Here is a 288,358-nt window from a genome sequence, read left to right on the forward strand (position 1 = left end):
AGATGTGATATCCAACTGCTTCCCATTCCAATCCTGAGACCCTTCCTATAGCATGAGATGTGATATCTCAATGCTTCTAATACCAAACCTGAGATCCTTCCTCTAACATGAAATGTGATATCCAACTCCTTCCCTTTCCAAACCTAAGAGCCTATCTATAGCATGAGATGTGATATCCAAGTCCTTCACATTCCAACCCTTAGACCCTTCCTACAGCATGCAATATGATATCTCAATGATTCTAATAACAAACCTGAGACCCGTCCTATAACATGAGATGGGATATCCAACTCCTTCCCATTCCAATCCTGAGACACGTCCGATAGCAGAGATGTGATATCTCAATGCTTATACCAAACCTGAGACCCTTCCTATAACATGAGATGTGATATCCAAATCCTTCCCGTTCCAAACCTGAGACCCTTCCTTTAGCATGAGATGTGATATCCAGCTCCTTCCCATTCCAATCCTGAGACACTTCCGATAGCATGAGATGTGATATCTCAATGCTTCTAATATCAAAACTGAGACCCTCCCTATAGCATGATATGTGATATCTAAGTCCTTCCCATTCCAATCCTGAGACCCTCCCTATAGCATGAGATGTGATATCCAACTCCTTCCCATTCAAATCCTGAGACCCTTCCTATAGCATGAGATGTGATATCTCAATGCTTCTACCAAACCTGAGACCCTTCCTTTAGCATGAGATGTGTTATCCAACTCCTTCCCATTCCAATCCTGAGACCCTTCCTATAGCATGAGATGTGATATCTCAATACTTCTAATACCAAACCTGAGATCCTTCCGATAACATGAGATGTGAAATCTCAATACTTCTAATACCAAACCTGAGATCCATCCTATAACATGAGATTTGATATCCAACTCCTTCCCTTTCCAAACCTGAGAGCCGTTCTATAGCATGAGATGTGATAACCAGGTCCTTCTCATTCCAATCCTTAGACCCTTCCTACAGCATGCAATATGATATCTCAATGATTCTAATAACAAACCTGAGACCCGTCCTATAGCATGAGATATGATATCCAAGTCCTTCCCATTCCAATCCTGAGACCCTTCCTATAACACGAAATGTGATATCCAACTCCTTCCCATTCCAACCTGAGACCCTTCCTATAGCATGAGATGGGATATCCAACTTCTTCCAAATCCAATACTGATACCCTTCCGATAGCATAAGATGTGATATCCCAATGCTTCTACCAAACCTGAGACCCATACTATGGCATGAGATGTGATATCAAACTCCTTCCCATTCCAATCCTGAGACCCTTCCTATAGCTTGAGGTGTGATATCCAACTCTTTCCCATTCCAATTCTGAGACCCTTCTTATACCATGAGACTTGATATCTCAATGCTTCTAATATTAAACCTGAGACCCGTCCTATAACATGAGATGTGATATCCAAATCCTTCCCCTTCCAAACCTTAGACCCTTCCTTTATCATGAGATGTGATATCCAACTCCTTCCCATTCCAATCCTGAGACCCTTCCGATATCATGAGATTTGTTATCTCAATGCTTCTAATATCAAACTTGAGACCCTACCTATAGCATGAGATGTGACATCCAAGTCCTTCCCATTCCAATCCTGAGACCCTTCCTATAGCATGAGATGTGATATCTCTATGCTTCTAATACCAAACCTGAGACCCTTCCTATAACATGAGATGGGATATCCAACTCCTTCCCATTCCAATCCTGAGACCTTTCCGATAGCAGAGATGTGATATCTCAATGCTTATACCAAACCTGAGAACCTTCCTATGGCCTGAGATGTCATATACAACTCCTTCCCATTCCAACCTGAGACCCTTCCTATAGCATGAGATGGGATATCCAACTTCTTCCAAATCCAATACTGAAACCCTTCCGATAGCATGAGATGTGATATCCCAATGCTTCTACCAAACCTGAGACCCATACTATGGCATGAGATGTGATATCAAACTCCTTCCCATTCCAATCCTGAGACCCTTCCTATAGCTTGAGGTGTGATATCCAACTCCTTCCCATTCCAATTCTGAGACCCTTCTTATACCATGAGACTTGATATCTCAATGCTTCTAATATTAAACCTGAGACCCGTCCTATAGCATGAGATGTGATATCCAAATCCTTCCCCTTCCAAACCTTAGACCCTTCCTTTATCATGAGATGTGATATCCAACTCCTTCCCATTCCAATCCTGAGACCCTTCCGATATCATGAGATTTGTTATCTCAATGCTTCTAATATCAAACTTGAGACCCTACCTATAGCATGAGATGTGACATCCAAGTCCTTCCCATTCCAATCCTGAGACCCTTCCTATAGCATGAGATGTGATATCTCTATGCTTCTAATACCAAACCTGAGACCCTTCCTATAACATGAGATGGGATATCCAACTCCTTCCCATTCCAATCCTGAGACCTTTCCGATAGCAGAGATGTGATATCTCAATGCTTATACCAAACCTGAGAACCTTCCTATGGCCTGAGATGTCATATACAACTCCTTCCCATTCCAATCCTGAGACCCTTCCTTTAGCATGAGATGTGATATCTCAATGCTTATACCAAATCTGAGACCCTTCCTATAGCATGAGATGTGATATCCATTTCCTTCCCATTCCAATCCTGTGACCCTTCCTATAGCATGAGATGTGATATCTCAATGCTTATAGCAAACCTGAGAGCCTACCTATAACATGAGATGTGATATCCAAGTCCATCCCATTCCAATCCTTAGACCCTTCCTACAGCATGCGATGTGATATCTCAATGATTCTAATACCAAACCAGAGACTCTTCCTATAACATGAGATGGGATATCCAACTCCTTCCCATTCCAATCCTGAGCCGCTTCCGATAGCAGAGATGTGATATCTCAATGCTTATACCAAACCTGAGACCCTTCCTATAACATGAGATGTGATATCCAACTCCTTCCCGTTCCAAACCTGAGACACTAACTATAGCATATGTGATATCCAACTCCTTCCCATTCCAAACATGAGACCCTTCCTATAGCAAGAAAGTAATATCCAACTCCTACCCATTCCAATCCTGAGACCCTTCCTATAGCAAGAGATGTGATATCCAAATCCTTCCCATTCCAATCCTGAGACCCTTCCTATAACATGAGATGTGATATCCAACTCCTTCCCATTCCAACCTGAGACACTTCCTATAGCATGAGAAGGGATATCCAACTCATTCCCAATCCAATCCTGAGAACCTTCCGATAGCAGAGATGTGATATCTCAATGCTTATGCCAAACCTGAGACCCTTCCTATGGCATGAGATGTGATATCCAACTCCTTGCCATTCAAATACTGAGACCCTTCCTATAGCATGAGATGTGATATCTCAATGCTTCTAATACCAAACCTGAGATCCTTCCTATAACATGAGATGTGATATCCAATTCCTTCCCATTCCAAACCTGAGACCCTTCCTATTGGATGAGATGTGATATCCAACTCCTTCCCATTCCAACCCTGAGACCCTTCCTATAGCATGAGATGTGATGTCTCAATGCTTCTAATACCAAACCTGAGATCCTTCCTATAACATGAGATGTGATATCCAACTCCTTCCATTCCAATCCTGAGACCCGTCCTATAGCATGAGATGTGATATCTCAATGCTTATACCAAACCTGAGCCCCTTCCTATAGCATGAGATGTGATATCCAACTGCTTCCCATTCCAATCCTGAGACCCTTCCTATAGCATGAGATGTGATATCTCAATGCTTCTAATACCAAACCTGAGATCCTTCCTCTAACATGAAATGTGATATCCAACTCCTTCCCTTTCCAAACCTAAGAGCCTATCTATAGCATGAGATGTGATATCCAAGTCCTTCACATTCCAACCCTTAGACCCTTCCTACAGCATGCAATATGATATCTCAATGATTCTAATAACAAACCTGAGACCCGTCCTATAACATGAGATGGGATATCCAACTCCTTCCCATTCCAATCCTGAGACACTTCCGATAGCAGAGATGTGATATCTCAATGCTTATACCAAACCTGAGACCCTTCCTATAACATGAGATGTGATATCCAAATCCTTCCCGTTCCAAACCTGAGACCCTTCCTTTAGCATGAGATGTGATATCCAGCTCCTTCCCATTCCAATCCTGAGACACTTCCGATAGCATGAGATGTGATATCTCAATGCTTCTAATATCAAAACTGAGACCCTCCCTATAGCATGATATGTGATATCTAAGTCCTTCCCATTCCAATCCTGAGACCCTCCCTATAGCATGAGATGTGATATCCAACTCCTTCCCATTCCAATCCTGAGACCCTTCCTATAGCATGAGATGTGATATCTCAATGCTTCTACCAAACCTGAGACCCTTCCTTTAGCATGAGATGTGATATCCAACTCCTTCCCATTCCAATCCTGAGACCCTTCCTATAGCATGAGATGTGATATCTCAATACTTCTAATACCAAACCTGAGATCCTTCCGATAACATGAGATGTGATATCTCAATACTTCTAATACCAAACCTGAGATCCATCCTATAACATGAGATTTGATATCCAACTCCTTCCCTTTCCAAACCTGAGAGCCGTTCTATAGCATGAGATGTGATAACCAGGTCCTTCCCATTCCAATCCTTAGACCCTTCCTACAGCATGCAATATGATATCTCAATGATTCTAATAACAAACCTGAGACCCGTCCTATAGCATGAGATATGATATCCAAGTCTTTCCCATTCCAATCCTGAGACCCTTCCTATAACACGAAATGTGATATCCAACTCCTTCCCATTCCAACCTGAGACCCTTCCTATAGCATGAGATGCGATATCCAACTTCTTCCAAATCCAATACTGATACCCTTCCGATAGCATGAGATGTGATATCCCAATGCTTCTACCAAACCTGAGACCCATACTATGGCATGAGATGTGATATCAAACTCCTTCCCATTCCAATCCTGAGACCCTTCCTATAGCTTGAGGTGTGATATCCAACTCCTTCCCATTCCAATTCTGAGACCCTTCTTATACCATGAGACTTGATATCTCAATGCTTCTAATATTAAACCTGAGACCCGTCCTATAACATGAGATGTGATATCCAAATCCTTCCCCTTCCAAACCTTAGACCCTTCCTTTATCATGAGATGTGATATCCAACTCCTTCCCATTCCAATCCTGAGACCCTTCCGATATCATGAGATTTGTTATCTCAATGCTTCTAATATCAAACTTGAGACCCTACCTATAGCATGAGATGTGACATCCAAGTCCTTCCCATTCCAATCCTGAGACCCTTCCTATAGCATGAGATGTGATATCTCTATGCTTCTAATACCAAACCTGAGACCCTTCCTATAACATGAGATGGGATATCCAACTCCTTCCCATTCCAATCCTGAGACCTTTCCGATAGCAGAGATGTGATATCTCAATGCTTATACCAAACCTGAGAACCTTCCTATGGCCTGAGATGTCATATACAACTCCTTCCCATTCCAATCCTGAGACCCTTCCTTTAGCATGAGATGTGATATCTCAATGCTTATACCAAATCTGAGACCCTTCCTATAGCATGAGATGTGATATCCAATTCCTTCCCATTCCAATCCTGTGACCCTTCCTATAGCATGAGATGTGATATCTCAATGCTTATAGCAAACCTGAGAGCCTACCTATAACATGAGATGTGATATCCAAGTCCATCCCATTCCAATCCTTAGACCCTTCCTACAGCATGCTATGTGATATCTCAATGATTCTAATACCAAACCAGAGACTCTTCCTATAACATGAGATGGGATATCCAACTCCTTCCCATTCCAATCCTGAGCCGCTTCCGATAGCAGAGATGTGATATCTCAATGCTTATACCAAACCTGAGACCCTTCCTATAACATGAGATGTGATATCCAACTCCTTCCCGTTCCAAACCTGAGACACTAACTATAGCATATGTGATATCCAACTCCTTCCCATTCCAAACATGAGACCCTTCCTATAGCAAGAAAGTAATATCCAACTCCTACCCATTCCAATCCTGAGACCCTTCCTATAGCAAGAGATGTGATATCCAAATCCTTCCCATTCCAATCCTGAGACCCTTCCTATAACATGAGATGTGATATCCAACTCCTTCCCATTCCAACCTGAGACACTTCCTATAGCATGAGAAGGGATATCCAACTCCTTCCCAATCCAATCCTGAGACCCTTCCGATAGCAGAGATGTGATATCTCAATGCTTATACCAAACCTGAGACCCTTCCTATGGCATGAGATGTGATATCCAACTCCTTGCCATTCAAATCCTGAGACCCTTCCTATAGCATGAGAAGGGATATCCAACTCCTTCCCAATCCAATCCTGAGACCCTTCCGATAGCAGCGACGTGATATCTCAATGCTTCTACCAAACCTGAGACCCTTCCTTTAGCATGAGATGTGATATCCAAATCCTTCACATTCCAATCCTGAGACCCTTCCTATAGCATGAGATGTGATATCTCAGTGCTTCTAATACCAAACCTGAGATCCTTCCTATAACATGAGATGTGATATCCAATTCCTTCCCATTCCAAACCTGAGACCCTTCCTATTGGATGAGATGTGATATCCAACTCCTTCCCATTCCAACCCTGAGACCCTTCCTATAGCATGAGATGTGATGTCTCAATGCTTCTAATACCAAACCTGAGATCCTTCCTATAACATGAGATGTGATATCCAACTCCTTCCATTCCAATCCTGAGACCCGTCCTATAGCATGAGATGTGATATCTCAATGCTTATACCAAACCTGAGACCCTTCCTATAGCATGAGATGTGATATCCAACTGCTTCCCATTCCAATCCTGAGACCCTTCCTATAGCATGAGATGTGATATCTCAATGCTTATAATACCAAACCTGAGATCCTTCCTCTAACATGAAATGTGATATCCAACTCCTTCCCTTTCCAAACCTAAGAGCCTATCTATAGCATGAGATGTGATATCCAAGTCCTTCACATTCCAACCCTTAGACCCTTCCTACAGCATGCAATATGATATCTCAATGATTCTAATAACAAACCTGAGACCCGTCCTATAACATGAGATGGGATATCCAACTCCTTCCCATTCCAATCCTGAGACACTTCCGATAGCAGAGATGTGATATCTCAATGCTTATACCAAACCTGAGACCCTTCCTATAACATGAGATGTGAGATACAAATCCTTCCCGTTCCAAACCTGAGACCCTTCCTTTAGCTTGAAATGTGATATCCAGCTCCTTCCCATTCCAATCCTGAGACACTTCCGATAGCATGAGATGTGATATCTCAATGCTTCTAATATCAAAACTGAGACCCTCCCTATAGCATGATATGTGATATCTAAGTCCTTCCCATTCCAATCCTGAGACCCTCCCTATAGCATGAGATGTGATATCCAACTCCTTCCCATTCCAATCCTGAGACCCTTCCTATAGCATGAGATATGATATCTCAATACTTCTAATACCAAACGTGAGATCCTTCCGATAACATGAGATGTGATATCCAAATCCTTCCCCTTCCAAAACTGAGACCCTCCCTTTAGCATGAAATGTGATATCCAACTCCTTCCTATTCCAATCCTGAGACTCTTCTGATAACATGAGATGTGATATCTCAATGCTTCTAATACCAAACCTGAGATCCTTCCGATAGCATGAGATGTGATATCTCAATGCTTCTAATACCAAACCTGAGATCCTTCCTATAACATGAGATGTGATATCCAAATCCTTCCCCTTCCAAACCTGAGACCCTCCCTTTAGCATGAGATGTGATATCTAACTCCTTCCCATTCCATTCCTGAGCCCCTTCTGATAGCATGAGATGTGATATCTCAATGCCTCTAATACCAAACCTGAGATCCTACCTCTAACATGAAATGAGATATCCAACTCTTTCCCCTTCCAAACCTGAGAGCCTTCCTATAGCATGAGATGTGATATCCAAGTCCTTCCCATTCCAATACTGAGACCCTTCCTATAGCTTGAGATGTGATATCCAACTCCTTCCCATTCCAATTCTGAGACCCTTCCTATAGCATGAGATGTGATATCTCAATGCTTATACCAAACCTGAGAGCCTACCTATAGCATGAGATGTGATATCCAAGTCCATCCCATTCCAATCCTTAGACCCTTCCTACAGCATGCGATGTGATATCTCAATGATTCTAATACCAAACCAGAGACTCTTCCTATAACATGAGATGGGATATCCAACTCCTTCCCATTCCAATTCTGAGACCCTTCCTATACTATGAGACTTGATATCTCAATGCTTCTAATACCAAACCTGAGACCCGTAATATAACATGAGATGTGATATCCAAATCCTTCCCCTTCCAAACCTTAGACCCTTCCTTTATCATGAGATGTGATATCCAACTCCTACCCATTCCAATCCTGAGACCCTTCCTATAGCAAGAGATGTGATATCCAAATCCTTCCCATTCCAATCCTGAGGCCCTTCCTATAACATGAGATGTGATATCCAACTCCTTCCCATTCCAACCTGAGACACTTCCTATAGCATGAGAAGGGATATCCAACTCATTCCCAATCCAATCCTGAGAACCTTCCGATAGCAGAGATGTGATATCTCAATGCTTATACCAAACCTGAGACCCTTCCTATGGCATGAGATGTGATATCCAACTCCTTGCCATTCAAATACTGAGACCCTTCCTATAGCATGAGATGTGATATCTCAATGCTTCTAATACCAAACCTGAGATCCTTCCTATAACATGAGATGTGATATCCAATTCCTTCCCATTCCAAACCTGAGACCCTTCCTATTGGATGAGATGTGATATCCAACTCCTTCCCATTCCAACCCTGAGACCCTTCCTATAGCATGAGATGTGATGTCTCAATGCTTCTAATACCAAACCTGAGATCCTTCCTATAACATGAGATGTGATATCCAACTCCTTCCATTCCAATCCTGAGACCCGTCCTATAGCATGAGATGTGATATCTCAATGCTTATACCAAACCTGAGCCCCTTCCTATAGCATGAGATGTGATATCCAACTGCTTCCCATTCCAATCCTGAGACCCTTCCTATAGCATGAGATGTGATATCTCAATGCTTCTAATACCAAACCTGAGATCCTTCCTCTAACATGAAATGTGATATCCAACTCCTTCCCTTTCCAAACCTAAGAGCCTATCTATAGCATGAGATGTGATATCCAAGTCCTTCACATTCCAACCCTTAGACCCTTCCTACAGCATGCAATATGATATCTCAATGATTCTAATAACAAACCTGAGACCCGTCCTATAACATGAGATGGGATATCCAACTCCTTCCCATTCCAATCCTGAGACACTTCCGATAGCAGAGATGTGATATCTCAATGCTTATACCAAACCTGAGACCCTTCCTATAACATGAGATGTGATATCCAAATCCTTCCCGTTCCAAACCTGAGACCCTTCCTTTAGCATGAGATGTGATATCCAGCTCCTTCCCATTCCAATCCTGAGACACTTCCGATAGCATGAGATGTGATATCTCAATGCTTCTAATATCAAAACTGAGACCCTCCCTATAGCATGATATGTGATATCTAAGTCCTTCCCATTCCAATCCTGAGACCCTCCCTATAGCATGAGATGTGATATCCAACTCCTTCCCATTCCAATCCTGAGACCCTTCCTATAGCATGAGATGTGATATCTCAATGCTTCTACCAAACCTGAGACCCTTCCTTTAGCATGAGATGTGATATCCAACTCCTTCCCATTCCAATCCTGAGACCCTTCCTATAGCATGAGATGTGATATCTCAATACTTCTAATACCAAACCTGAGATCCTTCCGATAACATGAGATGTGATATCTCAATACTTCTAATACCAAACCTGAGATCCATCCTATAACATGAGATTTGATATCCAACTCCTTCCCTTTCCAAACCTGAGAGCCGTTCTATAGCATGAGATGTGATAACCAGGTCCTTCCCATTCCAATCCTTAGACCCTTCCTACAGCATGCAATATGATATCTCAATGATTCTAATAACAAACCTGAGACCCGTCCTATAGCATGAGATATGATATCCAAGTCTTTCCCATTCCAATCCTGAGACCCTTCCTATAACACGAAATGTGATATCCAACTCCTTCCCATTCCAACCTGAGACCCTTCCTATAGCATGAGATGCGATATCCAACTTCTTCCAAATCCAATACTGATACCCTTCCGATAGCATGAGATGTGATATCCCAATGCTTCTACCAAACCTGAGACCCATACTATGGCATGAGATGTGATATCAAACTCCTTCCCATTCCAATCCTGAGACCCTTCCTATAGCTTGAGGTGTGATATCCAACTCCTTCCCATTCCAATTCTGAGACCCTTCTTATACCATGAGACTTGATATCTCAATGCTTCTAATATTAAACCTGAGACCCGTCCTATAACATGAGATGTGATATCCAAATCCTTCCCCTTCCAAACCTTAGACCCTTCCTTTATCATGAGATGTGATATCCAACTCCTTCCCATTCCAATCCTGAGACCCTTCCGATATCATGAGATTTGTTATCTCAATGCTTCTAATATCAAACTTGAGACCCTACCTATAGCATGAGATGTGACATCCAAGTCCTTCCCATTCCAATCCTGAGACCCTTCCTATAGCATGAGATGTGATATCTCTATGCTTCTAATACCAAACCTGAGACCCTTCCTATAACATGAGATGGGATATCCAACTCCTTCCCATTCCAATCCTGAGACCTTTCCGATAGCAGAGATGTGATATCTCAATGCTTATACCAAACCTGAGAACCTTCCTATGGCCTGAGATGTCATATACAACTCCTTCCCATTCCAATCCTGAGACCCTTCCTTTAGCATGAGATGTGATATCTCAATGCTTATACCAAATCTGAGACCCTTCCTATAGCATGAGATGTGATATCCAATTCCTTCCCATTCCAATCCTGTGACCCTTCCTATAGCATGAGATGTGATATCTCAATGCTTATAGCAAACCTGAGAGCCTACCTATAACATGAGATGTGATATCCAAGTCCATCCCATTCCAATCCTTAGACCCTTCCTACAGCATGCTATGTGATATCTCAATGATTCTAATACCAAACCAGAGACTCTTCCTATAACATGAGATGGGATATCCAACTCCTTCCCATTCCAATCCTGAGCCGCTTCCGATAGCAGAGATGTGATATCTCAATGCTTATACCAAACCTGAGACCCTTCCTATAACATGAGATGTGATATCCAACTCCTTCCCGTTCCAAACCTGAGACACTAACTATAGCATATGTGATATCCAACTCCTTCCCATTCCAAACATGAGACCCTTCCTATAGCAAGAAAGTAATATCCAACTCCTACCCATTCCAATCCTGAGACCCTTCCTATACCAGGAGATGTGATATCCAAATCCTTCCCATTCCAATCCTGAGACCCTTCCTATAACATGAGATGTGATATCCAACTCCTTCCCATTCCAACCTGAGACACTTCCTATAGCATGAGAAGGGATATCCAACTCCTTCCCAATCCAATCCTGAGACCCTTCCGATAGCAGAGATGTGATATCTCAATGCTTATACCAAACCTGAGACCCTTCCTATGGCATGAGATGTGATATCCAACTCCTTGCCATTCAAATCCTGAGACCCTTCCTATAGCATGAGAAGGGATATCCAACTCCTTCCCAATCCAATCCTGAGACCCTTCCGATAGCAGCGACGTGATATCTCAATGCTTCTACCAAACCTGAGACCCTTCCTTTAGCATGAGATGTGATATCCAAATCCTTCACATTCCAATCCTGAGACCCTTCCTATTGGATGAGATGTGATATCTCAGTGCTTCTAATACCAAACCTGAGATCCTTCCTATAACATGAGATGTGATATCCAATTCCTTCCCATTCCAAACCTGAGACCCTTCCTATTGGATGAGATGTGATATCCAACTCCTTCCCATTCCAACCCTGAGACCCTTCCTATAGCATGAGATGTGATGTCTCAATGCTTCTAATACCAAACCTGAGATCCTTCCTATAACATGAGATGTGATATCCAACTCCTTCCATTCCAATCCTGAGACCCGTCCTATAGCATGAGATGTGATATCTCAATGCTTATACCAAACCTGAGACCCTTCCTATAGCATGAGATGTGATATCCAACTGCTTCCCATTCCAATCCTGAGACCCTTCCTATAGCATGAGATGTGATATCTCAATGCTTCTAATACCAAACCTGAGATCCTTCCTCTAACATGAAATGTGATATCCAACTCCTTCCCTTTCCAAACCTAAGAGCCTATCTATAGCATGAGATGTGATATCCAAGTCCTTCACATTCCAACCCTTAGACCCTTCCTACAGCATGCAATATGATATCTCAATGATTCTAATAACAAACCTGAGACCCGTCCTATAACATGAGATGGGATATCCAACTCCTTCCCATTCCAATCCTGAGACACTTCCGATAGCAGAGATGTGATATCTCAATGCTTATACCAAACCTGAGACCCTCCCTATAACATGAGATGTGAGATACAAATCCTTCCCGTTCCAAACCTGAGACCCTTCCTTTAGCTTGAAATGTGATATCCAGCTCCTTCCCATTCCAATCCTGAGACACTTCCGATAGCATGAGATGTGATATCTCAATGCTTCTAATATCAAAACTGAGACCCTCCCTATAGCATGATATGTGATATCTAAGTCCTTCCCATTCCAATCCTGAGACCCTCCCTATAGCATGAGATGTGATATCCAACTCCTTCCCATTCCAATCCTGAGACCCTTCCTATAGCATGAGATATGATATCTCAATACTTCTAATACCAAACGTGAGATCCTTCCGATAACATGAGATGTGATATCCAAATCCTTCCCCTTCCAAAACTGAGACCCTCCCTTTAGCATGAAATGTGATATACAACTCCTTCCTATTCCAATCCTGAGACTCTTCTGATAACATGAGATGTGATATCTCAATGCTTCTAATACAAAACCTGAGATCCTTCCGATAGCATGAGATGTGATATCTCAATGCTTCTAATACCAAACCTGAGATCCTTCCTATAACATGAGATGTGATATCCAAATCCTTCCCCTTCCAAACCTGAGACCCTCCCTTTAGCATGAGATGTGATATCTAACTCCTTCCCATTCCATTCCTGAGCCCCTTCTGATAGCATGAGATGTGATATCTCAATGCCTCTAATACCAAACCTGAGATCCTACCTCTAACATGAAATGAGATATCCAACTCTTTCCCCTTCCAAACCTGAGAGCCTTCCTATAGCATGAGATGTGATATCCAAGTCCTTCCCATTCCAATACTGAGACCCTTCCTATAGCTTGAGATGTGATATCCAACTCCTTCCCATTCCAATTCTGAGACCCTTCCTATAGCATGAGATGTGATATCTCAATGCTTATACCAAACCTGAGAGCCTACCTATAGCATGAGATGTGATATCCAAGTCCATCCCATTCCAATCCTTAGACCCTTCCTACAGCATGCGATGTGATATCTCAATGATTCTAATACCAAACCAGAGACTCTTCCTATAACATGAGATGGGATATCCAACTCCTTCCCATTCCAATTCTGAGACCCTTCCTATACTATGAGACTTGATATCTCAATGCTTCTAATACCAAACCTGAGACCCGTAATATAACATGAGATGTGATATCCAAATCCTTCCCCTTCCAAACCTTAGACCCTTCCTTTATCATGAGATGTGATATCCAACTCCTTCCCATTCCAATCCTGAGACCCTTCCGATATCATGAGATGTGATATCTCAAAGCTTCTAATATCAAACTTGAGACCCTCCCTATAGCATGAGATGTGATATCCAAGTCCTTCCCATTCCAATCCTGAGACCCTTCCTATAGCATGAGATGTGATATCTCAATGCTTCTAATACCAAACCTGAGACCCTTCCTATAACATGAGATGGGAATATCCAACTCCTTCCCATTCCAATCTTCAGACCCTTCCGATAGCAGAGATGTGATATCTCAATGCTTATACCACACCTGAGATCCTTCCTATAACATGAGATGTGATATCCAACTCCTCCCCATTCCAATCCTGAGACACTTCCTATAGCATGAGATGTGATATCTCACTGCTTATACCAAACCTGAGACCCTTCCCATAGCAGATGTGATATCCAACTCCTTCCCATTCCAATCCTCAGACCCTTCCTATAGCATGAGATGTGATATCTCAATGCTTCTAATGTCAAACTTGAGACCCTACCTATAGCAGGAGATGTGATATCCAAGTCCTTCCCATTCCAATCCTGAGACACTTCCTATAGCATGAGATGAGATATCTCAATGCTTCTAATACCAAACCTGAGACTCTTCCTATAACATGAGATGGGATATCCAACTCCTTCCAATTCCAATCCTGAGACCCTTTTGATAGCAGAGATGTGATATCTCAATGTTTATACCAAACCTGAGACCCTTCCTACGGCATGAGATGTCATATTCAACTCCTTCCCATTCCAATCCTGAGACCCTTCCTATAGCATGAGATTTGATATCCAACTCCTTCCCATTCCAATCCTGAGACCCTTCCTATAGCATGAGATCTGATGTCTCAATGCTTCTAATACCAAACCTGAGATCCTTCCTATAACATGAGATGTGATATCCAACTCCTTCCATTCCAATCCTGAGACCCTTCCTATAGCATGAGATGTGATATATCAATGCTTATACCAAACCTGAGACCCTTCCTATAGCATGAGATGTGATATCCAACTCCTTCCCATTCCAATCCTGAGACCCTTCCTATAGCCTGAGATGTGATATCCAATTCCTTCCCATTCCAATCCTGAGACCCTTCCTATAGCATGAGATGTGATATCTCAATGCTTATACCAAACCTGAGAGCCTACCTATAACATGAGATGTGATATCCAAGTCCATCCCATTCCATACCTTAGACCCTTCCTACAGCATGCGATGTGATATCTCAATGATTCTAATACCAAACCAGAGACTCTTCCTATAACATGAGATGGGATATCCAACTCCTTCCCATTCCAATCCTGAGCCGCTTCCGATAGCAGAGATGTGATATCTCAATGCTTATACCAAACCTGAGACCCTTCCTATAACATGAGATGTGATATCCAACTCCTTCCCGTTCCAAACCTGAGACACTAACTATAGCATATGTGATATCCAACTCCTTCCCATTCCAAACATGAGACCCTTCCTATAGCAAGAAAGTAATATCCAACTCCTACCCATTCCAATCCTGAGACCCTTCCTATAGCAAGAGATGTGATATCCAAATCCTTCCCATTCCAATCCTGAGACCCTTCCTATAACATGAGATGTGATATCCAACTCCTTCCCATTCCAACCTGAGACACTTCCTATAGCATGAGAAGGGATATCCAACTCCTTCCCAATCCAATCCTGAGACCCTTCCGATAGCAGAGATGTGATATCTCAATGCTTATACCAAACCTGAGACCCTTCCTATGGCATGAGATGTGATATCCAACTCCTTGCCATTCAAATCCTGAGACCCTTCCTATAGCATGAGAAGGGATATCCAACTCCTTCCCAATCCAATCCTGAGACCCTTCCGATAGCAGCGACGTGATATCTCAATGCTTCTACCAAACCTGAGACCTTTCCTTTAGCATGAGATGTGATATCCAAATCCTTCACATTCCAATCCTGAGACCCTTCCTATAGCATGAGATGTGATATCTCAATGCTTCTAATACCAAACCTGAGATCCTTCCTATAACATGAGATGTGATATCCAATTCCTTCCCATTCCAAACCTGAGACCCTTCCTATTGGATGAGATGTGATATCCAACTCCTTCCCATTCCAACCCTGAGACCCTTCCTATAGCATGAGATGTGATGTCTCAATGCTTCTAATACCAAACCTGAGATCCTTCCTATAACATGAGATGTGATATCCAACTCCTTCCATTCCAATCCTGAGACCCGTCCTATAGCATGAGATGTGATATCTCAATGCTTATACCAAACCTGAGACCCTTCCTATAGCATGAGATGTGATATCCAACTGCTTCCCATTCCAATCCTGAGACCCTTCCTATAGCATGAGATGTGATATCTCAATGCTTCTAATACCAAACCTGAGATCCTTCCTCTAACATGAAATATGATATCCAACTCCTTCCCTTTCCAAACCTAAGAGCCTATCTATAGCATGAGATGTGATATCCAAGTCCTTCACATTCCAACCGTTAGACCCTTCCTACAGCATGCAATATGATATCTCAATGATTCTAATAACAAACCTGAGACCCGTCCTATAACATGAGATGGGATATCCAACTCCTTCCCATTCCAATCCTGAGACACTTCCGATAGCAGAGATGTGATATCTCAATGCTTATACCAAACCTGAGACCCTTCCTATAACATGAGATGTGATATCCAAATCCTTCTCGTTCCAAACCTGAGACCCTTCCTTTAGCATGAGATGTGATATCCAGCTCCTTCCCATTCCAATCCTGAGACACTTCCGATAGCATGAGATGTGATATCTCAATGCTTCTAATATCAAAACTGAGACCCTCCCTATAGCATGATATGTGATATCTAAGTCCTTCCCATTCCAATCCTGAGACCCTCCCTATATAATGAGATGTGATATCCAACTCCTTCCCATTCCAATCCTGAGACCCTTCCTATAGCATGAGATATGATATCTCAATACTTCTAATACCAAACGTGAGATCCTTCCGATAACATGAGATGTGATATCCAAATCCTTCCCCTGCCAAACCTGAGACCCTCCCTTTAGCATGAAATGTGATATCCAACTCCTTCCTATTCCAATCCTGAGACTCTTCTGATAGCATGAGATGTGATATCTCAATGCTTCTAATACCAAACCTGAGATCCTTCCGATAGCATGAGATGTGATATCTCAATGCTTCTAATACCAAACCTGAGATCCTTCCTATAACATGAGATGTGATATCCAAATCCTTCCCCTTCCAAACCTGAGACCCTCCCTTTAGCATGAGATGTGATATCTAACTCTTTCCCATTCCATTCCTGAGACCCTTCTGATAGCATGAGATGTGATATCTCAATGCCTCTAATACCAAACCTGAGATCCTACCTCTAACATGAAATGAGATATCCAACTCTTTCCCCTTCCAAACCTGAGAGCCTTCCTATAGCATGAGATGTGATATCCAAGTCCTTCCCATTCCAATACTGAGACCCTTCCTATAGCTTGAGATGTGATATCCAACTCCTTCCCATTCCAATTCTGAGACCCTTCCTACAGCATGCGATGTGAATATCTCAATGATTCTAATACCAAACCAGAGACTCTTCCTATAACATGAGATGGGATATCCAACTCCTTCCCATTCCAATTCTGAGACCCTTCCTATACTATGAGACTTGATATCTCAATGCTTCTAATACCAAACCTGAGACCCGTAATATAACATGAGATGTGATATCCAAATCCTTCCCCTTCCAAACCTTAGACCCGTCCTTTATCATGAGATGTGATATCCAACTCCTTCCCATTCCAATCCTGAGACCCTTCCGATATCATGAGATGTGATATCTCAAAGCTTCTAATATCAAACTTGAGACCCTCCCTATAGCATGAGATGTGATAACCAAGTCCTTCCCATTCCAATCCTGAGACCCTTCCTATAGCATGAGATGTGATATCTCAATGCTTCTAATACCAAACCTGAGACCCTTCCTATAACATGAGATGGGAATATCCAACTCCTTCCCATTCCAATCTTGAGACCCTTCCGATAGCAGAGATGTGATATCTCAATGCTTATACCACACCTGAGATCCTTCCTATAACATGAGATGTGATATCCAACTCCTTCCCATTCCAATCCTGAGACACTTCCTATAGCATGAGATGTGATATCTCACTGCTTATACCAAACCTGAGACCCTTCCCATAGCAGGAGATGTGATATCCAACTCCTTCCCATTCCAATCCTCAGACCCTTCCTATAGCATGAGATATGATATCTCAATGCTTCTAATGTCAAACTTGAGACCCTACCTATAGGATGAGATGTGATATCCAAGTCCTTCCCATTCCAATCCTGAGACACTTCCTATAGCATGAGATGTGATATCTCAATGCTTCTAATACCAAACCTGAGACTCTTCCTATAACATGAGATGGGATATCCAACTCCTTCCAATTCCAATCCTGAGACCCTTTTGATAGCAGAGATGTGATATCTCAATGTTTATACCAAACCTGAGACCCTTCCTACGGCATGAGATGTCATATTCAACTCCTTCCCATTCCAATCCTGAGACCCTTCCTATAGCATGAGATTTGATATCCAACTCCTTCCCATTCCAATCCTGAGACCCTTCCTATAGCATGAGATGTGATGTCTCAATGCTTCTAATACCAAACCTGAGATCCTTCCTATAACATGAGATGTGATATCCAACTCCTTCCATTCCAATCCTGAGACCCTTCCTATAGCATGAGATGTGATATCTCAATGCTTATACCAAACCTGAGACCCTTCCTCTAGCATGAGATGTGATATCCAACTCCTTCCCATTCCAATCCTGAGACCCTTCCTATAGCCTGAGATGTGATATCCAATTCCTTCCCATTCCAATCCTGAGACCCTTCCTATAGCATGAGATGTGATATCTCAATGCTTATACCAAACCTGAGAGCCTACCTATAACATGAGATGTGATATCCAAGTCCATCCCATTCCAATCCTTAGACCCTTCCTACAGCATGCGATGTGATATCTTAATGATTCTAATACCAAACCAGAGACTCTTCCTATAACATGAGATGGGATATCCAACTCCTTCCCATTCCAATCCTGAGCCGCTTCTGATAGCAGAGATGTGATATCTCAATGCTTATACCAAACCTGAGACCCTTCCTATAACATGAGATGTGATATCCAACTCCTTCCCGTTCCAAACCTGAGACACTAACTATAGCATATGTGATATCCAACTCCTTCCCATTCCAAACATGAGACCCTTCCTATAGCAAGAAAATAATATCCAACTCCTACCCATTCCAATCCTGAGACCCTTCCTATAGCAAGAGATGTGATATCCAAATCCTTCCCATTCCAATCCTGAGACCCTTCCTATAACATGAGATGTGATATCCAACTCCTTCCCATTCCAACCTGAGACACTTCCTATAGCATGAGAAGGGATATCCAACTCCTTCCCAATCCAATCCTGAGACCCTTCCGATAGCAGAGATGTGATATCTCAATGCTTATACCAAACCTGAGACCCTTCCTATGGCATGAGATGTGATATCCAACTCCTTGCCATTCAAATCCTGAGACCCTTCCTATAGCATGAGAAGGGATATCCAACTCCTTCCCAATCCAATCCTGAGACCCTTCCGATAGCAGCGACGTGATATCTCAATGCTTCTACCAAACCTGAGACCCTTCCTTTAGCATGAGATGTGATATCCAAATCCTTCACATTCCAATCCTGAGACCCTTCCTATAGCATGAGATGTGATATCTCAATGCTTCTAATACCAAACCTGTGATCCTTCCTATAACATGAGATGTGATATCCAACTCCTTCCATTCCAATCCTGAGACCCGTCCTATAGCATGAGATGTGATATCTCAATGCTTATACCAAACCTGAGACCCTTCCTATAGCATGAGATGTCATATCCAACTGCTTCCCATTCCAATCCTGAGACCCTTCCTATAGCATGAGATGTGATATCTCAATGCTTCTAATACCAAACCTGAGATCCTTCCTCTAACATGAAATGTGATATCCAACTCCTTCCCTTTCCAAACCTAAGAGCCTATCTATAGCATGAGATGTGATATCCAAGTCCTTCACATTCCAACCCTTAGACCCTTCCTACAGCATGCAATATGATATCTCAATGATTCTAATAACAAACCTGAGACCCGTCCTATAACATGAGATGGGATATCCAACTCCTTCCCATTCCAATCCTGAGACACTTCCGATAGCAGAGATGTGATATCTCAATGCTTATACCAAACCTGAGACCCTTCCTATAACATGAGATGTGATATCCAAATCCTTCTCGTTCCAAACCTGAGACCCTTCCTTTAGCATGAGATGTGATATCCAGCTCCTTCCCATTCCAATCCTGAGACACTTCCGATAGCATGAGATGTGATATCTCAATGCTTCTAATATCAAAACTGAGACCCTCCCTATAGCATGATATGTGATATCTAAGTCCTTCCCATTCCAATCCTGAGACCCTCCCTATAGCATGAGATGTGATATCTAACTCCTTCCCATTCCAATCCTGAGACCCTTCCTATAGCATGAGATATGATATCTCAATACTTCTAATACCAAACGTGAGATCCTTCCGATAACATGAGATGTGATATCCAAATCCTTCCCCTTCCAAACCTGAGACCCTCCCTTTAGCATGAAATGTGATATCCAACTCCTTCCTATTCCAATCCTGAGACTCTTCTGATAGCATGAGATGTGATATCTCAATGCTTCTAATACCAAACCTGAGATCCTTCCGATAGCATGAGATGTGATATCTCAATGCTTCTAATACCAAACCTGAGATCCTTCCTATAACATGAGATGTGATATCCAAATCCTTCCCCTTCCAAACCTGAGACCCTCCCTTTAGCATGAGATGTGATATCTAACTCCTTCCCATTCCATTCCTGAGACCCTTCTGATAGCATGAGATGTGATATCTCAATGCCTCTAATACCAAACCTGAGATCCTACCTCTAACATGAAATGAGATATCCAACTCTTTCCCCTTCCAAACCTGAGAGCCTTCCTATAGCATGAGATGTGATATCCAAGTCCTTCCCATTCCAATACTGAGACCCTTCCTATAGCTTGAGATGTGATATCCAACTCCTTCCCATTCCAATTCTGAGACCCTTCCTATAGCATGAAATGTGATATCTCAATGCTTATACCAAACCTGAGAGCCTACCTATAGCATGAGATGTGATATCCAAGTCCATCCCATTCCAATCCTTAGACCCTTCCTACAGCATGCGATGTGAATATCTCAATGATTCTAATACCAAACCAGAGACTCTTCCTATAACATGAGATGGGATATCCAACTCCTTCCCATTCCAATTCTGAGACCCTTCCTATACTATGAGACTTGATATCTCAATGCTTCTAATACCAAACCTGAGACCCGTAATATAACATGAGATGTGATATCCAAATCCTTCCCCTTCCAAACCTTAGACCCTTCCTTTATCATGAGATGTGATATCCAACTCCTTCCCATTCCAATCCTGAGACCCTTCCGATATCATGAGATGTGATATCTCAAAGCTTCTAATATCAAACTTGAGACCCTCCCTATAGCATGAGATGTGATATCCAAGTCCTTCCCATTCCAATCCTGAGACCCTTCCTATAGCATGAGATGTGATATCTCAATGCTTCTAATACCAAACCTGAGACCCTTCCTATAACATGAGATGGGAATATCCAACTCCTTCCCATTCCAATCTTGAGACCCTTCCGATAGCAGAGATGTGATATCTCAATGCTTATACCACACCTGAGATCCTTCCTATAACATGAGATGTGATATCCAACTCCTTCCCATTCCAATCCTGAGACACTTCCTATAGCATGAGATGTGATATCTCACTGCTTATACCAAACCTGAGACCCTTCCCATAGCAGGAGATGTGATATCCAACTACTTCCCATTCCAATCCTCAGACCCTTCCTATAGCATGAGATGTGATATCTCAATGCTTCTAATGTCAAACTTGAGACCCTACATATATCATGAGATGTGATATCCAAGTCCTTCCCATTCCAATCCTGAGACACTTCCTATAGCATGAGATGTGATATCTCAATGCTTCTAATACCAAACCTGAGACTCTTCCTATAACATGAGATGGGATATCCAACTCCTTCCAATTCCAATCCTGAGACCCTTTTGATAGCAGAGATGTGATATCTCAATGTTTATACCAAACCTGAGACCCTTCCTACGGCATGAGATGTCATATTCAACTCCTTCCCATTCCAATCCTGAGACCCTTCCTATAGCATGAGATTTGATATCCAACTCCTTCCCATTCCAATCCTGAGACCCTTCCTATAGCATGAGATGTGATGTCTCAATGCTTATACCAAACCTGAGACCCTTCCTATAGCATGAGATGTGATATCCAACTCCTTCCCATTCCAATCCTGAGACCCTTCCTATAGCCTGAGATGTGATATCCAATTCCTTCCCATTCCAATCCTGAGACCCTTCCTATAGCATGAGATGTGATATCTCAATGCTTATACCAAACCTGAGAGCCTACCTATAACATGAGATGTGATATCCAAGTCCATCCCATTCCAATCCTTAGACCCTTCCTACAGCATGCGATGTGATATCTCAATGATTCTAATACCAAACCAGAGACTCTTCCTATAACATGAGATGGGATATCCAACTCCTTCCCATTCCAATCCTGAGCCGCTTCCGATAGCAGAGATGTGATATCTCAATGCTTATACCAAACCTGAGACCCTTCCTATAACATGAGATGTGATATCCAACTCCTTCCCGTTCCAAACCTGAGACACTAACTATAGCATATGTGATATCCAACTCCTTCCCATTCCAAACATGAGACCCTTCCTATAGCAAGAAAGTAATATCCAACTCCTACCCATTCCAATCCTGAGACCCTTCCTATAGCAAGAGATGTGATATCCAAATCCTTCCCATTCCAATCCTGAGATCCTTCCTATAACATGAGATGTGATATTCAACTTCTTCCCATTCCAACCTGAGACACTTCCTATAGCATGAGAAGGGATGTCCAACTCCTTCCCAATCCAAACCTGAGACCCTTCCTATGGCATGAGATGTGATATCCAACTCCTTGCCATTCAAATCCTGAGACCCTTCCTATAGCATGAGAAGGGATATCCAACTCCTTCCCAATCCAATCCTGAGACCCTTCCGATAGCAGCGACGTGATATCTCAATGCTTCTACCAAACCTGAGACCCTTCCTTTAGCATGAGATGTGATATCCAAATCCTTCACATTCCAATCCTGAGACCCTTCCTATAGCATGAGATGTGATATCTCAATGCTTCTAATACCAAACCTGAGATCCTTCCTATAACATGAGATGTGATATCCAATTCCTTCCCATTCCAAACCTGAGACCCTTCCTATTGGATGAGATGTGATATCCAACTCCTTCCCATTCCAACCCTGAGACCCTTCCTATAGCATGAGATGTGATGTCTCAATGCTTCTAATACCAAACCTGAGATCCTTCCTATAACATGAGATGTGATATCCAACTCCTTCCATTCCAATCCTGAGACCCGTCCTATAGCATGAGATGTGATATCTCAATGCTTATACCAAACCTGAGACCCTTCCTATAGCATGAGATGTGATATCCAACTGCTTCCCATTCCAATCCTGAGACCCTTCCTATAGCATGAGATGTGATATCTCAATGCTTCTAATACCAAACCTGAGATCCTTCCTCTAACATGAAATGTGATATCCAACTCCTTCCCTTTCCAAACCTAAGAGCCTATCTATAGCATGAGATGTGATATCCAAGTCCTTCACATTCCAACCCTTAGACCCTTCCTACAGCATGCAATATGATATCTCAATGATTCTAATAACAAACCTGAGACCCGTCCTATAACATGAGATGGGATATCCAACTCCTTCCCATTCCAATCTTGAGACCCTTCCGATAGCAGAGATGTGATATCTCAATGCTTATACCACACCTGAGATCCTTCCTATAACATGAGATGTGATATCCAACTCCTTCCCATTCCAATCCTGAAACACTTCCTATAGCATGAGATGTGATATCTCACTGCTTATACCAAACCTGAGACCCTTCCCATAGCAGGAGATGTGATATCCAACTCCTTCCCATTCCAATCCTCAGACCCTTCCTATAGCATGAGATGTGATATCTCAATGCTTCTAATGTCAAACTTGAGACCCTACCTATAGCATATGATGTGATATCCAAGTCCTTCCCATTCCAATCCTGAGACACTTCCTATAGCATGAGATGTGATATCTCAATGCTTCTAATACCAAACCTGAGACTCTTCCTATAACATGAGATGGGATATCCAACTCCTTCCAATTCCAATCCTGAGACCCTTTTGATAGCAGAGATGTGATATCTCAATGTTTATACCAAACCTGAGACCCTTCCTACGGCATGAGATGTCATATTCAACTCCTTCCCATTCCAATCCTGAGACCCTTCCTATAGCATGAGATTTGATATCCAACTCCTTCCCATTCCAATCCTGAGACCCTTCCTATAGCATGAGATGTGATATCTCAATGCTTATACCAAACCTGAGACCCTTCCTATAGCATGAGATGTGATATCCAACTCCTTCCCATTCCAATCCTGAGACCCTTCCTATAGCCTGAGATGTGATATCCAATTCCTTCCCATTCCAATATTGAGACCCTTCCTATAGCATGAGATGTGATGTCTCAATGCTTCTAATACCAAACCTGAGATCCTTCCTATAACATGAGATGTGATATCCAACTCCTTCCATTCCAATCCTGAGACCCTTCCTATAGCATGAGATGTGATATCTCAATGCTTATACCAAACCTGAGACCCTTCCTATAGCATGAGATGTGATATCCAACTCCTTCCCATTCCAATCCTGAGACCCTTCCTATAGCCTGAGATGTGATATCCAATTCCTTCCCATTCCAATATTGAGACCCTTCCTATAGCATGAGATGTGATATCTCAATGCTTATACCAAACCTGAGAGCCTACCTATAATATGAGATGTGATATCCAAGTCCATCCCATTCCAATCCTTAGACCCTTCCTACAGCATGCGATGTGATATCTCAATGATTCTAATACCAAACCAGAGACTCTTCCTATAACATGAGATGGGATATCCAACTCCTTCCCATTCCAATTATGAGACCCTTCCTATACTATGAGACTTGATATCTCAATGCTTCTAATACCAAACCTGAGACCCGTCATATAACATGAGATGTGATATCCAAATCCTTCCCCTTCCAAACCTTAGACCCTTCCTTTATCATGAGATGTGATATCCAACTCCTTCCCATTACAATCCTGAGACCCTTCCGATATCATGAGATGTGATATCTCAAAGCTTCTAATATCAAACTTGAGACCCTCCCTATAGCATGAGATGTGATATCCAAGTCCTTCCCATTCCAATCCTGAGACCCTTCCTATAGCATGAGATGTGATATCTCAATGCTTCTAATACCAAACCTGAGACCCTTCCTATAACATGAGATGGGAATATCCAACTCCTTCCCATTCCAATCTTGAGACCCTTCCGATAGCAGAGATGTGATATCTCAATGCTTATACCACACCTGAGATCCTTCCTATAACATGAGATGTGATATCCAACTCCTTCCCATTCCAATCCTGAGACACTTCCTATAGCATGAGATGTGATATCTCACTGCTTATACCAAACCTGAGACCCTTCCCATAGCAGGAGATGTGATATCCAACTCCTTCCCATTCCAATCCTCAGACCCTTCCTATAGCATGAGATGTGATATCTCAATGCTTCTAATGTCAAACTTGAGACCCTACCTATAGCATGAGATGTGATATCCAAGTCCTTCCCATTCCAATCCTGAGACACTTCCTATAGCATGAGATGTGATATCTCAATGCTTCTAATACCAAACCTGAGACTCTTCCTATAACATGAGATGGGATATCCAACTCCTTCCAATTCCAATCCTGAGACCCTTTTGATAGCAGAGATGTGATATCTCAATGTTTATACCAAACCTGAGACCCTTCCTACGGCATGAGATGTCATATTCAACTCCTTCCCATTCCAATCCTGAGACCCTTCCTATAGCATGAGATGTGATGTCTCAATGCTTCTAATACCAAACCTGAGATCCTTCCTATAACATGAGATGTGATATCCAACTCCTTCCATTCCAATCCTGAGACCCTTCCTATAGCATGAGATGTGATATCTCAATGCTTATACCAAACCTGAGACCCTTCCTATAGCATGAGATGTGATATCCAACTCCTTCCCATTCCAATCCTGAGACCCTTCCTATAGCATGAGATGTGATATCTCAATGCCTCTAATACCAAACCTGAGATCCTTCCTCTAACATGAAATGTGATATCCAACTCCTTCACTTTCCAAACCTGAGAGCCTATCTATAGCATGAGATGTGATATCCAAGTCCTTCCCATTCCAATCCTTAGACCCTTCCTACAGCATGCAATATGATATCTCAATGATTCTAATAAAAAACCTGAGACCCGTCCTATAACATGAGATGGGATATCCAACTCCTTCCCATTCCAATCCTGAGACACGTCCGATAGCAGAGATGTGATATCTCAATGTTTATACCAAACCTGAGACCCTTCCTATAACATGAGATGTGATATCCAACTCCTTCCCGTTCCAAACCTGAGACCCTTCCTTTAGCATGAGATGTGATATCCAGCTCCTTCCCATTCCAATCCTGAGACACTTCTGATAGCATAAGATGTGATATCTCAATGCTTCTAATATCAAAACTGAGACCCTCCCTATAGCATATGTGATATCTAAGTCCTTCCCATTCCAATCCTGAGACCCTTCCTATAGCATGAGATGTGATATCTCAATGCTTCTACCAAACCTGAGACCCTTCCTTTAGCATGAGATGTGATATCCAACTCCTTCCCATTCCAATCCTGAGACCCTTCCTATAGCATGAGATGTGATATCTCAATACTTCTAATACCAAAGCTGAGATCCTTCCGATAACATGAGATGTGATATCTCAATACTTCTAATACCAAACCTGAGATCCATCCTATAACATGAGATGTGATATCCAAATCCTTCCCCTTCCAAACCTGAGACCCTCCCTTTAGCATGAGATGTGATATCCAACTCCTTCCCATTCCAATCCTGAGACCCTTCTGATAGCATAAGATATATCTCAATGCTTCTATACCAAACCTGAGATCCTTCTGATAGCATGAGATGTGATATCTCAATGCTTCTAATACCAAACCTGAGATCCTACCTCTAACATGAAATGTGATATCCAACTCTTTCCCCTTGCAAACCTGAGAGCCTTCCTATAGCATGAGATGTGATATCCAAGTCCTTCCCATTCCAATCCTGAGACCCTTCCTATAACATGAGATGTGATATCCAACTCCTTCCCATTCCAACCTGAGACCCTTCCTATAGCATGAGATGGGATATCCAACTCCTTCCAAATCCAATCCCGATACCCTTCCGATAGCATGAGATGTGATATCCCAATGCTTCTACCAAACCTGAGACCCATATTATGGCATGAGATGTGATATCAAACTCCTTCCCATTCTAATCCTGAGACCCTTCCTATGCCATGAGACTTGATATCTCAATGCTTCTAATACCAAACCTGAGACCCGTCCTATAACATGAGATGTGATATCCAAATCCTTCCCCTTCCAAACCTTAGACCCTTCCTTTATCATGAGATGTGATATCCAACTCCTTCCCATTCCAATCTTGAGACCCTTCCGATATCATGAAATGTAATATCTCAATGCTTCTATCAAACTTGAGACCCTCCCTATAGCATGAGATGTGATATCCAAGTCCTTCCCATTCCAATCCTGAGACCCTTCCTATAGCATGAGATGTGATATCTCAATGCTTCTAATACCAAACCTGAGACCCTTCCTATAACATGAGATGGGAATATCCAACTCCTTCCCATTCCAATCCTTAGACCCTTCCTACAGCATGCAATATGATATCTCAATGATTTTAATAAAAAACCTGAGACCCGTCCTATAACATGAGATGGGATATCCAACTCCTTCCCATTCCAATCCTGAGACACTTCCGATGGTAGAGATGTGATATCTCAATGTTTATACCAAACCTGAGACCCTTCCTATAACATGAGATGTGATATCCAACTCCTTCCCATTCCAATCCTGAGACCCTTCCTATAGCATGAGATGTGATATCCAACTCCATCCCATTCCAATCCTGAGACCCTTCTGATAGCATAAGATATGATATCTCAATGCTTCTATACCAAACCTGAGATCCTTCTGATAGCATGAGATGTGATATCTCAATGCTTCTAATACCAAACCTGAGATCCTACCTCTAACATGAAATGTGATATCCAACTCTTTCCCCTTGCAAACCTGAGAGCCTTCCTATAGCATGAGATGTGATATCCAACTCCTTCCCATTCCAATCCTGAGACACTTCCGATGGTAGAGATGTGATATCTCAATGTTTATACCAAACCTGAGACCCTTCCTATGACATGAGATGTGATATCCAAATCCTTCCCCTTCCAAACCTGAGACCCTCCCTTTAGCATGAGATGTGATATCTAACTCCTTCCCATTCCATTCCTGAGACCCTTCTGATAGCATGAGATGTGATATCTCAATGCTTCTAATACCAAACCTGAGATCCTACCTCTAACATGAAATGTGATATCCAACTCTTTCCCCTTGCAAACCTGAGAGCCTTCCTATAGCATGAGATGTGATATCCAACTCCTTCCCATTCCAATACTGAGACCCTTCCTATAGCTTGAGATGTGATATCCAACTCCTTCCCATTCCAATTCTGAGACCCTTCCTACAGCATGCGATGTGAATATCTCAATGATTCTAATACCAAACCAGAGACTCTTCCTATAACATGAGATGGGATATCCAACTCCTTCCCATTCCAATTCTGAGACCCTTCCTATACTATGAGACTTGATATCTCAATGCTTCTAATACCAAACCTGAGACCCGTAATATAACATGAGATGTGATATCCAAATCCTTCCCCTTCCAAACCTTAGACCCGTCCTTTATCATGAGATGTGATATCCAACTCCTTCCCATTCCAATCCTGAGACCCTTCCGATATCATGAGATGTGATATCTCAAAGCTTCTAATATCAAACATGAGACCCTCCCTATAGCATGAGATGTGATAACCAAGTCCTTCCCATTCCAATCCTGAGACCCTTCCTATAGCATGAGATGTGATATCTCAATGCTTCTAATATCAAACCTGAGACCCTTCCTATAACATGAGATGGGAATATCCAACTCCTTCCCATTCCAATCTTGAGACCCTTCCGATAGCAGAGATGTGATATCTCAATGCTTATACCACACCTGAGATCCTTCCTATAACATGAGATGTGATATCCAACTCCTTCCCATTCCAATCCTGAGACACTTCCTATAGCATGAGATGTGATATCTCACTGCTTATACCAAACCTGAGACCCTTCCCATAGCAGGAGATGTGATATCCAACTCCTTCCCATTCCAATCCTCAGACCCTTCCTATAGCATGAGATGTGATATCTCAATGCTTCTAATGTCAAACTTGAGACCCTACCTATAGGATGAGATGTGATATCCAAGTCCTTCCCATTCCAATCCTGAGACACTTCCTATAGCATGAGATGTGATATCTCAATGCTTCTAATACCAAACCTGAGACTCTTCCTATAACATGAGATGGGATATCCAACTCCTTCCAATTCCAATCCTGAGACCCTTTTGATAGCAGAGATGTGATATCTCAATGTTTATACCAAACCTGAGACCCTTCCTACGGCATGAGATGTCATATTCAACTCCTTCCCATTCCAATCCTGAGACCCTTCCTATAGCATGAGATTTGATATCCAACTCCTTCCCATTCCAATCCTGAGACCCTTCCTATAGCATGAGATGTGATGTCTCAATGCTTCTAATACCAAACCTGAGATCCTTCCTATAACATGAGATGTGATATCCAACTCCTTCCATTCCAATCCTGAGACCCTTCCTATAGCATGAGATGTGATATCTCAATGCTTATACCAAACCTGAGACCCTTCCTCTAGCATGAGATGTGATATCCAACTCCTTCCCATTCCAATCCTGAGACCCTTCCTATAGCCTGAGATGTGATATCCAATTCCTTCCCATTCCAATCCTGAGACCCTTCCTATAGCATGAGATGTGATATCTCAATGCTTATACCAAACCTGAGAGCCTACCTATAACATGAGATGTGATATCCAAGTCCATCCCATTCCAATCCTTAGACCCTTCCTACAGCATGCGATGTGATATCTCAATGATTCTAATACCAAACCAGAGACTCTTCCTATAACATGAGATGGGATATCTAACTCCTTCCCATTCCAATCCTGAGCCGCTTCTGATAGCAGAGATGTGATATCTCAATGCTTATACCAAACCTGAGACCCTTCCTATAACATGAGATGTGATATCCAACTCCTTCCCGTTCCAAACCTGAGACACTAACTATAGCATATGTGATATCCAACTCCTTCCCATTCCAAACATGAGACCCTTCCTATAGCAAGAAAATAATATCCAACTCCTACCCATTCCAATCCTGAGACCCTTCCTATAGCAAGAGATGTGATATCCAAATCCTTCCCATTCCAATCCTGAGACCCTTCCTATAACATGAGATGTGATATCCAACTCCTTCCCATTCCAACCTGAGACACTTCCTATAGCATGAGAAGGGATATCCAACTCCTTCCCAATCCAATCCTGAGACCCTTCCGATAGCAGAGATGTGATATCTCAATGCTTATACCAAACCTGAGACCCTTCCTATGGCATGAGATGTGATATCCAACTCCTTGCCATTCAAATCCTGAGACCCTTCCTATAGCATGAGAAGGGATATCCAACTCCTTCCCAATCCAATCCTGAGACCCTTCCGATAGCAGCGACGTGATATCTCAATGCTTCTACCAAACCTGAGACCCTTCCTTTAGCATGAGATGTGATATCCAAATCCTTCACATTCCAATCCTGAGACCCTTCCTATAGCATGAGATGTGATATCTCAATGCTTCTAATACCAAACCTGAGATCCTTCCTATAACATGAGATGTGATATCCAATTCCTTCCCATTCCAAACCTGAGACCCTTCCTATTGGATGAGATGTGATAACCAACTCCTTCCCATTCCAACCCTGAGACCCTTCCTATAGCATGAGATGTGATGTCTCAATGCTTCTAATACCAAACCTGTGATCCTTCCTATAACATGAGATGTGATATCCAACTCCTTCCATTCCAATCCTGAGACCCGTCCTATAGCATGAGATGTGATATCTCAATGCTTATACCAAACCTGAGACCCTTCCTATAGCATGAGATGTCATATCCAACTGCTTCCCATTCCAATCCTGAGACCCTTCCTATAGCATGAGATGTGATATCTCAATGCTTCTAATACCAAACCTGAGATCCTTCCTCTAACATGAAATGTGATATCCAACTCCTTCCCTTTCCAAACCTAAGAGCCTATCTATAGCATGAGATGTGATATCCAAGTCCTTCACATTCCAACCCTTAGACCCTTCCTACAGCATGCAATATGATATCTCAATGATTCTAATAACAAACCTGAGACCCGTCCTATAACATGAGATGGGATATCCAAATCCTTCTCGTTCCAAACCTGAGACCCTTCCTTTAGCATGAGATGTGATATCCAGCTCCTTCCCATTCCAATCCTGAGACACTTCCGATAGCATGAGATGTGATATCTCAATGCTTCTAATATCAAAACTGAGACCCTCCCTATAGCATGATATGTGATATCTAAGTCCTTCCCATTCCAATCCTGAGACCCTCCCTATAGCATGAGATGTGATATCTAACTCCTTCCCATTCCAATCCTGAGACCCTTCCTATAGCATGAGATATGATATCTCAATACTTCTAATACCAAACGTGAGATCCTTCCGATAACATGAGATGTGATATCCAAATCCTTCCCCTTCCAAACCTGAGACCCTCCCTTTAGCATGAAATGTGATATCCAACTCCTTCCTATTCCAATCCTGAGACTCTTCTGATAGCATGAGATGTGATATCTCAATGCTTCTAATACCAAACCTGAGATCCTTCCGATAGCATGAGATGTGATATCTCAATGCTTCTAATACCAAACCTGAGATCCTTCCTATAACATGAGATGTGATATCCAAATCCTTCCCCTTCCAAACCTGAGACCCTCCCTTTAGCATGAGATGTGATATCTAACTCCTTCCCATTCCATTCCTGAGACCCTTCTGATAGCATGAGATGTGATATCTCAATGCCTCTAATACCAAACCTGAGATCCTACCTCTAACATGAAATGAGATATCCAACTCTTTCCCCTTCCAAACCTGAGAGCCTTCCTATAGCATGAGATGTGATATCCAAGTCCTTCCCATTCCAATACTGAGACCCTTCCTATAGCTTGAGATGTGATATCCAACTCCTTCCCATTCCAATTCTGAGACCCTTCCTATAGCATGAAATGTGATATCTCAATGCTTATACCAAACCTGAGAGCCTACCTATAGCATGAGATGTGATATCCAAGTCCATCCCATTCCAATCCTTAGACCCTTCCTACAGCATGCGATGTGAATATCTCAATGATTCTAATACCAAACCAGAGACTCTTCCTATAACATGAGATGGGATATCCAACTCCTTCCCATTCCAATTCTGAGACCCTTCCTATACTATGAGACTTGATATCTCAATGCTTCTAATACCAAACCTGAGATCCTACCTCTAACATGAAATGTGATATCCAACTCTTTCCCCTTGCAAACCTGAGAGCCTTCCTATAGCATGAGATGTGATATCCAAGTCCTTCCCATTCCAATCCTGAGACCCTTCCTATAACATGAGATGTGATATCCAACTCCTTCCCATTCCAACCTGAGACCCTTCCTATAGCATGAGATGGGATATCCAACTCCTTCCAAATCCAATCCCGATACCCTTCCGATAGCATGAGATGTGATATCCCAATGCTTCTACCAAACCTGAGACCCATATTATGGCATGAGATGTGATATCAAACTCCTTCCCATTCTAATCCTGAGACCCTTCCTATACCATGAGACTTGATATCTCAATGCTTCTAATACCAAACCTGAGACCCGTCCTATAACATGAGATGTGATATCCAAATCCTTCCCCTTCCAAACCTTAGACCCTTCCTTTATCATGAGATGTGATATCCAACTCCTTCCCATTCCAATCTTGAGACCCTTCCGATATCATGAAATGTAATATCTCAATGCTTCTATCAAACTTGAGACCCTCCCTATAGCATGAGATGTGATATCCAAGTCCTTCCCATTCCAATCCTGAGACCCTTCCTATAGCATGAGATGTGATATCTCAATGCTTCTAATACCAAACCTGAGACCCTTCCTATAACATGAGATGGGAATATCCAACTCCTTCCCATTCCAATCCGTAGACCCTTCCTACAGCATGCAATATGATATCTCAATGATTTTAATAAAAAACCTGAGACCCGTCCTATAACATGAGATGGGATATCCAACTCCTTCCCATTCCAATCCTGAGACACTTCCGATGGTAGAGATGTGATATCTCAATGTTTATACCAAACCTGAGACCCTTCCTATAACATGAGATGTGATATCCAACTCCTTCCCATTCCAATCCTGAGACCCTTCCTATAGCATGAGATGTGATATCCAACTCCATCCCATTCCAATCCTGAGACCCTTCTGATAGCATAAGATATGATATCTCAATGCTTCTATACCAAACCTGAGATCCTTCTGATAGCATGAGATGTGATATCTCAATGCTTCTAATACCAAACCTGAGATCCTACCTCTAACATGAAATGTGATATCCAACTCTTTCCCCTTGCAAACCTGAGAGCCTTCCTATAGCATGAGATGTGATATCCAACTCCTTCCCATTCCAATCCTGAGACACTTCCGATGGTAGAGATGTGATATCTCAATGTTTATACCAAACCTGAGACCCTTCCTATAACATGAGATGTGATATCCAAATCCTTCCCCTTCCAAACCTGAGACCCTCCCTTTAGCATGAGATGTGATATCTAACTCCTTCCCATTCCATTCCTGAGACCCTTCTGATAGCATGAGATGTGATATCTCAATGCCTCTAATACCAAACCTGAGATCCTACCTCTAACATGAAATGAGATATCCAACTCTTTCCCCTTCCAAACCTGAGAGCCTTCCTATTGCATGAGATGTGATATCCAAGTCCTTCCCATTCCAATACTGAGACCCTTCCTATAGCTTGAGATGTGATATCCAACTCCTTCCCATTCCAATTCTGAGACCCTTCCTACAGCATGCGATGTGAATATCTCAATGATTCTAATACCAAACCAGAGACTCTTCCTATAACATGAGATGGGATATCCAACTCCTTCCCATTCCAATTCTGAGACCCTTCCTATACTATGAGACTTGATATCTCAATGCTTCTAATACCAAACCTGAGACCCGTAATATAACATGAGATGTGATATCCAAATCCTTCCCCTTCCAAACCTTAGACCCGTCCTTTATCATGAGATGTGATATCCAACTCCTTCCCATTCCAATCCTGAGACCCTTCCGATATCATGAGATGTGATATCTCAAAGCTTCTAATATCAAACATGAGACCCTCCCTATAGCATGAGATGTGATAACCAAGTCCTTCCCATTCCAATCCTGAGACCCTTCCGATAGCATGAGATGTGATATCTCAATGCTTCTAATATCAAACCTGAGACCCTTCCTATAACATGAGATGGGAATATCCAACTCCTTCCCATTCCAATCTTGAGACCCTTCCGATAGCAGAGATGTGATATCTCAATGCTTATACCACACCTGAGATCCTTCCTATAACATGAGATGTGATATCCAACTCCTTCCCATTCCAATCCTGAGACACTTCCTATAGCATGAGATGTGATATCTCACTGCTTATACCAAACCTGAGACCCTTCCCATAGCAGGAGATGTGATATCCAACTCCTTCCCATTCCAATCCTCAGACCCTTCCTATAGCATGAGATGTGATATCTCAATGCTTCTAATGTCAAACTTGAGACCCTACCTATAGGATGAGATGTGATATCCAAGTCCTTCCCATTCCAATCCTGAGACACTTCCTATAGCATGAGATGTGATATCTCAATGCTTCTAATACCAAACCTGAGACTCTTCCTATAACATGAGATGGGATATCCAACTCCTTCCAATTCCAATCCTGAGACCCTTTTGATAGCAGAGATGTGATATCTCAATGTTTATACCAAACCTGAGACCCTTCCTACGGCATGAGATGTCATATTCAACTCCTTCCCATTCCAATCCTGAGACCCTTCCTATAGCATGAGATTTGATATCCAACTCCTTCCCATTCCAATCCTGAGACCCTTCCTATAGCATGAGATGTGATGTCTCAATGCTTCTAATACCAAACCTGAGATCCTTCCTATAACATGAGATGTGATATCCAACTCCTTCCATTCCAATCCTGAGACCCTTCCTATAGCATGAGATGTGATATCTCAATGCTTATACCAAACCTGAGACCCTTCCTCTAGCATGAGATGTGATATCCAACTCCTTCCCATTCCAATCCTGAGACCCTTCCTATAGCCTGAGATGTGATATCCAATTCCTTCCCATTCCAATCCTGAGACCCTTCCTATAGCATGAGATGTGATATCTCAATGCTTATACCAAACCTGAGAGCCTACCTATAACATGAGATGTGATATCCAAGTCCATCCCATTCCAATCCTTAGACCCTTCCTACAGCATGCGATGTGATATCTCAATGATTCTAATACCAAACCAGAGACTCTTCCTATAACATGAGATGGGATATCTAACTCCTTCCCATTCCAATCCTGAGCCGCTTCTGATAGCAGAGATGTGATATCTCAATGCTTATACCAAACCTGAGACCCTTCCTATAACATGAGATGTGATATCCAACTCCTTCCCGTTCCAAACCTGAGACACTAACTATAGCATATGTGATATCCAACTCCTTCCCATTCCAAACATGAGACCCTTCCTATAGCAAGAAAATAATATCCAACTCCTACCCATTCCAATCCTGAGACCCTTCCTATAGCAAGAGATGTGATATCCAAATCCTTCCCATTCCAATCCTGAGACCCTTCCTATAACATGAGATGTGATATCCAACTCCTTCCCATTCCAACCTGAGACACTTCCTATAGCATGAGAAGGGATATCCAACTCCTTCCCAATCCAATCCTGAGACCCTTCCGATAGCAGAGATGTGATATCTCAATGCTTATACCAAACCTGAGACCCTTCCTATGGCATGAGATGTGATATCCAACTCCTTGCCATTCAAATCCTGAGACCCTTCCTATAGCATGAGAAGGGATATCCAACTCCTTCCCAATCCAATCCTGAGACCCTTCCGATAGCAGCGACGTGATATCTCAATGCTTCTACCAAACCTGAGACCCTTCCTTTAGCATGAGATGTGATATCCAAATCCTTCACATTCCAATCCTGAGACCCTTCCTATAGCATGAGATGTGATATCTCAATGCTTCTAATACCAAACCTGAGATCCTTCCTATAACATGAGATGTGATATCCAATTCCTTCCCATTCCAAACCTGAGACCCTTCCTATTGGATGAGATGTGATAACCAACTCCTTCCCATTCCAACCCTGAGACCCTTCCTATAGCATGAGATGTGATGTCTCAATGCTTCTAATACCAAACCTGTGATCCTTCCTATAACATGAGATGTGATATCCAACTCCTTCCATTCCAATCCTGAGACCCGTCCTATAGCATGAGATGTGATATCTCAATGCTTATACCAAACCTGAGACCCTTCCTATAGCATGAGATGTCATATCCAACTGCTTCCCATTCCAATCCTGAGACCCTTCCTATAGCATGAGATGTGATATCTCAATGCTTCTAATACCAAACCTGAGATCCTTCCTCTAACATGAAATGTGATATCCAACTCCTTCCCTTTCCAAACCTAAGAGCCTATCTATAGCATGAGATGTGATATCCAAGTCCTTCACATTCCAACCCTTAGACCCTTCCTACAGCATGCAATATGATATCTCAATGATTCTAATAACAAACCTGAGACCCGTCCTATAACATGAGATGGGATATCCAAATCCTTCTCGTTCCAAACCTGAGACCCTTCCTTTAGCATGAGATGTGATATCCAGCTCCTTCCCATTCCAATCCTGAGACACTTCCGATAGCATGAGATGTGATATCTCAATGCTTCTAATATCAAAACTGAGACCCTCCCTATAGCATGATATGTGATATCTAAGTCCTTCCCATTCCAATCCTGAGACCCTCCCTATAGCATGAGATGTGATATCTAACTCCTTCCCATTCCAATCCTGAGACCCTTCCTATAGCATGAGATATGATATCTCAATACTTCTAATACCAAACGTGAGATCCTTTCGATAACATGAGATGTGATATCCAAATCCTTCCCCTTCCAAACCTGAGACCCTCCCTTTAGCATGAAATGTGATATCCAACTCCTTCCTATTCCAATCCTGAGACTCTTCTGATAGCATGAGATGTGATATCTCAATGCTTCTAATACCAAACCTGAGATCCTTCCGATAGCATGAGATGTGATATCTCAATGCTTCTAATACCAAACCTGAGATCCTTCCTATAACATGAGATGTGATATCCAAATCCTTCCCCTTCCAAACCTGAGACCCTCCCTTTAGCATGAGATGTGATATCTAACTCCTTCCCATTCCATTCCTGAGACCCTTCTGATAGCATGAGATGTGATATCTCAATGCCTCTAATACCAAACCTGAGATCCTACCTCTAACATGAAATGAGATATCCAACTCTTTCCCCTTCCAAACCTGAGAGCCTTCCTATAGCATGAGATGTGATATCCAAGTCCTTCCCATTCCAATACTGAGACCCTTCCTATAGCTTGAGATGTGATATCCAACTCCTTCCCATTCCAATTCTGAGACCCTTCCTATAGCATGAAATGTGATATCTCAATGCTTATACCAAACCTGAGAGCCTACCTATAGCATGAGATGTGATATCCAAGTCCATCCCATTCCAATCCTTAGACCCTTCCTACAGCATGCGATGTGAATATCTCAATGATTCTAATACCAAACCAGAGACTCTTCCTATAACATGAGATGGGATATCCAACTCCTTCCCATTCCAATTCTGAGACCCTTCCTATACTATGAGACTTGATATCTCAATGCTTCTAATACCAAACCTGAGACCCGTAATATAACATGAGATGTGATATCCAAATCCTTCCCCTTCCAAACCTTAGACCCTTCCTTTATCATGAGATGTGATATCCAACTCCTTCCCATTCCAATCCTGAGACCCTTCCGATATCATGAGATGTGATATCTCAAAGCTTCTAATATCAAACTTGAGACCCTCCCTATAGCATGAGATGTGATATCCAAGTCCTTCCCATTCCAATCCTGAGACCCTTCCTATAGCATGAGATGTGATATCTCAATGCTTCTAATACCAAACCTGAGACCCTTCCTATAACATGAGATGGGAATATCCAACTCCTTCCCATTCCAATCTTGAGACCCTTCCGATAGCAGAGATGTGATATCTCAATGCTTATACCACACCTGAGATCCTTCCTATAACATGAGATGTGATATCCAACTCCTTCCCATTCCAATCCTGAGACACTTCCTATAGCATGAGATGTGATATCTCACTGCTTATACCAAACCTGAGACCCTTCCCATAGCAGGAGATGTGATATCCAACTACTTCCCATTCCAATCCTCAGACCCTTCCTATAGCATGAGATGTGATATCTCAATGCTTCTAATGTCAAACTTGAGACCCTACATATAGCATGAGATGTGATATCCAAGTCCTTCCCATTCCAATCCTGAGACACTTCCTATAGCATGAGATGTGATATCTCAATGCTTCTAATACCAAACCTGAGACTCTTCCTATAACATGAGATGGGATATCCAACTCCTTCCAATTCCAATCCTGAGACCCTTTTGATAGCAGAGATGTGATATCTCAATGTTTATACCAAACCTGAGACCCTTCCTACGGCATGAGATGTCATATTCAACTCCTTCCCATTCCAATCCTGAGACCCTTCCTATAGCATGAGATTTGATATCCAACTCCTTCCCATTCCAATCCTGAGACCCTTCCTATAGCATGAGATGTGATGTCTCAATGCTTCTAATACCAAACCTGAGATCCTTCCTATAACATGAGATGTGATATCCAACTCCTTCCATTCCAATCCTGAGATCCTTCCTATAGCATGAGATGTGATATATCAATGCTTATACCAAACCTGAGACCCTTCCTATAGCATGAGTTGTGATATCCAACTCCTTCCCATTCCAATCCTGAGACCCTTCCTATAGCCTGAGATGTGATATCCAATTCCTTCCCATTCCAATCCTGAGACCCTTCCTATAGCATGAGATGTGATATCTCAATGCTTATACCAAACCTGAGAGCCTACCTATAACATGAGATGTGATATCCAAGTCCATCCCATTCCAATCCTTAGACCCTTCCTACAGCATGCGATGTGATATCTCAATGATTCTAATACCAAACCAGAGACTCTTCCTATAACATGAGATGGGATATCCAACTCCTTCCCATTCCAATCCTGAGCCGCTTCCGATAGCAGAGATGTGATATCTCAATGCTTATACCAAACCTGAGACCCTTCCTATAACATGAGATGTGATATCCAACTCCTTCCCGTTTCAAACCTGAGACACTAACTATAGCATATGTGATATCCAACTCCTTCCCATTCCAAACATGAGACCCTTCCTATAGCAAGAAAGTAATATCCAACTCCTACCCATTCCAATCCTGAGACCCTTCCTATAGCAAGAGATGTGATATCCAAATCCTTCCCATTCCAATCCTGAGATCCTTCCTATAACATGAGATGTGATATCCAACTTCTTCCCATTCCAACCTGAGACACTTCCTATAGCATGAGAAGGGATATCCAACTCCTTCCCAATCCAAACCTGAGACCCTTCCTATGGCATGAGATGTGATATCCAACTCCTTGCCATTCAAATCCTGAGACCCTTCCTATAGCATGAGAAGGGATATCCAACTCCTTCCCAATCCAATCCTGAGACCCTTCCGATAGCAGCGACGTGATATCTCAATGCTTCTACCAAACCTGAGACCCTTCCTTTAGCATGAGATGTGATATCCAAATCCTTCACATTCCAATCCTGAGACCCTTCCTATAGCATGAGATGTGATATCTCAATGCTTCTAATACCAAACCTGAGATCCTTCCTATAACATGAGATGTGATATCCAATTCCTTCCCATTCCAAACCTGAGACCCTTCCTATTGGATGAGATGTGATATCCAACTCCTTCCCATTCCAACCCTGAGACCCTTCCTATAGCATGAGATGTGATGTCTCAATGCTTCTAATACCAAACCTGAGATCCTTCCTATAACATGAGATGTGATATCCAACTCCTTCCATTCCAATCCTGAGACCCGTCCTATAGCATGAGATGTGATATCTCAATGCTTATACCAAACCTGAGACCCTTCCTATAGCATGAGATGTGATATCCAACTGCTTCCCATTCCAATCCTGAGACCCTTCCTATAGCATGAGATGTGATATCTCAATGCTTCTAATACCAAACCTGAGATCCTTCCTCTAACATGAAATGTGATATCCAACTCCTTCCCTTTCCAAACCTAAGAGCCTATCTATAGCATGAGATGTGATATCCAAGTCCTTCACATTCCAACCCTTAGACCCTTCCTACAGCATGCAATATGATATCTCAATGATTCTAATAACAAACCTGAGACCCGTCCTATAACATGAGATGGGATATCCAACTCCTTCCCATTCCAATCCTGAGACACTTCAGATAGCAGAGATGTGATATCTCAATGCTTATACCAAACCTGAGACCCTTCCTATAACATGAGATGTGATATCCAAATCCTTCTCGTTCCAAACCTGAGACCCTTCCTTTAGCATGAGATGTGATATCCAGCTCCTTCCCATTCCAATCCTGAGACACTTCCGATAGCATGAGATGTGATATCTCAATGCTTCTAATATCAAAACTGAGACCCTCCCTATAGCACGATATGTGATATCTAAGTCCTTCCCATTCCAATCCCGAGACCCTCCCTATATCATGAGATGTGATATCCAACTCCTTCCCATTCCAATCCTGAGACCCTTCCTATAGCATGAGATATGATATCTCAATACTTCTAATACCAAACATGAGATCCTTCCGATAACATGAGATGTGATATCCAAATCCTTCCCCTTCCAAACCTGAGACCCTCCCTTTAGCATGAAATGTGATATCCAACTCCTTCCTATTCCAATCCTGAGACTCTTCTGATAGCATGAGATGTGATATCTCAATGCTTCTAATACCAAACCTGAGATCCTTCCGATAGCATGAGATGTGATATCTCAATGCTTCTAATACCAAACCTGAGATCCTTCCTATAACATGAGATGTGATATCCAAATCCTTCCCCTTCCAAACCTGAGACCCTCCCTTTAGCATGAGATGTGATATGTAACTCCTTCCCATTCCATTCCTGAGTCCCTTCTGATAGCATGAGATGTGATATCTCAATGCCTCTAATACCAAATCTGAGATCCTACCTCTAACATGAAATGAGATATCCAACTCTTTCCCCTTCCAAACCTGAGAGCCTTCCTATAGCATGAGATGTGATATCCAAGTCCTTCCCATTCCAATACTGAGACCCTTCCTATAGCTTGAGATGTGATATCCAACTCCTTCCCATTCCAATTCTGAGACCCTTCCTATAGCATGAGATGTGATATCTCAATGCTTATACCAAACCTGAGAGCCTACCTATAGCATGAGATGTGATATCCAAGTCCATCCCATTCCAATCCTTAGACCCTTCCTACAGCATGCGATGTGAATATCTCAATGATTCTAATACCAAACCAGAGACTCTTCCTATAACATGAGATGGGATATCCAACTCCTTCCCATTCCAATTCTGAGACCCTTCCTATACTATGAGACTTGATATCTCAATGCTTCTAATACCAAACCTGAGACCCGTAATATAACATGAGATGTGATATCCAAATCCTTCCCCTTCCAAACCTTAGACCCGTCCTTTATCATGAGATGTGATATCCAACTCCTTCCCATTCCAATCCTGAGACCCTTCCGATATCATGAGATGTGATATCTCAAAGCTTCTAATATCAAACTTGAGACCCTCCCTATAGCATGAGATGTGATATCCAAGTCCTTCCCATTCCAATCCTGAGACCCTTCCTATAGCATGAGATGTGATATCTCAATGCTTCTAATACCAAACCTGAGACCCTTCCTATAACATGAGATGGGAATATCCAACTCCTTCCCATTCCAATCTTGAGACCCTTCCGATAGCAGAGATGTGATATCTCAATGCTTATACCACACCTGAGATCCTTCCTATAACATGAGATGTGATATCCAACTCCTTCCCATTCCAATCCTGAAACACTTCCTATAGCATGAGATGTGATATCTCACTGCTTATACCAAACCTGAGACCCTTCCCATAGCAGGAGATGTGATATCCAACTCCTTCCCATTCCAATCCTCAGACCCTTCCTATAGCATGAGATGTGATATCTCAATGCTTCTAATGTCAAACTTGAGACCCTACCTATAGCATATGATGTGATATCCAAGTCCTTCCCATTCCAATCCTGAGACACTTCCTATAGCATGAGATGTGATATCTCAATGCTTCTAATACCAAACCTGAGACTCTTCCTATAACATGAGATGGGATATCCAACTCCTTCCAATTCCAATCCTGAGACCCTTTTGATAGCAGAGATGTGATATCTCAATGTTTATACCAAACCTGAGACCCTTCCTACGGCATGAGATGTCATATTCAACTCCTTCCCATTCCAATCCTGAGACCCTTCCTATAGCATGAGATTTGATATCCAACTCCTTCCCATTCCAATCCTGAGACCCTTCCTATAGCATGAGATGTGATATCTCAATGCTTATACAAAACCTGAGACCCTTCCTATAGCATGAGATGTGATATCCAACTCCTTCCCATTCCAATCCTGAGACCCTTCCTATAGCCTGAGATGTGATATCCAATTCCTTCCCATTCCAATATTGAGACCCTTCCTATAGCATGAGATGTGATGTCTCAATGCTTCTAATACCAAACCTGAGATCCTTCCTATAACATGAGATGTGATATCCAACTCCTTCCATTCCAATCCTGAGACCCTTCCTATAGCATGAGATGTGATATCTCAATGCTTATACCAAACCTGAGACCCTTCCTATAGCATGAGATGTGATATCCAACTCCTTCCCATTCCAATCCTGAGACCCTTCCTATAGCCTGAGATGTGATATCCAATTCCTTCCCATTCCAATATTGAGACCCTTCCTATAGCATGAGATGTGATATCTCAATGCTTATACCAAACCTGAGAGCCTACCTATAATATGAGATGTGATATCCAAGTCCTTCCCATTCCAATCCTGAGACCCTTCCTATAGCATGAGATGTGATATCTCAATGCTTCTAATACCAAACCTGAGACCCTTCCTATAACATGAGATGGGAATATCCAACTCATTCCCATTCCAATCTTGAGACCCTTCCGATAGCAGAGATGTGATATCTCAATGCTTATACCACACCTGAGATCCTTCCTATAACATGAGATGTGATATCCAACTCCTTCCCATTCCAATCCTGAGACACTTCCTATAGCATGAGATGTGATATCTCACTGCTTATACCAAACCTGAGACCCTTCCCATAGCAGGAGATGTGATATCCAACTCCTTCCCATTCCAATCCTCAGACCCTTCCTATAGCATGAGATGTGATATCTCAATGCTTCTAATGTCAAACTTGAGACCCTACCTATAGCATGAGATGTGATATCCAAGTCCTTCCCATTCCAATCCTGAGACACTTCCTATAGCATGAGATGTGATATCCCAATGCTTCTAATACCAAACCTGAGACTCTTCCTATAACATGAGATGGGATATCCAACTCCTTCCAATTCCAATCCTGAGACCCTTTTGATAGCAGAGATGTGATATCTCAATGTTTATACCAAACCTGAGACCCTTCCTACGGCATGAGATGTCATATTCAACTCCTTCCCATTCCAATCCTGGGACCCTTCCTATAGCATGAGATGTGATGTCTCAATGCTTCTAATACCAAACCTGAGATCCTTCCTATAACATGAGATCTGATATCCAACTCCTTCCATTAAAATCCTGAGACCCTTCCTATAGCATGAGATGTGATATCTCAATGCTTATACCAAACCTGAGACCCTTCCTATAGCATGAGATGTGATATCCAACTCCTTCCCATTCCAATCCTGAGACCCTTCCTATAGCATGAGATGTGATATCTCAATGCCTCTAATACCAAACCTGAGATCCTTCCTCTAACATGAAATGTGATATCCAACTCCTTCACTTTCCAAACCTGAGAGCCTATCTATAGCATGAGATGTGATATCCAAGTCCTTCCCATTCCAATCCTTAGACCCTTCCTACAGCATGCAATATGATATCTCAATGATTCTAATAAAAAACCTGAGACCCGGCCTATAACATGAGATGGGATATCCAACTCCTTCCCATTCCAATCCTGAGACACGTCCGATAGCAGAGATGTGATATCTCAATGTTTATACCAAACCTGAGACCCTTCCTATAACATGAGATGTGATATCCAACTCCTTCCCGTTCCAAACCTGAGACCCTTCCTTTAGCATGAGATGTGATATCCAGCTCCTTCCCATTCCAATCCTGAGACACTTCTGATAGCATAAGATGTGATATCTCAATGCTTCTAATATCAAAACTGAGACCCTCCCTATAGCATATGTGATATCTAAGTCCTTCCCATTCCAATCCTGAGACCCTTCCTATAGCATGAGATGTGATATCTCAATGCTTCTACCAAACCTGAGACCCTTCCTTTAGCATGAGATGTGATATCCAACTCCTTCCCATTCCAATCCTGAGACCCTTCCTATAGCATGAGATGTGATATCTCAATACTTCTAATACCAAAGCTGAGATCCTTCCGATAACATGAGATGTGATATCTCAATACTTCTAATACCAAACCTGAGATCCATCCTATAACATGAGATGTGATATCCAAATCCTTCCCCTTCCAAACCTGAGACCCTCCCTTTAGCATGAGATGTGATATCCAACTCCTTCCCATTCCAATCCTGAGACCCTTCTGATAGCATAAGATATATCTCAATGCTTCTATACCAAACCTGAGATCCTTCTGATAGCATGAGATGTGATATCTCAATGCTTCTAATACCAAACCTGAGATCCTACCTCTAACATGAAATGTGATATCCAACTCTTTCCCCTTGCAAACCTGAGAGCCTTCCTATAGCATGAGATGTGATATCCAAGTCCTTCGCATTCCAATCCTGAGACCCTTCCTATAACATGAGATGTGATATCCAACTCCTTCCCATTCCAACCTGAGACCCTTCCTATAGCATGAGATGGGATATCCAACTCCTTCCAAATCCAATCCCGATACCCTTCCGATAGCATGAGATGTGATATCCCAATGCTTCTACCAAACCTGAGACCCATATTATGGCATGAGATGTGATATCAAACTCCTTCCCATTCTAATCCTGAGACCCTTCCTATACCATGAGACTTGATATCTCAATGCTTCTAATACCAAACCTGAGACCCGTCCTATAACATGAGATGTGATATCCAAATCCTTCCCCTTCCAAACCTTAGACCCTTCCTTTATCATGAGATGTGATATCCAACTCCTTCCCATTCCAATCTTGAGACCCTTCCGATATCATGAAATGTAATATCTCAATGCTTCTATCAAACTTGAGACCCTCCCTATAGCATGAGATGTGATATCCAAGTCCTTCCCATTCCAATCCTGAGACCCTTCCTATAGCATGAGATGTGATATCTCAATGCTTCTAATACCAAACCTGAGACCCTTCCTATAAAATGAGATGGGAATATCCAACTCCTTCCCATTCCAATCCTTAGACCCTTCCTACAGCATGCAATATGATATCTCAATGATTTTAATAAAAAACCTGAGACCCGTCCTATAACATGAGATGGGATATCCAACTCCTTCCCATTCCAATCCTGAGACACTTCCGATGGTAGAGATGTGATATCTCAATGTTTATACCAAACCTGAGACCCTTCCTATAACATGAGATGTGATATCCAACTCCTTCCCATTCCAATCCTGAGACCCGTCCTATAGCATGAGATGTGATATCTCAATGCTTATACCAAACCTGAGACCCTTCCTATAGCATGAGATGTCATATCCAACTGCTTCCCATTCCAATCCTGAGACCCTTCCTATAGCATGAGATGTGATATCTCAATGCTTCTAATACCAAACCTGAGATCCTTCCTCTAACATGAAATGTGATATCCAACTCCTTCCCTTTCCAAACCTAAGAGCCTATCTATAGCATGAGATGTGATATCCAAGTCCTTCACATTCCAACCCTTAGACCCTTCCTACAGCATGCAATATGATATCTCAATGATTCTAATAACAAACCTGAGACCCGTCCTATAACATGAGATGGGATATCCAAATCCTTCTCGTTCCAAACCTGAGACCCTTCCTTTAGCATGAGATGTGATATCCAGCTCCTTCCCATTCCAATCCTGAGACACTTCCGATAGCATGAGATGTGATATCTCAATGCTTCTAATATCAAAACTGAGACCCTCCCTATAGCATGATATGTGATATCTAAGTCCTTCCCATTCCAATCCTGAGACCCTCCCTATAGCATGAGATGTGATATCTAACTCCTTCCCATTCCAATCCTGAGACCCTTCCTATAGCATGAGATATGATATCTCAATACTTCTAATACCAAACGTGAGATCCTTCCGATAACATGAGATGTGATATCCAAATCCTTCCCCTTCCAAACCTGAGACCCTCCCTTTAGCATGAAATGTGATATCCAACTCCTTCCTATTCCAATCCTGAGACTCTTCTGATAGCATGAGATGTGATATCTCAATGCTTCTAATACCAAACCTGAGATCCTTCCGATAGCATGAGATGTGATATCTCAATGCTTCTAATACCAAACCTGAGATCCTTCCTATAACATGAGATGTGATATCCAAATCCTTCCCCTTCCAAACCTGAGACCCTCCCTTTAGCATGAGATGTGATATCTAACTCCTTCCCATTCCATTCCTGAGACCCTTCTGATAGCATGAGATGTGATATCTCAATGCCTCTAATACCAAACCTGAGATCCTACCTCTAACATGAAATGAGATATCCAACTCTTTCCCCTTCCAAACCTGAGAGCCTTCCTATAGCATGAGATGTGATATCCAAGTCCTTCCCATTCCAATACTGAGACCCTTCCTATAGCTTGAGATGTGATATCCAACTCCTTCCCATTCCAATTCTGAGACCCTTCCTATAGCATGAAATGTGATATCTCAATGCTTATACCAAACCTGAGAGCCTACCTATAGCATGAGATGTGATATCCAAGTCCATCCCATTCCAATCCTTAGACCCTTCCTACAGCATGCGATGTGAATATCTCAATGATTCTAATACCAAACCAGAGACTCTTCCTATAACATGAGATGGGATATCCAACTCCTTCCCATTCCAATTCTGAGACCCTTCCTATACTATGAGACTTGATATCTCAATGCTTCTAATACCAAACCTGAGACCCGTAATATAACATGAGATGTGATATCCAAATCCTTCCCCTTCCAAACCTTAGACCCTTCCTTTATCATGAGATGTGATATCCAACTCCTTCCCATTCCAATCCTGAGACCCTTCCGATATCATGAGATGTGATATCTCAAAGCTTCTAATATCAAACTTGAGACCCTCCCTATAGCATGAGATGTGATATCCAAGTCCTTCCCATTCCAATCCTGAGACCCTTCCTATAGCATGAGATGTGATATCTCAATGCTTCTAATACCAAACCTGAGACCCTTCCTATAACATGAGATGGGAATATCCAACTCCTTCCCATTCCAATCTTGAGACCCTTCCGATAGCAGAGATGTGATATCTCAATGCTTATACCACACCTGAGATCCTTCCTATAACATGAGATGTGATATCCAACTCCTTCCCATTCCAATCCTGAGACACTTCCTATAGCATGAGATGTGATATCTCACTGCTTATACCAAACCTGAGACCCTTCCCATAGCAGGAGATGTGATATCCAACTACTTCCCATTCCAATCCTCAGACCCTTCCTATAGCATGAGATGTGATATCTCAATGCTTCTAATGTCAAACTTGAGACCCTACATATAGCATGAGATGTGATATCCAAGTCCTTCCCATTCCAATCCTGAGACACTTCCTATAGCATGAGATGTGATATCTCAATGCTTCTAATACCAAACCTGAGACTCTTCCTATAACATGAGATGGGATATCCAACTCCTTCCAATTCCAATCCTGAGACCCTTTTGATAGCAGAGATGTGATATCTCAATGTTTATACCAAACCTGAGACCCTTCCTACGGCATGAGATGTCATATTCAACTCCTTCCCATTCCAATCCTGAGACCCTTCCTATAGCATGAGATTTGATATCCAACTCCTTCCCATTCCAATCATGAGACCCTTCCTATAGCATGAGATGTGATGTCTCAATGCTTCTAATACCAAACCTGAGATCCTTCCTATAACATGAGATGTGATATCCAACTCCTTCCATTCCAATCCTGAGATCCTTCCTATAGCATGAGATGTGATATATCAATGCTTATACCAAACCTGAGACCCTTCCTATAGCATGAGTTGTGATATCCAACTCCTTCCCATTCCAATCCTGAGACCCTTCCTATAGCCTGAGATGTGATATCCAATTCCTTCCCATTCCAATCCTGAGACCCTTCCTATAGCATGAGATGTGATATCTCAATGCTTATACCAAACCTGAGAGCCTACCTATAACATGAGATGTGATATCCAAGTCCATCCCATTCCAATCCTTAGACCCTTCCTACAGCATGCGATGTGATATCTCAATGATTCTAATACCAAACCAGAGACTCTTCCTATAACATGAGATGGGATATCCAACTCCTTCCCATTCCAATCCTGAGCCGCTTCCGATAGCAGAGATGTGATATCTCAATGCTTATACCAAACCTGAGACCCTTCCTATAACATGAGATGTGATATCCAACTCCTTCCCGTTCCAAACCTGAGACACTAACTATAGCATATGTGATATCCAACTCCTTCCCATTCCAAACATGAGACCCTTCCTATAGCAAGAAAGTAATATCCAACTCCTACCCATTCCAATCCTGAGACCCTTCCTATAGCAAGAGATGTGATATCCAAATCCTTCCCATTCCAATCCTGAGATCCTTCCTATAACATGAGATGTGATATCCAACTTCTTCCCATTCCAACCTGAGACACTTCCTATAGCATGAGAAGGGATATCCAACTCCTTCCCAATCCAAACCTGAGACCCTTCCTATGGCATGAGATGTGATATCCAACTCCTTGCCATTCAAATCCTGAGACCCTTCCTATAGCATGAGAAGGGATATCCAACTCCTTCCCAATCCAATCCTGAGACCCTTCCGATAGCAGCGACGTGATATCTCAATGCTTCTACCAAACCTGAGACCCTTCCTTTAGCATGAGATGTGATATCCAAATCCTTCACATTCCAATCCTGAGACCCTTCCTATAGCATGAGATGTGATATCTCAATGCTTCTAATACCAAACCTGAGATCCTTCCTATAACATGAGATGTGATATCCAATTCCTTCCCATTCCAAACCTGAGACCCTTCCTATTGGATGAGATGTGATATCCAACTCCTTCCCATTCCAACCCTGAGACCCTTCCTATAGCATGAGATGTGATGTCTCAATGCTTCTAATACCAAACCTGAGATCCTTCCTATAACATGAGATGTGATATCCAACTCCTTCCATTCCAATCCTGAGACCCGTCCTATAGCATGAGATGTGATATCTCAATGCTTATACCAAACCTGAGACCCTTCCTATAGCATGAGATGTGATATCCAACTGCTTCCCATTCCAATCCTGAGACCCTTCCTATAGCATGAGATGTGATATCTCAATGCTTCTAATACCAAACCTGAGATCCTTCCTCTAACATGAAATGTGATATCCAACTCCTTCCCTTTCCAAACCTAAGAGCCTATCTATAGCATGAGATGTGATATCCAAGTCCTTCACATTCCAACCCTTAGACCCTTCCTACAGCATGCAATATGATATCTCAATGATTCTAATAACAAACCTGAGACCCGTCCTATAACATGAGATGGGATATCCAACTCCTTCCCATTCCAATCCTGAGACACTTCCGATAGCAGAGATGTGATATCTCAATGCTTATACCAAACCTGAGACCCTTCCTATAACATGAGATGTGATATCCAAATCCTTCTCGTTCCAAACCTGAGACCCTTCCTTTAGCATGAGATGTGATATCCAGCTCCTTCCCATTCCAATCCTGAGACACTTCCGATAGCATGAGATGTGATATCTCAATGCTTCTAATATCAAAACTGAGACCCTCCCTATAGCATGATATGTGATATCTAAGTCCTTCCCATTCCAATCCCGAGACCCTCCCTATATCATGAGATGTGATATCCAACTCCTTCCCATTCCAATCCTGAGACCCTTCCTATAGCATGAGATATGATATCTCAATACTTCTAATACCAAACATGAGATCCTTCCGATAACATGAGATGTGATATCCAAATCCTTCCCCTTCCAAACCTGAGACCCTCCCTTTAGCATGAAATGTGATATCCAACTCCTTCCTATTCCAATCCTGAGACTCTTCTGATAGCATGAGATGTGATATCTCAATGCTTCTAATACCAAACCTGAGATCCTTCCGATAGCATGAGATGTGATATCTCAATGCTTCTAATACCAAACCTGAGATCCTTCCTATAACATGAGATGTGATATCCAAATCCTTCCCCTTCCAAACCTGAGACCCTCCCTTTAGCATGAGATGTGATATGTAACTCCTTCCCATTCCATTCCTGAGTCCCTTCTGATAGCATGAGATGTGATATCTCAATGCCTCTAATACCAAACCTGAGATCCTACCTCTAACATGAAATGAGATATCCAACTCTTTCCCCTTCCAAACCTGAGAGCCTTCCTATAGCATGAGATGTGATATCCAAGTCCTTCCCATTCCAATACTGAGACCCTTCCTATAGCTTGAGATGTGATATCCAACTCCTTCCCATTCCAATTCTGAGACCCTTCCTATAGCATGAGATGTGATATCTCAATGCTTATACCAAACCTGAGAGCCTACCTATAGCATGAGATGTGATATCCAAGTCCATCCCATTCCAATCCTTAGACCCTTCCTACAGCATGCGATGTGAATATCTCAATGATTCTAATACCAAACCAGAGACTCTTCCTATAACATGAGATGGGATATCCAACTCCTTCCCATTCCAATTCTGAGACCCTTCCTATACTATGAGACTTGATATCTCAATGCTTCTAATACCAAACCTGAGACCCGTAATATAACATGAGATGTGATATCCAAATCCTTCCCCTTCCAAACCTTAGACCCGTCCTTTATCATGAGATGTGATATCCAACTCCTTCCCATTCCAATCCTGAGACCCTTCCGATATCATGAGATGTGATATCTCAAAGCTTCTAATATCAAACTTGAGACCCTCCCTATAGCATGAGATGTGATATCCAAGTCCTTCCCATTCCAATCCTGAGACCCTTCCTATAGCATGAGATGTGATATCTCAATGCTTCTAATACCAAACCTGAGACCCTTCCTATAACATGAGATGGGAATATCCAACTCCTTCCCATTCCAATCTTGAGACCCTTCCGATAGCAGAGATGTGATATCTCAATGCTTATACCACACCTGAGATCCTTCCTATAACATGAGATGTGATATCCAACTCCTTCCCATTCCAATCCTGAAACACTTCCTATAGCATGAGATGTGATATCTCACTGCTTATACCAAACCTGAGACCCTTCCCATAGCAGGAGATGTGATATCCAACTCCTTCCCATTCCAATCCTCAGACCCTTCCTATAGCATGAGATGTGATATCTCAATGCTTCTAATGTCAAACTTGAGACCCTACCTATAGCATATGATGTGATATCCAAGTCCTTCCCATTCCAATCCTGAGACACTTCCTATAGCATGAGATGTGATATCTCAATGCTTCTAATACCAAACCTGAGACTCTTCCTATAACATGAGATGGGATATCCAACTCCTTCCAATTCCAATCCTGAGACCCTTTTGATAGCAGAGATGTGATATCTCAATGTTTATACCAAACCTGAGACCCTTCCTACGGCATGAGATGTCATATTCAACTCCTTCCCATTCCAATCCTGAGACCCTTCCTATAGCATGAGATTTGATATCCAACTCCTTCCCATTCCAATCCTGAGACCCTTCCTATAGCATGAGATGTGATATCTCAATGCTTATACAAAACCTGAGACCCTTCCTATAGCATGAGATGTGATATCCAACTCCTTCCCATTCCAATCCTGAGACCCTTCCTATAGCCTGAGATGTGATATCCAATTCCTTCCCATTCCAATATTGAGACCCTTCCTATAGCATGAGATGTGATGTCTCAATGCTTCTAATACCAAACCTGAGATCCTTCCTATAACATGAGATGTGATATCCAACTCCTTCCATTCCAATCCTGAGACCCTTCCTATAGCATGAGATGTGATATCTCAATGCTTATACCAAACCTGAGACCCTTCCTATAGCATGAGATGTGATATCCAACTCCTTCCCATTCCAATCCTGAGACCCTTCCTATAGCCTGAGATGTGATATCCAATTCCTTCCCATTCCAATATTGAGACCCTTCCTATAGCATGAGATGTGATATCTCAATGCTTATACCAAACCTGAGAGCCTACCTATAATATGAGATGTGATATCCAAGTCCTTCCCATTCCAATCCTGAGACCCTTCCTATAGCATGAGATGTGATATCTCAATGCTTCTAATACCAAACCTGAGACCCTTCCTATAACATGAGATGGGAATATCCAACTCCTTCCCATTCCAATCTTGAGACCCTTCCGATAGCAGAGATGTGATATCTCAATGCTTATACCACACCTGAGATCCTTCCTATAACATGAGATGTGATATCCAACTCCTTCCCATTCCAATCCTGAGACACTTCCTATAGCATGAGATGTGATATCTCACTGCTTATACCAAACCTGAGACCCTTCCCATAGCAGGAGATGTGATATCCAACTCCTTCCCATTCCAATCCTCAGACCCTTCCTTTAGCATGAGATGTGATATCTCAATGCTTCTAATGTCAAACTTGAGACCCTACCTATAGCATGAGATGTGATATCCAAGTCCTTCCCATTCCAATCCTGAGACACTTCCTATAGCATGAGATGTGATATCTCAATGCTTCTAATACCAAACCTGAGACTCTTCCTATAACATGAGATGGGATATCCAACTCCTTCCAATTCCAATCCTGAGACCCTTTTGATAGCAGAGATGTGATATCTCAATGTTTATACCAAACCTGAGACCCTTCCTACGGCATGAGATGTCATATTCAACTCCTTCCCATTCCAATCCTGAGACCCTTCCTATAGCATGAGATGTGATGTCTCAATGCTTCTAATACCAAACCTGAGATCCTTCCTATAACATGAGATCTGATATCCAACTCCTTCCATTAAAATCCTGAGACCCTTCCTATAGCATGAGATGTGATATCTCAATGCTTATACCAAACCTGAGACCCTTCCTATAGCATGAGATGTGATATCCAACTCCTTCCCATTCCAATCCTGAGACCCTTCCTATAGCATGAGATGTGATATCTCAATGCCTCTAATACCAAACCTGAGATCCTTCCTCTAACATGAAATGTGATATCCAACTCCTTCACTTTCCAAACCTGAGAGCCTATCTATAGCATGAGATGTGATATCCAAGTCCTTCCCATTCCAATCCTTAGACCCTTCCTACAGCATGCAATATGATATCTCAATGATTCTAATAAAAAACCTGAGACCCGTCCTATAACATGAGATGGGATATCCAACTCCTTCCCATTCCAATCCTGAGACACGTCCGATAGCAGAGATGTGATATCTCAATGTTTATACCAAACCTGAGACCCTTCCTATAACATGAGATGTGATATCCAACTCCTTCCCGTTCCAAACCTGAGACCCTTCCTTTAGCATGAGATGTGATATCCAGCTCCTTCCCATTCCAATCCTGAGACACTTCTGATAGCATAAGATGTGATATCTCAATGCTTCTAATATCAAAACTGAGACCCTCCCTATAGCATATGTGATATCTAAGTCCTTCCCATTCCAATCCTGAGACCCTTCCTATAGCATGAGATGTGATATCTCAATGCTTCTACCAAACCTGAGACCCTTCCTTTAGCATGAGATGTGATATCCAACTCCTTCCCATTCCAATCCTGAGACCCTTCCTATAGCATGAGATGTGATATCTCAATACTTCTAATACCAAAGCTGAGATCCTTCCGATAACATGAGATGTGATATCTCAATACTTCTAATACCAAACCTGAGATCCATCCTATAACATGAGATGTGATATCCAAATCCTTCCCCTTCCAAACCTGAGACCCTCCCTTTAGCATGAGATGTGATATCCAACTCCTTCCCATTCCAATCCTGAGACCCTTCTGATAGCATAAGATATATCTCAATGCTTCTATACCAAACCTGAGATCCTTCTGATAGCATGAGATGTGATATCTCAATGCTTCTAATACCAAACCTGAGATCCTACCTCTAACATGAAATGTGATATCCAACTCTTTCCCCTTGCAAACCTGAGAGCCTTCCTATAGCATGAGATGTGATATCCAAGTCCTTCCCATTCCAATCCTGAGACCCTTCCTATAACATGAGATGTGATATCCAACTCCTTCCCATTCCAACCTGAGACCCTTCCTATAGCATGAGATGGGATATCCAACTCCTTCCAAATCCAATCCCGATACCCTTCCGATAGCATGAGATGTGATATCCCAATGCTTCTACCAAACCTGAGACCCATATTATGGCATGAGATGTGATATCAAACTCCTTCCCATTCTAATCCTGAGACCCTTCCTATACCATGAGACTTGATATCTCAATGCTTCTAATACCAAACCTGAGACCCGTCCTATAACATGAGATGTGATATCCAAATCCTTCCCCTTCCAAACCTTAGACCCTTCCTTTATCATGAGATGTGATATCCAACTCCTTCCCATTCCAATCTTGAGACCCTTCCGATATCATGAAATGTAATATCTCAATGCTTCTATCAAACTTGAGACCCTCCCTATAGCATGAGATGTGATATCCAAGTCCTTCCCATTCCAATCCTGAGACCCTTCCTATAGCATGAGATGTGATATCTCAATGCTTCTAATACCAAACCTGAGACCCTTCCTATAAAATGAGATGGGAATATCCAACTCCTTCCCATTCCAATCCTTAGACCCTTCCTACAGCATGCAATATGATATCTCAATGATTTTAATAAAAAACCTGAGACCCGTCCTATAACATGAGATGGGATATCCAACTCCTTCCCATTCCAATCCTGAGACACTTCCGATGGTAGAGATGTGATATCTCAATGTTTATACCAAACCTGAGACCCTTCCTATAACATGAGATGTGATATCCAACTCCTTCCCATTCCAATCCTGAGACCCTTCCTATAGCATGAGATGTGATATCCAACTCCATCCCATTCCAATCCTGAGACCCTTCTGATAGCATAAGATATGATATCTCAATGCTTCTATACCAAACCTGAGATCCTTCTGATAGCATGAGATGTGATATCTCAATGCTTCTAATACCAAACCTGAGATCCTACCTCTAACATGAAATGTGATATCCAACTCTTTCCCCTTGCAAACCTGAGAGCCTTCCTATAGCATGAGATGTGATATCCAACTCCTTCCCATTCCAATCCTGAGACACTTCCGATGGTAGAGATGTGATATCTCAATGTTTATACCAAACCTGAGACCCTTCCTATAACATGAGATGTGATATCCAACTCCTTCCCATTCCAATCCTGAGACCCTTCCTATAGCATGAGATGTGATATCCAACTCCATCCCATTCCAATCCTGAGACCCTTCCTATAGCATGAGATGTGATGTCTCAATGCTTCTAATACCAAACCTGAGATCCTTCCTTTAACATGAGATGTGATATCCAACTCCTTCCATTCCAATCCTTAGACCCTTCCTACAGCATGCAATATGATATCTCAATGATTTTAATAAAAAACCTGAGACCCGTCCTATAACATGAGATGTGATATCCAACTCCATCCCATTCCAATCCTGAGACCCTTCCTATAGCATGAGATATGATATCTCAATGCTTCTATACCAAACCTGAGATCCTTCTGATAGCATGAGATGTGATATCTCAATGCTTCTAATACCAAACCTGAGATCCTACCTCTAACATGAAATGTGATATCCAACTCTTTCCCTTTCCAACCTGAGACCCTTCCTATAGCATGAGATGGGATATCCAACTCCTTCCAAATCCAATCCCGATACCCTTCCGATAGCATGAGATGTGATATCTCAATGCTTCTAATACCAAACCTGAGATCCTTCCTCTAACATGAAATGTGAGATCCAACTCCTTCCCTTTCCAAACCTAAGAGCCTATCTATAGCATGAGATGTGATATCCAAGTCCTTCACATTCCAACCCTTAGACCCTTCCTACAGCATGCAATATGATATCTCAATGATTCTAATAACAAACCTGAGACCCGTCCTATAACATGAGATGGGATATCCAACTCCTTCCCATTCCAATCTTGAGACCCTTCCGATAGCAGAGATGTGATATCTCAATGCTTATACCACACCTGAGATCCTTCCTATAACATGAGATGTGATATCCAACTCCTTCCCATTCCAATCCTGAAACACTTCCTATAGCATGAGATGTGATATCTCACTGCTTATACCAAACCTGAGACCCTTCCCATAGCAGGAGATGTGATATCCAACTCCTTCCCATTCCAATCCTCAGACCCTTCCTATAGCATGAGATGTGATATCTCAATGCTTCTAATGTCAAACTTGAGACCCTACCTATAGCATATGATGTGATATCCAAGTCCTTCCCATTCCAATCCTGAGACACTTCCTATAGCATGAGATGTGATATCTCAATGCTTCTAATACCAAACCTGAGACTCTTCCTATAACATGAGATGGGATATCCAACTCCTTCCAATTCCAATCCTGAGACCCTTTTGATAGCAGAGATGTGATATCTCAATGTTTATACCAAACCTGAGACCCTTCCTACGGCATGAGATGTCATATTCAACTCCTTCCCATTCCAATCCTGAGACCCTTCCTATAGCATGAGATTTGATATCCAACTCCTTCCCATTCCAATCCTGAGACCCTTCCTATAGCATGAGATGTGATATCTCAATGCTTATACCAAACCTGAGACCCTTCCTATAGCATGAGATGTGATATCCAACTCCTTCCCATTCCAATCCTGAGACCCTTCCTATAGCCTGAGATGTGATATCCAATTCCTTCCCATTCCAATATTGAGACCCTTCCTATAGCATGAGATGTGATGTCTCAATGCTTCTAATACCAAACCTGAGATCCTTCCTATAACATGAGATGTGATATCCAACTCCTTCCATTCCAATCCTGAGACCCTTCCTATAGCATGAGATGTGATATCTCAATGCTTATACCAAACCTGAGACCCTTCCTATAGCATGAGATGTGATATCCAACTCCTTCCCATTCCAATCCTGAGACCCTTCCTATAGCCTGAGATGTGATATCCAATTCCTTCCCATTCCAATATTGAGACCCTTCCTATAGCATGAGATGTGATATCTCAATGCTTATACCAAACCTGAGAGCCTACCTATAATATGAGATGTGATATCCAAGTCCATCCCATTCCAATCCTTAGACCCTTCCTACAGCATGCGATGTGATATCTCAATGATTCTAATACCAAACCAGAGACTCTTCCTATAACATGAGATGGGATATCCAACTCCTTCCCATTCCAATTATGAGACCCTTCCTATACTATGAGACTTGATATCTCAATGCTTCTAATACCAAACCTGAGACCCGTCATATAACATGAGATGTGATATCCAAATCCTTCCCCTTCCAAACCTTAGACCCTTCCTTTATCATGAGATGTGATATCCAACTCCTTCCCATTCCAATCCAGAGACCCTTCCGATATCATGAGATGTGATATCTCAAAGCTTCTAATATCAAACTTGAGACCCTCCCTATAGCATGAGATGTGATATCCAAGTCCTTCCCATTCCAATCCTGAGACCCTTCCTATAGCATGAGATGTGATATCTCAATGCTTCTAATACCAAACCTGAGACCCTTCCTATAACATGAGATGGGAATATCCAACTCCTTCCCATTCCAATCTTGAGACCCTTCCGATAGCAGAGATGTGATATCTCAATGCTTATACCACACCTGAGATCCTTCCTATAACATGAGATGTGATATCCAACTCCTTCCCATTCCAATCCTGAGACACTTCCTATAGCATGAGATGTGATATCTCACTGCTTATACCAAACCTGAGACCCTTCCCATAGCAGGAGATGTGATATCCAACTCCTTCCCATTCCAATCCTCAGACCCTTCCTATAGCATGAGATGTGATATCTCAATGCTTCTAATGTCAAACTTGAGACCCTACCTATAGCATGAGATGTGATATCCAAGTCCTTCCCATTCCAATCCTGAGACACTTCCTATAGCATGAGATGTGATATCTCAATGCTTCTAATACCAAACCTGAGACTCTTCCTATAACATGAGATGGGATATCCAACTCCTTCCAATTCCAATCCTGAGACCCTTTTGATAGCAGAGATGTGATATCTCAATGTTTATACCAAACCTGAGACCCTTCCTACGGCATGAGATGTCATATTCAAGTCCTTCCCATTCCAATCCTGAGACCCTTCCTATAGCATGAGATGTGATGTCTCAATGCTTCTAATACCAAACCTGAGATCCTTCCTATAACATGAGATGTGATATCCAACTCCTTCCATTCCAATCCTGAGACCCTTCCTATAGCATGAGATGTGATATCTCAATGCTTATACCAAACCTGAGACCCTTCCTATAGCATGAGATGTGATATCCAACTCCTTCCCATTCCAATCCTGAGACCCTTCCTATAGCATGAGATGTGATATCTCAATGCCTCTAATACCAAACCTGAGATCCTTCCTCTAACATGAAATGTGATATCCAACTCCTTCACTTTCCAAACCTGAGAGCCTATCTATAGCATGAGATGTGATATCCAAGTCCTTCCCATTCCAATCCTTAGACCCTTCCTACAGCATGCAATATGATATCTCAATGATTCTAATAAAAAACCTGAGACCCGTCCTATAACATGAGATGGGATATCCAACTCCTTCCCATTCCAATCCTGAGACACGTCCGATAGCAGAGATGTGATATCTCAATGTTTATACCAAACCTGAGACCCTTCCTATAACATGAGATGTGATATCCAACTCCTTCCCGTTCCAAACCTGAGACCCTTCCTTTAGCATGAGATGTGATATCCAGCTCCTTCCCATTCCAATCCTGAGACACTTCTGATAGCATAAGATGTGATATCTCAATGCTTCTAATATCAAAACTGAGACCCTCCCTATAGCATATGTGATATCTAAGTCCTTCCCATTCCAATCCTGAGACCCTTCCTATAGCATGAGATGTGATATCTCAATGCTTCTACCAAACCTGAGACCCTTCCTTTAGCATGAGATGTGATATCCAACTCCTTCCCATTCCAATCCTGAGACCCTTCCTATAGCATGAGATGTGATATCTCAATACTTCTAATACCAAAGCTGAGATCCTTCCGATAACATGAGATGTGATATCTCAATACTTCTAATACCAAACCTGAGATCCATCCTATAACATGAGATGTGATATCCAAATCCTTCCCCTTCCAAACCTGAGACCCTCCCTTTAGCATGAGATGTGATATCCAACTCCTTCCCATTCCAATCCTGAGACCCTTCTGATAGCATAAGATATATCTCAATGCTTCTATACCAAACCTGAGATCCTTCTGATAGCATGAGATGTGATATCTCAATGCTTCTAATACCAAACCTGAGATCCTACCTCTAACATGAAATGTGATATCCAACTCTTTCCCCTTGCAAACCTGAGAGCCTTCCTATAGCATGAGATGTGATATCCAAGTCCTTCCCATTCCAATCCTGAGACCCTTCCTATAACATGAGATGTGATATCCAACTCCTTCCCATTCCAACCTGAGACCCTTCCTATAGCATGAGATGGGATATCCAACTCCTTCCAAATCCAATCCCGATACCCTTCCGATAGCATGAGATGTGATATCCCAATGCTTCTACCAAACCTGAGACCCATATTATGGCATGAGATGTGATATCAAACTCCTTCCCATTCTAATCCTGAGACCCTTCCTATACCATGAGACTTGATATCTCAATGCTTCTAATACCAAACCTGAGACCCGTCCTATAACATGAGATGTGATATCCAAATCCTTCCCCTTCCAAACCTTAGACCCTTCCTTTATCATGAGATGTGATATCCAACTCCTTCCCATTCCAATCTTGAGACCCTTCCGATATCATGAAATGTAATATCTCAATGCTTCTATCAAACTTGAGACCCTCCCTATAGCATGAGATGTGATATCCAAGTCCTTCCCATTCCAATCCTGAGACCCTTCCTATAGCATGAGATGTGATATCTCAATGCTTCTAATACCAAACCTGAGACCCTTCCTATAACATGAGATGGGAATATCCAACTCCTTCCCATTCCAATCCTTAGACCCTTCCTACAGCATGCAATATGATATCTCAATGATTTTAATAAAAAACCTGAGACCCGTCCTATAACATGAGATGGGATATCCAACTCCTTCCCATTCCAATCCTGAGACACTTCCGATGGTAGAGATGTGATATCTCAATGTTTATACCAATCCTGAGACCCTTCCTATAACATGAGATGTGATATCCAACTCCTTCCCATTCCAATCCTGAGACCCTTCCTATAGCATGAGATGTGATATCCAACTCCATCCCATTCCAATCCTGAGACCCTTCTGATAGCATAAGATATGATATCTCAATGCTTCTATACCAAACCTGAGATCCTTCTGATAGCATGAGATGTGATATCTCAATGCTTTGAATACCAAACCTGAGATCCTACCTCTAACATGAAATGTGATATCCAACTCTTTCCCCTTGCAAACCTGAGAGCCTTCCTATAGCATGAGATGTGATATCCAACTCCTTCCCATTCCAATCCTGAGACACTTCCGATGGTAGAGATGTGATATCTCAATGTTTATACCAAACCTGAGACCCTTCCTATAACATGAGATGTGATATCCAAATCCTTCCCCTTCCAAACCTGAGACCCTCCCTTTAGCATGAGATGTGATATCTAACTCCTTCCCATTCCATTCCTGAGACCCTTCTGATAGCATGAGATGTGATATCTCAATGCCTCTAATACCAAACCTGAGATCCTACCTCTAACATGAAATGAGATATCCAACTCTTTCCCCTTCCAAACCTGAGAGCCTTCCTATTGCATGAGATGTGATATCCAAGTCCTTCCCATTCCAATACTGAGACCCTTCCTATAGCTTGAGATGTGATATCCAACTCCTTCCCATTCCAATTCTGAGACCCTTCCTACAGCATGCGATGTGAATATCTCAATGATTCTAATACCAAACCAGAGACTCTTCCTATAACATGAGATGGGATATCCAACTCCTTCCCATTCCAATTCTGAGACCCTTCCTATACTATGAGACTTGATATCTCAATGCTTCTAATACCAAACCTGAGACCCGTAATATAACATGAGATGTGATATCCAAATCCTTCCCCTTCCAAACCTTAGACCCGTCCTTTATCATGAGATGTGATATCCAACTCCTTCCCATTCCAATCCTGAGACCCTTCCGATATCATGAGATGTGATATCTCAAAGCTTCTAATATCAAACTTGAGACCCTCCCTATAGCATGAGATGTGATAACCAAGTCCTTCCCATTCCAATCCTGAGACCCTTCCTATAGCATGAGATGTGATATCTCAATGCTTCTAATACCAAACCTGAGACCCTTCCTATAACATGAGATGGGAATATCCAACTCCTTCCCATTCCAATCTTGAGACCCTTCCGATAGCAGAGATGTGATATCTCAATGCTTATACCACACCTGAGATCCTTCCTATAACATGAGATGTGATATCCAACTCCTTCCCATTCCAATCCTGAGACACTTCCTATAGCATGAGATGTGATATCTCACTGCTTATACCAAACCTGAGACCCTTCCCATAGCAGGAGATGTGATATCCAACTCCTTCCCATTCCAATCCTCAGACCCTTCCTATAGCATGAGATGTGATATCTCAATGCTTCTAATGTCAAACTTGAGACCCTACCTATAGGATGAGATGTGATATCCAAGTCCTTCCCATTCCAATCCTGAGACACTTCCTATAGCATGAGATGTGATATCTCAATGCTTCTAATACCAAACCTGAGACTCTTCCTATAACATGAGATGGGATATCCAACTCCTTCCAATTCCAATCCTGAGACCCTTTTGATAGCAGAGATGTGATATCTCAATGTTTATACCAAACCTGAGACCCTTCCTACGGCATGAGATGTCATATTCAACTCCTTCCCATTCCAATCCTGAGACCCTTCCTATAGCATAAGATTTGATATCCAACTCCTTCCCATTCCAATCCTGAGACCCTTCCTATAGCATGAGATGTGATGTCTCAATGCTTCTAATACCAAACCTGAGATCCTTCCTATAACATGAGATGAGATATCCAACTCCTTCCATTCCAATCCTGAGACCCTTCCTATAGCATGAGATGTGATATCTCAATGCTTATACCAAACCTGAGACCCTTCCTCTAGCATGAGATGTGATATCCAACTCCTTCCCATTCCAATCCTGAGACCCTTCCTATAGCCTGAGATGTGATATCCAATTCCTTCCCATTCCAATCCTGAGACCCTTCCTATAGCATGAGATGTGATATCTCAATGCTTATACCAAACCTGAGAGCCTACCTATAACATGAGATGTGATATCCAAGTCCATCCCATTCCAATCCTTAGACCCTTCCTACAGCATGCGATGTGATATCTCAATGATTCTAATACCAAACCAGAGACTCTTCCTATAACATGAGATGGGATATCTAACTCCTTCCCATTCCAATCCTGAGCCGCTTCTGATAGCAGAGATGTGATATCTCAATGCTTATACCAAACCTGAGACCCTTCCTATAACATGAGATGTGATATCCAACTCCTTCCCGTTCCAAACCTGAGACACTAACTATAGCATATGTGATATCCAACTCCTTCCCATTCCAAACATGAGACCCTTCCTATAGCAAGAAAATAATATCCAACTCCTACCCATTCCAATCCTGAGACCCTTCCTATAGCAAGAGATGTGATATCCAAATCCTTCCCATTCCAATCCTGAGACCCTTCCTATAACATGAGATGTGATATCCAACTCCTTCCCATTCCAACCTGAGACACTTCCTATAGCATGAGAAGGGATATCCAACTCCTTCCCAATCCAATCCTGAGACCCTTCCGATAGCAGAGATGTGATATCTCAATGCTTATACCAAACCTGAGACCCTTCCTATGGCATGAGATGTGATATCCAACTCCTTGCCATTCAAATCCTGAGACCCTTCCTATAGCATGAGAAGGGATATCCAACTCCTTCCCAATCCAATCCTGAGACCCTTCCGATAGCAGCGACGTGATATCTCAATGCTTCTACCAAACCTGAGACCCTTCCTTTAGCATGAGATGTGATATCCAAATCCTTCACATTCCAATCCTGAGACCCTTCCTATAGCATGAGATGTGATATCTCAATGCTTCTAATACCAAACCTGAGATCCTTCCTATAACATGAGATGTGATATCCAATTCCTTCCCATTCCAAACCTGAGACCCTTCCTATTGGATGAGATGTGATAACCAACTCCTTCCCATTCCAACCCTGAGACCCTTCCTATAGCATGAGATGTGATGTCTCAATGCTTCTAATACCAAACCTGTGATCCTTCCTATAACATGAGATGTGATATCCAACTCCTTCCATTCCAATCCTGAGACCCGTCCTATAGCATGAGATGTGATATCTCAATGCTTATACCAAACCTGAGACCCTTCCTATAGCATGAGATGTCATATCCAACTGCTTCCCATTCCAATCCTGAGACCCTTCCTATAGCATGAGATGTGATATCTCAATGCTTCTAATACCAAACCTGAGATCCTTCCTCTAACATGAAATGTGATATCCAACTCCTTCCCTTTCCAAACCTAAGAGCCTATCTATAGCATGAGATGTGATATCCAAGTCCTTCACATTCCAACCCTTAGACCCTTCCTACAGCATGCAATATGATATCTCAATGATTCTAATAACAAACCTGAGACCCGTCCTATAACATGAGATGGGATATCCAAATCCTTCTCGTTCCAAACCTGAGACCCTTCCTTTAGCATGAGATGTGATATCCAGCTCCTTCCCATTCCAATCCTGAGACACTTCCGATAGCATGAGATGTGATATCTCAATGCTTCTAATATCAAAACTGAGACCCTCCCTATAGCATGATATGTGATATCTAAGTCCTTCCCATTCCAATCCTGAGACCCTCCCTATAGCATGAGATGTGATATCTAACTCCTTCCCATTCCAATCCTGAGACCCTTCCTATAGCATGAGATATGATATCTCAATACTTCTAATACCAAACGTGAGATCCTTCCGATAACATGAGATGTGATATCCAAATCCTTCCCCTTCCAAACCTGAGACCCTCCCTTTAGCATGAAATGTGATATCCAACTCCTTCCTATTCCAATCCTGAGACTCTTCTGATAGCATGAGATGTGATATCTCAATGCTTCTAATACCAAACCTGAGATCCTTCCTATAACATGAGATGTGATATCCAAATCCTTCCCCTTCCAAACCTGAGACCCTCCCTTTAGCATGAGATGTGATATCTAACTCCTTCCCATTCCATTCCTGAGACCCTTCTGATAGCATGAGATGTGATATCTCAATGCCTCTAATACCAAACCTGAGATCCTACCTCTAACATGAAATGAGATATCCAACTCTTTCCCCTTCCAAACCTGAGAGCCTTCCTATAGCATGAGATGTGATATCCAAGTCCTTCCCATTCCAATACTGAGACCCTTCCTATAGCTTGAGATGTGATATCCAACTCCTTCCCATTCCAATTCTGAGACCCTTCCTATAGCATGAAATGTGATATCTCAATGCTTATACCAAACCTGAGAGCCTACCTATAGCATGAGATGTGATATCCAAGTCCATCCCATTCCAATCCTTAGACCCTTCCTACAGCATGCGATGTGAATATCTCAATGATTCTAATACCAAACCAGAGACTCTTCCTATAACATGAGATGGGATATCCAACTCCTTCCCATTCCAATTCTGAGACCCTTCCTATACTATGAGACTTGATATCTCAATGCTTCTAATACCAAACCTGAGACCCGTAATATAACATGAGATGTGATATCCAAATCCTTCCCCTTCCAAACCTTAGACCCTTCCTTTATCATGAGATGTGATATCCAACTCCTTCCCATTCCAATCCTGAGACCCTTCCGATATCATGAGATGTGATATCTCAAAGCTTCTAATATCAAACTTGAGACCCTCCCTATAGCATGAGATGTGATATCCAAGTCCTTCCCATTCCAATCCTGAGACCCTTCCTATAGCATGAGATGTGATATCTCAATGCTTCTAATACCAAACCTGAGACCCTTCCTATAACATGAGATGGGAATATCCAACTCCTTCCCATTCCAATCTTGAGACCCTTCCGATAGCAGAGATGTGATATCTCAATGCTTATACCACACCTGAGATCCTTCCTATAACATGAGATGTGATATCCAACTCCTTCCCATTCCAATCCTGAGACACTTCCTATAGCATGAGATGTGATATCTCACTGCTTATACCAAACCTGAGACCCTTCCCATAGCAGGAGATGTGATATCCAACTACTTCCCATTCCAATCCTCAGACCCTTCCTATAGCATGAGATGTGATATCTCAATGCTTCTAATGTCAAACTTGAGACCCTACATATAGCATGAGATGTGATATCCAAGTCCTTCCCATTCCAATCCTGAGACACTTCCTATAGCATGAGATGTGATATCTCAATGCTTCTAATACCAAACCTGAGACTCTTCCTATAACATGAGATGGGATATCCAACTCCTTCCAATTCCAATCCTGAGACCCTTTTGATAGCAGAGATGTGATATCTCAATGTTTATACCAAACCTGAGACCCTTCCTACGGCATGAGATGTCATATTCAACTCCTTCCCATTCCAATCCTGAGACCCTTCCTATAGCATGAGATTTGATATCCAACTCCTTCCCATTCCAATCCTGAGACCCTTCCTATAGCATGAGATGTGATGTCTCAATGCTTCTAATACCAAACCTGAGATCCTTCCTATAACATGAGATGTGATATCCAACTCCTTCCATTCCAATCCTGAGATCCTTCCTATAGCATGAGATGTGATATATCAATGCTTATACCAAACCTGAGACCCTTCCTATAGCATGAGATGTGATATCCAACTCCTTCCCATTCCAATCCTGAGACCCTTCCTATAGCCTGAGATGTGATATCCAATTCCTTCCCATTCCAATCCTGAGACCCTTCCTATAGCATGAGATGTGATATCTCAATGCTTATACCAAACCTGAGAGCCTACCTATAACATGAGATGTGATATCCAAGTCCATCCCATTCCAATCCTTAGACCCTTCCTACAGCATGCGATGTGATATCTCAATGATTCTAATACCAAACCAGAGACTCTTCCTATAACATGAGATGGGATATCCAACTCCTTCCCATTCCAATCCTGAGCCGCTTCCGATAGCAGAGATGTGATATCTCAATGCTTATACCAAACCTGAGACCCTTCCTATAACATGAGATGTGATATCCAACTCCTTCCCGTTCCAAACCTGAGACACTAACTATAGCATATGTGATATCCAACTCCTTCCCATTCCAAACATGAGACCCTTCCTATAGCAAGAAAGTAATATCCAACTCCTACCCATTCCAATCCTGAGACCCTTCCTATAGCAAGAGATGTGATATCCAAATCCTTCCCATTCCAATCGTGAGATCCTTCCTATAACATGAGATGTGATATCCAACTTCTTCCCATTCCAACCTGAGACACTTCCTATAGCATGAGAAGGGATATCCAACTCCTTCCCAATCCAAACCTGAGACCCTTCCTATGGCATGAGATGTGATATCCAACTCCTTGCCATTCAAATCCTGAGACCCTTCCTATAGCATGAGAAGGGATATCCAACTCCTTCCCAATCCAATCCTGAGACCCTTCCGATAGCAGCGACGTGATATCTCAATGCTTCTACCAAACCTGAGACCCTTCCTTTAGCATGAGATGTGATATCCAAATCCTTCACATTCCAATCCTGAGACCCTTCCTATAGCATGAGATGTGATATCTCAATGCTTCTAATACCAAACCTGAGATCCTTCCTATAACATGAGATGTGATATCCAATTCCTTCCCATTCCAAACCTGAGACCCTTCCTATTGGATGAGATGTGATATCCAACTCCTTCCCATTCCAACCCTGAGACCCTTCCTATAGCATGAGATGTGATGTCTCAATGCTTCTAATACCAAACCTGAGATCCTTCCTATAACATGAGATGTGATATCCAACTCCTTCCATTCCAATCCTGAGACCCGTCCTATAGCATGAGATGTGATATCTCAATGCTTATACCAAACCTGAGACCCTTCCTATAGCATGAGATGTGATATCCAACTGCTTCCCATTCCAATCCTGAGACCCTTCCTATAGCATGAGATGTGATATCTCAATGCTTCTAATACCAAACCTGAGATCCTTCCTCTAACATGAAATGTGATATCCAACTCCTTCCCTTTCCAAACCTAAGAGCCTATCTATAGCATGAGATGTGATATCCAAGTCCTTCACATTCCAACCCTTAGACCCTTCCTACAGCATGCAATATGATATCTCAATGATTCTAATAACAAACCTGAGACCCGTCCTATAACATGAGATGGGATATCCAACTCCTTCCCATTCCAATCCTGAGACACTTCCGATAGCAGAGATGTGATATCTCAATGCTTATACCAAACCTGAGACCCTTCCTATAACATGAGATGTGATATCCAAATCCTTCTCGTTCCAAACCTGAGACCCTTCCTTTAGCATGAGATGTGATATCCAGCTCCTTCCCATTCCAATCCTGAGACACTTCCGATAGCATGAGATGTGATATCTCAATGCTTCTAATATCAAAACTGAGACCCTCCCTATAGCATGATATGTGATATCTAAGTCCTTCCCATTCCAATCCTGAGACCCTCCCTATATCATGAGATGTGATATCCAACTCCTTCCCATTCCAATCCTGAGACCCTTCCTATAGCATGAGATATGATATCTCAATACTTCTAATACCAAACATGAGATCCTTCCGATAACATGAGATGTGATATCCAAATCCTTCCCCTTCCAAACCTGAGACCCTCCCTTTAGCATGAAATGTGATATCCAACTCCTTCCTATTCCAATCCTGAGACTCTTCTGATAGCATGAGATGTGATATCTCAATGCTTCTAATACCAAACCTGAGATCCTTCCGATAGCATGAGATGTGATATCTCAATGCTTCTAATACCAAACCTGAGATCCTTCCTATAACATGAGATGTGATATCCAAATCCTTCCCCTTCCAAACCTGAGACCCTCCCTTTAGCATGAGATGTGATATGTAACTCCTTCCCATTCCATTCCTGAGTCCCTTCTGATAGCATGAGATGTGATATCTCAATGCCTCTAATACCAAACCTGAGATCCTACCTCTAACATGAAATGAGATATCCAACTCTTTCCCCTTCCAAACCTGAGAGCCTTCCTATAGCATGAGATGTGATATCCAAGTCCTTCCCATTCCAATACTGAGACCCTTCCTATAGCTTGAGATGTGATATCCAACTCCTTCCCATTCCAATTCTGAGACCCTTCCTATAGCATGAGATGTGATATCTCAATGCTTATACCAAACCTGAGAGCCTACCTATAGCATGAGATGTGATATCCAAGTCCATCCCATTCCAATCCTTAGACCCTTCCTACAGCATGCGATGTGAATATCTCAATGATTCTAATACCAAACCAGAGACTCTTCCTATAACATGAGATGGGATATCCAACTCCTTCCCATTCCAATTCTGAGACCCTTCCTATACTATGAGACTTGATATCTCAATGCTTCTAATACCAAACCTGAGACCCGTAATATAACATGAGATGTGATATCCAAATCCTTCCCCTTCCAAACCTTAGACCCGTCCTTTATCATGAGATGTGATATCCAACTCCTTCCCATTCCAATCCTGAGACCCTTCCGATATCATGAGATGTGATATCTCAAAGCTTCTAATATCAAACTTGAGACCCTCCCTATAGCATGAGATGTGATATCCAAGTCCTTCCCATTCCAATCCTGAGACCCTTCCTATAGCATGAGATGTGATATCTCAATGCTTCTAATACCAAACCTGAGACCCTTCCTATAACATGAGATGGGAATATCCAACTTCTTCCCATTCCAATCTTGAGACCCTTCCGATAGCAGAGATGTGATATCTCAATGCTTATACCACACCTGAAATCCTTCCTATAACATGAGATGTGATATCCAACTCCTTCCCATTCCAATCCTGAAACACTTCCTATAGCATGAGATGTGATATCTCACTGCTTATACCAAACCTGAGACCCTTCCCATAGCAGGAGATGTGATATCCAACTCCTTCCCATTCCAATCCTCAGACCCTTCCTATAGCATGAGATGTGATATCTCAATGCTTCTAATGTCAAACTTGAGACCCTACCTATAGCATATGATGTGATATCCAAGTCCTTCCCATTCCAATCCTGAGACACTTCCTATAGCATGAGATGTGATATCTCAATGCTTCTAATACCAAACCTGAGACTCTTCCTATAACATGAGATGGGATATCCAACTCCTTCCAATTCCAATCCTGAGACCCTTTTGATAGCAGAGATGTGATATCTCAATGTTTATACCAAACCTGAGACCCTTCCTACGGCATGAGATGTCATATTCAACTCCTTCCCATTCCAATCCTGAGACCCTTCCTATAGCATGAGATTTGATATCCAACTCCTTCCCATTCCAATCCTGAGACCCTTCCTATAGCATGAGATGTGATATCTCAATGCTTATACAAAACCTGAGACCCTTCCTATAGCATGAGATGTGATATCCAACTCCTTCCCATTCCAATCCTGAGACCCTTCCTATAGCCTGAGATGTGATATCCAATTCCTTCCCATTCCAATATTGAGACCCTTCCTATAGCATGAGATGTGATGTCTCAATGCTTCTAATACCAAACCTGAGATCCTTCCTATAACATGAGATGTGATATCCAACTCCTTCCATTCCAATCCTGAGACCCTTCCTATAGCATGAGATGTGATATCTCAATGCTTATACCAAACCTGAGACCCTTCCTATAGCATGAGATGTGATATCCAACTCCTTCCCATTCCAATCCTGAGACCCTTCCTATAGCCTGAGATGTGATATCCAATTCCTTCCCATTCCAATATTGAGACCCTTCCTATAGCATGAGATGTGATATCTCAATGCTTATACCAAACCTGAGAGCCTACCTATAATATGAGATGTGATATCCAAGTCCTTCCCATTCCAATCCTGAGACCCTTCCTATAGCATGAGATGTGATATCTCAATGCTTCTAATACCAAACCTGAGACCCTTCCTATAACATGAGATGGGAATATCCAACTCCTTCCCATTCCAATCTTGAGACCCTTCCGATAGCAGAGATGTGATATCTCAATGCTTATACCACACCTGAGATCCTTCCTATAACATGAGATGTGATATCCAACTCCTTCCCATTCCAATCCTGAGACACTTCCTATAGCATGAGATGTGATATCTCACTGCTTATACCAAACCTGAGACCCTTCCCATAGCAGGAGATGTGATATCCAACTCCTTCCCATTCCAATCCTCAGACCCTTCCTATAGCATGAGATGTGATATCTCAATGCTTCTAATGTCAAACTTGAGACCCTACCTATAGCATGAGATGTGATATCCAAGTCCTTCCCATTCCAATCCTGAGACACTTCCTATAGCATGAGATGTGATATCTCAATGCTTCTAATACCAAACCTGAGACTCTTCCTATAACATGAGATGGGATATCCAACTCCTTCCAATTCCAATCCTGAGACCCTTTTGATAGCAGAGATGTGATATCTCAATGTTTATACCAAACCTGAGACCCTTCCTACGGCATGAGATGTCATATTCAACTCCTTCCCATTCCAATCCTGAGACCCTTCCTATAGCATGAGATGTGATGTCTCAATGCTTCTAATACCAAACCTGAGATCCTTCCTATAACATGAGATCTGATATCCAACTCCTTCCATTCCAATCCTGAGACCCTTCCTATAGCATGAGATGTGATATCTCAATGCTTATACCAAACCTGAGACCCTTCCTATAGCATGAGATGTGATATCCAACTCCTTCCCATTCCAATCCTGAGACCCTTCCTATAGCATGAGATGTGATATCTCAATGCCTCTAATACCAAACCTGAGATCCTTCCTCTAACATGAAATGTGATATCCAACTCCTTCACTTTCCAAACCTGAGAGCCTATCTATAGCATGAGATGTGATATCCAAGTCCTTCCCATTCCAATCCTTAGACCCTTCCTACAGCATGCAATATGATATCTCAATGATTCTAATAAAAAACCTGAGACCCGTCCTATAACATGAGATGGGATATCCAACTCCTTCCCATTCCAATCCTGAGACACGTCCGATAGCAGAGATGTGATATCTCAATGTTTATACCAAACCTGAGACCCTTCCTATAACATGAGATGTGATATCCAACTCCTTCCCGTTCCAAACCTGAGACCCTTCCTTTAGCATGAGATGTGATATCCAGCTCCTTCCCATTCCAATCCTGAGACACTTCTGATAGCATAAGATGTGATATCTCAATGCTTCTAATATCAAAACTGAGACCCTCCCTATAGCATATGTGATATCTAAGTCCTTCCCATTCCAATCCTGAGACCCTTCCTATAGCATGAGATGTGATATCTCAATGCTTCTACCAAACCTGAGACCCTTCCTTTAGCATGAGATGTGATATCCAACTCCTTCCCATTCCAATCCTGAGACCCTTCCTATAGCATGAGATGTGATATCTCAATACTTCTAATACCAAAGCTGAGATCCTTCCGATAACATGAGATGTGATATCTCAATACTTCTAATACCAAACCTGAGATCCATCCTATAACATGAGATGTGATATCCAAATCCTTCCCCTTCCAAACCTGAGACCCTCCCTTTAGCATGAGATGTGATATCCAACTCCTTCCCATTCCAATCCTGAGACCCTTCTGATAGCATAAGATATATCTCAATGCTTCTATACCAAACCTGAGATCCTTCTGATAGCATGAGATGTGATATCTCAATGCTTCTAATACCAAACCTGAGATCCTACCTCTAACATGAAATGTGATATCCAACTCTTTCCCCTTGCAAACCTGAGAGCTTTCCTATAGCATGAGATGTGATATCCAAGTCCTTCCCATTCCAATCCTGAGACCCTTCCTATAACATGAGATGTGATATCCAACTCCTTCCCATTCCAACCTGAGACCCTTCCTATAGCATGAGATGGGATATCCAACTCCTTTCAAATCCAATCCCGATACCCTTCCGATAGCATGAGATGTGATATCCCAATGCTTCTACCAAACCTGAGACCCATATTATGGCATGAGATGTGATATCAAACTCCTTCCCATTCTAATCCTGAGACCCTTCCTATACCATGAGACTTGATATCTCAATGCTTCTAATACCAAACCTGAGACCCGTCCTATAACATGAGATGTGATATCCAAATCCTTCCCCTTCCAAACCTTAGACCCTTCCTTTATCATGAGATGTGATATCCAACTCCTTCCCATTCCAATCTTGAGACCCTTCCGATATCATGAAATGTAATATCTCAATGCTTCTATCAAACTTGAGACCCTCCCTATAGCATGAGATGTGATATCCAAGTCCTTCCCATTCCAATCCTGAGACCCTTCCTATAGCATGAGATGTGATATGTCAATGCTTCTAATACCAAACCTGAGACCCTTCCTATAAAATGAGATGGGAATATCCAACTCCTTCCCATTCCAATCCTTAGACCCTTCCTACAGCATGCAATATGATATCTCAATGATTTTAATAAAAAACCTGAGACCCGTCCTATAACATGAGATGGGATATCCAACTCCTTCCCATTCCAATCCTGAGACACTTCCGATGGTAGAGATGTGATATCTCAATGTTTATACCAAACCTGAGACCCTTCCTATAACATGAGATGTGATATCCAACTCCTTCCCATTCCAATCCTGAGACCCTTCCTATAGCATGAGATGTGATATCCAACTCCATCCCATTCCAATCCTGAGACCCTTCTGATAGCATAAGATATGATATCTCAATGCTTCTATACCAAACCTGAGATCCTTCTGATAGCATGAGATGTGATATCTCAATGCTTCTAATACCAAACCTGAGATCCTACCTCTCACATGAAATGTGATATCCAACTCTTTCCCCTTGCAAACCTGAGAGCCTTCCTATAGCATGAGATGTGATATCCAACTCCTTCCCATTCCAATCTTGAGACACTTCCGATGGTAGAGATGTGATATCTCAATGTTTATACCAAACCTGAGACCCTTCCTATAACATGAGATGTGATATCCAACTCCTTCCCATTCCAATCCTGAGACCCTTCCTATAGCATGAGATGTGATATCCAACTCCATCCCATTCCAATCCTGAGACCCTTCCTATAGCATGAGATGTGATGTCTCAATGCTTCTAATACCAAACCTGAGATCCTTCCTTTAACATGAGATGTGATATCCAACTCCTTCCATCCCAATCCTTAGACCCTTCCTACAGCATGCAATATGATATCTCAATGATTTTAATAAAAAACCTGAGACCCGTCCTATAACATGAGATGTGATATCCAACTCCATCCCATTCCAATCCTGAGACCCTTCCTATAGCATGAGATATGATATCTCAATGCTTCTATACCAAACCTGAGATCCTTCTGATAGCATGAGATGTGATATCTCAATGCTTCTAATACCAAACCTGAGATCCTACCTCTAACATGAAATGTGATATCCAACTCTTTCCCTTTCCAACCTGAGACCCTTCCTATAGCATGAGATGGGATATCCAACTCCTTCCAAATCCAATCCCGATACCCTTCCGATAGCATGAGATGTGATATCTCAATGCTTCTAATACCAAACCTGAGATCCTTCCTCTAACATGAAATGTGAGATCCAACTCCTTCCCTTTCCAAACCTAAGAGCCTATCTATAGCATGAGATGTGATATCCAAGTCCTTCACATTCCAACCCTTAGACCCTTCCTACAGCATGCAATATGATATCTCAATGATTCTAATAACAAACCTGAGACCTGTCCTAAAACATGAGAAGGGATATCCAACTCCTTCCCATTCCAATCCTGAGACACTTCCGATAGCAGAGATGTGATATCTCAATGTTTATACCAAACCTGAGACCCTTCCTATAACATGAGATGTGATATCCAACTCCTTCCCGTTCCAAACCTGAGACCCTTCCTTTAGCATGAGATGTGATATCCAGCTCCTTCCCATTCCAATCCTGAGACACTTCCGATAGCATGAGATGTGATATCTCAATGCTTCTAATATCAAAACTGAGACCCTCCCTATAGCATGATATGTGATATCTAAGTCCTTCCCATTCCAATCCTGAGACCCTTCCTATAGCATGAGATGTGATATCTCAATGCTTCTACCAAACCTGAGACCCTTCCTTTAGCATGAGATGTAATATCCAACTCCTTCCCATTCCAATCCTGAGACCCTTCCTATAGCATGAGATGTGATATCTCAATACTTCTAATACCAAACCTGAGATCCATCCTATAACATGAGATGTGATATCCAACTCCTTCCCTTTCCAAACCTGAGAGCCGTTCTATAGCATGAGATGTGATATCCAGGTCCTTCCCATTCCAATCCTTAGACCCTTCCTACAGCATGCAATATGATATCTCAATGATTCTAATAACAAACCTGAGACCCGTCCTATAGCATGAGATATGATATCCAAGTCCTTCCCATTCCAATCCTGAGACCCTTCCTATAACATGAAATGTGATATCCAACTCCTTCCCATTCCAACCTGAGACCCTTCCTATAGCATGAGATGGGATATCCAACTTCTTCCAAATCCAATACTGATACCCTTCCGATAGCATGAGATGTGATATCCCAATGCTTCTACCAAACCTGAGACCCATACTATGGCATGAGATGTGATATCAAACTCCTTCCCATTCCAATCCTGAGACCCTTCCTATAGCTTGAGGTGTGATATCCAACTCCTTCCCATTCCAATTCTGAGACCCTTCTTATACCATGAGACTTGATATCTCAATGCTTCTAATATTAAACCTGAGACCCGTCCTATAACATGAGATGTGATATCCAAATCCTTCCCCTTCCAAACCTTAGACCCTTCCTTTATCATGAGATGTGATATCCAACTCCTTCCCATTCCAATCCTGAGACCCTTCCGATATCATGAGATTTGTTATCTCAATGCTTCTAATATCAAACTTGAGACCCTCCCTATAGCATGAGATGTGACATCCAAGTCCTTCCCATTCCAATCCTGAGACCCTTCCTATAGCATGAGATGTGATATTTCTATGCTTCTAATACCAAACCTGAGACCCTTCCTATAACATGAGATGGGATATCCAACTCCTTCCCATTCCAATCCTGAGACCTTTCCGATAGCAGAGATGTGATATCTCAATGCTTATACCAAACCTGAGAACCTTCCTATGGCCTGAGATGTCATATACAACTCCTTCCCATTCCAATCCTGAGACCCTTCCTTTAGCATGAGATGTGATATCTCAATGCTTATACCAAATCTGAGACCCTTCCTATAGCATGAGATGTGATATCCAATTCCTTCCCATTCCAATCCTGAGACCCTTCCTATAGCATGAGATGTGATATCTCAATGCTTATACCAAACCTGAGAGCCTACCTATAACATGAGATGTGATATCCAAGTCCATCCCATTCCAATCCTTAGACCCTTCCTACAGCATGCGATGTGATATCTCAATGATTCTAATACCAAACCAGAGACTCTTCCTATAACATGAGATGGGATATCCAACTCCTTCCCATTCCAATCCTGAGCCGCTTCCGATAGCAGAGATGTGATATCTCAATGCTTATACCAAACCTGAGACCCTTCCTATAACATGAGATGTGATATCCAACTCCTTCCCGTTCCAAACCTGAGACACTAACTATAGCATATGTGATATCCAACTCCTTCCCATTCCAAACATGAGACCCTTCCTATAGCAAGAAAGTAATATCCAACTCCTACCCATTCCAATCCTGAGACCCTTCCTATAGCAAGAGATGTGATATCCAAATCCTTCCCATTCCAATCCTGAGACCCTTCCTATAACATGAGATGTGATATCCAACTCCTTCCCATTCCAATCCTGAGACACTTCCTATAGCATGAGATGTGATATCTCAATGCTTCTAATACCAAACCTGAGACTCTTCCTATAACATGAGATGGGATATCCAACTCCTTCCCATTCCAATCCTGAGACCCTTTTGATAGCAGAGATGTGATATCTCAATGTGATATACCAAACCTGAGACCCTTCCTATAGCATGAGATGTGATGTCTCAATGCTTCTAATACCAAACCTGTGATCCTTCCTATAACATGAGATGTGATATCCAACTCCTTCCATTCCAATCCTGAGACCCGTCCTATAGCATGAGATGTGATATCTCAATGCTTATACCAAACCTGAGACCCTTCCTATAGCATGAGATGTCATATCCAACTGCTTCCCATTCCAATCCTGAGACCCTTCCTATAGCATGAGATGTGATATCTCAATGCTTCTAATACCAAACCTGAGATCCTTCCTCTAACATGAAATGTGATATCCAACTCCTTCCCTTTCCAAACCTAAGAGCCTATCTATAGCATGAGATGTGATATCCAAGTCCTTCACATTCCAACCCTTAGACCCTTCCTACAGCATGCAATATGATATCTCAATGATTCTAATAACAAACCTGAGACCCGTCCTATAACATGAGATGGGATATCCAAATCCTTCTCGTTCCAAACCTGAGACCCTTCCTTTAGCATGAGATGTGATATCCAGCTCCTTCCCATTCCAATCCTGAGACACTTCCGATAGCATGAGATGTGATATCTCAATGCTTCTAATATCAAAACTGAGACCCTCCCTATAGCATGATATGTGATATCTAAGTCCTTCCCATTCCAATCCTGAGACCCTCCCTATAGCATGAGATGTGATATCTAACTCCTTCCCATTCCAATCCTGAGACCCTTCCTATAGCATGAGATATGATATCTCAATACTTCTAATACCAAACGTGAGATCCTTCCGATAACATGAGATGTGATATCCAAATCCTTCCCCTTCCAAACCTGAGACCCTCCCTTTAGCATGAAATGTGATATCCAACTCCTTCCTATTCCAATCCTGAGACTCTTCTGATAGCATGAGATGTGATATCTCAATGCTTCTAATACCAAACCTGAGATCCTTCCTATAACATGAGATGTGATATCCAAATCCTTCCCCTTCCAAACCTGAGACCCTCCCTTTAGCATGAGATGTGATATCTAACTCCTTCCCATTCCATTCCTGAGACCCTTCTGATAGCATGAGATGTGATATCTCAATGCCTCTAATACCAAACCTGAGATCCTACCTCTAACATGAAATGAGATATCCAACTCTTTCCCCTTCCAAACCTGAGAGCCTTCCTATAGCATGAGATGTGATATCCAAGTCCTTCCCATTCCAATACTGAGACCCTTCCTATAGCTTGAGATGTGATATCCAACTCCTTCCCATTCCAATTCTGAGACCCTTCCTATAGCATGAAATGTGATATCTCAATGCTTATACCAAACCTGAGAGCCTACCTATAGCATGAGATGTGATATCCAAGTCCATCCCATTCCAATCCTTAGACCCTTCCTACAGCATGCGATGTGAATATCTCAATGATTCTAATACCAAACCAGAGACTCTTCCTATAACATGAGATGGGATATCCAACTCCTTCCCATTCCAATTCTGAGACCCTTCCTATACTATGAGACTTGATATCTCAATGCTTCTAATACCAAACCTGAGACCCGTAATATAACATGAGATGTGATATCCAAATCCTTCCCCTTCCAAACCTTAGACCCTTCCTTTATCATGAGATGTGATATCCAACTCCTTCCCATTCCAATCCTGAGACCCTTCCGATATCATGAGATGTGATATCTCAAAGCTTCTAATATCAAACTTGAGACCCTCCCTATAGCATGAGATGTGATATCCAAGTCCTTCCCATTCCAATCCTGAGACCCTTCCTATAGCATGAGATGTGATATCTCAATGCTTCTAATACCAAACCTGAGACCCTTCCTATAACATGAGATGGGAATATCCAACTCCTTCCCATTCCAATCTTGAGACCCTTCCGATAGCAGAGATGTGATATCTCAATGCTTATACCACACCTGAGATCCTTCCTATAACATGAGATGTGATATCCAACTCCTTCCCATTCCAATCCTGAGACACTTCCTATAGCATGAGATGTGATATCTCACTGCTTATACCAAACCTGAGACCCTTCCCATAGCAGGAGATGTGATATCCAACTACTTCCCATTCCAATCCTCAGACCCTTCCTATAGCATGAGATGTGATATCTCAATGCTTCTAATGTCAAACTTGAGACCCTACATATAGCATGAGATGTGATATCCAAGTCCTTCCCATTCCAATCCTGAGACACTTCCTATAGCATGAGATGTGATATCTCAATGCTTCTAATACCAAACCTGAGACTCTTCCTATAACATGAGATGGGATATCCAACTCCTTCCAATTCCAATCCTGAGACCCTTTTGATAGCAGAGATGTGATATCTCAATGTTTATACCAAACCTGAGACCCTTCCTACGGCATGAGATGTCATATTCAACTCCTTCCCATTCCAATCCTGAGACCCTTCCTATAGCATGAGATTTGATATCCAACTCCTTCCCATTCCAATCCTGAGACCCTTCCTATAGCATGAGATGTGATGTCTCAATGCTTCTAATACCAAACCTGAGATCCTTCCTATAACATGAGATGTGATATCCAACTCCTTCCATTCCAATCCTGAGATCCTTCCTATAGCATGAGATGTGATATATCAATGCTTATACCAAACCTGAGACCCTTCCTATAGCATGAGATGTGATATCCAACTCCTTCCCATTCCAATCCTGAGACCCTTCCTATAGCCTGAGATGTGATATCCAATTCCTTCCCATTCCAATCCTGAGACCCTTCCTATAGCATGAGATGTGATATCTCAATGCTTATACCAAACCTGAGAGCCTACCTATAACATGAGATGTGATATCCAAGTCCATCCCATTCCAATCCTTAGACCCTTCCTACAGCATGCGATGTGATATCTCAATGATTCTAATACCAAACCAGAGACTCTTCCTATAACATGAGATGGGATATCCAACTCCTTCCCATTCCAATCCTGAGCCGCTTCCGATAGCAGAGATGTGATATCTCAATGCTTATACCAAACCTGAGACCCTTCCTATAACATGAGATGTGATATCCAACTCCTTCCCGTTCCAAACCTGAGACACTAACTATAGCATATGTGATATCCAACTCCTTCCCATTCCAAACATGAGACCCTTCCTATAGCAAGAAAGTAATATCCAACTCCTACCCATTCCAATCCTGAGACCCTTCCTATAGCAAGAGATGTGATATCCAAATCCTTCCCATTCCAATCTGAGATCCTTCCTATAACATGAGATGTGATATCCAACTTCTTCCCATTCCAACCTGAGACACTTCCTATAGCATGAGAAGGGATATCCAACTCCTTCCCAATCCAAACCTGAGACCCTTCCTATGGCATGAGATGTGATATCCAACTCCTTGCCATTCAAATCCTGAGACCCTTCCTATAGCATGAGAAGGGATATCCAACTCCTTCCCAATCCAATCCTGAGACCCTTCCGATAGCAGCGACGTGATATCTCAATGCTTCTACCAAACCTGAGACCCTTCCTTTAGCATGAGATGTGATATCCAAATCCTTCACATTCCAATCCTGAGACCCTTCCTATAGCATGAGATGTGATATCTCAATGCTTCTAATACCAAACCTGAGATCCTTCCTATAACATGAGATGTGATATCCAATTCCTTCCCATTCCAAACCTGAGACCCTTCCTATTGGATGAGATGTGATATCCAACTCCTTCCCATTCCAACCCTGAGACCCTTCCTATAGCATGAGATGTGATGTCTCAATGCTTCTAATACCAAACCTGAGATCCTTCCTATAACATGAGATGTGATATCCAACTCCTTCCATTCCAATCCTGAGACCCGTCCTATAGCATGAGATGTGATATCTCAATGCTTATACCAAACCTGAGACCCTTCCTATAGCATGAGATGTGATATCCAACTGCTTCCCATTCCAATCCTGAGACCCTTCCTATAGCATGAGATGTGATATCTCAATGCTTCTAATACCAAACCTGAGATCCTTCCTCTAACATGAAATGTGATATCCAACTCCTTCCCTTTCCAAACCTAAGAGCCTATCTATAGCATGAGATGTGATATCCAAGTCCTTCACATTCCAACCCTTAGACCCTTCCTACAGCATGCAATATGATATCTCAATGATTCTAATAACAAACCTGAGACCCGTCCTATAACATGAGATGGGATATCCAACTCCTTCCCATTCCAATCCTGAGACACTTCCGATAGCAGAGATGTGATATCTCAATGCTTATACCAAACCTGAGACCCTTCCTATAACATGAGATGTGATATCCAAATCCTTCTCGTTCCAAACCTGAGACCCTTCCTTTAGCATGAGATGTGATATCCAGCTCCTTCCCATTCCAATCCTGAGACACTTCCGATAGCATGAGATGTGATATCTCAATGCTTCTAATATCAAAACTGAGACCCTCCCTATAGCATGATATGTGATATCTAAGTCCTTCCCATTCCAATCCTGAGACCCTCCCTATATCATGAGATGTGATATCCAACTCCTTCCCATTCCAATCCTGAGACCCTTCCTATAGCATGAGATATGATATCTCAATACTTCTAATACCAAACATGAGATCCTTCCGATAACATGAGATGTGATATCCAAATCCTTCCCCTTCCAAACCTGAGACCCTCCCTTTAGCATGAAATGTGATATCCAACTCCTTCCTATTCCAATCCTGAGACTCTTCTGATAGCATGAGATGTGATATCTCAATGCTTCTAATACCAAACCTGAGATCCTTCCGATAGCATGAGATGTGATATCTCAATGCTTCTAATACCAAACCTGAGATCCTTCCTATAACATGAGATGTGATATCCAAATCCTTCCCCTTCCAAACCTGAGACCCTCCCTTTAGCATGAGATGTGATATGTAACTCCTTCCCATTCCATTCCTGAGTCCCTTCTGATAGCATGAGATGTGATATCTCAATGCCTCTAATACCAAACCTGAGATCCTACCTCTAACATGAAATGAGATATCCAACTCTTTCCCCTTCCAAACCTGAGAGCCTTCCTATAGCATGAGATGTGATATCCAAGTCCTTCCCATTCCAATACTGAGACCCTTCCTATAGCTTGAGATGTGATATCCAACTCCTTCCCATTCCAATTCTGAGACCCTTCCTATAGCATGAGATGTGATATCTCAATGCTTATACCAAACCTGAGAGCCTACCTATAGCATGAGATGTGATATCCAAGTCCATCCCATTCCAATCCTTAGACCCTTCCTACAGCATGCGATGTGAATATCTCAATGATTCTAATACCAAACCAGAGACTCTTCCTATAACATGAGATGGGATATCCAACTCCTTCCCATTCCAATTCTGAGACCCTTCCTATACTATGAGACTTGATATCTCAATGCTTCTAATACCAAACCTGAGACCCGTAATATAACATGAGATGTGATATCCAAATCCTTCCCCTTCCAAACCTTAGACCCGTCCTTTATCATGAGATGTGATATCCAACTCCTTCCCATTCCAATCCTGAGACCCTTCCGATATCATGAGATGTGATATCTCAAAGCTTCTAATATCAAACTTGAGACCCTCCCTATAGCATGAGATGTGATATCCAAGTCCTTCCCATTCCAATCCTGAGACCCTTCCTATAGCATGAGATGTGATATCTCAATGCTTCTAATACCAAACCTGAGACCCTTCCTATAACATGAGATGGGAATATCCAACTTCTTCCCATTCCAATCTTGAGACCCTTCCGATAGCAGAGATGTGATATCTCAATGCTTATACCACACCTGAAATCCTTCCTATAACATGAGATGTGATATCCAACTCCTTCCCATTCCAATCCTGAAACACTTCCTATAGCATGAGATGTGATATCTCACTGCTTATACCAAACCTGAGACCCTTCCCATAGCAGGAGATGTGATATCCAACTCCTTCCCATTCCAATCCTCAGACCCTTCCTATAGCATGAGATGTGATATCTCAATGCTTCTAATGTCAAACTTGAGACCCTACCTATAGCATATGATGTGATATCCAAGTCCTTCCCATTCCAATCCTGAGACACTTCCTATAGCATGAGATGTGATATCTCAATGCTTCTAATACCAAACCTGAGACTCTTCCTATAACATGAGATGGGATATCCAACTCCTTCCAATTCCAATCCTGAGACCCTTTTGATAGCAGAGATGTGATATCTCAATGTTTATACCAAACCTGAGACCCTTCCTACGGCATGAGATGTCATATTCAACTCCTTCCCATTCCAATCCTGAGACCCTTCCTATAGCATGAGATTTGATATCCAACTCCTTCCCATTCCAATCCTGAGACCCTTCCTATAGCATGAGATGTGATATCTCAATGCTTATACAAAACCTGAGACCCTTCCTATAGCATGAGATGTGATATCCAACTCCTTCCCATTCCAATCCTGAGACCCTTCCTATAGCCTGAGATGTGATATCCAATTCCTTCCCATTCCAATATTGAGACCCTTCCTATAGCATGAGATGTGATGTCTCAATGCTTCTAATACCAAACCTGAGATCCTTCCTATAACATGAGATGTGATATCCAACTCCTTCCATTCCAATCCTGAGACCCTTCCTATAGCATGAGATGTGATATCTCAATGCTTATACCAAACCTGAGACCCTTCCTATAGCATGAGATGTGATATCCAACTCCTTCCCATTCCAATCCTGAGACCCTTCCTATAGCCTGAGATGTGATATCCAATTCCTTCCCATTCCAATATTGAGACCCTTCCTATAGCATGAGATGTGATATCTCAATGCTTATACCAAACCTGAGAGCCTACCTATAATATGAGATGTGATATCCAAGTCCTTCCCATTCCAATCCTGAGACCCTTCCTATAGCATGAGATGTGATATCTCAATGCTTCTAATACCAAACCTGAGACCCTTCCTATAACATGAGATGGGAATATCCAACTCCTTCCCATTCCAATCTTGAGACCCTTCCGATAGCAGAGATGTGATATCTCAATGCTTATACCACACCTGAGATCCTTCCTATAACATGAGATGTGATATCCAACTCCTTCCCATTCCAATCCTGAGACACTTCCTATAGCATGAGATGTGATATCTCACTGCTTATACCAAACCTGAGACCCTTCCCATAGCAGGAGATGTGATATCCAACTCCTTCCCATTCCAATCCTCAGACCCTTCCTATAGCATGAGATGTGATATCTCAATGCTTCTAATGTCAAACTTGAGACCCTACCTATAGCATGAGATGTGATATCCAAGTCCTTCCCATTCCAATCCTGAGACACTTCCTATAGCATGAGATGTGATATCTCAATGCTTCTAATACCAAACCTGAGACTCTTCCTATAACATGAGATGGGATATCCAACTCCTTCCAATTCCAATCCTGAGACCCTTTTGATAGCAGAGATGTGATATCTCAATGTTTATACCAAACCTGAGACCCTTCCTACGGCATGAGATGTCATATTCAACTCCTTCCCATTCCAATCCTGAGACCCTTCCTATAGCATGAGATGTGATGTCTCAATGCTTCTAATACCAAACCTGAGATCCTTCCTATAACATGAGATCTGATATCCAACTCCTTCCATTCCAATCCTGAGACCCTTCCTATAGCATGAGATGTGATATCTCAATGCTTATACCAAACCTGAGACCCTTCCTATAGCATGAGATGTGATATCCAACTCCTTCCCATTCCAATCCTGAGACCCTTCCTATAGCATGAGATGTGATATCTCAATGCCTCTAATACCAAACCTGAGATCCTTCCTCTAACATGAAATGTGATATCCAACTCCTTCACTTTCCAAACCTGAGAGCCTATCTATAGCATGAGATGTGATATCCAAGTCCTTCCCATTCCAATCCTTAGACCCTTCCTACAGCATGCAATATGATATCTCAATGATTCTAATAAAAAACCTGAGACCCGTCCTATAACATGAGATGGGATATCCAACTCCTTCCCATTCCAATCCTGAGACACGTCCGATAGCAGAGATGTGATATCTCAATGTTTATACCAAACCTGAGACCCTTCCTATAACATGAGATGTGATATCCAACTCCTTCCCGTTCCAAACCTGAGACCCTTCCTTTAGCATGAGATGTGATATCCAGCTCCTTCCCATTCCAATCCTGAGACACTTCTGATAGCATAAGATGTGATATCTCAATGCTTCTAATATCAAAACTGAGACCCTCCCTATAGCATATGTGATATCTAAGTCCTTCCCATTCCAATCCTGAGACCCTTCCTATAGCATGAGATGTGATATCTCAATGCTTCTACCAAACCTGAGACCCTTCCTTTAGCATGAGATGTGATATCCAACTCCTTCCCATTCCAATCCTGAGACCCTTCCTATAGCATGAGATGTGATATCTCAATACTTCTAATACCAAAGCTGAGATCCTTCCGATAACATGAGATGTGATATCTCAATACTTCTAATACCAAACCTGAGATCCATCCTATAACATGAGATGTGATATCCAAATCCTTCCCCTTCCAAACCTGAGACCCTCCCTTTAGCATGAGATGTGATATCCAACTCCTTCCCATTCCAATCCTGAGACCCTTCTGATAGCATAAGATATATCTCAATGCTTCTATACCAAACCTGAGATCCTTCTGATAGCATGAGATGTGATATCTCAATGCTTCTAATACCAAACCTGAGATCCTACCTCTAACATGAAATGTGATATCCAACTCTTTCCCCTTGCAAACCTGAGAGCTTTCCTATAGCATGAGATGTGATATCCAAGTCCTTCCCATTCCAATCCTGAGACCCTTCCTATAACATGAGATGTGATATCCAACTCCTTCCCATTCCAACCTGAGACCCTTCCTATAGCATGAGATGGGATATCCAACTCCTTTCAAATCCAATCCCGATACCCTTCCGATAGCATGAGATGTGATATCCCAATGCTTCTACCAAACCTGAGACCCATATTATGGCATGAGATGTGATATCAAACTCCTTCCCATTCTAATCCTGAGACCCTTCCTATACCATGAGACTTGATATCTCAATGCTTCTAATACCAAACCTGAGACCCGTCCTATAACATGAGATGTGATATCCAAATCCTTCCCCTTCCAAACCTTAGACCCTTCCTTTATCATGAGATGTGATATCCAACTCCTTCCCATTCCAATCTTGAGACCCTTCCGATATCATGAAATGTAATATCTCAATGCTTCTATCAAACTTGAGACCCTCCCTATAGCATGAGATGTGATATCCAAGTCCTTCCCATTCCAATCCTGAGACCCTTCCTATAGCATGAGATGTGATATGTCAATGCTTCTAATACCAAACCTGAGACCCTTCCTATAAAATGAGATGGGAATATCCAACTCCTTCCCATTCCAATCCTTAGACCCTTCCTACAGCATGCAATATGATATCTCAATGATTTTAATAAAAAACCTGAGACCCGTCCTATAACATGAGATGGGATATCCAACTCCTTCCCATTCCAATCCTGAGACACTTCCGATGGTAGAGATGTGATATCTCAATGTTTATACCAAACCTGAGACCCTTCCTATAACATGAGATGTGATATCCAACTCCTTCCCATTCCAATCCTGAGACCCTTCCTATAGCATGAGATGTGATATCCAACTCCATCCCATTCCAATCCTGAGACCCTTCTGATAGCATAAGATATGATATCTCAATGCTTCTATACCAAACCTGAGATCCTTCTGATAGCATGAGATGTGATATCTCAATGCTTCTAATACCAAACCTGAGATCCTACCTCTAACATGAAATGTGATATCCAACTCTTTCCCCTTGCAAACCTGAGAGCCTTCCTATAGCATGAGATGTGATATCCAACTCCTTCCCATTCCAATCTTGAGACACTTCCGATGGTAGAGATGTGATATCTCAATGTTTATACCAAACCTGAGACCCTTCCTATAACATGAGATGTGATATCCAACTCCTTCCCATTCCAATCCTGAGACCCTTCCTATAGCATGAGATGTGATATCCAACTCCATCCCATTCCAATCCTGAGACCCTTCCTATAGCATGAGATGTGATGTCTCAATGCTTCTAATACCAAACCTGAGATCCTTCCTTTAACATGAGATGTGATATCCAACTCCTTCCATCCCAATCCTTAGACCCTTCCTACAGCATGCAATATGATATCTCAATGATTTTAATAAAAAACCTGAGACCCGTCCTATAACATGAGATGTGATATCCAACTCCATCCCATTCCAATCCTGAGACCCTTCCTATAGCATGAGATATGATATCTCAATGCTTCTATACCAAACCTGAGATCCTTCTGATAGCATGAGATGTGATATCTCAATGCTTCTAATACCAAACCTGAGATCCTACCTCTAACATGAAATGTGATATCCAACTCTTTCCCTTTCCAACCTGAGACCCTTCCTATAGCATGAGATGGGATATCCAACTCCTTCCAAATCCAATCCCGATACCCTTCCGATAGCATGAGATGTGATATCTCAATGCTTCTAATACCAAACCTGAGATCCTTCCTCTAACATGAAATGTGAGATCCAACTCCTTCCCTTTCCAAACCTAAGAGCCTATCTATAGCATGAGATGTGATATCCAAGTCCTTCACATTCCAACCCTTAGACCCTTCCTACAGCATGCAATATGATATCTCAATGATTCTAATAACAAACCTGAGACCTGTCCTAAAACATGAGAAGGGATATCCAACTCCTTCCCATTCCAATCCTGAGACACTTCCGATAGCAGAGATGTGATATCTCAATGTTTATACCAAACCTGAGACCCTTCCTATAACATGAGATGTGATATCCAACTCCTTCCCGTTCCAAACCTGAGACCCTTCCTTTAGCATGAGATGTGATATCCAGCTCCTTCCCATTCCAATCCTGAGACACTTCCGATAGCATGAGATGTGATATCTCAATGCTTCTAATATCAAAACTGAGACCCTCCCTATAGCATGATATGTGATATCTAAGTCCTTCCCATTCCAATCCTGAGACCCTTCCTATAGCATGAGATGTGATATCTCAATGCTTCTACCAAACCTGAGACCCTTCCTTTAGCATGAGATGTAATATCCAACTCCTTCCCATTCCAATCCTGAGACCCTTCCTATAGCATGAGATGTGATATCTCAATACTTCTAATACCAAACCTGAGATCCATCCAATAACATGAGATGTGATATCCAACTCCTTCCCTTTCCAAACCTGAGAGCCGTTCTATAGCATGAGATGTGATATCCAGGTCCTTCCCATTCCAATCCTTAGACCCTTCCTACAGCATGCAATATGATATCTCAATGATTCTAATAACAAACCTGAGACCCGTCCTATAGCATGAGATATGATATCCAAGTCCTTCCCATTCCAATCCTGAGACCCTTCCTATAACATGAAATGTGATATCCAACTCCTTCCCATTCCAACCTGAGACCCTTCCTATAGCATGAGATGGGATATCCAACTTCTTCCAAATCCAATACTGATACCCTTCCGATAGCATGAGATGTGATATCCCAATGCTTCTACCAAACCTGAGACCCATACTATGGCATGAGATGTGATATCAAACTCCTTCCCATTCCAATCCTGAGACCCTTCCTATAGCTTGAGGTGTGATATCCAACTCCTTCCCATTCCAATTCTGAGACCCTTCTTATACCATGAGACTTGATATCTCAATGCTTCTAATATTAAACCTGAGACCCGTCCTATAACATGAGATGTGATATCCAAATCCTTCCCCTTCCAAACCTTAGACCCTTCCTTTATCATGAGATGTGATATCCAACTCCTTCCCATTCCAATCCTGAGACCCTTCCGATATCATGAGATTTGTTATCTCAATGCTTCTAATATCAAACTTGAGACCCTCCCTATAGCATGAGATGTGACATCCAAGTCCTTCCCATTCCAATCCTGAGACCCTTCCTATAGCATGAGATGTGATATTTCTATGCTTCTAATACCAAACCTGAGACCCTTCCTATAACATGAGATGGGATATCCAACTCCTTCCCATTCCAATCCTGAGACCTTTCCGATAGCAGAGATGTGATATCTCAATGCTTATACCAAACCTGAGAACCTTCCTATGGCCTGAGATGTCATATACAACTCCTTCCCATTCCAATCCTGAGACCCTTCCTTTAGCATGAGATGTGATATCTCAATGCTTATACCAAATCTGAGACCCTTCCTATAGCATGAGATGTGATATCCAATTCCTTCCCATTCCAATCCTGAGACCCTTCCTATAGCATGAGATGTGATATCTCAATGCTTATACCAAACCTGAGAGCCTACCTATAACATGAGATGTGATATCCAAGTCCATCCCATTCCAATCCTTAGACCCTTCCTACAGCATGCGATGTGATATCTCAATGATTCTAATACCAAACCAGAGACTCTTCCTATAACATGAGATGGGATATCCAACTCCTTCCCATTCCAATCCTGAGCCGCTTCCGATAGCAGAGATGTGATATCTCAATGCTTATACCAAACCTGAGACCCTTCCTATAACATGAGATGTGATATCCAACTCCTTCCCGTTCCAAACCTGAGACACTAACTATAGCATATGTGATATCCAACTCCTTCCCATTCCAAACATGAGACCCTTCCTATAGCAAGAAAGTAATATCCAACTCCTACCCATTCCAATCCTGAGACCCTTCCTATAGCAAGAGATGTGATATCCAAATCCTTCCCATTCCAATCCTGAGACCCTTCCTATAACATGAGATGTGATATCCAACTCCTTCCCATTCCAATCCTGAGACACTTCCTATAGCATGAGATGTGATATCTCAATGCTTCTAATACCAAACCTGAGACTCTTCCTATAACATGAGATGGGATATCCAACTCCTTCCCATTCCAATCCTGAGACCCTTTTGATAGCAGAGATGTGATATCTCAATGTGATATACCAAACCTGAGACCCTTCCTACGGCATGAGATGTCATATTCAACTCCTTCCCATTCCAATCCTGAGACGCTTCCTATAGCATGAGATTTGATATCCAACTCCTTCCCATTCCAATCCTGAGACCCTTCCTATAGCATGAGATGTGATGTCTCAATGCTTCTAATACCAAACCTGAGATCCTTCCTATAACATGAGATGTGATATCCAACTCCTTCCATTCCAATCCTGAGACCCTTCCTATAGCATGAGATGTGATATCCAACTCCTTCCCATTCCAATCCTGAGACCCTTCCTATAGCATGAGATGTGATATCTCAATGCTTCTAATACCAAACCTGAGATCCTTCCTCTAACATGAAATGTGAGATCCAACTCCTTCCCTTTCCAAACCTAAGAGCCTATCTATAGCATGAGATGTGATATCCAAGTCCTTCACATTCCAACCCTTAGACCCTTCCTACAGCATGCAATATGATATCTCAATGATTCTAATAACAAACCTGAGACCCGTCCTATAACATGAGATGTGATATCCAACTCCTTCCCGTTCCAAACCTGACACCCTTCCTTTAGCATGAGATGTGATATCCAGCTCCTTCCCATTCCAATCCTGAGACACTTCCGATAGCAGAGATGTGATATCTCAATGTTTATACCAAACCTGAGACCCTTCCTATAACATGAGATGTGATATCCAACTCCTTCCCGTTCCAAACCTGACACCCTTCCTTTAGCATGAGATGTGATATCCAGCTCCTTCCCATTCCAATCCTGAGACACTTCCGATAGCATGAGATGTGATATCTCAATGCTTCTAATATCAAAACTGAGACCCTCCCTATAGCATGATATGTGATATCTAAGTCCTTCCCATTCCAATCCTGAGACCCTTCCTATAGCATGAGATGTGATATCTCAATGCTTCTACCAAACCTGAGACCCTTCCTTTAGCATGAGATGTGATATCCAACTCCTTCCCATTCCAATCCTGAAACCCTTCCTATAGCATGAGATGTGATATCTCAATACTTCTAATACCAAACCTGAGATCCTTCCGATAACATGAGATGTGATATCTCAATACTTCTAATACCAAACCTGAGATCCATCCTATAACATGAGATGTGATATCCAACTCCTTCCCTTTCCAAACCTGAGAGCCGTTCTATAGCATGAGATGTGATATCCAGGTCCTTCCCATTCCAATCCTTAACCCTTCCTACAGCATGCAATATGATATCTCAATGATTCTAATAACAAACCTGAGACCCGTCCTATAGCATGAGATATGATATCCAAGTCCTTCCCATTCCAATCCTGAGACCCTTCCTATAACATGAAATGTGATATCCAACTCCTTCCCATTCCAACCTGAGACCCTTCCTATAGCATGAGATGGGATATCCAACTTCTTCCAAATCCAATACTGATACCCTTCCGATAGCATGAGATGTGATATCCCAATGCTTCTACCAAACCTGAGACCCATACTATGGCATGAGATGTGATATCAAACTCCTTCCCATTCCAATCCTGAGACCCTTCCTATAGCTTGAGGTGTGATATCCAACTCCTTCCCATTCCAATTCTGAGACCCTTCTTATACCATGAGACTTGATATCTCAATGCTTCTAATATTAAACCTGAGACCCGTCCTATAACATGAGATGTGATATCCAAATCCTTCCCCTTCCAAACCTTAGACCCTTCCTTTATCATGAGATGTGATATCCAACTCCTTCCCATTCCAATCCTGAGACCCTTCCGATATCATGAGATTTGTTATCTCAATGCTTCTAATATCAAACTTGAGACCCTCCCTATAGCATGAGATGTGACATCCAAGTCCTTCCCATTCCAATCCTGAGACCCTTCCTATAGCATGAGATGTGATATCTCTATGCTTCTAATACCAAACCTGAGACCCTTCCTATAACATGAGATGGGATATCCAACTCCTTCCCATTCCAATCCTGAGACCTTTCCGATAGCAGAGATGTGATATCTCAATGCTTATACCAAACCTGAGAACCTTCCTATGGCCTGAGATGTCATATACAACTCCTTCCCATTCCAATCCTGAGACCCTTCCTTTAGCATGAGATGTGATATCTCAATGCTTATACCAAATCTGAGACCCTTCCCATAGCATGAGATGTGATATCCAATTCCTTCCCATTCCAATCCTGAGACCCTTCCTATAGCATGAGATGTGATATCTCAATGCTTATACCAAACCTGAGAGCCTACCTATAACATGAGATGTGATATCCAAGTCTATCCCATTCCAATCCTTAGACCCTTCCTACAGCATGCGATGTGATATCTCAATAATTCTAATACCAAACCAGAGACTCTTCCTATAACATGAGATGGGATATCCAACTCCTTCCCATTCCAATCCTGAGCCGCTTCCGATAGCAGAGATGTGATATCTCAATGCTTATACCAAACCTGAGACCCTTCCTATAACATGAGATGTGATATCCAACTCCTTCCCGTTCCAAACCTGAGACACTAACTATAGCATATGTGATATCCAACTCCTTCCCATTCCAAACATGAGACCCTTCCTATAGCAAGAAAGTAATATCCAACTCCTACCCATTCCAATCCTGAGACCCTTCCTATAGCAAGAGATGTGATATCCAAATCCTTCCCATTCCAATCCTGAGACCCTTCCTATAACATGAGATGTGATATCCAACTCCTTCCCATTCCAACCTGAGACACTTCCTATAGCATGAGAAGGGATATCCAACTCCTTCCCATTCCAATCCTGAGACCCTTCCGATAGCAGAGATGTGATATCTCAATGCTTATACCAAACCTGAGACCCTTCCTATGGCATGAGATGTGATATCCAACTCCTTGCCATTCAAATCCTGAGACCCTTCCTATAGCATGAGAAGGGATATCCAACTCCTTCCCAATCCAATCCTGAGACCCTTCCGATAGCAGCGACGTGATATCTCAATGCTTCTACCAAACCTGAGACCCTTCCTTTAGCATGAGATGTGATATCCAAATCCTTCACATTCCAATCCTGAGACCCTTCCTATAGCATGAGATGTGATATCTCAATGCTTCTAATACCAAACCTGAGATCCTTCCTATAACATGAGATGTGATATCCAATTCCTTCCCATTCCAAACCTGAGACCCTTCCTATTGGATGAGATGTGATATCCAACTCCTTCCCATTCCAACCTTGAGACCCTTCCTATAGCATGAGATGTGATGTCTCAATGCTTCTAATACCAAACCTGAGATCCTTCCTATAACATGAGATGTGATATCCAACTCCTTCTATTCCAATCCTGAGACCCGTCCTATAGCATGAGATGTGATATCTCAAGGCTTATACCAAACCTGAGACCCTTCCTATAGCATGAGATGTGATATCCAACTGCTTCCCATTCCAATCCTGAGACCCTTCCTATAGCATGCAATATGATATCTCAATGATTCTAATAACAAACCTGAGACCCGTCCTATAGCATGAGATATGATATCCAAGTCCTTCCCATTCCAATCCTGAGACCCTTCCTATAACATGAAATGTGATATCCAACTCCTTCCCATTCCAACCTGAGACCCTTCCTATAGCATGAGATGGGATATCCAACTTCTTCCAAATCCAATACTGATACCCTTCCGATAGCATGAGATGTGATATCCCAATGCTTCTACCAAACCTGAGACCCATACTATGGCATGAGATGTGATATCAAACTCCTTCCCATTCCAATCCTGAGACCCTTCCTATAGCTTGAGGTGTGATATCCAACTCCTTCCCATTCCAATTCTGAGACCCTTCTTATACCATGAGACTTGATATCTCAATGCTTCTAATATTAAACCTGAGACCCGTCCTATAGCATGAGATGTGATATCCAAATCCTTCCCCTTCCAAACCTTAGACCCTTCCTTTATCATGAGATGTGATATCCAACTCCTTCCCATTCCAATCCTGAGACCCTTCCGATATCATGAGATTTGTTATCTCAATGCTTCTAATATCAAACTTGAGACCCTCCCTATAGCATGAGATGTGACATCCAAGTCCTTCCCATTCCAATCCTGAGACCCTTCCTATAGCATGAGATGTGATATCTCTATGCTTCTAATACCAAACCTGAGACCCTTCCAATAACATGAGATGGGATATCCAACTCCTTCCCATTCCAATCCTGAGACCTTTCCGATAGCAGAGATGTGATATCTCAATGCTTATACCAAACCTGAGAACCTTCCTATGGCCTGAGATGTCATATACAACTCCTTCCCATTCCAATCCTGAGACCCTTCCTTTAGCATGAGATGTGATATCTCAATGCTTATACCAAATCTGTGACCCTTCCTATAGCATGAGATGTGATATCCAATTCCTTCCCATTCCAATCCTGAGACCCTTCCTATAGCATGAGATGTGATATCTCAATGCTTATACCAAACCTGAGAGCCTACCTATAACATGAGATGTGATATCCAAGTCTATCCCATTCCAATCCTTAGACCCTTCCTACAGCATGCGATGTGATATCTCAATAATTCTAATACCAAACCAGAGACTCTTCCTATAACATGAGATGGGATATCCAACTCCTTCCCATTCCAATCCTGAGCCGCTTCCGATAGCAGAGATGTGATATCTCAATGCTTATACCAAACCTGAGACCCTTCCTATAACATGAGATGTGATATCCAACTCCTTCCCGTTCCAAACCTGAGACACTAACTATAGCATATGTGATATCCAACTCCTTCCCATTCCAAACATGAGACCCTTCCTATAGCAAGAAAGTAATATCCAACTCCTACCCATTCCAATCCTGAGACCCTTCCTATAGCAAGAGATGTGATATCCAAATCCTTCCCATTCCAATCCTGAGACCCTTCCTATAACATGAGATGTGATATCCAACTCCTTCCCATTCCAACCTGAGACACTTCCTATAGCATGAGAAGGGATATCCAACTCCTTCCCAATCCAATCCTGAGACCCTTCCGATAGCAGAGATGTGATATCTCAATGCTTATACCAAACCTGAGACCCTTCCTCTGGCATGAGATGTGATATCCAACTCCTTGCCATTCAAATCCTGAGACCCTTCCTATAGCATGAGAAGGGATATCCAACTCCTTCCCAATCCAATCCTGAGACCCTTCCGATAGCAGCGACGTGATATCTCAATGCTTCTACCAAACCTGAGACCCTTCCTTTAGCATGAGATGTGATATCCAAATCCTTCACATTCCAATCCTGAGACCCTTCCTATAGCATGAGATGTGATATCTCAATGCTTCTAATACCAAACCTGAGATCCTTCCTATAACATGAGATGTGATATCCAATTCCTTCCCATTCCAAACCTGAGACCCTTCCTATTGGATGACATGTGATATCCAACTCCTTCCCATTCCAACCTTGAGACCCTTCCTATAGCATGAGATGTGATGTCTCAATGCTTCTAATACCAAACCTGAGATCCTTCCTATAACATGAGATGTGATATCCAACTCCTTCTATTCCAATCCTGAGACCCGTCCTATAGCATGAGATGTGATATCTCAAGGCTTATACCAAACCTGAGACCCTTCCTATAGCATGAGATGTGATATCCAACTGCTTCCCATTCCAATCCTGAGACCCTTCCTATAGCATGCAATATGATATCTCAATGATTCTAATAACAAACCTGAGACCCGTCCTATAGCATGAGATATGATATCCAAGTCCTTCGCATTCCAATCCTGAGACCCTTCCTATAACATGAAATGTGATATCCAACTCCTTCCCATTCCAACCTGAGACCATTCCTATAACATGAGATGGGATATCCAACTTCTTCCAAATCCAATACTGATACCCTTCCGATAGCATGAGATGTGATATCCCAATGCTTCTACCAAACCTGAGACCCATACTATGGCATGAGATGTGATATCAAACTCCTTCCCATTCCAATCCTGAGACCCTTCCTGTAGCTTGAGGTGTGATATCCAACTCCTTCCCATTCCAATTCTGAGACCCTTCTTATACCATGAGACTTGATATCTCAATGCTTCTAATATTAAACCTGAGACCCGTCCTATAACATGAGATGTGATATCCAAATCCTTCCCCTTCCAAACCTTAGACCCTTCCTTTATCATGAGATGTGATATCCAACTCCTTCCCATTCCAATCCTGAGACCCTTCCGATATCATGAGATTTGTTATCTCAATGCTTCTAATATCAAACTTGAGACCCTCCCTATAGCATGAGATGTGACATCCAAGTCCTTCCCATTCCAATCCTGAGACCCTTCCTATAGCATGAGATGTGATATCTCTATGCTTCTAATACCAAACCTGAGACCCTTCCTATAGCATGAGATGTGATATCTCAATGCTTATACCAAACCTGAGAGCCTACCTATAACATGAGATGTGATATCCAAGTCTATCCCATTCCAATCCTTAGACCCTTCCTACAGCATGCGATGTGATATCTCAATAATTCTAATACCAAACCAGAGACTCTTCCTATAACATGAGATGGGATATCCAACTCCTTCCCATTCCAATCCTGAGCCGCTTCCGATAGCAGAGATGTGATATCTCAATGCTTATACCAAACCTGAGACCCTTCCTATAACATGAGATGTGATATCCAACTCCTTCCCGTTCCAAACCTGAGACACTAACTATAGCATATGTGATATCCAACTCCTTCCCATTCCAAACATGAGACCCTTCCTATAGCAAGAAAGTAATATCCAACTCCTACCCATTCCAATCCTGAGACCCTTCCTATAGCAAGAGATGTGATATCCAAATCCTTCCCATTCCAATCCTGAGACCCTTCCTATAACATGAGATGTGATATCCAACTCCTTCCCATTCCAACCTGAGACACTTCCTATAGCATGAGAAGGGATATCCAACTCCTTCCCAATCCAATCCTGAGACCCTTCCGATAGCAGAGATGTGATATCTCAATGCTTATACCAAACCTGAGACCCTTCCTCTGGCATGAGATGTGATATCCAACTCCTTGCCATTCAAATCCTGAGACCCTTCCTATAGCATGAGAAGGGATATCCAACTCCTTCCCAATCCAATCCTGAGACCCTTCCGATAGCAGCGACGTGATATCTCAATGCTTCTACCAAACCTGAGACCCTTCCTTTAGCATGAGATGTGATATCCAAATCCTTCACATTCCAATCCTGAGACCCTTCCTATAGCATGAGATGTGATATCTCAATGCTTCTAATACCAAACCTGAGATCCTTCCTATAACATGAGATGTGATATCCAATTCCTTCCCATTCCAAACCTGAGACCCTTCCTATTGGATGACATGTGATATCCAACTCCTTCCCATTCCAACCTTGAGACCCTTCCTATAGCATGAGATGTGATGTCTCAATGCTTCTAATACCAAACCTGAGATCCTTCCTATAACATGAGATGTGATATCCAACTCCTTCTATTCCAATCCTGAGACCCGTCCTATAGCATGAGATGTGATATCTCAAGGCTTATACCAAACCTGAGACCCTTCCTATAGCATGAGATGTGATATCCAACTGCTTCCCATTCCAATCCTGAGACCCTTCCTATAGCATGCAATATGATATCTCAATGATTCTAATAACAAACCTGAGACCCGTCCTATAGCATGAGATATGATATCCAAGTCCTTCGCATTCCAATCCTGAGACCCTTCCTATAACATGAAATGTGATATCCAACTCCTTCCCATTCCAACCTGAGACCATTCCTATAACATGAGATGGGATATCCAACTTCTTCCAAATCCAATACTGATACCCTTCCGATAGCATGAGATGTGATATCCCAATGCTTCTACCAAACCTGAGACCCATACTATGGCATGAGATGTGATATCAAACTCCTTCCCATTCCAATCCTGAGACCCTTCCTGTAGCTTGAGGTGTGATATCCAACTCCTTCCCATTCCAATTCTGAGACCCTTCTTATACCATGAGACTTGATATCTCAATGCTTCTAATATTAAACCTGAGACCCGTCCTATAACATGAGATGTGATATCCAAATCCTTCCCCTTCCAAACCTTAGACCCTTCCTTTATCATGAGATGTGATATCCAACTCCTTCCCATTCCAATCCTGAGACCCTTCCGATATCATGAGATTTGTTATCTCAATGCTTCTAATATCAAACTTGAGACCCTCCCTATAGCATGAGATGTGACATCCAAGTCCTTCCCATTCCAATCCTGAGACCCTTCCTATAGCATGAGATGTGATATCTCTATGCTTCTAATACCAAACCTGAGACCCTTCCTATAACATGAGATGGGATATCCAACTCCTTCCCATTCCAATCCTGAGACCTTTCCGATAGCAGAGATGTGATATCTCAATGCTTATACCAAACCTGAGAACCTTCCTATGGCCTGAGATGTCATATACAACTCCTTCCCATTCCAATCCTGAGACCCTTCCTTTAGCATGAGATGTGATATCTCAATGCTTATACCAAATCTGAGACCCTTCCTATAGCATGAGATGTGATATCCAATTCCTTCCCATTCCAATCCTGAGACCCTTCCTATAGCATGAGATGTGATATCTCAATGCTTATACCAAACCTGAGAGCCTACCTATAACATGAGATGTGATATCCAAGTCTATCCCATTCCAATCCTTAGACCCTTCCTACAGCATGCAATGTGATATCTCAATAATTCTAATACCAAACCAGAGACTCTTCCTATAACATGAGATGGGATATCCAACTCCTTCCCATTCCAATCCTGAGCCGCTTCCGATAGCAGAGATGTGATATCTCAATGCTTATACCAAACCTGAGACCCTTCCTATAACATGAGATGTGATATCCAACTCCTTCCCGTTCCAAACCTGAGACACTAACTATAGCATATGTGATATCCAACTCCTTCCCATTCCAAACATGAGACCCTTCCTATAGCAAGAAAGTAATATCCAACTCCTACCCATTCCAATCCTGAGACCCTTCCTATAGCAAGAGATGTGATATCCAAATCCTTCCCATTCCAATCCTGAGACCCTTCCTATAACATGAGATGTGATATCCAACTCCTTCCCATTCCAACCTGAGACACTTCCTATAGCATGAGAAGGGATATCCAACTCCTTCCCAATCCAATCCTGAGACCCTTCCGATAGCAGAGATGTGATATCTCAATGCTTATACCAAACCTGAGTCCCTTCCTATGGCATGAGATGTGATATCCAACTCCTTGCCATTCAAATCCTGAGACCCTTCCTATAGCATGAGAAGGGATATCCAACTCCTTCCCAATCCAATCCTGAGACCCTTCCGATAGCAGCGACGTGATATCTCAATGCTTCTACCAAACCTGAGACCCTTCCTTTAGCATGAGATGTGATATCCAAATCCTTCACATTCCAATCCTGAGACCCTTCCTATAGCATGAGATGTGATATCTCAATGCTTCTAATACCAAACCTGAGATCCTTCCTATAACATGAGATGTGATATCGAATTCCTTCCCATTCCAAACCTGAGACCCTTCCTATTGGATGAGATGTGATATCCAACTCCTTCCCATTCCAACCTTGAGACCCTTCCTATAGCATGAGATGTGATGTCTCAATGCTTCTAATACCAAACCTGAGATCCTTCCTATAACATGAGATGTGATATCCAACTCCTTCCATTCCAATCCTGAGACCCGTCCTATAGCATGAGATGTGATATCTCAAGGCTTATACCAAACCTGAGACCCTTCCTATAGCATGAGATGTGATATCCAACTGCTTCCCATTCCAATCCTGAGACCCTTCCTATAGCATGAGATGTGATATCTCAATGCTTCTAATACCAAACCTGAGATCCTTCCTCTAACATGAAATGTGATATCCAACTCCTTCCCTTTCCAAACCTAAGAGCCTATCTATAGCATGAGATGTGATATCCAAGTCCTTCACATTCCAACCCTTAGACCCTTCCTACAGCATGCAATATGATATCTCAATGATTCTAATAACAAACCTGAGACCCGTCCTATAACATGAGATGGGATATCCAACTCCTTCCCATTCCAATCCTGAGACACTTCCGATAGCAGAGATGTGATATCTCAATGCTTATACCAAACCTGAGACCCTTCCTATAACATGAGATGTGATATCCAAATCCTTCCCGTTCCAAACCTGAGACCCTTCCTTTAGCATGAGATGTGATATCCAGCTCCTTCCCATTCCAATCCTGAGACACTTCCGATAGCATGAGATGTGATATCTCAATGCTTCTAATATCAAAACTGAGACCCTCTCTATAGCATGATATGTGATATCTAAGTCCTTCCCATTCCAATCCTGAGACCCTCCCTATAGCATGAGATGTGATATCCAACTCCTTCCCATTCCAATCCTGAGACCCTTCCTATAGCATGAGATATGATATCTCAATACTTCTAATACCAAACGTGAGATCCTTCCGATAACATGAGATGTGATATCCAAATCCTTCCCCTTCCAAACCTGAGACCCTCCCTTTAGCATGAAATGTGATATCCAACTCCTTCCTATTCCAATCCTGAGACTCTTCTGATAGCATGAGATGTGATATCTCAATGCTTCTAATACCAAACCTGAGATCCTTCCGATAGCATGAGATGTGATATCTCAATGCTTCTAATACCAAACCTGAGATCCTTCCTATAACATGAGATGTGATATCCAAATCCTTCCCCTTCCAAACCTGAGACCCTCCCTTTAGCATGAGATGTGATATCTAACTCCTTCCCATTCCATTCCTGAGACCCTTCTGATAGCATGAGATGTGATATCTCAATGCCTCTAATACCAAACCTGAGATCCTACCTCTAACATGAAATGAGATATCCAACTCTTTCCCCTTCCAAACCTGAGAGCCTTCCTATAGCATGAGATGTGATATCCAAGTCCTTCCCATTCCAATACTGAGACCCTTCCTATAGCTTGAGATGTGATATCCAACTCCTTCCCATTCCAATTCTGAGACCCTTCCTATAGCATGAGATGTGATATCTCAATGCTTATACCAAACCTGAGAGCCTACCTATAACATGAGATGTGATATCCAAGTCCATCCCATTCCAATCCTTAGACCCTTCCTACAGCATGCGATGTGATATCTCAATGATTCTAATACCAAACCAGAGACTCTTCCTATAACATGAGATGGGATATCCAACTCCTTCCCATTCCAATTCTGAGACCCTTCCTATACTATGAGACTTGATATCTCAATGCTTCTAATACCAAACCTGAGACCCGTAATATAACATGAGATGTGATATCCAAATCCTTCCCCTTCCAAACCTTAGACCCTTCCTTTATCATGAGATGTGATATCCAACTCCTTCCCATTCCAATCCTGAAACCCTTCCGATATCATGAGATGTGATATCTCAAAGCTTCTAATATCAAACTTGAGACCCTCCCTATAGCATGAGATGTGATATCCAAGTCCTTCCCATTCCAATCCTGAGACCCTTCCTATAGCATGAGATGTGATATCTCAATGCTTCTAATACCAAACCTGAGACCCTTCCTATAACATGAGATGGGAATATCCAACTCCTTCCCATTCCAATCTTGAGACCCTTCCGATAGCAGAGATGTGATATCTCAATGCTTATACCAAACCTGAGATCCTTCCTATAACATGAGATGTGATATCCAACTCCTTCCCATTCCAATCCTGAGACACTTCCTATAGCATGAGATGTGATATCTCACTGCTTATACCAAACCTGAGACACTTCCCATAGCAGGAGATGTGATATCCAACTCCTTCCCATTCCAATCCTCAGACCCTTCCTATAGCATGAGATGTGATATCTCAATGCTTCTAATGTCAAACTTGAGACCCTACCTATAGAATGAGATGTGATATCCAAGTCCTTCCCATTCCAATCCTGAGACACTTCCTATAGCATGAGATGTGATATCTCAATGCTTCTAATACCAAACTTGAGACTCTTCCTATAACATGAGATGGGATATCCAACTCCTTCCCATTCCAATCCTGAGACCCTTTTGATAGCAGAGATGTGATATCTCAATGTTTATACCAAACCTGAGACCCTTCCTACGGCATGAGATGTCATATTCAACTCCTTCCCATTCCAATCCTGAGACCCTTCCTATAGCATGAGATTTGATATCCAACTCCTTCCCATTCCAATCCTGAGACCCTTCCTATAGCATGAGATGTGATGTCTCAATGCTTCTAATACCAAACCTGAGATCCTTCCTATAACATGAGATCTGATATCCAACTCCTTCCATTCCAATCCTGAGACCCTTCCTATAGCATGAGATGTGATATCTCAATGCTTATACCAAACCTGAGACCCTTCCTATAGCATGAGATGTGATATCCAACTCCTTCCCATTCCAATCCTGAGACCCTTCCTATAGCATGAGATGTGATATCTCAATGCTTCTAATACCAAACCTGAGATCCTTCCTCTAACATGAAATGTGAGATCCAACTCCTTCCCTTTCCAAACCTAAGAGCCTATCTATAGCATGAGATGTGATATCCAGGTCCTTCACATTCCAACCCTTAGACCCTTCCTACAGCATGCAATATGATATCTCAATGATTCCAATAACAAACCTGAGACCCGTCCTATAACATGAGTAGGGATATCCAACTCCTTCCCATTCCAATCCTGAGACACTTCCGATAGCAGAGATGTGATATCTCAATGTTTATACCAAACCTGAGACCCTTCCTATAACATGAGATGTGATATCCAACTCCTTCCCGTTCCAAACCTGAGACCCTTCCTTTAGCATGAGATGTGATATCCAGCTCCTTCCCATTCCAATCCTGAGACACTTCCGATAGCATGAGATGTGATATCTCAATGCTTCTACCAAACCTGAGACCCTTCCTTTAGCATGATATGTGATATCCAACTCCTTCCCATTCCAATCCTGAGACCCTTCCTATAGCATGAGATGTGATATCTCAATACTTCTAATACCAAACCTGAGATCCTTCCGATAACATGAGATGTGATATCTCAATACTTCTAATACCAAACCTGAGATCCATCCTATAACATGAGATGTGATATCCAACTCCTTCCCTTTCCAAACCTGAGAGCCGTTCTATAGCATGAGATGTGATAACCAGGTCCTTCCCATTCCAATCCTTAGACCCTTCCTACAGCATGCAATATGATATCTCAATGATTCTAATAACAAACCTGAGACCCGTCCTATAGCATGAGATATGATATCCAAGTCCTTCCCATTCCAATCCTGAGACCCTTCCTATAACACGAAATGTGATATCCAACTCCTTCCCATTCCAACCTGAGACCCTTGCTATAGCATGAGATGGGATATCCAACTTCTTCCAAATCCAATACTGATACCCTTCCGATAGCATGAGATGTGATATCCCAATGCTTCTACCAAACCTGAGACCCATACTATGGCATGAGATGTGATATCAAACTCCTTCCCATTCCAATCCTGAGACCCTTCCTATAGCTTGAGGTGTGATATCCAACTCCTTCCCATTCCAATTCTGAGACCCTTCTTATACCATGAGACTTGATATCTCAATGCTTCTAATATTAAACCTGAGACCCGTCCTATAACATGAGATGTGATATCCAAATCCTTCCCCTTCCAAACCTTAGACCCTTCCTTTATCATGAGATGTGATATCCAACTCCTTCCCATTCCAATCCTGAGACCCTTCCGATATCATGAGATGTGATATCTCAAAGCTTCTAATATCAAACTTGAGACCCTCCCTATAGCATGAGATGTGATATCCAAGTCCTTCCCATTCCAATCCTGAGACCCTTCCTATAGCATGAGATGTGATATCTCAATGCTTCTAATACCAAACCTGAGACCCTTCCTATAACATGAGATGGGAATATCCAACTCCTTCCCATTCCAATCTTGAGACCCTTCCGATAGCAGAGATGTGATATCTCAATGCTTATACCAAACCTGAGATCCTTCCTATAACATGAGATGTGATATCCAAGTCCTTCCCATTCCAATCCTGAGACACTTCCTATAGCATGAGATGTGATATCTCACTGCTTATACCAAACCTGAGACACTTCCCATAGCAGGAGATGTGATATCCAACTCCTTCCCATTCCAATCCTCAGACCCTTCCTATAGCATGAGATGTGATATCTCAATGCTTCTAATGTCAAACTTGAGACCCTACCTATAGAATGAGATGTGATATCCAAGTCCTTCCCATTCCAATCCTGAGACACTTCCTATAGCATGAGATGTGATATCTCAATGCTTCTAATACCAAACTTGAGACTCTTCCTATAACATGAGATGGGATATCCAACTCCTTCCCATTCCAATCCTGAGACCCTTTTGATAGCAGAGATGTGATATCTCAATGTTTATACCAAACCTGAGACCCTTCCTACGGCATGAGATGTCATATTCAACTCCTTCCCATTCCAATCCTGAGACCCTTCCTATAGCATGAGATTTGATATCCAACTCCTTCCCATTCCAATCCTGAGACCCTTCCTATAGCATGAGATGTGATGTCTCAATGCTTCTAATACCAAACCTGAGATCCTTCCTATAACATGAGATCTGATATCCAACTCCTTCCATTCCAATCCTGAGACCCTTCCTATAGCATGAGATGTGATATCTCAATGCTTATACCAAACCTGAGACCCTTCCTATAGCATGAGATGTGATATCCAACTCCTTCCCATTCCAATCCTGAGACCCTTCCTATAGCATGAGATGTGATATCTCAATGCTTCTAATACCAAACCTGAGATCCTTCCTCTAACATGAAATGTGAGATCCAACTCCTTCCCTTTCCAAACCTAAGAGCCTATCTATAGCATGAGATGTGATATCCAAGTCCTTCACATTCCAACCCTTAGACCCTTCCTACAGCATGCAATATGATATCTCAATGATTCCAATAACAAACCTGAGACCCGTCCTATAACATGAGTAGGGATATCCAACTCCTTCCCATTCCAATCCTGAGACACTTCCGATAGCAGAGATGTGATATCTCAATGTTTATACCAAACCTGAGACCCTTCCTATAACATGAGATGTGATATCCAACTCCTTCCCGTTCCAAACCTGAGACCCTTCCTTTAGCATGAGATGTGATATCCAGCTCCTTCCCATTCCAATCCTGAGACACTTCCGATAGCATGAGATGTGATATCTCAATGCTTCTACCAAACCTGAGACCCTTCCTTTAGCATGAGATGTGATATCCAACTCCTTCCCATTCCAATCCTGAGACCCTTCCTATAGCATGAGATGTGATATCTCAATACTTCTAATACCAAACCTGAGATCCTTCCGATAACATGAGATGTGATATCTCAATACTTCTAATACCAAACCTGAGATCCATCCTATAACATGAGATGTGATATCCAACTCCTTCCCTTTCCAAACCTGAGAGCCGTTCTATAGCATGAGATGTGATAACCAGGTCCTTCCCATTCCAATCCTTAGACCCTTCCTACAGCATGCAATATGATATCTCAATGATTCTAATAACAAACCTGAGACCCGTCCTATAGCATGAGATATGATATCCAAGTCCTTCCCATTCCAATCCTGAGACCCTTCCTATAACACGAAATGTGATATCCAACTCCTTCCCATTCCAACCTGAGACCCTTCCTATAGCATGAGATGGGATATCCAACTTCTTCCAAATCCAATACTGATACCCTTCCGATAGCATGAGATGTGATATCCCAATGCTTCTACCAAACCTGAGACCCATACTATGGCATGAGATGTGATATCAAACTCCTTCCCATTCCAATCCTGAGACCCTTCCTATAGCTTGAGGTGTGATATCCAACTCCTTCCCATTCCAATTCTGAGACCCTTCTTATACCATGAGACTTGATATCTCAATGCTTCTAATATTAAACCTGAGACCCGTCCTATAACATGAGATGTGATATCCAAATCCTTCCCCTTCCAAACCTTAGACCCTTCCTTTATCATGAGATGTGATATCCAACTCCTTCCCATTCCAATCCTGAGACCCTTCCGATATCATGAGATTTGTTATCTCAATGCTTCTAATATCAAACTTGAGACCCTACCTATAGCATGAGATGTGACATCCAAGTCCTTCCCATTCCAATCCTGAGACCCTTCCTATAGCATGAGATGTGATATCTCTATGCTTCTAATACCAAACCTGAGACCCTTCCTATAACATGAGATGGGATATCCAACTCCTTCCCATTCCAATCCTGAGACCTTTCCGATAGCAGAGATGTGATATCTCAATGCTTATACCAAACCTGAGAACCTTCCTATGGCCTGAGATGTCATATACAACTCCTTCCCATTCCAATCCTGAGACCCTTCCTTTAGCATGAGATGTGATATCTCAATGCTTATACCAAATCTGAGACCCTTCCTATAGCATGAGATGTGATATCCAATTCCTTCCCATTCCAATCCTGTGACCCTTCCTATAGCATGAGATGTGATATCTCAATGCTTATAGCAAACCTGAGAGCCTACCTATAACATGAGATGTGATATCCAAGTCCATCCCATTCCAATCCTTAGACCCTTCCTACAGCATGCGATGTGATATCTCAATGATTCTAATACCAAACCAGAGACTCTTCCTATAACATGAGATGGGATATCCAACTCCTTCCCATTCCAATCCTGAGCCGCTTCCGATAGCAGAGATGTGATATCTCAATGCTTATACCAAACCTGAGACCCTTCCTATAACATGAGATGTGATATCCAACTCCTTCCCGTTCCAAACCTGAGACACTAACTATAGCATATGTGATATCCAACTCCTTCCCATTCCAAACATGAGACCCTTCCTATAGCAAGAAAGTAATATCCAACTCCTACCCATTCCAATCCTGAGACCCTTCCTATAGCAAGAGATGTGATATCCAAATCCTTCCCATTCCAATCCTGAGACCCTTCCTATAACATGAGATGTGATATCCAACTCCTTCCCATTCCAACCTGAGACACTTCCTATAGCATGAGAAGGGATATCCAACTCATTCCCAATCCAATCCTGAGACCCTTCCGATAGCAGAGATGTGATATCTCAATGCTTATACCAAACCTGAGACCCTTCCTATGGCATGAGATGTGATATCCAACTCCTTGCCATTCAAATCCTGAGACCCTTCCTATAGCATGAGAAGGGATATCCAACTCCTTCCCAATCCAATCCTGAGACCCTTCCGATACAGCGACGTGATATCTCAATGCTTCTACCAAACCTGAGACCCTTCCTTTAGCATGAGATGTGATATCCAAATCCTTCACATTCCAATCCTGAGACCCTTCCTATAGCATGAGATGTGATATCTCAATGCTTCTAATACCAAACCTGAGATCCTTCCTATAACATGAGATGTGATATCCAATTCCTTCCCATTCCAAACCTGAGACCCTTCCTATTGGATGAGATGTGATATCCAACTCCTTCCCATTCCAACCCTGAGACCCTTCCTATAGCATGAGATGTGATGTCTCAATGCTTCTAATACCAAACCTGAGATCCTTCCTATAACATGAGATGTGATATCCAACTCCTTCCATTCCAATCCTGAGACCCGTCCTATAGCATGAGATGTGATATCTCAATGCTTATACCAAACCTGAGACCCTTCCTATAGCATGAGATGTGATATCCAACTGCTTCCCATTCCAATCCTGAGACCCTTCCTATAGCATGAGATGTGATATCTCAATGCTTCTAATACCAAACCTGAGATCCTTCCTCTAACATGAAATGTGATATCCAACTCCTTCCCTTTCCAAACCTAAGAGCCTATCTATAGCATGAGATGTGATATCCAAGTCCTTCACATTCCAACCCTTAGACCCTTCCTACAGCATGCAATATGATATCTCAGTGATTCTAATAACAAACCTGAGACCCGTCCTATAACATGAGATGGGATATCCAACTCCTTCCCATTCCAATCCTGAGACACTTCCGATAGCAGAGATGTGATATCTCAATGCTTATACCAAACCTGAGACCCTTCCTATAACATGAGATGTGATATCCAAATCCTTCCCGTTCCAAACCTGAGACCCTTCCTTTAGCATGAGATGTGATATCCAGCTCCTTCCCATTCCAATCCTGAGACACTTCCGATAGCATGAGATGTGATATCTCAATGCTTCTAATATCAAAACTGAGACCCTCCCTATAGCATGATATGTGATATCTAAGTCCTTCCCATTCCAATCCCGAGACCCTCCCTATAGCATGAGATGTGATATCCAACTCCTTCCCATTCCAAACCTGAGACCCTTCCTTTAGCATGAGATGTGATATACAACTCCTTCCCATTCCAATCCTGAGACCCTTCCTATAGCATGAGATGTGATATCTCAATACTTCTAATACCAAACCTGAGATCCTTCCGATAACATGAGATGTGATATCTCAATACTTCTAATACCAAACCTGAGATCCATCCTATAACATGAGATGTGATATCCAACTCCTTCCCTTTCCAAACCTGAGAGCCGTTCTATAGCATGAGATGTGATAACCAGGTCCTTCCCATTCCAATCCTTAGACCCTTCCTACAGCATGCAATATGATATCTCAATGATTCTAATAACAAACCTGAGACCCGTCCTATAGCATGAGATATGATATCCAAGTCCTTCCCATTCCAATCCTGAGACCCTTCCTATAACACGAAATGTGATATCCAACTCCTTCCCATTCCAACCTGAGACCCTTCCTATAGCATGAGATGGGATATCCAACTTCTTCCAAATCCAATACTGATACCCTTCCGATAGCATGAGATGTGATATCCCAATGCTTCTACCAAACCTGAGACCCATACTATGGCATGAGATGTGATATCAAACTCCTTCCCATTCCAATCCTGAGACCCTTCCTATAGCTTGAGGTGTGATATCCAACTCCTTCCCATTCCAATTCTGAGACCCTTCTTATACCATGAGACTTGATATCTCAATGCTTCTAATATTAAACCTGAGACCCGTCCTATAACATGAGATGTGATATCCAAATCCTTCCCCTTCCAAACCTTAGACCCTTCCTTTATCATGAGATGTGATATCCAACTCCTTCCCATTCCAATCCTGAGACCCTTCCGATATCATGAGATTTGTTATCTCAATGCTTCTAATATCAAACTTGAGACCCTACCTATAGCATGAGATGTGACATCCAAGTCCTTCCCATTCCAATCCTGAGACCCTTCCTATAGCATGAGATGTGATATCTCTATGCTTCTAATACCAAACCTGAGACCCTTCCTATAACATGAGATGGGATATCCAACTCCTTCCCATTCCAATCCTGAGACCTTTCCGATAGCAGAGATGTGATATCTCAATGCTTATACCAAACCTGAGAACCTTCCTATGGCCTGAGATGTCATATACAACTCCTTCCCATTCCAATCCTGAGACCCTTCCTTTAGCATGAGATGTGATATCTCAATGCTTATACCAAATCTGAGACCCTTCCTATAGCATGAGATGTGATATCCAATTCCTTCCCATTCCAATCCTGTGACCCTTCCTATAGCATGAGATGTGATATCTCAATGCTTATAGCAAACCTGAGAAGCTACCTATAACATGAGATGTGATATCCAAGTCCATCCCATTCCAATCCTTAGACCCTTCCTACAGCATGCTATGTGATATCTCAATGAGTCTAATACCAAACCAGAGACTCTTCCTATAACATGAGATGGGATATCCAACTCCTTCCCATTCCAATCCTGAGCCGCTTCCGATAGCAGAGATGTGATATCTCAATGCTTATACCAAACCTGAGACCCTTCCTATAACATGAGATGTGATATCCAACTCCTTCCCGTTCCAAACCTGAGACACTAACTATAGCATATGTGATATCCAACTCCTTCCCATTCCAAACATGAGACCCTTCCTATAGCAAGAAAGTAATATCCAACTCCTACCCATTCTAATCCTGAGACCCTTCCTATAGCAAGAGATGTGATATCCAAATCCTTCCCATTCCAATCCTGAGACCCTTCCTATAACATGAGATGTGATATCCAACTCCTTCCCATTCCAACCTGAGACACTTCCTATAGCATGAGAAGGGATATCCAACTCCTTCCCAATCCAATCCTGAGACCCTTCCGATAGCAGAGATGTGATATCTCAATGCTTATACCAAACCTGAGACCCTTCCTATGGCATGAGATGTGATATCCAACTCCTTGCCATTCAAATCCTGAGACCCTTCCTATAGCATGAGAAGGGATATCCAACTCCTTCCCAATCCAATCCTGAGACCCTTCCGATAGCAGCGACGTGATATCTCAATGCTTCTACCAAACCTGAGACCCTTCCTTTAGCATGAGATGTGATATCCAAATCCTTCACATTCCAATCCTGAGACCCTTCCTATAGCATGAGATGTGATATCTCAATGCTTCTAATACCAAACCTGAGATCCTTCCTATAACATGAGATGTGATATCCAATTCCTTCCCATTCCAAACCTGAGACCCTTCCTATTGGATGAGATGTGATATCCAACTCCTTCCCATTCCAACCCTGAGACCCTTCCTTTAGCATGAGATGTGATATCTCAATGCTTATACCAAATCTGTGACCCTTCCTATAGCATGAGATGTGATATCCAATTCCTTCCCATTCCAATCCTGAGACCCTTCCTATAGCATGAGATGTGATATCTCAATGCTTATACCAAACCTGAGAGCCTACCTATAACATGAGATGTGATATCCAAGTCTATCCCATTCCAATCCTTAGACCCTTCCTACAGCATGCGATGTGATATCTCAATAATTCTAATACCAAACCAGAGACTCTTCCTATAACATGAGATGGGATATCCAACTCCTTCCCATTCCAATCCTGAGCCGCTTCCGATAGCAGAGATGTGATATCTCAATGCTTATACCAAACCTGAGACCCTTCCTATAACATGAGATGTGATATCCAACTCCTTCCCGTTCCAAACCTGAGACACTAACTATAGCATATGTGATATCCAACTCCTTCCCATTCCAAACATGAGACCCTTCCTATAGCAAGAAAGTAATATCCAACTCCTACCCATTCCAATCCTGAGACCCTTCCTATAGCAAGAGATGTGATATCCAAATCCTTCCCATTCCAATCCTGAGACCCTTCCTATAACATGAGATGTGATATCCAACTCCTTCCCATTCCAACCTGAGACACTTCCTATAGCATGAGAAGGGATATCCAACTCCTTCCCAATCCAATCCTGAGACACTTCCGATAGCAGAGATGTGATATCTCAATGCTTATACCAAACCTGAGACCCTTCCTATGGCATGAGATGTGATATCCAACTCCTTGCCATTCAAATCCTGAGACCCTTCCTATAGCATGAGAAGGGATATCCAACTCCTTCCCAATCCAATCCTGAGACCCTTCCGATAGCAGCGACGTGATATCTCAATGCTTCTACCAAACCTGAGACCCTTCCTTTAGCATGAGATGTGATATCCAACTCCTTCCATTCCAATCCTGAGACCCGTCCTATAGCATGAGATGTGATATCTCAATGCTTATACCAAACCTGAGACCCTTCCTATAGCATGAGATGTGATATCCAACTGCTTCCCATTCCAATCCTGAGACCCTTCCTATAGCATGAGATGTGATATCTCAATGCTTCTAATACCAAACCTGAGATCCTTCCTCTAACATGAAATGTGATATCCAACTCCTTCCCTTTCCAAACCTAAGAGCCTATCTATAGCATGAGATGTGATATCCAAGTCCTTCACATTCCAACCCTTAGACCCTTCCTACAGCATGCAATATGATATCTCAGTGATTCTAATAACAAACCTGAGACCCGTCCTATAACATGAGATGGGATATCCAACTCCTTCCCATTCCAATCCTGAGACACTTCCGATAGCAGAGATGTGATATCTCAATGCTTATACCAAACCTGAGACCCTTCCTATAACATGAGATGTGATATCCAAATCCTTCCCGTTCCAAACCTGAGACCCTTCCTTTAGCATGAGATGTGATATCCAGCTCCTTCCCATTCCAATCCTGAGACACTTCCGATAGCATGAGATGTGATATCTCAATGCTTCTAATATCAAAACTGAGACCCTCCCTATAGCATGATATGTGATATCTAAGTCCTTCCCATTCCAATCCCGAGACCCTCCCTATAGCATGAGATGTGATATCCAACTCCTTCCCATTCCAAACCTGAGACCCTTCCTTTAGCATGAGATGTGATATACAACTCCTTCCCATTCCAATCCTGAGACCCTTCCTATAGCATGAGATGTGATATCTCAATACTTCTAATACCAAACCTGAGATCCTTCCGATAACATGAGATGTGATATCTCAATACTTCTAATACCAAACCTGAGATCCATCCTATAACATGAGATGTGATATCCAACTCCTTCCCTTTCCAAACCTGAGAGCCGTTCTATAGCATGAGATGTGATAACCAGGTCCTTCCCATTCCAATCCTTAGACCCTTCCTACAGCATGCAATATGATATCTCAATGATTCTAATAACAAACCTGAGACCCGTCCTATAGCATGAGATATGATATCCAAGTCCTTCCCATTCCAATCCTGAGACCCTTCCTATAACACGAAATGTGATATCCAACTCCTTCCCATTCCAACCTGAGACCCTTCCTATAGCATGAGATGGGATATCCAACTTCTTCCAAATCCAATACTGATACCCTTCCGATAGCATGAGATGTGATATCCCAATGCTTCTACCAAACCTGAGACCCATACTATGGCATGAGATGTGATATCAAACTCCTTCCCATTCCAATCCTGAGACCCTTCCTATAGCTTGAGGTGTGATATCCAACTCCTTCCCATTCCAATTCTGAGACCCTTCTTATACCATGAGACTTGATATCTCAATGCTTCTAATATTAAACCTGAGACCCGTCCTATAACATGAGATGTGATATCCAAATCCTTCCCCTTCCAAACCTTAGACCCTTCCTTTATCATGAGATGTGATATCCAACTCCTTCCCATTCCAATCCTGAGACCCTTCCGATATCATGAGATTTGTTATCTCAATGCTTCTAATATCAAACTTGAGACCCTACCTATAGCATGAGATGTGACATCCAAGTCCTTCCCATTCCAATCCTGAGACCCTTCCTATAGCATGAGATGTGATATCTCTATGCTTCTAATACCAAACCTGAGACCCTTCCTATAACATGAGATGGGATATCCAACTCCTTCCCATTCCAATCCTGAGACCTTTCCGATAGCAGAGATGTGATATCTCAATGCTTATACCAAACCTGAGAACCTTCCTATGGCCTGAGATGTCATATACAACTCCTTCCCATTCCAATCCTGAGACCCTTCCTTTAGCATGAGATGTGATATCTCAATGCTTATACCAAATCTGAGACCCTTCCTATAGCATGAGATGTGATATCCAATTCCTTCCCATTCCAATCCTGTGACCCTTCCTATAGCATGAGATGTGATATCTCAATGCTTATAGCAAACCTGAGAAGCTACCTATAACATGAGATGTGATATCCAAGTCCATCCCATTCCAATCCTTAGACCCTTCCTACAGCATGCTATGTGATATCTCAATGAGTCTAATACCAAACCAGAGACTCTTCCTATAACATGAGATGGGATATCCAACTCCTTCCCATTCCAATCCTGAGCCGCTTCCGATAGCAGAGATGTGATATCTCAATGCTTATACCAAACCTGAGACCCTTCCTATAACATGAGATGTGATATCCAACTCCTTCCCGTTCCAAACCTGAGACACTAACTATAGCATATGTGATATCCAACTCCTTCCCATTCCAAACATGAGACCCTTCCTATAGCAAGAAAGTAATATCCAACTCCTACCCATTCTAATCCTGAGACCCTTCCTATAGCAAGAGATGTGATATCCAAATCCTTCCCATTCCAATCCTGAGACCCTTCCTATAACATGAGATGTGATATCCAACTCCTTCCCATTCCAACCTGAGACACTTCCTATAGCATGAGAAGGGATATCCAACTCCTTCCCAATCCAATCCTGAGACCCTTCCGATAGCAGAGATGTGATATCTCAATGCTTATACCAAACCTGAGACCCTTCCTATGGCATGAGATGTGATATCCAACTCCTTGCCATTCAAATCCTGAGACCCTTCCTATAGCATGAGAAGGGATATCCAACTCCTTCCCAATCCAATCCTGAGACCCTTCCGATAGCAGCGACGTGATATCTCAATGCTTCTACCAAACCTGAGACCCTTCCTTTAGCATGAGATGTGATATCCAAATCCTTCACATTCCAATCCTGAGACCCTTCCTATAGCATGAGATGTGATATCTCAATGCTTCTAATACCAAACCTGAGATCCTTCCTATAACATGAGATGTGATATCCAATTCCTTCCCATTCCAAACCTGAGACCCTTCCTATTGGATGAGATGTGATATCCAACTCCTTCCCATTCCAACCCTGAGACCCTTCCTTTAGCATGAGATGTGATATCTCAATGCTTATACCAAATCTGTGACCCTTCCTATAGCATGAGATGTGATATCCAATTCCTTCCCATTCCAATCCTGAGACCCTTCCTATAGCATGAGATGTGATATCTCAATGCTTATACCAAACCTGAGAGCCTACCTATAACATGAGATGTGATATCCAAGTCTATCCCATTCCAATCCTTAGACCCTTCCTACAGCATGCGATGTGATATCTCAATAATTCTAATACCAAACCAGAGACTCTTCCTATAACATGAGATGGGATATCCAACTCCTTCCCATTCCAATCCTGAGCCGCTTCCGATAGCAGAGATGTGATATCTCAATGCTTATACCAAACCTGAGACCCTTCCTATAACATGAGATGTGATATCCAACTCCTTCCCGTTCCAAACCTGAGACACTAACTATAGCATATGTGATATCCAACTCCTTCCCATTCCAAACATGAGACCCTTCCTATAGCAAGAAAGTAATATCCAACTCCTACCCATTCCAATCCTGAGACCCTTCCTATAGCAAGAGATGTGATATCCAAATCCTTCCCATTCCAATCCTGAGACCCTTCCTATAACATGAGATGTGATATCCAACTCCTTCCCATTCCAACCTGAGACACTTCCTATAGCATGAGAAGGGATATCCAACTCCTTCCCAATCCAATCCTGAGACACTTCCGATAGCAGAGATGTGATATCTCAATGCTTATACCAAACCTGAGACCCTTCCTATGGCATGAGATGTGATATCCAACTCCTTGCCATTCAAATCCTGAGACCCTTCCTATAGCATGAGAAGGGATATCCAACTCCTTCCCAATCCAATCCTGAGACCCTTCCGATAGCAGCGACGTGATATCTCAATGCTTCTACCAAACCTGAGACCCTTCCTTTAGCATGAGATGTGATATCCAAATCCTTCACATTCCAATCCTGAGACCCTTCCTATAGCATGAGATGTGATATCTCAATGCTTCTAATACCAAACCTGAGATCCTTCCTATAACATGAGATGTGATATCCAATTCCTTCCCATTCCAAACCTGAGACCCTTCCTATTGGATGACATGTGATATCCAACTCCTTCCCATTCCAACCTTGAGACCCTTCCTATAGCATGAGATGTGATGTCTCAATGCTTCTAATACCAAACCTGAGATCCTTCCTATAACATGAGATGTGATATCCAACTCCTTCTATTCCAATCCTGAGACCCGTCCTATAGCATGAGATGTGATATCTCAAGGCTTATACCAAACCTGAGACCCTTCCTATAGCATGAGATGTGATATCCAACTGCTTCCCATTCCAATCCTGAGACCCTTCCTATAGCATGCAATATGATATCTCAATGATTCTAATAACAAACCTGAGACCCGTCCTATAGCATGAGATATGATATCCAAGTCCTTCGCATTCCAATCCTGAGACCCTTCCTATAACATGAAATGTGATATCCAACTCCTTCCCATTCCAACCTGAGACCATTCCTATAACATGAGATGGGATATCCAACTTCTTCCAAATCCAATACTGATACCCTTCCGATAGCATGAGATGTGATATCCCAATGCTTCTACTAAACCTGAGACCCATACTATGGCATGAGATGTGATATCAAACTCCTTCCCATTCCAATCCTGAGACCCTTCCTGTAGCTTGAGGTGTGATATCCAACTCCTTCCCATTCCAATTCTGAGACCCTTCTTATACCATGAGACTTGATATCTCAATGCTTCTAATATTAAACCTGAGACCCGTCCTATAACATGAGATGTGATATCCAAATCCTTCCCCTTCCAAACCTTAGACCCTTCCTTTATCATGAGATGTGATATCCAACTCCTTCCCATTCCAATCCTGAGACCCTTCCGATATCATGAGATTTGTTATCTCAATGCTTCTAATATCAAACTTGAGACCCTCCCTATAGCATGAGATGTGACATCCAAGTCCTCCCCATTCCAATCCTGAGACCCTTCCTATAGCATGAGATGTGATATCTCTATGCTTCTAATACCAAACCTGAGACCCTTCCTATAACATGAGATGGGATATCCAACTCCTTCCCATTCCAATCCTGAGACCTTTCCGATAGCAGAGATGTGATATCTCAATGCTTATACCAAACCTGAGAACCTTCCTATGGCCTGAGATGTCATATACAACTCCTTCCCATTCCAATCCTGAGACCCTTCCTTTAGCATGAGATGTGATATCTCAATGCTTATACCAAATCTGAGACCCTTCCTATAGCATGAGATGTGATATCCAATTCCTTCCCATTCCAATCCTGAGACCCTTCCTATAGCATGAGATGTGATATCTCAATGCTTATACCAAACCTGAGAGCCTACCTATAACATGAGATGTGATATCCAAGTCTATCCCATTCCAATCCTTAGACCCTTCCTACAGCATGCGATGTGATATCTCAATAATTCTAATACCAAACCAGAGACTCTTCCTATAACATGAGATGGGATATCCAACTCCTTCCCATTCCAATCCTGAGCCGCTTCCGATAGCAGAGATGTGATATCTCAATGCTTATACCAAACCTGAGACCCTTCCTATAACATGAGATGTGATATCCAACTCCTTCCCGTTCCAAACCTGAGACACTAACTATAGCATATGTGATATCCAACTCCTTCCCATTCCAAACATGAGACCCTTCCTATAGCAAGAAAGTAATATCCAACTCCTACCCATTCCAATCCTGAGACCCTTCCTATAGCAAGAGATGTGATATCCAAATCCTTCCCATTCCAATCCTGAGACCCTTCCTATAACATGAGATGTGATATCCAACTCCTTCCCATTCCAACCTGAGACACTTCCTATAGCATGAGAAGGGATATCCAACTCCTTCCCAATCCAATCCTGAGACCCTTCCGATAGCAGAGATGTGATATCTCAATGCTTATACCAAACCTGAGTCCCTTCCTATGGCATGAGATGTGATATCCAACTCCTTGCCATTCAAATCCTGAGACCCTTCCTATAGCATGAGAAGGGATATCCAACTCCTTCCCAATCCAATCCTGAGACCCTTCCGATAGCAGCGACGTGATATCTCAATGCTTCTACCAAACCTGAGACCCTTCCTTTAGCATGAGATGTGATATCCAAATCCTTCACATTCCAATCCTGAGACCCTTCCTATAGCATGAGATGTGATATCTCAATGCTTCTAATACCAAACCTGAGATCCTTCCTATAACATGAGATGTGATATCGAATTCCTTCCCATTCCAAACCTGAGACCCTTCCTATTGGATGAGATGTGATATCCAACTCCTTCCCATTCCAACCTTGAGACCCTTCCTATAGCATGAGATGTGATGTCTCAATGCTTCTAATACCAAACCTGAGATCCTTCCTATAACATGAGATGTGATATCCAACTCCTTCCATTCCAATCCTGAGACCCGTCCTATAGCATGAGATGTGATATCTCAAGGCTTATACCAAACCTGAGACCCTTCCTATAGCATGAGATGTGATATCCAACTGCTTCCCATTCCAATCCTGAGACCCTTCCTATAGCATGAGATGTGATATCTCAATGCTTCTAATACCAAACCTGAGATCCTTCCTCTAACATGAAATGTGATATCCAACTCCTTCCCTTTCCAAACCTAAGAGCCTATCTATAGCATGAGATGTGATATCCAAGTCCTTCACATTCCAACCCTTAGACCCTTCCTACAGCATGCAATATGATATCTCAATGATTCTAATAACAAACCTGAGACCCGTCCTATAACATGAGATGGGATATCCAACTCCTTCCCATTCCAATCCTGAGACACTTCCGATAGCAGAGATGTGATATCTCAATGCTTATACCAAACCTGAGACCCTTCCTATAACATGAGATGTGATATCCAAATCCTTCCCGTTCCAAACCTGAGACCCTTCCTTTAGCATGAGATGTGATATCCAGCTCCTTCCCATTCCAATCCTGAGACACTTCCGATAGCATGAGATGTGATATCTCAATGCTTCTAATATCAAAACTGAGACCCTCCCTATAGCATGATATGTGATATCTAAGTCCTTCCCATTCCAATCCTGAGACCCTCCCTATAGCATGAGATGTGATATCCAACTCCTTCCCATTCCAATCCTGAGACCCTTCCTATAGCATGAGATATGATATCTCAATACTTCTAATACCAAACGTGAGATCCTTCCGATAACATGAGATGTGATATCCAAATCCTTCCCCTTCCAAACCTGAGACCCTCCCTTTAGCATGAAATGTGATATCCAACTCCTTCCTATTCCAATCCTGAGACTCTTCTGATAGCATGAGATGTGATATCTCAATGCTTCTAATACCAAACCTGAGATCCTTCCGATAGCATGAGATGTGATATCTCAATGCTTCTAATACCAAACCTGAGATCCTTCCTATAACATGAGATGTGATATCCAAATCCTTCCCCTTCCAAACCTGAGACCCTCCCTTTAGCATGAGATGTGATATCTAACTCCTTCCCATTCCATTCCTGAGACCCTTCTGATAGCATGAGATGTGATATCTCAATGCCTCTAATACCAAACCTGAGATCCTACCTCTAACATGAAATGAGATATCCAACTCTTTCCCCTTCCAAACCTGAGAGCCTTCCTATAGCATGAGATGTGATATCCAAGTCCTTCCCATTCCAATACTGAGACCCTTCCTATAGCTTGAGATGTGATATCCAACTCCTTCCCATTCCAATTCTGAGACCCTTCCTATAGCATGAGATGTGATATCTCAATGCTTATACCAAACCTGAGAGCCTACCTATAACATGAGATGTGATATCCAAGTCCATCCCATTCCAATCCTTAGACCCTTCCTACAGCATGCGATGTGATATCTCAATGATTCTAATACCAAACCAGAGACTCTTCCTATAACATGAGATGGGATATCCAACTCCTTCCCATTCCAATTCTGAGACCCTTCCTATACTATGAGACTTGATATCTCAATGCTTCTAATACCAAACCTGAGACCCGTAATATAACATGAGATGTGATATCCAAATCCTTCCCCTTCCAAACCTTAGACCCTTCCTTTATCATGAGATGTGATATCCAACTCCTTCCCATTCCAATCCTGAGACCCTTCCGATATCATGAGATGTGATATCTCAAAGCTTCTAATATCAAACTTGAGACCCTCCCTATAGCATGAGATGTGATATCCAAGTCCTTCCCATTCCAATCCTGAGACCCTTCCTATAGCATGAGATGTGATATCTCAATGCTTCTAATACCAAACCTGAGACCCTTCCTATAACATGAGATGGGAATATCCAACTCCTTCCCATTCCAATCTTGAGACCCTTCCGATAGCAGAGATGTGATATCTCAATGCTTATACCAAACCTGAGATCCTTCCTATAACATGAGATGTGATATCCAACTCCTTCCCATTCCAATCCTGAGACACTTCCTATAGCATGAGATGTGATATCTCACTGCTTATACCAAACCTGAGACACTTCCCATAGCAGGAGATGTGATATCCAACTCCTTCCCATTCCAATCCTCAGACCCTTCCTATAGCATGAGATGTGATATCTCAATGCTTCTAATGTCAAACTTGAGACCCTACCTATAGAATGAGATGTGATATCCAAGTCCTTCCCATTCCAATCCTGAGACACTTCCTATAGCATGAGATGTGATATCTCAATGCTTCTAATACCAAACTTGAGACTCTTCCTATAACATGAGATGGGATATCCAACTCCTTCCCATTCCAATCCTGAGACCCTTTTGATAGCAGAGATGTGATATCTCAATGTTTATACCAAACCTGAGACCCTTCCTACGGCATGAGATGTCATATTCAACTCCTTCCCATTCCAATCCTGAGACCCTTCCTATAGCATGAGATTTGATATCCAACTCCTTCCCATTCCAATCCTGAGACCCTTCCTATAGCATGAGATGTGATGTCTCAATGCTTCTAATACCAAACCTGAGATCCTTCCTATAACATGAGATCTGATATCCAACTCCTTCCATTCCAATCCTGAGACCCTTCCTATAGCATGAGATGTGACCTGAGACCCTTCCTATAGCATGAGATGTGATATCCAACTCCTTCCCATTCCAATCCTGAGACCCTTCCTATAGCATGAGATGTGATATCTCAATGCTTCTAATACCAAACCTGAGATCCTTCCTCTAACATGAAATGTGAGATCCAACTCCTTCCCTTTCCAAACCTAAGAGCCTATCTATAGCATGAGATGTGATATCCAAGTCCTTCACATTCCAACCCTTAGACCCTTCCTACAGCATGCAATATGATATCTCAATGATTCCAATAACAAACCTGAGACCCGTCCTATGACATGAGTAGGGATATCCAACTCCTTCCCATTCCAATCCTGAGACACTTCCGATAGCAGAGATGTGATATCTCAATGTTTATACCAAACCTGAGACCCTTCCTATAACATGAGATGTGATATCCAACTCCTTCCCGTTCCAAACCTGAGACCCTTCCTTTAGCATGAGATGTGATATCCAGCTCCTTCCCATTCCAATCCTGAGACACTTCCGATAGCATGAGATGTGATATCTCAATGCTTCTACCAAACCTGAGACCCTTCCTTTAGCATGAGATGTGATATCCAACTCCTTCCCATTCCAACCTTGAGACCCTTCCTATAGCATGAGATGTGATGTCTCAATGCTTCTAATACCAAACCTGAGATCCTTCCTATAACATGAGATGTGATATCTCAATGCTTCTAATACCAAACCTCAGATCCTTCCTATAACATGAGATGTGATATCCAATTCCTTCCCATTCCAAACCTGAGACCCTTCCTATTGGATGACATGTGATATCCAACTCCTTCCCATTCCAACCTTGAGACCCTTCCTATAGCATGAGATGTGATGTCTCAATGCTTCTAATACCAAACCTGAGATCCTTCCTATAACATGAGATGTGATATCCAGCTCCTTCCCATTCCAATCCTGAGACACTTCCGATAGCATGAGATGTGATATCTCAATGCTTCTACCAAACCTGAGACCCTTCCTTTAGCATGAGATGTGATATCCAACTCCTTCCCATTCCAACCTTGAGACCCTTCCTATAGCATGAGATGTGATGTCTCAATGCTTCTAATACCAAACCTGAGATCCTTCCTATAACATGAGATGTGATATCTCAATGCTTCTAATACCAAACCTGAGATCCTTCCTATAACATGAGATGTGATATCCAATTCCTTCCCATTCCAAACCTGAGACCCTTCCTATTGGATGACATGTGATATCCAACTCCTTCCCATTCCAACCTTGAGACCCTTCCTATAGCATGAGATGTGATGTCTCAATGCTTCTAATACCAAACCTGAGATCCTTCCTATAACATGAGATGTGATATCCAACTCCTTCTATTCCAATCCTGAGACCCGTCCTATAGCATGAGATGTGATATCTCAAGGCTTATACCAAACCTGAGACCCTTCCTATAGCATGAGATGTGATATCCAACTGCTTCCCATTCCAATCCTGAGACCCTTCCTATAGCATGCAATATGATATCTCAATGATTCTAATAACAAACCTGAGACCCGTCCTATAGCATGAGATATGATATCCAAGTCCTTCGCATTCCAATCCTGAGACCCTTCCTATAACATGAAATGTGATATCCAACTCCTTCCCATTCCAACCTGAGACCATTCCTATAACATGAGATGGGATATCCAACTTCTTTCAAATCCAATACTGATACCCTTCCGATAGCATGAGATGTGATATCCCAATGCTTCTACTAAACCTGAGACCCATACTATGGCATGAGATGTGATATCAAACTCCTTCCCATTCCAATCCTGAGACCCTTCCTGTAGCTTGAGGTGTGATATCCAACTCCTTCCCATTCCAATTCTGAGACCCTTCTTATACCATGAGACTTGATATCTCAATGCTTCTAATATTAAACCTGAGACCCGTCCTATAACATGAGATGTGATATCCAAATCCTTCCCCTTCCAAACCTTAGACCCTTCCTTTATCATGAGATGTGATATCCAACTCCTTCCCATTCCAATCCTGAGACCCTTCCGATATCATGAGATTTGTTATCTCAATGCTTCTAATATCAAACTTGAGACCCTCCCTATAGCATGAGATGTGACATCCAAGTCCTTCCCATTCCAATCCTGAGACCCTTCCTATAGCATGAGATGTGATATCTCTATGCTTCTAATACCAAACCTGAGACCCTTCCTATAACATGAGATGGGATATCCAACTCCTTCCCATTCCAATCCTGAGACCTTTCCGATAGCAGAGATGTGATATCTCAATGCTTATACCAAACCTGAGAACCTTCCTATGGCCTGAGATGTCATATACAACTCCTTCCCATTCCAATCCTGAGACCCTTCCTTTAGCATGAGATGTGATATCTCAATGCTTATACCAAATCTGAGACCCTTCCTATAGCATGAGATGTGATATCCAATTCCTTCCCATTCCAATCCTGAGACCCTTCCTATAGCATGAGATGTGATATCTCAATGCTTATACCAAACCTGAGAGCCTACCTATAACATGAGATGTGATATCCAAGTCTATCCCATTCCAATCCTTAGACCCTTCCTACAGCATGCGATGTGATATCTCAATAATTCTAATACCAAACCAGAGACTCTTCCTATAACATGAGATGGGATATCCAACTCCTTCCCATTCCAATCCTGAGCCGCTTCCGATAGCAGAGATGTGATATCTCAATGCTTATACCAAACCTGAGACCCTTCCTATAACATGAGATGTGATATCCAACTCCTTCCCGTTCCAAACCTGATCCACTAACTATAGCATATGTGATATCCAACTCCTTCCCATTCCAAACATGAGACCCTTCCTATAGCAAGAAAGTAATATCCAACTCCTACCCATTCCAATCCTGAGACCCTTCCTATAGCAAGAGATGTGATATCCAAATCCTTCCCATTCCAATCCTGAGACCCTTCCTATAACATGAGATGTGATATCCAACTCCTTCCCATTCCAACCTGAGACACTTCCTATAGCATGAGAAGGGATATCCAACTCCTTCCCAATCCAATCCTGAGACCCTTCCGATAGCAGAGATGTGATATCTCAATGCTTATACCAAACCTGAGTCCCTTCCTATGGCATGAGATGTGATATCCAACTCCTTGCCATTCAAATCCTGAGACCCTTCCTATAGCATGAGAAGGGATATCCAACTCCTTCCCAATCCAATCCTGAGACCCTTCCGATAGCAGCGACGTGATATCTCAATGCTTCTACCAAACCTGAGACCCTTCCTTTAGCATGAGATGTGATATCCAAATCCTTCACATTCCAATCCTGAGACCCTTCCTATAGCATGAGATGTGATATCTCAATGCTTCTAATACCAAACCTGAGATCCTTCCTATAACATGAGATGTGATATCGAATTCCTTCCCATTCCAAACCTGAGACCCTTCCTATTGGATGAGATGTGATATCCAACTCCTTCCCATTCCAACCTTGAGACCCTTCCTATAGCATGAGATGTGATGTCTCAATGCTTCTAATACCAAACCTGAGATCCTTCCTATAACATGAGATGTGATATCCAACTCCTTCCATTCCAATCCTGAGACCCGTCCTATAGCATGAGATGTGATATCTCAAGGCTTATACCAAACCTGAGACCCTTCCTATAGCATGAGATGTGATATCCAACTGCTTCCCATTCCAATCCTGAGACCCTTCCTATAGCATGAGATGTGATATCTCAATGCTTCTAATACCAAACCTGAGATCCTTCCTCTAACATGAAATGTGATATCCAACTCCTTCCCTTTCCAAACCTAAGAGCCTATCTATAGCATGAGATGTGATATCCAAGTCCTTCACATTCCAACCCTTAGACCCTTCCTACAGCATGCAATATGATATCTCAATGATTCTAATAACAAACCTGAGACCCGTCCTATAACATGAGATGGGATATCCAACTCCTTCCCATTCCAATCCTGAGACACTTCCGATAGCAGAGATGTGATATCTCAATGCTTATACCAAACCTGAGACCCTTCCTATAACATGAGATGTGATATCCAAATCCTTCCCGTTCCAAACCTGAGACCCTTCCTTTAGCATGAGATGTGATATCCAGCTCCTTCCCATTCCAATCCTGAGACACTTCCGATAGCATGAGATGTGATATCTCAATGCTTCTAATATCAAAACTGAGACCCTCCCTATAGCATGATATGTGATATCTAAGTCCTTCCCATTCCAATCCTGAGACCCTCCCTATAGCATGAGATGTGATATCCAACTCCTTCCCATTCCAATCCTGAGACCCTTCCTATAGCATGAGATATGATATCTCAATACTTCTAATACCAAACGTGAGATCCTTCCGATAACATGAGATGTGATATCCAAATCCTTCCCCTTCCAAACCTGAGACCCTCCCTTTAGCATGAAATGTGATATCCAACTCCTTCCTATTCCAATCCTGAGACTCTTCTGATAGCATGAGATGTGATATCTCAATGCTTCTAATACCAAACCTGAGATCCTTCCGATAGCATGAGATGTGATATCTCAATGCTTCTAATACCAAACCTGAGATCCTTCCTATAACATGAGATGTGATATCCAAATCCTTCCCCTTCCAAACCTGAGACCCTCCCTTTAGCATGAGATGTGATATCTAACTCCTTCCCATTCCATTCCTGAGACCCTTCTGATAGCATGAGATGTGATATCTCAATGCCTCTAATACCAAACCTGAGATCCTACCTCTAACATGAAATGAGATATCCAACTCTTTCCCCTTCCAAACCTGAGAGCCTTCCTATAGCATGAGATGTGATATCCAAGTCCTTCCCATTCCAATACTGAGACCCTTCCTATAGCTTGAGATGTGATATCCAACTCCTTCCCATTCCAATTCTGAGACCCTTCCTATAGCATGAGATGTGATATCTCAATGCTTATACCAAACCTGAGAGCCTACCTATAACATGAGATGTGATATCCAAGTCCATCCCATTCCAATCCTTAGACCCTTCCTACAGCATGCGATGTGATATCTCAATGATTCTAATACCAAACCAGAGACTCTTCCTATAACATGAGATGGGATATCCAACTCCTTCCCATTCCAATTCTGAGACCCTTCCTATACTATGAGACTTGATATCTCAATGCTTCTAATACCAAACCTGAGACCCGTAATATAACATGAGATGTGATATCCAAATCCTTCCCCTTCCAAACCTTAGACCCTTCCTTTATCATGAGATGTGATATCCAACTCCTTCCCATTCCAATCCTGAGACCCTTCCGATATCATGAGATGTGATATCTCAAAGCTTCTAATATCAAACTTGAGACCCTCCCTATAGCATGAGATGTGATATCCAAGTCCTTCCCATTCCAATCCTGAGACCCTTCCTATAGCATGAGATGTGATATCTCAATGCTTCTAATACCAAACCTGAGACCCTTCCTATAACATGAGATGGGAATATCCAACTCCTTCCCATTCCAATCTTGAGACCCTTCCGATAGCAGAGATGTGATATCTCAATGCTTATACCAAACCTGAGATCCTTCCTATAACATGAGATGTGATATCCAACTCCTTCCCATTCCAATCCTGAGACACTTCCTATAGCATGAGATGTGATATCTCACTGCTTATACCAAACCTGAGACACTTCCCATAGCAGGAGATGTGATATCCAACTCCTTCCCATTCCAATCCTCAGACCCTTCCTATAGCATGAGATGTGATATCTCAATGCTTCTAATGTCAAACTTGAGACCCTACCTATAGAATGAGATGTGATATCCAAGTCCTTCCCATTCCAATCCTGAGACACTTCCTATAGCATGAGATGTGATATCTCAATGCTTCTAATACCAAACTTGAGACTCTTCCTATAACATGAGATGGGATATCCAACTCCTTCCCATTCCAATCCTGAGACCCTTTTGATAGCAGAGATGTGATATCTCAATGTTTATACCAAACCTGAGACCCTTCCTACGGCATGAGATGTCATATTCAACTCCTTCCCATTCCAATCCTGAGACCCTTCCTATAGCATGAGATTTGATATCCAACTCCTTCCCATTCCAATCCTGAGACCCTTCCTATAGCATGAGATGTGATGTCTCAATGCTTCTAATACCAAACCTGAGATCCTTCCTATAACATGAGATCTGATATCCAACTCCTTCCATTCCAATCCTGAGACCCTTCCTATAGCATGAGATGTGATATCTCAATGCTTATACCAAACCTGAGACCCTTCCTATAGCATGAGATGTGATATCCAACTCCTTCCCATTCCAATCCTGAGACCCTTCCTATAGCATGAGATGTGATATCTCAATGCTTCTAATACCAAACCTGAGATCCTTCCTCTAACATGAAATGTGAGATCCAACTCCTTCCCTTTCCAAACCTAAGAGCCTATCTATAGCATGAGATGTGATATCCAAGTCCTTCACATTCCAACCCTTAGACCCTTCCTACAGCATGCAATATGATATCTCAATGATTCCAATAACAAACCTGAGACCCGTCCTATAACATGAGTAGGGATATCCAACTCCTTCCCATTCCAATCCTGAGACACTTCCGATAGCAGAGATGTGATATCTCAATGTTTATACCAAACCTGAGACCCTTCCTATAACATGAGATGTGATATCCAACTCCTTCCCGTTCCAAACCTGAGACCCTTCCTTTAGCATGAGATGTGATATCCAGCTCCTTCCCATTCCAATCCTGAGACACTTCCGATAGCATGAGATGTGATATCTCAATGCTTCTACCAAACCTGAGACCCTTCCTTTAGCATGAGATGTGATATCCAACTCCTTCCCATTCCAATCCTGAGACCCTTCCTATAGCATGAGATGTGATATCTCAATACTTCTAATACCAAACCTGAGATCCATCCTATAACATGAGATGTGATATCCAACTCCTTCCCTTTCCAAACCTGAGAGCCGTTCTATAGCATGAGATGTGATAACCAGGTCCTTCCCATTCCAATCCTTAGACCCTTCCTACAGCATGCAATATGATATCTCAATGATTCTAATAACAAACCTGAGACCCGTCCTATAGCATGGGATATGATATCCAAGTCCTTCCCATTCCAATCCTGAGACCCTTCCTATAACACGAAATGTGATATCCAACTCCTTCCCATTCCAACCTGAGACCCTTCCTATAGCATGAGATGGGATATCCAACTTCTTCCAAATCCAATACTGATACCCTTCCGATAGCATGAGATGTGATATCCCAATGCTTCTACCAAACCTGAGACCCATACTATGGCATGAGATGTGATATCAAACTCCTTCCCATTCCAATCCTGAGACCCTTCCTATAGCTTGAGGTGTGATATCCAACTCCTTCCCATTCCAATTCTGAGACCCTTCTTATACCATGAGACTTGATATCTCAATGCTTCTAATATTAAACCTGAGACCCGTCCTATAACATGAGATGTGATATCCAAATCCTTCCCCTTCCAAACCTTAGACCCTTCCTTTATCATGAGATGTGATATCCAACTCCTTCCCATTCCAATCCTGAGACCCTTCCGATATCATGAGATGTGATATCTCAAAGCTTCTAATATCAAACTTGAGACCCTCCCTATAGCATGAGATGTGATATCCAAGTCCTTCCCATTCCAATCCTGAGACCCTTCCTATAGCATGAGATGTGATATCTCAATGCTTCTAATACCAAACCTGAGACCCTTCCTATAACATGAGATGGGAATATCCAACTCCTTCCCATTCCAATCTTGAGACCCTTCCGATAGCAGAGATGTGATATCTCAATGCTTATACCAAACCTGAGATCCTTCCTATAACATGAGATGTGATATCCAAGTCCTTCCCATTCCAATCCTGAGACACTTCCTATAGCATGAGATGTGATATCTCACTGCTTATACCAAACCTGAGACACTTCCCATAGCAGGAGATGTGATATCCAACTCCTTCCCATTCCAATCCTCAGAAGCTTCCTATAGCATGAGATGTGATATCTCAATGCTTCTAATGTCAAACTTGAGACCCTACCTATAGAATGAGATGTGATATCCAAGTCCTTCCCATTCCAATCCTGAGACACTTCCTATAGCATGAGATGTGATATCTCAATGCTTCTAATACCAAACTTGAGACTCTTCCTATAACATGAGATGGGATATCCAACTCCTTCCCATTCCAATCCTGAGACCCTTTTGATAGCAGAGATGTGATATCTCAATGTTTATACCAAACCTGAGACCCTTCCTACGGCATGAGATGTCATATTCAACTCCTTCCCATTCCAATCCTGAGACCCTTCCTATAGCATGAGATTTGATATCCAACTCCTTCCCATTCCAATCCTGAGACCCTTCCTATAGCATGAGATGTGATGTCTCAATGCTTCTAATACCAAACCTGAGATCCTTCCTATAACATGAGATCTGATATCCAACTCCTTCCATTCCAATCCTGAGACCCTTCCTATAGCATGAGATGTGATATCTCAATGCTTATACCAAACCTGAGACCCTTCCTATAGCATGAGATGTGATATCCAACTCCTTCCCATTCCAATCCTGAGACCCTTCCTATAGCATGAGATGTGATATCTCAATGCTTCTAATACCAAACCTGAGATCCTTCCTCTAACATGAAATGTGAGATCCAACTCCTTCCCTTTCCAAACCTAAGAGCCTATCTATAGCATGAGATGTGATATCCAAGTCCTTCACATTCCAACCCTTAGACCCTTCCTACAGCATGCAATATGATATCTCAATGATTCCAATAACAAACCTGAGACCCGTCCTATAACATGAGTAGGGATATCCAACTCCTTCCCATTCCAATCCTGAGACACTTCCGATAGCAGAGATGTGATATCTCAATGTTTATACCAAACCTGAGACCCTTCCTATAACATGAGATGTGATATCCAACTCCTTCCCGTTCCAAACCTGAGACCCTTCCTTTAGCATGAGATGTGATATCCAGCTCCTTCCCATTCCAATCCTGAGACACTTCCGATAGCATGAGATGTGATATCTCAATGCTTCTACCAAACCTGAGACCCTTCCTTTAGCATGAGATGTGATATCCAACTCCTTCCCATTCCAATCCTGAGACCCTTCCTATAGCATGAGATGTGATATCTCAATACTTCTAATACCAAACCTGAGATCCTTCCGATAACATGAGATGTGATATCTCAATACTTCTAATACCAAACCTGAGATCCATCCTATAACATGAGATGTGATATCCAACTCCTTCCCTTTCCAAACCTGAGAGCCGTTCTATAGCATGAGATGTGATAACCAGGTCCTTCCCATTCCAATCCTTAGACCCTTCCTACAGCATGCAATATGATATCTCAATGATTCTAATAACAAACCTGAGACCCGTCCTATAGCATGAGATATGATATCCAAGTCCTTCCCATTCCAATCCTGAGACCCTTCCTATAACACGAAATGTGATATCCAACTCCTTCCCATTCCAACCTGAGACCCTTCCTATAGCATGAGATGGGATATCCAACTTCTTCCAAATCCAATACTGATACCCTTCCGATAGCATGAGATGTGATATCCCAATGCTTCTACCAAACCTGAGACCCATACTATGGCATGAGATGTGATATCAAACTCCTTCCCATTCCAATCCTGAGACCCTTCCTATAGCTTGAGGTGTGATATCCAACTCCTTCCCATTCCAATTCTGAGACCCTTCTTATACCATGAGACTTGATATCTCAATGCTTCTAATATTAAACCTGAGACCCGTCCTATAACATGAGATGTGATATCCAAATCCTTCCCCTTCCAAACCTTAGACCCTTCCTTTATCATGAGATGTGATATCCAACTCCTTCCCATTCCAATCCTGAGACCCTTCCGATATCATGAGATTTGTTATCTCAATGCTTCTAATATCAAACTTGAGACCCTACCTATAGCATGAGATGTGACATCCAAGTCCTTCCCATTCCAATCCTGAGACCCTTCCTATAGCATGAGATGTGATATCTCTATGCTTCTAATACCAAACCTGAGACCCTTCCTATAACATGAGATGGGATATCCAACTCCTTCCCATTCCAATCCTGAGACCTTTCCGATAGCAGAGATGTGATATCTCAATGCTTATACCAAACCTGAGAACCTTCCTATGGCCTGAGATGTCATATACAACTCCTTCCCATTCCAATCCTGAGACCCTTCCTTTAGCATGAGATGTGATATCTCAATGCTTATACCAAATCTGAGACCCTTCCTATAGCATGAGATGTGATATCCAATTCCTTCCCATTCCAATCCTGTGACCCTTCCTATAGCATGAGATGTGATATCTCAATGCTTATAGCAAACCTGAGAGCCTACCTATAACATGAGATGTGATATCCAAGTCCATCCCATTCCAATCCTTAGACCCTTCCTACAGCATGCGATGTGATATCTCAATGATTCTAATACCAAACCAGAGACTCTTCCTATAACATGAGATGGGATATCCAACTCCTTCCCATTCCAATCCTGAGCCGCTTCCGATAGCAGAGATGTGATATCTCAATGCGTATACCAAACCTGAGACCCTTCCTATAGCATGAGATGTGATATCCAACTCCTTCCCATTCCAATCCTGAGACCCTTCCTATAGCATGAGATGTGATATCTCTATGCTTCTAATACCAAACCTGAGACCCTTCCTATAACATGAGATGGGATATCCAACTCCTTCCCATTCCAATCCTGAGACCTTTCCGATAGCAGAGATGTGATATCTCAATGCTTATACCAAACCTGAGAACCTTCCTATGGCCTGAGATGTCATATACAACTCCTTCCCATTCCAATCCTAAGACCCTTCCTTTAGCATGAGATGTGATATCTCAATGCTTATACCAAATCTGAGACCCTTCCTATAGCATGAGATGTGATATCCAATTCCTTCCCATTCCAATCCTGTGACCCTTCCTATAGCATGAGATGTGATATCTCAATGCTTATAGCAAACCTGAGAGCCTACCTATAACATGAGATGTGATATCCAAGTCCATCCCATTCCAATCCTTAGACCCTTCCTACAGCATGCGATGTGATATCTCAATGATTCTAATACCAAACCAGAGACTCTTCCTATAACATGAGATGGGATATCCAACTCCTTCCCATTCCAATCCTGAGCCGCTTCCGATAGCAGAGATGTGATATCTCAATGCTTATACCAAACCTGAGACCCTTCCTATAACATGAGATGTGATATCCAACTCCTTCCCGTTCCAAACCTGAGACACTAACTATAGCATATGTGATATCCAACTCCTTCCCATTCCAAACATGAGACCCTTCCTATAGCAAGAAAGTAATATCCAACTCCTACCCATTCCAATCCTGAGACCCTTCCTATAGCAAGAGATGTGATATCCAAATCCTTCCCATTCCAATCCTGAGACCCTTCCTATAACATGAGATGTGATATCCAACTCCTTCCCATTCCAACCTGAGACACTTCCTATAGCATGAGAAGGGATATCCAACTCATTCCCAATCCAATCCTGAGACCCTTCCGATAGCAGAGATGTGATATCTCAATGCTTATACCAAACCTGAGACCCTTCCTATGGCATGAGATGTGATATCCAACTCCTTGCCATTCAAATCCTGAGACCCTTCCTATAGCATGAGAAGGGATATCCAACTCCTTCCCAATCCAATCCTGAGACCCTTCCGATACAGCGACGTGATATCTCAATGCTTCTACCAAACCTGAGACCCTTCCTTTAGCATGAGATGTGATATCCAAATCCTTCACATTCCAATCCTGAGACCCTTCCTATAGCATGAGATGTGATATCTCAATGCTTCTAATACCAAACCTGAGATCCTTCCTATAACATGAGATGTGATATCCAATTCCTTCCCATTCCAAACCTGAGACCCTTCCTATTGGATGAGATGTGATATCCAACTCCTTCCCATTCCAACCCTGAGACCCTTCCTATAGCATGAGATGTGATGTCTCAATGCTTCTAATACCAAACCTGAGATCCTTCCTATAACATGAGATGTGATATCCAACTCCTTCCATTCCAATCCTGAGACCCGTCCTATAGCATGAGATGTGATATCTCAATGCTTATACCAAACCTGAGACCCTTCCTATAGCATGAGATGTGATATCCAACTGCTTCCCATTCCAATCCTGAGACCCTTCCTATAGCATGAGATGTGATATCTCAATGCTTCTAATACCAAACCTGAGATCCTTCCTCTAACATGAAATGTGATATCCAACTCCTTCCCTTTCCAAACCTAAGAGCCTATCTATAGCATGAGATGTGATATCCAAGTCCTTCACATTCCAACCCTTAGACCCTTCCTACAGCATGCAATATGATATCTCAATGATTCTAATAACAAACCTGAGACCCGTCCTATAACATGAGATGGGATATCCAACTCCTTCCCATTCCAATCCTGAGACACTTCCGATAGCAGAGATGTGATATCTCAATGCTTATACCAAACCTGAGACCCTTCCTATAACATGAGATGTGATATCCAAATCCTTCCCGTTCCAAACCTGAGACCCTTCCTTTAGCATGAGATGTGATATCCAGCTCCTTCCCATTCCAATCCTGAGACACTTCCGATAGCATGAGATGTGATATCTCAATGCTTCTAATATCAAAACTGAGACCCTCCCTATAGCATGATATGTGATATCTAAGTCCTTCCCATTCCAATCCCGAGACCCTCCCTATAGCATGAGATGTGATATCCAACTCCTTCCCATTCCAATCATGAGACCCTTCCTATAGCATGAGATGTGATATCTCAATGCTTCTACCAAACCTGAGACCCTTCCTTTAGCATGAGATGTGATATACAACTCCTTCCCATTCCAATCCTGAGACCCTTCCTATAGCATGAGATGTGATATCTCAATACTTCTAATACCAAACCTGAGATCCTTCCGATAACATGAGATGTGATATCTCAATACTTCTAATACCAAACCTGAGATCCATCCTATAACATGAGATGTGATATCCAACTCCTTCCCTTTCCAAACCTGAGAGCCGTTCTATAGCATGAGATGTGATAACCAGGTCCTTCCCATTCCAATCCTTAGACCCTTCCTACAGCATGCAATATGATATCTCAATGATTCTAATAACAAACCTGAGACCCGTCCTATAGCATGAGATATGATATCCAAGTCCTTCCCATTCCAATCCTGAGACCCTTCCTATAACACGAAATGTGATATCCAACTCCTTCCCATTCCAACCTGAGACCCTTCCTATAGCATGAGATGGGATATCCAACTTCTTCCAAATCCAATACTGATACCCTTCCGATAGCATGAGATGTGATATCCCAATGCTTCTACCAAACCTGAGACCCATACTATGGCATGAGATGTGATATCAAACTCCTTCCCATTCCAATCCTGAGACCCTTCCTATAGCTTGAGGTGTGATATCCAACTCCTTCCCATTCCAATTCTGAGACCCTTCTTATACCATGAGACTTGATATCTCAATGCTTCTAATATTAAACCTGAGACCCGTCCTATAACATGAGATGTGATATCCAAATCCCTCCCCTTCCAAACCTTAGACCCTTCCTTTATCATGAGATGTGATATCCAACTCCTTCCCATTCCAATCCTGAGACCCTTCCGATATCATGAGATTTGTTATCTCAATGCTTCTAATATCAAACTTGAGACCCTACCTATAGCATGAGATGTGACATCCAAGTCCTTCCCATTCCAATCCTGAGACCCTTCCTATAGCATGAGATGTGATATCTCTATGCTTCTAATACCAAACCTGAGACCCTTCCTATAACATGAGATGGGATATCCAACTCCTTCCCATTCCAATCCTGAGACCTTTCCGATAGCAGAGATGTGATATCTCAATGCTTATACCAAACCTGAGAACCTTCCTATGGCCTGAGATGTCATATACAACTCCTTCCCATTCCAATCCTGAGACCCTTCCTTTAGCATGAGATGTGATATCTCAATGCTTATACCAAATCTGAGACCCTTCCTATAGCATGAGATGTGATATCCAATTCCTTCCCATTCCAATCCTGTGACCCTTCCTATAGCATGAGATGTGATATCTCAATGCTTATAGCAAACCTGAGAAGCTACCTATAACATGAGATGTGATATCCAAGTCCATCCCATTCCAATCCTTAGACCCTTCCTACAGCATGCTATGTGATATCTCAATGATTCTAATACCAAACCAGAGACTCTTCCTATAACATGAGATGGGATATCCAACTCCTTCCCATTCCAATCCTGAGCCGCTTCCGATAGCAGAGATGTGATATCTCAATGCTTATACCAAACCTGAGACCCTTCCTATAACATGAGATGTGATATCCAACTCCTTCCCGTTCCAAACCTGAGACACTAACTATAGCATATGTGATATCCAACTCCTTCCCATTCCAAACATGAGACCCTTCCTATAGCAAGAAAGTAATATCCAACTCCTACCCATTCCAATCCTGAGACCCTTCCTATAGCAAGAGATGTGATATCCAAATCCTTCCCATTCCAATCCTGAGACCCTTCCTATAACATGAGATGTGATATCCAACTCCTTCCCATTCCAACCTGAGACACTTCTTATAGCATGAGAAGGGATATCCAACTCCTTCCCAATCCAATCCTGAGACCCTTCCGATAGCAGAGATGTGATATCTCAATGCTTATACCAAACCTGAGACCCTTCCTATGGCATGAGATGTGATATCCAACTCCTTGCCATTCAAATCCTGAGACCCTTCCTATAGCATGAGAAGGGATATCCAACTCCTTCCCAATCCAATCCTGAGACCCTTCCGATAGCAGCGACGTGATATCTCAATGCTTCTACCAAACCTGAGACCCTTCCTTTAGCATGAGATGTGATATCCAAATCCTTCACATTCCAATCCTGAGACCCTTCCTATAGCATGAGATGTGATATCTCAATGCTTCTAATACCAAACCTGAGATCCTTCCTATAACATGAGATGTGATATCCAATTCCTTCCCATTCCAAACCACCTGAGACCCTTCCTATTGGATGAGATGTGATATCCAACTCCTTCCCATTCCAACCCTGAGACCCTTCCTATAGCATGAGATGTGATGTCTCAATGCTTCTAATACCAAACCTGAGATCCTTCCTATAACATGAGATGTGATATCCAACTCCTTCCATTCCAATCCTGAGACCCGTCCTATAGCATGAGATGTGATATCTCAATGCTTATACCAAACCTGAGACCCTTCCTATAGCATATGTCATATCCAACTGCTTCCCATTCCAATCCTGAGACCCTTCCTATAGCATAAGATGTGATATCTCAATGCTTCTAATACCAAACCTGAGATCCTTCCTCTAACATGAAATGTGATATCCAACTCCTTCCCTTTCCAAACCTAAGAGCCTATCTATAGCATGAGATGTGATATCCAAGTCCTTCACATTCCAACCCTTAGACCCTTCCTACAGCATGCAATATGATATCTCAATGATTCTAATAACAAACCTGAGACCCGTCCTATAACATGAGATGGGATATCCAACTCCTTCCCATTCCAATCCTGAGACACTTCCGATAGCAGAGATGTGATATCTCAATGCTTATACCAAACCTGAGACCCTTCCTATAACATGAGATGTGATATCCAAATCCTTCTCGTTCCAAACCTGAGACCCTTCCTTTAGCATGAGATGTGATATCCAGCTCCTTCCCATTCCAATCCTGAGACACTTCTGATAGCATGAGATGTGATATCTCAATGCTTCTAATATCAAAACTGAGACCCTCCCTATAGCATGATATGTGATATCTAAGTCCTTCCCATTCCAATCCTGAGACCCTCCCTATAGCATGAGATGTGATATCCAACTCCTTCCCATTCCAATCCTGAGACCCTTCCTATAGCATGAGATATGATATCTTAATACTTCTAATACCAAACGTGAGATCCTTCCGATAACATGAGATGTGATATCCAAATCCTTCCCCTTCCAAACCTGAGACCCTCCCTTTAGCATGAAATGTGATATCCAACTCCTTCCTATTCCAATCCTGAGACTCTTCTGATAGCATGAGATGCGATATCTCAATGCTTCTAATACCAAACCTGAGATCCTTCCGATAGCATGAGATGTGATATCTCAATGCTTCTAATACCAAACCTGAGATCCTTCCTATAACATGAGATGTGATATCCAAATCCTTCCCCTTCCAAACCTGAGACCCCCCCTTTAGCATGAGATGTGATATCTAACTCCTTCCCATTCCATTCCTGAGACCCTTCTGATAGCATGAGATGTGATATCTCAATGCCTCTAATACCAAACCTGAGATCCTACCTCTAACATGAAATGAGATATCCAACTCTTTCCCCTTCCAAACCTGAGAGCCTTCCTATAGCATGAGATGTGATATCCAAGTCCTTCCCATTCCAATACTGAGACCCTTCCTATAGCTTGAGATGTGATATCTCAATGCTTATACCAAACCTGAGAGCCTACCTATAGCATGAGATGTGATATCCAAGTCCATCCCATTCCAATCCTTAGACCCTTCCTACAGCATGCGATGTGAATATCTCAATGATTCTAATACCAAACCAGAGACTCTTCCTATAACATGAGATGGGATATCCAACTCCTTCCCATTCCAATTATGAGACCCTTCCTATACTATGAGACTTGATATCTCAATGCTTCTAATACCAAACCTGAGACCCGTAATATAACATGAGATGGGATATCCAACTCCTTCCAATTCCAATCCTGAGACCCTTTTGATAGCAGAGATGTGATATCTCAATGTTTATACCAAACCTGAGACCCTTCCTACGGCATGAGATGTCATATTCAACTCCTTCCCATTCCAATCCTGAGACCCTTCCTATAGCATGAGATGTGATGTCTCAATGCTTCTAATACCAAACCTGAGATCCTTCCTATAACATGAGATGTGATATCCAACTCCTTCCATTCCAATCCTGAGACCCTTCCTATAGCATGAGATGTGATATCTCAATGCTTATACCAAACCTGAGATCCTTCCTCTAACATGAAATGTGATATCCAACTCCTTCACTTTCCAAACCTGAGAGCCTATCTATAGCATGAGATGTGATATCCAAGTCCTTCCCATTCCAATCCTTAGACCCTTCCTACAGCATGCAATATGATATCTCAATGATTCTAATAAAAAACCTGAGACCCGTCCTATAACATGAGATGGGATATCCAACTCCTTCCCATTCCAATCCTGAGACACGTCCGATAGCAGAGATGTGATATCTCAATGTTTATACCAAACCTGAGACCCTTCCTATAACATGAGATGTGATATCCAACTCCTTCCCGTTCCAAACCTGAGACCCTTCCTTTAGCATGAGATGTGATATCCAGCTCCTTCCCATTCCAATCCTGAGACACTTCTGATAGCATAAGATGTGATATCTCAATGCTTCTAATATCAAAACTGAGACCCTCCCTATAGCATATGTGATATCTAAGTCCTTCCCATTCCAATCCTGAGACCCTTCCTATAGCATGAGATGTGATATCTCAATGCTTCTACCAAACCTGAGACCCTTCCTTTAGCATGAGATGTGATATCCAACTCCTTCCCATTCCAATCCTGAGACCCTTCCTATAGCATGAGATGTGATATCTCAATACTTCTAATACCAAACCTGAGATCCTTCCGATAACATGAGATGTGATATCTCAATACTTCTAATACCAAACCTGAGATCCATCCTATAACATGAGATGTGATATCCAAATCCTTCCCCTTCCAAACCTGAGACCCTCCATTTAGCATGAGATGTGATATCCAACTCCTTCCCATTCCAATCCTGAGACCCTTCTGATAGCATAACATATGATATCTCAATGCTTCTATACCAAACCTGAGATCCTTCTGATAGCATGAGATGTGATATCTCAATGCTTCTAATACCAAACCTGAGATCCTACCTCTAACATGAAATGTGATATCCAACTCTTTCCCCTTGCAAACCTGAGAGCCTTCCTATAGCATGAGATGTGATATCCAAGTCCTTCCCATTCCAATCCTGAGACCCTTCCTATAACATGAGATGTGATATCCAACTCCTTCCCATTCCAACCTGAGACCCTTCCTATAGCATGAGATGGGATATCCAACTCCTTCCAAATCCAATCCCGATACCCTTCCGATAGCATGAGATGTGATATCCCAATGCTTCTACCAAACCTGAGACCCATATTATGGCATGAGATGTGATATCAAACTCCTTCCCATTCTAATCCTGAGACCCTTCCTATACCATGAGACTTGATATCTCAATGCTTCTAATACCAAACCTGAGACCCGTCCTATAACATGAGATGTGATATCCAAATCCTTCCCCTTCCAAACCTTAGACCCTTCCTTTATCATGAGATGTGATATCCAACTCCTTCCCATTCCAATCTTGAGACCCTTCCGATATCATGAAATGTGATATCTCAATGCTTCTATCAAACTTGAGACCCTCCCTATAGCATGAGATGTGATATCCAAGTCCTTCCCATTCCAATCCTGAGACCCTTCCTATAGCATGAGATGTGATATCTCAATGCTTCTAATACCAAACCTGAGACCCTTCCTATAACATGAGATGGGAATATCCAACTCCTTCCCATTCCAATCCTTAGACCCTTCCTACAGCATGCAATATGATATCTCAATGATTTTAATAAAAAACCTGAGACCCGTCCTATAACATGAGATGGGATATCCAACTCCTTCCCATTCCAATCCTGAGACACTTCCGATGGTAGAGATGTGATATCTCAATGTTTATACCAAACCTGAGACCTTTCCTATAACATGAGATGTGATATCCAACTCCTTCCCATTCCAATCCTGAGACCCTTCCTATAGCATGAGATGTGATATCCAACTCCATCCCATTCCAATCCTGAGACCCTTCTGATAGCATAAGATATGATATCTCAATGCTTCTTTACCAAACCTGAGATCCTTCTGATAGCATATGTGATATCTCAATGCTTCTAATACCAAACCTGAGATCCTACATCTAACATGAAATGTGATATCCAACTCTTTCCCCTTGCAAACCTGAGAGCCTTCCTATAGCATGAGATGTGATATCCAAGTCCTTCCCATTCCAATCCTGAGACCCTTCCTATAACATGAGATGTGATATCCAACTCCTTCCCATTCCAACCTGAGACCCTTCCTATAGCATGAGATGGGATATCCAACTCCTTCCAAATCCAATCCCGATACCCTTCCGATAGCATGAGATGTGATATCCCAATGCTTCTACCAAACCGAGACCCATATTATGGCATGAGATGTGATATCAAACTCCTTCCCATTCTAATCCTGAGACCCTTCCTATACCATGAGACTTGATATCTCAATGCTTCTAATACCAAACCTGAGACCCGTCCTATAACATGAGATGTGATATCCAAATCCTTCCCCTTCCAAACCTTAGACCCTTCCTTTATCATGAGATGTGATATCCAACTCCTTCCCATTCCAATCTTGAGACCCTTTCCGATATCATGAAATGTGAATTCTCAATGCTTCTATCAAACTTGAGACCCTCCCTATAGCGTGAGATGTGATATCCAAGTCCTTCCCATTCCAATCCTGAGACCCTTCCTTTAGCATGAGATGTGATATCTCAATGCTTCTAATACCAAACCTGAGACCCTTCCTATAACAAGAGATGGGAATATCCAACTCCTTCCCATTCCAATCCTTAGACCCTTCCTACAGCATGCAATATGATATCTCAATGATTTTAATAAAAAACCTGAGACCCGTCCTATAACATGAGATGGGATATCCAACTCCTTCCCATTCCAATCCTGAGACACTTCCGATGGTAGAGATGTGATATCTCAATGTTTATACCAAACCTGAGACCTTTCCTATAACATGAGATGTGATATCCAACTCCTTCCCATTCCAATCCTGAGACCCTTCCTATAGCATGAGATGTGATATCCAACTCCATCCCATTCCAATCCTGAGACCCTTCTGATAGCATAAGATATGATATCTCAATGCTTCTATACCAAACCTGAGATCCTTCTGATAGCATATGTGATATCTCAATGCTTCTAATACCAAACCTGAGATCCTACATCTAACATGAAATGTGATATCCAACTCTTTCCCCTTGCAAACCTGAGAGCCTTCCTATAGCATGAGATGTGATATCCAAGTCCTTCCCATTCCAATCCTGAGACCCTTCCTATAGCATGAGATGTGATATCCCAATGCTTCTACCAAACCTGAGACCCATATTATGGCATGAGATGTGATATCAAACTCCTTCCCATTCTAATCCTGAGACCCTTCCTATACCATGAGACTTGATATCTCAATGCTTCTAATACCAAACCTGAGACCCGTCCTATAACATGAGATGTGATGTCCTAATCCTTCCCCTTCCAAACCTTAGACCCTTCCTTTATCATGAGATGTGATATCCAACTCCTTCCCATTCCAATCTTGAGACCCTTCCGATATCATGAAATGTGATATCTCAATGCTTCTATCAAACTTGAGACCCTCCCTATAGCATGAGATGTGATATCCAAGTCCTTCCCATTCCAATCCTGAGACCCTTCCTATAGCATGAGATGTGATATCTCAATGCTTCTAATACCAAACCTGAGACCCTTCCTATAACATGAGATGGGAATATCCAACTCCTTCCCATTCCAATCCTTAGACCCTTCCTACAGCATGCAATATATCTCAATGATTTTAATAAAAAACCTGAGACCCGTCCTATAACATGAGATGGGATATCCAACTCCTTCCCATTCCAATCCTGAGACACTTCCGATGGTAGAGATGTGATATCTCAATGTTTATACCAAACCTGAGACCCTTCCTATAACATGAGATGTGATATCCAACTCCTTCCCATTCCAATCCTGAGACCCTTCCTATAGCATGAGATGTGATATCCAACTCCATCCCATTCCAATCCTGAGACCCTTCCTATAGCATGAGATGTGATGTCTCAATGCTTCTAATACCAAACCTGAGATCTTTCCTTTAACATGAGATGTGATATCCAACTCCTTCCATTCCAATCCTTAGACCCTTCCTACAGCATGCAATATGATATCTCAATGATTTTAATAAAAAACCTGAGACCCGTCCTATAACATGAGATGGGATATCCAACTCCTTCCCATTCCAATCCTGAGACACTTCCGATAGCAGAGATGTGATATCTCAATGTTTATACCAAACCCGAGACCCTTCTTATAACATGAGATGTGATATCCAACTCCTTCCCATTCCAATCCTGAGACACTTCCGATAGCATGAGATGTGATATCTCAAGGCTTCTAATATCAAAACTGAGACCCTCTCTATAGCATGATATGTGATATCTAAGTCCTTCCCATTCCAATCCTCAGACCCTATAGCATGAGATGTGATATCTCAATGCTTATCCTTGATTCCTGTAGTAAATTGATTTCCTTTGCAGGCCGACTCCTGTCACGAATGCCTTGTCTGCATGCATTCTCCCCTGGCCATTCGCTCACCGTGGCTATTTGCCTACCCCCTTCCTCTCTCAGTGGATGGACATCTCCATCCTTGCCTCCTACCACTCAACTCCGCCTACTTGGAGAATTCAACATGAACCTGTATGCTTCCTGACCTGGACTTTTACGAGATCTGCAACTCTTCATGTCGCTGGCCCTACACACTGCAGGGAATACTCGGGATTTTCTGATCCCAGACCTCCCCCTCTGTAACCCTCTCAACAATCCTCTCCCGTGGTGATCAAGTTCTCATCTCCAAAGAAGGCTAACTGCCAGCTATTCCTCCTCAGAGGAGTTCTCCCTTTCTGTCCCTGCTCCCTGCACAGTTTCGCGTTGCAAACACTCGCTTTCCTGCTCTCTGGTTTAGACGCTTTTCCTTCTCAGAGGCCTTCTTCCTTTCTGCCCTTTTCGCGTTGCAAGTACTCGCTTCCCAGCTCTCTGGTTTAGACGCGTGTTCCCTGCCTTCTCTCCTCTTCCCGCTGCCTTCAAATCAAAAAATGAGCTCCAAAAGATACACAGTGCTCAGAATGCTCTATAACACCCATTATTCAACATATAGCCGTAACCCGCTAGACGTATTGAAACGTGCTGTAAACTAGCAAAAACAGCTAGAAAATGTACTTTCCTCGCGTTTTTGTAAATGCTAATTCTGATGGGTTCCCATGTATGTACTGTCCGTGCGTTTGTTGTCGAATCCTGAAGTTTTTAACCACTGTTCTCCCATACAAGGGGGGGTCAACGTCTACTGCTGTTCACAGGCTGAATGTATACGGCTGAAATCTTCAAGGCATTATCAGCTTTCCTGACTGTTTTGGAACGTGTATTTGCCATCTGTTAATGCAGTCGCCCTGTGTTCATCGTCCCTTCTACTTCACAGGCTGCACGCCCCTGGTGATCACATTCTCCTCTCCAGAGCAGGCTGACTACCAGCTGCTCCTCCTCATAGGCGTTCATCCTTTCTGTCCCTGCTCCCTGCACCGTTCCGCGTTGCATGTACTCGCTTCCCAGCTCTCTGGTTTAGATGCGTGTTCCCTGCCTTCTCTCCTCTTCCTACAGCCTTCCAATGAGCTCCACAAGATAGTGTTCAGAATGCTTTATAACCCCATTATTCAACATATAGCTGTAACCCGCTAGACGTATTGAAACGTGCTAAAAACGAGCAGAAACAGCTCGAAAATGTACTTTTCTCGCGTTTTGGTAAATGCGAATTCTGGTGGATTCCCATTTTGTACTCTGTTCGTGCGTTTGTTCAGTCGAATCCTGGTCTTTTGAACCACTCTTCTCCCATACAAAGGAGGGTCAAAATGTGTTGTTCACAGGCTGAATTTATACTGCTGAAATGCTCGCTTCCCTGCTCTCTGGTTTAGACTCGTGTACCCTGCATTTACCAAAACGCGAGGGAAGTACATTTTCTAGCTGTTTTTGCTAGTTTTTAGCACGTTTCAATACGTCTAGCGGGTTACAGCTATATGTTGAATAATGGGTGTTATAAAGCATTCTGAACACTATCTTGTGGAGCAAATTGGAAGGCTGTAGCAAGAGGAGAGAAGGCAGGGAACACGCATCTAAACCAGAGAGCTGGGACGCGAGTACATGCAACGCGAAACGGTGCAGGGAGCAGGGACAGAAAGGATGAACACTTATGAGGAGGAGCAGCTGGTAGTTAGCCTGCAAAGGAGAGAAGAATGTGATCACTAGGGGAGTGCAGCCTGTAAACTAGAAGGAACGATGAACAAAGGGCGACTGCATTAACAGATGGCAAATACACGTTCCAAAACAGTCAGGAAAGCTGATAATGCCTTGAAGATTTCAGCCGTATACATTCAGCCTGTGAACAGCAGATGTTGACCCCCCCTCCCTAGTATGGGAGAACAGTGGTTAAAAACTTCAGGATTCGACACAAAGGCACGGACACAGTACATACAACATGGGAACCCACCAGAATTCGCCTTTACAAAAACGCGAGGGAAGTACATTTTCTAGCTATTTTTGTAGTTTTTAGCACCTTTCAATACGTCTAGCGGGTTACAGCTATATGTTGAATAATTGGGTTATAAAGCATTCTGAACACTATCTAGTGGAGCTCATAGGAAGGCTGTAGGAAGAGGAGAGAAGGCAGGGAACACGCATCTAAACCAGAGAGCAGGGAAGCGAGCATTTCAGCAGTATAAATTCAGCCTGTGAACAACACATTTTGACCCTCCTTTGTATGGGAGAAGAGTGGTTCAAAAGACAAGGATTCGACTGAACAAACGCACGAACAGAGTACAAAATGGGAATCCACCAGAATTCGCATTTACCAAAACGCGAGAAAAGTACATTTTCGAGCTGTTTCTGCTCGTTTTTAGCACGTTTCAATACGTCTAGCGGGTTACAGCTATATGTTGAATAATGGGGTTATAAAGCATTCTGAACACTATCTTGTGGAGCTCATTGGAAGGCTGTAGGAAGAGGAGAGAAGGCAGGGAACACGCATCTAAACCAGAGAGCTGGGAAGCGAGTACATGCAACGCGGAACGGTGCAGGGAGCAGGGACAGAAAGGATGAACGCCTATGAGGAGGAGCAGCTGGTAGTCAGCCTGCTCTGGAGAGGAGAATGTGATCACCAGGGGCGTGCAGCCTGTGAAGTAGAAGGGACGATGAACACAGGGCGACTGCATTAACAGATGGCAAATACACGTTCCAAAACAGTCAGGAAAGCTGATAATGCCTTGAAGATTTCAGCCGTATACATTCAGCCTGTGAACAGCAGTAGACGTTGACCCCCCTTGTATGGGAGAACAGTGGTTAAAAACTTCAGGATTCGACAACAAACGCACGGACAGTACATACATGGGAACCCATCAGAATTAGCATTTACAAAAACGCGAGGAAAGTACATTTTCTAGCTGTTTTTGCTAGTTTACAGCACGTTTCAATACGTCTAGCGGGTTACGGCTATATGTTGAATAATGGGTGTTATAGAGCATTCTGAGAACTGTGTATCATTTGGAGATCATTTTTTGATTTGAAGGCAGCGGGAAGAGGAGAGAAGGCAGGGAACACGCGTCTAAACCAGAGAGCTGGGAAGCGAGTACTTGCAACGCGAAAAGGGCAGAAAGGAAGAAGGCCTCTGAGAAGGAAAAGCGTCTAAACCAGAGAGCAGGAAAGCGAGTGTTTGCAACGCGAAACTGTGCAGGGAGCAGGGACAGAAAGGGAGAACTCCTCTGAGGAGGAATAGCTGGCAGTTAGCCTTCTTTGGAGATGAGAACTTGATCACCACGGGAGAGGATTGTTGAGAGGGTTACAGAGGGGGAGGTCTGAGATCAGAAAATCCCGAGTATTCCCTGCAGTGTGTAGGGCCAGCGACATGAAGAGTTGCAGATCTCGTAAAAGTCCAGGTCAGGAAGCATACAGGTTCATGTTGAATTCTCCAAGTAGGCGGAGTTGAGTGGTAGGAGGCAAGGATGGAGAAGTCCATCCACTGAGAGAGGAAGGGGGTAGGCAAATAGCCACGGTGAGCGAATGGCCAGGGGAGAATGCATGCAGACAAGGCATTCGTGACAGGAGTCGGCCTGCAAAGGAAATCAATTTACTACAGGAATCAAGGATAAGCATTGAGATATCACATCTCATGCTATAGGGTCTCAGGATTGGAATGGGAAGGACTTAGATATCACATATCATGCTATAGAGAGGGTCTCAGTTTTGATATTAGAAGCCTTGAGATATCACATCTCATGCTATCGGAAGTGTCTCAGGATTGGAATGGGAAGGAGCTGGATATCACATCTCATGCTAAAGGAAGGGTCTCAGGTTTGGAACGGGAAGGAGTTGGATATCACATCTCATGTTATAACAAGGGTCTCGGGTTTGGTATAAACATTGAGATATCACATCTCTGCTATCGGAAGTGTCTCAGGATTGGAATGGGAAGGAGTTGGATATCCCATCTCATGTTATAGGACGGGTCTCAGGTTTTTTATTAAAATCATTGAGATATCATATTGCATGCTGTAGGAAGGGTCTAAGGATTGGAATGGAAGGAGTTGGATATCACATCTCATGTTAAAGGAAGGATCTCAGGTTTGGTATTAGAAGCATTGAGACATCACATCTCATGCTATAGGAAGGGTCTCAGGATTGGAATGGGATGGAGTTGGATATCACATCTCATGCTATAGGAAGGGTCTCAGGATTGGAATGGGAAGGAGTTGGATATCACATCTCATGTTATAGGAAGGGTCTCAGGTTTGGTATAAACATTGAGATATCACATCTCTACCACCGGAAGTGTCTCAGGATTGGAATGGGAAGGAGTTGGATATCCCATCTCATGTTATAGGACGGGTCTCAGGTTTTTTATTAAAATCATTGAGATATATTGCATGCTGTAGGAAGGGTCTAAGGATTGGAATGGGAAGGAGTTGGATATTCCCATCTCATGTTATAGGAAGGGTCTCAGGTTTGGTATTAGAAGCATTGAGATATCACATCTCATGGTATAGGAAGGGTCTCAGGATTGGAATGGGAAGGACTTGGATATCACATCTCATGCTATAGGGAGGGTCTCAAGTTTGATAGAAGCATTGAGATATCACATTTCATGATATCGGAAGGGTCTCAAGATTGGAATGGGAAGGAGTTGGATATCACATCTCATGATAAAGGAAGGGTCTAATGTTTGGAAGGGGAAGGATTTGGATATCACATCTCATGTTATAGGACGGGTCTCAGGTTTGGTATTAGAAGCATTGAGATATCAAGTCTCATGGTATAGGAAGGGTCTCAGGATTAGAATGGGAAGGAGTTTGATATCACATCTCATGCCATAATATGGGTCTCGGGTTTGGTAGAAGCATTGGGATATCACATCTCATGCTATCGGAAGGGTATCGGGATTGGATTTGGAAGGAGTTGGATATCCCATCTCATGCTATAGGAAGGGTCTCAGGTTGGAATGGGAAGGAGTTGGATATCACATCTCATGTTATAGGAAGGGTCTCAGGATTGGAATGGGAAGGACTTGGATATCACATCTCATGGTATAGGAAGGCTCTCAGGTTTGCAAGGGGAAAGAGTTGGATATCACATTTCATGTTAGAGGTAGGATCTCAGGTTTGGTATTAGAAGCATTGAGATATCACATCTCATGCTATCAGAAGGATCTCAGGTTTGGTATAGAAGCATTGAGATATATCTTATGCTATCAGAAGGGTCTCAGGATTGGAATGGGAAGGAGTTGGATATCACATCTCATGCTAAAGGGAGGGTCTCAGGTTTGGAAGGGGAAGGATTTGGATATCACATCTCATGTTATAGGATGGATCTCAGGTTTGGTATTAGAAGTATTGAGATATCACATCTCATGTTATCGGAAGGATCTCAGGTTTGGTAGAAGTATTGAGATATCACATCTCATGCTATAGGAAGGGTCTCAGGATTGGAATGGGAAGGAGTTGGATATCACATCTCATGCTAAAGGAAGGGTCTCAGGTTTGGTAGAAGCATTGAGATATCACATCTCATGCTATAGGAAGCGTCTCAGGATTGGAATGGGAAGGACTTAGATATCACATATGCTATAGGGAGGGTCTCAGTTTTGATATTAGAAGCATTGAGATATCACATCTTATGCTATCAGAAGTGTCTCAGGATTGGAATGGGAAGGAGCTGGATATCACATCTCATGCTAAAGGAAGGGTCTCAGGTTTGGAACGGGAAGGAGTTGGATATCACATCTCATGTTATAGGAAGGGTCTCAGGTTTGGTAGAAGCATTGAGATATCACATCTCATGCTATAGGAAGCGTCTCAGGATTGGAATGGGAAGGACTTAGATATCACATATGCTATAGGGAGGGTCTCAGTTTTGATATTAGAAGCATTGAGATATCACATCTCTGCTATCGGACGTGTCTCAGGATTGGAATGGGAAGGAGTTGGATATCCCATCTCATGTTATAGGACGGGTCTCAGGTTTTTTATTAGAATCATTGAGATATCATATTGCATGCTGTAGGAAGGGTCTAGGGATTGGAATGGGAAGGACTTGGATATCACATCTCATGCTATAGATAGGCTCTCAGGTTTGGAAAGTGAAGGAGTTGGATATCACATTTCATGTTAGAGGAAGGATCTCAGGTTTGGTATTAGAGGCATTGAGATATCACATCTCATGCTATAGGAAGGGTCTCAGGATTGGAATGGGAAGGAGTTGGATATCACATCTCATGCTATAGGAAGGGTCTCAGGTTTGGTATAAGCATTGAGATATCACATCTCATGCTATAGGAAGGGTCTCAGGATTGGAATGGAAGGAGTTGGATATCACATCTCATGTTATAGGAAGGATCTCAGGTTTGGTATTAGAAGCATTGAGACATCACATCTCATGCTATAGGAAGGGTCTCAGGATTGGAATGGGAAGGAGTTGAATATGACATCTCATGCCGTAGGAAGGGTCTCAGGTTTGGTATAAACATTGAGATATCACATCTCTGCTATCAAAAGGGTCTCAGGATTGGAATTGGAAGGAGTTGGATATCCCATCTCATGTTATAGGAAGAGTCTCAGGTTTGGTATTAGAAGCATTGAGATATCACATCTCATGCTATAGGAAGTGTCTCAGGATTGGAATGGGAAGGACTTGGATATCACATCTCATGCTATAGGTAGGGTCTCAAGTTTGACATTAGAAGCATTGAGATATCACATCTCATGCTATAGGAAGGGTCTGAGGATTGGAATGGGAAGGAGTTGGATATCACATCTCCTGCTATGGGAAGGGTCTCAGGTTTGGTATAAGCAGTGAGATATCACATCTCATGCTATAGGAAGTGTCTCAGGATTGGAATGGGAAGGAGTTGGATATCACATCTCATGTTATAGGAAGGATCTCAGGTGTGGTATAAGCATTGAGATATCACATCTCTGCTATCGGAAGGGTCTCAAGATTGGAATGGGAAGGAGTTGGATATTCCCATCTCATCTTATAGGAAGGGTCTCAGGTTTGGTATTAGAAGCATTGAGATATCACATCTCATGCTATAGGAAGGGTCTCAGGATTGGAATGGGAAGGACTTGGATATCACATCTCATGCTATAGGGAGGGTCTCAAGTTTGATATTAGAAGCTTTGAGATATCACATCTCATGATATCGGAAGGGTCTCAGGATTGGAATGGGAAGGAGTTGGATATCACATCTCATGATAAAGGAAGGGTCTAAGGTTTGGAAGGGGAAGGATTTGGATATCACATCTCATGTTATATTACGGGTCTCAGGTTTGGTATTAGAAGCATTGAGATATCAAGTCTCATAGTATAGGAAGGGTCTCATAATTGGAATGGGAAGGAGTTGGATATCCCATCTCATGTTATAGGAAGAGTCTCTGGTTTGGTATTAGAATCATTGAGATATTCACATCGCATGCTGTAGGAAGGGTCTAAGGATTGGAATGGGATGGACTTGGATATCACATCTCATGCTATAGGTAGGCTCTCAGGTTTGGTATAAGCATTGAGATATCACATCTCATGCTATAGGAAGGGTCTCAGAATTGGAATGGGAAGGAGTTGGATATCACATCTCAAGCTATAGGAAGGGTCTCAGTATTGGAATGGGAAGGACCTGGATATCACATCTCATGCTATAGGAAGGCTCTCAGGTTTGGAAGGGGAAAGAGTTGGATATCTCATTTCATGTTAGAGGTATGATCTCAGGTTTGGTATTAGAGGCATTGAGATATCACATCTCATGCTATCAGAAGGGTCTCAGGAATGGAATGGGAAGGAGTTAGATATCACATCTCATGCTAAAGGGGGGGTCTCAGGTTTGGAAGGGGAAGGATTTGGATATCACATCTCATGTTATAGGAAGGATCTCAGGTTTGGTATTAGAAGCATTGAGATATCACATCTCATGCTATCGGAAGGATCTCAGGTTTGGTATTAGAAGCATTGAGATATCACATCTCATGCTATCAGAAGAGTCTCAGGATTGGAATAGGAAGGAGTTGGATATCACATTTCATGCTAAAGAGAGGGTCTCAGGTTTGGAAGGGGAAGGATTTGGATATCACATCTCATGTTATCGGAAGGATCTCACGTTTGGTATTAGAAGTATTGAGATATCATATCTCATGCTATAGGAAGGGTCTCAGGATTGGAATGGGAAGGAGTTGGATATCACATCTCATGCTATAGGGAGGGTCTCAGGATTGGAATGGGAAGGACTTAGATATCACATATCATGCTATAGGGAGGGTCTCAGTTTTGATATTAGAAGCATTGAGATATCACATCTCATGCTATCGGAAGTGTCTCAGGATTGGAATGGGAAGGAGCTGGATATCACATCTCATGCTAAAGGAAGGGTCTCAGGTTTGGAACGAGAAGGATTTGGATATCACATCTCATGTTATATGAAGGGTCTCAGGTTTGGTATAAGCATTGAGATATCACATCTCTGCTATCGGAAGTGTCTCAGGATTGGAATGGGAAGGAGTTGGATATCCCATCTCATGTTATAGGACGGGTCTCAGGTTTGTTATTAGAATCATTGAGATATCATATTGCATGCTGTAGGAAGGGTCTAAGGGTTGGAATGTGAAGGACTTGGATATCACATCTCATGCTATAGATAGGCTCTTAGGTTTGGAAAGGGAAGGAGTTGGATATCACATTTCATGTTAGAGGAAGGATCTCAGGTTTGGTATTAGAAGCATTGAGATATCACATCTTATGCTATAGGAAGGGTCTCAGGATTGGAATGGGAAGCAGTTGGATATGACATATGCTATAGGAAGGGTCTCAGGTTTGGTATAAGCATTGAGATATCACATCTCATGCTATAGGACGGGTCTCAGGATTGGAATGGAAGGAGTTGGATATCACATCTCATGTTAAAGGAAGGATCTCAGGTTTGGTATTAGAAGCATTGAGACATCACATGTCATGCTATAGGAAGGGTCTCAGGGTTGGAATGGGAAGGAGTTGGATATCACATCTCATCCAATAGGAAGGGTCTCAGGTTTGGAATGGGAAGGAATTGGATATCACATCTCATGTTATAGGAAGGATCTCAGGTTTGGTATTAGAAGCATTGAGATATCACATCTCATGCTATAGGAAGGGTCTCAGGATTGGAATGTGAAGGATTTGGATATCACATCTCATGCTAAAGGAAGGGTCTCAGGTTTGGTAGAAGCATTGAGATATCACGTCGCTGCTATCGGAAGGGTCTCAGGATTGGATTGGGAAGGAGTTGGATATCCCTTCTCATGCTATAGGAAGGGTCTCAGGATTTGAATGGCAAGGAGTTGGATATCACATCTCATGCCATAGGAAGGGTCTCAGGTTTGGTATAAGCATTGAGATATCACATCTCTGCTATCGGAAGGGTCTCAGGATTGGATTGGGAAGGAGTTGGATATCCCTTCTCATGCTATAGGAAGTGTCTCAGGTTGGAATGGGAAGGAGTTGGATATCACATCTCATGTTATAGGAAGGGTCTCAGGATTGGAATGGGAAGGATTTGGATATCACATCTCTTGCTATAGGAAGGGTCTCAGGATTGGAATGGGTAGGAGTTGGATATTACTTTCTTGCTATAGGAAGGGTCTCATGTTTGGAATGGGAAGGAGTTGGATATCACATATGCTATAGTTAGTGTCTCAGGTTTGGAACGGGAAGGAGTTGGATATCACATCTCATGTTATAGGAAGGGTCTCAGGTTTGGTATAAGCATTGAGATATCACATCTCTGCTATCGGAAGCGGCTCAGGATTGGAATGGGAAGGAGTTGGATATCTCATCTCATGTTATAGGAAGAGTCTCTGGTTTGGTATTAGAATCATTGAGATATCACATCGCATGCTGTAGGAAGGGTCTAAGGATTGGAATGGGATGGACTTGGATATCACATCTCATATTATAGGTAGGCTCTCAGGTTTGGTATAAGCATTGAGATATCACATCTCATGCTATAGGAAGGGTCTCAGGATTGGAATGGGAAGGAATTGGATATCACATCTCAGGCTATAGGAAGGGTCTCAGGATTGGAATGGGAAGGAGTTGGATATCACATCTCATGCTATAGGAAGGGTCTCAGGTTTGGTATAAGCATTGAGATATCACATCTCATGCTATAGGAAGGGTCTCAGGATTGGAATGGAAGGAGTTGGATATCACATCTCATGTTATAGGAAGGATCTCAGGTTTGGTATTAGAAGCATTGAGACATCACATCTCATGCTATAGGAAGGGTCTCAGGATTGGAATGGGAAGGAGTTGGATATCAAATCTCATGCTATAGGAAGGGTCTCAAGATTGGAATGGGAAGGAGTTGAATATGACATCTCATGCCGTAGGAAGGGTCTCAGGTTTGGTATAAACATTGAGATATCACATCTCTGCTATCAAAAGGGTCTCAGGATTGGAATTGGAAGGAGTTGGATATCCCATCTCATGTTATAGGAAGAGTCTCAGGTTTGGTATTAGAAGCATTGAGATATCACATCTCATGCTATAGGAAGTGTCTCAGGATTGGAATGGGAAGGACTTGGATATCACATCTCATGCTATAGGTAGGGTCTCAAGTTTGACATTAGAAGCATTGAGATATCACATCTCATGCTATAGGAAGGGTCTGAGGATTGGAATGGGAAGGAGTTGGATATCACATCTCCTGCTATGGGAAGGGTCTCAGGTTTGGTATAAGCAGTGAGATATCACATCTCATGCTATAGGAAGTGTCTCAGGATTGGAATGGGAAGGAGTTGGATATTCCCATCTCATGTTATAGGAACGGTCTCAGGTTTGGTATTAGAAGCATTGAGATATCACATCTCATGCTATAGGAAGGGTCTCAGGATTGGAATGGGAAGGACTTGGATATCACATCTCATGCTATAGGGAGGGTCTCAAGTTTGATATTAGAAGCTTTGAGATATCACATCTCATGATATCGGAAGGGTCTCAGGATTGGAATGGGAAGGAGTTTGTTATCACATCTCATGATAAAGGAAGGGTCTAAGGTTTGGAAGGGGAAGGATTTGGATATCACATCTCATGTTATATTACGGGTCTCAGGTTTGGTATTAGAAGCATTGAGATATCAAGTCTCATAGTATAGGAAGGGTCTCAGAATTGGAATGGGAAGGAGTTGGATATCCCATCTCATGTTATAGGAAGAGTCTCTGGTTTGGTATTAGAATCATTGAGATATTCACATCGCATGCTGTAGGAAGGGTCTAAGGATTGGAATGGGATGGACTTGGATATCACATCTCATGCTATAGGTAGGCTCTCAGGTTTGGTATAAGCATTGAGATATCACATCTCATGCTATAGGAAGGGTCTCAGAATTGGAATGGGAAGGAGTTGGATATCACATCTCAAGCTATAGGAAGGGTCTCAGTATTGGAATGGGAAGGACCTGGATATCACATCTCATGCTATAGGAAGGCTCTCAGGTTTGGAAGGGGAAAGAGTTGGATATCTCATTTCATGTTAGAGGTAGGATCTCAGGTTTGGTATTAGAGGCATTGAGATATCACATCTCATGCTATCAGAAGGGTCTCAGGAATGGAATGGGAAGGAGTTAGATATCACATCTCATGCTAAAGGGGGGGTCTCAGGTTTGGAAGGGGAAGGATTTGGATATCACATCTCATGTTATAGGAAGGATCTCAGGTTTGGTATTAGAAGCATTGAGATATCACATCTCATGCTATCGGAAGGATCTCAGGTTTGGTATTAGAAGCATTGAGATATCACATCTCATGCTATCAGAAGAGTCTCAGGATTGGAATAGGAAGGAGTTGGATATCACATTTCATGCTAAAGAGAGGGTCTCAGGTTTGGAAGGGGAAGGATTTGGATATCACATCTCATGTTATCGGAAGGATCTCACGTTTGGTATTAGAAGTATTGAGATATCATATCTCATGCTATAGGAAGGGTCTCAGGATTGGAATGGGAAGGAGTTGGATATCACATCTCATGCTATAGGGAGGGTCTCAGGATTGGAATGGGAAGGACTTAGATATCACATATCATGCTATAGGGAGGGTCTCAGTTTTGATATTAGAAGCATTGAGATATCACATCTCATGCTATCGGAAGTGTCTCAGGATTGGAATGGGAAGGAGCTGGATATCACATCTCATGCTAAAGGAAGGGTCTCAGGTTTGGAACGAGAAGGATTTGGATATCACATCTCATGTTATATGAAGGGTCTCAGGTTTGGTATAAGCATTGAGATATCACATCTCTGCTATCGGAAGTGTCTCAGGATTGGAATGGGAAGGAGTTGGATATCCCATCTCATGTTATAGGACGGGTCTCAGGTTTGTTATTAGAATCATTGAGATATCATATTGCATGCTGTAGGAAGGGTCTAAGGGTTGGAATGTGAAGGACTTGGATATCACATCTCATGCTATAGATAGGCTCTTAGGTTTGGAAAGGGAAGGAGTTGGATATCACATTTCATGTTAGAGGAAGGATCTCAGGTTTGGTATTAGAAGCATTGAGATATCACATCTTATGCTATAGGAAGGGTCTCAGGATTGGAATGGGAAGCAGTTGGATATGACATATGCTATAGGAAGGGTCTCAGGTTTGGTATAAGCATTGAGATATCACATCTCATGCTATAGGACGGGTCTCAGGATTGGAATGGAAGGAGTTGGATATCACATCTCATGTTATAGGAAGGATCTCAGGTTTGGTATTAGAAGCATTGAGACATCACATCTCATGCTATAGGAAGGGTCTCAGGGTTGGAATGGGAAGGAGTTGGATATCACATCTCATCCAATAGGAAGGGTCTCAGGTTTGGAATGGGAAGGAATTGGATATCACATCTCATGTTATAGGAAGGATCTCAGGTTTGGTATTAGAAGCATTGAGATATCACATCTCATGCTATAGGAAGGGTCTCAGGATTGGAATGTGAAGGATTTGGATATCACATCTCATGCTAAAGGAAGGGTCTCAGGTTTGGTAGAAGCATTGAGATATCACGTCGCTGCTATCGGAAGGGTCTCAGGATTGGATTGGGAAGGAGTTGGATATCCCTTCTCATGCTATAGGAAGGGTCTCAGGATTTGAATGGCAAGGAGTTGGATATCACATCTCATGCCATAGGAAGGGTCTCAGGTTTGGTATAAGCATTGAGATATCACATCTCTGCTATCGGAAGGGTCTCAGGATTGGATTGGGAAGGAGTTGGATATCCCTTCTCATGCTATAGGAAGTGTCTCAGGTTGGAATGGGAAGGAGTTGGATATCACATCTCATGTTATAGGAAGGGTCTCAGGATTGGAATGGGAAGGATTTGGATATCACATCTCTTGCTATAGGAAGGGTCTCAGGATTGGAATGGGTAGGAGTTGGATATTACTTTCTTGCTATAGGAAGGGTCTCATGTTTGGAATGGGAAGGAGTTGGATATCACATATGCTATAGTTAGTGTCTCAGGTTTGGAACGGGAAGGAGTTGGATATCACATCTCATGTTATAGGAAGGGTCTCAGGTTTGGTATAAGCATTGAGATATCACATCTCTGCTATCGGAAGCGGCTCAGGATTGGAATGGGAAGGAGTTGGATATCTCATCTCATGTTATAGGAAGAGTCTCTGGTTTGGTATTAGAATCATTGAGATATCACATCGCATGCTGTAGGAAGGGTCTAAGGATTGGAATGGGATGGACTTGGATATCACATCTCATATTATAGGTAGGCTCTCAGGTTTGGTATAAGCATTGAGATATCACATCTCATGCTATAGGAAGGGTCTCAGGATTGGAATGGGAAGGAATTGGATATCACATCTCAGGCTATAGGAAGGGTCTCAGGATTGGAATGGGAAGGAGTTGGATATCACATCTCATGCTATAGGAAGGGTCTCAGGTTTGGTATAAGCATTGAGATATCACATCTCATGCTATAGGAAGGGTCTCAGGATTGGAATGGAAGGAGTTGGATATCACATCTCATGTTATAGGAAGGATCTCAGGTTTGGTATTAGAAGCATTGAGACATCACATCTCATGCTATAGGAAGGGTCTCAGGATTGGAATGGGAAGGAGTTGGATATCAAATCTCATGCTATAGGAAGGGTCTCAAGATTGGAATGGGAAGGAGTTGAATATGACATCTCATGCCGTAGGAAGGGTCTCAGGTTTGGTATAAACATTGAGATATCACATCTCTGCTATCAAAAGGGTTTCAGGATTGGAATTGGAAGGAGTTGGATATCCCATCTCATGTTATAGGAAGAGTCTCAGGTTTGGTATTAGAAGCATTGAGATATCACATCTCATGCTATAGGAAGTGTCTCAGGATTGGAATGGGAAGGACTTGGATATCACATCTCATGCTATAGGTAGGGTCTCAAGTTTGACATTAGAAGCATTGAGATATCACATCTCATGCTATAGGAAGGGTCTGAGGATTGGAATGGGAAGGAGTTGGATATCACATCTCCTGCTATGGGAAGGGTCTCAGGTTTGGTATAAGCAGTGAGATATCACATCTCATGCTATAGGAAGTGTCTCAGGATTGGAATGGGAAGGAGTTGGATATTCCCATCTCATGTTATAGGAACGGTCTCAGGTTTGGTATTAGAAGCATTGAGATATCACATCTCATGCTATAGGAAGGGTCTCAGGATTGGAATGGGAAGGACTTGGATATCACATCTCATGCTATAGGGAGGGTCTCAAGTTTGATATTAGAAGCTTTGAGATATCACATCTCATGATATCGGAAGGGTCTCAGGATTGGAATGGGAAGGAGTTTGTTATCACATCTCATGATAAAGGAAGGGTCTAAGGTTTGGAAGGGGAAGGATTTGGATATCACATCTCATGTTATATTACGGGTCTCAGGTTTGGTATTAGAAGCATTGAGATATCAAGTCTCATAGTATAGGAAGGGTCTCAGAATTGGAATGGGAAGGAGTTGGATATCCCATCTCATGTTATAGGAAGAGTCTCTGGTTTGGTATTAGAATCATTGAGATATTCACATCGCATGCTGTAGGAAGGGTCTAAGGATTGGAATGGGATGGACTTGGATATCACATCTCATGCTATAGGTAGGCTCTCAGGTTTGGTATAAGCATTGAGATATCACATCTCATGCTATAGGAAGGGTCTCAGAATTGGAATGGGAAGGAGTTGGATATCACATCTCAAGCTATAGGAAGGGTCTCAGTATTGGAATGGGAAGGACTTGGATATCACATCTCATGCTATAGGAAGGCTCTCAGGTTTGGAAGGGGAAAGAGTTGGATATCTCATTTCATGTTAGAGGTAGGATCTCAGGTTTGGTATTAGAGGCATTGAGATATCACATCTCATGCTATCAGAAGGGTCTCAGTAATGGAATGGGAAGGAGTTAGATATCACATCTCATGCTAAAGGGAGGGTCTCAGGTTTGGAAGGGGAAGGATTTGGATATCACATCTCATGTTATAGGAAGGATTTCAGGTTTGGTATTAGAAGCATTGAGATATCACATCTCATGCTATCGGAAGGATCTCAGGTTTGGTATTAGAAGCATTGAGATATCACATCTCATGCTATCAGAAGAGTCTCAGGATTGGAATAGGAAGGAGTTGGATATCACATTTCATGCTAAAGGGAGGGTCTCAGGTTTGGAAGGGGAAGGATTTGGATATCACATCTCATGTTATCGGAAGGATCTCACGTTTGGTATTAGAAGTATTGAGATATCATATCTCATGCTATAGGAAGGGTCTCAGGATTGGAATGGGAAGGAGTTGGATATCACATCTCATGCTATAGGGAGGGTCTCAGGATTGGAATGGGAAGGACTTAGATATCACATATCATGCTATAGGGAGGGTCTCAGTTTTGATATTAGAAGCATTGAGATATCACATCTCATGCTATCGGAAGTGTCTCAGGATTGGAATGGGAAGGAGCTGGATATCACATCTCATGCTAAAGGAAGGGTCTCAGGTTTGGAACGAGAAGGATTTGGATATCACATCTCATGTTATAGGAAGGGTCTCAGGTTTGGTATAAGCATTGAGATATCACATCTCTGGTATCGGAAGTGTCTCAGGATTGGAATGGGAAGGAGTTGGATATCCCATCTCATGTTATAGGACGGGTCTCAGGTTTGTTATTAGAATCATTGAGATATCATATTGCATGCTGTAGGAAGGGTCTAAGGGTTGGAATGTGAAGGACTTGGATATCACATCTCATGCTATAGATAGGCTCTTAGGTTTGGAAAGGGAAGGAGTTGGATATCACATTTCATGTTAGAGGAAGGATCTCAGGTTTGGTATTAGAAGCATTGAGATATCACATCTCATGCTATAGGAAGGGTCTCAGGATTGGAATGGGAAGCAGTTGGATATGACATCTCATGCTATAGGAAGGGTCTCAGGTTTGGTATAAGCATTGAGATATCACATCTCATGCTATAGGACGGGTCTCAGGATTGGAATGGAAGGAGTTGGATATCACATCTCATGTTATAGGAAGGATCTCAGGTTTGGTATTAGAAGCATTGAGACATCACATCTCATGCTATAGGAAGGGTGTCAGGGTTGGAATAGGAAGGAGTTGGATATCACATCTCATCCAATAGGAAGGGTCTCAGGTTTGGAATGGGAAGGAATTGGATATCACATCTCATGTTATAGGAAGGATCTCAGGTTTGGTATTAGAAGCATTGAGATATCACATCTCATGCTATAGGAAGGGTCTCAGGATTGGAATGTGAAGGATTTGGATATCACATCTCATGCTAAAGGAAGGGTCTCAGGTTTGGTAGAAGCATTGAGATATCACGTCGCTGCTATCGGAAGGGTCTCAGGATTGGATTGGGAAGGAGTTGGATATCCCTTCTCATGCTATAGGAAGGGTCTCAGGATTTGAATGGCAAGGAGTTGGATATCACATCTCATGCCATAGGAAGGGTCTCAGGTTTGGTATAAGCATTGAGATATCACATCTCTGCTATCGGAAGGGTCTCAGGATTGGATTGGGAAGGAGTTGGATATCCCTTCTCATGCTATAGGAAGTGTCTCAGGTTGGAATGGGAAGGAGTTGGATATCACATCTCATGTTATAGGAAGGGTCTCAGGATTGGAATGGGAAGGATTTGGATATCACATCTCTTGCTATAGGAAGGGTCTCAGGATTGGAATGGGTAGGAGTTGGATATTACTTTCTTGCTATAGGAAGGGTCTCATGTTTGGAATGGGAAGGAGTTGGATATCACATATGCTATAGTTATTGTCTCAGGTTTGGAACGGGAAGGAGTTGGATATCACATCTCATGTTATAGGAAGGGTCTCAGGTTTGGTATAAGCATTGAGATATCACATCTCTGCTATCGGAAGCGGCTCAGGATTGGAATGGGAAGGAGTTGGATATCCCATCTCATGTTATAGGAAGAGTCTCTGGTTTGGTATTCGAATCATTGAGATATCACATCGCATGCTGTAGGAAGGGTCTAAGGATTGGAATGGGATGGACTTGGATATCACATCTCATGTTATAGGTAGGCTCTCAGGTTTGGTATAAGCATTGAGATATCACATCTCATGCTATAGGAAGGGTCTCAGGATTGGAATGGGAAGGAATTGGATATCACATCTCAGGCTATAGGAAGGGTCTCAGGATTGGAATGGGAAGGAGTTGGATATCACATCTCATGCTATAGGAAGGGTCTCAGGTTTGGTATAAGCATTGAGATATCACATCTCATGCTATAGGAAGGGTCTCAGGATTGGAATGGAAGGAGTTGGATATCACATCTCATGTTATAGGAAGGATCTCAGGTTTGGTATTAGAAGCATTGAGACATCACATCTCATGCTATAGGAAGGGTCTCAGGATTGGAATGGGAAGGAGTTGGATATCAAATCTCATGCTATAGGAAGGGTCTCAGGATTGGAATGGGAAGGAGTTGAATATGACATCTCATGCCGTAGGAAGGGTCTCAGGTTTGGTATAAACATTGAGATATCACATCTCTGCTATCAAAAGGGTCTCAGGATTGGAATTGGAAGGAGTTGGATATCCCATCTCATGTTATAGGAAGAGTCTCAGGTTTGGTATTAGAAGCATTGAGATATCACATCTCATGCTATAGGAAGTGTCTCAGGATTGGAATGGGAAGGACTTGGATATCACATCTCATGCTATAGGTAGGGTCTCAAGTTTGACATTAGAAGCATTGAGATATCACATCTCATGCTATAGGAAGGGTCTGAGGATTGGAATGGGAAGGAGTTGGATATCACATCTCCTGCTATGGGAAGGGTCTCAGGTTTGGTATAAGCAGTGAGATATCACATCTCATGCTATAGGAAGTGTCTCAGGATTGGAATGGGAAGGAGTTGGATATCACATCTCATGTTATAGGAAGGGTCTCAGGTTTGGTATTAGAAGCATTGAGATATCACATCTCATGCTATAGGAAGGGTCTCAGGATTGGCATGGGAAGGACTTGGATATCACATCTCATGCTATAGGGAGGGTCTCAAGTTTGATATTAGAAGCTTTGAGACATCACATCTCATGATATCGGAAGGGTCTCAGGATTGGAATGGGAAGGAGTTGGATATCACATCTCATGATAAAGGACGGGTCTAAGGTTTGGAAGGGGAAGGATTTGGATATCACATCTCATGTTATATTACGGGTCTCAGGTTTGGTATTAGAAGCATTGAGATATCAAGTCTCATAGTATAGGAAGGGTCTCAGAATTGGAATGGGAAGGAGTTGGATATCCCATCTCATGTTATAGGAAGAGTCTCTGGTTTGGTATTAGAATCATTGAGATATTCACATCGCATGCTGTAGGAAGGGTCTAAGGATTGGAATGGGATGGACTTGGATATCACATCTCATGCTATAGGTAGGCTCTCAGGTTTGGTATAAGCATTGAGATATCACATCTCATGCTATAGGAAGGGTCTCAGAATTGGAATGGGAAGGAGTTGGATATCACATCTCAAGCTATAGGAAGGGTCTCAGTATTGGAATGGGAAGGACTTGGATATCACATCTCATGCTATAGGAAGGCTCTCAGGTTTGGAAGGGGAAAGAGTTGGATATCTCATTTCATGTTAGAGGTAGGATCTCAGGTTTGGTATTAGAGGCATTGAGATATCACATCTCATGCTATCAGAAGGGTCTCAGGAATGGAATGGGAAGGAGTTAGATATCACATTTCATGCTAAAGGGAGGGTCTCAGGTTTGGAAGGGGAAGGATTTGGATATCACATCTCATGTTATCGGAAGGATCTCACGTTTGGTATTAGAAGTATTGAGATATCATATCTCATGCTATAGGAAGGGTCTCAGGATTGGAATGGGAAGGAGTTGGATATCACATCTCATGCTATAGGGAGGGTCTCAGGATTGGAATGGGAAGGACTTAGATATCACATATCATGCTATAGGGAGGGTCTCAGTTTTGATATTAGAAGCATTGAGATATCACATCTCATGCTATCGGAAGTGTCTCAGGATTGGAATGGGAAGGAGCTGGATATCACATCTCATGCTAAAGGAAGGGTCTCAGGTTTGGAACGAGAAGGATTTGGATATCACATCTCATGTTATAGGAAGGGTCTCAGGTTTGGTATAAGCATTGAGATATCACATCTCTGCTATCGGAAGTGTCTCAGGATTGGAATGGGAAGGAGTTGGATATCCCATCTCATGTTATAGGACGGGTCTCAGGTTTGTTATTAGAATCATTGAGATATCATATTGCATGCTGTAGGAAGGGTCTAAGGGTTGGAATGTGAAGGACTTGGATATCACATCTCATGCTATAGATAGGCTCTTAGGTTTGGAAAGGGAAGGAGTTGGATATCACATTTCATGTTAGAGGAAGGATCTCAGGTTTGGTATTAGAAGCATTGAGATATCACATCTCATGCTATAGGAAGGGTCTCAGGATTGGAATGGGAAGCAGTTGGATATCACATCTCATGCTATAGGAAGGGTCTCAGGTTTGGTATAAGGATTGAGATATCACATCTCATGATATAGGACGGGTCTCAGGATTGGAATGGAAGGAGTTGGATATCACATCTCATGTTATAGGAAGGATCTCAGGTTTGGTATTAGAAGCATTGAGACATCACATCTCATGCTATAGGAAGGGTCTCAGGGTTGGAATGGGAAGGAGTTGGATATCACATCTCATTCAATAGGAAGGGTCTCAGGTTTGGAATGGGAAGGAATTGGATATCACATCTCATGTTATAGGAAGGATCTCAGGTTTGGTATTAGAAGCATTGAGATATCACATCTCATGCTATAGGAAGGGTCTCAGGATTGGAATGTGAAGGATTTGGATATCACATCTCATGCTAAAGGAAGGGTCTCAGGTTTGGTAGAAGCATTGAGATATCACGTCGCTGCTATCGGAAGGGTCTCAGGATTGGATTGGGAAGGAGTTGGATATCCCTTCTCATGCTATAGGAAGGGTCTCAGGATTTGAATGGCAAGGAGTTGGATATCACATCTCATGCCATAGGAAGGGTCTCAGGTTTGGTATAAGCATTGAGATATCACATCTCTGCTATCGGAAGGGTCTCAGGATTGGATTGGGAAGGAGTTGGATATACCTTCTCATGCTATAGGAAGTGTCTCAGGTTGGAATGGGAAGAAGTTGGATATCACATCTCATGTTATAGGAAGGGTCTCAGGATTGGAATGGGAAGGATTTGGATATCACATCTCTTGCTATAGGAAGGGTCTCAGGATTGGAATGGGTAGGAGTTGGATATTACTTTCTTGCTATAGGAAGGGTCTCATGTTTGGAATGGGAAGGAGTTGGATATCACATATGCTATAGTTATTGTCTCAGGTTTGGAACGGGAAGGAGTTGGATATCACATCTCATGTTATAGGAAGGGTCTCAGGTTTGGTATAAGCATTGAGATATCACATCTCTGCTATCGGAAGCGGCTCAGGATTGGAATGGGAAGGAGTTGGATATCCCATCTCATGTTATAGGAAGAGTCTCTGGTTTGGTATTAGAATCATTGAGATATCACATCGCATGCTGTAGGAAGGGTCTAAGGATTGGAATGGGATGGACTTGGATATCACATCTCATGTTATAGGTAGGCTCTCAGGTTTGGTATAAGCATTGAGATATCACATCTCATGCTATAGGAAGGGTCTCAGGATTGGAATGGGAAGGAATTGGATATCACATCTCAGGCTATAGGAAGGGTCTCAGGATTGGAATGGGAAGGAGTTGGATATCACATCTCATGCTATAGGAAGGGTCTCAGGTTTGGTATAAGCATTGATATATCACATCTCATGCTATAGGAAGGATCTCAGGATTGGAATGGAAGGAGTTGGATATCACATCTCATGTTATAGGAAGGATCTCAGGTTTGGTATTAGAAGCATTGAGACATCACATCTCATGCTATAGGAAGGTTCTCAGGATTGGAATGGGAAGGAGTTGGATCTCAAATCTCATGCTATAGGAAGGGTCTCAGGATTGGAATGGGAAGGGGTTGAATATGACATCTCATGCCGTAGGAAGGGTCTCAGGTTTGGTATAAACATTGAGATATCACATCTCTGCTATCAAAAGGGTCTCAGGATTGGAATTGGAAGGAGTTGGATATCCCATCTCATGTTATAGGAAGAGTCTCAGGTTTGGTATTAGAAGCATTGAGATATCACATCTCATGCTATAGGAAGTGTCTCAGGATTGGAATGGGAAGGACTTGGATATCACATCTCATGCTATATGTAGGGTCTCAAGTTTGACATTAGAAGCATTGAGATATCACATCTCATGCTATAGGAAGGGTCTGAGGATTGGAATGGGAAGGAGTTGGATATCACATCTCCTGCTATGGGAAGGGTCTCAGGTTTGGTATAAGCAGTGAGATATCACATCTCATGCTATAGGAAGTGTCTCAGGATTGGAATGGGAAGGAGTTGGATATCACATCTCATGTTATAGGAAGGATCTCAGGTGTGGTATAAGCATTGAGATATCACATCTCTGCTATCGGAAGGGTCTCAAGATTGGAATGGGAAGGAGTTGGATATTCCCATCTCATGTTATAGGAAGGGTCTCAGGTTTGGTATTAGAAGCATTGAGATATCACATCTCATGCTATAGGAAGGGTCTCAGGATTGGAATGGGAAGGACTTGGATATCACATCTCATGCTATAGGGAGGGTCTCAAGTTTGATATTAGAAGCTTTGAGATATCACATCTCATGATATCGGAAGGGTCTCATGATTGGAATGGGAAGGAGTTGGATATCACATCTCATGATAAAGGAAGGGTCTAAGGTTTGGAAGGGGAAGGATTTGGATATCACATCTCATGTTATATTACGGGTCTCAGGTTTGGTATTAGAAGCATTGAGATATCAAGTCTCATAGTATAGGAAGGGTCTCAGAATTGGAATGGGAAGGAGTTGGATATCCCATCTCATGTTATAGGAAGAGTCTCTGGTTTGGTATTAGAATCATTGAGATATTCACATCGCATGCTGTAGGAAGGGTCTAAGGATTGGAATGGGATGGACTTGGATATCACATCTCATGCTATAGGTAGGCTCTCAGGTTTGGTATAAGCATTGAGATATCACATCTCATGCTATAGGAAGGGTCTCAGAATTGGAATGGGAAGGAGTTGGATATCACATCTCAAGCTATAGGAAGGGTCTCAGTATTGGAATGGGAAGGACTTGGATATCACATCTCATGCTATAGGAAGGCTCTCAGGTTTGGAAGGGGAAAGAGTTGGATATCTCATTTCATGTTAGAGGTAGGATCTCAGGTTTGGTATTAGAGGCATTGAGATATCACATCTCATGCTATCAGAAGGGTCTCAGGAATGGAATGGGAAGGAGTTAGATATCACATCTCATGCTAAAGGGAGGGTCTCAGGTTTGGAAGGGGAAGGATTTGGATATCACATCTCATGTTATAGGAAGGATCTCAGGTTTGGTATTAGAAGCATTGAGATATCACATCTCATGCTATCGGAAGGATCTCAGGTTTGGTATTAGAAGCATTGAGATATCACATCTCATGCTATCAGAAGAGTCTCAGGATTGGAATAGTAACATGTTACTGACCCTTCCTATAGCTTGAGATGTGATATCCAACTCCTTCCCTTTCCAATCCTGAGACCCTTCCTATAGCATGAGATGTGATATCTCAATGCTTCTAATACCAAACCTGAGATCCTTCCTATAACATGAGATGTGACATCCAAATCCTTCCACTTCCAAACCTGAGACCCTCCCTTTAGCATGAGATGTGATATCCGACTCCTTCCCATTCCAATCCTGAGACCCTTCTGATAGCATGAGATGTGATATCTCAATGCCTATAATACCAAACCTGAGATCCTTCCGATAGCATGAGATGTGATATCTCAATGCTTCTAATACCAAACCTGAGATCCTTCCTATAACATGAAATGTGATATCCAAATCCTTCCAAATCCAATCCTGATACCCTTCCGATAGCATGAGATGTGATATCCCAATGCTTCTACAAAACCTGAAACCCATACATGGCATGAGATTTGATATCAAACTCCTTCCCATTCCAATCCTGAGACACTTCCTATAGCATGAGATGTGATATCTCAATGCTTCTAATACCAAACCTGAGACTCTTCCTATAACATGAGATGGGATATCCAACTCCTTCCCATTCCAATCCTGAGACCCTTCCGATAGCAGAGATGTGATATCTCAATGCTTATACCAAACCTGAGACCCTTCCTATGGCATGAGATGTCATATACAACTCCTTCCCATTCCAATCCTGAGACCCTTCCTATAGCATGAGATGTGATATCTCAATGCTTATACCAAACCTGAGACCCATACATGGCATGAGATGTGATATCAAACTCCTTCCCATTCCAATCCTGAGACCATTCCTATAGCATGAGATGTGATATCTCAATGCTTCTAATACCAAACCTGAGACTCTTCCTATAACATGAGATGGGATATCCAACTCCTTCCCATTCCAATCCTGAGACCCTTCCGATAGCAGAGATGTGATATCTCAATGCTTATACCAATCCTGAGACCCTTCCTATAGCATGAGATGTGATGTCTCAATGCTTCTAATACCAAACCTGAGATCCTTCCTATAACATCAGATGTGATATCCAACTCCTTCCCATTCCAATCCTGAGACCCTTCCTATAGCATGAGATGTGATATCTCAATGTTCTTACCAAACCTGAGACCCTTCCTATAGCATGAGATGTGATATCCAACTCCTTCCCATTCCAATCCTGAGACCCTTCCTATAGCATTAGATGTGATATCTCAATGCCTCTAATACCAAATCTGAGATCCTTCCTCTAACATGAAATGTGATATCCAACTCCTTCCCTTTCCAAACCTGAGAGCCTACCTATAGCATGAGATGTGATATCCAAGACCTTCCCATTCCAATCCTTAGACCCTTCCTACAGCATACAATATGATATCTCAATGATTCTAATAACAAACCTGAGACCCGTCCTATAACATGAGATGTGATATCCAACTCCTTCCCATTCCAATCCTGAGACACTTCCGATAGCAGAGATGTGATATCTCAATGCTTATTCCAAACCTGAGACCCTTCCTATAGCATGAGATGTGATATCCAACTCCTTCCCGTTCCAAACCTGAGACCCTTCCTATAGCATATGTGATATCCAACTCCTTCCCATTCCAAACATGAGACCCTCCCTATAGCATGATATGTGATATCTAAGTCCTTCCCATTCCAATCCTGAGACCCTTCCTATAGCATGAGATGTGATATCTGAATGCCTCTAATACCAAACCTGAAATCCTTCCTCTAACATGAAATGTCATATCCAACTCCTTCCCTTTCCAAACCTGAGAGCCTACCTATAGCATGAGATGTGATATCCAAGACCTTCCCATTCCAATCCTTAGACCCTTCCTACAGCATACAATATGATATCTCAATGATTCTAATAACAAACCTGAGACCCGTCCTATAACATGAGATGTGATATCCAACTCCTTCCCATTCCAATCCTGAGACACTTCCGATAGCAGAGATGTGATATCTCAATGCTTATTCCAAACCTGAGACCCTTCCTATAGCATGAGATGTGATATCCAACTTCTTCCCGTTCCAAACCTGAGACCCTTCCTATAGCATATGTGATATCCAACTCCTTCCCATTCCAAACATGAGACCCTTCCTATAGCAAGAATGTAATATCCAACTCCTTCCCATTCCAATCCTGAGACCCTTCCTACAGCATGCGATGTGATATCTCAATGCTTCTAATACCAAACCTGAGACCCGTCCTATAACATGAGATGGGATATCCAACTCCTTCCCGTTCCAAACCTGAGACCCTTCCTATAGCATGAGATGTGATATCCAACTCCTTCCCATCCCAATCCTGAGACACTTCCGATTGCAGAGATGTGATATCTCAATGCTTATACCAAACCTGAGACTCTTCCTATAACATGAGATGTGATATCCAACTCCTTCCCGTTCCAAACCTGAGACCCTTCCTATAGCATAAGATGTGATATCCAACTCCTTCCCATTCAAATCCTTAGACCCTTCCGATAGCATGAGATGTGATATCTCAATGCTTCTAATACCAAACCTGAGATCCTTCCTATAACATGAGATGTGATATCCAAATCCTTCCCCTTCCAAACCTGAGACCCTCCCTTTAGCATGAGATGTGATATCCAACTCCTTCCCATTCCAATCCTGAGACCCTTCTGATAGCATGAGATGTGATATCTCAATGCCTCTAATACCAAACCTGAGATCCTACCTCTAACATGAAATATGATATCCAACTCCTTCCCTTTCCAAACCTGAGATCCTGCCTATAGCATGAGATGTGATATCCAAGTCCTTCCCATTCCAATCCTGAGACCCTTCCTATAGCATGAGATGTGATATCTCAATGCTTATACCAAACCTGAGACCCTTCCTATGGCTTGAAATGCCATATACAACTCCTTCCCATTCCAATCCTGAGACCCTGCTTATAGCATGAGATGTGATATCTCAATGCTTCTAATACCAAACCTGAGATCTTTCCTATAACTTGAGATGTGATATCCAACTCCTTCCCATTCCAATCCTGAGACCATTCCTATAGCATGAGATGTGATATCTCAATGCTTATACCAAACCTGAGACCGTTCCTATAGCTTGAGATGTGATATCCAACTCCTTCCCCTTCCAAACCTGAGAGCCTTCCTATAGCATGAGATATGATATCCAAGTCCTTTCCATTCCAATCCTGAGACCCTTCCTATAACATGAGATGTGATATCCAACTCCTTCCCATTCCAACCTGAAACCCTTCCTATAGCATGAAATGGGATATCCAACTCCTTGCAAATCCAATCCTGATACCCTTCCGATAGCATGAGATGTGATATCCCAATGCTTCTACCAAACCTGAGACCCATACTATGGCATGAGATGTGATATCAAACTCCTTCCTATTCCAACCTGAGACCCTTCCTATAGCATGAGATGGGATATCCAACTCCTTCCAAATCCAATCCTGAAATCCTTCCGATAGCATGAGATGTGATATCCCAATGCTTCTACCAAACCTGAGACCCATACTATGGCATGAGATGTGATATCCAACTCCTTCCCATTCCAATTCTGAGACTCTTCTGATAGCATGAGATGTGATATCTCAATGCCTCTAATACCAAACCTGAGATCCTACCTCTAACATGAAATGTGATATCCAACTCTTTCCCGTTGCAAACCTGAGAGCCTTCCTATAGCATGAGATGTGATATCCAAGTCCTTCCCATTCCAATCCTGAGACCCTTCCTATAACATGAGATGTGATATCCAACTCCTTCCCATTCCAACCTGAGACCCTTCCTATAACATGAGATGGGATATCCAACTCCTTCCAAATCCAATCCTGATACCCTTCCGATAGCATGAGATGTGATATCCAAATGCTTCTACCAAACCTGAGACCCATACTATGGCATGAGATGTGATATCAAACTCCTTCCCATTCCAATCCTGTGACCCTTCCTATAGCTTGAGATGTGATATCCAACTCCTTCCCATTCCAATTCTGAGACCCTTCCTATACAATGAGACTTGATATCTCAATGCTTCTAATACCAAACCTGAGACCCGTCCTATAACATGAGATGTGATATCCAAATCCTTCCCCTTCCAAACCTTAGACCCTTCCCTTATCATGAGATGTGATATCCAACTCCTTCCCATTCCAATCCTGAGACTCTTCCTATAGCATGAGATGTGATATCTCAATGCTTCTAATACCAAACCTGAGACCCTTCCTATAACATGAGATGGGAATATCCAACTCCTTCCCATTCCAATCCTGAGACCCTTCCGATAGCAGAGATGTGATATCTCAATGCTTATACCAAACCTGAGATCCTTCCTATAACATGAGATGTGATATCCAACTCCTTCCCATTCCAATCCTGAGACAATTCCTATAGCATGAGATATGATATCTCACTGCTTATACCAAACCTGAGACCCTTCCTATAGCATGAGATGTGATATCCAACTCCTTCCCATTCCAATCCCGAGACCCTTATGATAGCATGAAATGTGATATCTCAATGCCTCTAATACCAAACCTGAGATCCTTCCTATAACAGGAGATGTGATATCCAAATCCTTCCCCTTCCAAACCTGAGACCCTCCCTTTAGCATGAGATGTGATATCCAACTCCTTCCCATTCCAATCCTGAGACCCTTCTGATAGCATGAGATGTGATATCTCAATGCCTCTAATACCAAACCTGATATCCTACCTCTAACATGAAATGTGATATCCAACTCCTTCCCTTTCCAAACCTGAGACCCTGCCTATAGCATGAGATGTGATATCCAAGTCCTTCCCATTCCAATCCTGAGACCCTTCCTATAGCATGTGATGTGATATCTCAATGCTTATACCAAACCTGAGACCCTTCCTATGGCATGAGATGTCATATACAACTCCTTCCCATTCCAATCCTGAGACCCTTCCTATAGCATGTGATGTGATATCTCAATGCTTATACCAAACCTGAGACCCTTCCTATAGCTTGAGATGTGATATCCAACTCCTTCCCATTCCAATCCTGAGACCCTTCTGATAGCATGAGATGTGATATCTCAATGCCTCTAATACCAAACCTGAGATCCTACCTCTAACATGAAATGTGATATCCAACTCTTTCCCCTTCCAAACCTGAGAGCCTTCCTATAGCATGAGATTTGATATCCAACTCCTTCCCGTTCCAAACCTGAGACCCTTCCTATAGCATGAGATGTGATATCCAACTCCTTCCCATCCCAATCCTGAGACATTTCCGATTGCAGAGATGTGATATCTCAATGCTTATACCAAACCTGAGACTCTTCCTATAACATGAGATGTGATATCCAACTCCTTCCCGTTCCAAACCTGAGACCCTTCCTATAGCATGAGATGTGATTTCCAACTCCTTCCCATTCCAATCCTGAGACCCTTCCGATAGCATGAGATGTGATATCTCAATGCTTCTAATACCAAACCTGAGATCCTTCCTATAACATGTGATGTGATATCCAAATTCTTCCCCTTCCAAACCTGAGACCCTCCCTTTAGCATGAGATGTGATATCCAACTCCTTCCCATTCCAATCCTGAGACCCTTATGATAGCATGAGATGTGATATCTCAATGCCTCTAATACCAAACCTGAGATCCTTCCTATAACATGAGATGTGATATCCAAATCCTTTCCCTTCCAAACCTGAGACCCTCCCTTTAGCATGAGATGTGATATCCAACTCCTTCCCATTCCAATCCTGAGACCCTTCTGATAGCATGAGATGTGATATCTCAATGCCTCTAATACCAAACCTGATATCCTACCTCTAACATGAAATGTGATATCCAACTCCTTCCCTTTCCAAACCTGAGACCCTGCCTATAGCATGAGATGTGATATCCAAGTCCTTCCCATTCCAATCCTGAGACCCTTCCTATAGCATGTGATGTGATATCTCAATGCTTATGCCAAACCTGAGACCCTTCCTATGACATGAGATGTCATATACAACACCTTCCCATTCCAATCCTGAGACCCTTCCTATAGCATGTGATGTGATATCTCAATGCTTATACCAAACCTGAGACCCTTTCTATAGCTTGAGATTTGATATCCAACTCCTTCCCATTCCAATCCTGAGACCCTTCCTATAGCATGAGATGTGATATCTCAATACTTCTAATACCAAACCTGAGATCCTTCCGATAACATGAGATGTGATATCCAAATCCTTCCCCTTCCAAACCTGAGACCCTCCCTTTAGCATGAGATGTGATATCCAACTCCTTCCCATTCCAATCCTGAGACCCTTCTGATAGCATGAGATGTGATATCTCAATGCTTCTAATACCAAACCTGAGATCCTTCTGATAGCATGAGATGTGATATCTCAATGCTTCTAATACCAAACCTGAGCTCCTTCTTATAACATGAGATGTGATATCCAAATCCTTCCCCTTCCAAACCTGAGACCCTCCCTTTAGCATAAGATGTGATATCCAACTCCTTCCCATTCCAATCCTGAGACCCTTCTGATAGCATGAGATGTGATATCTCAATGCCTCTAATACCAAACCTGAGATCCTACCTCTAACATGAAATGTGATATCCAACTCTTTCCCCTTCCAAACCTGAGAGCCTTCCTATAGCATGAGGTGTGATATCCAACTCCTTCCCATTCCAACCTGAGACCCTTTCTATAGCATGAGATGGGATATCCAACTCCTTCCAAATCCAATCCTGATACCCTTCCGATAGCATGAGATGTGATATCCCAATGCTTATACCAAACCTGAGACCCATACTATGGCATGAGATGTGATATCAAACTCCTTCCCATTCCAATCCTGAGACCCTTCCTATAGCTTGAGATGTGATATCCAACTCCTTCCAATTCCAATTCTGAGACCCTTCCTATACCATGAGACTTGATATCTCAATGCTTCTAATACCAAACCTGAGACCCGCCCTATAACATGAGATGTGATATCCAAATCCTTCCCCTTCCAAACCTTAGACCCTTCCTTTATCATGAGATGTGATATCCAACTCCTTCCCATTCCAATCCTGAGACCCTTCCGATATCATGAGATGTGATATCTCAATGCTTCTAATATCAAACTTGAGACCCTCCCTATAGCATGAGATGTGATATCCAAGTCCTTCCCATTCCAATCCTGAGACCCTTCCTATAGCATGAGATGTGATGTCTCAATGCTTCTAATACCAAACCTGAGACCCTTCCTATAACATGAGATGGGAATATCCAACTCCTTCCCATTCCAATCCTGAGACCCTTCCGATAGCAGAGATGTGATATCTCAATGCTTATACCAAACCTGAGATCCTTCCTATAACATGAGATGTGATATCCAACTCCTTTCCATTCCAATCATGAGACACTTCCTATAGCATGAGATGTGATATCTCACTGCTTATACCAAACCTGAGACCTTTCCTATAGCATGAGATGTGATATCCAACTCCTTCCCATTCCAATCCTGAGACCCTTCCTATAGCATGAGATGTGATATCTCAATGCTTCCAATATCAAACGTGAGACCCTCCCTATAGCATGAGATGTGATATCCAAGTCCTTCCGATTCCAATCCTGAGACACTTCCTATAGCATGAGATGTGATATCTCAATGCTTTAATACCAAACCTGAGACTCTTCCTATAACATGAGATGGGATATCCAACTCCTTCCCATTCCAATCCTGAGACCTTTCCGATAGCAGAGATGTGATATCTCAATGCTTATACTAAAAATGAGACCCTTCCTACGGCATGAGATGTCATATACAACTCCTTCCCATTCCAATCCTGAAACCCTTCCTATAGCATGAGATGTGATATCTCAATGCTTATACAAAACCAGAGACCCTTCCTATAGCATGAGATGTGATATCCAACTCCTTCCCATTCCAATCCTGAGACCCTTCCTATAGCATGAGATGTGATGTCTCAATGCTTCTAATACCAAACCTGAGATCCTTCCTATAACATGAGATGTGATATCCAACTCCTTCCATTCCAATCCTGAGACGCTTCCTATAGCATGAGATGTGATATCTCAATGCCTCTAATACCAAACCTGAGATCCTTCCTCTAACATGAAATGTGATATCCAACTCCTTCCCTTTCCAAACCTGAGAGCCTATCCATAGCATGAGATGTGATATCCAAGTCCTTCCCATTCCAATCCTTAGACCCTTCCTACAGCATGCAATATGATATCTCAATGATTCTAATAACAATCCTGAGACCCGTCCTATAACATGAGATGGGATATCCAACTCCTTCCCATTCCAATCCTGAGACACTTCCGATAGCAGAGATGTGATATCTCAATGCTTATACCAAACCTGAGACCCTTCCTATAACATGAGATCGGCTATCCAACTCCTTCCCGTTCCAAACCTGAGACCCTTCCTTTAGCATGAGATGTGATATCCAGCTCCTTCCCATTCCAATCCTGAGACACTTCCGATAGCATGAGATGTGATATCTCAATGCTTCTAATATCAAAACTGAGACCCTCCCTATAGCATGATATGTGATATCTAAGTCCTTCCCATTCCAATCCTGAGACCCTTCCTATAGCATGAGATGTGATATCTCAATGCTTCTACCAAACCTGAGACCCTTCCTTTAGCATGAGATGTGATATCCAACTCCTTCCCATTCCAATCCTGAGACCCTTCATATAGCATGAGATGTGATATCTCAATACTTCTAATACCAAACCTGAGATCCTTCCGATAACATGAGATGTGATATCCAAATCCTTCCCCTTCCAAACCTGAGACCCTCCCTTTAGCATGAGATGTGATATCCAACTCCTTCCCATTCCAATCCTGAGAACCTTCTGATAGCATGAGATGTGATATCTCAATGCTTCTAATACCAAACCTGAGATCCTTCCGATAGCATGAGATGTGATATCTCAATGCTTCTAATACCAAACCTGAGATCCTTCCTATAACATGAGATGTGATATCCAAATCCTTCCCCTTCCAAACCTGAGACCCTCCCTTTAGCATGAGATGTGATATCTCATTGCCTCTAATACCAAACCTGAGATCCTACCTCTAACATGAAATGTGATATCCAACTCTTTCCCCTTCCAAACCTGAGAGCCTTCCTATAGCATGAGATGTGATATCCAAGTCCTTCCCATTCCAATCCTGAGACCCTTCCTATAACATGAGATGTGAAATCCAACTCCTTCCCATTCCAACCTGAGACCCTTCCTATAGCATGAGATGTGATATCTCAATGCCTCTAATACCAAACCTGAGATCCTTCCTCTAACATGAAATGTGATATCCAACTCCTTCCCTTTCCAAACCTGAGAGCCTATCTATAGCATGAGATGTGATATCCAAGTCCTTCCCATTCCAATCCTTAGACCCTTCCTACAGCATGCAATATGATATCTCAATGATTCTAATAACAAACCTGAGACCCGTCCTATAACATGAGATGGGATATCCAACTCCTTCCCATTCCAATCCTGAGACACTTCCTATAGCAGAGATGTGATATCTCAATGCTTATACTAAACCTGAGACCCTTCCTATAACATGAGATGTGATATCCAACTCCTTCCCGTTCCAAACCTGAGACCCTTCCTTTAGCATGAGATGTGATATCCAGCTCCTTCCCATTCCAAACCTGAGACACTTCCGATAGCATGAGATGTGATATCTCAATGCTTCTAATATCAAAACTGAGACCCTCCCTATAGCATGATATGTGATATCTAAGTCCTTCCCATTCCAATCCTGAGACCCTTCCTATAGCATGAGATGTGATATATCAACGCTTCTACCAAACCTGAGACCCTTCCTTTAGCATGAGATGTGATATCCAACTCCTTCCCATTCCAATCCTGAGACCCTTCCTATAGCATGAGATGTGATATCTCAATACTTCTAATACCAAACCGGAGATCCTTCCGATAACATGAGATGTGATATCCAAATCCTTCCCCTTCCAAACAGGGAACCCTCCCTTTAGTATGAGATGTGATATCCAACTCCTTCCCATTCCAATCCTGAGACCATTCTGATAGCAGGAGATGTGATATCTCAATGCTTCTAATACCAAACCTGAGATCCTTCCTATAACATGAGATGTGATATCCAAATCCTTCCCCTTCCAAACCTGAGACCGTCCCTTTAGCATGAGATGTGATATCCAACTCCTTCCCATTCCAATCCTGAGACCCTTCTGATAGCATGAGATGTGATATCTCAATGCCTCTAATACCAAACCTGAGATCCTACCTCTAACATGAAATGTGATATCCAACTCTTTCCCCTTCCAAACCTGAGAGCCTTCCTATAGCATGAGATGTGATATCCAAGTCCTTCCCATTCCAATCATGAGACCCTTCCTATAACATGAGATGGGATATCCAACTCCTTCCCATTCCAATCCTGAGACCCTTCCTATAGCAGAGATGTGATATCTCAATGTTTATACCAAACCTGAGACCCTTCCTATGGCATGAGATGTCATGTACAACTCCTTCCCATTCCAATCCTGAGACCCTTCCTATAGCATGAGATGTGATGTCTCAATGCTTCTAATACCAAACCTGAGATCCTTCCTATAACATGAGATGTGATATCCAACTCCTTCCCATTCCAATCCTGAGACCCTTCCTATAGCATGAGATGTGATATCCAATGCTTATACCAAACCTGAGACCCTTCCTATAGCATGAGATGTGATATCCAACTCCTTCCCATTCCAATCCTGAGACCCTTCCTATAGCATGAGATGTGATATCCAACGCCTTCCCTTTCCAAACCTGAGAGCCTACCTATAGCATGAGATGTGATATCCAAGTCCTTCCCATTCCAATCCTTAGACCCTTCCTACAGCATGCAATATGATATCTCAATGATTCTAATAACAAACCTGAGACCCATCCTATAACATGAGATGGGATATCCAACTTCTTCCCATTCCAATCCTGAGACACTTCCGATAGCAGAGATGTGAATTCTCAATCCTTATATCAAACCTGAGACGCTTCCTACAACATGAGATGTGATATCCAACTCCTTCCCGTTCCAAACCTGAGACCCTTCCTATACCATATGTGATATCCAACTCCTTCCCATTCCAAACATGAGACCCTTCCTATAGCAAGAATGTAATATCCAACTCCTTCCCATTCCAATCCTGAGACCATTCCTATAGCATGAGATGTGATATCTCAATGCTTCTAATACCAAACCTGAGATCCTTCCTATGACATGAGATGTGATATCCAATTCCTTCCCATTCCAAACCTGAGACCCTTCCTACAACATGCAATGTGATATCTCAATGCTTCTAATACCAAACCTGAGACCAGTCCTATAACATGAGATGGGATATCCAACTCCTTCCCGTTCCAAACCTGAGACCCTTGCTATAGCATGAGATGTGATATCTCAATGCTTCTAATGCCAAACCTGAGATCCTTCCGATAGCATGAGATGTGATATCTCAATGCTTCTAATACCAAACTTGAGATCCTTCCGATAGCATGAGATGTGATATCTCAATGCTTCTAATACCAATCCTGAGATCCTTCCTATAACATGAGATGTGATATCCAAATCCTTCCCCTTCCAAACCTGAGACCCTCCCTTTAGCATGAGTTCTCAGGTTTGGTATTAGAAGCATTGAGATATCACATCTCATGCTATAGGAAGGGTCTCAGGATTGGAATGGGAAGGACTTGGATGTCACATCTCATGCTATAGGGAGGGTCTCAAGTTTGATATTAGAAGCATTGAGATAACAAATCTCATGATATCGGAAGGGTCTCAGGATTGGAATGGGAAGGAGTTGGATATCACATCTCATGATAAAGGAAGGGTCTAAGGTTTGGAAGGGGAAGGATTTGGATATCACATCTCATGTTATAGGACGGGTCTCAGGTTTGGTATTAGAAGCATTGAGATATCAAGTCTCATGGTATAAGAAGGGTCTCAGAATTGGAATGGGAAGGAGTTGGATATCACATCTCAAGCTATAGGAAGCGTCTCAGGATTGGAATGGGAAGGAGTTTGATATCACATCTCATGCCATAGTATGGTTCTCAGGTTTGGTAGAAGCATTGGGATATCACATCTCATGCTATCGGAAGGGTATCAGTATTGGATTTGGAAGGAGTTGGATATCCCATCTCATGCTATAGGAAGGGTCTCAGGTTGGAATGGGAAGGAGTTGGATATCATATCTCATGCTATAGGAAGGTTCTCAGGTTTGGAAAGGGAAGGAGTTGGATATCACATTTCATGTTAGAGGAAGGATCTCAGGTTTGGTATTAGAGGCCTTGAGATATCACATCTCATGCTATCGGAAGGGTCTCAGGATTGGAATGGGAAGGAGTTGGATATCACATCTCAAGCTATAGGAAGGGTCTCAGGTTTGGTATAAGCATTGAGATATCACATCTCATGCTATAGGAAGGGTCTCTGGATTGGAATGGGAAGAAGTTGGATATCACATCTCATGCTATAGGAAGGGTCTCAGGTTTGGTATAAGCATTGAGATATCACATCTCATGCTATAGGAAGGGTCTCAGGATTGGAATGGGACGGAGTTGTACATGACATCTCATGCCATAGGAAGGGTCTCAGGTTTGGTATAAACATTGAGATATCACATCACATGCTATAGGAAGGGTCTCAGGATTGGAATGGGAAGGACTTGGATATCACATCTCATGCTATAGGCAGGGTCTCAGGTTTGGAAAGGGAAGGAGATGGATATCACATTTCATGTTAGAGGTAGGATCTCAGGTTTGGTATTAGAGGCATTGAGATATCACATCTCATGCTATCAGAAGGGTCTCAGGATTGGAATGGGAAGGAGTTGGATATCACATCTCATGCTAAAGGGAGGGTCTCAGGTTTGGAAGGGGAAGGATTTGGAAATCACATCTCATATTATAGGAAGGATCTCAGGTTTGGTATTAGAAGCATTGAGATATCACATCTCATGCTATCGGAAGGATCTCAGGTTTGGTATAAGAGGCATTGAGATATCACATCTCATGCTATCATAAGGGTCTCAGGATTGGAATGGGAAGGAGTTGGATATCACATCTCATGTTATAGGAAGGATCTCAGGTTTGGTATTAGAAGCATTGAGACATCACATCTCATGCTATAGGAAGGGTCTCAGGATTGGAATGGGAAGGAGTTGGATATCACATCTCATGCTATAGGAAGGGTCTCAGATTTGGTATAAGGATTGAGATATCACATCTCATGCTATAGGAAGGGTCTCAGGATTGGAATGGGAAGGAGTTGTATATGACATCTCAGGCCATAGGAAGGGTCTCAGGTTTGATATAAGAATTGAGATATCACATCTCTGCTATCGGAAGGGTCTCAGGATTGGAATGGGAAGGAGTTGGATATCCCATCTGAGTTGGATATCCCATCTCATGTTATAGGAAGGGTCTCAGGTTTGGTATTAGAAGCATTGAGATATCACATCTCATGCTTTAGGAAGGGTCTCAGGATTGGAATGGGGAGGACTTGGATGTCACATCTCATGCTATAGGGAGGGTCTCAAGTTTGATATTAGAAGCATTGAGATAACAAATCTCATGATATCGGAAGGGTCTCAGGATTGGAATGGGAAGGAGTTGGATATCACATCTCATGATAAAGGAAGGGTCTAAGGTTTGGAAGGGGAAGGATTTGGATATCACATCTCATGTTATAGGACGGGTCTCAGGTTTGGTATTAGAAGCATTGAGATATCAAGTCTCATGGTATAGGAAGGGTCTCAGAATTGGAATGGGAAGAAATTGGATATCACATCTCAAGCTATAGGAAGGGTCTCAGGATTGGAATGGGAAGGAGTTTGATATCACATCTCATGCCATAGTATGGGTCTCAGATTTGGTAGAAGCATTGGGATATCACATCTCATGCTATCGGAATGGTATCAGTATTGGATTTGGAAGGAGTTGGATATCCCATCTCATGCTATAGGAAAGGTCTCAGGTTGGAATGGGATGGAGTTGGATATCACATTTCATGTTATAGGAAGGGTCTCAGGTTTGGAATGGGAAGGAGTTGGATATCACATTTCATGTTAGAGGAAGGATCTCAGGTTTGGTATTAGAGGCCTTGAGATATCACATTTCATGTTATAGGAAGGGTCTCAGGTTTGGAATGGGAAGGAATTGGATATCACATCTCATGTTATAGGAAGGATCTCAGGTTTGGTATTAGAACCATTGAGATATCACATCTCATGCTATAGGAAGGGTCTCAGGATTGGAATGCGAAGGATTTGGATATCACATCTCATGCTAAAGGAAGGGTCTCAGGTTTGGTAGAAGCGTTGAGATATCACATCTCTGCTATCGGAAGGGTCTCAGGATTGGATTGGGAAGGAGTTGGATATCCCTTCCCATGCTATAAAAGGGTCTCAGGATTTGAATGGCAAGGAGTTGGATATCACATATCATGCCATAGGAAGGGTCTCAGGTTTGGTATAAGCATTGAGATATCACATCTCTGCTATCGGAAGGGTCTCCGGATTGGATTGCGAAGGAGTTGGATATCCCTTCTCATGCTATAGGAAGTGTCTCAGGTTGGAATGGGAAGGAGTTGGATATCACATCTCATGTTATAGGAAGGGTCTCAGGATTGGAATGGGAAGGATTTGGATATCACATCTCTTGCTATAGGAAGGGTCTCAGGATTGGAATGGGTAAGAGTTGGATATTACATTCTTGCTATAGGAAGGGTCTCATGTTTGGAATGGAAGGAGTTGGATATCACATATGCTATAGGAAGTGTCTCAGGTTTGGAACGGGAAGGAGTTGGATATCACATCTCATGTTAGAGGAAGGATCTCAGGTTTGGTATTAGAGGCCTTGAGATATCACATCTCATGCTATAGGAAGGGTCTCAGGTTTGGTATAAGCATTGAGATATCACATCTCATGCTATAGGAAGGGTCCCAGGATTGGAATGGGAAGGAGTTGTATATGACATCTCATGCCATAAGAAGGGTCTCAGGTTTGGTATAAGCATTGAGATATCACATCACATGCTATAGGAAGGGTCTCAGGATTGGAATGGGAAGGAATTGGATATCACAGCTCATGCTATAGGCAGGGTCTCAGGTTTGGAAAGGGAAGGAGATGGATATCACATTTCATGTTAGAGGTAGGATCTCAGGTTTGGTATTAGAGGCATTGAGATATCACATCTCATGCTATCAGAAGGGTCTCAGGATTGGAATGGGAAGGAGTTGTATATCACATCTCATGCTAAAGGGAGGGTCTCAGGTTTGGAAGGGGAAGGATTTGAATATCACATCACATGTTATAGGAAGGATCTCAGGTTTGGTATTAGAGGCATTGAGATATCACATCTCATGCTATCGGAAGGGTCTCAGGATTGGAATGGGAAGGAGTTGGATATCACATCTCATGCTATAGGAAGGGTCTCAGGTTTGGAACGGGAAGGAGTTGGATATCACATCTCGTGTTATAGGAAGAGTCTCAGGTTTGGTATAAGCATTGAGATATCACATCTCTGCAATTGGAAGTGTCTCAGGATTGGGATGGGAAGGATTTGGATATCACATCTCATGCTATAGGAAGGGTCTCAGGTTTGGAACGGGAAGGAGTTGGATATCACATCTCATGCTATAGGAAGGGTCTCAGGTTTGGAACGGGAAGGAGTTGGATATCACATCTCGTGTTATAGGAAGAGTCTCAGGTTTGGTATAAGCATTGAGATATCAAATCTCTGCAATCGGAAGTGTCTCAGGATTGGAACGGGAAGGAGTTGGATATCCCATCTCATGTTATAGGACTGGTCTCAGGGTTGGTATTAGAAGCATTGAGATATCACATCGCATGCTGTAGGAAGGGTCTCTGGTTTGGAATGGGAAGGAATTGGATATCACATCTCATGTAATAGGAAGGATCTCAGGTTTGGTATTAGAAGCATTGAGATATCACATCTCATGCTATAGGAATGGTCTCAGGATTGGAATGGGAAGGAGTTGGATATTACATTCTTGCTATGGGAAGGGTCTCATGTTTGGAATTGGAAGGAGTTGGATATCAATTATGCTATAGGAAGGGTCTCAGGTTTGGAATGGGAAGGAGTTGGATATCACATCTCATGTTATAGGAAGGGTCTCAGGTTGGTATACGCATTGAGATATCACATCTCTGCTATCGGAAGGGTCTCAGGATTGGAATGGGAAAGAGTTGGATATCCCATCTCATGTTATAGGACGGGTCTCAGGTTTGGTATTAGAAGCATTGAGATATCACATCTCATGCTATAGGAAGGGTCTCAGGATTGGAATGGGGAGGACTTGGATGTCACATCTCTTGCTATAGGGAGGGTCTCAAGTTTGATATTAGAAGCATTGAGATAACAAATCTCATGATATCGGAAGGGTCTCAGGATTGGAATGGGAAGGAGTTGGATATCACATCTCATGTTATAGGACGGGTCTCAGGTTTGGTATTAGAAGCATTGAGATATCAAGTCTCATGGTATAGGAAGGGTCTCAGAATTGGAATGGGAAGGAGTTGGATATCACATCTCAAGCTATAGGAAGGGTCTCAGGATTGGAATGGGAAGGCGTTTGATATCACATCTTATGCCATAGTATGGGTCTCAGGTTTGGTAGAAGCATTGGGATATCACATCTCATGCTATTGGAAGGGTATCAGTATTGGATTTGGAAGGAGTTGGATATCCCATCTCATGCTATAGGAAGGGTCTCAGGTTGGAATGGGAAGGAGTTGGATTTCACATTTCATGTTATAGGAAGGGTCTCAGGATTGGAATGGGAAGGACTTGGATATCATATCTCATGCTATAGGAAGGCTCTCAGGTTTGGAAGGGGAAGGAGTTGGATATCACATTTCATGTTAGAGGAAGGATCTCAGGTTTGGTATTAGAGGCCTTGAGATATCACATCTCATGCTATAGGAAGGGTCTCGGGATTGGAATGGGAAGGAGTTCGATATCACATCTCAAGCTATAGGAAGGGTCTCAGGTTTGGTATAAGCATTGAGATATCACATCTCATGCTATAGGAAGGGTCTCAGGATTGGAATGGGAAGGAGTTGGATATCACATCTCATATTATAGGAAAGATCTCAGGTTTGGTATTAGAAGCATTGAGACATCACATCTCATGTTATAGGAAGGGTCTTAGGATTGGAATGGGAAGAAGTTGGATATCACATCTCATGCTATAGGAAGGGTCTCAGGTTTGGTATAAGCATTGAGATATCACATCTCATGCTATAGGAAGGGTCTCAGGATTGGAATGGGAAGGAGTTGTATATGACATCTCATGCCATAGGAAGGGTCTCAGGTTTGGTATAAGTATTGAGATATCACATCACATGCTATAGGAAGGGTCTCAGGATTGGAATGGGAAGGACTTGAATATCACATCTCATGCTATAGGCAGGGTCTCAGGTTTGGAAAGGGAAGGAGATGGATATCACATTTCATGTTAGAGGTAGGATCTCAGGTTTGGTATTAGAGGCATTGAGATATCACATCTCATGCTATCAGAAGGGTCTCAGGATTGGAATGGGAAGGAGTTGGATATCACATCTCATGCTAAAGGGAGGGTCTCAGGTTCGGAAGGGGAAGGATTTGGATATCACATCTCATGTTATAGGAAGGATCTCAGGTTTGGTATTAGAAGCATTGAGATATCACATCTCATGCTATCGAAAGGATCTCAGGTTTGGTATTAGAAGCATTGAGATATCACATCTCATGCTATAGGAAGGGTCTCAGGATTGGAAAGGGAAGGAGTTGGATATCACATCTCATGATAAAGGAAGGGTCTAAGGTTTGGAAGGGGAAGGGTTTGGATATCACATCTCATGTTATAGGACGGGTCTCAGGTTTGGTATTAGAAGCATTGAGATATCAAGTCTCATGGTATAGGAGGGGTCTCAGAATTGGAATGGGAAGGAGTTGGATATCACATCTCATGTTATAGGAAGGGTCTCAGGTTTGGTATAAACATTGAGATATCACATCTCTACCATCGGAAGTGTCTCAGGATTGGAATGGGAAGGAGTTGGATATCCCATCTCATGTTATAGGACGGGTCTCAGGTTTTTTATTAAAATCATTGAGATATCATATTGCATGCTGTAGGAAGGGTCTAAGGATTGGAATGGGAAGGAGTTGGATATTCCCATCTCATGTTATAGGAAGGGTCTCAGGTTTGGTATTAGAAGCATTGAGATATCACATCTCATGCTATAGGAAGGGTCTCAGGATTGGAATGGGAAGGACTTGGATATCACATCTCATGCTATAGGGAGGGTCTCAAGTTTGATAGAAGCATTGAGATATCACATTTCATGATATCGGAAGGGTCTCAAGATTGGAATGGGAAGGAGTTGGATATCACATCTCATGATAAAGGAAGGGTCTAAGGTTTGGAAGGGGAAGGATTTGGATATCACATCTCATGTTATAGGACGGGTCTCAGGTTTGGTATTAGAAGCATTGAGATATCAAGTCTCATGGTATAGGAAGGGTCTCAGGATTAGAATGGGAAGGAGTTTGATATCACATCTCATGCCATAATATGGGTCTCAGGTTTGGTAGAAGCATTGGGATATCACATCTCATGCTATCGGAAGGGTATCAGGATTGGATTTGGAAGGAGTTGGATATCCCATCTCATGCTATAGGAAGGGTCTCAGGTTGGAATGGGAAGGAGTTGGATATCACATCTCATAGGAAGGGTCTCAGGATTGGAATGGGAAGGACTTGGATATCACATCTCATGCTATAGGAAGGCTCTCAGGTTTGCAAGGGGAAAGAGTTGGATATCACATTTCATGTTAGAGGTAGGATCTCAGGTTTGGTATTAGAAGCATTGAGATATCACATCTCATGCTATCAGAAGGATCTCAGGTTTGGTATAGAAGCATTGAGATATCATATCTTATGCTATCAGAAGGGTCTCAGGATTGGAATGGGATGGAGTTGGATATCACATCTCATGCTATCGGAAGGGTCTCAGGATTGGAATGGGAAGGAGTTGGATATCACATCTCATGTTATAGGAAGGGTCTCAGGTTTGGTATAAACATTGAGATATCACATCTCTACCATCGGAAGTGTCTCAGGATTGGAATGGGAAGGAGTTGGATATCCCATCTCATGTTATAGGACGGGTCTCAGGTTTTTTATTAAAATCATTGAGATATCATATTGCATGCTGTAGGAAGGGTCTAAGGATTGGAATGGGAAGGAGTTGGATATTCCCATCTCATGTTATAGGAAGGGTCTCAGGTTTGGTATTAGAAGCATTGAGATATCACATCTCATGCTATAGGAAGGGTCTCAGGATTGGAATGGGAAGGACTTGGATATCACATCTCATGCAATAGGGAGGGTCTCAAGTTTGATAGAAGCATTGAGATATCACATTTCATGATATCGGAAGGGTCTCAAGATTGGAATGGGAAGGAGTTGGATATCACATCTCATGATAAAGGAAGGGTCTAAGGTTTGGAAGGGGAAGGATTTGGATATCACATCTCATGTTATAGGACGGGTCTCAGGTTTGGTATTAGAAGCATTGAGATATCAAGTCTCATGGTATAGGAAGGGTCTCAGGATTAGAATGGGAAGGAGTTTGATATCACATCTCATGCCATAATATGGGTCTCAGGTTTGGTAGAAGCATTGGGATATCACATCTCATGCTATCGGAAGGGTATCGGGATTGGATTTGGAAGGAGTTGGATATCCCATCTCATGCTATAGGAAGGGTCTCAGGTTGGAATGGGAAGGAGTTGGATATCACATCTCATGTTATAGGAAGGGTCTCAGGATTGGAATGGGAAGGACTTGGATATCACATCTCATGCTATAGGAAGGCTCTCAGGTTTGCAAGGGGAAAGAGTTGGATATCACATTTCATGTTAGAGGTAGGATCTCAGGTTTGGTATTAGAAGCATTGAGATATCACATCTCATGCTATCAGAAGGATCTCAGGTTTGGTATAGAAGCATTGAGATATCATATCTTATGCTATCAGAAGGGTCTCAGGATTGGAATGGGAAGGAGTTGGATATCACATCTCATGCTAAAGGGAGGGTCTCAGGTTTGGAAGGGGAAGGATTTGGATATCACATCTCATGTTATAGGATGGATCTCAGGTTTGGTATTAGAAGTATTGAGATATCACATCTCATGTTATCGGAAGGATCTCAGGTTTGGTATTAGAAGTATTGAGATATCACATCTCATGCTATAGGAAGGGTCTCAGGATTGGAATGGGAAGGAGTTGGATATCACATCTCATGCTAAAGGAAGGGTCTCAGGTTTGGTAGAAGCATTGAGATATCACATCTCATGCTATAGGAAGGGTCTCAGGATTGGAATGGGAAGGACTTAGATATCACATATGCTATAGGGAGGGTCTCAGTTTTGATATTAGAAGCATTGAGATATCACATCTTATGCTATCAGAAGTGTCTCAGGATTGGAATGGGAAGGAGCTGGATACCACATCTCATGCTAAAGGAAGGGTCTCAGGTTTGGAACGGGAAGGAGTTGGATATCACATCTCATGTTATAGGAAGGGTCTCAGGTTTGGTATAAACATTGAGATATCACATCTCTGCTATCAGACGTGTCTCAGGATTGGAATGGGAAGGAGTTGGATATCCCATCTCATGTTATAGGACGGGTCTCAGGTTTTTTATTAGAATCATTGAGATATCATATTGCATGCTGTAGGAAGGGTCTAAGGATTGGAATGGGAAGGACTTGGATATCACATCTCATGCTATAGATTGGCTCTCAGGTTTGGAAAGTGAAGGAGTTGGATATCACATTTCATGTTAGAGGAAGGATCTCAGGTTTGGTATTAGAGGCATTGAGATATCACATCTCATGCTATAGGAAGGGTCTCAGGATTGGAATGGGAAGGAGTTGGATATCACATCTCATGCTATAGGAAGGGTCTCAGGTTTGGTATAAGCATTGAGATATCACATCTCATGCTATAGGAAGGGTCTCAGGATTGGAATGGAAGGAGTTGGATATCACATCTCATGTTATAGGAAGGATCTCAGGTTTGGTATTAGAAGCATTGAGACATCACATCTCATGCTATAGGAAGGGTCTCAGGATTGGAATGGGAAGGAGTTGAATATGACATCTCATGCCGTAGGAAGGGTCTCAGGTTTGGTATAAACATTGAGATATCACATCTCTGCTATCAAAAGGGTCTCAGGATTGGAATTGGAAGGAGTTGGATATCCCATCTCATGTTATAGGAAGAGTCTCAGGTTTGGTATTAGAAGCATTGAGATATCACATCTCATGCTATAGGAAGTGTCTCAGGATTGGAATGGGAAGGACTTGGATATCACATCTCATGCTATAGGTAGGGTCTCAAGTTTGACATTAGAAGCATTGAGATATCACATCTCATGCTATAGGAAGGGTCTGAGGATTGGAATGGGAAGGAGTTGGATATCACATCTCCTGCTATGGGAAGGGTCTCAGGTTTGGTATAAGCAGTGAGATATCACATCTCATGCTATAGGAAGTGTCTCAGGATTGGAATGGGAAGGAGTTGGATATCACATCTCATGTTATAGGAAGGATCTCAGGTGTGGTATAAGCATTGAGATATCACATCTCTGCTATCGGAAGGGTCTCAAGATTGGAATGGGAAGGAGTTGGATATTCCCATCTCATGTTATAGGAAGGGTCTCAGGTTTGGTATTAGAAGCATTGAGATATCACATCTCATGCTATAGGAAGGGTCTCAGGATTGGAATGGGAAGGACTTGGATATCACATCTCATGCTATAGGGAGGGTCTCAAGTTTGATATTAGAAGCTTTGAGATATCACATCTCATGATATCGGAAGGGTCTCAGGATTGGAATGGGAAGGAGTTGGATATCACATCTCATGATAAAGGAAGGGTCTAAGGTTTGGAAGGGGAAGGATTTGGATATCACATCTCATGTTATATTACGGGTCTCAGGTTTGGTATTAGAAGCATTGAGATATCAAGTCTCATAGTATAGGAAGGGTCTCATAATTGGAATGGGAAGGAGTTGGATATCCCATCTCATGTTATAGGAAGAGTCTCTGGTTTGGTATTAGAATCATTGAGATATTCACATTGCATGCTGTAGGAAGGGTCTAAGGATTGGAATGGGATGGACTTTGTTAGGAAAGATTTCGTTATTGTAGGGAACTTTCCTTCCATGTGGCAACCCCTAAACTTTTTGCTATTGTTTTCAACCTGTTTTCTTGACTTTGCCAGAGAAGTGCAGCCTTCTGCTGTACTCCTCTGGGCTTTCGCTCCTTTCTTACGGGGAAACTGACATGCCCTTAAGACAGTCAGTACCGGGGAACGCTGTTTCCCGTAGTTTCTTTTATCGTGTCGCCATTTTAGTGCAACACGACACAAGAGGGCACTGTAAGCTAAGTTACAGCTCTCTTGGGTCTCTAGCCTTCTACAGACCCTAGACACTCTTATAGGATGGTTTTTGGATCGGTGCAAGTCATTCAGGGACTGGGCTGGTGGCAGCGATCATTTGGTTTATTTTGAGCTCCTTTTGCCGTTCTGAGCACCTTTTTGCCGCGAACACAAAAGGGTGGCCCGGCTACCCAAAATGGCCGGACCACGAGGCTCCTTTGTCTCGTCCACTGTCCGTCTTGCTCCCTTTACCTTCCCCCGGGTCAGGCGACCCGGGGCCTTCCTTATTTGGGCATGTAGTTTCCCGCGAAACACGGTTGCTTTCGCGGGCTTCTACATGTCGTTTGAGTGCCCCCAGGATGTGGGCTGGGCTGTCTGGTCCCAATACACATCCTGGGTGCCAGAGAGTCTAGGGTGGTGTGAATGCCTGGGACCACTGTGGTCCGTGATTGGTCCACGTATGGTATGGGTGTTGATGAGCGGATCTCCCATTGGCTCCCCTCCGTTTTGGCGCGAAGGGAACCGTGGATAAGAGGGAGCTGGAAACACCACTACCATGTCGATCTCCTGAGTTCTTACGAACCCAGGGATACAGGAGCCAAGTATCCTGCGAACACGAGGCTGGACCGAGGAATCGCTGGTGACCCCCTGAAGAACTTCTGCTCCTCATTGCTGTCGTCCGGTGAAGCCCTTTCCACCTAAGATCGAACAAGAAGGCCTGTACTGGCGCTTCGACCTATTGGAATAGCAGGACCAGCTATTCCCGGCACCTTCATCAACTCCTGCTGTAAGCCTTCGGAAGTGTCTCTGGGCCATCCAGTTGACTGACCAGCTTACTAAGGAGGCCTGCTCTGTAATCGCCGACAGGTTGGGTGGTATTCTGAGTCCGGGGCATGCTCACACGCTTCGTTTGCTTAGCAGTCCTAAGCTAGAGGTGAGCAGTGCTCGTTTGGCTTGAATACACCCGGCCGTTCCGTTGCCCTGCTGTGGCGACAAAACTGTGCTTGTTTCTTCGATCGGGACGTCTTTTTACTCTGCACGACGACGAGACGTTCCCTGCTCTTCAGAACCTGCCAGAAGCTGTATCTATCGAGGAGAAGCTCGGGCCTGCTTGCTTCGGGGACCGGTGAGTAGATTAGCTAGGATCTGGTCGCCCTCCTGCAGTGCCCCTTGCTTTTCCCCGCTGTAAATACAGCACCCCTTGTCCGTACTCGCGCCCTGCTTCTGCCTCACAGTGGAGGCTGCGCTAGAGTCGCGGACCGTGTTCTCCTTCATTAGAGCTCCCTACAGAGCTGTTCAACGTCCTCCGAAGAGCTTCACCTTCTGCCCATTGGCACCGGCGTGTGCAGGTACTTTTGAGCGCTAGGCTCCACTCTTCGTAGGGATTGGACTACCATCTAGTTAGGGGCCTCAGAAGGCGGACATATCACACGCATTGGTTCGCACTGCCTGTTTTCCTTCCCCTGCAGGTGGATAACATATTTCGTGCTGCTAATGCTGTGAAACTGTGTATTCTGTATATATATTGGGTGGATAGTGTATGTGTTGGTTTAATATCGTTGTATATTGCTGCTTTTACTGTAGTTATTAGTTTCAAGGCCTTATAATAAATGTGTATCTATTTTTGATATAAACAACTGTTTGGAGTAGTTTGTAAGCGCTCTTGCTTTGTGTGCTCATTGCGGGCTTTCAGTCACCCTCACCCCTCTTGAGACCTAGTCTTGACCGCCGCGATCGCTACCTTGATTGGTCTGGCTTGTCCAGAGGTTACCCTGTTCCAAGTAATTAGGTTGGCCTTCTGAACCTCTGCGCCACCAGGACAGAGTTCAGAAATCCGTCTTAACAAATTGGTGTACAGCGGTGGGATACGACTGAAGGTATCCAGTGTTGCGCACGAGCTAAGGCGTTTTCAGGTTATTCCAACCAGGACACGCAGTAAAGTATTGAATATAACGTTAAAAAGGCCATAGTCCTATCAACAGTATGGAAACGAATACTTTATTAACCTTAAATGCTTCGAAATCTGAAACATTGAAGAAGATGTGTGCGGAGAGAGGGGTTTCCTCTCAAGGCACTAAATTGGAAATGATCCAGAGAATCGTGGCGTGGCAAGAAGCGCAGCTTGACGCTATAACTTCCGAGGACAGTGCAGAAGGTGGTGGGGCTGCTCTCACTGGCAGAACCGACGGTTCTGCCGCTGCACTGATCCATCACGACCACGAGGACAGGGAGGATGTAATGTCTAACGTTTCCTCTGCCAGTGTTGATGGGGAGGCTATGCTTGAATTCAAGAAGCAAGAGCTGCGGTTTAGGCAGCAGGAGCTTGAATTCAGCATAGCCAAACTGAAAATCGACCAGGCAGAAAAACAAAAAGACAGGGATCACCAGTTGGAACTGGCCAAGCTTCAGTTCGCAAATGGGTCCAAGGGTCCTGGACATGGTTCTGGGGCTTCCTCTCATCCACGGTTTCCAAAAGATCTGCTCAGTGTGTATGAGGAACGAAATGACATTATGGACTGGTTAAATGCGTTTGAGTATGCATGCGAGGTTCAAGAGGTTGATAATGCGGATAAGATTGCATGGTTACTCAGCAGACTGCCCCATTCTGGTTGCAGTGCCATTATGGAAATGTCGAAGGCTGAGCGCGCTGATTTTGCAATGTTGAAGCAGACTCTCATTTTAAAGTTTGGGAAGACTCCGACCCAATATTTGAAAAGGTTTAGAGAGTATAAGAAAAAGGAAGGTGGTACTTGGGTGTCGTATGTAGCTGAGTCCCTGAAAAACTTGACTGGCTGGGTTGAAGGTTATAAGGTTTCTACCTTCGAAGGCATGATCAATCTGGTCATGCTGGAACACATTTTTGCTTCTTCTTCCCCGGAGCTTAAGCAGCATTTGGCCGATTCGAAGGAGATAGATCCTAAGAAGCTGGCCATTGCAGCAGATTTATGGGTGTCACATCGAGTGTCCCATAAGGACAAAACTCATCCTGGTAAGCAGGAGGAAGGGAAAAAGTCCAAAGATGTGGAGGGTGGAGAATCTGCTAAATCTTCTTCCCATAAGGGCCACAAAAAGAAAAATAAGGGTAAGCCATCCGAGAACTCACAGGGTAGTGGAGGTTCGCCTCCGAAACAGAACTCTGGTTATAATAAGCCTCCCTACGTAAACAGACCCAATGGGGCTTGTTTTTCTTGTGGAGCAACTGACCATGTGAAGGGGGATCCCCGTTGTAAGGTTAGACCTTTGGGGGTCCACTCCGCTAATCTGGCCTTCTCCTCCTACGAGGAAGAAGAGATTACAGGAGCATCCTTCTCCTCAGACTCATTTCCCAGCGGAATAGAGGCTGAGGTAGTTTTAGTGTCCCTGGGTTCCTGGGAGCCTAAAGTCGCAGAGGCGTATGCTAGGATTCCGGATAATACCAAGCACTACTTTAAAGACAGTGTGCTGATCAATGGAGTAGATACTCCAGCTCTTAGGGATAGTGGGTGCAGTCGAACTGTAGTGGATTCTACCTTGGTAGACTCAGAGGAAGTTGCCAGAGCTACTCTGATGCCCACTAAGTTGGCTGACGGCCCCCTCCGTATGTTTCCCGTGATCCCTGTTAATCTAACTTTAAGTGGTACAGCAGTTAGGATTCCAGTGAGCATTCAGAGAAACGTCCCGGGAAAGGTCTTGTTGGGCAATGATCTCAGAGCTCTAGGGCTCGTAGGAGACACTGCCGAAAGACCCTACACACGGTCTCAAGCACGGGCAGCATTGGCCAAGTCCAATACGCCGCCCCAGCCGAAGGGGAAACCCAAGGCGAAAGGAGTCAACAAGTCCCGACGGGGGAAAGAGAATATTCCCCCGAACTCGCCTACCACTGCGGTGGAGGGAGTTGGTCAATCGCCCGAGCCTGACGAGGAGGTGGCGATGCCTGAAGTGTTCGACCCCAACGACCATCCTGAACTAAAAGACTTGTTAGTTGAAGGAGGTCCTGATAGGGACGACTTCAGTAAGGGCCAACGTGAGTGCCCATCTCTGGAAGGCCTAAGGAGACAGGCCTGCTCCCAGCTTGAGGGTGAACCTCATGGGTTGCAAAGGATTTACCAGGAAGGTGGACTCCTTTATAGTGAGCCCACAGAGTCTACAGAAGGAGACCATAGGAGGTTGGTGGTTTCCCTTGCTGTTAGGCCCTTCCTCCTGCAGTTGGCGCATGTCGTTCCCCTTGCTGGTCACCTTGGTATGAGGAGGACCAAGCAAAGGTTATCCATGCACTTCTACTGGCCCAAGATGGGGGAGCAAGTAGAAAGTCACTGCAGGAGTTGTGCCGCCTGCCAGTTGTCTGGTAAGGTTGGTGCGACAATCCAAGCTCCGTTGGTACCGCTCCCAGTTGTGGGGGTACCATTTGAAAGGGTAGGGATCGACATGGTTGGTCCCCTTGACCCGCAAACATCCTCAGGCAATAGGTTTATCCTGGTGCTGGTCGACCATGCCACCAGGTATCCTGAGGCCGTCCCATTTACAACTGTAACTGCCAAGCCAGTTGCAGAAGCTTTACTCGGCATGTTTACTAGGGTTGGCTTCCCTAAAGAAGTTGTGCCGGATGATGGCAGCAACTTTATGTCGAAGTATAGGCAGGCTATGTGGAAAGAATGTGGGGTCACCTACAGGTTCTCTTCTGCATACCGCCCCCAGACCGATGGTCTGGGGGGGCGTCTTAACAGGACGTTAAAAAGCATGATTGGGGCTCTGGAGGAGCCTCAGAGAAGAAAATGGGATCTTCTTGTTTCATGCTTGCTGTTTGCCTACCGAGAGGTACCACAGGAGGGTGTTGGCTTCAGCCCCTTCGAACTTCTGCTCGGTCATCCCGTACGGGGACCCTTAGCCATTGTCAAGGAGGGATGGGAGATGCCCACTCCCCCTGTTACTACCAATGTAGTTGATTATGTGCTAGGGCTCAGAAAACGGATGGTACTTCTGATGGGCTTGGCTAGTGCTAAATTGAAGGCAGGGCAAGCGCTGGTGAAACATTGGTACGACCAGAAAGCTTCCCTCATCAACTTTACACATGGCCAGCAAGTCCTGATCGTGAATCCCATAAGGCCTCGAGCTTTACAGGACAAATGGTCAGGCCCTTACCCAGTGGTGGAGCCCCTGGGTGAGGTTAGCTATTCAGTGGACCTTGGAAGGCCTGGACAGGCTCTAAAAGTGTTTCACGTGAATAGGCTGAAGGCTTTCGTCCCAAGCGGCGAAATCGCAGCACTGCTATTGGCTTCAGACGTTGAGGAAGAGGAGTCTGAACCTCTCCCTGACCTGTTCCAAAGCAGTCCTTCAGAAAGCTCTTTTGAGGGTGTCCGAGTGGCCCCTCACCAAAATGGACAAGGCTCAGTGGTTTGCCTTGGACATGAAGTAGGTGGAGGGAGGAGACAGCCTCTATCCAGTAAGGTACCAGCGGTACAAGACTGGCCTACCCCCACTACGCAAACCCAAGTGAGAGCCTTCTTAGGACTCACGGGTTATTACCGCAATTTTGTGGCAGACTATGGCACCATAGCTGCTCCTCTGACTGCCCTCACAACTCCGAAGAAACCCAAGAAGGAAACTTGGACTGACGAGTGTGAGAAGGCCTTCAATGGCTTGAAAGACTCCTTGTGCCAGGCCCCTGTGCTCAGGGCCCCTGATTATCAAAGACCTTTTATCGTGCAGACGGATGCCTCTGACACTGGGATAGGAGCTGTACTATCACAAGTAGATGAGAAGGGTAAGGAACACCCTATCGGTTTTATTAGTCGCCAGCTTAAGGACAGAGAGCTCAGATGGTCCACGGTAGAGAAAGAATGTTTCTCTGTTGTGTGGGCCCTAAGGAAGCTGCGGCCCTACCTCTATGGGACCCACTTCACTGTGCAGACTGACCATAAGCCGTTAAAGTGGCTAATGAACATGAAGGGGGAGAATCCAAAGTTGCTTAGGTGGTCCATAAGTCTACAAGGCTTCGACTTCACTATTGAGCATAGGCCAGGTGTCCAACATAGCAATGCTGATGGGTTGTCCAGAATGTTTTACCGACCTGAACAAGAGACTCATCCAGGGGTGGATTAGTTCCCCCTGTCCATAGTCTGGGAGGGGCGAGTGTTAGGAAAGATTTCGTTATTGTAGGGAACTTTCCTTCCATGTGGCAACCCCTAAACTTTTTGCTATTGTTTTCAACCTGTTTTCTTGACTTTGCCAGAGAAGTGCAGCCTTCTGCTGTACTCCTCTGGGCTTTCGCTCCTTTCTTACGGGGAAACTGACATGCCCTTAAGACAGTCAGTACCGGGGAACGCTGTTTCCCGTAGTTTCTTTTATCGTGTCGCCATTTTAGTGCAACACGACACAAGAGGGCACTGTAAGCTAAGTTACAGCTCTCTTGGGTCTCTAGCCTTCTACAGACCCTAGACACTCTTATAGGATGGTTTTTGGATCGGTGCAAGTCATTCAGGGACTGGGCTGGTGGCAGCGATCATTTGGTTTATTTTGAGCTCCTTTTGCCGTTCTGAGCACCTTTTTGCCGCGAACACAAAAGGGTGGCCCGGCTACCCAAAATGGCCGGACCACGAGGCTCCTTTGTCTCGTCCACTGTCCGTCTTGCTCCCTTTACCTTCCCCCGGGTCAGGCGACCCGGGGCCTTCCTTATTTGGGCATGTAGTTTCCCGCGAAACACGGTTGCTTTCGCGGGCTTCTACATGTCGTTTGAGTGCCCCCAGGATGTGGGCTGGGCTGTCTGGTCCCAATACACATCCTGGGTGCCAGAGAGTCTAGGGTGGTGTGAATGCCTGGGACCACTGTGGTCCGTGATTGGTCCACGTATGGTATGGGTGTTGATGAGCGGATCTCCCATTGGCTCCCCTCCGTTTTGGCGCGAAGGGAACCGTGGATAAGAGGGAGCTGGAAACACCACTACCATGTCGATCTCCTGAGTTCTTACGAACCCAGGGATACAGGAGCCAAGTATCCTGCGAACACGAGGCTGGACCGAGGAATCGCTGGTGACCCCCTGAAGAACTTCTGCTCCTCATTGCTGTCGTCCGGTGAAGCCCTTTCCACCTAAGATCGAACAAGAAGGCCTGTACTGGCGCTTCGACCTATTGGAATAGCAGGACCAGCTATTCCCGGCACCTTCATCAACTCCTGCTGTAAGCCTTCGGAAGTGTCTCTGGGCCATCCAGTTGACTGACCAGCTTACTAAGGAGGCCTGCTCTGTAATCGCCGACAGGTTGGGTGGTATTCTGAGTCCGGGGCATGCTCACACGCTTCGTTTGCTTAGCAGTCCTAAGCTAGAGGTGAGCAGTGCTCGTTTGGCTTGAATACACCCGGCCGTTCCGTTGCCCTGCTGTGGCGACAAAACTGTGCTTGTTTCTTCGATCGGGACGTCTTTTTACTCTGCACGACGACGAGACGTTCCCTGCTCTTCAGAACCTGCCAGAAGCTGTATCTATCGAGGAGAAGCTCGGGCCTGCTTGCTTCGGGGACCGGTGAGTAGATTAGCTAGGATCTGGTCGCCCTCCTGCAGTGCCCCTTGCTTTTCCCCGCTGTAAATACAGCACCCCTTGTCCGTACTCGCGCCCTGCTTCTGCCTCACAGTGGAGGCTGCGATAGAGTCGCGGACCGTGTTCTCCTTCATTAGAGCTCCCTACAGAGCTGTTCAACGTCCTCCGAAGAGCTTCACCTTCTGCCCATTGGCACCGGCGTGTGCAGGTACTTTTGAGCGCTAGGCTCCACTCTTCGTAGGGATTGGACTACCATCTAGTTAGGGGCCTCAGAAGGCGGACATATCACACGCATTGGTTCGCACTGCCTGTTTTCCTTCCCCTGCAGGTGGATAACATATTTCGTGCTGCTAATGCTGTGAAACTGTGTATTCTGTATATATATTGGGTGGATAGTGTATGTGTTGGTTTAATATCGTTGTATATTGCTGCTTTTACTGTAGTTATTAGTTTCAAGGCCTTATAATAAATGTGTATCTATTTTTGATATAAACAACTGTTTGGAGTAGTTTGTAAGCGCTCTTGCTTTGTGTGCTCATTGCGGGCTTTCAGTCACCCTCACCCCTCTTGAGACCTAGTCTTGACCGCCGCGATCGCTACCTTGATTGGTCTGGCTTGTCCAGAGGTTACCCTGTTCCAAGTAATTAGGTTGGCCTTCTGAACCTCTGCGCCACCAGGACAGAGTTCAGAAATCCGTCTTAACAGACTTGGATATCACATCTCATGCTATAGGTAGGCTCTCAGGTTTGGTATAAGCATTGAGATATCACATCTCATGCTATAGGAAGGGTCTCAGAATTGGAATGGGAAGGAGTTGGATATCACATCTCAAGCTATAGGAAGGGTCTCAGTATTGGAATGGGAAGGACTTGGATATCACATCTCATGCTATAGGAAGGCTCTCAGGTTTGGAAGGGGAAAGAGTTGGATATCTCATTTCATGTTAGAGGTATGATCTCAGGTTTGGTATTAGAGGCATTGAGATATCACATCTCATGCTATCAGAAGGGTCTCAGGAATGGAATGGGAAGGAGTTAGATATCACATCTCATGCTAAAGGGGGGGTCTCAGGTTTGGAAGGGGAAGGATGTGGATATCACATCTCATGTTATAGGAAGGATCTCAGGTTTGGTATTAGAAGCATTGAGATATCACATCTCATGCTATCGGAAGGATCTCAGGTTTGGTATTAGAAGCATTGAGATATCACATCTCATGCTATCAGAAGAGTCTCAGGATTGGAATAGGAAGGAGTTGGATATCACATTTCATGCTAAAGGGAGGGTCTCAGGTTTGGAAGGGGAAGGATTTGGATATCACATCTCATGTTATCGGAAGGATCTCACGTTTGGTATTAGAAGTATTGAGATATCATATCTCATGCTATAGGAAGGGTCTCAGGATTGGAATGGGAAGGAGTTGGATATCACATCTCATGCTATAGGGAGGGTCTCAGGATTGGAATGGGAAGGACTTAGATATCACATATCATGCTATAGGGAGGGTCTCAGTTTTGATATTAGAAGCATTGAGATATCACATCTCATGCTATCGGAAGTGTCTCAGGATTGGAATGGGAAGGAGCTGGATATCACATCTCATGCTAAAGGAAGGGTCTCAGGTTTGGAACGAGAAGGATTTGGATATCACATCTCATGTTATAGGAAGGGTCTCAGGTTTGGTATAAGCATTGAGATATCACATCTCTGCTATCGGAAGTGTCTCAGGATTGGAATGGGAAGGAGTTGGATATCCCATCTCATGTTATAGGACGGGTCTCAGGTTTGTTATTAGAATCATTGAGATATCATATTGCATGCTGTAGGAAGGGTCTAAGGGTTGGAATGTGAAGGACTTGGATATCACATCTCATGCTATAGATAGGCTCTTAGGTTTGGAAAGGGAAGGAGTTGGATATCACATTTCATGTTAGAGGAAGGATCTCAGGTTTGGTATTAGAAGCATTGAGATATCACATCTTATGCTATAGGAAGGGTCTCAGGATTGGAATGGGAAGCAGTTGGATATGACATATGCTATAGGAAGGGTCTCAGGTTTGGTATAAGCATTGAGATATCACATCTCATGCTATAGGACGGGTCTCAGGATTGGAATGGAAGGATTTGGATATCACATCTCATGTTATAGGAAGGATCTCAGGTTTGGTATTAGAAGCATTGAGACATCACATCTCATGCTATAGGAAGGGTCTCAGGGTTGGAATGGGAAGGAGTTGGATATCACATCTCATCCAATAGGAAGGGTCTCAGGTTTGGAATGGGAAGGAATTGGATATCACATCTCATGTTATAGGAAGGATCTCAGGTTTGGTATTAGAAGCATTGAGATATCACATCTCATGCTATAGGAAGGGTCTCAGGATTGGAATGTGAAGGATTTGGATATCACATCTCATGCTAAAGGAAGGGTCTCAGGTTTGGTAGAAGCATTGAGATATCACGTCGCTGCTATCGGAAGGGTCTCAGGATTGGATTGGGAAGGAGTTGGATATCCCTTCTCATGCTATAGGAAGGGTCTCAGGATTTGAATGGCAAGGAGTTGGATATCACATCTCATGCCATAGGAAGGGTCTCAGGTTTGGTATAAGCATTGAGATATCACATCTCTGCTATCGGAAGGGTCTCAGGATTGGATTGGGAAGGAGTTGGATATCCCTTCTCATGCTATAGGAAGTGTCTCAGGTTGGAATGGGAAGGAGTTGGATATCACATCTCATGTTATAGGAAGGGTCTCAGGATTGGAATGGGAAGGATTTGGATATCACATCTCTTGCTATAGGAAGGGTCTCAGGATTGGAATGGGTAGGAGTTGGATATTACTTTCTTGCTATAGGAAGGGTCTCATGTTTGGAATGGGAAGGAGTTGGATATCACATATGCTATAGTTAGTGTCTCAGGTTTGGAACGGGAAGGAGTTGGATATCACATCTCATGTTATAGGAAGGGTCTCAGGTTTGGTATAAGCATTGAGATATCACATCTCATGCTATAGGAAGGGTCTCAGGATTGGAATGGGAAGGAATTGGATATCACATCTCAGGCTATAGGAAGGGTCTCAGGATTGGAATGGGAAGGAGTTGGATATCACATCTCATGCTATAGGAAGGGTCTCAGGTTTGGTATAAGCATTGAGATATCACATCTCATGCTATAGGAAGGGTCTCAGGATTGGAATGGAAGGAGTTGGATATCACATCTCATGTTATAGGAAGGATCTCAGGTTTGGTATTAGAAGCATTGAGACATCACATCTCATGCTATAGGAAGGGTCTCAGGATTGGAATGGGAAGGAGTTGGATATCAAATCTCATGCTATAGGAAGGGTCTCAGGATTGGAATGGGAAGGAGTTGAATATGACATCTCATGCCGTAGGAAGGGTCTCAGGTTTGGTATAAACATTGAGATATCACATCTCTGCTATCAAAAGGGTCTCAGGATTGGAATTGGAAGGAGTTGGATATCCCATCTCATGTTATAGGAAGAGTCTCAGGTTTGGTATTAGAAGCATTGAGATATCACATCTCATGCTATAGGAAGTGTCTCAGGATTGGAATGGGAAGGACTTGGATATCACATCTCATGCTATAGGTAGGGTCTCAAGTTTGACATTAGAAGCATTGAGATATCACATCTCATGCTATAGGAAGGGTCTGAGGATTGGAATGGGAAGGAGTTGGATATCACATCTCCTGCTATGGGAAGGGTCTCAGGTTTGGTATAAGCAGTGAGATATCACATCTCATGCTATAGGAAGTGTCTCAGGATTGGAATGGGAAGGAGTTGGATATCACATCTCATGTTATAGGAAGGATCTCAGGTGTGGTATAAGCATTGAGATATCACATCTCTGCTATCGGAAGGGTCTCAAGATTGGAATGGGAAGGAGTTGGATATTCCCATCTCATGTTATAGGAACGGTCTCAGGTTTGGTATTAGAAGCATTGAGATATCACATCTCATGCTATAGGAAGGGTCTCAGGATTGGAATGGGAAGGACTTGGATATCACATCTCATGCTATAGGGAGGGTCTCAAGTTTGATATTAGAAGCTTTGAGATATCACATCTCATGATATCAGAAGGGTCTCAGGATTGGAATGGGAAGGAGTTGGATATCACATCTCATGATAAAGGAAGGGTCTAAGGTTTGGAAGGGGAAGGATTTGGATATCACATCTCATGTTATATTACGGGTCTCAGGTTTGGTATTAGAAGCATTGAGATATCAAGTCTCATAGTATAGGAAGGGTCTCAGAATTGGAATGGGAAGGAGTTGGATATCCCATCTCATGTTATAGGAAGAGTCTCTGGTTTGGTATTAGAATCATTGAGATATTCACATCGCATGCTGTAGGAAGGGTCTAAGGATTGGAATGGGATGGACTTGGATATCACATCTCATGCTATAGGTAGGCTCTCAGGTTTGGTATAAGCATTGAGATATCACATCTCATGCTATAGGAAGGGTCTCAGAATTGGAATGGGAAGGAGTTGGATATCACATCTCAAGCTATAGGAAGGGTCTCAGTATTGGAATGGGAAGGACCTGGATATCACATCTCATGCTATAGGAAGGCTCTCAGGTTTGGAAGGGGAAAGAGTTGGATATCTCATTTCATGTTAGAGGTAGGATCTCAGGTTTGGTATTAGAGGCATTGAGATATCACATCTCATGCTATCAGAAGGGTCTCAGGAATGGAATGGGAAGGAGTTAGATATCACATCTCATGCTAAAGGGAGGGTCTCAGGTTTGGAAGGGGAAGGATTTGGATATCACATCTCATGTTATAGGAAGGATCTCAGGTTTGGTATTAGAAGCATTGAGATATCACATCTCATGCTATCGGAAGGATCTCAGGTTTGGTATTAGAAGCATTGAGATATCACATCTCATGCTATCAGAAGAGTCTCAGGATTGGAATAGGAAGGAGTTGGATATCACATTTCATGCTAAAGGGAGGGTCTCAGGTTTGGAAGGGGAAGGATTTGGATATCACATCTCATGTTATCGGAAGGATCTCACGTTTGGTATTAGAAGTATTGAGATATCATATCTCATGCTATAGGAAGGGTCTCAGGATTGGAATGGGAAGGAGTTAGATATCACATCTCATGCTATAGGGAGGGTCTCAGGATTGGAATGGGAAGGACTTAGATATCACATATCATGCTATAGGGAGGGTCTCAGTTTTGATATTAGAAGCATTGAGATATCACATCTCATGCTATCGGAAGTGTCTCAGGATTGGAATGGGAAGGAGCTGGATATCACATCTCATGCTAAAGGAAGGGTCTCAGGTTTGGAACGAGAAGGATTTGGATATCACATCTCATGTTATAGGAAGGGTCTCAGGTTTGGTATAAGCATTGAGATATCACATCTCTGCTATCGGAAGTGTCTCAGGATTGGAATGGGAAGGAGTTGGATATCCCATCTCATGTTATAGGACGGGTCTCAGGTTTGTTATTAGAATCATTGAGATATCATATTGCATGCTGTAGGAAGGGTCTAAGGGTTGGAATGTGAAGGACTTGGATATCACATCTCATGCTATAGATAGGCTCTTAGGTTTGGAAAGGGAAGGAGTTGGATATCACATTTCATGTTAGAGGAAGGATCTCAGGTTTGGTATTAGAAGCATTGAGATATCACATCTCATGCTATAGGAAGGGTCTCAGGATTGGAATGGGAAGCAGTTGGATATGACATCTCATGCTATAGGAAGGGTCTCAGGTTTGGTATAAGCATTGAGATATCACATCTCATGCTATAGGACGGGTCTCAGGATTGGAATGGAAGGAGTTGGATATCACATCTCATGTTATAGGAAGGAATACAGGTTTGGTATTAGAAGCATTGAGACATCACATCTCATGCTATAGGAAGGGTGTCAGGGTTGGAATAGGAAGGAGTTGGATATCACATCTCATCCAATAGGAAGGGTCTCAGGTTTGGAATGGGAAGGAATTGGATATCACATCTCGTGTTATAGGAAGGATCTCAGGTTTGGTATTAGAAGCATTGAGATATCACATCTCATGCTATAGGAAGGGTCTCAGGATTGGAATGTGAAGGATTTGGATATCACATCTCATGCTAAAGGAAGGGTCTCAGGTTTGGTAGAAGCATTGAGATATCACGTCGCTGCTATCGGAAGGGTCTCAGGATTGGATTGGGAAGGAGTTGGATATCCCTTCTCATGCTATAGGAAGGGTCTCAGGATTTGAATGGCAAGGAGTTGGATATCACATCTCATGCCATAGGAAGGGTCTCAGGTTTGGTATAAGCATTGAGATATCACATCTCTGCTATCGGAAGGGTCTCAGGATTGGATTGGGAAGGAGTTGGATATCCCTTCTCATGCTATAGGAAGTGTCTCAGGTTGGAATGGGAAGGAGTTGGATATCACATCTCATGTTATAGGAAGGGTCTCAGGATTGGAATGGGAAGGATTTGGATATCACATCTCTTGCTATAGGAAGGGTCTCAGGATTGGAATGGGTAGGAGTTGGATATTACTTTCTTGCTATAGGAAGGGTCTCATGTTTGGAATGGGAAGGAGTTGGATATCACATATGCTATAGTTAGTGTCTCAGGTTTGGAACGGGAAGGAGTTGGATATCACATCTCATGTTATAGGAAGGGTCTCAGGTTTGGTATAAGCATTGAGATATCACATCTCTGCTATCGGAAGCGGCTCAGGATTGGAATGGGAAGGAGTTGGATATCCCATCTCATGTTATAGGAAGAGTCTCTGGTTTGGTATTAGAATCATTGAGATATCACATCGCATGCTGTAGGAAGGGTCTAAGGATTGGAATGGGATGGACTTGGATATCACATCTCATGTTATAGGTAGGCTCTCAGGTTTGGTATAAGCATTGAGATATCACATCTCATGCTATAGGAAGGGTCTCAGGATTGGAATGGGAAGGAATTGGATATCACATCTCAGGCTATAGGAAGGGTCTCAGGATTGGAATGGGAAGGAGTTGGATATCACATCTCATGCTATAGGAAGGGTCTCAGGTTTGGTATAAGCATTGAGATATCACATCTCATGCTATAGGAAGGGTCTCAGGATTGGAATGGAAGGAGTTGGATATCACATCTCCTGTTATAGGAAGGATCTCAGGTTTGGTATTAGAAGCATTGAGACATCACATCTCATGCTATAGGAAGGGTCTCAGGATTGGAATGGGAAGGAGTTGGATATCAAATCTCATACTATAGGAAGGGTCTCAGGATTGGAATGGGAAGGAGTTGAATATGACATCTCATGCCGTAGGAAGGGTCTCAGGTTTGGTATAAACATTGAGATATCACATCTCTGCTATCAAAAGGGTCTCAGGATTGGAATTGGAAGGAGTTGGATATCCCATCTCATGTTATAGGAAGAGTCTCAGGTTTGGTATTAGAAGCATTGAGATATCACATCTCATGCTATAGGAAGTGTCTCAGGATTGGAATGGGAAGGACTTGGATATCACATCTCATGCTATAGGTAGGGTCTCAAGTTTGACATTAGAAGCATTGAGATATCACATCTCATGCTATAGGAAGGGTCTGAGGATTGGAATGGGAAGGAGTTGGATATCACATCTCCTGCTATGGGAAGGGTCTCAGGTTTGGTATAAGCAGTGTTATATCACATCTCATGCTATAGGAAGTGTCTCAGGATTGGAATGGGAAGGAGTTGGATATCACATCTCATGTTATAGGAAGGATCTCAGGTGTGGTATAAGCATTGAGATATCACATCTCTGCTATCGGAAGGGTCTCAAGATTGGAATGGGAAGGAGTTGGATATTCGCATCTCATGTTATAGGAAGGGTCTCAGGTTTGGTATTAGAAGCATTGAGATATCACATCTCATGCTATAGGAAGGGTCTCAGGATTGGAATGGGAAGGACTTGGATATCACATCTCATGCTATAGGGAGGGTCTCAAGTTTGATATTAGAAGCTTTGAGATATCACATCTCATGATATCGGAAGGGTCTCAGGATTGGAATGGGAAGGAGTTGGATATCACATCTCATGATAAAGGACGGGTCTAAGGTTTGGAAGGGGAAGGATTTGGATATCACATCTCATGTTATATTACGGGTCTCAGGTTTGGTATTAGAAGCATTGAGATATCAAGTCTCATAGTATAGGAAGGGTCTCAGAATTGGAATGGGAAGGAGTTGGATATCCCATCTCATGTCCTGACATGTATATGTCAGGAAGAGTCTCTGGTTTGGTATTAGAATCATTGAGATATTCACATCGCATGCTGTAGGAAGGGTCTAAGGATTGGAATGGGATGGACTTGGATATCACATCTCATGCTATAGGTAGGCTCTCAGGTTTGGTATAAGCATTGAGATATCACATCTCATGCTATAGGAAGGGTCTCAGAATTGGAATGGGAAGGAGTTGGATATCACATCTCAAGCTATAGGAAGGGTCTCAGTATTGGAATGGGAAGGACTTGGATATCACATCTCATGCTATAGGAAGGCTCTCAGGTTTGGAAGGGGAAAGAGTTGGATATCTCATTTCATGTTAGAGGTAGGATCTCAGGTTTGGTATTAGAGGCATTGAGATATCACATCTCATGCTATCAGAAGAGTCTCAGGAATGGAATGGGAAGGAGTTAGATATCACATCTCATGCTAAAGGGAGGGTCTCAGGTTTGGAAGGGGAAGGATTTGGATATCACATCTCATGTTATAGGAAGGATCTCAGGTTTGGTATTAGAAGCATTGAGATATCACATCTCATGCTATCGGAAGGATCTCAGGTTTGGTATTAGAAGCATTGAGATATCACATCTCATGCTATCAGAAGAGTCTCAGGATTGGAAAAGGAAGGAGTTGGATATCACATTTCATGCTAAAGGGAGGGTCTCAGGTTTGGAAGGGGAAGGATTTGGATATCAAATCTCATGTTATCGGAAGGATCTCACGTTTGGTATTAGAAGTATTGAGATATCATATCTCATGCTATAGGAAGGGTCTCAGGATTGGAATGGGAAGGAGTTGGATATCACATCTCATGATATAGGGAGGGTCTCAGGATTGGAATGGGAAGGACTTAGATATCACATATCATGCTATAGGGAGGGTCTCAGTTTTGATATTAGAAGCATTGAGATATCACATCTCATGCTATCGGAAGTGTCTCAGGATTGGAATGGGAAGGAGCTGGATATCACATCTCATGCTAAAGGAAAGGTCTCAGGTTTGGAACGAGAAGGATTTGGATATCACATCTCATGTTATAGGAAGGGTCTCAAGTTTGGTATAAGCATTGAGATATCACATCTCTGCTATCGGAAGTGTCTCAGGATTGGAATGGGAAGGAGTTGGATATCCCATCTCATGTTATAGGACGGGTCACAGGTTTGTTATTAGAATCATTGAGATATCATATTGCATGCTGTAGGAAGGGTCTAAGGGTTGGAATGTGAAGGACTTGGATATCACATCTCATGCTATAGATAGGCTCTTAGGTTTGGAAAGGGAAGGAGTTGGATATCACATTTCATGTTAGAGGAAGGATCTCAGGTTTGGTATTAGAAGCATTGAGATATCACATCTCATGCTATAGGAAGGGTCTCAGGATTGGAATGGGAAGCAGTTGGATATCACATCTCATGCTATAGGAAGGGTCTCAGGTTTGGTATAAGCATTGAAATATCACATCTCATGCTATAGGACGGGTCTCAGGATTGGAATGGAAGGAGTTGGATATCACATCTCATGTTATAGGAAGGATCTCAGGTTTGGTATTAGAAGCTTTGAGACATCACATCTCATGCTATAGGAAGGGTCTCAGGGTTGGAATGGGAAGGAGTTGGATATCACATCTCATCCAATAGGAAGGGTCTCAGGTTTGGAATGGGAAGGAATTGGATATCACATCTCATGTTATAGGAAGGATTTCAGGTTTGGTATTAGAAGCATTGAGATATCACATCTCATGCTATAGGAAGGGTCTCAGGATTGGAATGTGAAGGATTTGGATATCACATCTCATGCTAAAGGAAGGGTCTCAGGTTTGGTAGAAGCATTGAGATATCACGTCGCTGCTATCGGAAGGGTCTCAGGATTGGATTGGGAAGGAGTTTGATATCCCTTCTCATGCTATAGGAAGGGTCTCAGGATTTGAATGGCAAGGAGTTGGATATCACATCTCATGCCATAGGAAGGGTCTCAGGTTTGGTATAAGCATTGAGATATCACATCTCTGCTATCGGAAGGGTCTCAGGATTGGATTGGGAAGGAGTTGGATATCCCTTCTCATGCTATAGGAAGTGTCTCAGGTTGGAATGGGAAGAAGTTGGATATCACATCTCATGTTATAGGAAGGGTCTCAGGATTGGAATGGGAAGGATTTGGATATCACATCTCTTGCTATAGGAAGGGTCTCAGGATTGGAATGGGTAGAAGTTGGATATTACTTTCTTGCTATAGGAAGGGTCTCATGTTTGGAATGGGAAGGAGTTGGATATCACATATGCTATAGTTAGTGTCTCAGGTTTGGAACGGGAAGGAGTTGGATATCACATCTCATGTTATACGAAGGGTCTCAGGTTTGGTATAAGCATTGAGATATCACATCTCTGCTATCGGAAGCGGCTCAGGATTGGAATGGGAAGGAGTTGGATATCCCATCTCATGTTATAGGAAGAGTCTCTGGTTTGGTATTAGAATCATTGAGATATCACATCGCATGCTGTAGGAAGGGTCTAAGGATTGGAATGGGATGGACTTGGATATCACATCTCATGTTATAGGTAGGCTCTCAGGTTTGGTATAAGCATTGAGATATCACATCTCATGCTATAGGAAGGGTCTCAGGATTGGAATGGGAAGGAATCGGATATCACATCTCAGGCTATAGGAAGGGTCTCAGGATTGGAATGGGAAGGAGTTGGATATCACATCTCATGCTATAGGAAGGGTCTCAGGTTTGGTATAAGCATTGATATATCACATCTCATGCTATAGGAAGGATCTCAGGATTGGAATGGAAGGAGTTGGATATCACATCTCATGTTATAGGAAGGATCTCAGGTTTGGTATTAGAAGCATTGAGACATCACATCTCATGCTATAGGAAGGGTCTCAGGATTGGAATGGGAAGGAGTTGGATATCAAATCTCATGCTATAGGAAGGGTCTCAGGATTGGAATGGGAAGGAGTTGAATATGACATCTCATGCCGTAGGAAGGGTCTCAGGTTTGGTATAAACATTGAGATATCACATCTCTGCTATCAAAAGGGTCTCAGGATTGGAATTGGAAGGAGTTGGATATCCCATCTCATGTTATAGGAAGAGTCTCAGGTTTGGTATTAGAAGCATTGAGATATCACATCTCATGCTATAGGAAGTGTCTCAGGATTGGAAAGGGAAGGACTTGGATATCACATCTCATGCTATATGTAGGGTCTCAAGTTTGACATTAGAAGCATTGAGATATCACATCTCATGCTATAGGAAGGGTCTGAAGATTGGAATGGGAAGGAGTTGGATATCACATCTCCTGCTATGGGAAGGGTCTCAGGTTTGGTATAAGCAGTGAGATATCACATCTCATGCTATAGGAAGTGTCTCAGGATTGGAATGGGAAGGAGTTGGATATCACATCTCATGTTATAGGAAGGATCTCAGGTGTGGTATAAGCATTGAGATATCACATCTCTGCTATCGGAAGGGTCTCAAGATTGGAATGGGAAGGAGTTGGATATTCCCATCTCATGTTATAGGAAGGGTCTCAGGTTTGGTATTAGAAGCATTGAGATATCACATCTCATGCTATAGGAAGGGTCTCAGGATTGGAATGGGAAGGACTTGGATATCACATCTCATGCTATAGGGAGGGTCTCAAGTTTGATATTAGAAGCTTTGAGATATCACATCTCATGATATCGGAAGGGTCTCAGGATTGGAATGGGAAGGAGTTGGATATCACATCTCATGATAAAGGAAGGGTCTAAGGTTTGGAAGGGGAAGGATTTGGATATCACATCTCATGTTATATTACGGGTCTCAGGTTTGGTATTAGAAGCATTGAGATATCAAGTCTCATAGTATAGGAAGGGTCTCAGAATTGGAATGGGAAGGAGTTGGATATCCCATCTCATGTTATAGGAAGAGTCTCTGGTTTGGTATTAGAATCATTGAGATATTCACATCGCATGCTGTAGGAAGGGTCTAAGGATTGGAATGGGATGGACTTGGATATCACATCTCATGCTATAGGTAGGCTCTCAGGTTTGGTATAAGCATTGAGATATCACATCTCATGCTATAGGAAGGGTCTCAGAATTGGAATGGGAAGGAGTTGGATATCACATCTCAAGCTATAGGAAGGGTCTCAGTATTGGAATGGGAAGGACTTGGATATCACATCTCATGCTATAGGAAGGCTCTCAGGTTTGGAAGGGGAAAGAGTTGGATATCTCATTTCATGTTAGAGGTAGGATCTCAGGTTTGGTATTAGAGGCATTGAGATATCACATCTCATGCTATCAGAAGGGTCTCAGGAATGGAATGGGAAGGAGTTAGATATCACATCTCATGCTAAAGGGAGGGTCTCAGGTTTGGAAGGGGAAGGATTTGGATATCACATCTCATGTTATAGGAAGGATCTCAGGTTTGGTATTAGAAGCATTGAGATATCACATCTCATGCTATCGGAAGGATCTCAGGTTTGGTATTAGAAGCATTGAGATATCACATCTCATGCTATCAGAAGAGTCTCAGGATTGGAATAGGAAGGAGTTGGATATCACATTTCATGCTAAAGGGAGGGTCTCAGGTTTGGAAGGGGAAGGATTTGGATATCACATCTCATGTTATCGGAAGGATCTCACGTTTGGTATTAGAAGTATTGAGATATCATATCTCATGCTATAGGAAGGGTCTCAGGATTGGAATGGGAAGGAGTTGGATATCACATCTCATGCTATAGGGAGGGTCTCAGGATTGGAATGGGAAGGACTTAGATATCACATATCATGCTATAGGGAGGGTCTCAGTTTTGATATTAGAAGCATTGAGATATCACATCTCATGCTATCGGAAGTGTCTCAGGATTGGAATGGGAAGGAGCTGGATATCACATCTCATGCTAAAGGAAGGGTCTCAGGTTTGGAACGAGAAGGATTTGGATATCACATCTCATGTTATAGGAAGGGTCTCAGGTTTGGTATAAGCATTGAGATATCACATCTCTGCTATCGGAAGAGTCTCAGGATTGGAATGGGAAGGAGTTGGATATCCCATCTCATGTTATAGGACGGGTCTCAGGTTTGTTATTAGAATCATTGAGATATCATATTGCATGCTGTAGGAAGGGTCTAAGGGTTGGAATGTGAAGGACTTGGATATCACATCTCATGCTATAGATAGGCTCTTAGGTTTGGAAAGGGAAGGAGTTGGATATCACATTTCATGTTAGAGGAAGGATCTCAGGTTTGGTATTAGAAGCATTGAGATATCACATCTCATGCTATAGGAAGGGTCTCAGGATTGGAATGGGAAGCAGTTGGATATGACATCTCATGCTATAGGAAGGGTCTCAGGTTTGGTATAAGCATTGAGATATCACATCTCATGCTATAGGACGGGTCTCAGGATTGGAATGGAAGGAGTTGGATATCACATCTCATGTTATAGGAAGGATCTCAGGTTTGGTATTAGAAGCATTGAGACATCACATCTCATGCTATAGGAAGGGTCTCAGGGTTGGAATGGGAAGGAGTTGGTTATCACATCTCATCCAATAGGAAGGGTCTCAGGTTTGGAATGGGAAGGAATTGGATATCACATCTCATGTTATAGGAAGGATCTCAGGTTTGGTATTAGAAGCATTGAGATATCACATCTCATGCTATAGGAAGGGTCTCAGGATTGGAATGTGAAGGATTTGGATATCACATCTCATGCTAAAGGAAGGGTCTCAGGTTTGGTAGAAGCATTGAGATATCACGTCGCTGCTATCGGAAGGGTCTCAGGATTGGATTGGGAAGGAGTTGGATATCCCTTCTCATGCTATAGGAAGGGTCTCAGGATTTGAATGGCAAGGAGTTGGATATCACATCTCATGCCATAGGAAGGGTCTCAGGTTTGGTATAAGCATTGAGATATCACATCTCTGCTATCGGAAGGGTCTCAGGATTGGATTGGGAAGGAGTTGGATATCCCTTCTCATGCTATAGGAAGTGTCTCAGGTTGGAATGGGAAGGAGTTGGATATCACATCTCATGTTATAGGAAGGGTCTCAGGATTGGAATGGGAAGGATTTGGATATCACATCTCTTGCTATAGGAAGGGTCTCAGGATTGGAATGGGTAGGAGTTGGATATTATTTTCTTGCTATAGGAAGGGTCTCATGTTTGGAATGGGAAGGAGTTGGATATCACATATGCTATAGTTAGTGTCTCAGGTTTGGAACGGGAAGGAGTTGGATATCACATCTCATGTTATAGGAAGGGTCTCAGGTTTGGTATAAGCATTGAGATATCACATCTCTGCTATCAGAAGCGGCTCAGGATTGGAATGGGAAGGAGTTGGATATCCCATCTCATGTTATAGGAAGAGTCTCTGGTTTGGTATTAGAATCATTGAGTTATCACATCGCATGCTGTAGGAAGGGTCTAAGGATTGGAATGGGATGGACTTGGATATCACATCTCATGTTATAGGTAGGCTCTCAGGTTTGGTATAAGCATTGAGATATCACATCTCATGCTATAGGAAGGGTCTCAGGATTGGAATGGGAAGGAATTGGATATCACATCTCAGGCTATAGGAAGGGTCTCAGGATTGGAATGGGAAGGAGTTGGATATCACATCTCATGCTATAGGAAGGGTCTCAGGTTTGGTATAAGCATTGAGATATCACATCTCATGCTATAGGAAGGGTCTCAGGATTGGAATGGAAGTAGTTGGATATCACATCTCATGTTATAGGAAGGATCTCAGGTTTGGTATTAGAAGCATTGAGACATCACATCTCATGCTATAGGAAGGGTCTCAGGATTGGAATGGGAAGGAGTTGGATATCAAATCCCATGCTATAGGAAGGGTCTCAGGATTGGAATGGGAAGGAGTTGAATATGACATCTCATGCCGTAGGAAGGGTCTCAGGTTTGGTATAAACATTGAGATATCACATCTCTGCTATCAAAAGGGTCTCAGGATTGGAATTGGAAGGAGTTGGATATCCCATCTCATGTCATAGGAAGAGTCTCAGGTTTGGTATTAGAAGCATTGAGATATCACATCTCATGCTATAGGAAGTGTCTCAGGATTGGAATGGGAAGGACTTGGATATCACATCTCATGCTATAGGTAGGGTCTCAAGTTTGACATTAGAAGCATTGAGATATCACATCTCATGCTATAGGAAGGGTCTGAGGATTGGAATGGGAAGGAGTTGGATATCACATCTCCAGCTATGGGAAGGGTCTCAGGTTTGGTATAAGCAGTGAGATATCACATCTCATGCTATAGGAAGTGTCTCAGGATTGGAATGGGAAGGAGTTGGATATCACATCTCATGTTATAGGAAGGATCTCAGGTGTGGTATAAGCATTGAGATATCACATCTCTGCTATCGGAAGGGTCTCAAGATTGGAATGGGAAGGAGTTGGATATTCCCATCTCATGTTATAGGAAGGGTCTCAGGTTTGGTATTAGAAGCATTGAGATATCACATCTCATGCTATAGGAAGGGTCTCAGGATTGGAATGGGAAGGACTTGGATATCACATCTCATGCTATAGGGAGGGTCTCAAGTTTGATATTAGAAGCTTTGAGATATCACATCTCATGATATCGGAAGGGTCTCAGGATTGGAATGGGAAGGAGTTGGATATCACATCTCATGATAAAGGACGGGTCTAAGGTTTGGAAGGGGAAGGATTTGGATATCACATCTCATGTTATATTACGGGTCTCAGGTTTGGTATTAGAAGCATTGAGATATCAAGTCTCATAGTATAGGAAGGGTCTCAGAATTGGAATGGGAAGGAGTTGGATATCCCATCTCATGTTATAGGAAGAGTCTCTGGTTTGGTATTAGAATCATTGAGATATTCACATCGCATGCTGTAGGAAGGGTCTAAGGATTGGAATGGGATGGACTTGGATATCACATCTCATTCTATAGGTAGGCTCTCAGGTTTGGTATAAGCATTGAGATATCACATCTCATGCTATAGGAAGGGTCTCAGAATTGGAATGGGAAGGAGTTGGATATCACATCTCAAGCTATAGGAAGGGTCTCAGTATTGGAATGGGAAGGACTTGGATATCACATCTCATGCTATAGGAAGGCTCTCAGGTTTGGAAGGGGAAAGAGTTGGATATCTCATTTCATGTTAGAGGTAGGATCTCAGGTTTGGTATTAGAGGCATTGAGATATCACATCTCATGCTATCAGAAGGGTCTCAGGAATGGAATGGGAAGGAGTTAGATATCACATCTCATGCTAAAGGGAGGGTCTCAGGTTTGGAAGGGGAAGGATTTGGATATCACATCTCATGTTATAGGAAGGATCTCAGGTTTGGTATTAGAAGCATTGAGATATCACATCTCATGCTATCGGAAGGATCTCAGGTTTGGTATTAGAAGCATTGAGATATCACATCTCATGCTATCAGAAGAGTCTCAGGATTGGAATAGTAACATGTTACTGACCCTTCCTATAGCTTGAGATGTGATATCCAACTCCTTCCCTTTCCAATCCTGAGACCCTTCCTATAGCATGAGATGTGATATCTCAATGCTTCTAATACCAAACCTGAGATCCTTCCTATAACATGAGATGTGATATCCAAATCCTTCCACTTCCAAACCTGAGACCCTCCCTTTAGCATGAGATGTGATATCCGACTCCTTCCCATTCCAATCCTGAGACCCTTCTGATAGCATGAGATGTGATATCTCAATGCCTATAATACCAAACCTGAGATCCTTCCGATAGCATGAGATGTGATATCTCAATGCTTCTAATACCAAACCTGAGATCCTTCCTATAACATGAAATGTGATATCCAAATCCTTCCAAATCCAATCCTGATACCCTTCCGATAGCATGAGATGTGATATCCCAATGCTTCTACAAAACCTGAAACCCATACATGGCATGAGATTTGATATCAAACTCCTTCCCATTCCAATCCTGAGACACTTCCTATAGCATGAGATGTGATATCTCAATGCTTCTAATACCAAACCTGAGACTCTTCCTATAACATGAGATGGGATATCCAACTCCTTCCCATTCCAATCCTGAGACCCTTCCGTTAGCAGAGATGTGATATCTCAATGCTTATACCAAACCTGAGACCCTTCCTATGGCATGAGATGTCATATACAACTCCTTCCCATTCCAATCCTGAGACCCTTCCTATAGCATGAGATGTGATATCTCAATGCTTATACCAAACCTGAGACCCATACATGGCATGAGATGTGATATCAAACTCCTTCCCATTCCAATCCTGAGACCATTCCTATAGCATGAGATGTGATATCTCAATGCTTCTAATACCAAACCTGAGACTCTTCCTATAACATGAGATGGGATATCCAACTCCTTCCCATTCCAATCCTGAGACCCTTCCGATAGCAGAGATGTGATATCTCAATGCTTATACCAATCCTGAGACCCTTCCTATAGCATGAGATGTGATGTCTCAATGCTTCTAATACCAAACCTGAGATCCTTCCTATAACATCAGATGTGATATCCAACTCCTTCCCATTCCAATCCTGAGACCCTTCCTATAGCATGAGATGTGATATCTCAATGTTCTTACCAAACCTGAGACCCTTCCTATAGCATGAGATGTGATATCCAACTCCTTCCCATTCCAATCCTGAGACCCTTCCTATAGCATTAGATGTGATATCTCAATGCCTCTAATACCAAATCTGAGATCCTTCCTCTAACATGAAATGTGATATCCAACTCCTTCCCTTTCCAAACCTGAGAGCCTACCTATAGCATGAGATGTGATATCCAAGACCTTCCCATTCCAATCCTTAGACCCTTCCTACAGCATACAATATGATATCTCAATGATTCTAATAACAAACCAGAGACCCGTCCTATAACATGAGATGTGATATCCAACTCCTTCCCATTCCAATCCTGAGACACTTCCGATAGCAGAGATGTGATATCTCAATGCTTATTCCAAACCTGAGACCCTTCCTATAGCATGAGATGTGATATCCAACTCCTTCCCGTTCCAAACCTGAGACCCTTCCTATAGCATGTGATATCCAACTCCTTCCCATTCCAAACATGAGACCCTCCCTATAGCATGATATGTGATATCTAAGTCCTTCCCATTCCAATCCTGAGACCCTTCCTATAGCATGAGATGTGATATCTGAATGCCTCTAATACCAAACCTGAAATCCTTCCTCTAACATGAAATGTCATATCCAACTCCTTCCCTTTCCAAACCTGAGAGCCTGCCTATAGCATGAGATGTGATATCCAAGACCTTCCCATTCCAATCCTTAGACCCTTCCTACAGCATACAATATGATATCTCAATGATTCTAATAACAAACCTGAGACCCGTCCTATAACATGAGATGTGATATCCAACTCCTTCCCATTCCAATCCTGAGACACTTCCGATAGCAGAGATGTGATATCTCAATGCTTATTCCAAACCTGAGACCCTTCCTATAGCATGAGATGTGATATCCAACTTCTTCCCGTTCCAAACCTGAGACCCTTCCTATAGCATATGTGATATCCAACTCCTTCCCATTCCAAACATGAGACCCTTCCTATAGCAAGAATTTAATATCCAACTCCTTCCCATTCCAATCCTGAGACCCTTCCTACAGCATGCAATGTGATATCTCAATGCTTCTAATACCAAACCTGAGACCCGTCCTATAACATGAGATGGGATATCCAACTTCTTCCCGTTCCAAACCTGAGACCCTTCCTATAGCATGAGATGTGATATCCAACTCCTTCCCATCCCAATCCTGAGACACTTCCGATTGCAGAGATGTGATATCTCAATGCTTATACCAAACCTGAGACTCTTCCTATAACATGAGATATGATATCCAACTCCTTCCCGTTCCAAACCTGAGACCCTTCCTATAGCATAAGATGTGATATCCAACTCCTTCCCATTCCAATCCTTAGACCCTTCCGATAGCATGAGATGTGATATCTCAATGCTTCTAATACCAAACCTGAGATCCTTCCTATAACATGAGATGTGATATCCAAATCCTTCCCCTTCCAAACCTGAGACCCTCCCTTTAGCATGAGATGTGATATCCAACTCCTTCCCATTCCAATCCTGAGACCCTTCTGATAGCATGAGATGTGATATCTCAATGCCTCTAATACCAAACCTGAGATCCTACCTCTAACATGAAATATGATATCCAACTCCTTCCCTTTCCAAACCTGAGATCCTGCCTATAGCATGAGATGTGATATCCAAGTCCTTCCCATTCCAATCCTGAGACCCTTCCTATAGCATGAGATGTGATATCTCAATGCTTATACCAAACCTGAGACCCTTCCTATGGCATGAGATGCCATATACAACTCCTTCCCATTCCAATCCTGAGACCCTGCTTATAGCATGAGATGTGATATCTCAATGCTTCTAATACCAAACCTGAGATCTTTCCTATAACATGAGATGTGATATCCAACTCCTTCCCATTCCAATCCTGAGACCATTCCTATAGCATGAGATGTGATATCTCAATGCTTATACCAAACCTGAGACCGTTCCTATAGCTTGAGATGTGATATCCAACTCCTTCCCCTTCCAAACCTGAGAGCCTTCCTATAGCATGAGATATGATATCCAAGTCCTTTCCATTCCAATCCTGAGACCCTTCCTATAACATGAGATGTGATATCCAACTCCTTCCCATTCCAACCTGAGACCCTTCCTATAGCATGAGATGGGATATCCAACTCCTTCCAAATCCAATCCTGATACCCTTCCGATAGCATGAGATGTGATATCCCAATGCTTCTACCAAACCTGAGACCCATACTATGGCATGAGATGTGATATCAAACTCCTTCCCATTCCAACCTGAGACCCTTCCTATAGCATGAGATGGGATATCCAACTCCTTCCAAATCCAATCCTGAAATCCTTCCGATAGCATGAGATGTGATATCCCAATGCTTCTACCAAACCTGAGACCCATACTATGGCATGAGATGTGATATCCAACTCCTTCCCATTCCAATTCTGAGACTCTTCTGATAGCATGAGATGTGATATCTCAATGCCTCTAATACCAAACCTGAGATCCTACCTCTAACATGAAATGTGATATCCAACTCTTTCCCGTTGCAAACCTGAGAGCCTTCCTATAGCATGAGATGTGATATCCAAGTCCTTCCCATTCCAATCCTGAGACCCTTCCTATAACATGAGATGTGATATCCAACTCCTTCCCATTCCAACCTGAGACCCTTCCTATAGCATGAGATGGGATATCCAACTCCTTCCAAATCCAATCCTGATACCCTTCCGATAGCATGAGATGTGATATCCCAATGCTTCTACCAAACCTGAGACCCATACTATGGCATGAGATGTGATATCAAACTCCTTCCCATTCCAATCCTGTGACCCTTCCTATAGCTTGAGATGTGATATCCAACTCCTTCCCATTCCAATTCTGAGACCCTTCCTATACAATGAGACTTGATATCTCAATGCTTCTAATACCAAACCTGAGACCCGTCCTATAACATGAGATGTGATATCCAAATCCTTCCCCTTCCAAACCTTAGACCCTTCCTTTATCATGAGATGTGATATCCAACTCCTTCCCATTCCAATCCTGAGACTCTTCCTATAGCATGAGATGTGATATCCAACTCCTTCCCATTCCAATCCTGAGACCCTTCCGATAGCAGAGATGTGATATCTCAATGCTTATACCAAACCTGAGATCCTTCCTATAACATGAGATGTGATATCCAACTCCTTCCCATTCCAATCCTGAGACAATTCCTATAGCATGAGATGTGATATCTCACTGCTTATACCAAACCTGAGACCCTTCCTATAGCATGAGATGTGATATCCAACTCCTTCCCATTCCAATCCTGAGACCCTTATGATAGCATGAAATGTGATATCTCAATGCCTCTAATACCAAACCTGAGATCCTTCCTATAACATGAGATGTGATATCCAAATCCTTCCCCTTCCAAACCTGAGACCCTCCCTTTAGCATGAGATGTGATATCCAACTCCTTCCCATTCCAATCCTGAGACCCTTCTGATAGCATGAGATGTGATATCTCAATGCCTCTAATACCAAACCTGATATCCTACCTCTAACATGAAATGTGATATCCAACTCCTTCCCTTTCCAAACCTGAGACCCTGCCTATAGCATGAGATGTGATATCCAAGTCCTTCCCATTCCAATCCTGAGACCCTTCCTATAGCATGTGATGTGATATCTCAATGCTTATACCAAACCTGAGACCCTTCCTATGGCATGAGATGTCATATACAACTCCTTCCCATTCCAATCCTGAGACCCTTCCTATAGCATGTGATGTGATATCTCAATGCTTATACCAAACCTGAGACCCTTCCTATAGCTTGAGATATGATATCCAACTCCTTCCCATTCCAATCCTGAGACCCTTCCGATAGCATGAGATGTGATATCTCAATACTTCTAATACCAAACCTGAGATCCTTCCGATAACATGAGATGTGATATCCAGATCCTTCCCCTTCCAAACCTGAGACCCTCCCTTTAGCATGAGATGTGATATCCAACTCCTTCCCATTCCAATCCTGAGACCCTTCTGATAGCATGAGATGTGATATCTCAATGCTTCTAATACCAAACCTGAGATCCTTCCGATAGCATGAGATGTGATATCTCAATGCTTCTAATACCAAACCTGAGCTCCTTCTTATAACATGAGATGTGATATCCAAATCCTTCCCCTTCCAAACCTGAGACCCTCCCTTTAGCATGAGATGTGATATCCAACTCCTTCCCATTCCAATCCTGAGACCCTTCTGATAGCATGAGATGTGATATCTCAATGCCTCTAATACCAAACCTGAGATCCTACCTCTAACATGAAATGTGATATCCAACTCTTTCCCCTTCCAAACCTGAGAGCCTTCCTATAGCATGAGATTTGATATCCAACTCCTTCCCGTTCCAAACCTGAGACCCTTCCTATAGCATGAGATGTGATATCCAACTCCTTCCCATCCCAATCCTGAGACATTTCCGATTGCAGAGATGTGATATCTCAATGCTTATACCAAACCTGAGACTCTTCCTATAACATGAGATGTGATATCCAACTCCTTCCCGTTCCAAACCTGAGACCCTTCCTATAGCATGAGATGTGATTTCCAACTCCTTCCCATTCCAATCCTGAGACCCTTCCGATAGCATGAGATGTGATATCTCAATGCTTCTAATACCAAACCCGAGATCCTTCCTATAACATGTGATGTGATATCCAAATTCTTCCCCTTCCAAACCTGAGACCCTCCCTTTAGCATCAGATGTGATATCCAACTCCTTCCCATTCCAATCCTGAGACCCTTATGATAGCATGAGATGTGATATCTCAATGCCTCTAATACCAAACCTGAGATCCTTCCTATAACATGAGATGTGATATCCAAATCCTTTCCCTTCCAAACCTGAGACCCTCCCTTTAGCATGAGATGTGATATCCAACTCCTTCCCATTCCAATCCTGAGACCCTTCTGATAGCATGAGATGTGATATCTCAATGCCTCTAATACCAAACCTGATATCCTACCTCTAACATGAAATGTGATATCCAACTCCTTCCCTTTCCAAACCTGAGACCCTGCCTATAGCATGAGCTGTGATATCCAAGTCCTTCCCATTCCAATCCTGAGACCCTTCCTATAGCATGTGATGTGATATCTCAATGCTTATGCCAAACCTGAGACCCTTCCTATGACATGAGATGTCATATACAACACCTTCCCATTCCAATCCTGAGACCCTTCCTATAGCATGTGATGTGATATCTCAATGCTTATACCAAACCTGAGACCCTTTCTATAGCTTGAGATGTGATATCCAACTCCTTCCCATTCCAATCCTGAGACCCTTCCTATAGCATGAGATGTGATATCTCAATACTTCTAATACCAAACCTGAGATCCTTCCGATAACATGAGATGTGATATCCAAATCCTTCCCCTTCCAAACCTGAGACCCTCCCTTTAGCATGAGATGTGATATCCAACTCCTTCCCATTCCAATCCTGAGACCCTTCTGATAGCATGAGATGTGATATCTCAATGCTTCTAATACCAAACCTGAGATCCTTCTGATAGCATGAGATGTGATATCTCAATACTTCTAATACCAAACCTGAGCTCCTTCTTATAACATGAGATATGATATCCAAATCCTTCCCCTTCCAAACCTGAGACCCTCCCTTTAGCATAAGATGTGATATCCAACTCCTTCCCATTCCAATCCTGAGACCCTTCTGATAGCATGAGATGTGATATCTCAATGCCTCTAATACCAAACCTGAGATCCTACCTCTAACATGAAATGTGATATCCAACTCTTTCCCCTTCCAAACCTGAGAGCCTTCCTATAGCATGAGATGTGATATCCAAGTCCTTCCCATTCCAATCCCGAGACCCTTCCTATAACATGAGATGTGATATCCAACTCCTTCCCATTCCAACCTGAGACCCTTTCTATAGCATGAGATGGGATATCCAACTCCTTCCAAATCCAATCCTGATACCCTTCCGATAGCATGAGATGTGATATCCCAATGCTTATACCAAACCTGAGACCCATACTATGGCATGAGATGTGATATCAAACTCCTTCCCATTCCAATCCTGAGACCCTTCCTATAGCTTGAGATGTGATATCCAACTCCTTCCCATTCCAAACCTTAGACCCTTCTTTTATCATGAGATGTGATATCCAACTCCTTCCCATTCCAATCCTGAGACCCTTCCGATATCATGAGATGTGATATCTCAATGCTTCTAATATCAAACTTGAGACCCTCCCTATAGCATGAGATGTGATATCCAAGTCCTTCCCATTCCAATCCTGAGACCCTTCCTATAGCATGAGATATATCTCAATACTTCTAATACCAAACGTGAGATCCTTCCGATAACATGAGATGTGATATCCAAATCCTTCCCCTTCCAAACCTGAGACCCTCCCTTTAGCATGAGATGTGATATCCAACTCCTTCCCATTCCAATCCTGAGACCCTTCTGATAGCATGAGATGTGATATCTCAATGCTTCTAATACCAAACCTGAGATCCTTCCGATAGCATGAGATGTGATATCTCAATGCTTCTAATACCAAACCTGAGATCCTTCCTAAAACATGAGATGTGATATCCAAATCCTTCCCCTTCCAAACCTGAGACCCTCCCTTTAGCATGAGATGTGATATCCAACTCCTTCCCATTCCATTCCTGAGACCCTTCTGATAGCATGAGATGTGATATCTCAATGCCTCTAATACAAAACCTGAGATCCTACCTCTAACATGAAATGTGATATCCAACTCTTTCCCCTTCCAAACCTGAGAGCCTTCCTATAGCATGAGATGTGATATCCAAGTCCTTCCCATTCCAATCCTGAGACCCTTCCTATAGCATGAGATGTGATATCTCAATGCTTCTAATACCAAACCTGAGACCCTTCCTATAACATGAGATGGGAATATCCAACTCCTTCCCATTCCAATCCTGAGACCCTTCCGATAGCAGAGATGTGATATCTCAATGCTTATACCAAACCTGAGACCCTTCCTATGGCATGAGATGTGATATCCAACTCCTTGCCATTCAAATCCTGAGACCCTTCCTATAGCATGAGAAGGGATATCCAACTCCTTCCCAATCCAATCCTGAGACCCTTCCGATAGCAGAGACGTGATATCTCAATGCTTCTACCAAACCTGAGACCCTTCCTTTAGCATGAGATGTGATATCCAAATCCTTCACATTCCAATCCTGAGACCCTTCCTATAGCATGAGATGTGATATCTCAATGCTTCTAATACCAAACCTGAGATCCTTCCTATAACATGAGATGTGATATCCAATTCCTTCCCATTCCAAACCTGACACCCTTCGTATTGGATGAGATGTGATATCCAACTCCTTCCCATTCCAACCCTGAGACCCTTCCTATAGCATGAGATGTGATGTCTCAATGCTTCTAATACCAAACCTGAGATCCTTCCTATAACATGAGATGTGATATCCAACTCCTTCCATTCCAATCCTGAGACCTGTCCTATAGCATGAGATGTGATATCTCAATGCTTATACCAAACCTGAGACCCTTCCTATAGCATGAGATGTGATATCCAACTACTTCCCATTCCAATCCTGAGACCCTTCATATAGCATGAGATGTGATATCTCAATGCTTCTAATACCAAACCTGAGATCCTTCCTCTAACATGAAATGTGATATCCAACTCCTTCCCTTTCCAAACCTAAGATCCTATCTATAGCATGAGATGTGATATCCAAGTCCTTCCCATTCCAATCCTTAGACCCTTCCTACAGCATGCAATATGATATCTCAATGATTCTAATAACAAACCTGAGACCCGTCCTATAGCATGAGATATGATATCCAAGTCCTTCCCATTCCAATCCTGAGACCCTTCCTATAACATGAAATGTGATATCCAACTCCTTCCCATTCCAACCTGAGACCCTTCCTATAGCATGAGATGGGATATCCAACTTCTTCCAAATCCAATACTGATACCCTTCCGATAGCATGAGATGTGATATCCCAATGCTTCTACCAAACCTGAGACCCATACTATGGCATGAGATGTGATATCAAACTCCTTCCCATTCCAATCCTGAGACCCTTCCTATAGCTTGAGGTGTGATATCCAACTCCTTCCCATTCCAATTCTGAGACCCTTCTTATACCATGAGACTTGATATCTCAATGCTTCTAATACCAAACCTGAGACCCGTCCTATAACATGAGATGTGATATCCAAATCCTTCCCCTTCCAAACCTTAGACCCTTCCTTTATCATGAGATGTGATATCCAACTCCTTCCCATTCCAATCCTGAGACCCTTCCGATATCATGAGATTTGTTATCTCAATGCTTCTAATATCAAACTTGAGACCCTCCCTATAGCATGAGATGTGACATCCAAGTCCTTCCCATTCAAATCCTGAGACCCTTCCTATAGCATGAGATGTGATATCTCTATGCTTCTAATACCAAACCTGAGACCCTTCCTATAACATGAGATGGGATATCCAACTCCTTCCCATTCCAATCCTGAGACCCTTCCGATAGCAGAGATGTGATATCTCAATGCTTATACCAAACCTGAGAACCTTCCTATGGCCTGAGATGTCATATACAACTCCTTCCCATTCCAATCCTGAGACCCTTCCTTTAGCATGAGATGTGATATCTCAATGCTTATACCAAATCTGAGACCCTTCCTATAGCATGAGATGTGATATCCAATTCCTTCCCATTCCAATCCTGAGACCCTTCCTATAGCATGAGATGTGATATCTCAATGCTTATACCAAACCTGAGAGCCTACCTATAGCATGAGATGTGATATCCAAGTCCATCCCATTCCAATCCTTAGACCCTTCCTACAGCATGCGATGTGATATCTCAATGATTCTAATACCAAACCAGAGACTCTTCCTATAACATGAGATGGGATATCCAACTCCTTCCCATTCCAATCCTGAGCCGCTTCCGATAGCAGAGATGTGATATCTCAATGCTTATACCAAACCTGAGACCCTTCCTATAACATGAGATGTGATATCCAACTCCTTCCCGTTCCAAACCTGAGACACTAACTATAGCATATGTGATATCCAACTCCTTCCCATTCCAAACATGAGACCCTTCCTATAGCAAGAAAGTAATATTCAACTCCTACCCATTCCAATCCTGAGACCCTTCCTATAGCAAGAGATGTGATATCCAAATCCTTCCCATTCCAATCCTGAGACCCTTCCTATAACATGAGATGTGATATCCAACTCCTTCCCATTCCAACCTGAGACACTTCCTATAGCATGAGAAGGGATATCCAACTCCTTCCCAATCCAATCCCGAGACCCTTCCGATAGCAGAGATGTGATATCTCAATGCTTATACCAAACCTGAGACCCTTCCTATGGCATGAGATGTGATATCCAACTCCTTCCCAATCCAATCCTGAGACCCTTCCGATAGCAGAGACGTGATATCTCAATGCTTCTACCAAACCTGAGACCCTTCCTTTAGCATGAGATGTGATATCCAAATCCTTCACATTCCAATCCTGAGACCCTTCCTATAGCATGAGATGTAATATCTCAATGCTTCTAATACCAAACCTGAGATCCTTCCTATAACATGAGATGTGATATCCAATTCCTTCCCATTCCAAACCTGAGACCCTTCCTATTGGATGAGATGTGATATCCAACTCCTTCCCATTCCAACCCTGAGACCCTTCCTATAGCATGAGATGTGATGTCTCAATGCTTCTAATACCAAACCTGAGATCCTTCCTATAACATGAGATGTGATAGCCAACTCCTTCCATTCCAATCCTGAGACCCGTCCTATAGCATGAGATGTGATATCTCAATGCTTATACCAAACCTGAGACCCTTCCTATAGCATGAGATGTGATATCCAACTGCTTCCCATTCCAATCCTGAGACCCTTCCTATAGCATGAGATGTGATATCTCAATGCTTCTAATACCAAACCTGAGATCCTTCCTCTAACATGAAATGTGATATCCAACTCCTTCCCTTTCCAAACCTAAGAGCCTATCTATAGCATGAGATGTGATATCCAAGTCCTTCCCATTCCAACCCTTAGACCCTTCCTACAGCATGCAATATGATATCTCAATGATTCTAATAACAAACCTGAGACCCGTCCTATAACATGAGATGGGATATCCAACTCCTTCCCATTCCAATCCTGAGACACTTCCGATAGCAGAGATGTGATATCTCAATGCTTATACCAAACCTGAGACCCTTCCTATAACATGAGATGTGATATCCAAATCCTTCCCGTTCCAAACCTGAGACCCTTCCTTTAGCATGAGATGTGATATCCAGCACCTTCCCATTCCAATCCTGAGACACTTCCTATAGCATGAGATGTGATATCTCAATGCTTCTAATATCAAAACTGAGACCCTCCCTATAGCATGATATGTGATATCTAAGTTCTCCCCATTCCAATCCTGAGACCCTCCCTATAGCATGAGATGTGATATCCAACTCCTTCCCATTCCAATCCTGAGACCCTTCCTATACCATGAGATATGATATCTCAATACTTCTAATACCAAACGTGAGATCCTTCCGATAACATGAGATGTGATATCCAAATCCTTCCCCTTCCAATCCTGAGACCCTTCCTTTAGCATGAGATGTGATATCCAACTCCTTCCTATTCCAATCCTGAGACTCTTCTGATAGCATGAGATGTGATATCTCAATGCTTCTAATACGAAACCTGAGATCCTTCCGATAGCATGAGATGTGATATCTCAATGCTTCTAATACCAAACCTGAGATCCTTCCTATAACATGAGATGTGATATCCAAATCCTTCCCCTTCCAAACCTGAGACCCTCCCTTTAGCATGAGATGTGATATCCAACTCCTTCCCATTCCATTCCTGAGACCCTTCTGATAGCATGAGATGTGATATCTCAATGCCTCTAATACCAAACCTGAGATCCTACCTCTAACATGAAATGTGATATCCAACTCTTTCCCCTTCCAAACCTGAGAGCCTTCCTATAGCATGAGATGTGATATCCAAGTCCTTCCGATTCCAATCCTGAGACCCTTCCTATAGCTTGAGATGTGATATCCAACTCCTTCCCATTCCAATTCTGAGACCCTTCCTATACTATGAGACTTGATATCTCAATGCTTCTAATACAAATGTGAGACCCGTAATATAACATGAGATGTGATATCCAAATCCTTCCCCTTCCAAACCTTAGACCCTTCCTTTATCATGAGATGTGATATCCAACTCCTTCCCATTCCAATCCTGAGACCCTTCCGATATCATGAGATGTGATATCTCAAAGCTTCTAATATCAAACTTGAGACCCTCCCTATAGCATGAGATGTGATATCCAAGTCCTTCCCATTCCAATCCTGAGACCCTTCCTATAGCTTGAGGTGTGATATCCAACTCCTTCCCATTCCAATTCTGAGACCCTTCTTATACCATGAGACTTGATATCTCAATGCTTCTAATACCAAACCTGAGACCCGTCCTATAACATGAGATGTGATATCCAAATCCTTCCCCTTCCAAACCTTAGACCCTTCCTTTATCATGAGATGGGATATCCAACTCCTTCCCATTCCAATCCTGAGCCGCTTCCGATAGCAGAGATGTGATATCTCAATGCTTATACCAAACCTGAGACCCTTCCTATAACATGAGATGTGATATCCAACTCCTTCCCGTTCCAAACCTGAGACACTAACTATAGCATATGTGATATCCAACTCCTTCCCATTCCAAACATGAGACCCTTCCTATAGCAAGAAAGTAATATTCAACTCCTACCCATTCCAATCCTGAGACCCTTCCTATAGCAAGAGATGTGATATCCAAATCCTTCCCATTCCAATCCTGAGACCCTTCCTATAACATGAGATGTGATATCCAACTCCTTCCCATTCCAACCTGAGACACTTCCTATAGCATGAGAAGGGATATCCAACTCCTTCCCAATCCAATCCTGAGACCCTTCCGATAGCAGAGATGTGATATCTCAATGCTTATACCAAACCTGAGACCCTTCCTATGGCATGAGATGTGATATCCAACTCCTTCCCAATCCAATCCTGAGACCCTTCCGATAGCAGAGACGTGATATCTCAATGCTTCTACCAAACCTGAGACCCTTCCTTTAGCATGAGATGTGATATCCAAATCCTTCACATTCCAATCCTGAGACCCTTCCTATAGCATGAGATGTAATATCTCAATGCTTCTAATACCAAACCTGAGATCCTTCCTATAACATGAGATGTGATATCCAATTCCTTCCCATTCCAAACCTGAGACCCTTCCTATTGGATGAGATGTGATATCCAACTCCTTCCCATTCCAACCCTGAGACCCTTCCTATAGCATGAGATGTGATGTCTCAATGCTTCTAATACCAAACCTGAGATCCTTCCTATAACATGAGATGTGATAGCCAACTCCTTCCATTCCAATCCTGAGACCCGTCCTATAGCATGAGATGTGATATCTCAATGCTTATACCAAACCTGAGACCCTTCCTATAGCATGAGATGTGATATCCAACTGCTTCCCATTCCAATCCTGGGACCCTTCCTATAGCATGAGATGTGATATCTCAATGCTTCTAATACCAAACCTGAGATCCTTCCTCTAACATGAAATGTGATATCCAACTCCTTCCCTTTCCAAACCTAAGAGCCTATCTATAGCATGAGATGTGATATCCAAGTCCTTCCCATTCCAACCCTTAGACCCTTCCTACAGCATGCAATATGATATCTCAATGATTCTAATAACAAACCTGAGACCCGTCCTATAACATGAGATGGGATATCCAACTCCTTCCCATTCCAATCCTGAGACACTTCCGATAGCAGAGATGTGATATCTCAATGCTTATACCAAACCTGAGACCCTTCCTATAACATGAGATGTGATATCCAAATCCTTCCCGTTCCAAACCTGAGACCCTTCCTTTAGCATGAGATGTGATATCCAGCACCTTCCCATTCCAATCCTGAGACACTTCCTATAGCATGAGATGTGATATCTCAATGCTTCTAATATCAAAACTGAGACCCTCCCTATAGCATGATATGTGATATCTAAGACCTTCCCATTCCAATCCTGAGACCCTCCCTATAGCATGAGATGTGATATCCAACTCCTTCCCATTCCAATCCTGAGACCCTTCCTATAGCATGAGATATGATATCTCAATACTTCTAATACCAAACGTGAGATCCTTCCGATAACATGAGATGTGATATCCAAATCCTTCCCCTTCCAATCCTGAGACCCTCCCTTTAGCATGAGATGTGATATCCAACTCCTTCCTATTCCAATCCTGAGACTCTTCGGATAGCATGAGATGTGATATCTCAATGCTTCTAATACCAAACCTGAGATCCTTCCGATAGCATGAGATGTGATATCTCAATGCTTCTAATACCAAACCTGAGATCCTTCCTATAACATGAGATGTGATATCCAAATCCTTCCCCTTCCAAACCTGAGACCCTCCCTTTAGCATGAGATGTGATATCCAACTCCTTCCCATTCCATTCCTGAGACCCTTCTGATAGCATGAGATGTGATATCTCAATGCCTCTAATACCAAACCTGAGATCCTACCTCTAACATGAAATGTGATATCCAACTCTTTCCCCTTCCAAACCTGAGAGCCTTCCTATAGCATGAGATGTGATATCCAAGTCCTTCCCATTCCAAACCTGAGACCCTTCCTATAGCTTGAGATGTGATATCCAACTCCTTCCCATTCCAATTCTGAGACCCTTCCTATACTATGAGACTTGATATCTCAATGCTTCTAATACAAACGTGAGACCCGTAATATAACATGAGATGTGATATCCAAATCCTTCCCCTTCCAAACCTTAGACCCTTCCTTTATCATGAGATGTGATATCCAACTCCTTCCCATTCCAATCCTGAGACCCTTCCGATATCATGAGATGTGATATCTCAAAGCTTCTAATATCAAACTTGAGACCCTCCCTATAGCATGAGATGTGATATCCAAGTCCTTCCCATTCCAATCCTGAGACCCTTCCTATAGCTTGAGATGTGATATCCAACTCCTACCCATTCCAATTCTGAGAACCTTCCTATACTATGAGACTTGATATTTCAATGCTTCTAATACAAACGTGAGACCCGTAATATAACATGAGATGTGATATCCAAATCCTTCCCCTTCCAAACTTAGACCCTTCCTTTATCATGAGATGTGATATCCAACTCCTTCCCATTCCAATCCTGAGACCCTTCCGATATCATGAGATGTGATATCTCAAAGCTTCTAATATCAAACTTGAGACCCTCCCTTTAGCATGAGATGTGATATCCAACTCCTTCTCATTCCAATCCTGATACCCTTCTGATAGCATGAGATGTGATATCTCAATGCCTCTAATACCAAACCTGAGATCCTACCTCTAACATGAAATGTGATATCCAACTCCTTCCCTTTCCAAACCTGAGAGCCTTCCTACAGCATGAGATGTGATATCCAAGTCCTTCCCATTCCAATCCTGAGACCCTTCCTATAACATGAGATGTCATATCCAACTCCTTCCCATTCCAACCTGATACCCTTCCTATAGCATGAGATGGGATATCCAACTCCTTCCAAATCCAATCCTGATACCCTTCCGATAGCATGAGATGTGATATCCCAATGCTTCTACAAAACCTGATACCCATACCATGGCATGAGATGTGATATCAAACTCCCGTCCCATACCATGAGACTTGATATCTCAATGCTTCTAATACCAAACCTGAGACCGGTCCAATAACATGAGATGTGATATCCAAATCCTTCCCCTTCCAAACGTTAGACCCTTCCTTTATCATGAGATGTGATATCCAAGTCCTTCCCATTCCATTCCTGAGACCCTTCCTATAGCATGAGATGTGATATCTCAATGCTTATACCAAATCTGAGACCCTTCCTATAGCATGAGATGTGATATCCACCTCCTTCCCATTCCAATCCTGAGACCCTTCCTATAGCATGAGATGTGATATCTCAATGCTTCTAATACCAAACCTGAGATCCTTCCTATAACATGAGATGTGATATCCAACTCCTTCCCATTCCAATCCTGAGACCCTTATGATAGCATGAGATGTGATATCTCAATGCCTCTAATACCAAACCTGAGATGCTTCCGATAGCATGAGATGTGATATCTCAATGCTTCTAATACCAAACCTGAGATCCTTCCTATAACATGAGATGTGATTTCCAAATCCTTCCCCTACCAAACCTGAGACCATCCCTTTAGCATGAGATGTGATATACAACTCCTTCCCTTTCCAAACCTGAGACCCTGCCTATAGCATGAGATGTGATATTCAAGTCCTTCCCATTCCAATCCTGAGACCCTTCCTATAGCATGTGATGTGATACCTCAATACTTATACCAAACCTGAGACCCTTCCTATGGCATGAGATGTCATATACAACTCCTTCCCATTCCAATCCTGAGACCCTTCCTATAGCATGAGATCTGATATCTCAATGCTTATTCCAAACCTGAGACCCTTCCTATAGCATGAGATGTGATATCCAACTTCTTCCCATTCCAATCCTAAGACCCTTCCTATAACATGAGATGTGATGTCTCAATGCTTCTAATACCAAACCTGAGATCTTTCCTATAATATGAGATGTGATATCCAACTCCTTCCCATTCCAATCCTGAGACCCTTCCTATAGCATGAGATGTGATATCTCAATGCTTATACCAAACCTGAGACCCTTCCTATAGCATGAGATGTGATATCGAACTCCTTAACATTCCAATCCCGAGACCCTTCCTATAGCATGAGATGTGATATCTCAAGGCCTCTAATACCAAACCTGAGATCCTTCCTCTAACATGAAATGTGATATCCAACTCCTTCCCCTTCCAAACCTGAGAGCCTTCCTATAGCATGAGATATGATATCCAAGTCCTTCCCATTCCAATCCTGAGACCCTTCCTATAACATGAAATGTGATATCCAACTCCTTCCCATTCCAACCTGAGACCCTTCCTATAGCATGAGATGGGCTATCCAACTCCTTCCAAATCCAATACTGATACCCTTCCAATAGCATGAGATGTGATATCCCAATGCTTCTACCAAACCTGAGACCCATACTATGGCATAAAATGTGATATCAAACGCCTTCCCATTCCAATCCTGAGACCCTTCCTATAGCTTGAGATGTGATATCCAACTCCTTCCCATTCCAATTCTGAGACCCTTCCTATACCATGAGACTTGATATCTCAATGCTTCTAATACCAAACCTGAGACCCGTCCTATAACATGAGATGTGATATCCAAATCCTTCCCCTTCCAAACCTTAGACCCTTCCTTTATCATGAGATGTGATATCCAACTCCTTCCCATTCCAATCCTGAGACCCTTCCGATATCATGAGATTTGTTATCTCAATGCTTCTAATATCAAACTTGAGACCCTCCCTATAGCATGAGATGTGACATCCAAGCCCTCCCCATTCCAATCCTGAGACCCTTCCTATAGCATGAGATGTGATATCTCAATGCTTCTAATACCAAACCTGAGACCCTTCCTATAACATGAGATGGGATATCCAACTCCTTCCCATTCCAATCCTGAGACCCTTCCGATAGCAGAGATGTGATATCTCAATGCGTATACCAACCTGAGACCCTTCCTATAACATGAGATGTGATATCCAACTCCTTCCCATTCCAAACCTGAGACCCTTCCTATAGCATATGTGATATCCAACTCCTTCCAATTCCAAACATGAGACCCTTCCCATAGCAAGAATGTAATATCCAACTCCTTCCCATTCTAATCCTGAGACCATTCCTATAGCATGAGATGTGATATCTCAATGCTTCTAATACCAAACCTGAGATCCTTCCTATGACATGAGATGTGCTATCCAATTCCTTCCCATTCCAAACCTGAGACCCTTCCTACAGCATGCGATGTGATATCTCAATGCTTCTAATACCAAACCTGAGACCAGTCCTATAACATGAGATGGGATATCCAACTCCTTCCCGTTCCAATCCTGAGACACTTCCGATTGCAGAGATTTGATATCTCAATGCTTATACCAAACCTGAGACTCTTCCTATAACATGAGATGTGATATCCAACTCCTTCCCGTTCCAAACCTGAGACCCTTCCTATAGCATGAGATGTGATATCCAAATCCTTCCCATCCCAATCCTGAGACACTTCCAATTGCAGAGATGTGATATCTCAATGCTTATACCAAACCTGAGACTCTTCCTATAACACGAGATGTGATATCCAACTCCTTCCCGTTCCAAACCTGAGACCCTTCCTATAGCATGAGATGTGATATCCAACTCCTTCCCATTCCAATCCTGAGACCCTTCCAATAGCATGAGATGTGATATCTCAATGCCTCTAATACCAAACCTGAGATCCTTCCTATAACATGTGATGTGATATTCAAATCCTTCCCCTTCCAAACCTGAGACCCTCCCTTTAGCATGAGATGTGATATACAACTCCTTCCCATTCCAATCCTGAGACCCTTCTGATAGCATGAGATGTGATATCTCAATGCCTCTAATACCAAACCTGAGATCCTACCTCTAACATGAAATGTGATATCCATCTCCTTCCCTTTCCAGACCTGAGACCCTGCCTATAGCATGAGCTGTGATATCCAAGTCCTTCCCATTCCAATCCTGAGACCCTTCCTATAGCATGTGATGTGATATCTCAATGCTTATACCAAACCTGAGACCCTTCTTATGGCATGAGATGTCATATACAACTCCTTCCCATTCCAATCCTGGGACCCTTCCTATAGCATGAGATGTGATATCTCAATGCTTCTAATACCAAACCTGAGACCCTTCCTATAACATGAGATGGGATATCCAACTCCTTCCCATTCCAATCCTGAGACCCTTCCGATAGCAGAGATGTGATATCTCAATGCGTATACCAACCTGAGACCCTTCCTATAACATGAGATGTGATATCCAACTCCTTCCCATTCCAAACCTGAGACCCTTCCTATAGCATATGTGATATCCAACTCCATCCAATTCCAAACATGAGACCCTTCCCATAGCAAGAATGTAATATCCAACTCCTTCCCATTCTAATCCTGAGACCATTCCTATAGCATGAGATGTGATATCTCAATGCTTCTAATACCAAACCTGAGATCCTTCCTATGACATGAGATGTGCTATCCAATTCCTTCCCATTCCAAACCTGAGACCCTTCCTACAGCATGCGATGTGATATCTCAATGCTTCTAATACCAAACCTGAGACCAGTCCTATAACATGAGATGGGATATCCAACTCCTTCCCGTTCCAATCCTGAGACACTTCCGATTGCAGAGATTTGATATCTCAATGCTTATACCAAACCTGAGACTCTTCCTATAACATGAGATGTGATATCCAACTCCTTCCCGTTCCAAACCTGAGACCCTTCCTATAGCATGAGATGTGATATCCAAATCCTTCCCATCCCAATCCTGAGACACTTCCAATTGCAAAGATGTGATATCTCAATGCTTATACCAAACCTGAGACTCTTCCTATAACACGAGATGTGATATCCAACTCCTTCCCGTTCCAAACCTGAGACCCTTCCTATAGCATGAGATGTGATATCCAACTCCTTCCCATTCCAATCCTGAGACCCTTCCAATAGCATGAGATGTGATATCTCAATGCCTCTAATACAAAACCTGAGATCCTTCCTATAACATGTGATGTGATATTCAAATCCTTCCCCTTCCAAACCTGAGACCCTCCCTTTAGCATGAGATGTGATATACAACTCCTTCCCATTCCAATCCTGAGACCCTTCTGATAGCATGAGATGTGATATCTCAATGCCTCTAATACCAAACCTGAGATCCTACCTCTAACATGAAATGTGATATCCATCTCCTTCCCTTTCCAGACCTGAGACCCTGCCTATAGCATGAGCTGTGATATCCAAGTCCTTCCCATTCCAATCCTGAGACCCTTCCTATAGCATGTGATGTGATATCTCAATGCTTATACCAAACCTGAGACCCTTCTTATGGCATGAGATGTCATATACAACTCCTTCCCATTCCAATCCTGGGACCCTTCCTATAGCATGAGATGTGATATCTCAATGCTTATACCAAACCTGAGACCCTTCCTATAGCATGAGATGTGATATCTCAAGGCCTCTAATACCAAACCTGAGATCCTTCCTCTAACATGAGATGTGATATCCAACTCCTACCCATTCCAATCCTGAGACCCTTCCTATAGCAAGAGATGTGATATCCAAATCCTTCCAATTCCAATCCTGAGACCCTTCCTATAACAAGAGATGTGATATCCAACTCCTTCCCATTCCAACCTGAGACACTTCCTATAGCATGAGAAAGGATATCCAACTCCTCCGCAATCCAATCCGGAGACCCTTCCGATAGCAGAGATGTGATATCTCAATGCTTATACCAAACCTGAGACCCTTCCTATGGCATGATATGTGATATCCAACTCCTTGCCATTCAAATCCTGAGACCCTTTTATAGCATAGGAAGGGATATCCAACTCCTTCCCAATCCAATCCTGAGACCCTTCCGATAGCAGAGATGTGATATCTCAACGCTTCTACCAAACCTGAGACCCTTCCTTTAGCATGAGATGTGATATCCAAATCCTTCGCATTCCAATCCTGAGACCCTTCCTATAGCATGAGATGTGATATCTCAATGGTTCTAATACCAAACCTGAGATCCTTCCTATAACATGAGATGTGATATCCAATTCCTTCCCATTCCAAACCTGAGACCCTTCCTATAACATGAAATGTGATATCTCAAGGCCTCTAATACCAAACCTGAGATCCTTCCTCTAACATGAAATGTGATATCCAACTCCTTCCCATTCCAAACCTGAGACCCTTCCTATAACATGAAATGTGATATCCAACTCCATCCCATTCCAACCTGAGACCTTTCCTATAGCATGAGATGGGATATCCAACTCCTTCCAAATCCAATACTGATACCATTCCGATAGCATGAGATGTGATATCCCAATGCTTCTACCAAATCTGAGACCCATACTATGGCATGAGATGTGATATCAAACTCCTTCCCATTCCAACCCTGAGACCCTTCCTAAAGCTTGAGATGTGATATCCAATTTCTTCCCATTCCAATTCTGAGACCCTTCCTATACCATGAGACTTGATATCTCAATGCTTCTAATACCAAACCTGAGACCCGTCCTATAACATGAGATGTGATATCCAAATCCTTCCCCTTCCAAACCTTAGACCCTTCCTTTATCATGAGATGTGATATCCAACTCCTTCCCATTCCAATCCTGAGACCCTTCCGATATCATGAGATTTGTTATCTCAATGCTTCTAATATCAAACCTGAGACCCTCCCCATAGCATGAGATGTGACATCCAAGTCCTCCCCATTCCAATCCTGAGACCCTTCCTATAGCATGAGATGTGATATCTCAATGCTTCTAATACCAAACCTGAGACCCTTCCTATAACATGAGATGGGATATCCAACTCAGATGGGATATCCAACTCCTTCCCATTCCAATCCTGAGACCCTTCCGATAGCAGAGATGTGATATCTCAATGCTTATATCAAACCTGAGACCCTTCCTATGGCCTGAGATGTCATATACAACTCCTTCCCATTCCAATCCTGAGACCCTTCCTATAGCATGAGATGTGATATCTCAATGCTTATACCAAATCTGAGACCCTTCCTATAGCATGAGATGTGATATCCAACTCCTTCCCATTTCAATCCTGAGACCCTTCCTATAGCATGAGATGTGATGTCTCAATGCTTCTAATACCAAACCTGAGATCCTTCCTATAACATGAGATGTGATATCCAACTCCTTCCCATTCCAATCCTGAGACCCTTATGATAGCATGAGATGTGATATCTCAATGCCTCTTATACCAAACCTGAGATCCTTCCGATAGCATGAGATGTGATATCTCAATGCTTCTAATACCAAACCTGAGATCCTTCCTATAATATGAGATGTGATTTCCAAATCCTTCCCCTTCCAAACCTGAGACCCTCCCTTTAGCATGAGATGTGATATCCAACTTCTTCCCATTCCAATCCAGAGACCCTTCTGATAGCATGAGATGTGATATCTCAATGCCTCTAATACCAAACCTGAGATCCTACCTCTAACATGAAATGTGATATCCATCTCCTTCCCTTTCCAAACCTGAGACCCTGCCTATAGCATGAGATGTGATATCCAAGTCCTTCCCATTCCAATCCTGAGACCCTTCCGATAGCATGAGATGTGATATCTCAAGGCCTCTAATACCAAACCCGAGATCCTTCCTCTAACATGAAATGTGATATCCAACTCCTTCCCTTTCCAAACCTGAGAACCTTCCTATAGCATGAGATATGATATCCAACTCCTTCCCATTCCAACCTGAGACCCTTCCTATAGCATGAGATGGGATATCCAACTCCTTCCCATTCCAATCCTGAGACCCTTCCTATAGCATGAGATGTGATATCTCAATGCTTATACGAAACCTGAGACCCTTCCTATGGCATGAGATGTCATATACAACTCCTTCCCATTCCAATCCTGAGACCCTTCCTATAGCATGAGATGTGATATCTCAATGCTTATACCAAACCTGAGACCCTTCCTATAGCATGAGATGTGATATCCAACTTCTTCCCATTCCAATCCAGAGACCCTTCCTATAGCATGAGATGTGATATCTCAATGCTTATACCAAACCTGAGACCCTTCCTATAGCTTGAGATGTGATATCCAACTCCTTCCCATTCCAATCCTGTGACCCTTCCGATAGCATGAGATGTGATATCTCAAGGCCTCTAATACCAAACCTGAGATCCTTCCTCTAACATGAAATGTGATATCCAACTCCTTCCCTTTCCAAACCTGAGAACCTTCCTATAGCATGAGATATGATATCCAACTCCTTCCCATTCCAACCTGAGACCCTTCCTATAGCATGAGATGGGATATCCAACTCCTTCCAAATCCAATACTGATACCCTTCCGATAGCATGAGATGTGATATCCCAATGCTTCTACCAAACCTGAGAACCATACTATGGCATGAGATGTGATATCAAACTCCTTCCCATTCCAATCCTGAGACGCTTCCTATAGCTTGAGATGTGATATCCAACTCCTTCCCATTCCAATTCTGAGACCCTTCTTATACCATGAGACTTGATATCTCAATGCTTCTAATACCAAACCTGAGACCCGTCCTATAACATGAGATGTGATATCCAAATCCTTCCCCTTCCAAACCTTAGACTCTTCCTTTATCATGAGATGTGATATCCAACTCCTTCCCATTCCAATCCTGAGACCCTTCCAATATCATGAGATTTGTTATCTCAATGCTTCTAATATCAAACTTGAGACCCTCCCTATAGCATGAGATGTGACATCCAAGTCCTTCCCATTCCAATCCTGAGACCCTTCCTATAGCATGAGATGTGATATCTCAATGCTTCTAATAACAAACCTGAGACCTCATGCTAAAGGGAGGGTCTCAGGTTTGAAAGGGGAAGGATTTGGATATCACATCTCATGTTATAGGAAGGATCTCAGGATTGGTATTAGAAGCATTGAGATATCACATCTCATGCTATCGGAAGGATCTCAGGTTTGGTATTAGAAGCATTGAGATATCACATCTCATGCTATCGGAAGGATCTCAGGTTTGGCATTAGAAGCATTGAGATATCACATCTCATGCTATAGCAAGGGTCTCAGGTTTGGAACGGGAAGGAGTTGGATATCCCATTTCATGTTATAGGGCTGGTCTCAGGTTTGGTATTAGAAGCATTGAGATATCACATTGCATGTTGTAGGAAGGGTCTCAGGTTTGGAATGGGAAGGAATTGGATATCACATCTCATGTCATAGGAAGGATCTCAGGTTTGGTATTAGAAGCATTGAGATATCACATCTCATGCTATAGGAATGGTCTCAGGATTGGAATGGGAAGGAGTTGGATATTACATTCTTGCTATAGGAAGGGTCTCATGTTTGGAATGGGAAGGAGTTGGATATCACATATGGTATAGGAAGGGTCTCAGGTTTGGAACGGGAAGGAGTTGGATATCACATCTCATGTTGTAGGAAGCGTCTCAGGTTTGATAGAAGCATTGAGATATCACATCTCTGCTATCGGAAGTGTCTCAGGATTGGAATGGGAAGAAGTTGGATATCCCATCTCATTTTATAGGATGGGTCTCAGGTTTGTTATTAGAATCATTGAGATATCATATTGCATGCTGTAGGAAGGGTCTAAGGATTGGAATGGGAAGGACTTGGATATCACATCTCATGCTATAGGAAGGGTCTCAGGTTTGGTATAAGCATTGAGATATCACATCTCATGCTATAGGAAGGGTCTCAGGATTGGAATGGGAAGGAGTTGGATATCACATCTCATGTTATAGGAAGGATCTCAGGTTTGGTATTAGAAGCATTGAGACATCACATCTCATGCTATAGGAAGGGTCTCAGGATTGGAATGGGAAGGAGTTGTATATGACATCTCATGCCGTAGGAAGGGTCTCAGGTTTGGTATAAGCATTGAGATATCACATCTCTGCTATAGGAAGGGTCTCAGGATTGGAATGGGAAGGAGTTGGATATCCCATCTCATGTTGTAGGAGGGGTCTCATGATTGGAATGGGAAGGACTTGGATATCACATCTCATGCTCTAGGAAGGCTCTCAGGTTTGGAAGGGGAAAGAGTTGGATATCACATTTCATGTTAGAGGTAGGATCTCAGGTTTGGTATTAGAGGCATTGAGATAACACATCTCATGCTATCAGAAGGGTCTCAGGATTGGAATGGGAAGGAGTTGGATATCACATCTCATGCTAAAGGGAGGGTCTCAGGTTTGGAAGGGGAAGGATTTGGATATCACATCTCATGTTATAGGAAGGATCTCAGGTTTGGTATTAGAAGCATTGAGATATCACATCTCATGCTATCAGAATGGTCTCAGGATTGGAATGGGAAGGAGTTGGATATCACATCTCATACTAAAGGGAGGGTTCCAGGTTTGGAAGGGGAAGGATTTGGATATCACATCTCATGTTATCGGAAGGATCTCAGGTTTGGTATTAGAAGTATTGAGATATCACATCTCATGCTATAGGAAGGGTCTCAGGATTGGAATGGGAAGGAGTTGGATATCACATCTCATGCTAAAGGAAGGGTCTCAGGTTTGGTAGAAGCATTGAGATATCACATCTCATGCTATAGGAAGGGTCTCAGGATTGGAATGGGAAGGACTTAGATATCACATATCATGCTATAGGGAGGGTCTCAGTTTTGATATTAGAAGTATTGAGATATCACATCTCATGCTATCGGAAGTGTCTCAGGTTTGGAATGGGAAGGAGCTGGATATCACATCTCATGCTAAAGGAAGGGTCTCAGGTTTGGTAGAAGCATTGAGATATCACATCGCATGCTATAGGAAGGGTCTCAGGATTGGAATGGGAAGGACTTAGATATCACATATCATGCTATAGGGAGGGTCTCAGTTTTGATATTAGAAGCATTGAGATATCACATCTCATGCTATAGGAAGGGTCTCAGGAATGGAATCGGAAGGACTTGGATATCACATCTCATGATAAAGGAAGGGTCTAACGTTTGGAAGGGGAAGGATTTGGATATCACATCTCATGTTATTGAACCGGTCTCAGGTTTGGTATTAGAAGCATTGAGATATCAAGTCTCATGGTATGGGACGGGAGTTTGATATCACATCTCATGCCATGGTATGGGTATCAGGTTTTGTAGAAGCATTGGGATATCACATCTCATGCTATCGGAAGGGTATCAGGATTGGATTTGGAAGGAGTTGGATATCCCATCTCATGCTGTAGGAAGGCTCTCAGGTTTGGAAAGGGAAGGAGTTGGATATCACATTTCATGTTAGAGGTAGGATCTCAGGTTTGGTATTAGAGGCATTGAGATATCACATCTCATGCTATCAGAAAGGTATCAGGATTGGAATGAGAAGGAGTTGGATATCACATCTCATGCTAAAGGGAGGGTCTCAGGTTCAGAAGGGGAAGGATTTGGATATCACATCTCATGTTATAGGAAGTATCTCAGGTTTGGTATTAGAAGCATTGAGATATCACATCTCATGCTATCGGAAGGATCTCAGGTTTGGTATTAGAAGCATTGAGATATCACATCTTATGCTATAGGAAGGGTCTCAGGATTGGAATGGGAAGGAGTTGGATATCACATCTCATGTTATAGGAAGGATCTCAGGTTTGGTATTAGAAGCATTGAGATATCACATCTCATGCTATAGGACTGGTCTCAGGATTGGAATGGGAAGGAGTTGGATATCACATCTCATGCTAAAGGAAGGGTCTCAGTTTTGGTAGAAGCATTGAGATTTCACATATCATGCTATAGGAAGGGTCTCAGGATTGGAATGGGAAGGAGTTGTATATCACATCTCATGCTAAAGGGAGGGTCTCAGGTTTGGAAGGGGAAGGATTTGGAAATCACATCTCATGTTATAGGAAGGATCTCTGGTTTGGTATTAGAAGCATTGAGATATCACATCTCATGCTATCGGAAGTATCTCAGGTTTGGTATTAGAGGCATTGAGATATCACATCTCATGCTATCATAAGGGTCTCAGGATTGGAATGGGAAGGAGTTGGATATCACATCTCTTGTTATAGGAAGGATCTCAGGTTTGGTATTAGAAGCATTGAGATATCACATCTCATGCTATAGGAAGGGTCTCAGGATTTGAATGGGAAGGAGTTGGATATCACATCTCATGCAATAGGAAGGGTCTCAGATTTGGTATAAGCATTGAGATATCACATCTCATGCTATAGGAAGGGTCTCAGGATTGGAACGGAAAGGAGTTAGATATCACATCTCATGTTATAGGAAGAGTCTCAGGTTTGGTATAAGCATTGAGATATCATATCTCTGCTATCGGAGGTGTCTCAGGATTGGGATGGGAAGGAATTGGATATCACATCTCATGCTATAGGAAGGGTATCAGGTTTGGAACGGGAAGGAGTTGGATATCACATCTCATGCTATAGGAAGGGTCTCAGTTTGGAACGGAAAGGAGTTAGATATCAGATCTCATGTTATAGGAAGAGTCTCAGGTTTGGTATAAGCATTGAGATATCACATCTCTGCTATCGGAGGTGTCTCAGGATTGGGATGGGAAGGAATTGGATATCACATCTCATGCTATAGGAAGGGTATCAGGTTTGGAACGGGAAGGAGTTGGATATCCCATCTCATGTTATAGGACAGGTCTCAGGTTTGATATTAGAAGCATTGAGATATCACATCTCTGCTATTGGAAGGGTCTCAGGATTGGAATGGGAAGGACTTGGATATCAGAATTCATGTTATAGGAAGGGTCTCAGGTTTGGTATTAGAAGCATTGAGATATCACATCTCATGCTATAGGAAGGGTCTCAGGATTGAAATGGGAAGGACTTGGATATCACATCTCATGTTATAGGAAGGGTCTCAGGTTTGGTATTAGAAGCATTGAGATATCACATCTCATGCTATAGGAAGGGTCTCAGGAATGGAATGGGAAGGACTTGGATATCACATCTCATGATAAAGGAATTGTCTAAGGTTTGGAAGGGGAAGGATTTGGATATCACATCTCATGTTATTGGACCGGTCTCAGGTTTGGTATTAGAAGCATTGAGATATCAAGTCTCATGGTATGGGACGGGAGTTTGATATCACATCTCATGCCACGGTATGGGTATCAGGTTTTGTAGAAGCATTGGGATATCACATCTCATGCTATCGGAAGGGTATCAGGATTGGATTTGGAAGGAGTTGGATATCCCATCTCATGCTATAGGAAGGGTATCAGGTTGGAATGGGAAGGAGTTGGATATGACATCTCATGTTATAGGAAGGGTCTCAGGATTGGAATGGGAAGGACTTGGATATCACATCTCATGCTGTAGGAAGGCTCTCAGGTTTGGAAAGGGAAGGAGTTGGATATCACATTTCATGTTAGAGGTAGGATCTCAGGTTTGGTATTAGAGGCATTGAGATATCACATCTCATGCTATCAGAAGGGTATCAGGATTGGAATGAGAAGGAGTTGGATATCACATCTCATGCTAAAGGGAGGGTCTCAGGTTCGGAAGGGGAAGGATTTGGATATCACATCTCATGTTATAGGAAGTATCTCAGGTTTGGTATTAGAAGCATTGAGATATCACATCTCATGCTATCGGAAGGATCTCAGGTTTGGTATTAGAAGCATTGAGATATCACATCTCATGCTATAGGAAGGGTCTCAGGATTGGAATGGGAAGGAGTTGGATATCACATCTCATGTTATAGGAAGGATCTCAGGTTTGGTATTAGAAGCATTGAGATATCACATCTCATGCTATAGGACTGGTCTCAGGATTGGAATGGGAAGGAGTTGTATATCACATCTCATGCTAAAGGAAGGGTCTCAGTTTTGGTAGAAGCATTGAGATTTCACATATCATGCTATAGGAAGGGTCTCAGGATTGGAATGGGAAGGAGTTAGATATCACATCTCATGCTATAGGAAGGGTCTCAGGTTTGGTATAAGCATTGAGATATCACATCTCATGCTATCGGAAGGATCTCAGGTTTGGTATTAGAAGCATTGAGATATCACATCTCATGCTATAGGAAGGGTCTCAGGATTGGAATGGGAAGGAGTTGGATTTCACATCTCATGTTATAGGAAGGATCTCAGGTTTGGTATTAGAAGCATTGAGATATCACATCTCATGCTATAAGACTGGTCTCAGGATTGGAATGGGAAGGAGTTGGATATCACATCTCATGCTAAAGGAAGGGTCTCAGTTTTGGTAGAAGCATTGAGATTTCACATATCATGCTATAGGAAGGGTCTCAGGATTGGAATGGGAAGGAGTTGGATATCACATCTCATGCTATAGGAAGGGTCTCAGGTTTGGTATAAGCATTGAGATATCACATCTCTGCTAGCGGAAGGGTCTCAGGATTGGAATGGGAAGGACTTAGATATCACATCTCATGCTATAGGGAGGTCTCAGTATTGATATTAGAAGCATTGAGATATCATATCTCAAGCTATCGGAAGGGTCTCAGGATTGGAATGGGAAGGAGTTGGATATCACATCTCATGCTATAGGAAGGGTCTCAGGTTAGGAACAGGAAGGAGTTGGATATCACATCTCATGTTATAGGAAGAGTCTCATGCTAAGACCTGATAGACCCTTCCTATAACATGGGATGGGAATATCCAACTCCTTCCCATTCCAATCCTGAGACCCTTCCCATAGCAGAGATGTGATATCTCAATGCTTATACCAAACCTGAGACCCTTCCTATAGCATGAGATGTGATATCCAACTCCTTCCCATTCCAATACTGAGACCCTTCCTATAGCATGAGATGTGATATCTCAATGCTTCTAATATCAAACTTGAGACCCTCCCTATAGCATGAGATGTGATATCCAAGTCCTTCCCATTCCAATCCTGAGACACTTCCTATAGCATGAGATGTGATATCTCAATGCTTCTAATACCAAACCTGAGACTCTTCCTATAACATGAGATGGGATATCCAACTCCTTCCCATTACAATCCTGAGACCCTTCCGAAAGCAGAGATGTGATATCTCAATGCTTATACCAAACCTGAGACCCTTCCTATGGCATGAGATGTCATATACAGATCCTTCCCATTCCAATCCTGAGACCCTTCCTATAGCATGAGATGTGATATCTCAATGCTTATACCAAACCTAAAACCCTTCCTATAGCATGAGATGTGATATCCAACTCCTTCCCATTCCAATCCTGAGACCATTCCTATAGCATGAGATGTGATATCCAATGGCTCTAATATCAAACCTGAGATCCTTCCTCTAACATTAAATGTGATATCCAACTCCTTCCCTTTCCAAACCTGAGAGCCTACCTATAGCATGAGATGTGATATCCAAGTCCTTCCCATTTCAATCCTTAGACCCTTCCTACAGCATGCAATATGATATCTCAATGATTCTAATAGCAAACCTGAGACCCGTCCTATAACATGAGATGTGATATCCAACTCCTTCCCATTCCAATCCTGAGACACTTCCGATAGCAGAGATGTGATATCTCAATGCTTCTAATACCAAACCTGAGACCAGTCCTATAACATGAGATGGGATATCCAACTCCTTCCCGTTCCAAACCTGAGACCCTTCCTATAGCATGAGATGTGATATCCAACTCCTTCCCATCCCAATCCTGAGACACTTCCGATTGCAGAGATTTGATATCTCAATGCTTATACCAAACCTGAGACTCTTCCTATAACATGAGATGTGATATCCAACTCCTTCCCATTCCAAACCTGAGACCCTTCCTATAGCATGAGATGTGATATCCAACTCCTTCCCATTCCAATCCTGAGACCCTTATGATAGCATGAGATGTGATATCTCAATGCCTCTAATACCAAATCTGAGATTCTTCCGATAGCATGAGATGTGATATCCAAATCCTTCCCCTTCCAAACCTGAGACCCTCCCTTTAGCATGAGATGTGATATCCAACTCCTTCCCATTCCAACCTGAGACCCTTCCTATAGCATGAGATGGGATATCCAACTCCTTGGAATTCCAATCCTGATACCCTTCCGATAGCATGAGATTTGATATCCCAATGCTTATACCAAACCTGAGACCCATACTATGGCATGAGATGTGATATCAAACTCCTTCCCATTCTAATCCTGAAATCCTGAGACTCCGGCCCAATATTTGAAACGATTCATAGAGTATAAGAAAAAGGAAGGTGGTACTTGGGTATCTTATGTCACTGAATCCTTGAAAAACTTAACTGGCTGGGTCGAAGGTTATAAGGTTTCTACCTTCGAAGGCATGATAAATCTTGTCATGCTGGAACACATTTTTGCATCTTCTTCCCCGGAGCATAAGCAGCATTTGGCCGATTCGAAGGAGATAGATCCTAAGAAGCTGGCCATTGCAGCAGACTTATGGGTGTCACATCGAGTGTCCCATAAGGACAAAACTCATCCTGGTAAGCAGGAGGAAGGGAAAAAGTCCAAAGATAAGGAGGGTGGAGAATCTGATAAATCTTCTTCTCAAAAGGGCCACAAAAAGAAAAATAAGGGTAAGACACAAGAGAACTCACAGGGTAGTGGAGGTCAGCCTCCGAAACAGAACTCTGGTTACAATAAGCCTCCCTATGTAAACAGACCCAATGGATCTTGTTTTGCTTGTGGAGCAACTGACCACGTGAAGGGGGATCCCCGGTGTAAGGTTTGACCTTTGGGGGTCCACTCCGCTAATCTGGCCTTCTCCTCCTACGAGGAAGAAGAGATTACAGGAGCATCCTTCTCCTCAGACTCATTTCCCAGCGGGATAGAGGCTGAGGTAGTTTTAGTTTCCCTGGGTTCCTTGGAGCCTAAAGTCGCAGAGGCTTATGCTAGGATTACAGATAATACCAAGCACTACTTTAAAGACAGTGTGCTGATCAATGGAGTAGATACTCCAGCTCTTAGGGATAGTGGGTGCAGTCGAACTGTAGTGGATTCTACCTTGGTAGACTCAGAGGAAGTTGCCAGAGCTACTCTGATGCCCACTAAGTTGGCTGACGGCCCACTCCGTATGTTCCCAGTAATACCTGTAAATCTTACTTTAAATGGTACAGCAGTCTGGATTCCAGTGAGCATTCAGAGAAACGTCCCGGGAAAGGTCTTGTTAGGTAATGATCTCAGATCTTTAGGGCTCGTAGGAGACACTGCCGAAAGACCCTACACACGGTCTCAAGCACGGGCAGCATTGGCCAAGACCAATACGCCGCCCCAGCCGAAGGGGAAACCCAAGGCGAAAGGAATCAACAAGTCAAGACGAGGGAAAGAGAATATTCCCCCGAGCTCGCCTACCACTGCGGTGGAGGAAGTTGGTCAATCGCCCGGGCCTGACGAGGAGGTGGCGATGCCTGAAGTATTTGTCCCCAACGACCATCCTGAACTAAAAGACTTGTAAGTTGAAGGAGGTCCTGACAGGGACCAATTCAGTAAAGGTCAACGTGAGTGCCCATCTCTGGAAGGCCTAAGGAGACAGGCCTGCTCCCAGCTTGAGGGTGAACCTCCTGGGACGCATAGGATGTATTGGGAAGGTGGACTCCTGTATAGTGAGCCCACAGAGTCTACAGAAGGAGACCATAGGAGGTTGGTGGTTCCCCTTGCTGTTAGGCCCTTCCTCCTGCAGTTGGCGCATGAAGTGCTCCTTGCTGGTCACCTTGGTATTAAGAGGAGCAAGCAAAGGTTATCCATGCACTTCTACTGGCCCAAGATGGGGCTGCAAGTAGAAAGTCACTGCAGGAGTTGTGCCTCCTGCCAGTTATCTGGTAAGTTTGGCTCGACAATCCAAGCTCTGTTGGTACCGCTCCTAGTTGTGGGGGTACCATTTGAAAGGGTAGGGATCGACATCGTTGGTCCCCTTGACCCGCAAACATCCTCGGGCAATAGGTTTATCCTGGTGCTGGTCGAACATGCAACCAGATATCCTGAGGCCATCCCATTGAAAACTGTAACTGCCAAGTCAGTTGCAAAAGCTTTACTTGGCATATCTACTAGGGTTGGCTTCCCTACAGAAGTTGTGTCAGATCGTGGCAGCAACTTTATGTCGAAGTATATGCAGGCTATGTGGAAAGAATGTGGGGTCACCTACAAGTTCTCTTCTGCATACCACCCCCAGACCAATGGTCTGGTGGAACGTTTCAACAGAACGTTAAAAAGCATGATTGGGGCTCTGGAGAAGCTTCAGAGAAGACAATGGGATCTTCTTTTACCATGCTTACTGTTTGCCTACCGAGATGTACCACAGGAGGGTGTTGGCTTCAGCCCCTTCAAACTTCTGTTTGGTCATCCTGTACGGGGACCCTTAGCCATAGTCAAAGAGGGATGGGAGATGCCCACTCCCCCTGTTACTACCAACGTAGTTGATTATGTGCTAGGGCTCAGAAAACGGATGGTACTTCTGATGGGCTTGGCTAGTGATAAATTGAAGGCAGGACAAGCACTGGTGAAACATTGGTACGACCAGAAAGCTTCCCTCATCAACTTTACACCTGGTCAGCAAGTCCTGATCATGAATCCCATAAGGCCTTGAGCTTTACAGGACAAATGGTCAGGCCCTTACAAAGTGGTGGAGCCCCTGGGTGAGGTTAACTATTTAGTGGACCTTGGAAGGCCTGGACAGGCTCCAAAAGTGTTTCACGTGAATAGGCTGAAGGCTTTCGTCCCAAGAGTCAAAATCGCAGCACTGTTACTGGCTTCAGATGTTGAGGAAGAGGAGTCTGAACCTCTCCCCGACCTGTTCCAAAGCGGTCCTTCAGATAGCTCCTTTGAGGGTGTCCGAGGGGCCCCTCACCTGACTTCTGATCAGCAGGCTGAGGTGAAAAGTTTGCTTAGGCAGTTTTCCCCCCTGTTTTCACAGTCGCCTGGTTTGACACCTTGGTGCAAACATAACATAGACACAGGAGACAGTGTACCTACCAAAAGTAGGGGATACAGGATGTCAGACAAAGTACGGTCTTATATTAAGACCAAGGTCAACAAGATGTTAGACCTTGGGGTGATTGAACCCTCTAGTAGTCCTTGGTCCAGCCCTGTGGTTTTCGTTCCAAAGGCAGGCACTTCTGAATTGAGGTTCTGCGTGGATTACAGGGCTCTGAATGCTGTCACCAAGACAGATGCACACCCCTTGCCTCGAACAGATGAGCTGGTGGATACTTTGGGTGCCTCCAAGTACCTCAGCACGTTTGACCTCACTGCTGGCTATTGGCAAATAGCTTTAGCACAACATGCCAAGGAGAAGACAGCGTTTTCTACTCCAGACGGCCTTTACCAATTCCGGGTAATGCCGTTCGGGTTGAAGAATGCACCTGCCACTTTCCAGAGGCTTGTGCATCATGTTTTGAATGGGTTGGACGAATTCTGTCTTGCATATCTGGACGATATAGCAGTTTTCAGTGCCACCTGGGAAGACCATGTGAAACACCTCGGGATTGTGCTCCAGGCTCTTCAGAAAGCACACTTGACCATAAAGGCTAGTAAATGCCAGATTGGACAAGGCTCAGTGTTTTACCTTGGACATGAAGTAGGTGGAGGGAGGATACAGCCTGTACCCAGTAAAGTACAAGCAGTACAAGACTGGCCTACCCCCACTACACAAACCCAAGTGAGAGCCTTCTTAGGACTCACGGGGTATTACCGCAATTTTGTGGCAGACTATGGCACCATAGCTGCCCCTCTGACTGCCCTCACAACTCTGAAGAAACCCAAGAAGGTAACTTGGACCGACGAGTGTGAGAAGGCCTTCAATGGCTTAAAAGACTCCTTGTGCCAGGCCCCTGTCCTCAGGGCCCCTGATTATCAAAGACCTTTTATCGTGCAGACGGACGCCTCTGACACTGGGATAGGAGCTGTACTATCGCAAGTAGATGAGAAGGGTAAGGAACACCCTATTGGTTTTATTAGTCGCCAGTTTAAGGACAGAGAGCTCAGATGGTCCACGGTAGAGAAAGAATGTTTCTCTGTTGTGTGGGCCCTAAGGAAGCTGAGGCCCTACCTCTATGGGACCCACTTCACTGTGCAAACTGACCATAAGCCCTTAAAGTGGCTAATAAACATGAAGGGGGAGAATCCAAAGTTGCTTAGGTGGTCCATAAGTCTACAAGGCTTCGACTTCACTATTGAGCATAGGCCAGGTGTCCAACATAGCAATGCTGATGGGTTGTGCACAATGTTTAACTGACCTGAACAAGAGACTCATCCAGGGGTGGATTAGTTCCCCCTGTCCATAGTCTGGGAGGGGCGAGTGTTAGGAAAGATTTCGTAATTGTAGGTAATTTTCCTTCCATGTGGCAACCCCTAAACTTTTTGCTGTTGTTTTTCACCTTGTTCTCGACTTTGCCAGAGAAGTGCAGCCTTCTGCCGCACTCCTCTGGGCTTTCGCTCCTTTCTTACGGGGAAACTGTCATGCCCTTAAGACAGTCAGTACCAGGAAACGCTTGTTTCCGTAGTTTCTTTTATCATGTTGCGGCTTTCGTGCAACATGACACAAGAGGGCACTGTAAGATAAGTTACTGCTCTCTTGGGTCTCTAGCCTTCTACAGGCCCTAGATACTCTTCCAGGATTGTAACTGATCGGTGCAAGTGATTCACGGACGGGAATGGTGGCAGCGATCGTTTATTGTGTTTTGAGCTCCTTTTGGCGTTCTAAGCGCGTTTCTCGCGCTTAACCCAAAATGGTGGCCTAGAGCCCAAAATGGCCAGACCACGAGGCTCCTTTGTCCTGTCCGCTGACCATCTTGCTCCCTTCACCTTCCCCAGGTCGAGCCGACCTGGGGCCTTCCTTATTTGGGCATGTACTTTCCCGCGAAACACAGATGCTTTCGCGGGCTTCTACATGTCTTGTGTGTGCCTCCAGGATGTGGGCTGGGATGTCTGGTCCCAATACACATCCTGGGTGCCAGAGAGTCTAGGGTGGTGTGAATGCCTGGGACCACCGTGGTCCGTGATAGGTCCACGAATGGTGTGAGTGTTGATGAGCGGATCTCCCATTGGGTCCCCTCCGTTTTGGCGCGAAGGGAACCGTGGATAAGAGGGGGCTGGAAACACCACTACCATGTCGATCTCCTGAGTTCTCACGAACGAAGGAATACAGGAGCCAAGTATCCTGCAACCAAGAGGATGAACCGAGGAATCGCTGGTGACCCGCTGAAGGACTGCTCCTCTGCACTGCTGTCGCCTTGTGAAACCCTTTTCACATTTGATCGAACCAGAGGGCCTGTACTGGTACTTCGACCCTTGGAATAGCGGGGACAGCTATTCTCGGCATCTTCACCATCTCCTGCTAGTAAGCCTTCGGAAGCGTCTCTGGGCCATCCAGCAGACTGACCAGCCTACACAGGAGTCTTGCTCTGTAACCGCCGCCAGGTTGTGTAGTATATCGAGTCCTTGTCACTCTCACATGATTCGTACACTTGGCGTTCCCAGGTCTGAAGTGAGTAGTGTACATTTGGCTCAGATACACACCGCCGCTCCGTTGCCCTGCTGTGGTAACAAACTGTGCGGGTTCCTTCGTTTGGGACGTCTTTTACTCAACTCTGCTGCTGCAGACTCAACACGACGACGAGACATTGAGATATCACATCTCATGCTATAGGAAGGGTCTCAGGATTGGAATGGGAAGGACTTGGATATCACATCTCATGCTATAGGCAGGGTCTCAGGTTTGGAAAGGGAAGGAGTTGGATATCACATTTCATTTTAGAGGTAGGATCTCAGGTTTGGTATTAGAGGCATTGAGATATCACATCTCATGCTATCAGAAGGGTCTCAGGATTGGAATGGGAAGGAGTTGGATATCACATCTCATGTTATAGGAAGGATCTCAGGTTTGGTATTAGAAGCATTGAGATATCACATCTCATGCTATCGGAAGTATCTCAGGTTTGGTATTAGAGGCATTGAGATATCACATCTCATGCTATCATAAGGGTCTCAGGATTGGAATGGGAAGGAGTTGGATATCACATCTCATGCTAAAGGGAGGGTCTCAGGTTTGGAAGGGGAAGGAATTGAATATCACATCACATGTTATAGGAAGGATCTCAGGTTTGGTATTAGAGGCATTGAGATATCACATCTCATGCTATCGGAAGGGTCTCAGGATTGGAATGGGAAGGAGTTGGATATCACATCTCATGCTATAGGAAGGGTCTCAGGTTTGGAACGGGAAGGAGTTGTATATCACATCTCATGTTATAGGAAGAGTCTCAGGTTTGGTATAAGCATTGAGATATCACATCTCTACAATCGGAAGTGTCTCAGTATTGGAACGGGAAGGAGTTGGATATCCCATCTCATGTTATAGGACTGGTCTCAGGTTTGGTATTAGAAGCATTGAGATATCACATCGCATGCTGTAGGAAGGGTCTCAGGTTTGGAATGGGAAGGAATTGGATATCACATCTCATGTCATAGGAAGGATCTCAGGTTTGGTATTAGAAGCATTGAGATACCACATCTCATGCTATAGGAATGGTCTCAGGATTGGAATGGGAAGGAGTTGGATATTACATTCTTGCTATGGGAAGGGTCTCATGTTTGGAATTGGAAGGAGTTGGATATCACATCTCATGTTATAGGAAGGGTCTCAGGTTTGGTATAAGCATTGAGATATCACATCTCTGCTATCGGAAGTGTCTCAGGATTGGAATGGGAAGGAGTTGGATATCCCATCTCATGTTATAGGACGGGTCTCAGGTTTGTTATTAGAATCATTGAGATATCATATTGCATGCTATAGGAAGGGTCTAAGGATTGGAATGGGAAGGACTTGGATATCACATCTCATGCTATAGGTAGGCTCTCAGGTTTGGAAAGGGAAGGAGTTGGATATCACATTTCATGCTAGAGGTAGGATCTCAGGTTTGGTATTAGAGGCATTGAGATATCACATCTCATGCTATCAGAAGGGTCTCAGGATTGGAATGGGAAGGAGTTGGATATCACATCTCATGTTATAGGAAGGATCTCAGGTTTGGTATTAGAAGCATTGAGATATCACATCTCATGCTATAGGAAGTATCTCAGGTTTGGTATTAGAGGCATTGAGATATCACATCTCATGCTATCATAAGGGTCTCAGGATTGGAATGGGAAGGAGTTGGATATCACATCTCATGCTAAAGGGAGGGTCTCAGGTTTGGAAGGGGAAGGAATTGAATATCACATCACATGTTATAGGAAGGATCTCAGGTTTGGTATTAGAGGCATTGAGACATCACATCTCATGCTATAGGAAGGGTCTCAGGATTGTAATGGGAAGGAGTTGGATTTCACATCTCATGCTATATGAAGGGTCTCAGGTTTGGTATAAGCATTGAGATATCACATCTCATGCTATCGGAAGGGTCTCAGGATTGGAACGGGAAGGAGTTGGATATCGCATCTCATGTTATAGGAAGAGTCTCAGGTTTGGTATAAGCATTGAGATATCACATCTCTGCAATCGGAAGTGTCTCAGGATTGGAATGGGAAGGAGTTGGATACCCCATCTCATGTTATAGGAAGAGTCTCAGGTTTGGTATTAGAAGCATTGAGATATCTCATCTCATGCTATAGGAAGGGTCTCAGGATTGGAATGGGAACGAGTTGGATATCACATCTCATGCTATAGGAAGGGTCTCAGGTTTGGTATAAGCAGTGAGATATCACATCTCATGCTATAGGAAGTGTCTCAGGATTGGAATGGGAAGAAGTTGGATATTACATGTCATGTTATAGGAAGGATCTCAGGTTTGGTATAAGCATTGAGATATCACATCTCATGCTATGGGAAGGGTCTCAGGATTGGAATGGGAAGGAGTTGTATATGACATCTCATGCCGTAGGAAGGGTCTCAGGTTTGGTATAAGCATTGAGATATCACATCTCTGCTATCGGAAGGGTCTCAGGATTGGAATGGGAAGGAGTTGGATATCCCATCTCATGTTATAGGACGGGTCTCAGGTTTGTTATTAGAATCATTGAGATATCATATTGCATGCTATGGGAAGGGTCTAAGGATTGGAATGGGAAGGACTTGGATATCACATCTCATGCTATAGGAAGGGTCTCAGGTCTGGTATAAGCATTGAGATGTCACATCTCATGCTATAGGAAGGGTCTCAGGATTGGAATGGGAAGGATATGTATATGACATCTCATGCCATAGGAAGGGTCTCAGGTTTGGTATAAGCATTGAGATATCACATCTCTGCTTTTGGAAGGGTCTCAGGATTGGAATGGGAAGGAGTTGGATATCCCATCTCATGTTATAGGAAGAGTCTCAGGTTTGGTATTAGATTCATTGAGATATCATATTGCATGCTATAGGAAGGGTCTAAGGATTGGAATGGAAAGGACTTGGATATCACATCTCATGCTATAGGAAGGGTCTCAGGTTTGGTATAAGCATTGAGATATCACATCTCATGCTATAGGAAGGGTCTCAGGATTGGAATGGGAAGGATATGTATATGACATCTCATGCCATAGGAAGGGTCTCAGGTTTGGTATAAGCATTGAGATATCACATCTCTGCTTTTGGAAGGGTCTCAGGATTGGAATGGGAAGGAGTTGGATATCCCATCTCATGTTATAGGAAGAGTCTCAGGTTTGGTATTAGAAGCATTGAGATATCACATCTCATGCTATAGGAAGTGTCTCAGGATTGGAATGGGAAGGACTTGGATATCACATCTCATGCTATAGGGAGGGTCTCAAGTTTGATATTAGAAGCATTGAGATATCACATCTCATGCTATAGGAAGGGTCTCAGGATTGGAATGGAAGGAGTTGGATATCACATCTCATGTTATAGGAAGGATCTCAGGTTTGGTATTAGAAGCATTGAGACATCACATCTCATGCTATAGGAAGGGTCTCAGGATTGTAATGGGAAGGAGTTGGATTTCACATCTCATGCTATATGAAGGGTCTCAGGTTTGGTATAAGCATTGAGATATCACATCTCATGCTATAGGAAGGGTCTCAGGATTGGAATGGGAAGGAGTTGGATATCATATCTCATGCTATAGGAAGGGTCTCAGGTTTGGTATAAGCAGTGAGATATTACATCTCTACTATCGGAAGGGTCTCAGGATTGGAATGGGAAGGAGTTGGATACTCCATCTCATGTTATAGGAAGAGTCTCAGGTTTGGTATTAGAAGCATTGAGATATCTCATCTCATGCTATAGGAAGGGTCTCAGGATTGGAATGGGAAGGAGTTGGATATCACATCTCATGCTATAGGAAGGGTCTCAGGTTTGGTATAAGCAGTGAGATATCACATCTCATGCTATAGGAAGTGTCTCAGGATTGGAATGGGAAGAAGTTGGATATTACATGTCATGTTATAGGAAGGATCTCAGGTTTGGTATAAGCCTTGAGATATCACATCTCTGTTATCGGAAGGGTCTCAGGATTGGAATGGGAAGGAGTTGGATATTCCCATCTCATGTTATAGGAAGGGTCTCAGGATTGGAATGGGAAGGACTTGGATATCACATCTCATGCTATAGGGAGGGACTCAAGTTTGATATTAGAAGCATTGAGATATCACATCTCATGATATCGGAAGGGTCTCAGGATTGGAATGGGAAGGAGTTGGATATCACATCTCATGATAAAGGAAGGGTCTAAGGTTTGGAAGGGGAAGGATTTGGATATCACATCTCATGTTATAGGACGGGTCTCAGGTTTGGTATTAGTAGCATTGAGATATCAAGTCTCATGGTATAGGAAGGGTCTCAGAATTGGAATGGGAAGGAGTTGGATATCACATCTCAAGCTATAGGAAGGGTCTCAGGATTGGAATGGGAAGGAGTTTGATATCACATCTCATGCCATAGTATGGGTCTCAGGTTTGGTAGAAGCATTGGGATATCACATCTCATGCTATCGGAAGGGTATCAGGATTGGATTTGGAAGGAGTTGGATATCACATCTCATGTTATAGGAAGGGTCTCAGGTTTGGTATAAGCATTGAGATATCACATCTCTGCTATCGGAAGTGTCTCAGGATTGGAATGGGAAGGAGTTGGATATCCCATCTCATGTTATAGGACGGGTCTCAGGTTTGTTATTAGAATCATTGAGATATCATATTGCATGCTGTAGGAAGGGTCTAAGGATTGGAATGGGAAGGACTTGGATATCACATCTCAAGCTATAGGTAGGCTCTCAGGTTTGGAAAGGGAAGGTGTTGGATATCACATTTCATGTTAGAGGAAGGATCTCCGGTTTGGTATTAGAGGCATTGAGATATCACATCTCAGGCTATAGGAAGGGTCTCAGGATTGGAATGGGAAGGAGTTGGATATCACATCTCATGCTATAGGAAGGGTCTCAGGTTTGGTATAAGCATTGAGATATCACATCTCATGCTATAGGAAGGGTCTCAGGATTGGAATGGGAAGGATATGTATATGACATCTCATGCCATAGGAAGGGTCCCAGGTTTGGTATAAGCATTGAGATATCACATCTCTGCTTTTGGAAGGGTCTCAGGATTGGAATGGGAAGGAGTTGGATATCCCATCTCATGTTATAGGAAGAGTCTCAGGTTTGGTATTAGAAGCATTGAGATATCACATCTCATGCTATAGGAAGTGTCTCAGGATTGGAATGTGAAGGAGTTGGATATCACATCTCATGCTATAGGAAGGGTATCAGGTTTGGTATAAGCAGTGAGATATCACATCTCTGCTATCGGAAGTGTCTCAGGATTGGAATGGGAAGGAGTTGGATATCCCATCTCATGTTATAGGACGGGTCTCAGGTTTGTTATTAGAATCATTGAGATATCATATTGCATGCTGTAGGAAGGGTCTAAGGATTGGAACGGGAAGGACTTGGATATCACATCTCAAGCTATAGGTAGGCTCTCAGGTTTGGAAAGGGAAGGTGTTGGATATCACATTTCATGTTAGAGGAAGGATCTCCGGTTTGGTATTAGAGGCATTGAGATATCACATCTCAGGCTATAGGAAGGGTCTCAGGATTGGAATGGGAAGGAGTTGGATATCACATCTCATGCTATAGGAAGGGTCTCAGGTTTGGTATAAGCATTGAGATATCACATCTCATGCTATAGGAAGGGTCTCAGGATTGGAATGGGAAGGATATGTATATGACATCTCATGCCATAGGAAGGGTCTCAGGTTTGGTATAAGCATTGAGATATCACATCTCTGCTTTTGGAAGGGTCTCAGTATTGGAATGGGAAGGAGTTGGATATCCCATCTCATGTTATAGGAAGAGTCTCAGGTTTGGTATTAGAAGCATTGAGATATCACATCTCATGCTATAGGAAGTGTCTCAGGATTGGAATGTGAAGGAGTTGGATATCACATCTCATGCTATAGGAAGGGTATCAGGTTTGGTATAAGCAGTGAGATATCACATCTCATGCTATAGGAAGTGTCTCAGGATTGGAATGGGAAGGAGTTGGATATCACACCTCATGTTATAGGAAGGATCTCAGGTTTGGTATAAGCATTGAGATATCACATCTCTGCTATCGGAAGGGTCTTAGGATTGGAATGGGAAGGAGTATTCCCATCTCATTTTATAGGAAGGGTATATCAGGTCTTAGCATGAGATGTGATATCCAGCTCCTTCCATTCCAATCCTGAGACCCTTCCGATAGCATGAGATGTGATATCTCAATGCTTCTAATATCAATACTGAGACCCTCCCTATAGCATTAGATGTGATATCTAAATCCTTCCCATTCCAATCCTGAGACCCTTCCGATAGCAGAGATGTGATATCTCAATGCTTATACCAAACCTGAGACCCTTCCTATAGCACGAGATGTGATATCCAACTCCTTCCCATTCCAATCCTGAGACCCTTCCTATAGCATGAGATGTGATATCTCAATGCTTCTACCAAAACTGAGACCCTTCCTTTAGCATGAGATGTGATATCTAACTCCTTCCCATTTCAATCCTGAGACCCTTCCTATAGCATGAGATGTGATATCTCAATGCTTCTAATACCAAACCTGAGATCCTTCCTATAACATGAGATGTGATATCCAACTCCTTCCCATTCCAATCCTGAGACCCTTCCTATAGCATGAGATGTGATATCTCAATGCTTCTAATACCAAACCTGAGATCCTTCCGATAGCATGAGATGTGATATCTCAATGCTTCTAATACCAAACCTGAGACCCTCCCTTTAGCATGAGATGTGATATCCAATTCCTTCCCATTCCAAACCTGAGAGCCTTCCTACAGCATGAGATGTGATATCCAAGTCCTTCCAAGTCTAATCCTGAGACCCTTCCTATAACATGAGATGTGATATCCAACTCCTTCCCATTCCAACCTGAGACCCTTCCTATAGCATGAGATGGGATATCCAACTCCTTCCAAATCTAATCCTGATATCCTTCCAATAGCATGAGATGTGATATCCCAATGCTTCTACAAAACCTGAGACCCATACCATGGCATGAGATGTGATATCAAACTCCCGTCCTATACCATGAGACTTGATATCTCAATGCTTCTAATACCAAACCTGAGACCAGTCCAATAACATGAGATGTGATATCCAAATCCTTCCCCTTCCAAACCTTAGACCCTTCCTTTATCATGAGATGTGATATCCAACTCCTTCCCATTCCACTCCTGAGACCCTTCCTATAGCATGAGATGTTATATCTCAATGCTTCTAATACCAAACCTGAGACCCTTCCTATAACATGAGATGTGATATCCAAGTCCTTCCCATTCCAATCCTGAGACCCTTCCTATAGCATGAGATGTCATATCTCAATGCTTCTAATACCAAACCTGAGACCCTTCCTATAACATGAATTGTGATATCCAAGTCCTTCCCATTCCAATCTTGAGACCTTTCCAATAGCAGAGATGTGATATCTCAATGCTTATACCAAACCTGAGATCCTTCCTATGACATGAGATGTGATATCTAAATCCTTCTCATTCCAAACCTGAGACCCTTCCTACAGCATGTGATGTGATATCTCAATGCTTCTAATATCAAAACTGAAACCCGTCCTATAACATGAGATGGGATATCCAACTCCTTCCCGTTCCAAACCTGATACCCTTCCTATAGCATGAGATGTGATATCCAATTCCTTCCCATCCCAATCCTGAGACACCTCCGATAGCAGAGATGTGAAATCTCAATGCTTATACCAAACCTGAGACTCTTACTATAACATGAGATGTGATATCTAACTCCTTATCGTTCCAAACCTGAGACCCTTCCTATAGCATGAGATGCGATATCCAACTCCTTCCCATTCCAATCCTGAGACCCTTCCCATAGCATGAGATGTGATATCTCAATGCTTCTAATACCAAACCTGTGATCCTTCCTATAACAAGAGATGTGATATCCAAATCCTTCCCCTTCGAAATCTGAGACCCTCCCTTTAGCATGAGATGTGATATCTCAATGCCTCTAATACCAAACCTGAGATCCTTCCTATAACATGAGATGTGATATCCAAATCCTTCCCCTTCCATTCCTGAGACCCTCCCTTTAGGATGAGATGTGATATCCAATTCCTTCCCATTCCACTCCTGAGACCCTTCTGATAGCATGAGATGTGATATCTCAATGCCTCTAATACCAAACCTGAGATCCTACATCTAACATGAAATGTGATATCCAACTCCTTCCCTTTTCAAACGTGAGACCCTCCCTATAGAATGAGATGTGATATCCAAGTCCTTCCCATTCCAATCCTGAGACCCTTCCTATAGCATGAGATGTGATATCTCAATGCTTCTAATACCAAACCTGAGACCCTTCCTATAACGTAAGATGGGATATCCAACTCCTTCCCATTCCAATCCTGAGACCCTTCCGATAGCAGAGATGTGATATCTCAATGCTTATACCAAACCTGAGACCCTTCCTGTGGCATGAGATGTCATATACAACTCCTCCCCATTCCAATCCTGAGACCCTTCCTATAGCATGAGATGTGATATCTCAATACTTATACCAAACCTGAGACCCTTCCTATAGCATGAGATGTGATATCCAACTCCTTCCCATTCCAATCCTGAGACCCTTCCTATAACATGAGATGTTATGTCTCAATGCTTCTAATACCAAACCTGAGATCCTTCCTATGGCATGAGATGTCATATAAAACTCCTTCCCATTCCAATCCTGAGACCCTTCCCATAGCATGAGATGTGATATCGAACTCCTTCCCATTCCAATCCTGCGACCCTTCCTATAGCATGAGATTTGATATCTCAATGCTTCTAATACCAAACCTGAGATCCTTCCGATAGCATGAGATGTGATATCTGAATGCTTCTAATACCAAACCTGAGATCATTCCTATAACACGAGATGTAATATCCAAATCCTTCCCCTTCCAAACCTGAGACCCACCCTTTAGCATGAGATGTGATATCCAACTACTTCCCATTCCAATCCTGAGACCCTTCCTATAGCATGAGATGTGATGTCTCAATGCTTCTAATACCAAACCTGAGATCCTTCCTATAACATGAGATGTGATATCCAACTCCTTCCCATTCCAATCCTGAGACACTTCCTATAGCATGAGAAGTGATATCTCCATGCCTATACCAAACCTGAGACCATTCCCATAGCATGAGATGTGATATCCAAATCCTTCCCATTCCAATCCTGAGACCCTTCCTATAGCATGAGATGTGATATCTCAATGCTTATACCAAACCTGAGAGCCTACCTATAGCATGAGATGTGATATCCAACTCCTTCCCGTTCCAAACCTGAGACCCTTCCTATAGCATATGTGATATCCAACTCCTTCCCATTCCAAACATGAGACCCTTCCTATAGCAAGAATGTAATATCCAACTCCTACCCATTCCAATCCTGAGACCATTCCTATAGCATGAGATGTGATATCTCAATGCTTCTAATACCAAACCTGAGATACTTCCTATGACATGAGATGTGATATCCAATTCCTTCCCATTCCAAACCTGAGATCCTTCCTACAGCATGCAATGTGATATCTCAATGCTTCTAATACCAAACCTGAGACCCGTCCTATAACATGAGATGGGATATCCAACTCCTTCCCGTTCCAAACCTGATACCCTTCCTATAGCATGAGATGTGATATCCAACTCCTTCCCATCCCAATCCTGAGACACCTCCAATAGCAGAGATGTGATATCTCAATGCTTATACCAAACCTGAGACTCTTCCTATAACATGAGATATGATATCCAACTCCTTCCCGTTCCAAACCTGAGACCCTTCCTATAGCATGAGATGTGATATCCAACTCCTTCCCATTCCAATCCTGAGACCCTTCTGATAGCATGAGATGTGATATCTCAATGCTTCTAATATCAAACTTGAGACCCTCCCTATAGCATGAGATGTGATATCCAAGTCCTTCCCATTCCAATCCTGAGACACTTCCTATAGCATGATATGTGATATCCAATGCTTCTAATACCAAACCTGAGACTCTTCCTATAACATGAGATGGGATATCCAACTCCTTCCCATTCCAATCCTGAGACCCTTCCGATAGCAGAGATGTGATATCTCAATGCTTATACGAAACCTGAGACCCTTCCTACGGCATGAGATGTCATATACAACTCCTTCCCATTCCAATCCTGAGACCCTTCCTATAGCATGAGATGTGATATCTCAATGCTTATACCAAACCTGAGACCCTTCCTATAACATGAGATGTGATATCCAACTCCTTCCATTCCAATCCTGAGACCCTTCCTATAGCATGAGATGTTATATCTCAATACTTATACCAATCCTGAGACCCTTCCTATAGCGTGAGATGTGATACCCAACTCCTTCCCATTCCAATCCTGAGACGCTTCCTATAGCATGAGATGTGATATCTCAATGCCTCTAATACCAAACCTGAGATCCTTCCTCTAACATGAAATGTGATAACCAACTCCTTCCCTTTCCAAATCTGAGAGCCTATCTATAGCATGAGATGTGATATCCAAGTCCTTCCCATTCCAATCCTTAGACCCTTCCTGCAGCGTGCAATATGATATCTCAATGATTCTAATAACAAACCTGAGACCCGTCCTATAACATGAGATGGGATATCCAACTCCTTCCCATTCCAATCCTGAGACACTTCTGATAGCAGAGATGTGATATCTCAATGCTTATACCAAACCTGAGACCCTTCCTATAACATGAGATCGGATATCCAACTCCTTCCCGTTCCAAACCTGAGACCCTTCCTATAGCATATGTGATATCCAACTCCTTCCCATTCCAAACATGAGACCCTTCCTATAGCAAGAATGTAATATCCAACTCCTTCCCATTCCAACCCGGAGACCATTCCTATAGCATGAGATGTGATATCTCAATGCTTCTAATACCAAACCTGAGATCCTTCCTATGACATGAGATGTGATATCCAATTCCTCCCCATTCCAAACCTGAGATCCTTCCTACAGCATGCAATGTGATAGCTCAATGCTTCTAATACCAAACCTGAGACCAGTCCTATAACATGAGATTGGATATCCAACTCCTTCCCCTTCCAAACCTGAGACCCTTCCTATAGCATGAGATGTGATATCCAACTTCTTCCCATTCCAACCCTGAGACCCTTCCTATAACATGAGATGTGATGTCTCAATGCTTCTAATACCAAACCTGAGATCTTTCCTATAACATGAGATGTGATATCCAACTCCTTCCCATTCCAATCCTGAGACCCTTCCTATAGCATGAGATGTGATGTCTCAATGCTTCCAATACCAAACCTGAGATCCTTCCTATAACATGAGATTTGATATCCAACTCCTTCCCATTCCAATCCTGAGACCCTTATGATAGCATGAGATGTGATATCTCAATGCCTCTTATACCAAACCTGAGATCCTTCCGATAGCATGAGATGTGATATCTCAATGCTTCTAATACCAAACCTGAGATCCTTCCTATAATATGAGATGTGATTTCCAAATCCTTCCCCTTCCAAACCTGAGACCCTCCCTTTAGCATGAGATGTGATATCCAACTCCTTCCCATTCCAATCCTGAGACCCTTCTGATAGCATGAGATGTGATATCTCAATGCCTCTAATACCAAACCTGAGATCCTACCTCTAACATGAAATGTGATATCCATCTCCTTCAATTTCCAAACCTGAGACCCTGCCTATAGCATGATATGTGATATCCAAGTCCTTCCCATTCCAATCCTGAGACCCTTCCTATAGCATGTGATGTGATATCTTAATGCTTATACCAAACCTGAGACCCTTCCTATGGCATGAGATGGCATATACAACTCCTTCCCATTCCAATCCTGAGACCCTTCCTATAGCATGAGATGTGATATCTCAATGCTTATACCAAACCTGAGACCCTTCCTATAGCATGAGATGTGATATCCAACTTCTTCCCATTCCAATCCTGAGACCCTTCCTATAGCATGAGATGTGATATCTCAATGCTTATACCAAACCTGAGACCCTTCCTATAGCTTGAGATGTGATATCCAACTCCTTCCCATTCCAATCCTGAGACCCTTTCTATAGCATGAGATGTGATATCTCAAGGCCTCTACTACCAAACCTGAGATCCTTCCTCTAACATGAAATGTGATATCCAACTCCTTCCCCTTCCAAACCTGAGAGCCTTCCTATAGCATGAGATATGATATCCAAGTCCTTCCCATTCCAATCCTGAGACCCTTCCTATAACATGAAATGTGATATCCAACTCCTTCCCATTCCAACCTGAGACCCTTCCTATAGCATGAGATGGGATATCCAACTCCTTCCAAATCCAATACTGATACCCTCCGATAGCATGAGATGTGATATCCCAATGCTTCTACCAAACCTGAGACCCATACTATGGCATGAGATGTGATATCAAACTCCTTCCCATTCCAATCCTGAGACCCTTCTTATACCATGAGACTTGATATCTCAATGCTTCTAATACCAAACCTGAGACCCGTCCTATAACATGAGATGTGATATCCAAATCCTTCCCCTTCCAAACCTTAGACCCTTCCTTTATCATGAGATGTGTAATCCAACTCCTTCCCATTCCAATCCTGAGACCCTTCCGATATCATGAGATGTGATATCTCAATGCTTATACCAAATCGGAGACCCTTCCTATGGCCTGAGATGTCATATACAACTCCTTCCCATTCCAATCCTGAGACCCTTCCTATAGCATGATATGTGATATCTCAATGCTTATACCAAATCTGAGACCCTTCCTATAGCATGAGATGTGATATCCAACTCCTTCCCATTCCAATCCTGAGACCCTTCCTATAGCATGAGAAGTGATATCTCCATGCTTATACCAAACCTGAGACCCTTCCTATAGCATAAAATGTGATATCCAAATCCTTCCCATTCCAATCCTGAGACCCTTCCTATAGCATGAGATGTGATATCTCAATGCTTATACCAAACCTGAGACCCTTCCTATAGCATGAGATGTGATATCCAACTCCTTCCCATTCCAATCCTGAGACCCTTCCTATAGCAAGAGATGTGATGTCTCAATGCTTCTAATACCAAACCTGAGATCCTTCCTATAACATGAGATGTGATATCCAAATCCTTCCACTTCCAAACCTGAGACCCTCCCTTTAGCATGAGATGTGATATCCGACTCCTTCCCATTCCAATCCTGAGACCCTTCTGATAGCATGAGATGTGATATCTCAATGCCTATAATACCAAACCTGAGATCCTTCCGATAGCATGAGATGTGATATCTCAATGCTTCTAATACCAAACCTGAGATCCTTCCTATAACATGAAATGTGATATCCAAATCCTTCCAAATCCAATCCTGATACCCTTCCGATAGCATGAGATGTGATATCCCAATGCTTCTACAAAACCTGAAACCCATACATGGCATGAGATTTGATATCAAACTCCTTCCCATTCCAATCCTGAGACACTTCCTATAGCATGAGATGTGATATCTCAATGCTTCTAATACCAAACCTGAGACTCTTCCTATAACATGAGATGGGATATCCAACTCCTTCCCATTCCAATCCTGAGACCCTTCCGATAGCAGAGATGTGATATCTCAATGCTTATACCAAACCTGAGACCCTTCCTATGGCATGAGATGTCATATACAACTCCTTCCCATTCCAATCCTGAGACCCTTCCTATAGCATGAGATGTGATATCTCAATGCTTATACCAAACCTGAGACCCATACATGGCATGAGATGTGATATCAAACTCCTTCCCATTCCAATCCTGAGACCATTCCTATAGCATGAGATGTGATATCTCAATGCTTCTAATACCAAACCTGAGACTCTTCCTATAACATGAGATGGGATATCCAACTCCTTCCCATTCCAATCCTGAGACCCTTCCGATAGCAGAGATGTGATATCTCAATGCTTATACCAATCCTGAGACCCTTCCTATAGCATGAGATGTGATGTCTCAATGCTTCTAATACCAAACCTGAGATCCTTCCTATAACATCAGATGTGATATCCAACTCCTTCCCATTCCAATCCTGAGACCCTTCCTATAGCATGAGATGTGATATCTCAATGTTCTTACCAAACCTGAGACCCTTCCTATAGCATGAGATGTGATATCCAACTCCTTCCCATTCCAATCCTGAGACCCTTCCTATAGCATTAGATGTGATATCTCAATGCCTCTAATACCAAATCTGAGATCCTTCCTCTAACATGAAATGTGATATCCAACTCCTTCCCTTTCCAAACCTGAGAGCCTACCTATAGCATGAGATGTGATATCCAAGACCTTCCCATTCCAATCCTTAGACCCTTCCTACAGCATACAATATGATATCTCAATGATTCTAATAACAAACCTGAGACCCGTCCTATAACATGAGATGTGATATCCAACTCCTTCCCATTCCAATCCTGAGACACTTCCGATAGCAGAGATGTGATATCTCAATGCTTATTCCAAACCTGAGACCCTTCCTATAGCATGAGATGTGATATCCAACTCCTTCCCGTTCCAAACCTGAGACCCTTCCTATAGCATATGTGATATCCAACTCCTTCCCATTCCAAACATGAGACCCTCCCTATAGCATGATATGTGATATCTAAGTCCTTCCCATTCCAATCCTGAGACCCTTCCTATAGCATGAGATGTGATATCTGAATGCCTCTAATACCAAACCTGAAATCCTTCCTCTAACATGAAATGTCATATCCAACTCCTTCCCTTTCCAAACCTGAGAGCCTACCTATAGCATGAGATGTGATATCCAAGACCTTCCCATTCCAATCCTTAGACCCTTCCTACAGCATACAATATGATATCTCAATGATTCTAATAACAAACCTGAGACCCGTCCTATAACATGAGATGTGATATCCAACTCCTTCCCATTCCAATCCTGAGACACTTCCGATAGCAGAGATGTGATATCTCAATGCTTATTCCAAACCTGAGACCCTTCCTATAGCATGAGATGTGATATCCAACTTCTTCCCGTTCCAAACCTGAGACCCTTCCTATAGCATATGTGATATCCAACTCCTTCCCATTCCAAACATGAGACCCTTCCTATAGCAAGAATGTAATATCCAACTCCTTCCCATTCCAATCCTGAGACCCTTCCTACAGCATGCGATGTGATATCTCAATGCTTCTAATACCAAACCTGAGACCCGTCCTATAACATGAGATGGGATATCCAACTCCTTCCCGTTCCAAACCTGAGACCCTTCCTATAGCATGAGATGTGATATCCAACTCCTTCCCATCCCAATCCTGAGACACTTCCGATTGCAGAGATGTGATATCTCAATGCTTATACCAAACCTGAGACTCTTCCTATAACATGAGATGTGATATCCAACTCCTTCCCGTTCCAAACCTGAGACCCTTCCTATAGCATAAGATGTGATATCCAACTCCTTCCCATTCAAATCCTTAGACCCTTCCGATAGCATGAGATGTGATATCTCAATGCTTCTAATACCAAACCTGAGATCCTTCCTATAACATGAGATGTGATATCCTAATCCTTCCCCTTCCAAACCTGAGACCCTCCCTTTAGCATGAGATGTGATATCCAACTCCTTCCCATTCCAATCCTGAGACCCTTCTGATAGCATGAGATGTGATATCTCAATGCCTCTAATACCAAACCTGAGATCCTACCTCTAACATGAAATATGATATCCAACTCCTTCCCTTTCCAAACCTGAGATCCTGCCTATAGCATGAGATGTGATATCCAAGTCCTTCCCATTCCAATCCTGAGACCCTTCCTATAGCATGAGATGTGATATCTCAATGCTTATACCAAACCTGAGACCCTTCCTATGGCTTGAAATGCCATATACAACTCCTTCCCATTCCAATCCTGAGACCCTGCTTATAGCATGAGATGTGATATCTCAATGCTTCTAATACCAAACCTGAGATCTTTCCTATAACTTGAGATGTGATATCCAACTCCTTCCCATTCCAATCCTGAGACCATTCCTATAGCATGAGATGTGATATCTCAATGCTTATACCAAACCTGAGACCGTTCCTATAGCTTGAGATGTGATATCCAACTCCTTCCCCTTCCAAACCTGAGAGCCTTCCTATAGCATGAGATATGATATCCAAGTCCTTTCCATTCCAATCCTGAGACCCTTCCTATAACATGAGATGTGATATCCAACTCCTTCCCATTCCAACCTGAAACCCTTCCTATAGCATGAAATGGGATATCCAACTCCTTGCAAATCCAATCCTGATACCCTTCCGATAGCATGAGATGTGATATCCCAATGCTTCTACCAAACCTGAGACCCATACTATGGCATGAGATGTGATATCAAACTCCTTCCTATTCCAACCTGAGACCCTTCCTATAGCATGAGATGGGATATCCAACTCCTTCCAAATCCAATCCTGAAATCCTTCCGATAGCATGAGATGTGATATCCCAATGCTTCTACCAAACCTGAGACCCATACTATGGCATGAAATGTGATATCCAACTCCTTCCCATTCCAATTCTGAGACTCTTCTGATAGCATGAGATGTGATATCTCAATGCCTCTAATACCAAACCTGAGATCCTACCTCTAACATGAAATGTGATATCCAACTCTTTCCCGTTGCAAACCTGAGAGCCTTCCTATAGCATGAGATGTGATATCCAAGTCCTTCCCATTCCAATCCTGAGACCCTTCCTATAACATGAGATGTGATATCCAACTCCTTCCCATTCCAACCTGAGACCCTTCCTATAACATGAGATGGGATATCCAACTCCTTCCAAATCCAATCCTGATACCCTTCCGATAGCATGAGATGTGATATCCCAATGCTTCTACCAAACCTGAGACCCATACTATGGCATGAGATGTGATATCAAACTCCTTCCCATTCCAATCCTGTGACCCTTCCTATAGCTTGAGATGTGATATCCAACTCCTTCCCATTCCAATTCTGAGACCCTTCCTATACAATGAGACTTGATATCTCAATGCTTCTAATACCAAACCTGAGACCCGTCCTATAACATGAGATGTGATATCCAAATCCTTCCCCTTCCAAACCTTAGACCCTTCCTTTATCATGAGATGTGATATCCAACTCCTTCCCATTCCAATCCTGAGACTCTTCCTATAGCATGAGATGTGATATCTCAATGCTTCTAATACCAAACCTGAGACCCTTCCTATAACATGAGATGGGAATATCCAACTCCTTCCCATTCCAATCCTGAGACCCTTCCGATAGCAGAGATGTGATATCTCAATGCTTATACCAAACCTGAGATCCTTCCTATAACATGAGATGTGATATCCAACTCCTTCCCATTCCAATCCTGAGACAATTCCTATAGCATGAGATATGATATCTCACTGCTTATACCAAACCTGAGACCCTTCCTATAGCATGAGATGTGATATCCAACTCCTTCCCATTCCAATCCCGAGACCCTTATGATAGCATGAAATGTGATATCTCAATGCCTCTAATACCAAACCTGAGATCCTTCCTATAACATGAGATGTGATATCCAAATCCTTCCCCTTCCAAACCTGAGACCCTCCCTTTAGCATGAGATGTGATATCCAACTCCTTCCCATTCCAATCCTGAGACCCTTCTGATAGCATGAGATGTGATATCTCAATGCCTCTAATACCAAACCTGATATCCTACCTCTAACATGAAATGTGATATCCAACTCCTTCCCTTTCCAAACCTGAGACCCTGCCTATAGCATGAGATGTGATATCCAAGTCCTTCCCATTCCAATCCTGAGACCCTTCCTATAGCATGTGATGTGATATCTCAATGCTTATACCAAACCTGAGACCCTTCCTATGGCATGAGATGTCATATACAACTCCTTCCCATTCCAATCCTGAGACCCTTCCTATAGCATGTGATGTGATATCTCAATGCTTATACCAAACCTGAGACCCTTCCTATAGCTTGAGATGTGATATCCAACTCCTTCCCATTCCAATCCTGAGACCCTTCCGATAGCATGAGATGTGATATCTCAATACTTCTAATACCAAACCTGAGATCCTTCCGATAACATGAGATGTGATATCCAAATCCTTCCCCTTCCAAACCTGAGACCCTCCCTTTAGCATGAGATGTGATATCCAACTCCTTCCCATTCCAATCCTGAGACCCTTCTGATAGCATGAGATGTGATATCTCAATGCTTCTAATACCAAACCTGAGATCCTTCCGATAGCATGAGATGTGATATCTCAATGCTTCTAATACCAAACCTGAGCTCCTTCTTATAACATGAGATGTGATATCCAAATCCTTCCCCTTCCAAACCTGAGACCCTCCCTTTAGCATGAGATGTGATATCCAACTCCTTCCCATTCCAATCCTGAGACCCTTCTGATAGCATGAGATGTGATATCTCAATGCCTCTAATACCAAACCTGAGATCCTACCTCTAACATGAAATGTGATATCCAACTCTTTCCCCTTCCAAACCTGAGAGCCTTCCTATAGCATGAGATTTGATATCCAACTCCTTCCCGTTCCAAACCTGAGACCCTTCCTATAGCATGAGATGTGATATCCAACTCCTTCCCATCCCAATCCTGAGACATTTCCGATTGCAGAGATGTGATATCTCAATGCTTATACCAAACCTGAGACTCTTCCTATAACATGAGATGTGATATCCAACTCCTTCCCGTTCCAAACCTGAGACCCTTCCTATAGCATGAGATGTGATTTCCAACTCCTTCCCATTCCAATCCTGAGACCCTTCCGATAGCATGAGATGTGATATTTCAATGCTTCTAATACCAAACCTGAGATCCTTCCTATAACATGTGATGTGATATCCAAATTCTTCCCCTTCCAAACCTGAGACCCTCCCTTTAGCATGAGATGTGATATCCAACTCCTTCCCATTCCAATCCTGAGACCCTTATGATAGCATGAGATGTGATATCTCAATGCCTCTAATACCAAACCTGAGATCCTTCCTATAACATGAGATGTGATATCCAAATCCTTTCCCTTCCAAACCTGAGACCCTCCCTTTAGCATGAGATGTGATATCCAACTCCTTCCCATTCCAATCCTGAGACCCTTCTGATAGCATGAGATGTGATATCTCAATGCCTCTAATACCAAACCTGATATCCTACCTCTAACATGAAATGTGATATCCAACTCCTTCCCTTTCCAAACCTGAGACCCTGCCTATAGCATGAGATGTGATATCCAAGTCCTTCCCATTCCAATCCTGAGACCCTTCCTATAGCATGTGATGTGATATCTCAATGCTTATGCCAAACCTGAGACCCTTCCTATGACATGAGATGTCATATACAACACCTTCCCATTCCAATCCTGAGACCCTTCCTATAGCATGTGATGTGATATCTCAATGCTTATACCAAACCTGAGACCCTTTCTATAGCTTGAGATTTGATATCCAACTCCTTCCCATTCCAATCCTGAGACCCTTCCTATAGCATGAGATGTGATATCTCAATACTTCTAATACCAAACCTGAGATCCTTCCGATAACATGAGATGTGATATCCAAATCCTTCCCCTTCCAAACCTGAGACCCTCCCTTTAGCATGAGATGTGATATCCAACTCCTTCCCATTCCAATCCTGAGACCCTTCTGATAGCATGAGATGTGATATCTCAATGCTTCTAATACCAAACCTGAGATCCTTCTGATAGCATGAGATGTGATATCTCAATGCTTCTAATACCAAACCTGAGCTCCTTCTTATAACATGAGATGTGATATCCAAATCCTTCCCCTTCCAAACCTGAGACCCTCCCTTTAGCATAAGATGTGATATCCAACTCCTTCCCATTCCAATCCTGAGACCCTTCTGATAGCATGAGATGTGATATCTCAATGCCTCTAATACCAAACCTGAGATCCTACCTCTAACATGAAATGTGATATCCAACTCTTTCCCCTTCCAAACCTGAGAGCCTTCCTATAGCATGAGGTGTGATATCCAACTCCTTCCCATTCCAACCTGAGACCCTTTCTATAGCATGAGATGGGATATCCAACTCCTTCCAAATCCAATCCTGATACCCTTCCGATAGCATGAGATGTGATATCCCAATGCTTATACCAAACCTGAGACCCATACTATGGCATGAGATGTGATATCAAACTCCTTCCCATTCCAATCCTGAGACCCTTCCTATAGCTTGAGATGTGATATCCAACTCCTTCCAATTCCAATTCTGAGACCCTTCCTATACCATGAGACTTGATATCTCAATGCTTCTAATACCAAACCTGAGACCCGCCCTATAACATGAGATGTGATATCCAAATCCTTCCCCTTCCAAACCTTAGACCCTTCCTTTATCATGAGATGTGATATCCAACTCCTTCCCATTCCAATCCTGAGACCCTTCCGATATCATGAGATGTGATATCTCAATGCTTCTAATATCAAACTTGAGACCCTCCCTATAGCATGAGATGTGATATCCAAGTCCTTCCCATTCCAATCCTGAGACCCTTCCTATAGCATGAGATGTGATGTCTCAATGCTTCTAATACCAAACCTGAGACCCTTCCTATAACATGAGATGGGAATATCCAACTCCTTCCCATTCCAATCCTGAGACCCTTCCGATAGCAGAGATGTGATATCTCAATGCTTATACCAAACCTGAGATCCTTCCTATAACATGAGATGTGATATCCAACTCCTTTCCATTCCAATCATGAGACACTTCCTATAGCATGAGATGTGATATCTCACTGCTTATACCAAACCTGAGACCTTTCCTATAGCATGAGATGTGATATCCAACTCCTTCCCATTCCAATCCTGAGACCCTTCCTATAGCATGAGATGTGATATCTCAATGCTTCCAATATCAAACGTGAGACCCTCCCTATAGCATGAGATGTGATATCCAAGTCCTTCCGATTCCAATCCTGAGACACTTCCTATAGCATGAGATGTGATATCTCAATGCTTTAATACCAAACCTGAGACTCTTCCTATAACATGAGATGGGATATCCAACTCCTTCCCATTCCAATCCTGAGACCTTTCCGATAGCAGAGATGTGATATCTCAATGCTTATACTAAAAATGAGACCCTTCCTACGGCATGAGATGTCATATACAACTCCTTCCCATTCCAATCCTGAAACCCTTCCTATAGCATGAGATGTGATATCTCAATGCTTATACAAAACCAGAGACCCTTCCTATAGCATGAGATGTGATATCCAACTCCTTCCCATTCCAATCCTGAGACCCTTCCTATAGCATGAGATGTGATGTCTCAATGCTTCTAATACCAAACCTGAGATCCTTCCTATAACATGAGATGTGATATCCAACTCCTTCCATTCCAATCCTGAGACGCTTCCTATAGCATGAGATGTGATATCTCAATGCCTCTAATACCAAACCTGAGATCCTTCCTCTAACATGAAATGTGATATCCAACTCCTTCCCTTTCCAAACCTGAGAGCCTATCCATAGCATGAGATGTGATATCCAAGTCCTTCCCATTCCAATCCTGAGACCCTTCCTACAGCATGCAATATGATATCTCAATGATTCTAATAACAATCCTGAGACCCGTCCTATAACATGAGATGGGATATCCAACTCCTTCCCATTCCAATCCTGAGACACTTCCGATAGCAGAGATGTGATATCTCAATGCTTATACCAAACCTGAGACCCTTCCTATAACATGAGATCGGCTATCCAACTCCTTCCCGTTCCAAACCTGAGACCCTTCCTTTAGCATGAGATGTGATATCCAGCTCCTTCCCATTCCAATCCTGAGACACTTCCGATAGCATGAGATGTGATATCTCAATGCTTCTAATATCAAAACTGAGACCCTCCCTATAGCATGATATGTGATATCTAAGTCCTTCCCATTCCAATCCTGAGACCCTTCCTATAGCATGAGATGTGATATCTCAATGCTTCTACCAAACCTGAGACCCTTCCTTTAGCATGAGATGTGATATCCAACTCCTTCCCATTCCAATCCTGAGACCCTTCATATAGCATGAGATGTGATATCTCAATACTTCTAATACCAAACCTGAGATCCTTCCGATAACATGAGATGTGATATCCAAATCCTTCCCCTTCCAAACCTGAGACCCTCCCTTTAGCATGAGATGTGATATCCAACGCCTTCCCATTCCAATCCTGAGAACCTTCTGATAGCATGAGATGTGATATCTCAATGCTTCTAATACCAAACCTGAGATCCTTCCGATAGCATGAGATGTGATATCTCAATGCTTCTAATACCAAACCTGAGATCCTTCCTATAACATGAGATGTGATATCCAAATCCTTCCCCTTCCAAACCTGAGACCCTCCCTTTAGCATGAGATGTGACATCTCATTGCCTCTAATACCAAACCTGAGATCCTACCTCTAACATGAAATGTGATATCCAACTCTTTCCCCTTCCAAACCTGAGAGCCTTCCTATAGCATGAGATGTGATATCCAAGTCCTTCCCATTCCAATCCTGAGACCCTTCCTATAGCATGAGATGTGATATCCAAGTCCTTCCCATTCCAATCCTTAGACCCTTCCTACAGCATGCAATATGATATCTCAATGATTCTAATAACAAACCTGAGACCCGTCCTATAACATGAGATGGGATATCCAACTCCTTCCCATTCCAATCCTGAGACACTTCCTATAGCAGAGATGTGATATCTCAATGCTTATACCAAACCTGAGACCCTTCCTATAACATGAGATGTGATATCCAACTCCTTCCCGTTCCAAACCTGAGACCCTTCCTTTAGCATGAGATGTGATATCCAGCTCCTTCCCATTCCAAACCTGAGACACTTCCGATAGCATGAGATGTGATATCTCAATGCTTCTAATATCAAAACTGAGACCCTCCCTATAGCATGATATGTGATATCTAAGTCCTTCCCATTCCAATCCTGAGACCCTTCCTATAGCATGAGATGTGATATATCAACGCTTCTACCAAACCTGAGACCCTTCCTTTAGCATGAGATGTGATATCCAACTCCTTCCCATTCCAATCCTGAGACCCTTCCTATAGCATGAGATGTGATATCTCAATACTTCTAATACCAAACCGGAGATCCTTCCGATAACATGAGATGTGATATCCAAATCCTTCCCCTTCCAAACAGGGAACCCTCCCTTTAGTATGAGATGTGATATCCAACTCCTTCCCATTCCAATCCTGAGACCATTCTGATAGCAGGAGATGTGATATCTCAATGCTTCTAATACCAAACCTGAGATCCTTCCTATAACATGAGATGTGATATCCAAATCCTTCCCCTTCCAAACCTGAGACCGTCCCTTTAGCATGAGATGTGATATCCAACTCCTTCCCATTCCAATCCTGAGACCCTTCTGATAGCATGAGATGTGATATCTCAATGCCTCTAATACCAAACCTGAGATCCTACCTCTAACATGAAATGTGATATCCAACTCTTTCCCCTTCCAAACCTGAGAGCCTTCCTATAGCATGAGATGTGATATCCAAGTCCTTCCCATTCCAATCATGAGACCCTTCCTATAACATGAGATGGGATATCCAAATCCTTCCCATTCCAATCCTGAGACCCTTCCTATAGCAGAGATGTGATATCTCAATGCTTATACCAAACCTGAGACCCTTCCTACGGCATGAGATGTCATATACAACTCCTTCCCATTCCAATCCTGAGACCCTTCCTATAGCATGAGATGTGATGTCTCAATGCTTCTAATACCAAACCTGAGATCCTTCCTATAACATGAGATGTGATATCCAACTCCTTCCCATTCCAATCCTGAGACCCTTCCTATAGCATGAGATGTGATATCCAATGCTTATACCAAACCTGAGACCCTTCCTATAGCATGAGATGTGATATCCAACTCCTTCCCATTCCAATCCTGAGACCCTTCCTATAGCATGAGATGTGATATCCAACGCCTTCCCTTTCCAAACCTGAGAGCCTACCTATAGCATGAGATGTGATATCCAAGTCCTTCCCATTCCAATCCTTAGACCCTTCCTACAGCATGCAATATGATATCTCAATGATTCTAATAACAAACCTGAGACCCATCCTATAACATGAGATGGGATATCCAACTTCTTCCCATTCCAATCCTGAGACACTTCCGATAGCAGAGATGTGATATCTCAATCCTTATATCAAACCTGAGACGCTTCCTACAACATGAGATGTGATATCCAACTCCTTCCCGTTCCAAACCTGAGACCCTTCCTATACCATATGTGATATCCAACTCCTTCCCATTCCAAACATGAGACCCTTCCTATAGCAAGAATGTAATATCCAACTCCTTCCCATTCCAATCCTGAGACCATTCCTATAGCATGAGATGTGATATCTCAATGCTTCTAATACCAAACCTGAGATCCTTCCTATGACATGAGATGTGATATCCAATTCCTTCCCATTCCAAACCTGAGACCCTTCCTACAACATGCAATGTGATATCTCAATGCTTCTAATACCAAACCTGAGACCAGTCCTATAACATGAGATGGGATATCCAACTCCTTCCCGTTCCAAACCTGAGACCCTTCCTATACCATATGTGATATCCAACTCCTTCCCATTCCAAACATGAGACCCTTCCTATAGCAAGAATGTAATATCCAACTCCTTCCCATTCCAATCCTGAGACCCTTCCTATAGCATGAGATGTGATATCTCAATGCTTATACCAAACCTGAGACCCTTCCTATAGCATGAGATGTGATATCTCAATGCTTCTAATGCCAAACCTGAGATCCTTCCGATAGCATGAGATGTGATATCTCAATGCTTCTAATACCAAACTTGAGATCCTTCCGATAGCATGAGATGTGATATCTCAATGCTTCTAATACCAATCCTGAGATCCTTCCTATAACATGAGATGTGATATCCAAATCCTTCCCCTTCCAAACCTGAGACCCTCCCTTTAGCATGAGTTCTCAGGTTTGGTATTAGAAGCATTGAGATATCACATCTCATGCTATAGGAAGGGTCTCAGGATTGGAATGGGAAGGACTTGGATGTCACATCTCATGCTATAGGGAGGGTCTCAAGTTTGATATTAGAAGCATTGAGATAACAAATCTCATGATATCGGAAGGGTCTCAGGATTGGAATGGGAAGGAGTTGGATATCACATCTCATGATAAAGGAAGGGTCTAAGGTTTGGAAGGGGAAGGATTTGGATATCACATCTCATGTTATAGGACGGGTCTCAGGTTTGGTATTAGAAGCATTGAGATATCAAGTCTCATGGTATAAGAAGGGTCTCAGAATTGGAATGGGAAGGAGTTGGATATCACATCTCAAGCTATAGGAAGCGTCTCAGGATTGGAATGGGAAGGAGTTTGATATCACATCTCATGCCATAGTATGGTTCTCAGGTTTGGTAGAAGCATTGGGATATCACATCTCATGCTATCGGAAGGGTATCAGTATTGGATTTGGAAGGAGTTGGATATCCCATCTCATGCTATAGGAAGGGTCTCAGGTTGGAATGGGAAGGAGTTGGATATCATATCTCATGCTATAGGAAGGTTCTCAGGTTTGGAAAGGGAAGGAGTTGGATATCACATTTCATGTTAGAGGAAGGATCTCAGGTTTGGTATTAGAGACCTTGAGATATCACATCTCATGCTATCGGAAGGGTCTCAGGATTGGAATGGGAAGGAGTTGGATATCACATCTCAAGCTATAGGAAGGGTCTCAGGTTTGGTATAAGCATTGAGATATCACATCTCATGCTATAGGAAGGGTCTCTGGATTGGAATGGGAAGAAGTTGGATATCACATCTCATGCTATAGGAAGGGTCTCAGGTTTGGTATAAGCATTGAGATATCACATCTCATGCTATAGGAAGGGTCTCAGGATTGGAATGGGACGGAGTTGTACATGACATCTCATGCCATAGGAAGGGTCTCAGGTTTGGTATAAACATTGAGATATCACATCACATGCTATAGGAAGGGTCTCAGGATTGGAATGGGAAGGACTTGGATATCACATCTCATGCTATAGGCAGGGTCTCAGGTTTGGAAAGGGAAGGAGATGGATATCACATTTCATGTTAGAGGTAGGATCTCAGGTTTGGTATTAGAGGCATTGAGATATCACATCTCATGCTATCAGAAGGGTCTCAGGATTGGAATGGGAAGGAGTTGGATATCACATCTCATGCTAAAGGGAGGGTCTCAGGTTTGGAAGGGGAAGGATTTGGAAATCACATCTCATATTATAGGAAGGATCTCAGGTTTGGTATTAGAAGCATTGAGATATCACATCTCATGCTATCGGAAGGATCTCAGGTTTGGTATAAGAGGCATTGAGATATCACATCTCATGCTATCATAAGGGTCTCAGGATTGGAATTGGAAGGAGTTGGATATCACATCTCATGTTATAGGAAGGATCTCAGGTTTGGTATTAGAAGCATTGAGACATCACATCTCATGCTATAGGAAGGGTCTCAGGATTGGAATGGGAAGGAGTTGGATATCACATCTCATGCTATAGGAAGGGTCTCAGATTTGGTATAAGGATTGAGATATCACATCTCATGCTATAGGAAGGGTCTCAGGATTGGAATGGGAAGGAGTTGTATATGACATCTCAGGCCATAGGAAGGGTCTCAGGTTTGATATAAGAATTGAGATATCACATCTCTGCTATCGGAAGGGTCTCAGGATTGGAATGGGAAGGAGTTGGATATCCCATCTGAGTTGGATATCCCATCTCATGTTATAGGAAGGGTCTCAGGTTTGGTATTAGAAGCATTGAGATATCACATCTCATGCTTTAGGAAGGGTCTCAGGATTGGAATGGGGAGGACTTGGATGTCACATCTCATGCTATAGGGAGGGTCTCAAGTTTGATATTAGAAGCATTGAGATAACAAATCTCATGATATCGGAAGGGTCTCAGGATTGGAATGGGAAGGAGTTGGATATCACATCTCATGATAAAGGAAGGGTCTAAGGTTTGGAAGGGGAAGGATTTGGATATCACATCTCATGTTATAGGACGGGTCTCAGGTTTGGTATTAGAAGCATTGAGATATCAAGTCTCATGGTATAGGAAGGGTCTCAGAATTGGAATGGGAAGAAATTGGATATCACATCTCAAGCTATAGGAAGGGTCTCAGGATTGGAATGGGAAGGAGTTTGATATCACATCTCATGCCATAGTATGGGTCTCAGATTTGGTAGAAGCATTGGGATATCACATCTCATGCTATCGGAATGGTATCAGTATTGGATTTGGAAGGAGTTGGATATCCCATCTCATGCTATAGGAAAGGTCTCAGGTTGGAATGGGATGGAGTTGGATATCACATTTCATGTTATAGGAAGGGTCTCAGGTTTGGAATGGGAAGGAGTTGGATATCACATTTCATGTTAGAGGAAGGATCTCAGGTTTAGTATTAGAGGCCTTGAGATATCACATTTCATGTTATAGGAAGGGTCTCAGGTTTGGAATGGGAAGGAATTGGATATCACATCTCATGTTATAGGAAGGATCTCAGGTTTGGTATTAGAACCATTGAGATATCACATCTCATGCTATAGGAAGGGTCTCAGGATTGGAATGCGAAGGATTTGGATATCACATCTCATGCTAAAGGAAGGGTCTCAGGTTTGGTAGAAGCGTTGAGATATCACATCTCTGCTATCGGAAGGGTCTCAGGATTGGATTGGGAAGGAGTTGGATATCCCTTCCCATGCTATAAAAGGGTCTCAGGATTTGAATGGCAAGGAGTTGGATATCACATATCATGCCATAGGAAGGGTCTCAGGTTTGGTATAAGCATTGAGATATCACATCTCTGCTATCGGAAGGGTCTCCGGATTGGATTGCGAAGGAGTTGGATATCCCTTCTCATGCTATAGGAAGTGTCTCAGGTTGGAATGGGAAGGAGTTGGATATCACATCTCATGTTATAGGAAGGGTCTCAGGATTGGAATGGGAAGGATTTGGATATCACATCTCTTGCTATAGGAAGGGTCTCAGGATTGGAATGGGTAAGAGTTGGAAATTACATTCTTGCTATAGGAAGGGTCTCATGTTTGGAATGGAAGGAGTTGGATATCACATATGCTATAGGAAGTGTCTCAGGTTTGGAACGGGAAGGAGTTGGATATCACATCTCATGTTAGAGGAAGGATCTCAGGTTTGGTATTAGAGGCCTTGAGATATCACATCTCATGCTATAGGAAGGGTCTCAGGTTTGGTATAAGCATTGAGATATCACAGCTCATGCTATAGGCAGGGTCTCAGGTTTGGAAAGGGAAGGAGATGGATATCACATTTCATGTTAGAGGTAGGATCTCAGGTTTGGTATTAGAGGCATTGAGATATCACATCTCATGCTATCAGAAGGGTCTCAGGATTGGAATGGGAAGGAGTTGTATATCACATCTCATGCTAAAGGGAGGGTCTCAGGTTTGGAAGGGGAAGGATTTGAATATCACATCACATGTTATAGGAAGGATCTCAGGTTTGGTATTAGAGGCATTGAGATATCACATCTCATGCTATCGGAAGGGTCTCAGGATTGGAATGGGAAGGAGTTGGATATCACATCTCATGCTATAGGAAGGGTCTCAGGTTTGGAACGGGAAGGAGTTGGATATCACATCTCGTGTTATAGGAAGAGTCTCAGGTTTGGTATAAGCATTGAGATATCACATCTCTGCAATTGGAAGTGTCTCAGGATTGGGATGGGAAGGATTTGGATATCACATCTCATGCTATAGGAAGGGTCTCAGGTTTGGAACGGGAAGGAGTTGGATATCACATCTCATGCTATAGGAAGGGTCTCAGGTTTGGAACGGGAAGGAGTTGGATATCACATCTCGTGTTATAGGAAGAGTCTCAGGTTTGGTATAAGCATTGAGATATCAAATCTCTGCAATCGGAAGTGTCTCAGGATTGGAACGGGAAGGAGTTGGATATCCCATCTCATGTTATAGGACTGGTCTCAGGGTTGGTATTAGAAGCATTGAGATATCACATCGCATGCTGTAGGAAGGGTCTCAGGTTTGGAATGGGAAGGAATTGGATATCACATCTCATGTAATAGGAAGGATCTCAGGTTTGGTATTAGAAGCATTGAGATATCACATCTCATGCTATAGGAATGGTCTCAGGATTGGAATGGGAAGGAGTTGGATATTACATTCTTGCTATGGGAAGGGTCTCATGTTTGGAATTGGAAGGAGTTGGATATCACATATGCTATAGGAAGGGTCTCAGGTTTGGAATGGGAAGGAGTTGGATATCACATCTCATGTTATAGGAAGGGTCTCAGGTTGGTATACGCATTGAGATATCACATCTCTGCTATCGGAAGGGTCTCAGGATTGGAATGGGAAAGAGTTGGATATCCCATCTCATGTTATAGGACGGGTCTCAGGTTTGGTATTAGAAGCATTGAGATATCACATCTCATGCTATAGGAAGGGTCTCAGGATTGGAATGGGGAGGACTTGGATGTCACATCTCTTGCTATAGGGAGGGTCTCAAGTTTGATATTAGAAGCATTGAGATAACAAATCTCATGATATCGGAAGGGTCTCAGGATTGGAATGGGAAGGAGTTGGATATCACATCTCATGTTATAGGACGGGTCTCAGGTTTGGTATTAGAAGCATTGAGATATCAAGTCTCATGGTATAGGAAGGGTCTCAGAATTGGAATGGGAAGGAGTTGGATATCACATCTCAAGCTATAGGAAGGGTCTCAGGATTGGAATGGGAAGGCGTTTGATATCACATCTTATGCCATAGTATGGGTCTCAGGTTTGGTAGAAGCATTGGGATATCACATCTCATGCTATTGGAAGGGTATCAGTATTGGATTTGGAAGGAGTTGGATATCCCATCTCATGCTATAGGAAGGGTCTCAGGTTGGAATGGGAAGGAGTTGGATTTCACATTTCATGTTATAGGAAGGGTCTCAGGATTGGAATGGGAAGGACTTGGATATCATATCTCATGCTATAGGAAGGCTCTCAGGTTTGGAAGGGGAAGGAGTTGGATATCACATTTCATGTTAGAGGAAGGATCTCAGGTTTGGTATTAGAGGCCTTGAGATATCACATCTCATGCTATAGGAAGGGTCTCGGGATTGGAATGGGAAGGAGTTCGATATCACATCTCAAGCTATAGGAAGGGTCTCAGGTTTGGTATAAGCATTGAGATATCACATCTCATGCTATAGGAAGGGTCTCAGGATTGGAATGGGAAGGAGTTGGATATCACATCTCATATTATAGGAAAGATCTCAGGTTTGGTATTAGAAGCATTGAGACATCACATCTCATGTTATAGGAAGGGTCTTAGGATTGGAATGGGAAGAAGTTGGATATCACATCTCATATTATAGGAAAGATCTCAGGTTTGGTATTAGAAGCATTGAGACATCACATCTCATGCTATAGGAAGGGTCTCAGGTTTGGTATAAGCATTGAGATATCACATCTCATGCTATAGGAAGGGTCTCAGGATTGGAATGGGAAGGAGTTGTATATGACATCTCATGCCATAGGAAGGGTCTCAGGTTTGGTATAAGTATTGAGATATCACATCACATGCTATAGGAAGGGTCTCAGGATTGGAATGGGAAGGACTTGAATATCACATCTCATGCTATAGGCAGGGTCTCAGGTTTGGAAAGGGAAGGAGATGGATATCACATTTCATGTTAGAGGTAGGATCTCAGGTTTGGTATTAGAGGCATTGAGATATCACATCTCATGCTATCAGAAGGGTCTCAGGATTGGAATGGGAAGGAGTTGGATATCACATCTCATGCTAAAGGGAGGGTCTCAGGTTCGGAAGGGGAAGGATTTGGATATCACATCTCATGTTATAGGAAGGATCTCAGGTTTGGTATTAGAAGCATTGAGATATCACATCTCATGCTATCGAAAGGATCTCAGGTTTGGTATTAGAAGCATTGAGATATCACATCTCATGCTATAGGAAGGGTCTCAGGATTGGAAAGGGAAGGAGTTGGATATCACATCTCATGATAAAGGAAGGGTCTAAGGTTTGGAAGGGGAAGGGTTTGGATATCACATCTCATGTTATAGGACGGGTCTCAGGTTTGGTATTAGAAGCATTGAGATATCAAGTCTCATGGTATAGGAGGGGTCTCAGAATTGGAATGGGAAGGAGTTGGATATCACATCTCATGTTATAGGAAGGGTCTCAGGTTTGGTATAAACATTGAGATATCACATCTCTACCATCGGAAGTGTCTCAGGATTGGAATGGGAAGGAGTTGGATATCCCATCTCATGTTATAGGACGGGTCTCAGGTTTTTTATTAAAATCATTGAGATATCATATTGCATGCTGTAGGAAGGGTCTAAGGATTGGAATGGGAAGGAGTTGGATATTCCCATCTCATGTTATAGGAAGGGTCTCAGGTTTGGTATTAGAAGCATTGAGATATCACATCTCATGCTATAGGAAGGGTCTCAGGATTGGAATGGGAAGGACTTGGATATCACATCTCATGCTATAGGGAGGGTCTCAAGTTTGATAGAAGCATTGAGATATCACATTTCATGATATCGGAAGGGTCTCAAGATTGGAATGGGAAGGAGTTGGATATCACATCTCATGATAAAGGAAGGGTCTAAGGTTTGGAAGGGGAAGGATTTGGATATCACATCTCATGTTATAGGACGGGTCTCAGGTTTGGTATTAGAAGCATTGAGATATCAAGTCTCATGGTATAGGAAGGGTCTCAGGATTAGAATGGGAAGGAGTTTGATATCACATCTCATGCCATAATATGGGTCTCAGGTTTGGTAGAAGCATTGGGATATCACATCTCATGCTATCGGAAGGGTATCGGGATTGGATTTGGAAGGAGTTGGATATCCCATCTCATGCTATAGGAAGGGTCTCAGGTTGGAATGGGAAGGAGTTGGATATCACATCTCATAGGAAGGGTCTCAGGATTGGAATGGGAAGGACTTGGATATCACATCTCATGCTATAGGAAGGCTCTCAGGTTTGCAAGGGGAAAGAGTTGGATATCACATTTCATGTTAGAGGTAGGATCTCAGGTTTGGTATTAGAAGCATTGAGATATCACATCTCATGCTATCAGAAGGATCTCAGGTTTGGTATAGAAGCATTGAGATATCATATCTTATGCTATCAGAAGGGTCTCAGGATTGGAATGGGATGGAGTTGGATATCACATCTCATGCTATAGGAAGGGTCTCAGGATTGGAATGGGAAGGAGTTGGATATCACATCTCATGTTATAGGAAGGGTCTCAGGTTTGGTATAAACATTGAGATATCACATCTCTACCATCGGAAGTGTCTCAGGATTGGAATGGGAAGGAGTTGGATATCCCATCTCATGTTATAGGACGGGTCTCAGGTTTTTTATTAAAATCATTGAGATATCATATTGCATGCTGTAGGAAGGGTCTAAGGATTGGAATGGGAAGGAGTTGGATATTCCCATCTCATGTTATAGGAAGGGTCTCAGGTTTGGTATTAGAAGCATTGAGATATCACATCTCATGCTATAGGAAGGGTCTCAGGATTGGAATGGGAAGGACTTGGATATCACATCTCATGCAATAGGGAGGGTCTCAAGTTTGATAGAAGCATTGAGATATCACATTTCATGATATCGGAAGGGTCTCAAGATTGGAATGGGAAGGAGTTGGATATCACATCTCATGATAAAGGAAGGGTCTAAGGTTTGGAAGGGGAAGGATTTGGATATCACATCTCATGTTATAGGACGGGTCTCAGGTTTGGTATTAGAAGCATTGAGATATCAAGTCTCATGGTATAGGAAGGGTCTCAGGATTAGAATGGGAAGGAGTTTGATATCACATCTCATGCCATAATATGGGTCTCAGGTTTGGTAGAAGCATTGGGATATCACATCTCATGCTATCGGAAGGGTATCGGGATTGGATTTGGAAGGAGTTGGATATCCCATCTCATGCTATAGGAAGGGTCTCAGGTTGGAATGGGAAGGAGTTGGATATCACATCTCATGTTATAGGAAGGGTCTCAGGATTGGAATGGGAAGGACTTGGATATCACATCTCATGCTATAGGAAGGCTCTCAGGTTTGCAAGGGGAAAGAGTTGGATATCACATTTCATGTTAGAGGTAGGATCTCAGGTTTGGTATTAGAAGCATTGAGATATCACATCTCATGCTATCAGAAGGATCTCAGGTTTGGTATAGAAGCATTGAGATATCATATCTTATGCTATCAGAAGGGTCTCAGGATTTGAATGGGAAGGAGTTGGATATCACATCTCATGCTAAAGGGAGGGTCTCAGGTTTGGAAGGGGAAGGATTTGGATATCACATCTCATGTTATAGGATGGATCTCAGGTTTGGTATTAGAAGTATTGAGATATCACATCTCATGTTATCGGAAGGATCTCAGGTTTGGTATTAGAAGTATTGAGATATCACATCTCATGCTATAGGAAGGGTCTCAGGATTGGAATGGGAAGGAGTTGGATATCACATCTCATGCTAAAGGAAGGGTCTCAGGTTTGGTAGAAGCATTGAGATATCACATCTCATGCTATAGGAAGGGTCTCAGGATTGGAATGGGAAGGACTTAGATATCACATATGCTATAGGGAGGGTCTCAGTTTTGATATTAGAAGCATTGAGATATCACATCTTATGCTATCAGAAGTGTCTCAGGATTGGAATGGGAAGGAGCTGGATACCACATCTCATGCTAAAGGAAGGGTCTCAGGTTTGGAACGGGAAGGAGTTGGATATCACATCTCATGTTATAGGAAGGGTCTCAGGTTTGGTATAAACATTGAGATATCACATCTCTGCTATCAGACGTGTCTCAGGATTGGAATGGGAAGGAGTTGGATATCCCATCTCATGTTATAGGACGGGTCTCAGGTTTTTTATTAGAATCATTGAGATATCATATTGCATGCTGTAGGAAGGGTCTAAGGATTGGAATGGGAAGGACTTGGATATCACATCTCATGCTATAGATTGGCTCTCAGGTTTGGAAAGTGAAGGAGTTGGATATCACATTTCATGTTAGAGGAAGGATCTCAGGTTTGGTATTAGAGGCATTGAGATATCACATCTCATGCTATAGGAAGGGTCTCAGGATTGGAATGGGAAGGAGTTGGATATCACATCTCATGCTATAGGAAGGGTCTCAGGTTTGGTATAAGCATTGAGATATCACATCTCATGCTATAGGAAGGGTCTCAGGATTGGAATGGAAGGAGTTGGATATCACATCTCATGTTATAGGAAGGATCTCAGGTTTGGTATTAGAAGCATTGAGACATCACATCTCATGCTATAGGAAGGGTCTCAGGATTGGAATGGGAAGGAGTTGAATATGACATCTCATGCCGTAGGAAGGGTCTCAGGTTTGGTATAAACATTGAGATATCACATCTCTGCTATCAAAAGGGTCTCAGGATTGGAATTGGAAGGAGTTGGATATCCCATCTCATGTTATAGGAAGAGTCTCAGGTTTGGTATTAGAAGCATTGAGATATCACATCTCATGCTATAGGAAGTGTCTCAGGATTGGAATGGGAAGGACTTGGATATCACATCTCATGCTATAGGTAGGGTCTCAAGTTTGACATTAGAAGCATTGAGATATCACATCTCATGCTATAGGAAGGGTCTGAGGATTGGAATGGGAAGGAGTTGGATATCACATCTCCTGCTATGGGAAGGGTCTCAGGTTTGGTATAAGCAGTGAGATATCACATCTCATGCTATAGGAAGTGTCTCAGGATTGGAATGGGAAGGAGTTGGATATCACATCTCATGTTATAGGAAGGATCTCAGGTGTGGTATAAGCATTGAGATATCACATCTCTGCTATCGGAAGGGTCTCAAGATTGGAATGGGAAGGAGTTGGATATTCCCATCTCATGTTATAGGAAGGGTCTCAGGTTTGGTATTAGAAGCATTGAGATATCACATCTCATGCTATAGGAAGGGTCTCAGGATTGGAATGGGAAGGACTTGGATATCACATCTCATGCTATAGGGAGGGTCTCAAGTTTGATATTAGAAGCTTTGAGATATCACATCTCATGATATCGGAAGGGTCTCAGGATTGGAATGGGAAGGAGTTGGATATCACATCTCATGATAAAGGAAGGGTCTAAGGTTTGGAAGGGGAAGGATTTGGATATCACATCTCATGTTATATTACGGGTCTCAGGTTTGGTATTAGAAGCATTGAGATATCAAGTCTCATAGTATAGGAAGGGTCTCATAATTGGAATGGGAAGGAGTTGGATATCCCATCTCATGTTATAGGAAGAGTCTCTGGTTTGGTATTAGAATCATTGAGATATTCACATTGCATGCTGTAGGAAGGGTCTAAGGATTGGAATGGGATGGACTTGGATATCACATCTCATGCTATAGGTAGGCTCTCAGGTTTGGTATAAGCATTGAGATATCACATCTCATGCTATAGGAAGGGTCTCAGAATTGGAATGGGAAGGAGTTGGATATCACATCTCAAGCTATAGGAAGGGTCTCAGTATTGGAATGGGAAGGACTTGGATATCACATCTCATGCTATAGGAAGGCTCTCAGGTTTGGAAGGGGAAAGAGTTGGATATCTCATTTCATGTTAGAGGTATGATCTCAGGTTTGGTATTAGAGGCATTGAGATATCACATCTCATGCTATCAGAAGGGTCTCAGGAATGGAATGGGAAGGAGTTAGATATCACATCTCATGCTAAAGGGGGGGTCTCAGGTTTGGAAGGGGAAGGATTTGGATATCACATCTCATGTTATAGGAAGGATCTCAGGTTTGGTATTAGAAGCATTGAGATATCACATCTCATGCTATCGGAAGGATCTCAGGTTTGGTATTAGAAGCATTGAGATATCACATCTCATGCTATCAGAAGAGTCTCAGGATTGGAATAGGAAGGAGTTGGATATCACATTTCATGCTAAAGGGAGGGTCTCAGGTTTGGAAGGGGAAGGATTTGGATATCACATCTCATGTTATCGGAAGGATCTCACGTTTGGTATTAGAAGTATTGAGATATCATATCTCATGCTATAGGAAGGGTCTCAGGATTGGAATGGGAAGGAGTTGGATATCACATCTCATGCTATAGGGAGGGTCTCAGGATTGGAATGGGAAGGACTTAGATATCACATATCATGCTATAGGGAGGGTCTCAGTTTTGATATTAGAAGCATTGAGATATCACATCTCATGCTATCGGAAGTGTCTCAGGATTGGAATGGGAAGGAGCTGGATATCACATCTCATGCTAAAGGAAGGGTCTCAGGTTTGGAATGAGAAGGATTTGGATATCACATCTCATGTTATAGGAAGGGTCTCAGGTTTGGTATAAGCATTGAGATATCACATCTCTGCTATCGGAAGTGTCTCAGGATTGGAATGGGAAGGAGTTGGATATCCCATCTCATGTTATAGGACGGGTCTCAGGTTTGTTATTAGAATCATTGAGATATCATATTGCATGCTGTAGGAAGGGTCTAAGGGTTGGAATGTGAAGGACTTGGATATCACATCTCATGCTATAGATAGGCTCTTAGGTTTGGAAAGGGAAGGAGTTGGATATCACATTTCATGTTAGAGGAAGGATCTCAGGTTTGGTATTAGAAGCATTGAGATATCACATCTTATGCTATAGGAAGGGTCTCAGGATTGGAATGGGAAGCAGTTGGATATGACATATGCTATAGGAAGGGTCTCAGGTTTGGTATAAGCATTGAGATATCACATCTCATGCTATAGGACGGGTCTCAGGAATGGAATGGAAGGATTTGGATATCACATCTCATGTTATAGGAAGGATCTCAGGTTTGGTATTAGAAGCATTGAGACATCACATCTCATGCTATAGGAAGGGTCTCAGGGTTGGAATGGGAAGGAGTTGGATATCACATCTCATCCAATAGGAAGGGTCTCAGGTTTGGAATGGGAAGGAATTGGATATCACATCTCATGTTATAGGAAGGATCTCAGGTTTGGTATTAGAAGCATTGAGATATCACATCTCATGCTATAGGAAGGGTCTCAGGATTGGAATGTGAAGGATTTGGATATCACATCTCATGCTAAAGGAAGGGTCTCAGGTTTGGTAGAAGCATTGAGATATCACGTCGCTGCTATCGGAAGGGTCTCAGGATTGGATTGGGAAGGAGTTGGATATCCCTTCTCATGCTATAGGAAGGGTCTCAGGATTTGAATGGCAAGGAGTTGGATATCACATCTCATGCCATAGGAAGGGTCTCAGGTTTGGTATAAGCATTGAGATATCACATCTCTGCTATCGGAAGGGTCTCAGGATTGGATTGGGAAGGAGTTGGATATCCCTTCTCATGCTATAGGAAGTGTCTCAGGTTGGAATGGGAAGGAGTTGGATATCACATCTCATGTTATAGGAAGGGTCTCAGGATTGGAATGGGAAGGATTTGGATATCACATCTCTTGCTATAGGAAGGGTCTCAGGATTGGAATGGGTAGGAGTTGGATATTACTTTCTTGCTATAGGAAGGGTCTCATGTTTGGAATGGGAAGGAGTTGGATATCACATATGCTATAGTTAGTGTCTCAGGTTTGGAACGGGAAGGAGTTGGATATCACATCTCATGTTATAGGAAGGGTCTCAGGTTTGGTATAAGCATTGAGATATCACATCTCTGCTATCGGAAGCGGCTCAGGATTGGAATGGGAAGGAGTTGGATATCCCATCTCATGTTATAGGAAGAGTCTCTGGTTTGGTATTAGAATCATTGAGATATCACATCGCATGCTGTAGGAAGGGTCTAAGGATTGGAATGGGATGGACTTGGATATCACATCTCATATTATAGGTAGGCTCTCAGGTTTGGTATAAGCATTGAGATATCACATCTCATGCTATAGGAAGGGTCTCAGGATTGGAATGGGAAGGAATTGGATATCACATCTCAGGCTATAGGAAGGGTCTCAGGATTGGAATGGGAAGGAGTTGGATATCACATCTCATGCTATAGGAAGGGTCTCAGGTTTGGTATAAGCATTGAGATATCACATCTCATGCTATAGGAAGGGTCTCAGGATTGGAATGGAAGGAGTTGGATATCACATCTCATGTTATAGGAAGGATCTCAGGTTTGGTATTAGAAGCATTGAGACATCACATCTCATGCTATAGGAAGGGTCTCAGGATTGGAATGGGAAGGAGTTGGATATCAAATCTCATGCTATAGGAAGGGTCTCAGGATTGGAATGGGAAGGAGTTGAATATGACATCTCATGCCGTAGGAAGGGTCTCAGGTTTGGTATAAACATTGAGATATCACATCTCTGCTATCAAAAGGGTCTCAGGATTGGAATTGGAAGGAGTTGGATATCCCATCTCATGTTATAGGAAGAGTCTCAGGTTTGGTATTAGAAGCATTGAGATATCACATCTCATGCTATAGGAAGTGTCTCAGGATTGGAATGGGAAGGACTTGGATATCACATCTCATGCTATAGGTAGGGTCTCAAGTTTGACATTAGAAGCATTGAGATATCACATCTCATGCTATAGGAAGGGTCTGAGGATTGGAATGGGAAGGAGTTGGATATCACATCTCCTGCTATGGGAAGGGTCTCAGGTTTGGTATAAGCAGTGAGATATCACATCTCATGCTATAGGAAGTGTCTCAGGATTGGAATGGGAAGGAGTTGGATATCACATCTCATGTTATAGGAAGGATCTCAGGTGTGGTATAAGCATTGAGATATCACATCTCTGCTATCGGAAGGGTCTCAAGATTGGAATGGGAAGGAGTTGGATATTCCCATCTCATGTTATAGGAACGGTCTCAGGTTTGGTATTAGAAGCATTGAGATATCACATCTCATGCTATAGGAAGGGTCTCAGGATTGGAATGGGAAGGACTTGGATATCACATCTCATGCTATAGGGAGGGTCTCAAGTTTGATATTAGAAGCTTTGAGATATCACATCTCATGATATCGGAAGGGTCTCAGGATTGGAATGGGAAGGAGTTGGATATCACATCTCATGATAAAGGAAGGGTCTAAGGTTTGGAAGGGGAAGGATTTGGATATCACATCTCATGTTATATTACGGGTCTCAGGTTTGGTATTAGAAGCATTGAGATATCAAGTCTCATAGTATAGGAAGGGTCTCAGAATTGGAATGGGAAGGAGTTGGA

Source organism: Ambystoma mexicanum, chromosome 6p (assembly GCF_040938575.1).
Source record: "Ambystoma mexicanum isolate Mex_15411 chromosome 6p, UKY_AmexF1_1, whole genome shotgun sequence".
NCBI lineage: Eukaryota > Metazoa > Chordata > Amphibia > Caudata > Ambystomatidae > Ambystoma > Ambystoma mexicanum.